The following is a 274,365-nucleotide window of genomic DNA, read 5'->3' on the forward strand; positions in this document are numbered from 1 at the left end:
GAGCACTTCCAGGCTCACGGCTGCATCTTCCCGTCTCTAGGTCTTCCTCAGGAAGGACGTGGATGCGGAGGACGAGCAGCAGGAGGCTGGGAGCCTCCGGGCTGGTGGTTTCTGCTCTCCGGTGGACAGAGGTTCCCCCTTCTACGCGGTACATCCCCCTGCCCTCGCCATTTAGGAGGGTCTGACCCAGGGGTGTAGCTTGGGGCTGAGCAAGTGAGATTGGCCGCTGGTGGTCTGCCCAGGCGTGGATGGAGCCTCGCCGCTTTAAGTGACCGAGGGGATAAGCTGGGCATGATGGGGCGAGGGGTCAGCCCCCAGGCCAGTGCCCAGAGGTTTTATCGCTTCCAAGGGAGCTGGATTATGGGCTCCTCCAGCCCTGGCCATGTCAAGAGAGTGAAGATTCTGGAGTCGCAGGAGGGCCTGAGAATCTGTGTTGCTATTTTAAAAAAAAAAAAAAAAAAAAGAAAAAAAAGAAAAAGACAGAGGATTTCTGTAGTTCTTGTGGTTAGGCAGAATGGCTTTGAAAAGCGACTCCCATGCCGTCAGCGGGGCAGCACATGCCAGAGTGCTTAGAGAGCCTGAAACAGTTGCCCGAACCCCGCTGTTCCACAGGCTCCCGGGAGATTGCGCCCTGGTGGGCTTGGGGGAGGCTGGGACCCCGCGGGGCAGCTCGTGCCCAGCCCCTTCAGGGAGGGAGGGCTGCTCTGGGCCAGCCCCAGGAGCAATTTCTGCCTGGTGAGAGGAGGCAGCGAGCCCGGCACCTTCAGGTTTCTCCTGAAGATGCTCAAGCTCCTGTTTGCCATCCCGCCAGCCTGGAGTGACCCAGGGCTGAGGGACAGCCCGGCAATCTCCTGACGGGGCTGTGAAAGCCACCAGCCTGGCCTTGGTAGAGGGGAGCTGTGCCTTGGGGTGCTGGGAGAGAACCCCAAATATGCCAGTGAAGGGGGGGATCAGGGACAAGGCAGGCTGACATACTTTATTTGGGTTTCTAAAACGCTCCGGGGAGGTGATAGGGAGGGCTCCCTGGGGTGTCACGCTGACCTCTCACCTCTGCCTGCCCCAGCTGGCATCACCCCTGGTGTCGTCACCCCGAAAAGAGAGTCCCAAGGGCAAGGAGCCTGCCGCAGCACCAAGATGTGGTGGGCGAAGCAGTGCAGTAGCAGCCCCCCTCCTCGACCCGAGCCCTCTGGTAGCCCAGTTTAACCGGGAGATGCTGCAGGTGAGGCCAGCTGGGGCGCCCGCCCAAGGGGCTGCATGGGGAGCAGGGTGGGGGGGCCACCGGCAGCCTTTCATGTGAGCTGCGGGGTGGGGTGCACGGCGGGGAGGGCTGAACTCCTGGCCCCGAGCGAAGCCGTGGTTGTGGCATGAGATCATGTTTGGCTGCCTCTCCCTGGCTGTCAGCCCCGGGGAGAGGGGGTCAACCCGCACCAGGGCCCTGCTTCCTCCCCACGTGCGCACGCTCCTCCCGTCCCCCATCCTCCTTCTCCTTCTCCCAGCCCCTGTTGCTCCCCAGTGGCGTGGGAACGGGGATGGTGCGGGGGGGCTGCTTCCATGCCGTGCTGGGGAGGGAGCACAGGCACTTGCACTGGGGTGCAGGGAGAAGAGATGCTTCGTGCAGGGAAGTTCTGCGCAGAGACCCCCGGTCTGGCCTGCCTGGCGGGGGGCCCCGGCTTCTCCTGCTGGGCTGGGACAGAAGCTGGAAAGAGGCGAGATGCTGCTCGCCTTCCCACCCCCATGGCCACCGATGCCATCCTGAGTCCCTTTACCGCCCTGTTGGCGCTCGGAGCAAACAGGTTGTCTGCCAAAAGGGTGCCCTCCGGTCCCTGTCGCAGCTTTGGAGGGGTTTGGGCTTGGGTCCCCGAAGCCATGTCCTCGGGGCTCTGGCGGAGGCGCCCGGCCACGAGGCTCTTCCCACGTTGCAGGCGGAGGGCTGGGTGCGAGGCAAGCTGTGGGACCTGAAGGACGGCTGCGACCTCCAGGACTGGGAGGAGGTGGCTCAGACGCTGCAGCGGGACATGAAGGATTTTGAGAACACGCTGATAAAGCTCAACCAGGTGAGGCCAGGCGGCGGCACGGCTCCTATTCCCTGCAGCACCTGTGTCTCCAGGCTCTCCACAGTGGAGGGTCCCTGATGCTGAGTGGGTCCCTTGGCCCCGCAGATGGGCGAGCAGCTGATGTGGCGGGCGAGCCCCAGCGCTGAGGGGGTGCGGAGGCAGCTGCTGGCCCTGCGGGACCAGTGGCAGCTCCTGAAGCAGACGGCTGCCAGCCAGAGCAAAGCCCTGGGGGGGCTGCGGAGCCTGCAGGACTTCAACAGGAAAGCTGAGCGGCTGGAAGCATGGATCAGGCACAAGGTATGGGGTGTGCGGAGCACGGTCTGGGGAGGGGGACAGGGTGGCTGTTCCCCTGCCTTCTCACCCCCTCCCCTGGCCCAGGAGGAGAAGCCCTCCCTGGCAGCCCTCCTGCAGGAAAGCCCAGACAAGATCCAGCTCACCCGCCGCATCCTTGACTTGAAGCAGGTGAGAGGCTGCTGGGGGGGCACTGGCATGCCAGAGACCCCGAACCCCATGAGGCTGGGGCATGGTGCAGATCCCTGAGACGGGGGCAGGAGGGATGTCCGGGAGATACTGACATCTATCTCTCTGCTCGGGCCAGGAGGAGCAGCAGTTCCAGAGTCTGCACGAGGAGCTGAATAGCCTGGCCCAGAAGCTGGAGAAACAAGGCAAAAGTGAGAGCAGGAGCATCTCAGCCCGGCGCAAGCACCTCAACAAAATGTGAGTGGAGGATGCACAGGCTGAGCAGGGCCAAGCTGGGTACTGGGAGCTGACAGGCTGGGAAGCAGGATCCCCCCAAATCTCTCACCTACTTCCCCTCACCCCAGCTCTTCACGGCTCCCTGGAGGAGCATGGGCTGCCCTTCATCTCTCCCTCTCCACCTGCACAGGTGGCTGCGGCTGCAGGGGACCCTGAAGGAGCACCATGAGGTTCTGCAGCTGGCCCTGGAGGTGGCCGCCTTCCTCCAGCAAGCAGATACCCTGCTTGGAGCCATCCATGCCAAGGTACCAGTAGTGGAGCCAGGGACAGCCTGGTGCGGGGCTGTTGCATGGCCAGAGCAAAAGTGGGTGGGCAGCACCTCACTCTTGTCCCCTGTGTGGGGGCTGCTGTGGTCCCAGCACCCTCAGCCTGGGGCTCGGTGAGAGACCTGGGAGACGGAGCCTGGTATAAGAAGGGGAGACAGAGCAGCAAGCTCAGCTTTGCCACATCCCTTTCTGCCGGAGCTGAGGGCAAGGCCCCGTCCTCCTCCCGCCACTGGCTGCAGCTTCTTCTTACAGCAGAGGAGCGTCTGTGGTGTGGGGAAGCCAGGGGAGGGTGAGCCATGCCGGGATCGGGATGTCAGGGACATGGCCAGCCAGGTGATGGTAAGTGCAAGGCTCTGCCTCGTCCTCTGAACCCTGGGGAGCACGTTGACAGGGGTGGGATGTGTGCCTTCCTGGATCAGTGCTGGCACCAGCAGGGCTGGGCGCTCAGTGGGCACCCCATGGCTGCGTGGGGTGACTGGGACTGTGTGATGGATGGGGGAGCTGCCTCACGGGCAGCAGGGGACCGGGCTTGGTGTCCGATGCCTGTCCTGCTCTCGCAGGGCTGGTGGCGGGTTGCCATCATGCACTTGCCCCATGGCTGCGGTGGCTTGTCCCTCACCAGACATGTCATCGCTCCCTGGCTGCTCTCTCCTCCAGATGCTGGATGTGACCGTGTCCCAGCTCCTCAGCCTGCAGCCCAGCCTGGCAGCCCGAGTCACCCCCAAGCACCGAGATGTCAAGGAGAGCTGGGCACAGCTCCAGCAGGCGCTGAGGTAGGGCACAGCCAGGCAGGAGCCCCAGGGCCCCAACCCTGACCCCCCAGTGCTGGAGCCAGAGGCTTGGGGAAAGACCTGGGTTAGCCCCTGGGGAGGCTGTCTGGGGCACCAGCTCCACTTAAGGTCTCTCTTTTCTCCATCTTCTGCTCCCCTGGGCCTCCCTTGTGCCCTTTTCCCAGGACGGAGAAGGCTCCAACGTTGGTGAGCAGTTCTCCAAGGGGCGAAGCTGTGGCTCCAAGCATGGAGTCCCGAGGAGATGATAGCAGCCATGGGGCAGTGGGGAAGGAAGCAGGAGACAAACGGACAAGAGGCCCTGGGAGCACGGTGAGCACAGGCGTCTGCCTTCCTCCGGACATCTCCAGCACCTCCACCACAGGAAGACGGGGGAGCTTGTAGGAAAGGGGGTTGAGAGTTGGGCAAAGCTCAAGCTGAGCATGCCTGTGACCTGGTCCCACTGCTTATGGGAGGTGATAAGTGCCAGGCCCTGGGGCAAAGTGATGCACACTTCGGGCTGGCAAAGGAGGAACGGGAGCCTTTGTGCCGTAGGTGCCGAAGGACATGCCGGGGAAGATGGCAGAGCGAGGGAGAGGGGAGGAGAGCAGCCCTGGCTCTCCAGCAACGGGGCAGCCCCCTCACGGAGGGGACAGCAAAAGGTACCAGCTCATGGAGGTGTCTGGGTGGAGCAGGATGGACCTCGAGGGGATGGGTGTCCCCTGTGCAAGGGGCAAGCTGGCCTGACTGTCCCGCTTTCTGCAGGAGGAGGAGAGAGGCAGAGGCTGAGTGGGGGACACAGCAGCCGGAGGCCCAGGTGCAGGACATCTGCCAGGTGGTGAATGTGGTAATGTCTCCCCAAGAGTCCCCTTTGCTCCCAGCCCAGCAAGGGAAGCCAGTGTTGGCGGGGGGGGGGCTCCCTTCCCTGACCCCCTCCTGCTGCCTGTGGGCATGGACGCTTGTGCACGCGCACCCGTCCCTGGTCTGGGCACTTATGCACCACATCTCTCTGCCCCTCGGCAGACCGTGTCCCCGCACAAGGAGAACACGGGTCCCGGGACCCCGCCATGTCCAGTGGGGGATGTGGAAAGCCTGGAGGCAACACGTATGCAGCGGGAGCTCCTGAACCCCAGCCACAGCCCTGGGTCTGCGCTGCAGGTGAGCACTCTCGGGTGTGGGACTGGGGGAAACACCAGGCAGGGTCTGTCCTCACTGCCCTCCCTGCCTCCCAGGAGGGGCTGGTGGCTGGGGGGGCTCTGGAAAGCCCGCCGGTGGAGGCCATGCTTCGGGAGCTGGGGGAGCTGTGGGAGGACCTGCAGAGGAAGCACCAGGAGAATGGCGCTGTGCTGCGGGAAATTGATAAGGTACATGGTGGCAGGGCTGGGGTGGGCACTAGGGCATGCCCCAATCGCAACAGCTTCCTGGGGTTCAGCAAATGAGGCTGGTGCCTGCAGGGACAGGAGCTGCAGCGTTGGCACCCACATCTCCAGTCGGCCTCGCAGCCCATGTGCTACTCCAACTGTGCTACCCAAGCTGCCGGTGTCCTGGGTACCCACAGTGGGGTGGCAGCATGGCTCCTGCCTCCCCTGGGTGGCTCAGAGCCAGGCTGATGGGCTCCCTGCTCTCTCTGCAGGCACTGAGGCTGGTGGGGGAGCTGGACCGAGCCGAGCGGTGGCTGCAAGCCGTGGCCGGGTTGCTCTCAGAGCCAGCCACCATGAGAAGCCCAGTGGAGCTGCGTCGGGACCTGGAGGAGATGAGCCAGCTGGAGAAGCAGCTCCTGCTGTGTGGCCTCAAGCTCCAGGCGCTGCGGGAGGAGGCGGCAGGCGAGTCGCCCACTGAGCACGAGGGAGCGAGGAAGATGCAGAGGAAGGTGGAGATGGTGGAGGAAAAGTGAGTCCCTGGGGAAGGTGCCTCCTCTCTGGTCCCTGGGAAGGGCAGCAGGAGGATGCTCACCCCAAGGAGGTGAAGAGGGTGCTGGCACCCATGACGGGCACCTGTCCCTGCAGGTTGGCACGTGTGCAGGCAGCCCTGCGGCGCCGGGCAGCAGACCTGCGCGACTCCCTGGTGCTGTCTGAGTTCCTGCAGGACCTGCAAGAGGAGGAGGCACGGAGCCAGCAGGCACCTGCAGTGGTGAGCAGCGGGGCCAGGTGTCCCTTGTGATCACCCAGCACCTGGGACTGGCCCAAGGGTTGGTCTGTGGCACCCATGGGGTCCCCCGCTCCGGCCCAGCTTCCTGGGGGGGTTGCTCCCCACCTCCCTCACGCCCAGTGTTTTTGTTGGCTTCAGCCAGGGAGCGGGCGTTGCAGCTCACGGGGGTCTTTTCCCCTGCTCTCGGCCGAGGCTGGACAGCCACCGAGCAGCGAGGACATAAGCTGCCCCTTAGGAGAGCTGCAGGAGGCTGTGGAGATGCTGAACGACGCAGCAAAGGAGCGGGAGCGGGTCATGGAAGTGGTGGCAGAGACAGAGAGCCTGGAGCGACTGGTAGGGGATAGAAACAGGGGGTCTGGGGATGCAGCCAGGTGGTCCACCTGCAGCTGGACATGCTGGCTAGTTGGGATGGGGATGCACCTTGGCTGGCCCTGGTGGGACACAAGGGTGTTGGGATACGTGGGGACTGCTCTGTACGAGGCTGGTGCTCCATCCCTCCCTTTTGCAGGCACGTGGCAAGGTGGTCCCAAGCTGGGGTGGGCTGGGGCCACATGGTGGGTGGTGGCACAGGGGTCCCATGCCAGGGCTCATCTCTCTCCCCACACACACATCCAGGTGGCAGAGGTGTCCCCACACCTGGAGGCCCTTCGATGCAGAGCCGAGGCACTGGCTCGTGACACTGCCCAAGCAGAGAGTGGCTTCACTGCGGTGAAGAGTGAGAAGGACCTCCAGGGGCTGCAGGGCTTGCTGAGCCGGCAGCAGGAGATGGAGGTGAGACCTGGGGAGCACCACCGCCATGCCCATGGCGGGGATGTGTCCCAGCTGGCCGGGGCTGTCCTGGGGAGGCGCTGGCCCCCGGGGGCCCAAGTGTCATAAGCCTTGGCACTCCGTGGAAGGCTGGGCTGGAATTTTCCAGCGGAGCTGAGCCCTGCCCCGCTGTGCTCCCCTCTGCCAGTACAGGCCAGGCGAGGGGAGAGAGCTTGCGTCAGCTCCTGTGTGCCAGTGCCTGGCTGCCAGCACCTTGCTCATCTTCCCGCCAGTGGGGAGGTGACTCATGCGGGCAGAATGGGGAAACCAGGCGGCCCTCCGCTCTGCCCGTCCTCCCCACAGAGGGTGGCTCTGCCTGCTCCCCACAGCCCCTGTGCCAGCATCTTTCCCTCCGTCCCTGCATCTTCCCCTCTGTCCCTGCATCCCAGGGCGCAGGGGAGCCCAGCCTGGGCACAGAGGGATTGGATGCATCCTGAACCTTTTCTGCCTTTAGCGTGTGGTGTCGGAGACGCTGCAGGGGCAGCTGGAGGAGCTGGAGAGAGCAGCTGCCCACTTGCAAGAGCTCTGCCCTGCTCGGCTGTGCCCTGTAAGCCGGGAGGTGCAGGGGACGCTGCAGGCCTGGGCAGGGCTGCGGGAGCTGCTGCGGGAGACCCGGGCCCGTGTGCAGCAGGCTGGCCGGCTGCGGCACTTCTTCAAGGATTACTTAGCCATGATGTAAGTGGTGATGAGCCGTCGGGGTTGCCTTTACGGTGGCTGGGGGGGGAGCTGGTGAGAGCGTGTCACTGCCAGAACATTGGCTGCTGGCAAGTATGTGGGCAGTGCTGGAGCTGTAGCCAGGCAAGACCATGGGCAGCCTGGAATGATGCGCTGCACCAGGGCTGCCTGCTGTGAGGGAGCCCCACAGCATTCTGCCCTGCCTTGCCAGACTTGCCGCTACCCCAGCGAGCTGCTTCCAGCCATCCCTGAGTATGGGAATGGCTTCCCTGGGGTCTGCAGGGCTGAGGAGGGGGTCATTCCTCAGCCCCCTCAGCCCATCTTTCACGTGCCCGCAGCTCCTGGACAGAGGACACGCGGGCTCAGATCTTCTCTGAAAGCCCAAGCAGCCACGGCCTCCCAGAGACTCCATGTGAGGAGCTGGAGAGGAGGATCGAAGGGAAGCTTAAGGAGTTTGAGGCACTGGCAGCGGTGGGGCAGCAGCTGGTGTCTGAGGAGCACTACCTGAGTGCGACGGTAAGGGCGAGGAATGGGGGAGCCACCTTTGCACCCCAAGAAATCCTCCAGGGACAGTCTCTGGTAGAGAGCGAGGTGCAAGCGCAGAGTCCCAGCGAGCAGTACGGGGCTAGCCATGCATCCCCGGGGCTGCTCAGGGCAGGAGGGGGTTTCCCCCAGCAATGGATGCTGAGACCTGAGGTATCGCAAGTGACCCCGTCCCTCTCCCAAAACACCCCTGAAGTGCTCCATAATGAGGTGTCCTGGTAGGGCCAGTGTCCCTGGGCCAGGGGTCCTTGCAGACTGCCCAGCATCTCTCCTCTCCTTAGATAAAGGAACGCTTGGAGGAGCTGCAGAGCATGCTGGGCTGGGTGCTGGTGCGCTGGCGAGCACAGAGGCACCAGCGGGACCCAGGGAGCAAGCAGGAGGACAGAAAGGACTCGGAGAGCCCCTTGGGCACGTCCCCCACCAGCCAAGTGAGTACCCAGCCATGCTGAGACCATCAGGGAACGGGACCGGCCTCGAGGCTGAGGATAGCAGAGGCACTGGACGGAATGGGTGGTGCAGAAGTAGGGGAGGGACATGTCATGCCCATGGGGTGATACCCTTGGGACTTTCAGGGGTTCAGACAGGGCAAAGGTAAGATTGTCCTCAGAAAGTGCCTGGGCCCCAGCAACCCTTCTTTCACATTCTCTCTCTTTCCCTGCTCCCCAGGAGCAGTGTGCCCCATGTGCTGAGCCCTGTCTGGAGAGCATTCGCAGCCCGGCAAGGTTCACGCCCTGCTCCCTGCCCGAGCAAGGATCAGAGCCGCGGGTGCCAGTGGGAATGGCCGACTCCCCACTGTCATCGCCGCTCTTGGATGCCCCATCGGGAGTGGAGAGGAGCTGGGGGGACCCCAGCAGCTCGACACCCCACAGCACGGGACCCCCCAAGGAGGCTGTCATCTGGGATCCTGCTGAGACCTCCACAGTGCTGCTGCCACCGCGGGGCCCCGGTGGGCTGGGGGGGACGGTCAACCTCATTCTCAGCATTGGCAAGAAGGGCGAGAAGAAGAAGGCGCAGATGGTGGCCGGTGGTGAACAGCCAGGGGAGGAGGTGCTGCGGATGGTACGTGGGGGATGGTAAGCGGTTTTGGCAGGACTGTGGGGGAGCGCCCAGCACCCATCTTGGGGTCAGCCACTGTGGCTCCCCAGAGCTGTACCCCTGTGCAGACCGGGAGAGCTTTGAGGGCTGTGGGGTAGCCCCCATGCTGGTACATCCCACCCCCCCCCAGCTGTTTCCAAGTGAGCTGTTGGGGCTGTGTCTGTCTCAGGAGAGGGACCTTTGGCTGTGCCGACCGAGCGATGCCCGAGGGCTGAGAACCAGCTTTTGCTGCCCACCTTTGCCTGCACTCTCCTGCTGCCTCACCCGCTCTACCCTCAACTCTCTGTGTCTCTCTCTCCCCCCGCTCAGCTCCCTGCCACTAAACCCTCAGGCTGTAAAACCTTTTGGAAGCGTTGCCAGGGGCTTTTAGGAAACACTTGGGGTAGTTTAAAGCGAAAGAGAAAGCCGCCTCGCCAGCCAGTTGAAGAGGTAATGTCCCCGGGGGAGGCTGCATGCCGAGCAGAGTGGCTGCATGGCGTGAACCCACCTGCTACCGACTCACCCGGCCATGCCACTGTGCCCGGCCGGTGGTGGTTCCTCAGGAGAGGGGAAACCCTCCCAGTGCCATGGGCTCCAGAGTGTGGGTGCTGGGGCATGCGAGGAGGGGGCTCAGATGGGGCTGGCTGCAGTTTGGCCCCCTGGGTAAGTGGTTTTGGTGGCCACAGGAGGCATGACAACCCATTGCTGGGGGACGGCAGCAGTCCCTCCTGTAGCTGACTGAAGGGGGAAGAGTTGGATGGGGCCATGTGAGGGTGCACGTGTTGGGGGAGCATGCTCCAAGGTGCATGGTTTGTAACCCCAGGGCTGGGGGCTCAGCGTTTTGCTGGGGCTTCCATCTGCCTGTTGCTCTAGGGCTGGCATGAGGGGCTGTGTGCAAGAAGCCCTGAGGGCAGACGCAGCCGGGCCCCCTGCGGGGCAATCCAGGGGAGAGGGCAGGGGGCCAGAGAGGCCGGAGGGCATCGAGGCAGGGAGAGGGGCTGCCAGGATGGTTGAGGGTAATGGGCACCCTCCAGCCTAAAGGGTACAAGAGAGATGCTCCTCCAGCTCCTGCAGGCAAAGCCCTTTGCTCTCATCCTTGTGGTCCCAGAAACCCAGGAGAGGGGCTGGGCTGTGCTGGAGAGAGGGTCTGCGGGAAGGGAAAGGGAAAGGGAAAGGGGCTGTGCTCAGCCCCTGCCCTTGCATTCGCCTGCTCTGCTGCCTGGGGTCATGCAGGGGTGGCAGGGACAGGCAGCAATGACTGCTGTCTCCACAGCCACCCAAAAGTGATGCTTGGAGGGCAGCGATGCGGGGGGGGAGAGCTGCATGGCACAGGCAGCCCCCACTGCACCGCACCTGGGAGACTCCATCATGGGCAGAGGTTCCCCTGTCTGCCTCTTCCCTGCCTGCACCGAGTTGGGAGCAGCCCTCAGGAGACTGAGGTGAAGCCGTGCAGCTCCCAGCTCTGCATGTGCCGCTGGTGAGCATTTTCGGCTGCCTGCCCGCTGCCCCAGCTCCCTGCTTGCCCAGGCACAGCACGGAGATGGGGCAGTCGGTGCAGGGTGATGGAGGCTCTGGCCCTGGGGGTCACTCCTCTCTCCTTCTCTGTGTCCCCAGGCACAGGTGGAGGCTGGGAAAACCTCCAGTGTGAAGCGGCTGCCCACCATCACCCACCGCCCTCTGGCATCCAGCGGCGGGACGCCGGCCGCCTCCCACACCCTGCCCAAGACCGGGGCCGGCTCCCTCTTCAACAGCCTGCAGCGGCGGGAGCGGGCACGGGCCGAGCAGGCACGGCTGCTGACACTGCAGGGCATCATGGGTGCAAACTCCCTGCAGCCTGCACCCGAGGAGCGCCATGGCCCCAGCAACACATGGCCTCAGAAGTGCGGCCGGAGGAAGGAGGGGCCGGGGGTGGCCGCTGCTGGACCCCCACTTGGGGAGCTGCTGCTCTATGTCAGGAACCCACTGGTGCGGGACATCGATGCTGAGTGTGGGGTGACCCCACGGGACCCCTGCCTCCCTGACCCAAAAGCCACATGCCCCCACCTGTCCCTGGGCTCCGTGTTCAGCCTGGAGCTGCCGCGGGACACGGTGGTCCTTGGGTGTCGCCAAGGGGCCATAGCATGGCGGGAGGAGGTGGAGGGGCAGGAGCAGAAGCAGGGCGGGGGGGTGAAGCCATGGGAGCCTACAGGCACGCATGGAGCTGGAGGGCAGGAGGAGGAAGATGCAGATGGGCTGAGTCCCCAGGGGCCTGGTGAGGGGCTGGGGATGTCCCCCAAGAGCGAGCGAGGAATGTGGCTCAAGGAGGTGAGCTTCAACCCCAGCTACAGCTGCCAAAGGGCACACCGCACCGCGGAGGAACGCTGGAGCCCGCGGCACCCGGGCAGCGCCAGCGAAGACCTCCTGGACTTCAGGCCGAGCCGGCCGTCCCGCGTCAACGTGCTGCACGAGCAGGTCGGCCGGGAGGGGGATGAGCTGGCCGCCCGGCTGGGACAGGATGGCAGCCCCGGCACCACCGGCAGGGCCAGGCATCGTGAAGCTGCCTGGCTGGAGCTCGGACCGTCCCCTGCTGCCATCCCAGGCAGGGCAGGAGCCGTCCCTGGCACTGCCCGCACGCAGCGGCCATCTGGCAGCAGCCAGCCCAGAGGGTCCTCAGCTTCCCCCACTGCCCCCACCCAGCTCTCTGTCTTCGAGTGGGCGCTGGGGTCCCCCCAGCCCCCCAGCCCTGTGTCAGGCAGCGGGGAGGTTTGCCACCCTGCCCATGGGCAGTTTGAGGAAGAGGAGGAGGAGCTGCAGGCCATCTGGGATGGGGTGGGCGAGCAGCGGGCACCCAGCCCACCAGCAGGCAGCCGTGTCCACCATGGTCCAGGGAGCGGGGCGGACAGCCGACCCAGCCCCGACACCACCGCCAGCGGGCCCCTCATCCTCTCGGCGGCCAACAATGTTCTGGTGGCCAAGTTCACCCTTCCCACCGCCGCCCAGCTCCTCCACAGCCCGGTGGGAGAGAAGAGCCCTGCTGTGGGGCACAGTGGTGGTGGTAGCCCCAGCGGGTATGGGGCGTCCCCCCGCATGGAGGAGCCAGTGTCCGCAGCCCCCTTGGACAGCCCTGGTGCCTGGGATCGGCGGAGGCATGGGGAAGACGAGAGAGAGGGCAGCAAGGTGAGAGCTGCGGGCCGGGGGGTCTCCCTTGGGGCCAGGCAGGGGGTCGGGGGACACTCCAGGTAGCAGCTGGGTTACCCACTTCAGCAAACGTGACCTGTGTTTGGGGACTCCCTGACTCGGGTGACTCCTTTGCTCCAGCCGGGGGGATGGGGAAGAGCTAAGGGCTAAATTTGGGGGTCCCTGCAGCAGGGTACTCCTCCACCAGCCCTCAGCCTTAACAAGACAGCACTTCACCCCAAAAGCCTACAAGCAGCCCAGCCCCTGCCCAAGCCAGAAAATTGTTCCTGTTCTCCCATTCCGACCTTGGCATTGCCCACCGGGGATGGGTCAGGTGGACCCTGTGCCCCCGGGGGCTGAGCTGACAGTGCTGCTTCGCTCCCTCCTTGTCCCCTTGCAGGGCCCCCCCAGTAAAACCGAGTTTCAGATGATGGAGGGGACACTGGAAAGGAAGCACGTGTTGCAGACAGGAGGGAGGAAGGTATGGGTGTGGTTGTGGGTTTCCTTTGGGACTGGGGTGCTGGGACATGATCTGGGGGGGTTTCCAGGTTTTGGGTCAGGAGCAAAGTCAGGGATGCTTCTGGCACTACCATGGGGGTGCTGCTGGCCATGCTGGGAGGGCAGAGCCTGCTGGGGGGTGGGGGGAGGAGAGGGGGCATTTTGAGTAGCAGGGGACTGTCTGTCTTCTCCAAAACCCACTAGTGTCACAGCTGTCCCCTGCTTGCATCCTGCAGGCCAACTGCCGTGCCTGGGGCCTCTTCCATGCCGTGCTGATGAGGCAGACGCTGTGCTTCTACCAGGACCGCAGGGACAGCCTTAAGGTGCGGTGGGGGAGAGCGGGGTGGCACAGCACCGTGGGAGCAGAGGGAGCACCGGAGGGGGCTGGTGCTGGGTGGGGGGCTGGCAGCAGGGTGCCCTCACCCCTGCGGCTGGGCAGGGCAACTCCTGCCAACCCAACTGTTGCTCTTTCTGTTCCCTGCAGAGCTCCGTGGTGGCCCTTCCCCTGAACCTCTCCGGGGCGGTCTGCACCCCGGATGCTGAGTACACCAAGAAGACCAACTGCTTCAGGCTACAGTGAGTCACCCCAACCCAGGGCAGCCAGGGGCTCATAGCCACAGCCCTCCCTAGGTGGAAGGGGCTTTGCACTGCTGGGACAGACACACACTGACACCCCCAGCCAGGGCCAGCTCAGTCTAATGCCCAGATAAGGATTTCCTTCTTTCTCACCCATTTGCCGCCTTTCCCACCTGTTTTCCTTCTTTCCCAGGCTGGCAGGGGCTGTGGTACCTGCACCCCACATCTGTCTTATTGCTGACTTGTTCTTCCCCCCTTGCAGGCTACGGGATGGCTCTGAGTATCTCCTGAGGGCCCCCTCCCAGCCCCTCATGAATGAATGGGTCTCCAAGCTGCAGCAAAACTCAGGTGAGCAGCCCTTGTTATATGTGGTTACCATGGGTGTGCGGCTCCTGCCGAGCCCTCTAATACACAGGGGATGAGAAAAGAAGCAGCACGGCGTTGGCTCTGATTTATGCATCCTTCTAACCTGCCTCGGGAACGGCAGTTCTCTGCCAGGCAGGATTTGGAGGCTTTGTTTTCACACCACATACACAGTTATAAATCAGGAATAGCAGGACTGACGTCAGTGGAGCCTCAGCAGCAAAAAGCCAGTGTCAGGAAAATTGTAATTGTGCCTTGGTCTTCCTCCATCTCCTCTGCAAGGCCTGGAAACCCCTTGCCTGCCCTCCAGGCAAGGAGATCTGTAATGTTGAGGTCTTCCCACTGCTGTACCCATACCTAAGGGGGCTCAGGCCCCGACATGAAATCTTAGGCTGGTTGGCAGGACCAAGAGCAGCCACTACAGCAGGAGACCTGAGGGGTCAGCCATGCAGCACGGGCATCTGGGCAGCTCAACCAGCTGGAGCTCGGGCTGGCTCTGTGAGATGGTCCCGTGCACTGCCAGCACCCAGTGGGATGTTTGCTGTGCCCTCAGGTTTCCCCGAAGTGGATTACTTCCGGGCGGCAGCACAGCGTGTTGAGGGCACCGGCAGTGCTGGGGGGTGAGTAGCCAGGAGCCGGCCAGACGGGTTTTGTTATTACAACTCTCTCCCATGCTTGCCAGTGTGTGCTGCTCCAGCAGGGCAGCGGTGGGCCAGTCTGGTTCACTAAATCTCTGCTACTTTCCAGTTCCAGCAAGGTCCCCAGCCCTGGAAGCTCCCACCTCCAGGGACATCATCAGGTCGTGACTGCCAAGAGCCAGGAGATCGTGGTGCTACCCCGCTCAAACGCCCAGCTGCAGCGGCCTCTGGGCAGCCAGGATGGCCCAGCCGATGGGGCTGTGGCAGCAGCAGGTGACTTTCCTGCCTGGCTGGGCTCCTGCTGTCCCCTGTCTCCTCTCCCCAGCCCAGAGAGGTGCGAGGGAGCTGACCAGGGGCATCTGGCTGTTGGTCAGTCTTGAGCTCAGTGGGGTCTAGGCCAGGAGTCCCAGAGCCCCTTGCCCAGGAATGGGGATGGGGGAAGGACCAGTAACCTCCCTTCACTTCCTGGGATACTGGGATAACCACGCAAGTTTCCCTGTCCTCTTTGGGGCTAACACAGGGGTGTCCTGTGGTGGCCTTGCCTTATGACGTCTCCATTTTGTTTCAGAGGTTGCTCATGGAGCCAGGCACAGGGAGCAGCAGTGGTCACCCAGGGGGTCCCCCGGGCTGTGGGACAACAGCTGCCAAGAAGATGACTACGGCCTAGTTGCCAACAAGAGGAGGTCCTACTCCTTCACCTCAGGTATGGCCCTGGTTTTGCTGTCACTGTCAGGAGGTGGCACTACTGTCCCTGTCCCCACAGACACCGGAGGGCAGGTGCCATGCTGCTCCAGCACCCACCGGGTCCCACATCCCTGCACCCTAGGCTGCAGCACCCCACTTGGGGAGGGCTCTGGGGGGCTGGCAGCACCTGCTGGTGCCCTGCCCTCCGCACTGACTGCTCCCTCTTGCAGCCACCTACCAGAAGATCACTCCCGTGGCCATGCCCAAGGAGCCGGTGGAGGCCGGGAGCAGCTACTCAGTCACGCTGTACATTGGGGAGCAAGCACCTGCTGTGCCGAGGGCACGATGCCACTCCTTTGTGGCCCGGCCAGGGAGCCCACGGGACACACTGGGGGAGAAGACCCCTGGTCCCCCTCGCCCCAAGAACAAATCCGTCTTCAAGAAGTTCTTTGGGAAGAAGGAGTGAGACTCAGCTGAGGGGGGGAGAAAAACCCCAGCCTGTCCTTTATCTTCCTCTTGGGTGCCATCCGGGCCTGGTCTCCGCTCCCAGCACCAGCTCACCGCTTGCCACCTCCCTGGGGGAGAGAGGCTGCGGCAAGCGGCTCCACTCCAGCCGGCCCCGGGGCTGCACTGCGCCCCAGCCGCCACTGTCCGCGGCCTCAGCCTGGCGCTGAGCACCCCTGTGCCCACCCACTGGGTGCTCTCTTTGGGTGCCGCCAGCTCCCCAGGCGTCTGTCTCGCTGACACGCAGCACAAGCAGGGGTGCGGGGGTGGTTGTTTTTATTAAAAAACAAACAGGCACTTAGTCTGGGAGCTTCTTCCTCCAACAGTATGCGCCAGTGCAGGAGGAGAGGGGTTCTGCAAGGTGGTCCCTGCTAAGAGGGGAGAGAGCTTCAGATGAGGGGGGGTCCTGCAGCGGGGTTTGGCCCTGCTCGGGGAGAAGCCTGAGCCATCTGGTGCCTTTCACAAGGATGCTTTGTCCTGTGGTTCCTCTGTGCCTGCACCCAGCCCAGCTCATCCCACCTAGGCCCCTTTTCCCTGCTGCGGCAGCTCAGTGGGGAACCTGCTGCCTGCAGAGCCAATCTTCCTGCCCGTGCAGCCTTGCCAGACCTACCAGACCTACCCTTCCTCTCTTGCAGGGTGGCCACCGGCCCAGGTCACAACAGGCAGACGCTGCATGCTGTGGAGGGAACCAGGGGAGTGTGGCCGGACCCCCAGGGCTTCCTGCTTCCCAGATATTTTGCAATAACTTCACTGAGCTATGCTGGTTTCAGCTGCCTGGTTCCTGCCTGCACTGGGAAGGGGAAAGAGCAGCTGGCCCAGCCTGCCCCCAAACATGCACCAGCCCTGGGGGCAGAAGGGGAAGTTTCCGGAGCACTAGGTAGCAGGGCCTCTCCTCAGTGGGCTGCAAGGCTTGGCCATGCACACCCCTCGCCTCCTCATCCGCACTGTGGGGCTTAAAATAAAAGTGCTGGCTGCAGCCCAGCTCTGCAGCAAGGGCTGGGAGAGGAGAAACGTGGGCGCAGTGCTGCTCCTGCCACCCCTTCTCCTCCCCGCGGTGTCCTCAGGGCTGGGGACAGGCAGCAATGTGGAGGCGGGCACACCAGTGTCACCTGCAGAGGGGCTTTTTCCACACTCCCAAGGAGGGGATGGGAGGAAATGCTGGTGAGGGGTGCTGCCATGCAGACAGGGTGTGTGTGCGCGCAATTTTTTGTGCTCCCCCTGTGCCTCCCCACCTTCTGCTTGGCTCCATTGCTCTTGGCTCTGGCACCTGTTTTCCTCCAGCACTGAAGCTCAGCTGCCGGCACTGCCTTAATGGGAAAAGGCAAGAGGGCGGCTGGGGCTGGTGGGGGGGATGCCCTGGGAGGGGGCCAGCTCCAACTGGCTGGGGAAGAGGCTGAGGCACAGCGTTCACTGCTCCGGCCACGCATACCAGGAGAGCAGCTGGTGGGCAGGCGCCAGTTCATTCCTGAGCAGCTGAGGGGCCCAGTGGAGGGGGCAGTGGGTGTGGGGTGCTCTGCTGAGGGCCCCCCATGCTGGACCCGGGGGGCTGATGCCAACCCACGGTGGGGTGGGGGCTCAGCAAGCATCCCACCGTGGCCCAAGTCCAGTACAGCAGCCCAGGGTGACGTGCCACCAGAGAGGTGCCCCTGTCCCAGGGATGATACTGGCACCTGCAGCTCTGCTCTTGGTGCCCAGGGCTGTCCCCCTTGCACAGGCTGTGTTGTCCCTTCAGGGCGGCTGCCCACCTACAGCTTCCCCTCTCTCCTTCCCTGCGCTGGCACTCGGCCCCGCTGCAACCCTCTGACGAATCCCGTTTGCAGTTCCTATGGCAGAAGCCACTTCCCCCCTGCTAATCCGCCCGTGCATGCAGCCTCCACCTGCTGAGCCAGCGGGAGCTGTGCTCAGCCGGCCCCAGCCGGCGCCAGGGCTCTGAAACCCACTCCGGCTGCAGCCCGTGGGGCGGCGGAGCCTCCGCACCCCAGTCCTGCCACCGCGGGAAACCCCGACCCTGCTTGGCACCAGGCACCGAGGAGGCTGCAGGCAGCATCAGCTGGCGCCAAGAGAGCTGAGCCCTCGAGGTAAGGGCAGGGTGCAGGCAGGGGGGTGAGAGGAGAAGGCTGTTCCTGCTGTGCCTTGTTCCCCCTGGGTACCAGGGAGGGGGTCGTGCTCCGAGCCCACCCTGCCGAGCCAAGGACTTGCTCCCCATTTCGGCTGCACGGCAGTCCCGCTGCAAGGTCACCCTGCAGCTGGGGTCCTGCGCTGAGCTCCCGGAGCCATCACCCACCACCTCGCTTGCCCACCCCGGGGGGACAGAGGTCTGGGAACCCCACCGGGGCCCGGGGCTTTCCGGTCCCGTGGCTGCAAGGAGGGTTCGGAGCCTGGCCCCGCTGCGCTGCAGGGGGAAGGGAAAAGGGGGAGCGGCAGTGGTGGGGCTGGCTGCCGGCACCCTGCCCTCCTTGCCTGGGCAAACTCAGAGCATGGCATTGCCCCTCCGTCATGGGGCAGGGTCCCCAGGAGGGTGCAGGGGCAGGAGGGAACTGGGAAATGCCAGAGCACAGGGTATCCTTGTGCCGGGGCTGCGGCAGCGGGGAGACCCCAGTAGCATCCTTCTCTCAGATGCGAGTGCTGCAGTTGGGGGGCCCGGGGCAGAGTGGGGTGCGAGGCAGGGTTAGACAGGGATGAGAGCACCGGGACCGGCCCTGGGCTGAGGCTGAGGGCTGTTCTGCACCCGTCTGCACTGTGCCCTTGACGTGGCAGGCAGCGCGCTAGGACCTGGCGAGCCCCAGGCAGGCATTGCCGGCAGCCCTCTGCCTGAACGGTGCGGGATCCTGCCTTGTCAGCCGGCAGCACCGCGGGAGCGAGCCTGCCAGCTCCGGAAAAAAACATGTAAGCAAGCATGGCTGTGCATCGGGCTACCCCGAGCCGGGCAGGAGCTCCCCGTGCTGCGTCCCTGTGCCGTGGGACGCGCCGGCCGGAGGGCTGGGGACTGCCGCTGCGGGCTGTAAACAGGGCACGGGGCTAAGGGCCAGTGCTGCTGCCACGGGGATGAGTGGGTGCCGGGGCAGAGCGGGGACCCCGGCGGTAGCGGCGGTGGCTGTGCTCCGGGGAAGCCCTGGCACCCATCCCGTGGCAGTGCAGGGCAGCCAGGGTTGGGTGCTGGGGGGGGTGACAGGCTGTCCGATGGGTGCTTTGACCCCAACGTGCTTGCCCCTGCGCTCCTGCCTGTACTAAGTGCTGCAGTCTTCCCCTTCCCCTCCGGGACCCTCCACGGGGCTGGGCAGGGGACCTGACCTTGGGAGATGCAATACGGCCCTGGGACAGTGCTGCAGGGACAGTGCTGCAAGGCAGTAAATGCCTCCCCCCTCCCCCCCTCCAGCACCCGCCAGCTGGGTATGGTGTTTGGTTACTCTGCCGGTGGGGATGTTGCCCCAGGACTGGCACGGCCACCTCTTAACTGGCCTCTGTGTCAGTTCCAGCCTTCCCTGAGCGCTGGCTCCCTCCCTGCCCCGCCAGTCCCATACGTTCCTGTATGGCCCCTGGGGTGCCTGCACCACAGAGGATAGCCAGGGAGCCCTTTCCTGTTCCTGGAGGTCCTGGGGCTGTGCCACCCCTCACCTTCCTGCCTGGGCTTCTTCTACAGCCACGTCCGCCTCTCGCAGGCCCTTTGTCCCTGTAGCTGGGCACTCTCCCATGACCCTTTCTATTTGTAGCCTGACTGCTGGGAGCCATGAGCCCGCCCTCCGCCCTTGCACCATTCCCCATACAGCTCCTTCCTCCCCAGGCACCGGTCCCCAGCTGCCCTCGGCGTGATTTGGCCTGGTGCAGAGGCCCTGGCTGCCCCCAGAGCCCGAGGCTTAGCATGAGGCTTGTTTGCAGGAGCCTGACCTCGCGTGCAGGGGAAAAAGAGGCGAAGGTACAAGCAGCATAGGGTTCATGGCGTGGCCTTTTGGCCCCACGTCTGCGGTGCCTCTTAAGGTCAGGGTGCTGCTCTGCTGCCCTGGTAAAGGTCTCATGTGGGAGGTGAGAAAAGAGGGTCCCTGCTGCTTGCTGCCCCTATCCCTTTCAGTGCCCTGGTGCTGCCTTGGGGAGGGAGTGGGTGCTGGAAGGGCTGTGATGGATGCAGAAAGGTAGGGAGCAAGGGAAGCTGGCACGGCCAGGTGGTGGGAGATAAACTCGTCTGTCATGGTCTCCAGGCCCGTGCAGGAAAAATTATGGAGGATGCAGCGGAGGGGCATGGCCATGTGCTGCTACCGGCCTGCTTGCACTGTGCTGTCTTGTGCACAGACATATAAGGAGCCCCTGCTCCCTGCCAGGAGCAGCCAGAGCATCCCTGAAGGCGAGCTGGGCGGCACTGGGAGCAGCGGGACAGGGGATGCGAGCAGCAGCGGCGGCGAAGCCTGTCCTGCACCAGAGTGGGCAGCCCTGACCTGAGCTGCTGGCAGCAACGCGCTGCTCCGGGAACTTACCAGACAGCCGGGCTTTTGTGAAGCTCTTTCGCTTCTTGAGAAGCAACCTGCCCGGCTTTTTGCAGGGATCCCAGCACCTCCATAACTGCAGCTACAAAGCAGGGCCAGCAGCATCACTGCTGGGCACCGCACAGCAGCTCAGCCCTGCTGCGAAGCTTCCCAGATCTGCCATCCCTGGACATAGCACTAGCAAAAGCCAGGTGAGGCTTTTCCACCTGCTTGTACCCACTGGAGATGGCAGGTCCTGCAGGGAAAGTGGAGAAGGCAGGGGGTAGGTGATGCCTGCAGCTCCTCCTCAGAAGGCGAGTCTTCATGGGAAGCCAGCCACCACTGTTGTCAGGGCTGACATTCCCCTTCTGGCTTGCTGGAAAGAGGATTTACTGGGTCTGGGTCGCAGTGTTAGCAGAGCAGGCTGTGTTTCCCCGGAGACTGACTGTGAGTCCCCACTGGCTGAGGATGGATGTGTCGAGTCAGCCTCAGGCCATGAGCCCCTGGGAAGGAAGCGCCAGGAGCCCCTCTTGTCCCTGTGGCACTTGGCAGGGCACAAGGATGCTCCTGGCCTCATAGTCCAGGTCGGCAGGGAGAAGCAGGCAAGCTGCCTTCCGAGAAGTGAGTTATGCTGAGGAGGTGCACCTTGTGCTTTTCCCTGTCCCATCCCATCCCTGCGAGACTCGGGGTTCACAGGGGATCAGCCAGGACCCCTTTCTCTGTGGCCTGCAGTTGAGCTGCAAGCACAGCCCCACAGGACAGGTATCGTGCTCAGGGTGAATGTCACTGTGTTGTGTCCTCATGTGATCCATCCTGGGTGACAACAGGACCCTGAAATCTGCTTCCTAACACCATCCCTGCCCTTCTGCATGTTATCTTACCTACAGGCAAACATGGTCCTGCTCCTTTTCATCGCCTTAAAACCAAAAGCTGGAGCTTCTGCCCTTGGACTTCCCTGCTTACCCCTCAGATTCCCTGGCTCTTGCTCATCCCCAGCCCCTCCTCTGCGGCACAGCCACGGGTTAGCACAGCATGCACAACAAGCCTTCTGAATTGCTGCCCACGCTTCGGGGTGCCTGGTCCCACTTTGCACACCCAGCTCCCAGTGCCGGTGATGCCCCCACCTCCCTGCTCCAGCACATTGCCTCCTCATCCTCACAGTGGACGTGAGTGGATGTCCCAGCACTTGGGCCCTTGCCCGACCTTCCCTAGCCCCCTGCCCCAGGGTAGGCTCGGGATGCTTCCCGGCTCAGAAAGGCCAGATCCTCTCCCACCAGCCATCAGCTCCCCACTTTCGGGAGCACACCAGTGCTGCTCTCCCACCCCCCCACCCCCGCTTTCCCACCATCCCTCCCACATACCGCGGAACCACTTAATCCTATAGGCCGGCTAAGCCCTTCCCCGTGGGCTCCCCGTGCTCCCCGGTCACGGGAGGGGGCCCACAGCAGCCGGCCGCCCAGCCGGGGGCCGCCGCGACCGGTGCCCGCCGCAAGGGGGGGGGGGGGCGCTGCGCCGGCTGCCGCCAGCAGAGGGCAGCATCGGCCCGCGCGCCTCCCGGCGATGAGTTTGTGGGTGCTCTGCCGCTGCGCCGGGGGGTCCCCAGCACAGGCCCCAGCAGAGCCCCTCTGCCCAAAGTCAGGCAGCTTTGCAGCGAGGGCGGGCAGAGGCCAGAAGCAGGCGCCTCCCCTCCGGGGACAGCCAAACTCTGCCAGGGCCCCCTCCGGCAGCACGAGTGTGGGGCACCGCAGGCTCCTGGTGGTGTCTCCCCAGCCCCACGTGTGAAGGTGGCAGGACACCCCACCCCCCCACCCCCCCCCCCCGAGTGGAGCTTTGCAGAGGGGATGAGGGAGGGAGGGCAGTCACTTGGGTGATACCCAGTGGCTGGGCTGCCGGTGATGGGTTCAGCCTGCTCATCTTTTGATGTCTCATGGTTGCACTCTGCCGGGTGGCCTGGGGGGCCGCATTTCGGCTTGGGAACCTGCAGAAGCATGACTGGAAAGGAGAGGAAATGATGAACGGCTGGTACTGTTGGAAGCTGTGGGAAAGGGCCCTCCTGGAGACCTGCCTGGGGGTGTGTGGGAGCATTCAGCCACAGCTCCACCACTGATTCGCACAAGGGGGAAAGCATGACGAGATGGGCTTAGCCTCCAAACAGGATTTAGTCAGCCGTGCCAGACATTTGCACAGAGCTGAATTCTTCCATGCCAGCCAGCGACTGTTGGGCCGGGCACAGATCAGGGCCAGCACGGCCGTGAGAGCTCCTGGGGCTCTGTGTGGAGCCCTCATCTCTGCAGGTGGCCATGTGCCACAGTCCCCATGGTGCCAGTGGCCACAGAGCCCCCTCGGGGAGTGAGCTGGCTGGGAGAGCAGGTGGGCACCTTGCCCCTGCCCCACCGTGCAGGGTGGGCAGCCTCCGGCTGCAGCAGCACTCCCCAAGAGCCAGAGCATGGCTCTACCCACTGCCACCAAGGTGCCTTGGGAAGGCTGAGGTGGAGCCATGGCTTCAGGCTATCCCTTGGGGCTGGGATTCAGCCATCCTCCAGAAAGTCTTCTGCCTTTTACATGTGCTTGGAGATCTAGGGAGCCACTGGGCACCTGGCTCTGCCGGGGTGTGGATGGGCTTTGCAGGGGGCAGCGGAACCGCACAGCGGCTGCCAACCCCCTTCCTCCTGCCAGGTTCCTTCATTCCCAGCTGCCCGCAGCTCCCCCGTGGCGTTTTACGAGAGTGGCTGGGCGCCAGCCGGCTCCTTCCTCAATGGCTCTGCTCCGTCGCGGGAGGCTGGTGCTGCCAGCCAAGGAGGGGGATGTGTCCCCGGCACCGCTTCAATGGGCCGGATGACCTTGACTATAGTGTGGCTCCCTCCACCCATGCCAGCTCCATCCTCCGCCAAGGACACCCGGCGTGAGACCACGACAGGGTGACAGGGTGTTTGGTGTGGCCCAGGGCTGCCACTTCTGAATGCTGCAGGGTATTCCTGCCCGCTGCCATGCCAGGGGTTAACCCTGGCTCCTCCAGTACGAATGGGAGCCTGCACTGTGTGTCTTGAGTTTAGCAAGGGCTCAGCTCGGTCCCTGGCAGGTGGAAACTGCCTGCTGCGGGGGTAAGATTTCACCCTTAAAGGGCGGCTGTGCAGCTGTCACAATAACTAGCCAGCCAGTGGCTAACTGGTGTCATTAGGCAGTAAATGCTTGTAAGAGCAAGCAAATGGGCAGCTGGAGCTGAGGAGGGGGCAGCAGAGGTGCGGCTGGTGCAGGGAGGGTGGGAAGATGTGCAGGGCGCGGAGAGGGAGGCAGAGGGATGGGGATGGAGGAGGGATGGATTGCTGCGGGAAGAATCGCACCCAGGAGGTGGTGGGGACAGGAGACCCTCAGCAGTGGCTTCGGCAGAGGGGTTTGTGTGTCTCCCCCCCCCCCCCCAGCATACCGGCCAGGAGATGCCACAGGTCCCAAAGATGCTGCTTCCCCAAAGGGCACCAGGCCCTCCCCGCCGGCAGTGTGAGAGGGGCTGGAGCCTGTCTGGACCTCACCACCCACACCAGTGCCCGGGAGCCCCATGGGTGCCCCAGGCCCCTTGCTGAGCTGTGCCTGCCCAGCAGACAATGGAGCTTGTTTCTGCTTGCCCAGCTGGAAAACACCCTTGGCCCCACCAATGGGCCGGAGACGCTCGGGGCCGAGGCCCTTCCCTGCTGCGTCTCTGGGCTGCAAGTGCTTTGGGGGTAGCGGTGTCACCCTGTTGCATCTCGGTGTTACTGGTGAGGGGGGATGCTGTGCATGGGGAGGCGGTGGGGCTGATTGGCAGCAAGTTCCTCCCCCTCCCCTGCCTCTCCTCGCAGGTTTTCACCCACGGCTGCTCCTCTGCTGGCAGTGAGCTCCTGCTGCCCTCAGCCCACTAGTGAAGAAGTCACAGGCAGCTGCCTGACTTTATCCTGGCAGGTCGGTTTGTGCGAGGAAGCAGAAGGACAGTGGCGCACTGGAGATCTGTGTGGCCCCCTGCGAGCGGTGACGTGCCCGGCTGGATCTCTGTGCCACGGGTAGAGCTCGGGAGGGGATCGCAGCCCGCTCCTTCTCCACCTCGTCCCAGCCAGGCTCAGGCCATCAGGTGAGCATCGCCTCTGCCCTCCCACCTCTTATCCCGAAACGCAGGGCGAGGCACTGAGGTTCTGGGGGGTCACCATCGGGAGCCCTGTGAGCAATGACCGGAGAACTCCCACCCCAAAAAGGGTCTGTCAGCAGCTCTGCAGCCAGGACTCTGCTCCAGGGTCAGCCAGGGCCAGCGAGGGAACAGTAAAACTAAAACGGTCCCTGAGCCATTCGCTGATCTCAGCAACAGGCTGAGATGCTTTGTTGACTATCAAAGCATCCAGGATCGTTGCAGTCTCATTATAACTGGATTCCCAGGAGCCCGTAGTGTTGTTTTTTTCCCCATTGGCTAATAGGTTAATAACCTGCTGGCACTTGACAGAGGTCCAGCATCTTCTGTGTTTCCTTCCATGTGACTGATTAAAATGCCCCTTCTCCCCCTTTCCCAACCCGGCTGTGCTCTGCTGCCTTGTCACACGTGCGGAGAATCGGATACGGCTGCTAATCTGCTTGCCACCCCACTCCTGCCCGCCTGCTCTGCCATCTAAACACACTGGCTCTCTGTTTCTCTGCTCCGTGGCGCTGACGGCCAGCGCAGAGGCTCTCTGAGCTGAGCTGCCAGTGCCTTCCTCCGGGATGGGGTGAGCAGCATCCGACGGAGGGAAACGCTGTCGCCATGGGTCATGCTTGCAAAAGGCAGGGCGGTTCTGCAATGGAAAGAGGAGCTGGGTGGTGTGCAGCTCCCCCGACCTCAGCCCTGCTGCAGCTGATGGCCTCGCCGTGCCTCAGTTTCTCCTGCCCCTAGCACAGGCACGTTAGAGGGAAAGGGAAAATTCATTGTAGTGGAGGGCTGGCGGGTTAATTAATGTATGGTTGCAAAGTGCTTGCAAATCTCCAAGGAAAACATTGATGTGAGTGCCAAGTATAAAGGATCCTGGAGACATTAAGTGCCTGCAAATGCTGCCTAGCTCCTCAGGCCTTAAAACTCAAATATTGCCCAAGAGGCACGGAAAATATTCCTTCAGCTCATATAATGCATTACCCACAGCCTGGAATAAATCTCCCTTTTTGCTTTTGCTTTCCAAACCAGCTGTTTGTTTGCTTTCCCCTTTTGGATTTCATTGCTTTAGTTGAAGCAGGGAATTGCTACAAGAGGGGAAAAAAAAAAAAGTGGCTTTTGTGAAAGGTTTGGCAGCAAGCGTCTCTGAAGGGAGAGCACTTCGCCTGTTTGTTACGCACTAGCGTTGAGCAGAGGGTACAAATTGGGCTCCAGGTGATGGTGTCGCAATGCCTGTGGTGCAAGTTTGAGGTTTCAGAAAGAAAACTCAAAGGGCTGGGCACCCCATCAGCATGTCCTGAGGAGCATGTCCTTGGTACTCCCAGCCTTATGTAAGGGAGAGGCTTTGCTGTCTGCCTTCCTCCAGGAAAGCAGGGCTCTGCCGTCTCCCTGTGCTCTGGGGAGGAAAGCAATCTGCCAACAGCAGCAGCGTATTTTGGCACCATGCTGCTGCTTCACGGATGGAGAGGGTGGCAGAGCAATGAGCCCCCAGGCCCCGCTCGAGACTGCCTTTTCTCCCTGCCCAAATTACACAGAGGAGAAACATCTAGCTCTGTGTGTCATACTGGTGTTGTACAGTGGCGAACCCAGTACCAGTGCTGGGCAAAGCACCAGCTGTTTCCAGTTTGGAGCAGAAACAGTTTCTGTAGCTGTTTGCTTCTTCTGGGAGGCTTGTTATTATACTCGCAAAGGCGAAGACGATAACATGACAGTCACTTGGGAGCAGAGGGCTCCACAAGGGCAACGCATCGCATCAAGATGAAGCAAGGCAGCTTGGCCCTTCAGCAAGGGCTCGTGTTTGCGGGGCAATAAGTGAGTTGTCACCGGCTGTGCAATTTGTCACCTTCCCTCACGGAGGAGGTGCATCCCCCTGAGACCGCACGCTGGTGTTGGCATCACGCAGCCCAAGGATCGTGCATCACTCTTGAGGACGGACGTGCTCCCCGGGAGGCTGAAGTGCCTCTCCTGACGCAAGACCTATGGGTGAAACCTCTTCTGTCCTGCCCCAGCTGGGGCTGGATTTTAATGGACACTCTCTCTCAGCCTTAGTCTTGCTCACTCCAGGTCTCCTGCTTGCCCAAAGGAAGACATCCTTAGAACCCGTCCTGCAAGCCGGTGGTGGGTGGGTGCGCAGGTCTGTGCAGAGAAGCAGCCGGCGGCACATGCTGTACCTAGGAGCTGGAAGCTGCCTTTCTCCTCGCCTCCCCTCGGGTATATCTGCTGGCCTCCTGTCTGCCTGCGGTCACCAGTGGCTGCCACGCCATTCAGCGCTAATGGATTTCGAAGCCCCTGTCTCCACTGAGAGACGTCTCTATTGAGAGATGTTGATTCCAGTGCTGGGGGGGGAGTGGCTGTGCGGACAGGACCAGAGCTGCGAATTAGAGAACATTTAATCCAGTACTTTGGGGATGGTAAGTGCTACGCACCCCACTGCTGAAAGCCTGGGGTGAGGCAGCAGCTACACCCACCCACCCCGTCCTGAAGTGGAGGCTTCCTGGAATATCCACTCAAAGGTAAATTTTGCGGTGTTTCTCCTCCTGACAAGGTCTGAGGCTCTTAATCATGCTGAGAGCCTTGTCCTGGCTTCTGGAAGCAGGGTGGTGGTTCGGCTGGGCACTGCCGCTCTGGACCCCGTGCTTGGGAGTCCCTGGGGGATCAGTTCCCACAGCTTTTAGCTTGTGCTGAAGTTGGAGCTTATATAGAAAAAATAAAATTGTAGCGATGTTCAGATTTTAACTCAATGCTGCCGAGCAGTGAGCGTGCACATCTCGAGGGGAAACACGGGGCCCAAGGTGCCATGGCATCGAGGTCCTGGGGACTGCTACAGGGACTTGTGGGGCTCTGTAGGTGACGGCCTGGCACATCTCAAAGCTGGAGAGGAGGTGATGTGAGACATCCCAAAGCAGGCAACCTTGCTCTTCTATTTTGCTTTTCTCCCCCTCTATTTTGAAGTGATCTTGGTTCATGGTTTTCCCTTTATGCTGGGGTGGAAGGAGGGAAGGGAGAGGCGGAGGCGAGGCGAGAGGAGAGAGGAGAGAGGAGAGAGGGTTTGCCTGCATTGCAGTTCACCCAGTAGACGACCTTCAGGATTGGAAAGGCTGAGGGAAAGTGGGCTAAAGAAAGGCAGGCCCTGGGCTTGGATCCGTCATTGCCTGGGAGATGCAGTAGGAGCTTAATTGGAGATAGGAGCTTTTAAATTTAATTTGATCTGATATGAATCTTACATTTAAGACAAGAGCCTCCTGTCTTATTATCTGACAACGTTGTCTGCTGCTTACTTCATGTTGTCAGCGCACCCTGCACCCATAACCGCAACAAGTACCTACCACCAGCGCAGGGGGAGAGATCCAGTGGCTGAGGCTGCTACCGAGCAGGACAGCGAAGAAGTTGCTTCCTGAGGATGACAGTCCAGTGTCATCATTGTGTCTCAGAAAGCACCAGTAGCTGTCTCACCCCTGTCCCCACTGCCTTTTTCTCAGACTTTGGGGATTTTTTGCTTACACGTTAATGTTTTGTAGGCCTGTTTTAAAATAAAAGCTTGGTGTTTGGATTCCGCAGGGAGATGTGAGGATGGGAATCTGCCGGAGCATTCAGGGGTGTTTTAACTTCCGCTTTAATTTCTAACCCAAACTAATTGCTGTCTGCAGAGAATTTTCTGAGGCTGTTTATTAATGGAGCAAATGCTTTCGCAGTCAAAGCTGCTGCAGGGACTTCCTGGTGCTGCTGCCTGCAGCCCCATGTCATACGTGGACAGAGAGAGCCAGGAGGGCCCTGTGCTCCCGGCAGAAGCACCTTGAAACACTGAGCAACATAAAAAAGATTTCTACGAATTGTTTAACCACCCAGATATGAGGTTAAATTCAGGTGCATTCCCCTTTGCTGAGTGACAAAGTACCCCGCGTCCTACTGCACCTTGGCACTTAAGCACAAAAACAGGCTTTTATTGCAGTGGAGGAGACACCTGCTCCAGAGAGATAGGAGCCTGGAGACGGGCAGCCTGAAGAAAAACAGCTTAGAGGCCACGTCTGCCCTTTGGATACTGCATACGCACGATATTTATATCATCTGGGTACAGGGGAACTGCTAAATTTCAGAGGAATCTGCGCATTTTCTGCCTTCCCGGGTAGCACCACCATGAATGCACAGTGCAAAAAGCTGTCTTCGATCCTCGCTGCAACCCAAGGTAGTTATATATATATGTACACCCCCCCCCCCCCCCGCATATGTATATTTACACCCATAAGTGGTGACTGCCAGCAGAGGTTTTTGTCTGGATCAGGATGCAGCATGGGGGACAAGTGACAGACCTAGCGAATGGGGCCAGTTCACACTCCATTTAGAGCCATAATATAATGTGTAGCTCCCTTTAGAGCGATAGTATTTACTAATGTATAGGTATTACTGTAAATCCGGAGCTTAGGAGCGTAGCGGGGGGGGGGGGGGGGATTTTCTCTCCTTACACCACGGCTGTGCATTGCTAAAGCACCAGGGCTGGGAGGGCCGGGGTTTTCTCCGCCGGCTGCGGGGCGTGGGGAGGCGTGGAGAGGGAGGGGAGCCAGGGGCGGGCAAGATAAAAGGCAGGGCCGGGGCCAGCGGGTGGCGCGGCACGGCGTGGAAGAGTGCGGTGCAGGTGGGTTTCACCCGTGGGGTGGGTATTGCTGCCCACGGAAGGTCGCGGCGTTTCTTACCCGTTCTCTCCCCGGGGAGGAGGAGCAGCAGCAGCAGCAGCAGTGGGGGAGTGGGGGGGGAACCCGCTGTCTCCCCCACGCGGGAACCGCGTGGCGCTGAAGGCGGCAAAAAGAGGAGGAGGGGTTTGTAAGGCGGGAGGGAGCGAGGGGGTGATTTCCTATCTGTATCGGCAACTGGAGGCGCCGGGGCCGGCAAGGAGCTGGGGGGCAGCGGTGGGTGCCCGTTTTTAAGGTATTGGCTTAAAGTTACTGAGCTTGGATTCCCCTGCCCAGGCTCCTAGCAGCGTTTCAAAACTGCCGGGTGCGTGGGTTCCCCACGCACCCGGCAGTTTTGAAACGCTGCTAGGCGCCTCGGGGTGGGGGGGGGGGGGACGGAGAGGAGGTTTGCAAGCTCAGGATCCGGCGCCGCAGCGTGGGGAGGGGGGTGCACACGGTGTGTGGGGTGGGGGGTGATGCAAAGATGCTGCCTTTTGGGATGCGTGGGGGGGGGGGTGTTTTTTCCTTGCTGCCTCGCACGGCAACTCCTAAACCCCCTTTTGTAGTTACTACCAAGGAGAGCGAGCCTGTGGTTTTGGGGATGAGGAGTGGCCAGCACGTGGGTTTGGGGATGTGAAGCGTGGTGGTGCTCTGGTGCCTGGGATGCAGGACTTCACCGAGGGGTTCATGCAGCGGTCCTCCAGCTGCAGGGATACGCATCTCCGCTGAGCGCTTGTGTGCGTGCATGATGGTGGCTGCTGGGGTGCAGTAGCCCGGCGTGGGTTGCGCCGCTGGAAGGCACGTGGGCTGGGCGCCATGTGCTGCTGTGCAAACAGCGGGGCAGAGCCTCGTTGGCTGGCAGCAAAGCTGCTAGGATGGGGTCGCTCTAGGTCCTGCTCAAGAAAATGCTCTGAGTTGGCTGTGGGATGCTGTGGAAGATTTCAGTAAGTATTTCTATCCATTGCTGAGCAAACCAGCTGAGTTAAGAGAGCTTGGTCCAGGCAGGAGCGCTGAGAGCTCTGTGTGGAGCCCTTTTGTGCTGTCCTTCCCACCCCTGTATTTAAATCTGAGCCTCTCACCCCTGCTAGGTGCTAATTCTGCCAGACCAACACAGTCCCTGCCTGTACTCACCAGCATTCCCATCTGCCTCTCGGGAACAGGCTGTGGAACTGCGGGCTGTGGGAAGGCAGCAGTGGCCAAGCTCTGGGGCTGTGGGATTGCAGACAAGTGAGCCTGTATCCTTGAGCCCAGTAGATTCCCCAGGGCTAGGGGCTGCAGGAGGAATTTGTACAGCTGTTGGCCACAGCTGGATGCACTTCCCGGCTGCTCCAAAGCAGGAAGAAGCCCGACGGCCCCTCAGTTGCCTCTTGCGAGCTGACACAATCGAGGCACTTCTGTGAATGCTGACATGGGAAATCCCACTCTCCTCCTGCACCACATCCCGGCTTGGCAGCATCGTTTCCGCTCGCCAGTCCCTGTGAGCTGCTGGACAGCCTCAGGCTCCCTCAAGCCTGCCTTCACTACAAAGCTATCTCAGGATGTGACGAGGCAGGGATGCTTTTCTCTGGGGTTTGCTGGTTGTCCAGGTGCAGCTCACGGGCTGTTGATACCACGTCAGTGCAGTGCGGACACAACACGTGTGCCCTTCGGAGCACTCCTGCTCCCGCCATTGCCTTTTACTCCTGGAAAAGGTGGGTAGGCTTGCTCTTGGCTCACCAGGAAGGCCTTCACAGGGCAGAGTCACTTCCTATACAGCACTGGGGGCTGTAACATAGGCCCCAGAAGATGGTTTGCAGAGTGGCTGTTCCTCCCTCAGCTAGCACAGATGAGAGGAGAGCCTATGTTGTACCTGGTAGGATGAAGAGGATGAAGAAATTCACTCAGCCTGAACCAGCAAATGTAGTGCCAGCACACAGGGCAGTGTGGCACCTCCATCCTGCAGTTGTCCCTCTTCTCCCTTCCTCTCCAAGCTGTGTAATTAACTACTGGTATAATTTCCCCATCATGGCATCCCTGCTCTCATTATCTTGGGCTGGGAGGTATTAATGAGCCTCTTCCTCTTTGAAGATGAGCCATGGGCTTTGTTCTTACCCTGGCCTGACCTGTCTCTCTCCTTGTTGTGTCTAGGGGGGAGCCAGGGCGCAGAGGACAAGGTACCCGTTCACCTACTCCCACGCTGCACCTTCCTCTGTCTGCCTGGCTCCGCTCCCCGCTCCGCTGGCAGAGGCAGGGCTGGGGAGCCGCCCAGGAGCACCCGCCTCCCCTATCCAGATGGGAAGGCACTGGGCATGGGCTTTGGGAAGCCAACAAGCAGCCTCTGGTGCTTTCTCTGGGATAGATATAGACCTCAGTTGTTTTCATGCGTGTAACATCCAGGTCCTTGGCAAGTGTTAAGGAAGCTGGAACACCCACTCTTATCAGCAGAACGCTGTTTTCTTGCGGTTCTTGCCAGCTGTGTACCGACCCCACGGTGCAAACTCTGCTCACGTCCCTGTGCCTTCCTGAGCGCCCCCCAGCACCTAGCTCTGCCCTGTGACTGGTGCTGCTGGGGCTGCAGGACTGCGAGCTCCATGCTAACTCGTACTCAGCTGCCAGCAAGCTCAGGAGCAAAGCACTGTGCGGAGCGAGCCACAGGCATTTGCAAATGGGCAGGAGTCAGGGTTTTTAACAGCCACACATCTATTAGGATTTGATTAAGCAGTGCGATAAAGACCAAGTGCTTTCTAGGTTAACGGTGTGCAAGATGTGGGATGGGGAAAGAAGTGTGCAGGGCAGGGGTAGACCCTGGGTGGGTTTGGTTACATCAGGTCTGGAGGGATCCCACTGCCCCCAGCTGAAGTTGCAGTGCAGCACTGCACCCCATTTCCCACTCCAGACCCTGCAGACCTGCTCAGGGCATTGGCTGTACATGGGCTCTGGGGTCCCCGTGTGAGAAAGGAGATATGGTGCTATGTGAAGAACGTGTACGAGGGTTGTTGCTCCCATGAGACAAGGGAAGCTGTTGCGTAGGGATAGCGCTAGCCCTTTGTAACTTCATTGCTGATGCTGGTGGTGTGAAGAACATCACTGTTGTGACATTTTGGTCCTGCTCTGGCTTGGAGCAGGCTTTTCCCTGGTCTCACCAATCCTCGAGAAAGGGGATGCTCAAAAAACGGGGTATGTGTGGCTGTCATGCACCATCCGTGACACAAATTGGTGAGCCTGGCGTTCTGGGTGTAGTGCTCGAGGCTCTCTTTCAGCCTCTTAGTTAAGCTGTGGGTGAGCACAGCCAGGCTTCATTTCCAGGAGGCTGTCTTTTTTTGAGAGCAAAGGGGAGCAGAGACCTATTGCCTGCCGGCTTATGCAGAAGAAGCCAGCAGAAATCAGGCAGATTTCTGCAGAACCTTCTTGCCTTCTTCCCGTCACACCACTGCCAGTGGGATTTGCCTTAGTTCATTTCCTTTAGGACTTGTCTGATAGGGAAAGCAGCTCGCTGTGAAATTCCCAGCTGGAAATTCATGGACTGATTGGACCGGGAAGTCGCAGAGGAAGGAGGTAGGGGCTGGATGTGGAGAAGAACAAGGCTGGGAGGGATGTGGCTGGGTTGGGAGCAGCAGTGGGACTGGAGGGTTGTGCGCTCAGCCTCCCACCTGGCAAGCAGCCCGCTCTGGCCATGTCCTGAGGCTGAGTCATGGCAGCAGGACTGGGTCATCAGCCTTGCTGTGCCGAGAGCAAGCCTGAATGTGTACCAGCACCCCCGGACTGCTGCTGAAATGGCCCCAGCCTCTGCAGGCTGCTGGGGAGAGGGGCATCCCGCTTGGGCCACCCTGCTTGGCTTCTCCCGCTACTGCCCATGCTGTGGCTCTGAGCGTGGTCCTCACCCTTGCCTGGTTCATCACACCTAGCACAGCCACTCACCAACACCATGCAGGGACAGGGAGCCAATTTACGCCTGTGGCCAAGGGTTGGCTCACCTGGAGGAGCTCAAAGATGGTGAGGGCTTTGGGGTGGGCAGCCTTGTTTGAGTTTTGCTACAGGTCTGCTTGTGGGAAACCCTTGTGAGAAGAGCTCCCTCCTTTTAGACGTGGGGATTATCCCCAGAGAACAGCTCGGGGAGACAGGAGGGACTGGTGGCATAGCTCCCTTGGTCGAGGTTTGACAGGCCTTGTCTTTTCCTGGCCTCAGGACCAAGTTGGATGCAATTCCATTTTTTTGCCTGAGATATCCACCCTCGGTGCTGTGCATGAGCTCCCCGATGGTATTTGCTCCGGCTGAGACCTCTGCCCCCTTGGGGAGCCTGCTGCTGCAGGGTACACGTGCAGAGCACAGTGCTTTCAGCCCATCAGGGCGTTGGGCTGCGGCTGAGGATGGTGAGGTTGGGCAGGTCTCTGTGTTGTCCTAACAAGAGTGGGAGCATTATCCATTAACCATAGGAGGAGGCAGACCAACAGCAACACAACCAAGCTATTACGAAGCGATCCACCCTCCCCTGCAGCTTCTCCTTCCCGTCTTCATACCCTCTCCTCCTGGCAATCCAAGGCTGGTGTGACTGTGTGGTGAACCACATCAGGGAATTGATCTGCTGGCGTGTTCCCGGACGGGGCTGTTACCCTGGAGGCAGCGGGGTGCCCGGGCAATGGGAGGCAGGAGCTGTGCCTCACAGCGGGGTCGAGGGAGCTGCTGTATGGCCCTGAGCTCCCCCTGCCTGGGCTCTGCAGCTGGGCTTGCTCCAAAAGAGGAGCCTTTGACCGAACCAAAACCCAACAGCAGTAAATAGTGTGGCTGTTGATAAACAAACACGAGTTGTCCACCACCAGCTGTCCCTCCGTTCCTTCCCCCGGGGTTGCGAGGGGGATGTGGTGTGCCAGAAAGGGATTGCTTCAGCAGGGGTCAGTCCCTGGGTCCCTATCGCCCAGCATTGCTGTGGGAGTGCATCAGCATCCCTACGTGTTCACGCACCCTGGCAAGCTCCGGCAGGACGCCTTGCCAGATGGCCAGCCCACATCATCAGGGGCTACAGTACCCTTGGGTCTCCCAGTGGGGCATCTCAGAGCTGCCCTCGTCTCCTCTGCTCCCCAAATTGATGCGGGGGAGGTTGGGATGCCAGCAGAACCTGCAAGCTGACACCAACCTCTCCAAAGTGCCATTTTGACGGGAGCAGAGCCCTCAGGGGTTCTCACGCAGGGGTTTCCATGCTTCCCTGAGGGTCCCAGGCAGCCCAGGACCTCGTGGCTGTGGCACGCTGGGTGGTGGCTGGTTGCACGGATGCGGCAGCACCTGCAGGTTGGAATTTCGAGGGGACGTGACTTGCTCTTTCCCTGCTCGTGGCTGAGCTTATTGTTGGTCGTGCAGGAGAGTCTGTTTTGCCGCGGTTTGGGCAGACACGGGGGTGAGCTCCCCACCTCCTGTTGGCTCCTCCTGCCTGATCCTACTCACATAAAGATTTTCCTGTTTGCTGCGGGTTAGCTGAGGCCAGTGCCAAGAGCGGGAGGTTTGGGCTCTGACTTATTCCCTCCAAAGGAGGTGTCTGCCTTGAGCCTTGCTCTGGCTCCATATGCGAGACCTCAGTCCTGCCAGGCCGTTTGGGGAAGCTGAGTTGTTGAGGGAGGAGGGAAGATGGTGCCAGATGTGGCGTTTCCGCCCTGGGTGTTTACTCCAAGTCCTTTGCTTGCTCCACGCCACTGATGGCGTGCTGCCACCTTGGCTTTCCATTCCTCGGTCCACAGACCCACACGGCTCTTCTGGAGCTGCTGCAGAGCAAGGACGTGGCAAGCCCGGCTCTCAGCAGGCAGCATCTTCCCCTCAGCCTAATTTAAAGTCAGCTGGGAAACTTGCAGGCGTGTGTGGCTCCTGGAGTGCCCCCAACTCAGACCCAGCCAGAGCATCCATCCCTTCTCCCTCCTTTTGTTTCTGGGGATCGTGGAGTGCCCCTTGGCTGCGACAAAGGGGGTGTGGGCGTAAGGGGGTGACAGACATGCCCCATCTCCTGGAGCAGAGCTGCTGTGCCCCTATCCATTGTGAAATGGCTGCACTTAGCAGCTGAAGCCAGTTCAGGGTTTGAGAGATGCTGCGGCTGTCCGAGCAGCAAGCGGGTTCTTGGCAGACGGCTGGCAGAGGGACCGCATGGGACCGCGGCGGGCGCCAAAACCTGCTTCCCTGCTCTCCATCCCCTTTCCCAGTAGGGCTGCGGACATTTCATGCTGAAAGCAGTGGTCAGCCAGGGACCCTGTTCCTGACATGGCCTACAAGGGAAAGGCTGTTTGGTTTGCGGAGACCCAAAATAGCCCTTGTATTTCTGTCCCAGCCACTGGGCACAGCTGACATGCGGAGGATGGAGCCAACGTCAACCCACCGCAGGCTCGGCGGTGGTTGGCCCCTGCATGTCCGTCTCAGCTTCTGCCAGGGAGCTGCTGGTCAGTGGGGAGGAATCGCCTGTCCAAATTTTGGGAGCTGGGGGGACAATGACGCTGGGGACAGATCACGTTGTTCTGGCTCTGGTTTCGTTTCTTTGTCACCCCACTAAATTGGAAGCAGCTGTGCAGCCCAGCCTCTGAGAAATTGCTGAGCGTGGCAAAATGGGCTCTGCTCCTGTGCCAGTTCCCCGGCAGGGCTGGCAGCCTGCTGCACCTCCTCAGAGTCCTCTGGGTGCAGGGGCAAGGCTCGCTCTGTCCACCCTGGGGATGCTCTCCCACCTGCTCAGGGGGCTCGGGAGCAGCACAGCCCAGGGGCACGTGTTTCAGCAGCTTGGGGGTCCTGCCTGCTGCCAGCTCTGCGTGTTTCCATCTGGCATCTGCTCCATAAGGGAAGGAGCCAGAGCTGGAAGGATGGAGCCTGTCTCCTGGGAGGCAAATGTGCCCTGGGGTGCGGGAGGGGGCTGGGTGGCAGCGGGCAGGGGGCTGCTGTGGGCAGGTGCCCTTGGTGATGGTTGGCTGCCAGCTTCTCCTGCCCTTCCTCTCCTGGGCAGCTCTGCAGCTGCACTAGCCTGCACAGGGTTTTGCTCCAGAAGCAGCTGTGCTTTGGGGGCGAGCGAGCGAGCCCTGGGCTTGGGCTCTCCTGGGGGAGAGGAGCCTCCATGAAGTGCACAGTGGCATTTGGGGTGGGGGAGCATGTTTGGGGTTGAGCTGAGCCCTCCAAGCCTCCCCCGCTGGGGGCTCCATGCATAGCTTGGGGAAGGATTTAGAGGAGCTTTTGAACTTTCCAGTGAATTCACAGCCCCCCTGCATTGCCCCTCACTGCTGGGCTGTTTTGAGGACCTTTCGGCTGCAGCATGAGCTGTCCACATCCTTCTCCCCCAGCTCCTCACCACAGGTTGCTCCTTGCTTAGGTCTCTTGTGTTGTTCCTGGCCTGACTCCTTCCCAGGTCTGCCAGCTCTGAGCTTAGTCTTGGGGCCAGGAACATGAAGCAATGAAGGAGGAATCCTCTCCACTCTCCATCCCACCACCCTGGGGGCCACCAATGGCAGGTGGCCTCCTGCAGTCCTGCTCTTCCCCTCCGGTACCGCTCCCTGAGCGGTGACCTTGGGGTAGCCACGTGTTCCTGGTAGATATGGCCCTACCAAGCCCAGATGAAGGCAGAGTATAGACAAACTCATCTTGCCCCTCTTTCATTCCCTGGCCTTGGGACTCTATCCCCTGGTTTTCTTCCCATGGATTCATTGAGTCCTTATCTTCAGACTTGTGTGGCCACAAGCTGTTTTGTTCTTGTCCTGTCTTGCTGTGTGCGTCCTCTTTACGGGTCTCACTTTTGCTCCCGTCAGCTGCAGACGTGAGGGGGAAATAGGGACATGGTCCCGTAGGCTCAGCCCATCCCTCCGATGTACTGTTGCTGCTGCCCAAGGTGTGGCGGACTGAGATACTATCTGTACAGATGTACAGACGGGGATTCCTCTTGAGCAAGCCTGAGCGTGACTTGGGCTTCTACTAAAGCAGAAGAGATGCATCTGGCAGTCATGCCCCAAGGGGTCTTACCTAAGCACTGACCCAGCCCACCAGGGAGCATCCCTCTTCCCACCGGTCTGGGTGAAAATAAGGAGTGTCACCTGCCTGTGGGAGAGTGGGGCTGTGGGCAGGCAGGAGCCAGCACTGTGCCTTGTGCTGTGGTTTGGTTGGGATTGCCTCTGTCCTCCGTGCATGGCTGTCTGGGTACATGGTGGCCTGTGGCAAGCCTCAAGCTCCTCCATGCAAGGCCCATTCCTGACTTGGGGCCGCCTCTGGTGGCTCCTGGTTGCTCCCAGCTGATTTTTACATTAATGGTGTCCGGTTCTTCTCCCCAGGGGTCCTGTAGGGTTTTCTGCATTGGGAAGCGGAAATGTGGCTTCCTCCCATTGTGCCTCTTCCCTCCTCAACCCCCCAGGCTGACCCCGGGGGAGCACCCCTTCCTGCAGCCCCTGGGCAGAGCCAGGCAGCACCTCCACCCCCCACGTCGGCACCTCCCGGGGGCTCAAACCAGCTCTGTGGATGTGGGCTGTTGGGGGGCTGCTGGCTGCAGAGGATGCCATGCAAGGACGAAGGTCTGAGGAGAAGCATCCCCGGGATTTCCCTAAACCCATGGCGGTCCCATGGGAAGCCTTGGCCAGGAGTGTGAGTTTGCTGTGAGCCTCTGTGCCTGCCCATAGTGGGTCATCCCGCTGCCCCTCCCCACCTCCAGACAGCCTCTGGAGGTACTGAAAGCTGCCTGGAGGCATCATCCAGGTGCTGGAGGTGGTTTCTGCCTGGTTTTGGAGGTTTCTGCAGCTGCATTGAGTGAAGCCCTGAGCAAATCCCTCCCTCTGACCTTGAGAGAAAGGGTCTTTATTTGTCTAAATTTCCAACAAATGGAGCCTGAACCTTGCCCTGGAAAAATGTGCCTCCTTCCCCAGCCCGCTGAGAAGCAGGTCAGGGTTGTGGCTTGGAGGGGATGGTCTTTTGTCCCAGGGACAGTGACCTGAGCGGGTGCCATCAGGGAAAACAGCTCTTGGAAGAGCCCCTACGAATCCTGTCTCTGCAAACAGGCTCCCGAGAGCAGCTTATCTCTCCCTCTCTGATGTCTCCTCAGAAATTACATCTCCCCTTAGCTCCAGCCCTCCCGCCTCCGGGCGCTGTATCTTCTCCTGCACCCCCACACCACCCGCCTTGGAGCAGGCGACTGCTCCGATATTTGCGGGGCCTCTCCCAAGGCTGCGCCATCCCCGCAGTCCCGTGGCCTGAAGTGACCAGAAGCAAGGGGCTGGGACCAACCTGCCCTTCTGGTAAGCTTCTTGGTGTGACGTTAAAATGTCCCCCCACAGTGTTTGATGGGATGCTGAGCAGGAGCACCCATCTTCACTCCGGGGGGTTGCGTGGGTGCCTGGAGGGGTGTTTTTTGGCTGGGGGGCAGGCGTGCCTGGTCTTGTGCACTCAGTACATGCTGGGGAGAGAGGTGTGTGCGTTCATCATGGGGCTGCCATCGTTAGGGACCCCTTGTTGGTATCTGGCTAGCGATACATCAGGGCTGGAAACCCACTCAGCAGCCCCTGTGGGGAGGTGAATGCTCATGGCCTCAGGGGACTCAGTAGTGGGTGGAAGAATCCCAGCTGCGTTGCCTAGGGGAGTTTTATGGCTGGCTCTGTCCCCACACTGCCTGCTCCCCTCTCGCTGGTGGGAAGTCCTTCAAGGACAGTGCTGGAGTCCCACCGAGCCCTGGGGAATTTGCTACCCAGCCAGGTTGCTTGACCTGCTGGGGGGTAAGGGCCCCCAGCGAGCCTCCTGGAGCTCCTTGAACTCTCCAGATAAGGGACTTTGCAGCTGGCTCGTGTGCGCAGTTCAAAACACACCGTGGGGCTGAATGCTCCCCTCCCCGTGCCTCCCTGCGCCACCCGGCAGCGGAGATAACAGCTGGTGGGAGGTGGGTGCTGGGAGCAAGGGACGGCCTCCATAGCTTCTGCTCTGCGGGGAGTTTGCGTGGTGGCTGCAAGCGCCGCGAGCCCAAAGGCAGCGGGTTTAGAGCTGCCTCTCCTTTTGCCCACAGAGGAGTGGAGGGAGCAAGGTGAAGCAGGTCAGAAATGTTGCCCAGGGACCCTGCTGCACGGGCTGCCTCGCAGGAGGGTTTTTCTGCTTGCCAGGCCGTTGCGGTGCTGAGGGGTTTGTCTGCACGCAGCGAGGCAAGGGGGGAGGCAGAAATGCCCCCGTACTGCTGACTTGATGATCTCCCTCCTCAGGACGCAGGCACGAGCAGATGGGGGACGTGGATGGAGCAGCGAGGCTGTTTGCAGAGGGGCAGGGCTCCGAAAGGAGAACAAGAAGAATAGGAAGTGTTAGCAGCTCTCTGATGGAAACTGCTTGCAAAGCTCATCAGGAGTAGTAAGCCTGCTGCAGTCCATTGGAGGGACAGGGGTTCGAAGCAAAAGAGGCCATAGCAGAAAAGCCAGATGAAGCTCCAGAAGAGCCTAAGCAGTTTCTTCCACCTTCTTTTGGGGGACCCCTCAGAGCATCTGCAAAGGAAAGGTTAGAAAGCAAAACTAAAGAGCAACAAGTCACTAGGGCAAGGCAAAGGAAAGGGAGGGAGAACTGGCTGGCTGTCACATGTGGCTTCTAGTTGTTCATTCACAACTGCCCCAGCCCTTGGGGACTGGGAGGAGGAAAAGATGTGACGTTCATTTCTAAGAAGAGCTAGAGGGAAGTTCAGGGAAAAGATGACCAGTCAATCTGCTGCGGTGCCCGGGTGCCTGCACAGGGACGGGGTCCATGGGCAGGTGGGGAGGCTTCTGCCAAGGGGCCCCCAGACTGGGGCAGTGCTTCGTAGGGACTCTAGGTTTGTGGCGCCCACGCCGCTTCCCAAAAAACATTCAGCCAGGGCTTTCAGCCCAATTTTTAAGGGACCTGGCTGGTCAAGAGGGAGGGTCCTCGCATGGCTCTGTAATTGGTATGAAAACAGGAAGGAGGGTGTAGGAGTCTGGTCACTTTCTGCGGTGGAAAGAGATCATGGTGTTGGGTCCCGGGGTTTTTTTCAGTGCGTTCGTGAGTGACCTAGAAAAGGGAATGAGCAATGAGATGACAGGGCTTGCTGAGGCGATTAGATTACTCAGGTTCATGGGGACAAATGCCAGCTAGGAAGAGTACAGACAACCATTAGAACACTGGCAGTAGGCAGATGAAATTCAGTTTAGATAAATATCAAGTGATAGATGAGGGGGGGGAGCCCCAAATGCACAAACAAGATTACACACTGAGCTGGCTGCTCACAGTGAGGCCTGGGGCTGTTTCGGATATCTTGGTGCGCATAAAAACACATTGAATAATCTTTGTGAGTGACAAAGCAGAAGCAAAGCAGGAAAGCCTTGTGCCGCTCTTCAAATTCACTGCTCATCCCCTTGGAGCCCCTGCGTGCCCCCAGCCCCAGCATCTCCGGAAGGGTCGAGGGGAGCCAGGGGAAGCTGGGGAGAAAGCAACAAGGAGGACCGAAGGCGTGGAGCTGTGCCTGGATGACTAAGTGAGCTAGAATTTCTGTTTGGAAAACGTGCTGTAGGGTGGATACAATCCAGGCCTGTAAAGCCGTGGCTGGCATGGAGAAGCCACTCCAATGTTCATCCACCCTTTGACGGCGAGGGAGTCACAGCCGAGACCCTGCGCACCGGCAGAGATGCTGCCCTCGCTCAGAGGCTCCTAAGTTAGAGAGGGAAGCAGGGATTTCACAGAAGTGAAACCCACTGCAGGCTACAAAACACAGGAACACCATGTCCCTCCCAGCTCGGAGGCTGGGGGAGCAGTCAGGGAGTTAGTATATGCATGTGCCACTCTTACCCTTTCTTGGTATCTGCTTTTACCCTCTGATGGAGACAAGCTTTTGAGACAGACCGGCCTCTGATTTGACCCAGGGTACCTGCCCTTACTTTGGCAAGGTTTGCATTTGTCCCAGTGCCGTGGTGAGGGTGCACAATTACACACGCTCATATGTCTTGTGAAGTACCAGCACGTGCCCTCGCAGCTGGTGGCTGAAGGTGGAGGCAGGCAGGATGCTGCCTGGGAGCCTGGTTCTCTGGACCCTGGCACAAGGTAGGAGGACCCCTGAGTGGCATGGTTAAGAGTTTAGGCATGCACATGAAATCTCAGGAAACGGGCGGTCTCAGAGCGTTTCCCATCTTCCAGCTGAGTCATGGCCATCAGGCTTCACATAACTTGCACACCCATGCTAGGCTTGTTCCCTGCCCACAGGTAAACCTCAATGGCCCCCAGATCAGCCTTCCTGCCGGGAGCGCTCTCGTGTTGTGCAGGGGGGGTGAGCGCATGTAGGGGACGGGGGAAGCCTGGGGAGGCATCTGGCCCTGCCCCTTCTTGGCCACCCTCGGAGGAGGTGCTGACGTTAATCCCTCCAAAGTGATCCTCTACAAGCGGCAGCAGGAGGACATGGGGTGCTTGTCATCAGGCCTGACGGCAGCCCCTTGTCTAGGAACTGGAAGGGCGGTGCTATGCTTGCTGTGGCGTAAAGGGCTTTTCTTGAAAGAGCTGGTGTTTCTGGGTATAAACCCATAGCTTGCCTACCCGGTATGATGAAATTGCTCTTGAGTGGGAAGCCAAGCATGCGCTGTGCTCACCTGCAGTGAAGGCAGCAGAAGCAGGAGAAAAGGCAATGCATGGGAAGGAAAAGGTAGGGACATCTCTGAAGCCCAGTGACAAACAGCTGTCCTGCAGTGCAAGTTTTTCTGCAGAGGTACGGTGGTTTTGGTGATGCCCTGCCATGGGCTCCCAGGGCTTGGCTGGCAATGGGACTGCGTGTGGCCCAATACCGCAGGTGTCACTTAGCGTCTGTCAAGGCTTTTGTGCAGCATGAATGGGCTATTAAAATTGTGTCATCCTTTGTTTGTACCTGCTCAGAGGCACTAGCCTGTGGTTTGTTAAGCCTACTCCTTGTTATCTTGTTCCTTCCGCTTACACATCGCTTCTGAGGGGATGAGACGGACCACTCTACGCCCAGCAACAAAATGGATGTCCTTACCTCAAGGCCCCACATCGCTCCTCCTTCCCCCTGTCCCATGGGCTGTGCAGCCATTGAGCTGGTGGCAGGGCTAAACATCAGGAGACTCCTCTGGGAGGTGGTTCGAGCTGTGCTGCGCCGGTCCTGTGGCTGGAGGGTGGCCTCTGTCCCCCGGTCCCTTACGGTAGGGCTGCTCTGGCCGGGTGGTAGCAGGGTTGCCACCTGTTGCTGGCGTTGGTTCGTGTGACCTTTTCTGTTTGTTGTAGGGTTGTTTGTAAGAGCCGGTGGCTGGACGCGTTTCCTGCTGTAATGAGTGCTGACCCGTGCGCCCTTTGGCAGGCACTGGCTCTTTGTGGAAAAAATTAGGAGGCACTTAGGGAAGTGAGACAGAAAACAAACAGAGCAGGCAGGAGGCTGCAGCTGGGCAGCCGGGCAGCGCCCACCGAGGAGGTCGGGCTCCTGACGCAGGGACGTGGGCGCTCTCTGGACGGAAGCAGGAGGTGGTTGAGAAAGCAGGGTGGTAGAGCAGCACGTAGCGTCCTGCCCTGGTACCCCCTGATCCCCCTCCGACTCCTCTCTACGAGCCCCGGCTCCTGCCGCCTCCTCCACAGCACCCTTCCCTTCCTTCCTTCCCTGGGCGCCTGGGCAGCGGGACTGGGCCGTGTGCCAGCTGTGGTACCCGACACCTCTTCTCCTCCTCCACGGATACCGCTAGACCCACATGGTCCAGCCCCCGTGACTTGAGCCGGGACCTGATGTTCACCCCCAAGAGCAGGGGGGTGCGAAAGGAGGGGGACACGCCACCTTCAAATACGCCAAACACGGGGCTCGTCCTAGCTCTGTCCTCCCCAGGTATGTCTGTGGGATTGGTCCCGGCTCCTGTTTCTTGGGACACTGATGTGACCTGGTGGGGGGCTGAGAGGGGGGCTGGGGGCTTGGCTGGGCAAGGGGCGGCATGTTGAGGGTTTGCTGGGGACCTGTGGGGGGAGCTGGGGTTCTCCCCAGCTGTTTGGGGGTGCGATCTGTTTGCTTGGGGACAAGCAGTGGCCCCAGCAGGGTTTCTGTGTGCAAGGGGGTGGCAGTTGTGCTTGCAGATCCCCCTGCTAATCCCATGTCAGGACTTGGGGTGTCTCCTGCCCCTGGAGGTGCTGGCAGGCTGCCGGGAGGGGATTTTGGGATGTTTTCTCTGGAAGGCCAGCTGGCTTACAAGGGCAAGGCAGGAGCTGTCATGCCCTTAGCTGTTTGCGTGGGAAGGCAGGAGAGCCATGCTGCAGGCGGCTCTGGTGTCATGGGGTGGCACCTGCCGGGTTGGTGGGGCTCTCGATCCATGCAGACATACCTGTCAGCCTCCTCTGGCTTTTCCAAGCAGCCAACAGGCTTCCCAAATCCCTCTCCACTTCCTGCTGGCTATGTTTTGGCTCCGTCATAGCTGTAGGCTCCCCAACCTGCAGGATCTCACCGGGGGAGGAGGCGAGCTGTGCCCAGAACCACGCGGGCACCTGCAACAAGGGACAGGCTCTGCTGCCTTTAACGCATGCCGGGGCTGGCAGGGACTACAGGTCCCAGCATGCTGCTTTCTGCCTGCCTCCTCCCACGCCCTACCTGGCAGGGTGCAGGCAGGGATGCTGTAGCCGGCAGCAGCGCGGGTCTGGCTGAGGGGCATGCCCTGGGGGGGCCGGGGGCTCAGCGCCAGGAGCCCTGCTGCAGATGAAGCCCTGGGAAAGGTGCCGGAGCACCTCATGCTGCGCCGCCTGGACTGGAAAAGGACAAGGCAGGCCTGCGGCTTCTCCAGGGCGGCTAATCCCACTCAGCCCCAGGAAGAGTGGCGGGGGGGCTGGGAATGTCCCTTCTCAGGGCTCCTGGGGCTGCGTCTTTGGGGCTGTCTGCGGGGAGAGCAGCGCCAGAGGGGTGGCAGGGGCCGGGCAGGTGGTGATGGGGGGAAAGGAGCAGTGGGTGCCGGGGAGGGGACAGCTGTGTCAGGGACGCCCTTGGCTTTCCAAGGTGACCCAGGAAAGGGGCTGCGAGAGCCCCAGGGAAGTGGGAATTGGAAATGTGGGGGATTGTGTGGTTCGGGCCAGAGAGGCTGCTGAATTAAATGTGTCTTTTGTGCCGCTGTGCCCCAGGCGTTGGAGGGAGGTGGGGAGGGCAGGGGGGCCGGACGCAGCCCGCTGCGCATATGCTTTGCTCACAGCCCCAGGATTGGGGGCAGAGAGCTGCAGGCTCACAAATCCGTTAAAAGCCTGCTGCAGAGCAGCTGGCACCGAGCAGCCCGGGCATCTCAGGAAAGCGGTTTCCCTTTCAGAGGGAAGGCTTGGTGTCCTCTGGCCAGCAGCATAAGGCTATGTGTCACAGGCCCTTGGCTGAAGGGCTCTGAGCCCCAGGGCTCCCAAGCTGCTGCGTTGTGCTCTCACCATTTGCCGGCTCTGTTTGGTCACGGTACTGTGGAACACTTAACACGGCAGCATGGCTGAGGGCTTAAAACCAGCACTGTCCCTGCTGGCCTGCGTCCGTCGCTTCCCCATAAAATCCTCTGTTTGCTTTCCAGACGGAGAGCAGCCACGTGACTTGGTGGGACCTGCACTGAACCTTGCCACACAAGATGACAGCAAGAGATGGGCCCCAAGATAGGTAACGCTGGGCTCTGGTGTAGGTGTGGGGGCATATGCAGGATACCAGGAGGTGAGGGAGAGCAAGGGGACCCAGCATCTGAGAGACCCCCTTTCCAGCATGCTCACTGGGCTACGGAGCTGTCCCTTCCCTGAGATGCTCTCTCCATCAGCTCTTCCTTAGCAAATGGGCTGTAAACAGTCCCTGGCGCTGGGACATGCCCGGGGAGCGTGACTCCCCTCCCATTGTGTCTGGGTGCCACGTGCCGAAGAGCAGCCGGCCTCCCCTTGCCTTCGTACCCTCCTGGGAAGGGCCTCCCACGGCCCCTCGGCAGCACCACATCTCCTCTGGCAGCCCAGGCTAGCAGGGGTTGTGGTGCAGGGGAAGGGGCAGGGACAGGGCAATAAATTTCGTCCTCCCTCCTCCTCCTGATGCCTCCAGCCATGGGGTTGGGGACAATCAGAAGCAATGCCTGTCCTCTGCCCTGCCCAGAATCCTGCTCCAAACCACTCTATCCCCTCCACAGGTACAAGGGTGTCTGGCTGATCTTCTTCATCCTCGGCCTGGGAACGCTGCTGCCATGGAATTTCTTCATGACTGCCAGGGAGGTGAGGGCTTCCCTCCTGCTGCTGCTGCCCATGACACTAATCGTCCCCTGTCACCTCTAGGGACCATGCTGTAGGTGTGGCAAGCACAGCACGGCACAGAGCCCCTGTGTTTGCACACAGGAGACAGAAGCATGGGTGACCTGCATGGGACAAGTGGCACTGAGGTGGCAGGAGGAGCCCTGGACTGGGCATGGGGCTGGAGAGGGGACAAGGGTGACCTGAGTGTGCTGGGGGGGGGGGAGACCTTGCAGCACCTCAGCCCCACCAGGCTCCTTCCCTCGCAGTATTTCATCAGCCGCCTTGCGGACCCTGAGGAGACAAGCCACTTCCTGAACGAGACTGGTGGGGCTGCCTTGCCCCCCTCCTACCTGCAGTCCATGTTTGACAACTTCATGACTCTCTGCGCCATGGTGCCCCTCCTCATCTTCACCTGCCTCAACTCCTTCATCCACCAGCGGTGAGCCTTGCCCCGTCCTTGTCCCTGCCAGCCCCCATAGGGTTGCCCAGCCTTGGCCAGTCTTCCTGCCCCAGCACTGGGCCAAGCCGCAGCCCGTTTAGTCAAGTCAAAGGCAAAACCACCAGTCTACTGTGCTGGGGCTTGGCTGAGATTCCTGTGGGAAAGCTTGGCCACAGCCTCACAGGCTTTTGGAGTGTGGGTTTTCCTCACTGAGACCCTCTCTTGCAGGATTCCCCAGCAGGTCCGCATCTCAGGCAGCCTGGTGGCCATCGGGCTGGTGTTTTTAGTCACTGCGATCATGGTGAAGGTTGCCATGGAGCCTCTTCCCTTCTTCATCTTTACCATGATCAGCATCGTCTTCATCAACTGTGCGTAAGGCAATGGGGGGAGGAAAGGGGCATAGCCCCATGGCTAGGACTGATCTCTCTAGGAGAAGAGCATGAGCCTCACTGCGGGACAGCCAAGGAGGAGGGGGACCTGCCTTGCCTTGCAGGGTGGGAGCCTTGGCTCCTCGCAGAGGTGCAGTCCACCCTTGCCTTTGGTTTCACATTTCTGCTCATCTTTCCCCTCTGCAGCCTTCGGCGCCATCCTCCAGAGCAGCCTCTTTGGGCTGGCAGGGCTCCTGCCTGCCAGCTACACAGCTCCCATCATGAGTGGGCAGGGCTTGGCGGGCACCTTTGCCGCTTTGGCGATGATTTTCAGTATTGCAGGTGAGTAATTGCTGCCCTACGGGTGCACTGCTGTCAGCAGGATCTGCTGGGGTCACACTGCAGGGTTGGGTGGGAGATGGCAGCAGGGCCTCGCTCCTCTCAGCCCTCGTCGTCTTCTTTTGTTCCCCCTGTATACTCCCTTCCTGTGCTCCCAGTTGGTGCCCAGCAACCTGAGAGCTACATTGGTTACTTCGCCACGGCCTGTGTGGTGATCTTGCTGGCAATCTTCTCCTACATCCTTCTGCCTCGCATGGTGAGACTTTGTTGTCCTGGTGGGGAAGGGTGTGGGGACATGGGACCTTTGCACATCACAGCACAAAGACTGCGGCCCACCAGCGCCCCAGCCTTGGCTCCTACCAGCCTCCACCTCCTGGGTCTGGGCAAGCTCTCCCCTGTCCCAAGGGAGCTCTCTGGGATACTTCCCAGCTCAGATACCCCAGTATCATTGGAGTACTGTGGAAATGAGCCCCTGGGTGAGCAGGAAAGCGTAAGTATCGTACGTAAGTGGAAGGGATACTTTGCCCGTATTGCATTTGCCCATATTGCCCGTATTTGCCCTGTTACCACACAGCCCCTGGCAGCCTTCTTTCCTCGTGCATGAATGAGTTCTCTGTGGCTGTCTCTCTGCAGGATTTCTTCCGATACTACTCCATGAAGGACAAGACAGAGTACCATGTGTACAATGCAGAGCTGGAGACCAAGAGAGACCTGATTAAGAAAGGTGAGGGGCTGAGAGGAGGAAGGAAAAAGAGGAAGAGTTCAGAGGAAGAATGAGACAGAAAGACTAAATTAGACCCCAGCTTTCTGGGGTGTGCTATGCCCTACTCATGTCTGTCCCTACAGATGAGCCCAATGGGATGGAGCAGAATAACTCAAAGATCATCCCTATCCACAATCCTGATGAGAAGCCCTCGGTCGTTGCTATTTTTAAGAAGGTCTGTGAATTGCCAGCAATCCCTGCCTTGCCCCTCACATCAGGGGATGGGCACGGGTGTAGGGGAGCATGGGGAGAGGAGACCAGCCCTGCACTGGTCTCTTGCCTTGTGTTTGGTACCAGCCTCTTTCTTTCATCTGCCTAGCTCTGGGTCATGGCTCTGTCTGTCTGCTTCGTCTTCACTGTCACCATCGGTGTCTTTCCTTCCATCACAGCTAAGGTGTCCACTGTCCTCGGAGAGGGAAACACATGGGGTAAGTGTGGCCCGGGATGGGGTGGGGAAGGAGGAAACTGGGAACAAGGTAAATGGGAGGAAAGAAAGTGAGGCTTGAAGTAGCAGGGGTGCCTGAGGACAAGAGGAGACCATTTCGCATGATGGTTTGTATGTGGACACCAGCCTGGCTGGGAGAGCATTCCAGCCCTTAGCGGGAAACCAGGAGGACCCAGACCTGAAAGACAGTCTCCATGCAATCGGCAGGAGTGCCTGGGGCACCCTGGGCTCATCAGTGACCTTCTCCCCCTTCTGCAGGTCTCTACTTCATCCCTGTCTCCTGCTTCCTGCTCTTTAATGTCTTCGACTGGACAGGACGGAGTCTCACCGCCCTCTTCACATGGGTAAACATGGGGCAGGGAACAAATGCCCAAGCACTCCTCCCCAGGCCCATCAGCCATGGCTGTCACTGGGGCTGCCATCCATGGCTTGGAGGAAGGAGGCGCAGAGCTGACTTTTAAGTCCTAAGCAGAGATTCACGGGTCAGAGCTGAGAACCACAGTGTTGTCCTGTCCTCCTCCCACCCCTCTTTCAGCATGGCTTGGATGAAGCTGCCTCCACTTCAGCCTCTTTGTAAACAAGCCTTCATTCCAGCTATGCAAACCGCAGGCAGGACAGCGGCAGGGAAAGAGGGTGAAAGACAGGGCAGCCCAAAATAAAACCTCTGGCCTCCACACAGGACACAACTGCTTTAAAGAGCCTTGTCCTGGGAGCAGGGCAGAGCCATGCCACGTGGGTCACAGAGCTTTCCCCTGCTGCATCCCCTTGCTCTCATCTCCCCTGCCTGGCTCAGAGCTGCTGGGGCCGAGTGATGGGAGCTGTGATGGGGGGGATGTGTGTGAGGAAGTGAGCTGTTCTGTCTGCATCTCTTCCTGCCCCTTCACCCACCCCCCAAGCGCTGTTTCCCCCTGTATTGTTCAGGCTGTTTATTTAGAGAAGCTCTGCAGCACCCCACGCCATGGGGTCTGTCCAGGCCTGGCTTCCCCGCAGCCTGGAGCTGCTTCTTCCCTGGCCATTGCTGCTGGCTGCCCTTGGCCTTGGCCAAGAGCCGTGTTGCCTGGTGTCCAGGCCACAGCCTCCGTGGTGGGATGACCCAGCAGGAGATGTTTCCAAAGCAAGGCTGTGTGGAAAGTCTGACTGCATGTGGTTTAGGTCTCATTTCCCTGGTTGGGGCCCCACTTGCTCCTTTTCTCCTCCTCGGGAGGAGAGGCTGCTGCTCTCACCAGTTTGCCCGCAGACATGGCAGCTGGCCTAACCTCAGCTTCCCCCTGTGCTCATGAGCTGCCAGCCCAGGCAGCTCCCAAGGCAGCTGTGGGTCTCTCCTGACCCCAGACCAGTAAGCCCTGTCATCTGCGACCCTGGCACCCCACTGAGGGGACCCCAGACGGAGCCAGGCACGACTCGTACAAGGGGCTGCCTCGGTCCCAGCTGCAGAGACAACACAGGGGGACGGTGCCTCCTTCCTCCCAGCCTCATGCATCCAGGGACTCTGCTAGGATCCGAGGAGGCTTTAATTCGGTCCGTGCCTTTCCCAGCACTGGCTGAAACAGCCCCGGTGTAATCCCCTTCACAGATTGCTGGATCTCGCCCCACTTGGCTGGGGGATGGCGTGGGAGGCTGAAGAGCTGGTTAAAGCCCTGTTTGCAGGCCCTGAGGTGCCAGAGGGGATTTACCTCAGCCAGCCTCATCCTGCTGCAGGATGAGATTGTGTGAGCGTGCACGAGGCTCTCCGCCCTGTCTGTTGTTTCCAGCAAGGGCTTAGCAGTTGCTCACAAGCCTAGCTCTAGTGCTGCTGCTTTCCAGGTCGGCTGGGATAGGACTTCAGGGTAGTAGTCAGACCTAGTAGGACCTCCTTACCACAGCAAGTGGTGATGCTGAGATTTGGTCTAGCAGAGGAAGTCTCTCAGCAATTCTGCCCTCTCCGTGGCTCCTCTGCAGCCCCGGCGCAGTAGGGACAGCCTATCTATAGCCCCTGCCAGCATGCCATGGCATGGGGAATGTCCACTTCTCAGCCGCTCAGTGACCTGTTTTTCTCCCAGCCTGGGAAGGACAGCTGCCTCCTGCCAGTGATGGTGGCCCTCCGTGTCATCTTTATCCCTCTGTTCATGCTGTGCAACGTGAAGCCCCGTGACTACCTGCCTGTCGTATTCTCTCATGACGCCTGGTACATCATCTTCATGATCTTCTTCTCCATCTCCAATGGCTACCTGGCCAGCCTTTGCATGTGCTTCGGGCCCAAGTGAGTATGAGCTGGGGACAGGGGAAGGGTTGGTTACACCCACAGATGTCAGCCCCAGCACAACTGGAGTCTGGCTCTGCCCAGCTCTGGTGTCTGCAGAAGGGGATGCAGGTGCAGAGGGGAATCGCCACACCACCTCAGGGAAGACAACACCAGTGTCCCTCATATCCTAGAGATGAGGCAGCTGTTTGGGCCCTGTTTCCCCCACCTACCATGCTGGGGAAGGGGCCCAACACAGCAGGGATTTGGAGGGGAGGGGAGCGAAGCATGGCGCAGCACTAATGGCAGGGTGAGCAGCCTTGCCCAGCACCAGAGCACAGGCAGCACGGGGAGCCCAGCTGGGGCAGGAGTCAGGGAGGGGTGTCCCTGGCACCAGGAGCTTCAGGGCAGCCTGCCTGATGGATGCACTTTTTCCACGAGCCCATAGTGTGGAGGCAGGCTCTTGGAGCCAAGGTGGATTTGCTCTTGCCATTCCTCTGCTGCAGAGGAGCACAGCATCTGGTCCTCTGTGGCTTCCTCCCGCTGCTCTGTTGAACTCACAGCAGGGCACGGGGCACGCGTCCCCAAGGATGGGTCTGACACCTGTTTCTCCCCTAGGAAAGTGCTTGCCCACGAAGCAGAGACAGCTGGAGCCGTCATGGCCTTTTTCCTGTCGCTGGGCTTGGCCCTGGGAGCTGCCATCTCCTTCCTGTTCCGAATTCTCATCTAGCAGAGGCACCTGGAGGGTGCAGGGACACCAAGAGATGGCTCCGCATCCTCCTCCAAGGCCCTGGACACCTCAGCGCTGTGGGGAAATAACACCTCACACCTGCCCCTGCCAAATCGCACTGCCACAGCAGATGTTACGCACAGGGACGGTTCCACTCCTGCAGGGTTGGCCTGGCTCCTGCCACGCTCAGCTGTGTGATGCCTTCAGGCCTACGTGCCTTCTCCTTCCCCATGCTGTGTGTCTGTGTAAGACCCCTGGGATCTCACAGAGGTCCAGCCACCTCCCACGCTGCGTAATTTCCCCAGCTCAAGGCCAAAAGCCATTCTCCACCTCTTTCTCTCTGACAGAGTTGAAGGCAGGTATCCAGTGTTACTCCCTTTCTTGCCCTTGGCCCCAAGGCACTTAGGGGCTTGCTCTCCTCTCCTTCCAGGGGGCCTAGAAACATCTCACGCCACTTCTGCTGGTGAGACTTGCAAATGGGGAGGAGAGCCCCAGCCAGCCTCACCATCCCTGCTGTCTGCCAGGCGCACTTTCCCCTGCGCAGCAGCAGCCCAGGGACATAGACATCCATGCCCCCCCCACCACCATGGCTAGGCTGAGGGAAAAGGTCTCCGCACCCTGCCTTCTCCCCCTCTCTTTGCCTTTGTTCCCTACTTTTTTTTTTTTTTTAATTTTTCCACTTTCTGCTCCCTGGCTGTGTGACAGCAGGTCCCACCATGGGCTGCAAGAGTAGGGGAGGCAACTCTTTTCCCACCCAGGCTGCCTTCCCTTCCCACCTGTGCTGCAAGGGGAGGCCTGATCTCTCCTTTGGCTTTCCCATCCCTTGTCTGTGTAAATGTGTCTGTACAGTTGCCATTTTCTATAAAACGATTGAAATGCCCTGTTGGGTATGTGTGTGTGTCTCCATCACCACAGGGGCGAGGGCTGCGGAGGGGGAAGAGGGCTGAAGGGAGCAGGCACCAGCATTTCCTGGGCATCCCCAGGTTCTCCCGTGGTGGTGAAGCGGTGTGTGTATTTTCTGCACGGACAAGCCAGTGGCTCTCCGCTACAGGGACACGGCCAGCAAGAGAAAGGGGTGCTACCCTCGGCACCCCGACAAGGGGATACACCTGCACATTTTGGGGTGCGGTGACCTGTGGCACACGCACCTGTGAGCTTTCCTTGTGCCTGGCAACGGCTGGAGTGCCACCTCCTGCTCCTGGGGGGGGGGGGGGGGGGGGAACTACACCACCCTGCCAGCGGGCCTCCACCCCGCACCTCGCCCCTCTGCTGCGCGCCTCCCCGGCCTCAAGTTGTAGGGCCAAGGTCCCTTCATCCCACCTCGGGGGAGCCGCAGCATGGACCTAGGACAGCGGGCACCCCTCCGGGGCTGTGCAGACCCTCGGTTCACCGACCCAGAGCCTCCGGCGGGAAAGAGCCCCGGAAGCACCACTGAGGGCGCCGCCCGTCACCCCTGTGGAAACCTCTGGAAGACGACGGTCGTACCACTTCGTACTCGCGACAGTGCTCCTCCGCCTCCGCCCGTGGGAAATAGTCCCGCGGCGGGGAGCCCCGGTCCCGAGCGGGCCCGGCAGCGGCATAGGGCTGAGAGTTGCGCGCCCGCCTCCACCATGGCCGCCGCCGTTAAACGGCAACGCCGATGGGCCCCACAGGGCGTTCTGCCGCCACGCCCGGGGAGGGAAGCGGCAGTGGGGCCGGCCCGTAGCGCGTCCAGTGGGGTAGACAGAGGAGGGTGGGGTAGGCAGGGATTGGCGGTGAGGTGTATTCATGAGGGTGGTGGGGACCACGAGGCTGCAGAGGGATCCGGGGCCGTTTTAAGGCGGAAGGAGACGGCGGGAGGCGCGACCCTCCCGTGCCTATAAAAGGCGGCCGGCGGAGGTTGTACTTCTTTTGCCGGTGTGTTACACGAGTGACGGTAAGGGCAGCGCGCCGGGTCGGGCCTGGTGCCCCCGCTGTTCCCCGGTGCTATCGTCCCGTGGTTGTTTTGCAGATGCCTGAGGAAGTGCAGCACGGGGAGGAAGATGTGGAGACTTTCGCCTTCCAGGCGGAGATCGCCCAGCTCATGTCGCTTATCATCAACACCTTCTACTCCAACAAGGAGATCTTCCTGCGGGAGCTCATCTCCAACGCTTCCGACGTGAGCCCGGGCCTTGGCTCGCCCCTGCGGGGGCGGCCTCCTTTCTCTGCCGGGGGGCTCGGGGGAGGCTGATGTCCCTCTGGGGGTACCCAGGGAGAGGCTGTCGCCCCGGGCGGCCCACAGAGCTTTTGCTGGGGGAGGGAGGCAGCTGTTAAGTAGGGAGGCTGTGGCAAGCATCACCCTCTCCCCTAGGCTCTGGATAAGATCCGTTATGAGAGCCTGACTGATCCTTCCAAGCTAGACAGCGGTAAGGACCTCAAGATCGACATAATCCCCAGCCCCCAGGACCGCACGCTCACTGTGGTGGACACTGGCATTGGGATGACAAAAGCGGATCTCATCAACAACCTAGGCACTATTGCCAAATCTGGTACCAAAGCCTTCATGGAAGCCCTGCAGGTGGGTTGCCTTTGGCTGCATGGGTTCCCTAGGGCCTGGGCCACAGGCTTTCACTGAGGTATAACCCCAGCCCTGCTGCCTTTCTTGCTGTGGGAGCCATTGGCCTACCTGAGTGTGCTTCCTCACCTCTCCAGCAGCAGGGAGGAGCTGAGGGTAGGGCTGGCTGCTTGTTGGTGCTTGCCCCTTTTTCTCTGCATGCTGACCCAGTTCTTTGCTGCTGTGAATCAGTTGCAGACATCTCCCCTCTCCTCACTAGTCCATTATGCTTTCTCTGCTTTCATAGGCTGGCGCAGACATCTCCATGATTGGGCAGTTTGGTGTGGGTTTCTATTCTGCCTATCTAGTGGCCGAGAAGGTTGTGGTCATTACCAAGCACAATGATGACGAGCAGTATGCTTGGGAGTCATCAGCTGGGGGCTCCTTCATTGTCCGGACTGACCATGGTACGTGTTGTACAAAACCAAGTGTATCTCTCTGCTAGAACCACCCGTTTTCCTGGTGCTCCCTAAAGCTGGCCTGCGTTATCAATCACCCTTGTTAATGTGAGGTGTCAAGTAACAGGCTCAGGAACTGGTCCCACTTGCTCTCTGCCTTTTAATACTCTGCCTTGAAACGCTAACGTTTCTCTCCCCACACCGTAGGTGAGCCTATTGGACGGGGCACCAAAGTCATCCTGTATTTGAAGGAGGACCAGACAGAGTACTTGGAGGAGCGGCGTGTCAAAGAGGTGGTGAAGAAGCACTCCCAGTTCATTGGCTACCCTATCACACTCTATGTACGTAAGGGAAGGACTCGGGAAAGCTGAAGGTGGGGTGGGTGGTGTTGGGAGCAGGAGTCCTGAAAAGGGCAGAGTATGGTCTGTTCCGTTCCCTTCTGTAGCTCGTGGCTGCTAGGTATTGAGCAGTGGTGCTCTCAGCTTCTGTGGTCAGAGGTGATTTGAGGCTGGGAGTTTATTAGAGGTGGTGGGTATCCAGCCATGCTTTTGCCCTTTGATCTTTGCAGCTGGAGGTCAACTAAACCAGCCATTGAAGGAGGAGGGGTTCCTGCACCTTGTCACATTTTCTCAGACACAGTTTTTGGTAGCATGAGCTGTGGAAGGACTCTGAGGGCTGGTTTCAGGAGAAGCCCTAGTTCCAGGTGTTGCATTTGTTGAGCCTTTTGTTACATCAGGAGGTCACACATTCCTCTCATCTGGAGCAAGAGAGTTCCTGGTAATGGTTGCAGCTAAACCTGGCTCTCGCTTGTCCCTTTCTCTACAGCTGGAGAAGGAACGTGAGAAAGAGATCAGTGATGATGAGGCAGAGGAGGAGAAAGATGAGAAGGAAGAGCCAGTGCCCAAAGATGAGGAGAAACCCAAGATCGAGGATATGGGCTCTGATGATGAGGAGGAGGGAGACAAAGGCAAGAAGAAAAAGACCAAGAAAATAAAGGAGAAATATATTGACCAGGAGGAGCTGAACAAGACTAAACCTATTTGGACCCGCAACCCTGATGACATCACCCAGGAGGAGTATGGCGAGTTCTACAAAAGCCTCACCAATGACTGGGAGGACCACCTGGCTGTCAAGGTGGGTGCTGGGCCACGCTGGGAGAGACAGAGGGCCCCTTTCCTGCCCATACCCAGGGCCACCACGTGGTTGTGTCTCAGTACAGGATCGAGGGCTCTCAGGCTACTCGGTAGTGCCACAGCCAGCACTGTGACTCCCGTGCAGGTGGTGGGGTTGGCAGTGCCAGCCTAGAAGCAGGACAGGAGGGTGTTGGGCCTCAGAGAAGCATGACTTCTCTGTCCAGGCCTGCTGGATGCCAGAGAGCCCTGGCACATAGGGGCAGTGGGGCTGAGGAGGGGGAAGTGCAGGCTGCTTGGATGCTAGAGACCCTGCTGTGCCCCCCTGCCAGCCCCAGTGCTGTGAGGAACAGCAGTTCAGCCTGCCCACAGCAGGTCATGGGGATAGGGGTAGCACCACAGCAGCTGTTCTTCCTTCCTGGCTCTGCAGCACTTTTCTGTGGAAGGGCAGCTGGAATTCAGGGCCCTGCTCTTCATCCCACGCCGTGCCCCTTTTGACCTCTTTGAGAACAAGAAGAAGAAGAATAACATTAAGCTGTATGTGAGGCGTGTCTTCATCATGGACAGCTGTGATGAGCTCATCCCTGAGTATCTAAGTAAGAGCCCCTTGCCTCAGCCTCTCAGTGCAGAGCTGGGACCCCCCCCCCCCCCCCCCCCCCCCAGCCTGTGGTACTGCTCCCAGTACAAAGCGGCTGGCCGAGACACTAGCTGGTGTGGGCACACAGCAGTCAGTGTCTTAGCACTTCTCCTCCTGTGGTGAAACTCAGAGCTCCTAACTCGACTCCTGTTTTCATTTCCCCTACTCAGACTTCATCCGGGGTGTTGTGGACTCGGAGGACCTACCTCTGAACATCTCTCGTGAGATGCTCCAGCAGAGCAAGATCCTCAAGGTGATCCGCAAAAACATTGTGAAGAAATGTTTGGAGCTCTTCTCCGAACTGGCAGAGGACAAAGAGAACTACAAGAAATTTTACGAGGCCTTTTCCAAGAATCTGAAGGTGAGAGCTGGGCACCCCGCACCTGGAGGAGGGAGGGGCCCCAACCTGTCTGCCTGAGGAGCAGTTTGTCCTTGTGCCAAGTCTTCTCTGTGTGGGTATTAGGATAGAGGGGGTCTCACAAGTTCCCCAGAGAGCCTTTGTGGGCAGCTGGCCCCTCTGGTTGCCCTAGGCCCAGGGCTCAAATGGTTAGGGAGTGGTCAGAGATGGCTGTGCCTCAGGGGCAGCCAAGTGCAGTGCATGCAAGTCCCATCCTGGAAACTTCATGCATCTCTTCTGCCCCCAGCTGGGCATCCATGAGGACTCGACCAACCGAAAGCGCCTTTCAGAGCTGCTGCGTTACCACACATCCCAGTCAGGCGATGAGGTGACTTCGCTTTCAGAGTATGTGTCCCGTATGAAGGAGACCCAGAAGAGTATCTACTACATCACAGGTGAGCCAGAGCTCCTCTGTGCCCTAGTGAAGTGGAGGCAGGCTACCTGCCTACCAGCCCTAACTTAAAGCAAACTTTTCCACGTAGGTCCTGCTGCCTTTAGCAAGCCCTCCCTGCTGAATCACAGCCCATCCCTTGGGGCTGTGGAAAGATCACCAGGCCTAGAGCCCTAGCTGCAGCCAGGTTTATGCTAGGGGCTCTGAGTGACTGGTGCTGTTTGTAGTGTTGTAACCAGCTCTCACATCTTGGTGACATCTCCTTTCTACACCCAGGGGAGAGTAAGGAGCAGGTTGCCAACTCAGCCTTTGTGGAGCGTGTGCGGAAGCGTGGCTTTGAGGTGGTGTACATGACGGAGCCCATTGACGAGTACTGCGTGCAGCAGCTCAAGGAGTTTGATGGCAAGACTCTGGTATCAGTTACCAAGGAGGGGCTGGAGCTGCCTGAGGATGAGGAGGAGAAAAAGAAGATGGAGGAGAGCAAGGCCAAGTTTGAGACTCTTTGCAAACTCATGAAGGAAATCCTGGACAAGAAGGTGGAGAAGGTAAGATGGGCAGGGAGCTCAGCCTGGGGCTGTGTCCTGGGCTGGAGGGAGGAGGGCTGGGCCCTCCACAATGCAGGCAAGGCCCCCAGCTCAATGCATGCCTCTCATCTCCTGCAGAGGAGCCGCTAAAGGAGACTGGAGGTCCCAGCATGCACTGCACCATCTTGCTCTAAGCAGCCAGGCTGCAGATGAGGGGCACTGACCCAAATACGTGCATTGATGGGAGAGGGTAAGTGTGGGAAACAAGCAGTGGGTGCTGAAGGTGCTGGCTGAGCTGTCCAAACTCATCTATGCAGCAGTCCTGGAACTGCTTGGAGGATCTCTGCTTGCTTTGGGTTGTCCCCAGGTGAACCTGGGGCAAAGACCCAGGGTATCACGTGCGCTGCCGCTGGGCCCGGTCCAGGGTGTATGTGGACCTTGCTCAGCTAACCCTTGGCTACATTGGCAGGTAACTATCTCAAACCGGTTGGTTTCATCTCCTTGCTGCATCGTTACCAGCACCTATGGTTGGACAGCCAACATGGAGCGCATCATGAAGGCTCAGGCGCTGCGGGACAACTCTACCATGGGCTATATGATGGCCAAGAAGCACCTGGAGATCAACCCTGACCACCCAATCGTGGAAACCCTCCGCCAGAAGGCTGATGCTGACAAGAATGACAAAGCTGTCAAAGACCTGGTGGTGCTACTTTTTGAAACTGCTCTGCTGTCCTCTGGTTTCTCCCTGGAAGATCCCCAGACCCACTCCAACCGCATCTACAGGATGATCAAACTGGGGCTTGGTAGGTGTCCATGCAGCTTCTTGGGCTTGGAGCAGGTCCTGAAGCAGATAAGCTGGGCAGGCTAGCATGTAACTGTCTTGGGGCAGGGGGGAGGTCAGTAAGGGAGCCATGCTGTTGTGATGTGCAGAACTGGCCATGTAAGGTGGCTAAGGGCAAGTGGAAACATGGAACAAGGTACTTTAGGAGGCCTCAGGGCTCTGAGTGGATTGTCCTGTCCTCAGTGAGGCCAGGAGCCACCACCAAGCTGCTCAGATGAACTGAGGGTTTTCAGTTTTTCACCGTCAATGTAAAAAACTCTGCCATGGGAGATGTGACCTACCTGGTGAAACAGCTTGTGCTTGCACCCAACTTATTTCTCCAAGCTGGCTTTTTTAGGCAAAAATGTAAATGAAGAGGTGCTGTGGCTTGGCATAACTACTGGATGCTAATAGCCCTGTCTCTTGGGCTGCGGGCAGGAGTCACCCTTTGCTCTGGGAGAGGCCATTCATCTGGGATCACTTGGTGTCACTTGGAGGCCTCACCTCTTCCTTTCCTCCTCTCTCCCAGGCATTGATGAAGATGAGGTGACTGCAGAGGAGCCCAGTGCAGCTGTCCCTGATGAAATCCCCCCTCTGGAGGGAGATGAAGATGCATCCCACATGGAAGAGGTAGACTAAAGTAGGAGGAAGCCTCTTCCCTCACCTGTGAGGCTTCTGCTCCACCTCATGTCTGCTTAGGATGGGGTTTGCTCCCACCAGCTGCTACTGACTCCTTGGTGGTGTCTCTTTTTTGGATTGAGTTGGGTTTTTTTTTTTTTTTAGCAGGGGCAGGAGGGCATGATTCCTTGTTTGTCAGTAGTGATTCAGGCAGCCCAAGGCCTGTCTCTTCTGTGTCTTTCTGCTTGTGTAGGAACAGCTGTTGGGGAGTGGAGGTGAGGAGGCATCAGGTTTCCCCTCTCTCTCCTGCCATGGGGTCTCCTGTGTTCCCAGTAGGCATCAAACACTGCCCTTGCTCTGAGCTGCTGCCTCGCCAAACCCCCAGGGTAGGATATTGTATTTCAGTTGGCTTGGTTATTTTTTGTTTGATTATTTTTCTGTTGTTCTACTGGAATTAAAGTATCAAAGAATGTGGTTTACACAGTGGGGTCCCTTCTGTTTCATGTCTACCATACAGAGGAAAGAGTCTCAGCCTGTGTCTGAGGGTACCAGGCCACTGGTCTCTCCCCTGCCCTGACTGGTTTTCAGAGCCCTGCTTTAGCTGATCTCTACCCCTTCCCTGCCCAGCCACCATGGGGTGGGTTGGAGAAACACACGGCCTGCTGTGCAGGTGGGGTCATCTCCAGCAGGCAGTAGTTGTCCACCCAGAGCACGGTATGCCCTGCAGCCTGGGAATAAACCTTTCCAATCTGCTCATATCAGCTGGGCAAGTGGTGCCAGGACCCGAGTCTGCACTGCTGCTGGCTGGTCTGATCTGAGCATCCCTGGGGGAGGGAGCTGTGGCAGGAGCCATCTGCCCGTTCCTGTGCAGAGGAGGGAGTGGAATGACAGCTCAGGACTGTACTCAAGCTGTTTCTCTTCAGTTCTTAGGCCAAACAGCTCTTGCTCTGTGCTTTAGACTTCAGCCTGTCTTTTTTGGGCTTCTGCAGCCCTGGGGGGTTTAGCAGTATCTGGCCACCCCCTGGATTTTGCCTGTGTCCCAGATGACAGAGAAGCCTGGGGCATCACCTCTGATTCATATGCCTCTCGCACACCCTGTGAGCGGGGTTTGTCACCCTTGGCCACAGTGGCCCCTGGGGTTTGACAGGGGAAAGTGACACCAACATCAAGTTCTCCTGCAGGCCGCTTGCCAGCAGCCACAGGCAGAAAATGGTGTGGGCTTTAGCCAGTATCCATCTTCATCAGGGAGGGAGGAGGCAGAGACTGCTGGAGTCCCTCGTTGCACACCAAGGCACTGCCAGTGTTGCACACCAGTGTGGCAGCTGTTTAGGTGCAGGCTGCTGGGGCAGTGCTGGAGCTGAGCTAGCAAATGTCTCCAGGGTGGTTTTCTTTCCCTGAGACAGGAGAAAAAAAATTGTTTAAAAGTAAGATTTCTCTCTGGATAGGGAGGTTTTGCTAAATAATTGGTAAAGTCAATTCTTTTTAACTTAAAATGGTTTGGGTTTTTTTTCATTAATTTTTTCTTTAAATCTATGTTTAAATTAGAAAAAGGATCCCATTCCCAACCTGGCAGACAACCTTTTTTTTTTTTTTTTTGACCAAAGGGAAAAAACAAAATCTATTCCATTTTCTGATGGCAGCAGATGGTGGGGGCAGACATTTGGGCGAATTTGTGGGGGAAAGATAAACAGCTGTGAGGCTGCATGGGTACTTTAAAGAGCTCAGAGCTAGAAAAGCAGCACAAGTAAAACTCTGCTGGAGAGTCAAGTGCTCTGAAGCCTGGACTGTGCTCAGCACCAGATCTGTTACCCCTGCAGGCTCAGCTAACTCAGGACTGTGAAAAGCAGCTCCTGTCCCTAGTCCCCTCCTGTCTCTCCTGTAGCCTCTCCCGAGTCTCTGCTTTCTCTGTTAGTCCAAGGTCTGTCTCTGACCCCAGACCTCACCATGACCAGATCGCCTAGGCCTGCAGACAAGGTTCTTCACCAGGTCTCCCATAGGTACCAGGGGGATGTACCATCCGCACCCCAGGCCTCCCCTGGCTCTGATGTGGGGCCTGTGGAGCTGGTGTTTGGTGCAGACGCACCCTGTAAAAGATGGGCTCCTCTGGGGCTTTGCTACAGCACTGGTAGCCCTGGCTGGCAAGTGCTCAGGAGGTCTCTGTGCTATCTCTATCTAGCTATGCAGCCTGCAGCTATAACATCAGGCCTGCCCAACCTGCACTGTGCAGGGAACCCAGGAGCCAAACCAGATTTAGGCTAACAGCTCCTCTACCTGCTGCCCACCAGCATAAGCAGAGGTCCAAATCCGGCTATGCTCCTCAGTTGTGTGTGCAAGGATCTTGTTCTCAGCAGCTGTCAGGGTCCAACCCTGGCTGATACCTGACTTTGCTGTCCCACAGACTCGGGGCACAGGGAGGGTTGGGAACTCTCTTCCCTCTGTGCACGTATGTAGGTAAAAAAATAAAAACATTTACCTCAAGGGCACTATATGCAGCATATTTTTAATTTAATAAAATAAAAAGAGAAAAAAGTTGCCTTTCAAAAGTACCAAAACCTGCTGACTTGACAGTCAGGTTGTGTTGAGGAGAAAAAGGTTAACCAGTAAAACCCAGGCTCCTGGGGAAGAGCAGCTTCCACTGCTCTGTCCCCTGCTACCTGAGGAGCAGGTGCCCACTTGCTCCATCCCCTGCTGCCCATGGAGCAGGATCAAGGCACTGCAAGCAGGCTCTGCCCCAACTCTCAGCCCTCCAGACACAGGTGGGGCTCTGGCCCCAGGAAAGCCAGGGCTGATGCCTCCAGTTGGCAGGAAGAAGAGGGACTATTTGTGCTTCTCTGAATGGCAACTACAAAGCCCAGAAAGTGTGGCACTGAGACACCCCAAGGCGATGCTGGGGCTTCTGGGCAGCGCAGCCTTTGGCCTGTGACAACAGCAGATGTAACCAAAAAGCAACCTAAAACTCAGCAAGCCTTGGGAACTGTACCGGCCAGCCTCAGTCTCTGCATTAAAAAAATCAGCCTGGGCCGAGGAGAGCAAAAAAAAAAGTATCTCAGAGCAGGGACAAGGAACTGATAAAACCAAATGGGGAGGTACTGGCTTTCACTGCAGAGTGCCCTCCCAGAGCAGATCCCAGGCCTGGGGTAGGACAGGCTGGGAACTCTTCCCTTAGTTGTGCCTGCCTTACCTGGAGCACTTCCTGGGAGGGAGGGCTGAGAAGCTCCCCCACCTTGGGACAGGGTCAGCTTAGGACTTGCCTCACATGGAAGTGTTTCAAAAAGAAAGCTAGTGTTTTGCTTGCCCTTTCCTCCTGTTGAGCTCTGTAGCAGTGACAGAAATGGAGGAGCATTTGCCGGAGGCAAGATGGTGCCAGGGAAAAAGAAAAAAGTTCCCTTGTTCATCAATGACTTCGGAGAGAAGCCCTGAAACAGAGGTGGGGCAGGAGTACCAGCAGCCCCATGCTGGTTTCCCTCTAGTATGCGAGCCCCCAGGCCCGTGCCTTGGGTGGAAGTCTTTGACCCATTAAGGCAAACGGAAAGGTTTGGAGCTGTGGCAGCCCAGAGCATTCCCTGGGCTTGTTCCAGCCCCTTTCCCAGGAAAAGCAGGTGGAAAAGTGAGTCACTGGTCCAGCCTATCCATACACCACCTGCTCCTCAGCAGGTTCTGAGAAATCAAGCAAATGCCCCCAAGTGGAGGCAGGGCAGCAGGCACGGCTTAAATGCCACGGCCCTAGCTCCTTAGACCTTTTGTACAGGGGTCTCGCCTGGTGGGAGCTTCTTACTGCGCTTCTTCATGCGGCTGCGGGCGTAGACGCGGAGGAAGAGGGCCATGAAGACAACAGCTACGCCCAGCCCACCCACAACAGTGACAGTGTGCCCATAGATGAGGCAGGAGAGGAGGATGGCAAAGGCCTGGCGAAGTGTCATGATGATGGTGAAGACAGCTGCCCCAAACTGGTTGATGGTATAGAAGATGAAGAGCTGGCCGCAGGCGGAGCACACCGAGAGCAGCACAGCGTGGGCTGTGAACTCTGAGTGGCGGGCCATGAAGCGTAATGACTCCAGCAAGGCACCCTGCTCCAAGAGTGAGCCCACCGTGAAAAGGCAGGAGAAGACATTGACGCCAAACATCATTTGCACGGGAGACATCTTGTAGGTGAAGAGGGCATCCTGCCAGTTGGAGGTGAAGCTGTCGAAGATTATGTAGCCAGCCAGGAGGACTACGCCTGAGAAAGTGGTGACAGTGGACACGTGCCTGTTGGGAGCACTGGAGAGCAGGAACATGCTGACCCCCACGGAGATGAGGGCAGCAGTCAGGTACTCCCAGTACTCGTAACTCTTGCGCGACACCAGTTTTCCCATCATCATCACTGGGATCACTTTGGAGGCCTTGGCCAGCACTTGGGTGGGGAAGCTGATGTATTTGAGTGCTTCATACTGGCACCAGCTGCTAAGGATGTTGGAGAGGGAGGCAAAAGAGTATTTGTACATAGGAGCCCCATGGCGCGGCTGCTTGGTCAGGGCGCAGTACAGACCAGCCACTGTGAAGGCCAGGATGCGGTTCATGAACACTAGGAACTGGGAGTCCTTGAACTTCTCACCAGGGTCTGTTTCGGTGGCACCATACGTTCTTGTCATCACACGCTCCTGGAGGACACCCCATGTGAGGTAGGAGACCTGTGAAGCAGGAGGAGCACAGGGAGAGTCAGGGCCCACAACAGCAGCTGCAAGCAACCCCAAGAAGAACAGACCCCAGGAGATCCTTGCTTGCCCCAGTGTTGCCTCATCCCTGAGACAGGTACCCAAGGGAACCCACTGTCCCGTGTGGTTACAACCAGGAACATCCTGTCCCAAACAAAACCTGCTCAGTATACAGCCTCTTCAAGTGGAGAGAAGCCCACAAAGCAAACATCCTGGTGTACAGCAAGCAGTTATGCTTTAAACTGCCTGTTGAACCAGACGGACAGGCTTGGGGAACGTTACTGATGCGCTACTGTGGTTTTGGTGCCAGCTCCCTGCGGCAGGTCCTGGCAGTTTTCCCAGTGGCCTCTGCATTGGTTTTCACTTCCAACTCCCCAGGACCAGTTCTTCCATCCACATCAATTCTAGTTTCAAACCCAGCAGATGAAATTGTCCTCCAGGGATGATCACTGTTCTGGCTGTCACCTTCATTACTTCTGACGCAACAGTACTGAGCCCCTCCCAGAAGTAACAGACTTCCTCTCACCACACATCCCCTCCCAAGAAAGTGAGGCACAGAGAGATGGAAGGACTTCTTGGTGACCTGCAGCAAGTCTGAATGGGTTGGGATAGTAGGCCAGAGAGTGGGTGTCTTCTGCTGTCTGCGGGATGTGTGGGTTTTTCTGTCACAATGCCCACATTTCTATTTTTAGCCCTCACAGACCCAAAAAGCTGCCCTCAGGCTATAGCTAAGACTTAGGGAAACTAAGATTAAAAACTCCTGTATATCTGTAGCCACATTCAGTATTTCTCTCAAGTATTTGAATCCAATCCATCAAGGCAGGACGCATCAGCCCCAGAAGGTGACCCAAAGGGGAGAGCCTGGGAGATAAGAGGGCTCAAACTATCTGCTGCTCTGACATGAGGGCCAGAACAAAAGCAGCTCTAACGATCTGCTGAATCACAGAATTTTCTCTATCCATGGCTGTAGAGGACTGTAATGAGACGGACAGGAGGTCCCAAGCCAGATGACACCACCTAAATGGACCTCCACAGCCCTTAGAGGTGACACAGCTGCTCTGGTGGACCATCCTGGTTGAGAGGCTCTGTGCCAGCCTCCAACCCTGCCCCAATCAAGGACAGCAGCACATCCTTGGTCTTCAAGGAACTGACGGCCACAAACCCACTGCCCACCTCCTCCTCCTAGAGTGGGATGGCCATGCACACACACACAGGGCCCCTACCTGTAGGCCAGCAGCGCAGAAGAGCAGCTTGAAGACCTGTCGGGCTGTAGAGGACTCTGTGGGCTCTGCTCGGGGTGGCAGGGAGCCATCTTCCTGGTGTACAGACTTCACCTCAGAGCCGAACACGCACGATTTGATGACAGGGAAGCAAATGCCTCGGCCTGAAGAGAACATAGAGGCAGTATTAACCACAGCCTGGGCACCACAAGCCACACCAGCTTGCGAGGTGAAGCCTCCCTCCTTACCAGCCTCTGCATCTTCTGGTGCAGGTGCCTTGGAGAAATTTGTTTCAGGGTAGCACCCAGCCAGCTGGGATGCAGCTCTGTGAGCAGCTCAGGCCTGGTTTGACAAAGCAGGCTGAGGAAACGACCTGTCAGCGTGGAATGGGACTGACCAAAAGGGTGTGGAAAGCTTAAAGGAAGGCAGGATGTGGAAGAGAAGCTCCTGCCCTTACCTGTCTCCAGGTAATTCCTTCTCTTGAAGTACTGGATGAGAAGGTATCCCGGCACCACAATACTCGCATAGCCAGCAGCATTAACAAAGAAACGGAAGAGCCAGAAGTCCCCCCACGAGTCCTGCAGGGCAGGGGGGATCTCTTCACCAGTAGCCATGGTAGGGAAGGAAGCCAGCACGAGGGGAAGGCAAAATCTGTGGGGAGACAAAGAGGCAGGCGGTTGGCAACCGCCACACCGCCAGCTCCACTCCGCATGTTTGTGCAACCTGCCACCCAGCCTGGTCCCCACCGGCAGGCAGCACCCAGGACCCACAACAGTGATGATGGCAGCATGCAGAGTAGGAAAAGCCCTCTGGATTTGACGAGCACATGCCAGACATGTTTGCTTCTGTTAAGGATATTTGCTCTGGCTTAGGAACACGTGGACTTTGATTTCCAGGATTGGAGAGAACTTTTCAGTACTGTTGTAACCACCTGGTTTTGACAACACCCTTAGTCCAAATGCAAGGAGCAACTCGCACCTCACCTTTTTAGATTAAACTTTAGTGCGGCTCCTGGGTGGAAAAAGAAAAGGTCATTGAATGGAAAAAGCAACTCCTACATAGCAGCTCATGTTTCAAGCCTGTGGCCAGAGCAGCCTTCCTCTGAGAGCAAAAGGTTCAGAGCTTCCCCCTCCGGCTGCATCAGCTGAGTGGAGGAGAGCCCGGGAGGGCTCAGGCTGCCAGCCTCCCCCCGCTCCCCATGCAGCTCTGTAAGGGAGCGTGCCAAGGCATTCCCCACAGCTCAGAGGAAATTACCAGGGCTCACCTGCTTGGTGAGACACAGCCAGAGAGCAAGGCTGGGAAAGAACTTTCCTACCAGCTGGCTGGTTGGGATTTTACCAGGACTACCTGAGAAGGTAGCTGATGCTTCAGCTATGGCCCAAGGCGGTGACCTAGCCAGCTTTAAAACAGCTTTAATACTCCCTGAAGGAGTTTCTCTGTCCACTGTACCCTCCCTCAGAGGCAAGCCTGTGATATTCAGGGGCCACACAAAGAATGAGAGCACCAGGTACACAACAAAATGAACAAGCTGGCAAGGACTTCCTACACCCAAGGCCACCTGCCTCCTCCCCTCGCACAGCAAGCTGCTGCTTCCAGCACCAGGGTAGGAGGTTTCCTTGGTCCATGCTCCATCCCTGCCTCAGTCTCTTCCGTACAAAATGCCTCCCAATTGCCTTGGGGGCCAGGTGAGGGTGCTGTGTGGCTGACACCATAAACACGCACCAGAAGCTCTGGACTCTTGTGATGGAAAGGGACAGGGATGTTAATCTCCTATCCCTCAAAAACAACTGAGTCAAGGGAATTTAGGCCCTATTTAGGGGTGTACCTGGCCCAAATATAATATAGCTGTGACCTCTGGTAGCACTCACATGGAACTCATAGACTTACAAACAGAGCTTTAAAGGCAAGAAAGTCCCCTGCCATTTCATGTACAAGCCCTCCCCACCAACTTCTTGTTCCCTTGGGAAAAGCCTGAGGGGCTTTTCTTATCCTCAGTTGCTGTGGCCAGGACCCTGGAGTCCAACAACCTGACCTAAGCAGAGGCTGTGTTTCACCCTGAAATCTCCCCTCTGTGACTTGAAGGACCCAGAAATTCCCAGCCCAGGGAGAAGTACAAACAGCTGGGGGTGGGTTTCTGTGCCTGCTCCCTATTCCACCCCCCTCCCAGTAGAAAAGGCAGTTTGACACCTCCACCCTTGTCCTGTCTCCTGCTGCAGGGTCATCATTGCAGGTTGCACAGGTGCTGCAGGATGCAAGAACAAGGCTTGGTGCAGGCACCTGGGGCTGAAGCTGCCCCCAGGGTTTGCCCATATTAAGTAACCCTGGTTGATCGCTGCAGCCCTCTTGCTGGGGAGAGGGGCAGAAATGCCGTTTGCTTTTGCAGAAGTCAGATATAAACGGCAGGGTCGGTTGCTACACTCATGGGCCACGTCTCCCTTCAGCCTGACAGAAACCAAAAGCCAGCCAGCTCTGTTCAGCACGACTGCGCCTGTGGTTACCCCTGCTGGCCCCCTCAGCGCTGCCACAGGAGGAGAACCAGCACTGCTCTCCCACAGCGACCATGAAGAGGAGGCTATGGAGGGACAATGGCTGTCTCTATGCCTGCGCTAGCAATTCCCAGGCCCTGAGAGCTGACTCAGTGCCGCAGGCCCTGCCCTCCCCACTGAGGCTCAGACGGAACAGGGATGCCAGTGTTACAGGTAGAAGGGGGGGGGGCTGTGCAGAGCAAGCAGGCGGCACGCTGAGGCATGAAAGGAGCCTTAGTCTGGGGCCTGCAGAACAGCCAGGGCGCCGACACGACAGACTCGGCTACTGTTCCCTGCCGCACAGGAGAGGCAGCTCTCAAATGCACTGCTCCAGAGCCGAGATGGGCCACAGCCCTCTGCCTGTGATGCAGAATTTGGGTCCCGGGCCAGAGATCTGAAAAAAATTCCTGCCTGCAGCCCAGCTACTCTCCAGCCCATCTCTAGCACCTTGAAGGGCTGAGGTCAAATGCAAGCATGGAGCTAAGAAGTCCATGGCCCCCCATTAAACATCTCAGGATCTTACATCTCCTCCCTGTCCCTGCCCCGGGCCGCAGGGATAGCCTGCCACTGTCCCCCCGGGGCCAACCGCCACCTCTGCCAGGGGCTGCTAGCAGGGGCAGCCGGGCTCCCGGATCCACCCCGGCCGGCCGCAGGGGCACCCTCCGCGCCCCCCGCCGCGGGCAGGGCCTGGCAGGCCCCGGGGGTCCCCGGGCGAGGGAAAAGCGTGCGGGGAGCCCGCTTACCGCCCGAGGGCTTTTCTGCCCCGAGGTTCCGGGCGCCAGCGGCCTCTGCCCAGGGCGGGCCCAGGAGCGGGGAGAGGCAGCGCTCAGCCTGGTACGGGGCGAGCGGGGCCCCGGGGGCGCCACTCCGCCCGGCGGCCACGTCCGCAGAGAGCGGGCCGGCAGCGCGACGCGGCCCTCGCCCACCCCTGCCGAGCGGAGCAGCTGCCGCCCCCGGCCCAACCGGCCCTCCGCGCCCACCACCCGCCCCGGCCCCACTACCCACCTGCGGCCCGGCCCCGGCCCCGGCCCCGGCCGGCTCCCCTCGGCTCCGCTCCCGGCGGCGGCGGCGGCGGCGGAACTCCCGCCCGGTGGCGCCCTACAGCGCCCCCTGCCGCTGCGGAGGGGCCGCGGTACCCGCGCCAGGCCCCGGCTGCGCTGAGCCCCCACATGTCAGTATCCCTTCCCCCCGCGCCGGAGCGGAAAATACTGAGTCAGTGAGGGGAAGTCACCGGCCCGAGGACGCACCGGTTCCAGGCCGAGTACCAGGAGAGCCAGGCCCGGCCCTCGCCGCCCCCACCGCTTCGGTTCCGGACACGCTAAACCTACGCTTGCCGCTCAGCTCTAGCCAAGCCTGATGCAGGGAAAAAACCCGCTTGCGGTGCAGAAGCCCTTGACATTCATCCCTCCGTCCCAGGCCTCCCCCCGTCCCTGCTGCGGAGCTCGGGGCCGCCGCCGAGCGCCCAGCCCTCCCCCGGCACACACCGCAGCCGCTCCCAGCGCCCGGGGGCTGCGGGGCAGGCTGAGGCCTTCTCCAGCCCCGGCCCCACGCTCCCCCAGCCCCGCACCCCGCATCCCGGCCCCAGGCAAGGCTGCAGGGCTGGCTGCGGCCACCAGGTGGCCACCGAGTAATATTTTACAGGATACTAATTTAAAAAGAAATTTATTTAAAAAAAAAGAAGCGTAGATCACTTGCTTCTGCCTTTTTCCTCCCCTTCCCACCCAGCTGCAGCCCTGGCCCCACCATGCTGCCCTGCAGAGCCCGTCACTCCCGCTCTGGGCCAGCCGGAAATGCCACGCGTCCCCTGTGAAGGTGGCACCAGAGCAGCCCCACGGGGCACCTGCTCCTGGCAGGTGCTGGCCAGGAACCATGAGCAGAATATGGTTTGTTTGCAGCAGGGTGTAGGCCTTGTCAGAAGGTGAGAGGCAAAGATTCAAAAGAAATGGAGCAATCCAGCCCAGGGCTGTTGAAGAGACCAGGCAAACTCCGGAGAGGCCGGGGGGAGCCCGCCCGTGCTGCTTTCCTGGAGGCATTCCCTTGCTATCCGTCTTTCCAAGAAGGGAGGAGGAAAACAACGGCTCACTCCAGAGCATCTCGAGCAATTGCGCCATCCCGGATTTGCCCCAAACAATAGCAGCTGCTCCTAGGCAGCAAGTGGGGAATTTCCCTGGCTGAGGTGGGGTCAGGCCCGCTCAGCGTCTCCATTCCCACAGCACCTTCTGTTGCTGGTTCCCTAATGTGTCGCACGTGCTCCTCTGGCTTGGAGAGGGGGCAGGGAAGGGTGGGGAGCTGAACAACAGAAGGGATGTGGAGATAACCCTGCTGTCTCCTCTGCTTTTGGCCTGGGGGAATCTAAAACCCAGGGAAGACCCATGCCCTAAGTTTTTTAACACTCTCCCAAGCCAGGAGATGGGGCAGGATGTTTCTATCCTCTTTGCAGAAAAGGAAACTGTGCCACAGTAAGGCAGCGAGATGTCAGGCACGGCAGCAGAAGCAGGGATCCACGACCTGGTCTTCCAGTACCTCCTACGCTCTGTCCTCAGCCCCGATGCCAGACACCCGGCAGGACAGCACGGGAATGGAGCACCAGGCTGGCATCCCCCAGCCTTGACCTTGAGCACTGGAACGGCTCTGCAAGTGGGGAACCCCCTGGGCTCCTGCTCACCTTCTGCTGTGTGAGGGGAGGGAGCAGGACCCCAGGGAGTGGGGGGGCTGGGGAAGCCCCTGCAGCCCTCATGTTCCCTGGCCGCCCCGGTAATGCTCAGCCTCCCACTGCTGCGGGGGAGCGGGGTGGGTGAGATCACACAAGACTTCAGGTGCCCGCAGCAAGAACAAAGGTTTATTAGACTGAGTGCTAACTCTCTTCGCCCAGCACTTACTCTGATGGCGTTTGGGGTGCCAGAGGATGCTCCATCCACCGTACAGTGTGAAAAGGAGTCCTCTCCTGCTCCTTCCCTGGGTAAGCTGGAGAGCTCCACAAGTCAGACCCATGGCAGGGAGGGGAAATTCAGTTCTGCTGCAGGGCACAAACACTAAAAGAAAAGCCTTCCCTGTGTAGTGTTCGTAGTGCCACCTTTTTCCCTCTGAGAAGGCAGCCTGAGGCCAACAAAAATTTTCCAGTGATGGAAGTGGGAGGATAACGTCTCCCAAAGTGGCTCTGCTCCCACTGAAGTGCAGGCAGGCAAGGTCCCAGCGGGCAGCAGGGCAACAGCGCAGAGCCTGTCCAACAGGCCAAAGGAGTCCAGCCTCTCATTCAGAGCACACAACAGGCTTCCCCGAGATCTTCAGGTCATCGAAGTGCAGCAAGGCGAGGAGCTGCAAAGGCCAAGGGTGCAGAAATGTAAGGATCCAGGGTCATGTCTCCACCGGGGCTGGGGGAGGGGCTCAGAACTGCCCCACCAGCCCTGCAGCCTCCCACCTCCCAAGGCAAGTACCAAGAAACCCTGGCTGGGCTTTCCCTAGGGCTCGAGGCAACAGGCAGTCACTTCACACACCCCCAGAGCCAACACCTGCACCCTATGGGGAGGACGGGCATGGCTAGAAACTCCTCCTAGGAGCTCCTCCCAAATCGTCTGACTCCTGCACCCCCTGACACACTTGCAGAGCCACAGGCCTCCCCCCGTGCAGACTCACATCGTCGTTGCCATCAGCCAGGTCCTGGGCTGTCTCATTCTCCATGTTCCTCAGCAGGGTGTCAGCCCCGGAGTGTGAGAGGATGGCGGCAATGGCAGCATCCTTGCGGCCCACAGCCAGGTGGAGCGGGGTGCACCCGTTGTACATCTGGGCATCCACGTATGCCCCGTTGCGCAGCAGGAACTGGACAGCCTTGTGGTTGTGGGACTCCACAGCCAGGTGCAACGGGGTCTTCCCGCTCGTGCCCTCCTGCAACCCGCAGACCACAAGGGTGTGGGTGCGGGGTCCCTTCAGATGAGCTCCGCAGCACCCACCCGCACGCCCGTGACAGGATGCAGAGGGGGCGGTCCCCACCCTGACTGCTGTCACGGCACCCAACAGTCCCTCAAGGACCTTTTCTCTCTGTTCCCTCAAAATTCAGTGCCTCCAAGCCCCACAGCAGTGCCTGCCCCAAGGCCAGAGGGAGTGCCCAAGGGAGCCACGGCACTGTGCCCAGCCTTACCCAAACATCGCACCATGCCCAGCCTTACCCGAACGTCAATGTTGGCGCCACTCTCCAGCAGCAGAGACATCATTGGGATGTTCCCCTTCAAGGTGCTGATGTGCAGACAGGCCAAGCCTGGGATGGGGAGGCAGGACAGAGAGCCACAGTCAGCCCAGACCACCACGAGTCACACCAACTCCGGCCCCATGCCCACCCTGCTGCACTCCCGGATCCCTGCATATACAACTCACAGTCTCTGCCCCAACCCGGTCACTGGCTCCACACTGGCCTGCCCCCAGGTCTCACCTTGCCAGTTCTGGAGCTGCAGGTCCTGGTGGTGTCCGTGGGGCTGGGTTGTGCCCTCCGGTGGGGCTGAGCCCTGCAGCAGCTGCTTGGCGCACCACAGGCGCTGCTGCTCGCAGGCCAGGTGCAGCGGGGTGTTGCCGTTGCGGTCCTGCAGCCCGGGGTTCACTCCCTTGTGGATCAGTGCCTGGATCACGTTGGGCTGCTCCAGGTACACGGCGAGGTGGAGCGGGGTCTAGAGAGATGGGGACAGAAATTAGGAAAGGAGGGGATGCCCCTCAGGAAGCCAAGTGTGATGAGCAATGCTAGCTTACAGGAGTCAGCCTGGAGGCACGGGCAGGCTGCCGCACAGGAGCCTGTCCCTGTCCTGGAGTTAAGTGTGGCTGACATGGGGAGGTGGGGGGTGCAAACGGCTTACTGCCCCCCCATACCTCAGCTCAAGGATCACCCATGGGGCAAGTCCTGGGGCCTTGTAAAGGACCACTTCACCATGGTGCTGGGAGCTGTCACACCTCTCTCTCAGGTTATCTGCCATACCCTTCTTCCCCTCCCTGAAAATGGGCTCCTCATATGGGACTTTCACATGCTCTGGAGGAAGCAGGTGGGGGTCCTGGGGAAAGGGCAGATGGATGGGGCATCTATCCAGGGAGCAGTCTGCGGCACCTGCCTTCCTCCCATCTTCTGCCTATCACATCCACATACCTGGAAAAGATCATTCTGGATCTCCAGCACCTCCCTGGGCAGCTGAGCAATGCAGCACAGTGCCACAGCTGGGACACAATGGATAATGGCCAGGTGAACCAACCTACAGAAGGGATAAAGGGGACAGGAGGGGGGGGGGGAAAAGTAAGTCCTGAGTGCTCAGAAGCAGAGATCCTCCGCTGCCACATGGAGGAATAACATCCCCGCCTCCCCCATTCCCCCTCCCTCCCCACCAGCTTGGAGCTCCTCCATCCTGCCCTCTCCCGGCAGAAGCTCAGCAGCAGAGCAAGGCAGGAACATGGCTGGAGGCTTCCCAGGCCAGTCCTTCACGCCAATCCCCACAGGGAACAGACCGTCCTGTGCCCACAAAGCACTGCAGGGTCCTCCCTTGGGCCTCACAGCATGCACGGGGCTTGGACCTTGCACTGCCCAAAGCCAGGCCTCCAACTGGAGCAGGTCCGCAGATCCTGGGATGCATTTTGCAGAGCCCAAGGGCTGGGTTTGGTGGCTGCAGAGGGAGGTCTGAGCTCTGGCAGCTGCCCGGGGAATTCCAGTTCCCCACTGCCGGCTGCGAACTGCACTTCTGCTTTCCCCTCTGCAAAGGCAGGCAGCCAAAGCTGGGCAGGAGTCCGGCGCCGGTCCAAGATCACCTGCATGGCACAGTCCCCATGCCAGACGATCTGCTGGCCCACACCAATTTCCTCTTCTCTCCCCCACATCCTTCCCTTTCGGCACTGCCGCGGCAGGGCTGGCATGCAGCCCGCTGGTGCAGAGGGACACCAGAGGCGTGGCCGTCAGATCTCGGTGGCCAGCAGGGAGCCCATGTCCTCAGGACTGTGGTCCCCATGGCCATGGGGTGGACGGGCAGCCCTGGAGTCCCCCAGCCCAAGGAGAGGTTTTATTTCCAGCCGGGTCTGATGCCGGCTCCTGGCACAGTCAGAACAGAAGTGAGAGCGCGACGGAGGCAGAGCCGAAAGGGAATTTCCAGTCTCCTCTGATGACCTGCTGCACTCCCGGGCCCCACTGCGCAGAGGGACTGGCCCCCCACCACAGGGCAGCCCCCCTGGGCCAGCCCCAGCCATGGCGGGCAGCAGCAAGGAGTGGGCAGCAGCAAGGAGTGGGCAGCAGCAAGGAGCGGGCAGCAGCTCCCACTCTGCAGAGCATGGCAGGCATGAGCTGAGCCTCCTGCTACCTCCTCACTGCCTGCGCTGAGGCCCCTGGGTAGCTTTTATCTCCAGCAGGGATCAGCTCCCAGTCAAAGGCCGGGCTCTAATTGGGCTCCTGCCACCTACATTGCTTGGTAGAGGTGGGCAGGGACAAGGGATGGAGGGCGAGAGCTGTGCCAGCCCCAGAAAGACAACCTGCTCACCAGACAGCCCAGCTTCGGGGTGCCACCTGCAATGTGGGGGATGGACAGCATCCCTCTGCAGGCGGGAAGGCAAGGCCTGGCCCTAAAGTGTTGCAGCAAAGAAGCAGGGCCAGGGCTGACTTCTCGCCAGCTGCGGGGATAACATAGGTGCGATGAGGAGCCCAGAGGCCAGTCCTCAAAATGTCCTTTATCCACCTCCCACCAAGTGCTGCCCAAGGGTCAAGCCATCACCCAGGATCCCGGGCACCCTCAGCCAAGCTCCATTTTTGGTGGCAAAAGAAGGCCGGTTCCTCTTCGCCCTGCCACCAGGGGAGAGGCTGACAGGAGAGGCTGCATCCTTGGGGAAGCCCCGGGTCATGCTGCGGCAGGGAATTTCCCGCGGGAAGGAGAGGCCACCCACATTTGCCTCCACACAGCCATGGGGTGCCCCCTCACCCCTGGCACTCCCCGGGGCAGGTGAGGGGGCTGCGAATTGGGGACGAGTGGCCCCACGGGCAGGGTCTGGCTGCCCTCAGTGGACCATGGGGCAGGGGCACAGCCAAGGGGCCCAGGCCAGGCTGGCTGCGGGCCGGAGCAAGGCAGAGCTGGGAGACCAGCTGCAAGAATACCTCTCCCCTCTGTGCGCTCTCACTGGCCTCAGCCCGGGTATGATCAGGGCAGGGAGATTCCCTGCTGGGTTTTGCATCAGGCTCCCGGTCCCCACAGCGGCACCTGCACCAAGGTGTCCTTTGCCCGCTTGCAGGGACAGCCCCTGTTTCTCCAAACCTGCTCCCAGGCGCCATGTGCGGGAGGAGGCCACGGGATCTGCCTTTTTCAGGTATGGCAGAGATAAGATTGCTCAGATGGGGGACTTTCCAAGGCAATTCGGCTTGAACTTTAAACCTCTGCTGCTTTCACTTTCCAGACCCACGCTGGGCTCCCAGGGGACAGAGCAGCATCCGGGGTCGCGCTCCCCCGCAGCAACCCCCCACACCCCCAGGAATCCCCCTGGCCCCTCCACCACGACCCACGCCACGCTGCGCTGTCACGTGGAGACAAGTGGGGCAGTCACCTGGGAAAGGTGGAAACCCCGGACAGCCCTCCGCCACCGCCAGCACCTCACTCCTCCTGGCTGGGTGGCTTTGCAGCTCAACGAGGCAGCAGAGCCACTCGGGGCTGGGCTGACACCGAGCAAGTTTGGGCATCTATGCTGCGGAGGCGATCATCCCCACTCGGCAACAGCTCAAGCTTTCACCTTGAAGCTGGGATGTGCCTGCTTCGAAGGATTGCTTTCCCCCCTCTTCCTCTTCCTTCTCCACCCTGGTGCAGCCTCCTCCCACGCTTTCATTTCTGCATTTGTTCCCCCCTTTCCTCATTGCCAGCCCTCAACTTCCTGAAAGGGCTGCAAGAGCCATGAGCTACTCAGGGGAATCGCAGCAAGACCACCGGGATGGGAAGAGCCCACCAAGAGCGCGTGCGCTCCGAGGCACTCTGTGCCACAGGCAGGGATGCCAAGCAGGAATCAGGATTGTCTGCTGCTAACCCAGGAAACCTCCCACGCCCAGGAGACCTGAGGCGCAGGCATCGTGCCAATCTCCACTTTCTTCCGGCCAAGGCTACAAGCATACCTTTCTCTCTGCCATGGCAGCTGCACGGTCCAACCGCTGACACGCTGCTCCATGCTGGCACGCAGCGCTCACAGCTGAGCCCCCGAGCCAGGGTGCAGCGATGGAGAGATACCCGCTTGCTGCCAGACACCCCTCCTCACCCAGCCACGGCCCTGTGCCTTTGCCAGAACAAGCCTTTCACCCCACCATGCTCGGACCCCTGCCCTCCTCTCAGCTGCTTGCAGGTTTTTCCTCTGCCTTGCTCTGCTTGCCTGCTCCTTCCCTCCCCGTGCTCCAGCCTGCAGCGCTCCTGCCTGCAGCCACAGGGGTGGGTGCCCAGGGGGACTTTTGGAAAGGCCAACAGGAAGTTTTGGAAATGGCAGGGGATGGAGGAGCTGTGGGCAGGGGAAGGAGTCAGCCTAAGAGTACAGACTGCTGGGCTTGTACTCAGCTTCTTCACTTGCTCACCAGCTCCATCCTGGCACAAGGGGACTCGTTAGCGCTCTGAATTGCACAGGGCATCCCTGGCACAAGGTGATCTACTTATCACCAGAGAGATAAGGATCCTGGAGCAAAGGGGTCAGGGCCATCTCTGGGGATGTCCCCGGGTCTGAAGATGAAGCACTGCCATGCTCAAGGTGGTCCTCATTTAGGCACAGAACACCCATTTCCACAGTGCTGTCTATCTCCCAGGCTTCTGAGTGACCTCAAGCACCTGGTAGGAAAAGTGTCCACGTCTGAGGATACATGCAACTGGAGACAAGGAGTGGCAAGGTAAGGGCAACACCCAGCTCTGACACAGAAGCAGAACTGATGAAGTTCCAGCAGTTCTCTGGCTATCCTCTTCCCTCCCTCTAGTAAAAGGGCTGACTATGCAAATCTCTCATCTGTGGGGCAAGACACTCTGTCCTCAAAGCAGCCTCTCCCTTCACCATCTCACCCCCAAAGCACTGAGGACAAGGGATCCAGCATTTGGTTTAGAATTTGTTTTGACAAATTCTTCTCCCTCTCTAGATAAGGTCTCTGTCCACAGTGGGAACAGTTTGCTCCTGGCTCCTTATTTTGGCTGAGTGGAGCAGTAGAAATCATGCAAACAATTTGCACAAGAGAAACTTGTTCAGGGGAGGAAATGGCCCCAGCAGCTATAGAGAGGAGAGCGAGGGAGGAGGAAAACAGCAGGGGAATTCCACGCTTACCCTGCTCTCCTGTTCCAGCCCTGTAACCTGTGCTGCTAACCGCTTCCTCAGCCATCAGTATGAACCTCTGCCAGCAGGCTCAGCAAGCACAGCTCCATCCTGCCCTGCAGCCCTCCGCCAGCCGAGCCCGACACCCTTCCTCCCCACATACCAATGTGATGCTGCCTGGCTCCATAAAACTGTGCCAGCTGCCCTCTGGCAGCTCCAGTGGAGCAGCAAATCCCAGCCGGTTGTAGGCTCATCCTCATGTCCTTTGCTCCTACCCTGGGTCTCCTGTTCTGCACGTTTCTTCTCCCCTTCCCTGGGCAAAGCCCCTTCAGCCACTGGGTTCAGCCCCCCTGATCTCCAGCCTGGGCAGCAGCAGCTTCCCAGCCTGCTGCTCCTGGGGCCAGAGGGACGGGTGGGAAGCGATGGGCGAGCAGGGGAGGCAGCCTCCACCTTTCTTGTGGTGCTCTGCAGAGGGTCTGGTCTGCGTGCTGGCGGATGAGGGGTGCTGGAGGCTGACAGGCAGGGGTGGCATTGCAAGAGGGCTGCAGGTGTCTCGATTTTCAGTGAGGTGGAGGAGGAGGAGGAGGTGGGGAGATGAAGGTGCCCTTGTTCACCCACCTGGCACCCCTGGCCTTACATCCTCTAGACCCTGCACCCACACGTTTAAGCATCTTGCTCTGTTCGTGAGCTGGTGGTGGGTCCTGGATTGCAGAAACACTAAACATCAGCTGCACGCAGACTGCCCCCTGCAAAATGAGGGGTCTGTCCTGCAATATCATCACTGCAGGGATGAGCCAAGCCAGAAAGCAGGTCAGCCCATCCCAGGTGGATGGAGCTGGCTTCACAGACACGGGCCAAGAAGCGAGATGAATGATTGCAAAAAAAGCAGCAAACATCCTGGAAAGTCCATTGGCTGTGGCAACTCTTTTTCAAATGGAGCAAATTCCCATTCTTGCTCATCAGGAGGAAAATACGTCCTACAGTTTCCGTACACACAGATATATCTTTAGGTCAGAACAGCCTCTTGCAAGAGGACAGTGCCTGGACTTTGCCAGAGCCACTACAACACACCCTAACAATCATTTACAGCCCCGCACACATAACCTCACTGCCTCAGGATTTTCTTTTAATGAGGCACCAGCCATTGGTCTAGGATGTCTCAGGGTCCCTCGTCAGCCCTGCATCTGCCCCAGTCAGAGGGGCTTCCCATCTCTGGGATGCAGAGAGCATCCCACGCAGCTCGCTGAGAGGTGCCCAGTAACCACTCTGACAGCTCAGACCCCACGGCCTCTCCTCCTACACAGTCACATCTGACTCCTCTTTTATCCACATTGTATTAAAAAAAAAACCAAACCAACAAAAATCAAAACTTGCTTTGTTAACTTAGCTGAGCTCAAGCTTTTCCCGGCAGCAGCCAAGCCCGCCTGCAGAGTGCAAGGACCTGAAGCCCTCCCCACTTTGACCGATCTGTTACAGCCAGGCATCAGGCTTCTGCATCCCAGGACATGGAAATTTCCAGCCATTCTTTCCCTTCCTCTGTGCTGAAGTTCCCTGTGCCTCTCCCCAGCTCCAAGGCAAACCTATGCAGGCGGAAAGTCTGAAGAAAATTCCTCCAGGCTAGCCTGAAGTCATCTGAACAGGGAAAAAAAAAAATCTCTTCTTGCCTGCATGATCTCAGAGGGCTGCCAGGACTTACCCACCTTACGCCAAGGCGGTACGTGTGTGACCCCATGGCAGCCAGCAACTTCTGGGGCATCCTAAACGAGCCTGTGTAGATCTGCCTGCCCTGGATTGGAGGAGCACCAAGCCCTCCCCTGCCCACCAAACTCCTGAGCACACACAAAGTAAGCACTGAGAGTCCAGGCACAGGGAGCTGGACGCAGTAGGTTCCCTTCTCCCTCTGGCCAGCCCCACGTTAGGACTCATTTTCTTCTCTGCCCCACAACTTCGGTGTGCTTGGGAGTAACCCAGGATGGACTCAAACTCCCCTGGCAATCAGGCTAGGAGCCCCTCTGGAAAAACCAAGAGCATCCCTGCTTCCACGGCCATCCCGCTGCTGGGCAGCCAGCAACAGCCCAGCTGAGCAGGGGGAACTCCCAGCCTGACCAGCAACCAGGTGTGCTCTCTGCATCGAACTTCTTTAATCCTTCTCCTAAAACTGTGTCTCTCCAGTCCTCTGCTTTTTTCTTCATTCACAGTGCTTTCCCTTTGCTGTCACACGCCAAGCGTTCTCCCAGGCACACACGCTGGGATCCAGGGGTACGGGGGTTCAGCAACACCCCTGTTCAGCAGGGCAAGCACCGAGCAAGCAGCCACATCAGAGCAGGCAGCCTGAATGGGGACAACCTCTATTCCCCTGCATGGGAAAGATCTCTAGCACAGAGCTACACGAGATGGGAGGGTTACGACTCAACGGTTGAAGTGGCCCTTGGCCCCTCTAGATGAGCCTTCACACTCAACGGCTACCCACACAGGCAAGGGCTCAGCAGGGAAGGCCCCTTAACTACCATCACGCGGAGGAGAACTCAGAACATCACCTCCCGTGGGGCCCCAATTTTACTTGATTAACTGTCCCCAAGCCCTTGTTAAGGCATCTCAGCCCACAAGTCACCGGCACGTGATTTCTTATCAGCAGTCGGGGCAGCACTTGTCTCTGGTGGAAGGAGGAAGTCAGGCTTCCTCTGCTCCCCTCCTTGCCCGAAACATGCACCCAACCAAAACCGCTCGGTCCCATTTTCCATCTGAAGGAGGCCAAGATCTCCCTCCCGTGATTGAGCTGGAGACCCCCGACCTTCACCCCCGCAGAGGAGCCGCACTGCTTTGCATACCAAGCCCCGTGCAGAAGACAGCCACCCTCCTGCGGAGGTGCAGCCCCCAGCCTTTCGCAGCACGGCATGGCCAGAGGACCCAGATCAAGACTGCACGCGCTCTACCCAGCTGCCCAAGTGGCCTATCACCGTGGCATCAGGTACCAACGGCATAAACTGGTGTGTGGCCCAACGACCAGCATGGGCAGAAAGGGAAACGGTTTTTAAGACAGAATATACAGTCCTAGAGAGAGGAAGCTCAGCCTAATTCTCCACACTGATGAATCAACTCTGCTTCTCCAGAGTTGGCAGAGGCTGCCATAAGCCCAAGCAAACGGGGAGGTTTTCCCTTGTGCTGGAATGCAACAGGCGATCCCATCCCATCCCACCTCAAAGGAGCTGGTCCCACACCCACCCCTTTCCCAAGACACTGGATTCATGCATCTGCCTGGCAAGGCCAGGAGGAAGGGGGTTTCCTCTGTGAATCCTAATAAAGGATGAGCTTGTCTGGAGGCCGGGCCACAGCAATAAAGCTGCCTGCAGCCTGCTCAGAGCTAGCCATGCCTGCAGCTGGAAAGCCCCTCTCTTCACTTCCACGCAGAGCAGTCCCATTGGGACTCAATTCAGCAGAAAAGGAGCTGGTTTACATGGAAGAGACGGATGCTTGGAGGAGACCGCTTGGTTCACAGGGAAAAGACAGATGCTTGGAGGAGACTGCTTGAGCCTGAGCACATGGGTCTTGTTCTCTGCCTGGCTGTGGAATAAGCAGGATACATATCACTGCCCTGAGTGCACCCACCTGTCACCCCATTCCTCCTCCTTGACCTCTCCTGCCATGCCAGCTCTGCTGCTCTCTCAGGGACTGATGTGCCGGTGCCCGATTACAGCAGCTCTGACTTCCCTGAGGCAGAGGGACTGCCAGTGGCACTGGGGAGGTGTCATGGGGGCTGACGCTTGGGCAAATGATTCTTGGAAAACAGCACCCCCACATTTCACTGGCCATCACACCCACATTTTCCCTGTTGGCCAATTTCCTTCCTCTAGAAGTGGGACCCCTTCTAATTTTGAGCGCAGAAAGAGCCCCATTGCTTCACCCTGCCTGAGCTAACGCTCCTCTCCTGCAGAGGCAGACAGGAAGGTATCCAAGGAAGATCCTGCTGACGCTCCAACCGCCCAAGCACGTGCTCCTTGCCTCTGCCTCCACCTTGTACACTTTCCCCACAAGCGGCAGGCCAACAAACACGGCCCCCTCACAGGCACACCTTGAGGTGGCACGGGTGGGCAAGCCCAGGGGAGCTACGGACAGCCAAGACTTCTGCCAGATGGACAGCCAAGACTTTTGCCAGCTCCCTTTGTGTGAGTCTGATGCTCCTCTCCGCTCGGTACCAGCCAGGGCAACTGAGGAAACAGGAACTACTTGGTCAAAACCCCTGAATGTTTTGTATTTTCAGAATTACAATTACAGGAAAGTGTTGTTGCCCGAGTCTTCTGAAATATAATGGTCGTATGATTTTAATTCTCGGCCTGGAGCTGTTTTGTGGCAGATGTTCAAGCAAGACACACAAGAAAATGTGCCACTGACGGAGATGAAAAGAAGTTGATGGGTTTTTCTGGCTGGATGAAAGGGATGCAGCCTGTGGCCATCTGATTCCTTTTCTCTGGGGACCTTCTGTCACCGGATGAGCAACTGCTCCTCAGACTTTAGCATTACTATCAGCCCCGACTTGTTTTCGCATACAAAACCAGTGGCAGTTCAATGAGTTTCTGGGTGCTCAAAGTCCCCGTTTGCATCAACCGAGTGGTGGATGTTCAGCATTTCTAAATATAAATGCCACCTACCTCTCCCGCAAGGTCAGGGGGAGAGACAGGAATAGCAGAGGCAGAAATCCACAGCCTCACCGCTCTAACCACAAGAATACTTTTTTCCCTCCAGCACTGGGAGCAGATCCCAGGAAAGCTGGCTCCTGCACGGACATGGCCAGCCCAAAGCTGTGCAAGCTGCAGCACCGTCAGACTTTTTGCTCCCTCCCTCCCTCCCTCGCTCTTTACAGATTTCCTGTTCTGAACTGCACTGTGAGTGAGAGAAAACAGAAGAGCAACTGCAACCATTTGGAGCGCTCTCCTGCCTACAGTAACCAAGGCACCACCGATTAATGTTTCCCTAGTTAATGAGATGCTTCTGTTAGGCTCTGGCCAAGCAAGTTTGACAAGCAAAGGGCTCAGCCACCTTACAAGAGAGCCCCAAGCAGCAAAAGCATCTCCAAGCAGCTGCATCTACCAGACTCACGAAAGAAAAGCAATCGGGGAGTCCTGGGCACACTGCGACGGACTAGCCCAGGAGGCTTTTCTGAAGTGTAAGTTTTGCAGTTCTGCTTAAAAGGCCCCTGGCTCGCTCTGCGGGCACCTTGGGTCTAGCGTTACAGCTGGGAAAGGTGGCAAAGCTCCTCCATGCCGTCCAGCCCCAGAGCCAGCCTGTAGATAGAACAGGACTAGAAAGCACTACTGAGGCGACCGGCTAGGGAGCGTGGGAGGCTGGGTTTAATCTAACCTTGCTTGCCGTTAGACTTCCAGCCAATCCTTGGAGCAGATCCCACAGTGAGCATTAATGAACTAATTAGCAGATGCACAGGCTCCTTGCTAACCGGGAAGTAAACACTCAGGCTGGCTCCCAGCTCATCTTCAGCCTCAGAACCAGATGTGCTCTGCCAGGCAAGGACCGAGCCTCCTTGCTGCTCCCGCTACTGAAGAAATTTGCTTGCTCGTGTCAGTGCCTCTTAGTTTCTCTTCCTCTTGTACCATTACTCAGTATTAAACTCCAGCCTGGGTCTGGGGCAAAGCTTTGCCTTTCTCAGCTGCGAGCATGCTTCGCTCATGCTCTGTGTGTGCAATAATGATGAAAACCTTCCGTTGAGGGAACGTACGACAGGAAAGAGTCGTGATTAGCTGAAGGCAGTTACCAGAAGCCAAACTAAATACCTTCAGCGTGATGCCTCTGCCCTTGAGAGGGCATTACGGATGTGGGAAGCCCCCCCTCATTAAGAGAAACACTCGTCTCCGTCACAGAGGCTGAGGAGGGCAGCCCCGTAGCGGGGCGTGCGTCACAACTGTGCTGAAAGCTGCGGCTGTGCAGGCGGGTTGGCAAATCAAGGCGATTTCCACCTGAGAACAAATAGTTCTTGGGTTGCTCAGTTGAGCAGCATCTGTGGCCCTAACACAGCTATCTCTAGGTCTTGCCCTGCATAGCCAATCTCGTTTCGGCTCTTGATTACACACCATCTCACACAGCAAAGCCTTCCCTATCGGGGAGGAAATGTTGCATTCTCTGGGTAAGACACAGCGGCGGGGGCTTGATTTGCTCCCACACCACCTTCTAGTTTCTAGCGTCCCCATAGCAAGTGGAAGTTGGCTTCCTACGGCGGGTCCGTTCTGTGCCACATTGCCTGGGCTGCCTCTCCCTGCTCACTCTGCTGGACCTGGCTTGGATGCCCCACTGGTCACCCATCCAAACCCACACCAGGGTACCAAGCATCCGGGCACAGCACAAAGCAGGACGCTCTCAGGATGGGGGCTCGAAGAGTCCTTCACAGCCCAGCTGAACGTATGCTCCTGGGGAGAGGGCTGGGGACCATTGCAAATAAAGCCCAGTTTATTTCTAGGCACCGGCTCCCTACAGCCAGCCTGCTGCGAGGGGCCAAGCCCGGGACTGGGGGGGTCCGGCGCTCGCAAGCCGCCCCCGGGGAAGGTGGGAGGGCAGGGGCCGCCGTCACTCACGTGTCTCCGTCCTCCGAAACGTAGGTGAGCGCCTCCAGCTGCTGCCGGCTGAGCCCCTCGAGCGGCGACGGCGGCGGCTCCTCGGCGCAGCAGGCGGCCGGCAGCCCGGGCAGAGCCTCGGGAAGGGCGCCGGAGCCGTAGCTGGAGTCGAGCCGCTCCTCGGCGGCGGCGATCTCGGCGGCGGTGGTCTCGGCGAGGGTCTCGGCGCCGGCGGCGGGGGATATCTCGGCGGCGGCGGGGGTCTCCCTCCCGCCTGGCAGCGATCGCAGCGACTCGATGCCCGAGTCGCACTGCCCGTCCTCGCCCTCCCAGCCCGCCGCCTCCTTGCGGCACTCGCCGCCCGCCGCCCGCGACATCGCTCAGCGCCCGCCGCCCGCCCGCCCCGGCCCCGGCCCCGACCACGACCCCGACCCCGGCCCCGGCGCCGGGGGGCTCATGGCCGGAAAGCCAGCGAGCGGCGGCCGGCGCGGAGGCTAAGGCTCCGCGGCTCCTCCTCCTGCCCCTGCCCGCACTGACTCAGCCGCGCCCGGCCCCGCCTGCCCGGGATTCCCCCCCGCCACCGCCCCGCCGCGCTGCCCCGGCACCCCGCTGCGCCCCCTAAACGGGGGGCTGCCTCTCCCCGCCCGCTTTGTCCGGGGGCGGCGCAGGAGCACTAGGAGGGAGAAAATCCACCCGTGGGCACGGCACGCGTGGGCGACGGCCGGCAGGCAGCCTGGGGTGCTTCCCTACGCCGGGCGGTACGTGGTGTGTCCTGGACCTGCCTCCTCCCCTACCCTGTTTGTTTGAGTTCTTTAAATAGCAGGCAGGTTTGCCAGGGGTAGGAGAGGGACCTGTCAAACCAGGCGCTGCATGGGTGAGGATGCTGTTGCGTGCGCAGGTGCTGACTGAAGCCGCAGGCTCTGTGGGAAACGATATGGTGGATGTCACTTACTGGTAGCAGAGATAGGTGCGAACGAGACGCTTGCTTTTCCCTTGTGCATGGTTTAACCCGTCTCACCCACTGAGACACCTTCTTGTCTGTCCTGCCTGTATAGGCAAAGGGAAAGGCCAGGCGGTCACTACAGTTGGCTGTACAAGTCACTTGTTCCAGCCGCTTCCCACAGCCTTTCTCTGTTGCAAATAGAAAGCCAAAAGCCCAGGGTGGCTGCTGGGGCTCACACAGTAGCAGCCAGGACACAGAGCTGACCATAGAAGCTCAACTGAAGGCCCAGCTCTCTGCCTGTGGGTGACTGAGCAGGCTGTGTTTCAGTGCTCTCCTTCCAACATCAAAACTATCCAGTCGTGTTCCTCATGGATCTGTGTGGACTTCATCTAGTTACTTTCCAGTATCCCAAGCAGTGGGCTTTCCTCAGAAGACAAGCTAGATAGCTCTGAATGCAGGTGACACTTTAAAATCAGTTTCATTTGTTGCTTTTATTGCTTGACGTGCCTCTCTGCCTCCACCGGATGCCCATCTTTCCAGTTCAGCCCAGCAGGAGGGGAAGGCTCTTTTCATGCCACACACCTGCAAGGGAGCTCACCTGGGAAGAGCTTGGTGGTGGGTACGGGACCAAGTTCACACAAACCACATGCAAAGTGCCAATGACTTCCCCCTCCCGCGCTGCAGCTGCCTCTTTGGGTTTGCGTCACTCCTCCAGCACTGGCTGCCAGGCCTTCAACCGCAGCCTTGCTGCAGGCGAGATACCCACAAAAAGTGCCTCTGACCGGGCAGGAAGAAAGGTTTTGGAGTGCGAGGGCAACACATCAATAACTTCCAGTCACAGGTTTTCCTCCCATGCTCAGGATCTGTTTCGCTGTCTCCAGTTGTGTCCCTGGCACTGCCTGGCTGCAAGACTAACCGGGGTAAGTCAGGGAAAGGAGCTTCTCCCACACCTTATCAGCCCTGTCCAGCAGGGCAGGGATCTGGGCCATATATTCATGTCACTCCCTCCCACACCCTGGTGGTGACTGCATCCCAGCTCCATGTGCATCTGCCACTGATGTCCCTGATCCCCACACTGAATTTCTACGCTTTCAGCTTTCTGTACCCAACTGCTACTAGGTTACCCACCAAATACCTTCCAAAAGGCCTTTGCCATTTTCTTTAGTAACATACTAGATGTTGCTAGAGATGCAGCTCTATCATGGAATGACATTTGTGTGGATGAGATCAGGTATTGGGAGAAATTCACGTTGGTCGAATCAGCACAAATCTGTGTGGTCAGGCACAAAGATTTCACATTTCTGTGAACTAGTTGCTGCTTGGCTTTGCAGCAAGTGGAAGTCATCCCTTGATTATCTTGTGATGTCCTGTTCCAGTTGTGGCATAGGTGTAGCCTGCTTCCAGGGCTAGCGCAGGTCCAGGAGTGGTTCAGCCAAAGCACAGAGCCTGAGCTAATAAGCCATGGACCAGCTCTGCAGGGAGACGACTTGAGATCCACCACTTGGGACTCTACACTCCAGTCCACTGCAAGCTGTCTACACCTATGGCTACCAAGCAGACCTTGGAGGTGGCCTTCCTCTGCTACTGATGTGCAAGAAGCTAGGGATCGTGCAGCTTCCCTGAAGTGAGCCTTGAACTTTCCTGAGCTGGCTATTGCTCTCCCAGGGCTGTGTTGCAGTGGTCTGCCGCAGCTGAGCTGCAGAGACCAGGCATTCCCCATTAAAATTGGCCATGCCACCCAGGTACCCAGGTCCAGCCGCTCGGCGCTCTGACCTTCCAACTACACCCCCCAATACCCAGCGCAGGCACCATCTCCTCGCTGCCTCCCTTCTGGCTGGGTGTGCTTCTATTAACCCTTTGGACAATTTGACTGGAAGGTCTGAAAGCTGAACTTCATTGGCCACTCTGCCCCATTATTTGCCTTCATTCAGCAAGGCTTGGGCTCCATTTCATGCTGGTTTCCTGACAGAGAGCTTTTCTGCCTGGCTATGCGAGTTTTGGACACACATTATTTTCAGAGCCTTTAAATACAGAGAGTTATACATGTACATATGCATATGTATTTTTTATATATATATAATGTATTGGCAGGTAGTGGTGGAAGGAGTAAAAACGTTTAGATATAATACGAGGCCAATCTCGATGTTCTGAGTTGCTTTTGAAGATTTTAAAACCGAAACTCTAATTATGGGGTCTCTCCAGTTCCCTTTAAGCTGCGTCACTTAAAATGGTTAAAATTGCAGGGAAAAAAAATAAAGAGAAAGGAATCTGTTCCCACTAGAGGTCAGTGTCAACACACGCCGCTCGAAGGCACCCAGAACTACTCAAAATAACCTCTCCGGCAAGGAACTCTGCTCAGAAAGGCTCTCCCGTCACACTGCTCTGCCAGGAGCATCGGGGCAGAGCCTGGGCATGGGAAGGACTCCCCAGGCGACCTGCGACCCCCAGTCATGTCCCCAGGTACAGCCCTCTGCTTTCCTAAGTGAAACCCAGCTGTCTGCACCCAACTTATTGATCCCAAGCTCTGCCCACCTCAGCTGTAGGCTGGCCTGGCAGCAGCGTCTTCTACGCTGTTCCTCGAGCTGTTAACTGGGTGAGATAAGTGAGATGAGGCTGAGAGAGATGGAAAAAGGGAGTTTAGGCCCAGTCTGTGTCTGCTCTGAGGAAAAATAATAGTACTTTAATTGCCAGCTGTGGTCCTCCGCCATGTTTAAGCAACATAGGTTACCTGAAATTGTTAAAAGCAGTTATTGCCATAGTAATTCATACCAGGCAATGTGACCGGTGCTGGATTCCCCTCACGCAGCCTGTCCACCACACAGCTTTGGTCTCACGCGAACACTGGGCTGTCCCCTTCCCTGGGCATGCAGCCCTTTCCCCCCATCCCCAGCAGCAGGAGTCCTGAGCCCATCAGATAGGTGCCAGACCCCTGTCTGAGGAAGGTCCCACTGCATTTTCCACATCAGAGATGTCTCTGGGCACCCTGAGCAGTAACCCAGACCTCCACCTGGGGTTCCAGCTCCAGCTCAGGGACCTCAGCCCAGAAGCCATGAGCACTGGGCTCTTGGCTGAGAGCTGAGACCCCAGGAGCGCGAGGAAAGCCGCAGGAGGGACACCAGGCTCTCTCCTCCGACTGCTGTTCCATATATATATGACAGCAAATCAGCTCCATGGTGCACCAAACTGGGTCACTTCATTTTCAGTCTTAAAGATTCAATGCTCAGAAGTGAGGCCAAGCTTTCTAACAGACCAGTGCAAAGCAGGCCCTCCTCAAGCTACCTTTTTTTTTTTTTTTTTGGTAATCAGCCCAGAAAACTCTGGCTGCCCTCTTATGGTAAATCTGTCTGAAATCACAGGGTTACTTTGAATCTCCAAGGATGCTGCTCTGGGCACTTGCTTGCTTTTGCAGTAAGGGATTATTTCCAGTCAGAGTTTAGCTCCGCGTTGGGTGTCTCTTGTCCTTTTGCTGCACACTCCTGTGACATTACGGGACCCATTGCGCCAATACGGTGACACAACCCGGAGCAGATCAGGTTTGTCTACGTGTGGTAGGTGGTCAGCAAGTTGCCCAGTTAATGCCTGATAAGGACCCACAATTCCCACTGTTGCCCAGGGTCCCATGATGGACAGGGCAGTTTCTAGCTGCTTCTGTCATTCACTGCTCTGTGTGTGATGTGTAGGAGGTTGGACAAGGGCATCAATTAATTTTTTGAATGGGGATCACACCTAACTCACTCCGCTCACAGCCACAGCATTCATTTCCACAAACAGAATGTGATCACTATAAAGGTGCACTAAAAATTCTCGAACTTACAGAGCAAATGAACAAAACTCCCAAATATTTTAACAAAGTTTCATTTCAAATTAGATCCTCCTTGTGCAACTCCCGTGAGCTCAGTGGCTGCAACGCTGTCTGTTTGCATCCGGGCAAATGCATGGCTGATAAGGCCTCAGTATGTATTTATTTATGTGTGTGTGTGTGTGTGCAGCTGTGTGTGCTCAGAGCTCTCCCAAAGGAGACGGCAGATGTGGTTATGAACGGGGAGGGGATGGCAGATGGTCTTGGAGAACTGATAATAAAACCGTGCTTAAATAGATGGTGAAACTGTGCCCTAGGTGAGAAATCTCGTCACCTGGGGCTCCCTTTGTAGTTAGTGGAGAGACAGACTCAATTGCAGAGCATGGCTCTGGTAACCTCTGTCTGGCCACACCGCTTTAACGAAGAGCGCTCCTCCCTCCCCACGGAGTAGCTGTGGAAGGCAGCGCTCCATTGCTGGGCTATCATTTATTCATGACTGTCTAAGCACAGTTTATCTGGCAGGGACTATCCAAGACTGAACAAAAATCTCAAGTCACCCAACCATCCCTCATCTCAACTTGCCAGAGAATGCAGGGCGGATGCTGCCAACGCTGCATCCCAGGCTTCAGCATCACCACTCTGGACCTGATGGCCATTAGAAAGGAGGATGGGTTAACTTCCATTTTTGAGTTGCTTCCGCTTGAGTTGATTCTTGCTTCACCCAGCCCCTCACCGCAGCCCCTCACCCCCCCGCTAGCCCAGTCCTTGCCTCCTCACAGTGCTCCGAGTCGCTGCTCTGCTGGTCCCTAGCAAGCTGCACAGTGCTGCCAGAGGTATTACTAATGCAAGCTTGGCTCTGCTCTCAGGAGAGTTAAACCTCCCAGCTGCCAGACTGAATTAGAGCCTGTGTCTCTCCACACTTGCATCAGAGTGATTTGGGAACAGGCCTGGTGGAGACACACTCCTGTAAGCAAGTGAAGAACCCAGGCAGGGGTTAGGAGAGAGGGCTGAGCAGGATGGCTGGCTCAGGGCGGCGGGGAGGGGAGGTGTGGGTGAGCAAGCTCTCTGAAATATTCAGGTGCTGAGCAGCACAGGGCACGCAGAGGGCAGGTGGCCATCCCTTGGGATGGAGGAGCCCAGGCGCCATGAATAAGTGATGAATTAGTCTGTGTTGCCCAGGTAACAGCTGCTCCTGGCACTGTTAGGTGGGATCGCAGCCATTCCCCGACGTGGGATCGCAGCCATTCCCCAGGACGTTGTCCTCGCCGCCAGCCCCGGCCCGTGTGATGGCCCCTAAGTAATACAGACAAGCAGGGGAACAGTTGTGTGGTGGGCTTTTAGCCCCTTCCCCAGAACAGCCTCATTTCCCCCTCCTGCCCAGGTCCATGGGAAGAGCTGGGTTGAGAAGGGATGTTTCCCCAGACCAGGATGTGTCAGCTCCAACTGCTCGGCGCAGGGAACGCAAATTGCGACAGAAACCTATTTTCTACTTTTAGAGAGGTGACTCCCAGGACTGTAACTAGGGACGGGCTAAATTCTCTGAGCCATTAGTTCCCGTGGCTTATTCCTTTCCGGGAGTAATGGGTCAAAAAACTCAGGCAGAACAACACATTAGCCAGGGGAGGACTTGGCTCGGTTTCCAGGCACTTGGACTGGTTGCTGTTGCTCCGTGGTTATGTCAGACATGATGTCCTGAGAACCGTCAAACAGCATCTGGGCAGCTCTGAATCCACTTTTCATTTCTAGGTGGGGTGTGAGGGAGGGCACTGGGTATCCTGCCAGGCTGCTGCAGAGACAAAAGCTATTTAACCCAGGCCAGAAACCTCTGTGGAGCCTCACAAATAATTGTGCAGATGAAGAAATAGGCTCTCATGGGGCTGGATGGAAAATAAGCAAACTGCACACAGGCAGCCTGTTGGAAAGGGAAGGATCAGAGCAGGGATCGAAGAGTTTCCGACGACAGCAATTCCCATCTGTGAAATACACCCCAGAGCAGGAGCTACAAACCCACCTACTTCATGAGGTTTCAGACTTCGCGTGTTTGTAGACCATGGAGATGTGGACCCTTGTCTAATGATGTTGAACAGAAACTAGTTTCCCAGTCACAAATTCGTAACCCCTACAGGTTTCTTTCCCACAGTAAAAAAGAGCACACCTGGATCTCCTCCCAGCAGACATGAAGTCTGAGTGTAGCAGAGGAAAACGTAACTAATGGCACAGATTTCCTTGAGAACAATGATTGCAGAGGTAAATGGCACCCGTGCACTCAACACCGCCGACCAGCAATGGCAAAGGGATGTTAACTGGAGCAAGTGGCACATTCCTTCACCCACACTCCCCTTGTTGCATTAATAAGGAGTAATTTAATTGGAGTGACACATTCTGGAAGGCTCAGGCAGCCAGCATAAAATATCCTTGAAATTTCTAAATGTAATAGGCATTAGTTTCTGAGCTCAGAAAATCCTGCATCGTGACACGAGGGAATTCTCTGCTACACATCTGCTTAAGAGAGAAAAAGCAGCAGATCACTAGGAATCATTGATTGTTTCAAAACAAAAGACTAAGATTTGATCAGACCTGGCCTATTGGACAGGATAAAGCTGAATCCAATGTTAAATATATATACATATACCATGCTACTGAAATTTTCTGCAAAATCCAGTTTTATATTTAGGCTACAAATACTAGCCCAAGGATAGGTATCTATGGTCACCTGGTTTAAAATGCAGCCTCCATCAAAATTTTCCCAGAAATTAAATGCAAATTTACTGCATGGGTGACAACTAAAACCGTATTTAACATGGAACTAAAAGGTTATTTTGTGTAACTACCAGAGACAAAAGTGTGAGACCTTTTCGGGCTTGACACATTATGGAAAATGAATGGAGAATACCACTAATATGACCTAGCGCTTTACATCTGCTTGGAACAGATACAAATGTCTCTGCAGGGTGGCAGATAGAGGATACCTGGAGAACAAACCTATTGATATCCTCTACTTCAGTTGCTATGTCTTCTTAAAAGCCTCCATACTTCTTCCAACCATTTTGTCACATCGAAAGTGCCCCCATACCAGAAATGTCCTGCTTTCTAACAGGATTGAACAGTAGACCATCCCAAAACCTACAGCAATAACTGTGGGGGATTCTCACATATTAAAGCAAAGACATTTTCACCTTTTGTCTTCAAGAGAAAGAGGAGTAGATCGTTTAGGGGAGTGTGTTATAATTAGGACTCCTGGGTTCTCCCTGTGATGGTGACATGGAACATGATCTCAACATTTGCCTTCTTGCTTCAGTTTCCAAATGGCGTATGCATCCTATAGCCTTATTCTCCCATTCTCGAGGGGGTCCTGTGCTCTTTGTAACACATTATCAGCCATGCCCTCGGGTTCCTGTCTGAGGGCTGGAACCTGCCACGTGCCTGTTTCCCACAGAAAATGGCTGAGAACTTGTACAACTTCAGTTCGGACGGAGCAGGGCATAGGCATTCTTTGTGACACCTCAGCTCAAAAATAGCATTGCTGGTGATGTGCTTGGCAGTGTTGTCTCCAAGACACAGAAAACATGCTGCCAGGACCAGTATCAAAGATGCCTGATACAAAAACCCCTACTTCTGGCTCACCAGTAGCTACTGAATCCACTGGTGGAGGATAAATTGCAGGGCTCTGCGTGGATGGCTCCATAGGGGTGGCAGCAGCCCACTTCCCAAGGGTTAATCCTAGGGGTAACAAGCCCCAGATGGGCACACCGAAGGAAGCTGCTCCTCGAGTCTGTGAGCGTGCTGTGGAACTCCTTGCCACAGAATGCACGCAGCATCTACAAGTCCAAAGTTAACATGAATTCAAAAGTGAATGGACAAATTCCCTGGAGAAAAGCCACTATGGGCTATTAAATGCAAAGACATAAACTCTTACCACCTTTTTTTCCCCTCCACTCTTCTGCTTTGCTCTTTTTTTCCCGTCTCTGAGAGAAAACCAGAACTGTTCCTGGAGGGTGATCAACCCACAGGCGCCTTTTGGTCTAGCTGAGGTCACTTCCTCCAGCAGTCCCTACCACTACAAAAAGCAGAAATATATGTACGTATGCAAATCATTTGCAACTGTCTATGAATGTGCATGCAACAGCATAGAGTGCTGCTACAGAAATCCCAGCAGCTCTGGGCCTGTGCCTCTTTGCCTTGCTGTGCCATGGTACACAGGCACACCGGTGAGCTCTCCTTGGGGGCATGGGATCCATCACGCGAGGAGGGGTCTGAAACCCTTGAGAGCCAAAGTCTGCCTGGAGGATTGGGCAGGGGGAGCGGTAGGCAGCGAAATTCAGAGCAGACTGTTCCTGCTTGCTGCTGTTCCCATGGAAACAGGGGAAAGTCGAGAGGAAAAGCATCCCCAGCCTCTTTTGAAGATGAGCTCCTTCAGCAGCACCCCGGGCTGCCACACCTCTTCCCATTGGAAGCAGTGGCTGGCAATTCCCCCTCGGATGTGTTTCCTTGAATGAGAGCATCAGGCCTATGGACCGTTCCTTCCCCATCCCAGGCAACAGAGTGGCCAAGAGCAAACCGCTCATCCCAATGCCAAGGCTGAGCCTCAGAGCTCAGAAAAAGTGAAGCACTTTCCAGCAAATTCTGCAGCTTATGCTTTTCCCTAGTTTGGATCTGGGGAAGCACCTGCAAGGATACCTGCTTTCCCAAGACTATCAAGGAAGCTGGGCTCTACCTGCAATAGCTGGACCTAGATGACTCTGGACCCTTCCTGAGCTCTGTGTGTGTCCCCTGAGGATGCTACTGTGAGTTTAAATTAAGGGTCTGAAGAGCCTTATCCACTCATCCCTGCAACCAAGCAGGTTAGGTCTATGGGTGAAATAACGCTGCAGTCAGCTCGCTCTCTAGCTGAGCATCCTTGGGCCTGATGGAGATCACAGCAGCAAAGACACTGCCTGACCTAAGGTTTCCCCCGAGTGCCGGCCTTAACGCTGATGGTCAGCCTTCCCCCTTAGACCAGCTGGGGCTGCCCACGGATTAGAAAAACATAGTTGGAGCTCATGCCAAGCGCTCCTGGTTCTCCGAGCTCTCCTACTTCATCCCGAGGGGAGGAAAACCCACGGGACCCCTCGCTTCCCCATTAGGCAGCCCGGCCGGGGCCGAAGCCCGCCCGGCCGCCCCAGCCAGCCCGACACCCCCTCCGTGAGGCTGGGAGCGGGACCCCTCCTCGGCAGCGCCCGGACGGCAACTCCGCTCCCGGTGGAGCTCCCGAGCGGCGGCCGCACCGGGCTCCCTGCCCGCTTGCCTGCCGCCGGCGCCTCAAGGTCACCCGCCGCCCCGCTCGGGGCGGGCGTGGATCCCGCCGCGCCCCCATCTCCATCCCCATCCCATCCCCATCCCGTCCCCCCCGCCTCCGCCGCGGCCCTCCCACCGCGGCTCTGCCCGCCCTCCGCCGCGCCGGGCGCGGGAGCGGCGCTGCGCTGCGGCGGGGCCGGGGGCCGGGGGCCGGCGGGCGGCGAGCGCTGCCGCCGTGCCGCGGCTGGGGGCCATGCCGCCGCGCCGCCCGCCCGCCGCGCCGCCCCGCCGCCCGCCCGGAGACCGGCGAGGCAGCGCCCGGCGGCGGGCGGGATAATGCAGCTGCCCAGCCCGCAGGCACCGCCAGCGGGGCGCCCCCGCCGCCGCCATGTCCCCCCCGGCCTCGGCGGCCGCCGCCAGCGAGGGAGGCAGCAGCACGCCGGTGCCTCCGGAGGAGGAGGCGGAGGGGGCCCGAGAGGAGGTGAGGAGAGCGGCCGCCCCCCCCCCCCCCCCCCCCCCGCCCGGGGCTGCCCCCAACCACCCTCCCTCCCCGCCCGCTTTGCATGGCGCGATCGCTGACCGCCCCGCCGCGGGCCGGGCCGGGCTTTGCCCGCACAGGTACGGACCCCCTGGCTGGGAGCCCCTCGCCCCTCCTCCGGCCTCGGGGCTGCGGTGCGGGCTAGCGGGGGCGGGGGGGGGGGCGGCAAGGAAACCCGCCCGTCGGTCCCCGCCGCCGGCAGGCTGCCTGTCTCCATCGCTCGCCTGTCACCTCGGGCTTGCCGCGGTGTCGCCGGGGCTGGAAGGGGCGCAGCCCCCAGCGCCGTCCGGAGCTGCGGCCGGGGACGGCTGGGGTGCAGGAGGAAGGGAGGAAATCACGAAGGAGAAGCGCGGGGCACTGCTTGGGCTTACAGCAATGGGAAGAGGTTGTTATGCCTGGGAGAAATGGATATGGAGACCCCCCCCTTCCTGCGCTCTGACTTGGGGGGTGCCAGGAGGTAGCACAGCTGTCTGCAAGGGAAGACCCGGTGGACAGTAGGGGAGAGGGCTTGGGGACTTGGTGAAGCCTGCGATTGTCGCTGGTGGCTGCTCCCAGCTGGAGGTTGGCTGGGGAGAGCAGAAGGTGCAGGCTAAGGCAGGCCAGGTACCAGCACAGCCTTGCCTCCGGGTATGCTGCAGTCCGTCCGCACCCCCGGCTGATGAGTTTTCTGGAGTCCAGGCAGCAGATGCCAAAAAGGATCAGGAGCAGAGCGCTCAGTGCACAGGGAGCAGCACAGGGAGGCAGGTATGCGAGCCCCTTTGTCTGCCCCCACAAATCCTGCTTGCAGCTTGGGCTCCCAAGAAGAGAGAAAGCAACCACACTATCAGGACCCACCTTATGCCCTAGAGCCAGTAGCCCACGGAGGGCAGCTAGGCAGCGTAGGAAGGGCAGCATTCTCCTGGCGTGGTGGGTTGTCCTCACTGAGGAGACCACATTTCAAAGGGCAGCTTGGGGGGTGCTCAGAAGCTAGCACATCACTCGTCCTCTGCTGTTGAGGAGCTGCGGTTAGCTAGTGCTGCATAGTCCTGGTATTCTCTGCCTCCTTGGCTTAGGAAGAACATGCATGCCCGTGCATGGTTATTCTATATATACAGACTTATATTTAGATATAAATAATTGTGGGAGAGGAATGCTGAAGTTCAAGGACTGGGAAGCTGTACAAATACCATATACTCTGCTCTGCGGCTGTTTCTCTTCCTGCTTCCATTCAACAACCCCTGGTGCCCTGAGCCCAGGCTCTCCAAACAGATCCTTACGAGGGTAGCTAAACCATGAAGCACCTTTTTAGCACGAGGACATGCTTGTTGCCGTGCTGGGACGTGGTCTCTTGCCCCCAGTGCCCTGGCAGTGCTGGTGCTACGTTCAAGAGAGCACAGTGGCTTTTGAGAGGTGCCAGAGCGAGAGCTGGTTTGGATGAAAGAAGCATAGCAGGGGCAGTGCCTGGGTGAGTTTCCCTCGCCTACGGTGTCCCCTGGTTCACAGGGATTATGAGAAGATCGTCTGGGCTTTGATTGCTTCGCGGTGGCTGCCAACTAGGGTGTCAGTATAATCTTGCCCCGTGGGAGCAGGCAGAAGAGCTGCAGTCCATGACCTGCACTGTTTAGGCTAAGGGCACACTTCCCACGGCCAGAAGCTATCACAGACTTGCATGAAGCAGCTGGTGGAGGAGAGGGAAGCTGCAGCCTCTTCTGACAGTGCCATGCTTGCTGGCGTCTCATCTGATGCAATGAGGAGAGACCTTAGTGGGGAGCTTGGATTCATGGACTGACCTAGGGCAATTCTCATGTCTTCAGAAATATCGTGAGGGGAGGGTGTTCCTGCTCCCTTATAGTGCCTGTGTAAGGCCACACTGGCTGTGTGACGTCCTCATTTCCATCAGGACCAGCTGCTGGTGCCAGCATTGCTGAGCATCCTGGGAGTGCGGCTGAATCCCACCTGTAAGGGCCTGTTGGCCAGGGCTGGCAGGGAGCCGGAGGAGATGTCTGGGGACTGGAGAATGGGAAATGAGGTCTGTCCTGTTGGAAGGTGCCTCATCTTGACATGTCTTGGATCACTGTACCTCGGAGCCATGCAGGGCTTCAGGTGCTGCTCAGCTTGTCCCAGCAAGGCAAGTGGCAAGAGCTACTGGCCAGAGCTGGCTGTAGAGGGCTGGCTGAGCCCTCGTTCCCTGTTGGCGTTACATGTATACACCTACACTTAATGGTGGTGAGCTGAATCTCACTCAGCAATGTATTTCTACCTTGGAGGGTAGGAAATGCCAAGAGACAAGCTCTTCAGCCTGGGAACAAGCTAAAAAATGTTCTTGTCCTGCTGCTCAGGTGGGATCCAACGGAGAGAACCAGTCCTCCTCCAAGTTGCTTTGTAAAATGGAGACCTTGGTACTATTGCAGGAGCTGACTGCTGGCAGGGTTCCCTGGCTCCTAAATGCTCGGCCTTCCCCTTTCCTCTGCAGTTGGCAATGCTGCCAGCCTGGGGCTGAGCCAGCTTTTTCTTCTAGGCAGGTAGTTCCTGAATTTGGGCTGTAGGCATGTGGGGTGTGATGTGGGGGTTTGCTGGGACCATCCTCACCAGGAGTTGCCAACGTCTGTCCAGGGCCTTAGAAGATGGTGGCAGTTCCTAGAAATTACTGGATCCTCCCCACCTGCCTTGTTCTGGGGATCTGAGGTAAAAGGGGACAGGGCTTATTCATTTGTTGCATGATGTAAGCATATCGGCAGGGCAGAGCCATGGAAACTCAGGAGTCCCACTGGAGTCCCCTGCAAGCTGCTGCCACAGCCTGGCACTCAGGAGCTACCTGGGCCTTCAGGCTGCTGCTCTGGGGCTTTTGATTTGTTTTTCCAGCCCCATAGAGGGCTGTCTCTAGGATACCTAACCCTTTGAACGCCAGGGCATCTCGTAAAGTGAGGGCTTAGTGTTCTGGGGGTGAACTGGAGATTTCAGGCTGGTCTCTGCAGGGAGAGGCAGGTGACAAGCTGTTTTAGAGAGGAGCTTTGTAGAACTTGAAAGACTTCTGGAGTTGTTTAGTGTTCAAAGTTGCAGGGTCCAGGTTGTAGGGGTGATGAAGGTATTTTGACCCATGTGCTTGGCCACTGGGGTGCTGGGCAGGTTTGTCCCCTTGAGATTTTTTTTTTTTTTTTTGACAAGAGGATTCCCCAGATCTCAAAGAAGTTTAGTGCAAGCAGTGATGGGGGCCCCATTGCGGGGCATCCCATTGGGATGCATTGTGAGCATCTCTGTTTGCTTCATGGCTGCTTGTAAATCATCCCCTCCACCCCTTCCCATGCATCCCAGAGCAGCAGCTGCAGGTGTGGGACTCCATCTCCTTTCACCTCAGGGGCAACATCAGAGGCAAGCGCTATGTATGAAGGAGGGGAGGCTGTAGCAGCGTTCTACCCCCTGCCCTTACCAATGTGTGTTACAGTTAGTGCCCAGGCGTCTGATAAGGGTTTTCCCATGTGTTCTACATGGTGAGCTGAAGCACAGAGAAGGGAGTTGACTGGGGTCCCCCAAAGGGGTTGGCCAAGCCATGGCTGGACCAGTTCTGCCCTCTAGCACTGCGGAGATGTTTAGGTGCACCTGCAAGAGCAGATTTGCTTACCGCTCTCCAGTGCTCAAGGCCGAGCAATGGGGGAGGCTCCCAGTGATGGAGGGAAACCCTGTTTGCAGTGAAGTAGGGCAAGCCTTTCGCCTTGTTCCATCAGACTGCAGCGGGCAGATGACGATGGCGTTTATATCAGAGCCTGCTCTCCTCTCAGTGACACTGTTCTGGGACGGAAAGGATTTCCCTTTCCCAGTTTTTTCATCTGCATGTTTGCTGTGCTGGACTTCTCCAAGGCTGGTTAAGAGCTCAGGGAGGCAACCTTATGCAGCTGCTTCTGTGGGGGCAAGCTGCGGAGCTGGTTGTTTGCTCCTGTGAGCCCTTTGCAGCCCGGGAGAGGAGCAGGGATGCTGCAGTTCCTACTGGGATTAGACTCTGCAGCTGGCTCCTCCTCCGTCTCTGCTGTGGTTGTATCCCCTGTCATTGGCACTTGATCAGCTTTCAGAAACCCCACCAGCACAGCTGATGTGTATGTGTTTTACCTCAAAAGCCTAGGACAAAACTGGGTTGTAAACAGTTTACAGCAGGGGTTAGCGTGACCCTGTAAAAGCGCTGCAGTATCTAAATGCTGCGTAGTCCTAGGAGGAGACTAATGCGTGGACTAGAGCCCTGCTAACACAGTTCCTGGAACCAAGCCTGGGCTGCATCGCACTCCCTGCCGCCCTGCCCCAGGTGGGTAACCGCAGCGGGGCTTGCCTGCATCTCTGCAGGGCGAGAGCCAGCATCACCCTTCTGAGCAGGATGACGCAGGCAGGGCGGGATGTGAGGGGCTGGGGAGTGACTGGGAGGTGGAATTTGCTTTTCCGAGACAGACCTGGCTGAAGACCTGCCTCCATGGTGCCCCTTCCTCAACTTGTCAAATGAGTGAGCTGAATGCTTTGCTTTACTCCTTGTGCTCCATTTGCAGATCCTCCCCCAAACAAGGCGCTGTTTCTGTGCAAGCCCTCGCACCCCACAAGACACCCCAGGGTTAGTGTGTGCCTTGCATCTCCTGCTCAGACCTCCGGTGCTCCTCCTTCGGCTGAGCAGTCCTCTTAGAGCCTCACAGCCAGGGCTGCCGCTGCGGGGAGGATTTGCAAGGCAGAAGGCAGCTGTGGGAGAGGAAACCTTCAGCCGCCTGGGTAGTGGCACAGCAGTCCAGCGCGGGAGAGTCGTGCTGCAGCCGAGCAAAAGCAGAGAGATCCAGGCAGACTCTTGTAACCACAGCGTGGACCTGAGCAGGGAGGGCACAGCTCAGGCGGCTCTGCCTGCTCTGTGCCCCCCCTTCCTCTCCTCACTCCCTTTTCTCTGAGCCGGGGTGCCCTTCTTGCCCCGTGACCGTGGGGCTGCCGCAGTGGAGGGTCGCACTGGGAGGACTGAGGCGCACATGTGTCCGTGCCGGAGCTGCTGAGCAGAACTGCCCAGTGCCCCTCGCTGTTGCCTGCAGACCAGCGCTACCCCACCTGCCTTCCCTGAGCTCTGTGTCTCTGTTGCCAGCTCTCGCTCTCAGGCAGTTGCCCCAAAGATGGGTGCTCAGCGCTACTGATGCTCGGGACCCCTGGGATGTGCCGTCGTTCCCCTCGCCGCTCCTCTGGTGCTCATCGCAGGCTGGCTGCTGGGGCAGGTGGGAAGGGAAGCTCCCTGCCTCCGGGAGAGAAACCTCTGTTGCAGATTTGGGCCAGATCCAGCCCTGCTAATTGCAGTGGCAGAAGTCCCACTGGCATGGGGTGGACCAGGCTTTGGCAAGGTGTATGGAGGAAGGGTTAGCACGTGGGACTCTAGGGGACCAAGACAGGGCTGAGGGGCTCTTCAGGGAGAGCAAGGGGGATTTCTTAGAGGAAAGAAGAGGCCAGGATCTGTCTCTAGACCTGCCAGTGGTGTTGTGCATCTGGTTCTTGCTTTAATTTTACTTTTCATGCAAGAGTGAAAGTGTCCCCCCTACTTTCTGGCAGTGTAAGTCCATTAAGCTCTTTGGGATCCCTGGATAAGAGACCTCTCCAGCCCAGTGCGCTCAGGACTGGAGGAGGGATGGGGCCAAACTTGAATTTCACTGCCCTGAGTGGTGCCATTACCACTGGCATTAGCCCCTGCAATGGCAGAGGTAAGCTCAGGAGCCGTGCTGCGTGCAGCTGGGGAGGGAAAGCAAAGCTGAAAGCCTCTTAGTGAGTTTAGTGGCATCTGCACAAGGCTGGGGTTCTTGCCTCCCTCTCTCAGGTCGCACCTTTGGAGATTGCTGGGTTGGATGGCATTTGGGCTGGATGACGTCTTTTGTTTAAGAAAGCAAATAACCTCTGCACATTCTCCCTTTGGGTGTGATAATGTCAGTTCTCACTGACGAAGCTGAATCAATACTTGAGACTTCAGGGTGTTGCAGGGAGTGACAGAGGTTTCCTTAAGTGGGGTTTTTCCCAGGTCTTTGTGAAACCCTGCATGGTTCCTATGGTGAAGGCAGCAGTGCAATCTCTTTTAAAAGTCCCACTGCTGAAGTCCTGCCCTTTCCTCACCATGAAAGACCCGAGAGCAGTTTTTCGAGAAGTATGGGCTGTCACAGTTGAATTCCAGTGCGGGCAGGGACATTTGCTGGCAGCCGTGACCCGCCACTCGCTCTCCCTGCTGCTGCAGATCAGTGGGGTACTCTTCTCTTCCTGAATGCCTTTTAAGATGTTATTCCATATTTGCTTTCTCTCCCACAAGAAGTGGCTGCGTTTCAGTCGCAGAAAAGTACTTTCCTGTTTGTGTGGTTTATGAAGCACTTGAGAAGCACTTCAGAGCCGTTTGGGCTGCCAAGTGTTGTGGTGGGAATCGCCATTACCAGAGACCTTCCCAGATGCAGAAGGTCCGTTTCTCCATCTTCCAGGCACCCCTGGCTGCTTGTGCTGCCCTGGTAGGAGAAATCTGAATGTTGCTGTCGGTCGTTACTGGGAAAGGGGGAGAAACTCATGTGCGAGTGGGGAGAGGCATGGTGGGATGAGCTGTGGTGAGGTGTTCAGGTGGGATGACCCATCAGTTAGAGCTGCCTATGCCGGTGGGATGGGTGCAGAAGCTGAGGTTTGTGGGGGAAATGCCCCAGCCTCCATCTTGCTGTGCTTCAGTACCCCTCTTGGGGACATGGCAGTGGTGGGGATTACTCCCCATTGAAGAAGGGGGGTGCTCGGGTTGCGGGCTGGCAGAATTGCCCTCTGCCGCTCTCCTCCACATCCAGCTGGGCTCTGGCTGTCTCCCAAGGAGGGGCAGAGCACTGCGAGGGGAAGGGAGGGGGGTGACAGTTGCCCACGCTGCAGGACTGTCATCTTGGGAGAGATCCTGGTCTACAGGCTGCCCGCTGAGGCTAGGAGCCCTACGGCTTCTGCTCTTTGTCCCTGTTCGCGGAGCTACAGGTGCCTCCACGGCACCCCGCTGCCTGCTCCCCTTCCCCCTGCCGCTGCAGCCTGCTGACTCCTCTCTTGTTTTCTCTCTCCTTCTCCCCGGTCCCCCGGAGCAGCAGCGGCCGGTGAAGCAGTCTCTCAGCAAGTCCCTGTGCCGAGAGTCCCACTGGAAATGCCTGCTGCTGTCCCTCCTCATGTATGGCTGCATGGGAGCCATGACCTGGTGCCACGTCACCAAGGTGACTCGGCTGACCTTTGACAGCGCTTACAAGGGCAAGTCCATGATGTACCACGACAGCCCCTGTTCCAACGGCTACGTCTACATCCCCTTGGCCTTCCTGGTGATGCTCTATGTGGTGTACCTGGTGGAGTGCTGGCACTGCTACACCCGCAATGAGCTGCAGTACAAAGTGGACGTGGAGAGCGTGCACGAGCGTGTGCAGCGGATGCAGCAGGCAACCCCCTGCATCTGGTGGAAGGCCATCAGCTACCACTACGTCCGCAGGACCCGACAGGTTACCCGCTACCGCAACGGGGACGCCTACACCACCACCCAAGTGTATCATGAGCGAGTCAACACCCACGTGGCAGAGGCTGAGTTTGATTATTCCAACTGTGGAGTTAAGGACATCTCCAAGGACCTCATTGACCTGGAGAGCTACCCAGCCACGCGGCTCCGCTTCACCAAGTGTTTCAGCTTTGCCAACGTGGAGTCGGAGAACTCCTACCTGACCCAGCGGGCCCGCTTCTTCACAGAGAACGAGGGCCTAGATGACTACATGGAGGCCAGGGAGGGGATGCACCTCAAAAATGTGGACTTCAAGGAATACATGGTGGCCTTTTCCGACCCAGACAACCTGCCTTGGTACGTATCCCACTATGTCTTCTGGGTGGCGGCTCTGCTGACCCTATCCTGGCCCCTGCGGGTGCTAAACGAATACCGCACCTCCTACGTCCATTACCACGTAGAAAAACTCTTTGGGTTTGACTACGTGGCGGTGACGCCGGCCGAAGAACGTTCCTTCTGCCGGAGGATGCCCCGCGTCAACACGGTGGACAGCACCGAGCTGGAGTGGCACATCCGATCCAACCAGCAGCTGGTGCCCAGCTACTCGGAAGCGGTCCTGATGGACTTGGTGGGGCTCTCCGGCTGCACCAGCTACTCCGCTTGCCGGTATGGGGGGTACCGGCAGAACTGTGAGCGGTGCCACAGGACTATAAGCAGCTCCTCCATCTTCTCCCGCAGTGCCCTGAGCATCTGCAATGGCAGCCCCAGGATCCCCTTCAGCAGCAGCCGCTTCTCCCTGGGCCGCCTGTATGGCTCACGACGCAGTTGCCTCTGGCAGAGCCGGAGCGGGAGCCTGAATGAGCAAAGCTGCCCCACCGAGCAGACCCGCCTCTCCAGCCAGGTGACTGTGGAGGAGGAAGACCCCCCTCCTTACCAGGATGCCCTCTACTTCCCCATCCTCATTGTGCACCGCAACGAAGGCTGCCTGAACCACGACCACCGTCACCTCCACCGCAATGGGTCCTGTGTGGAGACCTCACTGTGAAAGCAGAGGGCGGTGAGATCTCATTGTCCATTGCCTGGCCCAAGCCAGCACAGGATTTGGGGAGAGGAGCGCAGGGGAGGGAGATGGCCTAGGTGGACATCAGGGTGGAGTGGACATGGCATCTCGCTCCGGCAGCAAGCGAAAGCTCCCCCACCGTGGCTTTGACCTCCTGGAGGGGTGAGTGCTGATGCTCCCTCTGACATGGCACAGAACTCTAGACCGACTACCACATGCAAAAAAAAAAAAAAAAAAAAAAGCAAACCCCAACCAAACTAACCCCAAAACCATAATTTATGGCATCAAGATCCAAAGGGGGGAATAAAAAGACAGGCCTGATGCAGGAAGGGGTGTGCTTTGGCTCCCAGCCCTGGCTCCAGGCTGGCTTGTACTCTGAGGAACCAGCAGCCACCAGAAAGCGCCCTGCTGCACCTCTGCCCACCCTGCTGCCCACGCTGGAGCGAGACCCCTCGCAGGGCGGAGGGGAACGGGCCCTTTGGGAGCATCATGTAACTGCCCGTGCCTCGAGGTCTGGGGCATCCAGGCATGTGGAGCTGAGCGGCAGGTTAGAGCAAAGGCTGAAAGCCATGAATCCAGCTCTTCCCCTTCCCCTGTCCCCCAACCATTCCCCACCCTCCCCACTTTTTTTTTTTAGACCATGCTCCGACTGTTACTCTGTTCTCACTGCTGGGAATGGCACCGCCTCCAGAGGATCCCAGGCTCGGCTCCTTAGGAAGCTTCGGCACGCCAGCTCTGAGAATCAGCATCCCCTAGGTAAAGGGCTTTTGGTTTGGGATTACAGCAGACAGGCGGCACCGGGGAAGGGATGAATGTGCAAACCCAGATGGAGCGGAGATCTGCAGCACTGCTGATCCGCTTGCTGGAGGAGGGCTCAGCTGGAAAGAGAAAATGGGAGGGCCCCAGTGAGCTGGGGAAGGGGGAGAGGATGGCGCTGGGACAGGCGTCGTGGTAATAGGTGGTGCGTCAAGTGGCTGGGGTCCCTTCCCGGCTTTGAAGTGAGTCCTAATCGGTTCAGACAAGCATCAAGGAAGGCTCTGGTAGGTTCAGCTGCAGTTCACCTATTGATAATAGAACAGCAGGTTGGTGCATGTCTGCAGGAATGAATTTAGCATGAGATCAGGCAGGGCTCTGGCTGCGGACTCTGAGCTGCAGGCTCCTGGCAGCCTGGGTTTGGCAGAGAGCTGTGAGGGGCTGGGAGGGAGAAATGCAAAAGCACGCTGGAGCATTGGGAACCTGGGCTGGGGAAATGAGGAGCAAAGAGGTTCCCCTTCTGTGGGGCCCCGCTATGGGTGCAGGACCCACAGCTGGGAGACAGGGAGGTGTATGCTGTGAGGGATGCTCTGCAGAACAGAGGCTGGGGATATGTTGGAGGGGAACCTACTTAAAACAGAGTGGTTTGCTCTACAGAGGTTTTTGCAGAGAGGTGTCAGGCTGTGAGAAGTGAGGTGGCTTCTGTGTAGCCCATTAGCCCCTGGGTTCCTCTGCCAGGCAGGTTGACCTGCTCCGAGATCTGTGCTGCCCCTTCTGTCCTGCTGGAAAGGATCCTAGTGGTGTTGGGCAAGGAGCCTTCATGTCACCGAATCTGCACCAGTGGCTGCAGCACGCAGGCACCCAGCTTTTCCTTCTCCGTCAGCACATCTCCAGATCTCTCGTGTCTCTGTTCTCAGAAAAGCTGTCTCCTTTTCCGTCAGCTCTTTGGGGGAGTGAATGCCAAATCAGCCAGTGATTTCTCCAGACAGCACTGCTCCTCAGCCTCACCATGCTTCCCTCATCCACTGGGGCAAACAATGGCTGAGAGCAGCAGGTTTTGGGTGACGAGCAAGTCCATTAGCATCTGGGCATTCGAGCTTGGTGTCTGCCTCTGCATCTGTTGCAGAAGGGAGAGATGTAACAGCAAACAGTGAGGCATTGCATTTAGTCCAGCCGGTCTTCCTCCTGCCACCTTATTAACAGAGGGTCTGTTTCTGTAGTCATGCTGCTGTACTGCTTCACCTCCCAGGTCTTGGGGAGGCTGCAAATGCACCCTTCCACCACATTAGTCCTCTTTTGAAAGTCATCTCTGTCTGGCAAGCCTGGAGCAGTCAGCACCTGTGGGAATTGTAAGGCTCTGCTTGGCTTTGGCTGCAGAGCAGTCTGTTCTTCTGCTCTTTGTGCCTTGTGTGTCCTGGTCAGTGTGTCTTGCCCTTCAAAGCAGTTTGTGCTCCTGGATCTCAAGTGCTAGACTCCAAACAATGGCAGTTTGAGCAGAAAGTCCCTTAAAATCTCACTCCATTATGATTCTGTCTTGTCATCTGCCTTTACTCTCACTACCAGACCTAGATGTTGGCTTAAATAAGAGGGTCCCTTTGAGAACAGGGAAGCATATGGTCTCCAGGGTGGGCACAACCTTCTCTGCGTTTTTTTCTCATCATCATTGGCACAGATTCAGACTGGGTGAAAGCGGCTACAGCCCCCTTGGCTGCTCTGGGATTTCCTTGCTTAGTGATGATATTTGGCTTGCTGTGTGCTTGTGCTTCTCTCTCCAAGGGCCTGATGTAAGCCAAGGCCAATGCTGAGGGTCCTCGTGACTCTGGGGAGATAATGGCGTGTGCTTGTATGTCCTGGTGAATCAAGAGATGTTCAGTCAGTGGAGCTGCAATGGGTCATTAGTGAGGAATGTGGTCTGCTTGTCCTTCCCATCCTGTTCTCTTTGAAATCTCCTACATGTTGCTTAAATTAGCCTGCGATGGCTCGTCTTTCTATCCCCAGCCTCCAAGGTGCCTTGGACAGATGGATTTATCTAAGATTTGGCAGGCCTTTTAGCTCCCTGGGGCAAAGACAGTCCTCAGAATAGGGACAGATTAGTAGGGTCTCTGTGCCCCTGTCCTTTAGCACCTGCAGCAGAGTTCTGATTTCAGGGACCTCGTCCTTGGGTATATCTGGGCCTCTTCATAAGATTGCCTCAACTTGTTCCTCTGGCCCCATTTTTACCCATGAAATCTTATTCTGGGGGTGGTCTGTTCAGGTGGACACCTGTATCTTTGAGGCACGGCTGCTACTCTGGCCTGCAGGATCCATGCACAGTCTTCAGGCTGCTGAACACCTTCCCCATGCACATAGTGCCAGCCATAGCCAGGTCCCAGTCGTAGTCCCAGTGCCACAGTTTGTGGCCGTGCCGGACCCATACCACCCTGAGGAGAAGTGGGACCTCTCTAGTCAGTGCTCCCTGCTGCACACAAGGATTTTGCGGAGATCCCCTTCCTCATGTTCTTGGCTCTGCTACCCTGCTGCACCTGGTAGAGCTGCGCCACTGCCCCGGTCCAGCCTACTCCATTCTCGCCAGGCTGGAGACCTTCCTGCTCTGTCTCAGGCTCAGGAAGGGGGATGGCATGCTTGGGCATAGAGGGGAGCAGGACAGGGCAGGAGGGACAGGAGCTGCCTGGTGGCTTGGTGGAGCTGAAAAGGACAGACTGAAACTGGGGTTGTACTCCCTCTCCTTCTCCTTGCTTGCAATGGCAGGGAAGTTCATGGCAGACAACTGGGCTCTCCCTTCCCACCTCCAGCATGGGACGCAGCCCGTGTGTGTGTGTGTATAGGTTTCCTCTTAAGTGTTGGCAAGGGATCCCAGAGCGCTGGGCTAAAGGGCAGCTGATTTAATTCTTGCAGCTCAGGTTATCAGCACAGATACCCAAAGATGGTCTGTCCCTGTTCTGGCGCACAGCCCCTCCATGGTGGAGGGGTCCCATCTCCCCCGGCACACAGACATCCGCCCGCCACAGCTCCAGGCTGAGCAGCAGTCAGGCGCCTGCTCTTCCTGCAGACTTGTGTCTGCTCTCTGCCATGTCTGTGTTGGTGACGATGATTCCTTTGGCAGCTCAGTCGATGGCCCAGTCTGCTCCTGTCATGATAGCCTGCTCCCTTACATCTAACCTGAATTCTTCCTGCTGTATCTTAATCCCATTACTTCTCCTCCATTGACTGGCGAGTCTAATTGGCTCCGCTCCTTTTCCCCATGGCCTTCCCGACACAAGCAGGCGTTATCTGGTCTCTGCAGCCTTCCCTTCACCAATCCCAGGGTCTTCTCTCCCCCAGGATCTCACTGGGCAAACCCTGGCTTGTGTGGTGGTGCAGAAGTTTTCCCTACGTAGCGAGTATATCCTTCCTGCTCTGAGCCTGGCTGGGTGAGAGGAGAGGGCCAAAGGTTCAAGCAACACCTTGGTCTGTCAGGCTGGCTGTCCCCTCATTTCTGATGCAGAAGATCTCTTCAAAGTGAGCAAAGTACACAGAGCTACTGGTCCCTTACGCAGGGAAAGCAGGACAGCCTGCATCGCCCTCTGGGAAGGTGAAAGCCGGGTGCTTGGTAGTATGAGGGGGCGATAACTAGAGGGTCTCCACAGTCAGATAGCATTGGGTTTTTTCCATATGTCATTCACCCATTGCAGCTTTCCCTGGGCTGAGAGTCAGGCTCAGCATTGCACTTGTCAACAGGCTTTCCTGGGACAAGTGAGGTGGGAATGCTCCCAGTTCCTCCTCCTGGCCCTTCATGGTGCTAATCCATCCTTAGAAGAGAGCTAGTCCTCGCTGCTGCAAGGCTGGACAGTAAGGTTGGGCTATTTGGTGTTTCCCATTGCTGCCAGTATACTTGCCAGGTACTTAAAAGCTCTCCAGCTTTCCTGAACTAGAGAAAGAGAGAATGAGCGTGTGAGGGGCTTTGGATTAGCTGATCTTAAGACACATCACCACCAATTTATCCATCTTTCAGCACACACTGGAAGCTTCCCAGATAATGCCCAGCTCTTTGCTCATGCAGAACCAGGCGGTGACACCAACCAGCCTGGTGGTACTTGTCGAGCCCACTGCATGTAATGCAGACCACACCAAGGAGGGAGATTTCAGAGAGGGCTTTCGGGTTGAACAACTGTAAGGGCATTTGTTAGGACAAGGAGATGGAATCTCATCTTACGGCCAATGCCAAGCCTTCCAGAGTCACACACCAAGCAAATACTCAGGATTAGTGCTAGGGAAGCTGCCGTTTTTCTGATTTCAAACAAGCACAGCCCCCTCCCTTTCCACTCCCCATAAAATGCACGTCAGAGACCCAGCCCGTCCCTGCCCTCTTTCTTGTCTCTCTGCTCGTGCTCAAGAGGCTGCAGAGCTATTTAGTCACTCTGATGGATGCCCAGGGGAAGGGGACTGCAGGACGAGGTTTGTTAAGTGGAAGTTTAAGAAAGTTAAATAGCGTCCGATGTTGGTAAAACAGTGCCTGCTGATTAGCCTGCGGGAAGAATAATACCTTTTAAGTTCTCCTTCCAGCCTTTCCAACCATGGCTTCGGTACTGCTGTCTAATATCACCAGGATGCTGCCTTACTTTTAGCAGGGTACAACCTTGCTGCAACATGCTCCTGCCCTGCTGCAGTGGCTGTAGGGCGTGGGTCTGAAATACACCACCACCAAGAAGTTGTGTTACCAAAGAGCTATAAGTCTCAATTTGTGATATGTGCTTCTAATCATGTTTCATTCATGTTCGGTGGTTAGAATAAGGTCTGTATGAATATGATCTGGATGCAGATAATCTCAGAAACGGGACATGGTTTAAGTGTTAGCTCTATTTGGTAATGCTGCCTCCTGTGATGCTTGTGGGCCTAGAGTCTCCACCAAACCAGGTATGTGTGGGGACCAAAGGCTGGTTCATAGGACTGGGAGCCCAGTGGGGACTTGGGGCTGAGCCTGCCTAGGGCTCTTTTCCCTGTGGGCATTCTGGAAAAAGGGGAAAGGAGCTAGTCACATTTCAGGTAGAAATTAATGGGCTATGTTCATCACTAGTGTAATTTTATTGAAGCCAGTGGTACTATACCAATGTGAGCTTGGCTTAGCAGCTCCTCAGAGTGGTCTGTCCTTGAGTCCAGACAAACTGATCTGTCACAGTGTTGCTTTGATGCATAGAGTTCGTGTTGGGACTTGGCCAACATGAATGAATGTTGAATATCTACTGTCTCTGCAAGCAGTGGGTTGAATTATTCTGCTCTACTGCCTCCATCACAGCTGCTCCGCCAAGGGAAATGTTATGCTCATGGATGCAATCTCGTCAACTCCCTCAAAAGCCAAGCTAACAAGCAAATTGACCTCCACCGCAGTGGGAGAGGAGCCTTCTCCCACAGGACTGTAGCCTTTCTGCACGCAAGGGAAAAGAGGTCCCAAGGACAGAACTGAACCTGCAAGACCCATGGCCTCATGGCCTCTCCTTCCTCCTTCCCTCCTCACCTTGTCTGTCTGTCTTGGGCGAGGGACAGTTTCTTTGTGGAGTTCAGCAAGCTCCTCTTCCTGCAGCTCATAACCAGGCTCTACTAACAGGTACATCATCCACCTATGCAACACTTCCAGAAGCTGCCAAGTTTTCAGGAGCCCATTACAATGTGCGGTGTGGCCATCCAGCACTGAGAATAAGCACAGCGGCTGCTGGAAAGCTAAGTGGGTTTTATTCCTCCCCTCCTCTCAAGGAAGACTGTTTTTGTTGGGGCTTTTTGCTTGTTTGTTTGTTTTTTTGTAAAATTCATTTGGGGAAGTGAAGCTTGTGAGAAATTGGTGCCCATCCTGAACCCTCCCCAGTCCTTTGAACTCCGGGAACGGATGGATCACCTACTGTGATTATAATTTAGCGGACTTTGTAGAGCAAAGTAACTTCACACGTAGACACACGAGGTTCTTTCACTCTCCATCAGCACAAGCTGCTTCTGCAATCTTAGCTACTCACATTAGCGAAAGAAAAAGCCTAGCTAGAATGTGGTGAGATGACTTAGTATTTTCTATCAGTCCCATGGTCCCAATGTCCATTAGCGGCACCATCAGCTGCCATGCCATGAATTCGGACTTTGGATGGCAGCCCACAAACTGGTCAGGGTGAGACGGTTTGGAAAAACCCAAGCCCGAGTCTCTACGCATCTCCAGAAGCAGATGCAGAGAGAGGATCAGCTGAAAGCAGATGTCACCTCCTGCTCAGCCCAGCCCGAAGCTGGTGGGCTCTGTGCATGCTGCACCTGCCCTCCCCGGGAGAGCCTGTCCCCAGGCGCCGAGCAGAGGGGGATGAAAGTAATGGCGTGTCTGACGAAGCAGCATGCACGGCACCGTTCAGCCGGCTGGGGAAAAAGCGGTGACAACTAGATCCCAAAATAACAGGATTTCACTTTGGAAATGCCAACGGCTTTTTCAAACTGAAATGAGACTAAAAGGCCTTAACAGTTGTGAGAAGTGTTTCAGGTTGCTGTTCCTTGCTTAAAAAATTTAATTTTTGTCGATGAGGTGGGTTTAAACATTCCATTTCAGCCAGCTCTGTTAGAAATGTGGGTGAAGAAGAAATGCTCAAGGCAGATTCGGATGGTGACCCTGTGGCTTCGCAGTGGGGTAGGCTGATCAGGAATGGAGGCTGGAGTTTAAAGTCTTCCTCTGCCCCTGGAGGTGTGACCTGGCCGTCCACCCAAGTGTGTGTGTGTGGCAGGGCGTGCTTGTGTGCACAGCCGGGACCCGCAGCCCCGCAGAGGGTTGGTGTGTTTGTGGCTTTGGTCTGGTGTCACCCATCCGTCCCTGCAGCAAGAGCTTTGCAGGGTGACAGAGCATTGCTTGTTCCTCGGAGAGGAAACTCCTGACCTGGTTTTTGTGAGGAGATGGTGTGAAGTGTCACATTTGCTGCAGCGAGTGGCAGGGAGCAGGAATAAAAGCATGGAGCAAGCTGTGTTTGAGAACAAGCTAATCCCTTGCTGGCTGCCTGAAACGGAAGAACTGCTGGATCTGCTCCCTGGCCAACAGTCTCCAGCTCTTCTCACCCTCCCCAAACCTGATGTGCAAACTGTCACTCCTCTGAGCTAGCCAAAGCACCCCCTTCCCCTGAACTCCTCTGAGGCCGTGCGTTCACATCATTTCGGTCCTCTCCCTGCTAGGTGCTGTGAGCTGGCTGTGAAACGCCAGCGGACGAGTGATGACCTCAGGCATGCTGGTGGCCAGACCTCCCCATAACCTGCTGGTTTGCCTGCACACAGCCTTCCAACAACACTCCCTGCCCTGGCGTGCCTTGTGCTTGCTTGGTGGAGAGTCAGCACAGCCCGCAGAGCACTGCAGCACATCCTGGCCTCACTTTTGCATCACTTTGTGCTTTCCCAGAGAATTTCACAGCACTTCTCTGAGCCTTCGTAGACAGGGTAAGTTCAACAGACCAAAGTTAGAAATTTGGTGGTCCTGATCTCCAGACCCCGGTGCTGTTCCTGGGGAGGAGAGGCCGGTCGGCTGTTGTGGCAGTGTGGGACTGGGGGATGGTGTCACCGGTGAAAGCAGCATGTCTGCTGGCGGAGTCTCCGAATATTGGCTCTGTGCTTCTCCGCCGGGACCGAGGGCAGCTTTGCTGAGGGCTGAGCAAGGCGCAGCTGATGGAGGAACTAGCTGAGGAGGGCAGAATAGTGTGTGAGTGCTCGGCAAGACGTGTGGAGAGGAGGGGCTGTAGGAGAACAGCTGTTAAAAGGCTTCGCAGATGCAGTGGTTTTTACGCGAGACACAAGGCAAGACAGGGCAGGAGGCTCCTGTGCTGGAGCAGGAGGGAGCGGGGCATTGGATGGAGAAGCCCGGGAACAAAGTGGGCTTTCAAAGCAGGCTGTGCATGCTCTGGCCGAGGAGACAGGCAGGAGGTGTTTCCAAGCTGAGGTGCCCAGGCCAAGCCTCGCTGCGTTGTCAGAGCAGCGATGTTGCCTCCAAGCCCAGCACTGACAGCTCAAGCACGTGTCACCAAACCGCAATGGCTAATGCAGCCACAAGGTGTAAATGTCACTAATGAATAAATTGCCTTGTGCCTTGGAGAGGCTAATCCATCACGGCCGGGGACAGGGATCTGACAGGCTCAGCTATTTCAGGCACAGCCCGTAGGGAGGAGGAACGCTTCATTTCTGAGCCGTCACCTCCGCCTAGGGAAGCCGATGCAGGGCTTGGCTCTGCGCTGCTCCACAGCTTCCCAGCTGCATGAGCTCAGGCTTCATCCTTCTTCGCTGTGACCAAAGAAAGAAGCAGGAGACGGTCTAGGTTAGCCAAAAGTGCCCTGTCCGCAGGGCAGTGCATGGGTCTCGGCTGGGGCTACCTGTTTGAGGGTGTTTGGAGGGAGGCTGCTGCACACAGGACATGGGTGGTGTAGGTGCTGATGGGATAAGGCGGTGAGTTCCCAGTGATCAGGAGAGCTTGCATTGGATGTCTGGAGTGTAGGGCTGTGGCCTGCACTGTATGTGGTTCAGGCCAGTAGTGCTTGGCGCCATGTTTTAGAAATGTGCTGTTTACTCACCAGTTCAGTTTCATAGTTTGCCCCTATGAGATTTGACCTGGAAATGCTCCGAGGCTGCCCCAGCCCAAGCCCTCACCCACTCTGGAGACACGGCTCTACTATGCTATCTTGGGGGGCAGTGCACAGGTCCCCCCATATCCCCCCCTGCTGTTGAACCCCAGCCACCAGCACCTCGGCTGGCTGTGCCAGGAGCCAGCAGGTACCCGGCAGGCAGGGACAGAAGCTCAGCATGGACAAATCCAGCCCCATTGGCGCAAAGGGAGCCTGAATGCAGCAACCATTATCATGCACAGCCTCTGCCCATCCCCACGGCAGCCTGCTCCTCCACCCCCAGTCGGTGCTCAAAATCAACCTGCCATCCTGTTTACGACATATGCCAGTGTGACACCTTGCAAATCGATGCCTGGGTCGCTGTGAGCAGAAGCCGCCAGGCTTGGGAAGCCGGCCACCGGCTCCTGCCACCACCTGCGCTGTGCTCAGCGCAGCAGAAGCAGGGCTTGCCATCTGCTGCGGGAGGGAGCCAGCCAGGCGCCCCTGTGCCGGCCCGATGGGGCACCCGCTGGTGTAGTTGCAGTGAAAGCCCTTGTGTCATTCCCGCTCCTTTACTACCTAGCCACCCCCCCACCCCCCGTCTCCCCCCATCACTCTGGCACAGACCCACGGGTGGGGGGATGCTCCCAGCTTGTCTGGGATCCCTCTGCTGCTGAGTGCCACCGAGTGCTGCTCACGCTGCCTCGGCGGATGGCTGTGGCAGGGGAGACCAGCTCCCAAGCAAGGTGCTGGAGGTTGTTCCCTCCTCCAGACAGAGGCCCACAGCTGACCTCCCCTCCTCAAACCCCGCAGCACTCCTTGGGTATGGATCTCACAAGAAAGAGAAGGGGTCTGTACTGGCCCAGTGTTGGCACGTGCCCTTCCCAGCACAGAGTGACCTGCTAGTTATGGCTCTGCAAGGCAGTCCCACACCTCGGTAACCAGACCTGAAGGTGACAAGTGATCCATCAACGATGGAAGTGTTCACTCTCAATCTGCTGTTGCTTTCATTTTTACTAACATGTATGGCATTTGAAATGGTTTCAGCCCTTGCAAACTGGCATATAGTGGACTGTTGGTCTTGGGTGTGGGCGAGTGGCGCAGGCTGCTTGGTTTGGGCTTTGCTTTTTGGCCAAGAGACTGATGGGAGGGAAGGCAAAGGGTTCTCCAGGCAGCAGCTACCTGTCCAGGTGTTCCTACGTGTGGTAGCCCAGGAGTGGGTTTGGAGGGTGCTCACGTAGTGTTAGCAGTCTCGGCCATTTGCAGGAAGAGGAGCTGTGAGTATCCTGGAAAGCAAGTCTGAGGATGTTCTGGGGATGATATGTTTTCCCAAGCCGTTTTCTTCCCATCCCTGTTCCTCACCGGCTCTGGTGGCCAGTTCCTCCTCATGTGTCTGCTAGCATGTCTGAGGGATCTCATGGCTGCCCTCCCAGCACGAGCTGTCATTGCACAACTGGCTGACCAGACGCAGCCCTGTACTTGGAGCTACAGGCAGGCTTCCCCAGGACCAGGCCACCTCCATTAAGCCCCCACCCCACTCGCTGCCGGAGATGTTCCTTCATCAGCCTAACGCTGATCTGGGTCTTTTCTGCTGTTTCTGAACACGAGTTCTCATCTCATTCAGGTGTGTCATTCAGTGGAAATATTTTGTAAATGCAAATAAAAAGAAATAAATCTATTCAATACCTCGGTCTCGAGGATGGGAAACAAGTAGTGGGAGATGCCTGGGTGGGGAGGTTTCAGAGCTGCTGCCGCTGGTTAGATTTTCTTGTGGGTGTAGCCCCTGGAGCATCCGTGAATAGTTGGGAAGGGAGCTACACGGATCTGCGAGGGCTTGGGGCTGAGCCCTGTCGGCACCCCTTGCACGGTCACCGCCGCTGGGACAGCCTCGCGCTCCATCCTTTCTGATCTATAAGGGGGTGACATGGCACAGATAAAGGTCCTGTCGGCCGGGGGCCGGCGGGCAGTGGCGCCGCAGCCGTCTGTATCCATCAGGCAGAGCAAGGCAGAAGCGGGTACGTGGCGAACAAATTCTTTTGTGAGCACTGGGAAACAGTTTTTACTTTTCAACTCTGTCAATATGATCTAGCTCTGTCTGTCTCTCTATATATGTACAAACAGTATATCACAATGTTGCCTTTTTTGTTGGAAATATCAAAGTACAAAGATTGTAAACCAAATCGGTGTAATAAAAGTTTCAGATGATTCACTGAGGTGGCTGCCAGCGGTGAGTCTGTGAGCGCTGGTGCCGGGCAGGGCTGGGAGACACGTGAAGCCCTCGGAGGGCAGGAGGGGATGGAGTTCATCCTGCTGGCTTAATTCCCTGCTGACCTCTCCTGAGTGGCGTGGTCAAAGGACTGAGGCAATTGGGTACGTGCCCTGTCCTGTCCTCGGGTGACTGCAGCCCATGGGGCAGAAGGAAGCTGCTCTGTTTTCCTCCAGACCCAAAGATGCTGCTTCGTTTGCAACCCTGTGGGATGTGGGGGCCAGCAGTCCTGCGGGAACCTGTCTACCTTGAAGTTCTGTGAAACACAGATTTTTTTTTTTTTGACCGATTTGCACAGAAGAGCCTTACTGGTAAAGGTGAGCATCTGGTTGTAAAGAATTCACCTGTTTGCAAAGCAGGCTAGCACTGATCAATGGCATAGCAACCCAAAGCAGGAAACCTATCATTTATTGATTTTTTTTCTTTTTATTTTTCACCACCCATATCAGGGACTACAGACAGGTTTTGCTATAAAAACGAATAAATCCTTGAGCAGAGCAATAGCCAGAAAAAAACTGTTGAGGAACTAGAAACAACATTCCCTCTATCCTCTATGCATCTCACGTCCTCCTCAGGAAAAAGCCTAAAATAGCTGTTTGCCCTGAAGGTTAGATGTGGACTAGACCACTTAGATGGTGGAGACTTCACCTCAGTTGTTTTACAGGTGGAACACATCCAGTTGCCTGAACTAAGCTTGCTGCTGGAGCACGTAAGATTTAGTTTCAGGTACAGTGAGAGAGAGCTCAAGAGGCAAACTGCTTCTGCAATGCTGCTAGAGTCCCGTGAGGTATAATGCCTGTATTGTGTGAAGTCATAGGTTGGATGATGATCTGGGAAAGGCTGCAGTGGTGACCACACATTGAGTTTTTCTCAGAAATACAAATAAAAACAAGCCTCTGAAGTAAAGTATCTCCAACACTGAACCTGCAAAGCTCATTGCTCTCTCAGAGGGGTTTGGTGGAGGGGTGCTGCAGAGACCCCAGCCTTGCTGCTTCCCGGTTGGCCCATACAATTTGGTGAATGAGGTACTCGGTCTCCTGGCCCACCTCTGCCAGGCGGAGGTCGAACTCGGTCAAAGCCTTGTTATCCGCCAGCCCATCAAGCAGCTGCTTCCCACCATCCTGCAAATGGGTGAGAAGAGGGGGTTAAAGGAGGAGATCCAAAAGTGAAATGCATTGCTCCTTTCCTCCTCCCCAGGGCACCTTCTGCACTTCCCTGCTGCAGGTGATGGGGACCTCACGAGATGGTGCCAAAAGTGACGAAGGCCTTCGCCCAAGCCCGAGATGTTGCTCACAGGAGAAGTACACAGGAGTGTAACCTTATGCAGCACTCAGTGATATGACACATGCTAATGACTCCCTCCGGGTACCGTGTCAGGAGTCCTCAAGCTCAGGCTGGTTAATAAGCATGGCTGGCGATGATAACCTGCTCTCCCCTGCGCCCAGCTTGCTACTGGCTGGGGACAAATGGCAGTGTGATTAGGTGTGCTGCTCCTCGTCTCAGCAGTGGCAAGAGCCCCAGCACTGGCAGTCTCCTGCCTGGATGCCATTTCCCAGGCTGGGTTGGCTTTCCTGGGGGGAACATCTCACGCAACTGAAGTCCAGCCTGAATGGGACAGAAAATGTGATGTAGATAGCCTTAGGGAGGTGACTCACTTTGGGGCATTTCCCTCCCTCACCTGAAGCACTGCTTTTAGGGATGCGACAGTTTGACTTCCCACCCCACCCCCTGCCGGCTATTCTCTTTCAGGTACCAAATACACCTCCTGCCCCCATCTCCTCCATCCAGGAGGTCCCCTCATGGCAGCACCCTGCCTCTTAGACCTTTTGCCAAAAAGGACAGAGCAAAAAGGACCGGGAAGGAGTCTCTTTTTCATGGGGTACAGAGGTCAGAATCTGATGCATCTCTAGGAAAGACCCCCATTTCCCCAAAGATAATACCACCAGCCCACTTATCGGGCTGCTGTGGAGCTTCACAAATGGGTACCAGGAGAGCTCATCAGAAGGAAGATGCTAAGCACAGAGATTATTATTTACTAAGCAAAAATCCTTCTCTCCTTTCCAACCTTTTCCCCCTTGTATCATTAAACTCAAATGATTTTCCACATCCAGGATCATAAAACGCAGAACTCACAAAAGGTTTTCTGCCATCAAATCCTTTTAAAACCATTGTCAAACACATTGATGCCAATATTCCTGCCAGCAGGGACAGCTGGTCTTGCTATCTCTTTATTATGACAGTGAGAAAAATTGAGGCAGCGCAGAAAGTTTAAAAGCCAGCATGATTGCATTTGGCTGTCTAGTTTCAGATTTCTAAAGCTTTTTTTAATCAGCAGAAGAGAAGCGGTCTGGTTTGTAGGCACATTGCATAGTGCAGCTCTTAGGGATGTAGTAAGATCTGTGGATGCTCCTCTGTCTAGAAAATGTAAGCCTGTGGTTTAGGAGCCACTTATAAGCATCCAGATGTGACATTTTTGACCTACTGCCCCCCTCCAGAGCTGCAGGGTGAGTTAAAGAGGCTCAACAACTGAGACAATTTTCTAACAGTCTTCTCTGAGTGCGTGACGGACAGGAGAGATTCTGGGAAGGGTGACACTATCTGTGTGCTGCTGAGTGACAGATGGCACAGCAGATCCAAAGCACAGAGGATATGCATAAGGCCCTCGTCTCATGCCGCCTATCATTATTATCTACTCCCACGTGTGTGAAGCGGCTGTGATTCTTCCCAGACATCCTCCCTGGTTTTCAGTTTCCTGGGGCGAAAATCCCTCCCGGCCCAAAAGCCCAAAGCCTAGAAGCCAGATTCAGCCCTGTGAACAGAGCTAGATATAAGGAGTGAGATAAATGTGTGTGCGTGTCCTTCTCCTTCCTGCCGTCTGCTGGAGCCTCTTCACTGCTTGCAACTGATTGTTATCGCAGCAAGATTGCAAAGTGAGGGATGCATTTGCCTCTGCGGCTTCAAGGCAAGGCAGGCTCAGCATCTGCTTTGCACGGCCACCACGCAGGCTCGCAAACTGCAGGGAGAAGGGGTTTCTCTTACCAGCCCCAGGTGGTTGCATGAGAAGTTGATACTTGTCAGGGTGGTGTTCTGAGCCAGGACCTGGGAGAAAAGCGTAGCGGTTGGCTCTGACAGGTTATTACTTCCCAGATGGATGGACTTGAGGGTGGTGTTGGTCAGCAGGGCACGGCCGATCGCCTCCCCGCCTTCATCCTCCACGCAGTTGAGGCGCAGATTCAGGGAGGTCAGGGTGGAGTTCTCAGCCAGGGCTTGAGCAAGGGCCTGAGCTCCCAGGTGACAGATCTGGTTGTTACACAGATCGAGGATTTCTAACCTGCTGCGGTTGATCAACTTGCCAACAGCTCGTGCCCCCTTGTCCCTGATGAGATTGTGGGACAAGTTCAGCTCCACCAAGCAGGGATGATCCAGCAAGTTACGGACCAGCAGCCTGGTCTTGTCATCATCCACTTTGCTGCGCGTCAGCTTGAAAACCTGTGGGGATAAAGGACAGGGACACTAAAACAGCCAGCATTTTGGATTGAGCTTTGTACAAGACCTCAAGAGAGTTAAGCCCATGGCCCAGCCAGGATTCACCTCCCTTCACTTCAGACACCTTTAGCCACTGGGCTCAAGTAATTGCTTTTATAGTGGGCAAGTACTTCCAGCAGGCAGGACGTGCCACTGATGTCCCATGCCTATTCTAGGGAGAAATGGTTCATCTCCTGGAAATCCTTGTTCCTCTCCTCTGACTCTCAGGATCTCTGACATGGGGGGGGGGGGCGCTAAATTTAAGTGAGATAAAGCTGCCCAAATGTCTGCAGAGAGTAACAGCAGATCACTGTCTGAATGAGCATGTGCACTGGTGGTAACCACAGTGCTCTCTGTGAAGGGCAATGCCCTGCGTGGCCAGGGCACCTCAATAGCCACAGGAGAGGTAACTTCTCTTCTGGAAGCCAAGCAGACAAATATTTCCCAAAGCATGCCACTCTGTGGGGAGAGCATTCAGCCAGCTCCCTCTGGCTGCGCTCTGGTTAGCAATGATGTTTTGAAGGGGCTGAGTATCTGCACTGCAATTGCCACCAAACTGAAGATTGAGTTAGCACCCGTAAAGAAAAAGCCTCATCACTCTAAGGCAAATGTAAGTATTTCCCCATGCTCTTCTTGGGGGTCTCTGCTGCTCTGGGGCGTGTCGATATATATTTACCAAGCATAACCACCAAGAACTGTCCTTAAAGAAAATCTCTCTGTTTGGGCTTCTCCTCTCCTCCCTCCCAGAACTATGTAAGGACTTAAAACAGGAGTGTTGCTTTCTCTTGGCTTACAGGGAACATGTTTTGTGGGAGCAAGTATTTTTCTCACCGACCCTCTGACAACCTGTTCTAACAAGGAGATATGCAGAACAAGATACTCAGCGCTAGGCGAGCAAGTTAACATCTCTGCACTCTGCTAGACTGCAGCTTGCAAAGGGAAGGGTGCTGCCAGCAGGCAAAACTGGTCCCTGGGTTTCTACCCCCAGGCAATTTGAAGATCTAGCTGAGAAAAAAAGGTTCCGTTTGGAACACGTTACTTTCAAGTTGTGGCACATCTTCACAGCAACAGCCAGGTTGCAGCAGTCCTGGTAGGTGAAGTTAAAGAGGTTCCACTCGAAGTTCATGCCGCAGTCCTTCACGCCATAAGTGAGATGAAGCTCTTCAAGGTGAGGGAGAGCAGTAATGAGGACTCCCAGGTCGTAGTGATGCACGGAGACCTCACTGAGCCCGAATTCACTCCCTGTATCAGAGAGGTCATCCCTCTCCTCCTTTTGATCCACCTTTACTGGTGGCAGGAACTGATCAACCTCCAGTTTCCGCACATAGTCTTTGCAGAGCGGGATGAGCTCTAGGACCTGGTTGGGGTCTGTGGTGTTAGGGATGAAACGTTTCAGGATGTTCTCCAGGTGACGTTCAAAGAACATCCGTTTCCAGCTGTCTCCATAGTTGGAGATGTCACACACTTGCCAGCGCTCAGTGCAGCACCTCTTCCAGTAGTCCTCATTGCTTATTAGGTTGGCAGTCACAGTGAGCGGAAGGCCAGTGGAGAGCCTGTCCAGCACCTTCCTTTGGTGCTCAGGCAGAAGACGGTCCAAAATAGGGTTCTCTGGAGGGGATGAAGAGGAAGAGAGGTTGGTCTGGGCTGTAGGAAGCACAGCTGGCACTATGGTTCTGCCCAGGCCCCCAGCTGTGTGCCCATGCCCTCCCCTCTGCTGATACTGGCTCTTTTCTCAGTTGCCCCAGGTGCAGGGAGCTAAGGTGGCAGAAAATGTGTAGGATACATCTGTGTAGGATTTCTAACTTCTGCAATAAAACATCAGTGTAATTGGGTTTACTCCCATAATATTTGGGAACTGCATCAGAAACTTAGCTCCCAGTTTCAATTTAGTTTGAATGCAGTTTATATTCAGAGCAGGACTTTGGCTCCCAAGAGAGCTAATTCAGCCTGACAGCGATGGGAGAGCTTGGCTTGGCATTTACTGAACCTTCTCCCTTTGGTTTCTAAGCATATTGAAGGACGATGTTTGAGAAAACCAGTCTGTGTGCTCTTCATGCAAGTCCTCGTGCCTTTTTGTCTTAACTTGGGTGTCTGTCTTATACCAAACTGATTCCTGTTCCTTTCCACTAAGATACACTCTTAGCTTTTAGATCCACCTTGTTTAAATGAAAGTTCTCTTTTCCCAGGAGCTTTCTCCCCTCAGTTTCTTTCCTGATGCTTGTCATAAGTCTCAGCTGGCTTCTGTCTGGTGGAAGGTCTTTGTGGTAAGAAATACTAGAGAAAAGCCGTGTGTACTCACACCATGAATGCTTGGTGACACGTACACGGTAGTGTTCAGTAACACAAATCATCAGTGGAGAGGCCTGTCTGCACATGGGAAATTGGATTTTGAGACACAAAGTGGGGTTAGCTTTATATTTCCTGTCTCTGTGGCATTTCCTTCCTAATGGCACCCAAAGTTCTACCACAGCCTTTTCCTGCCTGGAGTCTCTTCTCCAGTGTCCTAGAGCTGGCACTGCAGTGACCTTCTCTGCGAAGTCCCGCAGCACAAGCAGAGGTGGGACACGCGTGGGCAGAACTGGGCTGGCGTCACTCCCGCTCACTCAGGCAGCACCAGTGGGCAAGGTGCGGCTGCGTGGCTCAGGTGAGAGTAGGAGGTCCTCAAGACACCGAGCGCACTGCTTTTATGCGCACGCAACGTAGGTCCAATCCATTTGGCATTGGACTGACTGACCAGGCTGAGAGGACTGTGAGGGTCTCCCAGCTCAGACCCCCAAGTACCATCAGCTCCTGGGCTAAGGCAGCACTGAGCTCCTCTGTACTGTCTTACAGTCCCAGTGTGGACATAGCCTTAGACCTGTCGTTGGTCTTTGCTGCCACTCCACTGAGTCACCCAAAAAGACAGGTAGGCCCTTTCTTTCCCCCTCCCAGTCAGTCCCCAGGTGAGACATGCTTTTTCTGTTTTGCTACGTTTCATCAGTCCACCTGCGTCCAAAGTACATTCCCTGCCTGCGGATGTAACTTGTCACAGCACCACCGTGGAGAAGGCCTGAGACTGTGAGTACAATACGTATCTGAGATGGTAGCTCCTCTGAGCAGGGAGAAATTCTCCATCTCTTTGTACAGCACTCAGCACAACGGGGCTCCATCCTTGAGCGCTACTGTAACGCATATGTGAATCAAGAGAAGGAAACAGCGACTCCACAGCCCCAGCTGCGGTTGAGGTAAGTGAGTCCAGCAGAGCATGGAAGGAAGAAGAAACGATAGGACAAGGTTAGGGCAGAATTACATCCTGGAGAGCAGCCCAGAGGACTACAGCCATCCTTGGAGTGTATAAGTACATACTTAGCAAACAGTTTGTTTAACTGGCTGCCTGAGGGGATATTTCTCCCCATCTGTTCCTTTGGCAGGGCTGGGTACCGCACTGTGCCTTTCAGATGCATCTGCCTGCCTTGTTGACCCTCTGCTCCCCAGGACTGACGCTCCCTTGCCATGTGTCCTGGGGACAACGCATTCCCGCTTACTTTCGAAATTGTGAACGATGTGCTGGAGGCAGAGCTCAGTGAGGTGGGGGACAGTGGCGAGGGACCACTCGGGATCCTCAATGATGCGGTGTGTATAGTGCAAGTCGGCAGCGAGGCTGGTCTGGGACGGATACAGCAAGGGAACGACTGTGCTTCTGTCACCAGCCGCTGGCTGCTGCATCCTGTTCAGGACCCACTTCTCCTTCAGGAGAAGCAAGAGGAAAATCACTTGAGAGCAGGAGTCACCACCACATTTTCCAGCTGGGCTGCCTGCAAAAGAAAGAGGCAATTTTAGAAAGAGGCCAGCGATAAGAATGCTCTGCTCACACTGCTCTCCTGTAATGCACTTGGCCCCTGCCCTTTGCTTGCCTCCTCTGCTTGGACTGGAAGCACTGAGCAAAACAACTATTATTCAGCCTTATCTTTATACACTGCCCTGTACAAAGAGGTCTCTAGGTACCACGTGTAATAAGCAGATAATAACGTGGTGTTAATTCAGAGTGCTGTTGAAGAGGATGGACAGGAATTGATTGTTTACTGTCTTTACCAATAAAAGAGATAGATGAAGCTGGCAGGAGCTGGGCTTAAAGCAAAGGAAAATGATGGTTCTTCACACCGTCTGCAGTTGAACTGGGGAATTCCTTGCCACACGATGTTGTGGATGCTGAGAGTCTGTGCAGGTTCCAGGACAAGTCCATGGAAGAGAAACCCCTTGAGAATGATTCAGTGCACAGAAACCACAGCTGTCTCCAGAGCTGAACACAGCGGGAGGCTGGGGGAGAGTGGAGAGTGGGGAGAGTGCTGGAGGAAAGAAACACACATACTTATATTGTTTTTCTACTCTTCTCCTGGCATCTTCTTCTAGCCACTGTCAGAGATGCGATACTGGGCCAGACCATCCCTTGGTTTGATCCAGTATGCCTGTTCTTATGACTCTTTAACGATAAATGCTTTACAGATGAATACACTCTAAGTGTATTTGAGTTTTTTTCTACCTTTCCCAATTACTCTCCAGCTGAACTCCTTCCAAATATCCATTAACTGATGGGATGGGTCAGGCCTGTTCAGACCACACTGAGCCTAAGCAGATATGATCTAAAAGAACTGGCCTTGAGCAGAAGGCAGGATGCCCAGTCCTATTAGCTCTGCAGAGCTTTTCCAGACCAAAGTTTCCCATTTGCTGTTTCCTACCCCAACTTCAGGACCAGCGCTCTCAGCTGTCAGGATCCCACATGTATGGTTATTGCCTCAAAGTCCCAGTGGTTTTCTTCCCAGCCCCACCAGTCTGAAAGAGGCAGAGGAGACACTATGAAGGAGCCTGCCTCTTGAGTCCTGGGTTCAACAGGAGCACCCAGGTTTGGTGAGCATCTTCCAGGGCATACAGACCTATGCTGATCCTTACTGGGGCTAGCTGGACATAACAGGGCTGCAGTGCACAGCTGGGCAGTTAGAGACTGCAGGCCACCTAAAAGAAGCATGAGACAGATGGATGGATGGCAATGTCAGAGGTGAGGACCAAGAGGATGCCTCAGGGCAAAGGTGACCTTGCACCACAGCAGAGTCAAAAGGATCCTGTGATGACATCCTGCACAGAAGCCAACTGCAGTGCAGTATCTTGTGCCACAACATCCCTCAGCCAAACAGTGCTGTGATCCCAAACAGCTCCTCCTTTGTGAAGGGCCAGACAGTGCTCCCCAGATCAAACATCTCAGCTCCTTCTCTTGCACCAGGCTGCTCCCTTCTCCTCTGTCTGCCTCAGTCCGCACAAGCCCCTCTCTCCCTGAAAGCTTTCTATCTAGCTTTGTATCTAGTGTTCCTCCCTCTAGTCCTTCCCCTTCCAGAAGACATCTGAGGAAGGGCCTGCAGAGGAACCTGCAAAACGGAGAAGTCTGTGAGATGGAGAAGAGGAGAAGAGAGAGATCTGTGAAATACTGAGAACTAGAGAGGAACAAAATGACTCACGCTGTACTGCAGCAAATGTGTCAGCAAAGGCTTCTTCAAATGCACTTGAAGCAGGTCTGAGAAGAGAGTAACTGTTTCAGAAGGAGAGTCAGGAAAGGGTGGAGATGGCAGTGGCTGGGCAGTCTCCAGCATGAAGCAGGAGGATGAAAGGCACCAAGGGCAGGGAAGCTCTATTTCCTGGGAGGCACTGGTGTACGGATGACAAAGGCAAAGGTTGTACAAAAAGGGAGCCTAGTCTGAAGAAGGGTGGGTGTGGAAGGAGAAGGAACGGGTGACAGGCAGAAGTGAGGACTGGTGGTCCTTTCTCTGTGAAGCTTCCTGCCCGCAAAGGAAGGTGCTGTGATGGTGGCCACCATTGAGAGGGAAGAGAAGAGGCCTGATTCTCCATAGCACACTGACCCAACTGAAACCCAGTTTTTGGTGCTTGATGGACTTCAACAGAAGGGCAAAGCACTGCTGGATGGCAGTGAGGTGGCATTAACAGAGAAGTGACTAGGAAAAATGTTTTCTCCTTGCTCCTTCGTCCTATTCAAAAAGCATCTGTATCACTTTGTCCCCCAGGCCAGTCACAGCTAATTGGAGCTTCTGATGGCTTTCCTGACCTTTTAGGAGCAATCATTAAATGCCAGCTGTTGGGGAAAGCCAGTGCGGCATCAGTGGCCTAGGATTATTTCATGGCCGCATTCCAGCAGATGATCGGATTGCCAGTTTACCAATGGCAGATCGATTTTTAAAGGCTACGTAACCCATGGTGCATGCAGGATTGCCAAAGGGGCTCCCGGAGACACAGCTGCCCTCAGGCAGAGCCGAAACAGCTCTAGAAACAGTGCAACCCCTCCATACATTGGATGAAGCTTGCTGAGTGAAGCCCACCTGCAGCGAGAGGTCAGCTGGTGTTTGCTACCCAGCTGTGGGCCAGCCCCAACGTGGGATGGCCCCGAAGGAGGGGCAGACAGCTTGGGGTGTCTGTGTCCCGCCGGCTGCTGAGGAGCTTTCCCCCCACCTGAGCTCTGCACCAAGTCAGCTCTGCTAACTCCACCATCCCCACTCGGCGTTGAGCGTGAAGCCAGCAAGAGCCAGGCTGCCGGCGTGTGACAGCCAGCCCGCAAGGCGTCTGAAACAACCCCACGCCTGCGGTCCTGGGGAGGGGGGGTGCTGAGCCTGACGCCGAGTCACTGCTCGCACCGCATCCATTCCCACCGCCCCAGCACGGTAAGCACACCTCACCGGGGTGCAGCCCGCCAGGGGAAGGGCCTCGGTCACCGCTGCATCCCCTCCACCTTGGCTGCAGGAGTCTCACGCAGGCAGAGCTAACGCGCCAAGCCAGTTTCCATGGGTGGGTTTGCTAAGCATGTATTTAAACAGCAGAGAAGCGTTGTAATTCACTATCAATAAGCCAAGTCAACAGCGTTAATGCACGCTCCTTCCCACCCACTCTACATACACATCGGTCACCTATGCTAAAAAGGCTTTATTAAATGATATACAACGAAAAAGGTCATGTAGTAAATTCCCAGCTTATGTCATTTAACACCCAGATTAGACTGAAAAGTAAATGATACTAAAACTTCCAGAAAAAAAAAAAAAAAGAAATCACACTTCTCTTCCCGGGAAGAAGCCGATCTTTCAGAAATCCACTCACACAGCCAACTTATGCTGCTACCTAGCACGCCTAACAAACCTTCTTTGGTTGAACCTGTTTTGATCTGGAAATAAAGGATTTCTGCTCTTTTGATTCACACCAAAGCCCAGAGAGACCAAAAAAGAAGAGCTGCATGGAAACTGGTGACCTTTGGCTGATGCCTCCTACCATCAGTATGGTGATCCAAGAAACGGAGCAACTGTAAAAACTCTGTTTACTGGAGAGTTTGTAAGTGCAGGAGAAATTTCTGAGTTATGCCCCAGCTGAGATTGCATTCACGCTGAAGCTCAGTCTACCCAGAAATCGAGGAAGCTCTCACGTCAACGCGCTGAAAATGCCAGCTGTTCTGCAGATGTTCTGGCCTCTCTGCTGTTACCTCTACTGCAGGCAGGCTAGCGGGGACACTGGCAAGCGATCCTGAGAGCCGGCTAACACCACTGATCCCGCTGTCACCTGCGGGGACTTGCCATGCTCCCTTGCACTTCTAAAGGTTGATGCTAAGTGTGCATTAGGCCAGCATATCGCAGGCTCATCAAGGGGCTGAGCCTCTGCAATGGGCTTTAAATAAGTTAAAAAAAAAAAAGCATGCCAAATCTATTTAGGAATCTATTTAGCCTCGGATATAATGGAATTTGTCTGTAACGGGAGATTGGGCAGAATGAGGCCAGCCGGCCGTTTGGGAATATAGTTAATGGCATCACTGTAATGCAGGCGGTGCGAAGGGCCAGCACCGTGGTCCTCGACGTCTGTCAGCACACCCGGGTAGGGGTCCCTGCCCCAAAGGGATGCCGGAAACACGAAAGCACTTCAGACGTCAGCACTGCCCACCGCAGCCCGGGCCGCTCCGCGCAGCTGGCTCTGTCGTGTCAGCCCCTGGGGACTCGGAGAGGTCCCTCGCCCCCGGGAGGCAAGGACAACATCTGGCTGCTGCAAACGCCCCCGCCCCCCCATCAGCCCAGCTCCCCGAAATGCCGCTGGCGCGACCCCACGCTCCCTCCTCCCAGCGAAGCTCCTCTCCGGAGTCCCCGAGAGGAAAGGAAACTCATTAGCCCGGCCGCTTGATTAAGACCTGCAAACTGCCGGGGGGTGGGGTGGTGGTTGGCGTCCACCGAAGCGACGCGAGGTCACCGGGAGGGGGATGCCGGCAGCCCCCGGCCAGGTCGCGGCCGCAGCCCGGGCGGGAAACACGCCGGGTCCCTCCTCGCCCCTCGGCCCGGGGGGGTTTCGCCTGCCGGCTCCGCCCGCTGTCCCTGCCCACGGCTGCGGGGAAGGGGAGTACCAGCAGCCCGGCCGCCTCCCCCCGGCCCGGCCGGCCCCTCACCCGCCGCCGCCGCCGGTCGCTGGGGACGCGGCCGTTGCCGGGGCGGGGGCGGGGGCGGGGGCGGGTGAGGGAGCTGGTCCCACGTCGCGTGGGGGGGTCGCGGGTGGGTCCGAGCCGAGCCGGGACTCCCGAGCAGAGCCCGCGCAGGGTGCTGTGCCCCGCGGCCGGCTCTCACCCGCTCTGCCTGCTGCCAGGGGCTGCGCGGGGCGGCAAGAAACAGCAGGAAGGCAGAGGGATGGGATTTGGGAGCGTGCCCGGCTGTCACCCCGCCCCACAGAAGCTGCTGAAACCCAGTGCTGGAGCCCCACGATGCTGGGCCTCAGTGAAAGCCCCTTTTTCCAGCATGGAAGAAGTGTGTGAGCTCACCATGAGGTCCCTCACACCCCGGACTGGCCCAGGGAGCTGCTCCAGGGGTGCTGGTGGGGACATTTGATGAGGGCCCATACACTCCTGCGGTGGTAGCTGCTGTGGCATTCTCAGCAGAGTGGAAAGAAGAGGGCAAGCAGCGCTCCCTGAATGATTAGGTGCCGGTATTCAAATGGTGAATGCTTTGCTGGGCACAAGATACTTGTTTTGTTGCACATTTGTATGTTAAGGCTCATCAGTATTCACAACAACTTCCTTGCTAAAGATACGCTGTCGGCGCCTGAAACGGGCTTGCTTCAAGGCCTCACATTTTGAGGCCGTTACCCCTGAATGACAAATAACAGGCAGGTCCCAGGGGGAGCAAATCTGAGAACTCCACCAACAGCAAGATCTTGGTCCATCTGCTGTGTGCCCATCTCTGTCCTCCTCCATCTGCCTTTCCTCCATTCTGCTCGTGAGCACCCTCTTGTAGAGCAAGGGAAACACCTGAACCCTAGGCATGGCAGTGACTGTGGAATACAGAGAGTAATCAAAGGGAAAACGTGCATCTCCTCTTTCCCATTTCACAGATCTAAGCATTTCAGTATTTGCCAGCAGATTTTCAGACTGAAACGTGGCTTGCTTTTGCTCCTTCAAAATGCTGATGCGCTCAGTAGTGGGTACATGACAAGTGTAGCTAGCCCGTGCCCTGTGGGAGTATACATAATACTGGTGCCAGCTCTCATGATAGTCCTGCAACTCCCATGATAGCTGGCATCTTTGGGAAGGTGACTTTCATTTAAAATAAACCTCCTGGTCATGAAGATGATGTTACTAATGTGATCCAAGATTACCTGAAAGGCTCAGCAACAAAACAATAAATGCAAAGATGCATAGATTAAAAAAAAAGGATTGAGATGTTGAGGCCTCCTTTGTGAGTTTCAAAGATGGGGAGTTAGGTTTTGGCAGCAATGGACTTCTTTTCTAGGTGTGGCCTGATTCTGTCACTCAACTCCCCAGAAGACAGTGACACCGCCTGTGCGTCAAGCTGGTGTTTAACACAGCGGGGATGTCAGAAGTCTTGCAAGCAAACATTGGCCCAACACTGACCATGTTATTCCAGGGAACACATCTTCAGGGCTTTCCAGATCTTGAAAAGCAGGAATGAGGGCAATATAAAACTAGAAATGCTTTCTCTTGCACTGATTTCAATGCACGTATTCAGTTTGACTCTGGAATAGCAAAGGAGGTAGCCAAACTAGATCCACAGAAAGAGCCCCCCTGAGCTGCCCCCACAATTGTACTCGATTCCTGAGCCAAGCCTTCAACAAGCCAGCACCAGGGAAGTCTTTACCCCACCTCATGGCTAATATGATGCAAATGTCATGTTTTGAAGACTTTGTGGTCCAATGTAATCCAGTTGTGTCTGCCCAGAGTCATCAGATCCCAGAGACAATATTGCCCAAGTATTGCACTCAGTTGTTGAACTGGATGCAACCAGATGTTGAATCATATGCTGCGAACAAGTAGTGGCACCTGAAAAATGGCTGTGTTAACTCTTTGTCTACCTTAGCATTCGTTGCCATGCGCGTAGACATTAGCGTGCATTTCCAGTGGGGTGTGCAGTGGCAGTTATTCCTCAAATGCCATGGAGCAGCTGACTGCGGAGGGTAAAACACCCATATTCATTCCCATTCTCCCAGTTCACATCTGAGGGAGGGGATGGGGGAAGGCACTGCTTCCCGGCCTTAGTGACTACAGCATCATCCTACCAGCAAATTCCAGCTGCCTTCTGTATCCCTCCAGCTGCCAGGGCTCAGATTTCCCCCAGACAGCACCTATGGTGCTGTTGCGCATTATCAGCTCAGTCGTCTTTGTCTGGAGTTTGAGGACAGCGTAACAGTAGTTGAACTTCATATCACAACAAATAAACAGGAGAGGAGCCAGGTCCTGCAGTGCCTTGTGTCTGGAGAACATATCCCACAGGGCATCTTCTGCTGCTAATGCGAAGATTTGGCTGCTGTTCTGGAGACAGGGCTATGGCTATAGGGTGACAACCTTTTTTAGTGTCGCAGGCATGATGGATTAGAAACACGTTACCCTGTCTGGCTTCTCCCACTCCGACTTCTTTGTCTCTTTGAGGCCATTCGTAAGGACTTGCTGGGAGATGAGCCTTGTGGGGATGAAGGCAGCACCATGTCATCCTGTGAAGGGGAAAGCAAGGAAAATCCTTGCTTTATCTGCCCGCGTCTTAAAGCTCGTAACTGCGTGTGATTCCTAGAGCTGTGGCACCAGAAGCTCAGGCTGTGTCAGAGAGCTCCAAACCTCTGCTCCATCCCCAAGTGGTCTTTAATAGTATCGCAGGCTGCGCTTGCTGAAGATCATCCAGGGGGAGACTGGTGGCAGGGACCTGCAGAAGTTAAAGATAAATTTGCCCATCCATGGCTGGCCTGGGGAGCTCCCTCTTTTGCCCTGAACCTCTGCTTTTCAGTTTCCCTTCTCTGCTGCTGTCCTGATTTCTTTTGGCAACAAGCTCCAGCAAGAAGCAGAGCCTTGCTCCTCTCAGAGAAGATGCTGGATGCGGCCCCTCTCAATTTATGCATCTTCCACTTCAAGATGAGCAGTTGAGAGAAGGGGAGCCAAGGGGACCCTTGCCCCAGCAGCACCGAGCTCACGGATTGCTGACAGCCGTGCGGCACCGGCAGCGGAGCTGTGCTGGGTGTCGCTGGGACAGGGACGATTGCCAGGCACTGCCTAGTGCCAGGGCAGGAGAGGACAGTGCCCAGGCACAGAAAGGTGCCTTTCCCTCCTGCAGCCTGCTTTGCCTGGCCACCAAGACACCCTGCAGCCAAGCAGCTCTCCTCTCCTCTAATCTGCTTCTTGGTTTCTCCCTGGTGGGGTGGCACCAGCACCAGCTGTCTCCTCCTCGGGGACTGCACAAACGCATCTGGTGAGGTTTTTGCCCATGGCAAGCGGCAGACTGTTTGTTCGCAGTGGCAGCTGGAGGTAGCAGGAATGGAAGGGGGAAAAAACAACCTGTCTGTGCACGTGTCCTCCCGGTCAGCTCTGCTCGTGCATCTTCTACAGCCCCCTTTGTCATCACATCATGCTGTGATGGCCAGAAGTCACTGTACTCGTTCGGGACATCATTTTATTCGAGTCCTTTATGTCGTGTGGGGCAGCTTCTCTAGTTGATGCCTTCAGCGAGGTAACCCCCATCTGTCAGATGTGTTTACCTCTCCGGGGGGAAGAACCATGGGCACAGCTGAAGGTCAGGTTTGAGAGGAGGCACAAGATGTCTGATGTTTGCCTGACACCAAAGGGATTCACTAGGGCAGGAGCCGGCGAGCCTCGTCCTTGGTGCCAGTGCAGTCCTCTTGAGTGGATGGCTTCTACCCTTTCACTGGAAAGTTCAGAGGAGCACAGAAATTTGCCACAACTGTGGGGGACATGGCAAACTGAATATGCTGAGGACCAGGGACTTGCTTCAAAGCCCTGTCTCCGGGCCCTCCTCTGGCAAGCTCCCTGCAGCTCCTGCTGGAAAACACTGCTTAAAAGCAGCCGGCATCCCCTGGAGTCCTGGGGGAAGTGGCAAAGGAAACAGCATCCTGGAAGGAGGAAAAAGCCCCCCCCCCGCACAGCCAGCACTGAAGGGTGGGGGAGCAGGATGCTCTCCGTGCTGCCACTCCTCCCAGAGCTTTCCGCTCTCCCTGGGTCCCAGCAGGAACCGTGCAGCTGCTGACAGCTATTAATAGACAGGGAGAACGTGGGTTTTGTCTCCTACTGCTTCCTGGGATGAATAGTAATTACCTTTAATTAGACTGGATTTGGTTCCACCTCCTACCTTCTAGCCCCCTTGCCTGTGCTGGCAGGGAGAGACCGGCCCATCTGCTGCCTGTGCTGGCTCTGTGGGGAGCAGGGCTCGGCAGCGGGAGCGGAGGCTCGTCTCCCCAGGACGTCCCGTGGGCCATGCCTGTGGATGCTGGGCACAGGGGAGGAGGCAGAGCCCACCAGCTGTCTCACCCTGGCCTTTTGATGGCACACAGGAGCCCTGCGGGAGGTGAGATAAATGATCCCACCAAAGCCTGAGGGTGCGAGTGGGTTGGATGCTGTCTCTTTGAGATTAATTAAAGAAACAAGACAGGGGAAGAAATAATCAGGGGATCTGACCTGCCATGATGGTTGGCATCCCCACCACCACCATGCATTGCACCAAGGTCTGTGAAAAGGGGCCTCCTTCCTTCCCTGCTAGTGCAAGCCAGTCCCAGGATACACTTGGACTTGTTCCCCTGTACCCCGCAGGGCAGAGCCCAGCTGCCATGGGGATGATGTTAGAGGGGTTAGTAAGGCTATGACCTGCCCAAGGGGGATGGTTTTTTCCTTCTTATGCCACTCCATCTCTGGCCTGAACTCTGAAGCACAGAGGTTTCTTTCATCCAAGTTAATTTAACTTAGACGCAAAAACAGTGCAGGAGGTTTTCTTCATCCTCTGAGGCTGTGCCTCCCAGGAATCACATCCCAGAAAGATGGAGGCAAAGGTGGATGGCTGTTAAATCTTCCCTGTACATCCCAGACTCTGGCTTTGTGGCTGGACATCCTCTGCCCCGCTGTTTGCCCAAGATGCTTGGTAAGGCTGCACTTCACTTACCCCACTTCTGTGCTGTCCTGAACAGCCACGGTGCCTCAACAAATCCTTGCTGCTCCCCTAAAACTTGGATATATCCCTGCTTGGTTCAGCTCAGCAGCTGGCAACACTTTCCACCGTGGGGATCCCTTTCCTTCAGCAACCCTTACTGCTTGTAGCAGAGCGAGAGGAAAAGGGTGGACACACTGCCTCATCCTGCCAAGCCGAAGCTCCCCACGTGAGACAGTTTATTTGCCTCTTCTTAGTTTTTACATTTTTTTTCCAGACCATATATTTTCTCGACTGAATCATGAAAACCTTCCTGTGGACAGGCTCTGTGCTCAGAGACCTACTGGCTCCTGTTTGCAAATGCCTCTCTCCTTGCTGCTGGAGTACTCTCTCCTTCCCTCGCTCTGAGATCCCTCCAACGTCAGGCCAGAAGATTCAGGTCCCTCTGCTGACTCCCACTCAGCCCCTCGCATCGCATCCAAATGGCAGATGGCACGCTAGGCTTGGGCAGGAGCTGTGCCAGGCTCCCCTCCCTTTCTCTCCACCCTTAGATCTACAGAAAAGAGACGGAGAACCAGCACAGCCAGATTTCAGGCTGCCGTGTTTGCCCCGGCTTCTCTGCTCTTCAGCCCCAGTCAAGGTGGGATTGAAGTGGGGGGTGCTGGCAGAACCCCAGCCCAAATGACGCCAAGGAAGAGAGGACCTGCTCTGAAGCTCTCCTCTGTGACCAGCTCCCAGGCTATGCTATAATTAACAAGCAATGCCCAGGATGCAACCACAGCTGCTGCTTCCTCCACGCTCCCTTGCCCCGCTTCCTTCCTTCCTTGTTGGAAAATTTCTTGTTTGGCCAGGTTTCTCACCACCACTGGGCAATTCCCTGCCTGCAAAGCAGGTCTTCAAGCAAGCTTCTCTCAGGCAGGACCTGCCCCCACCCCCCTGTTGAAATGAGAAGGAGGAGGGGAAAAGCAGGGCAACCATCCTCCGAGAAAGTGTCTCAGTTGCTGTGGGCAGCACAAACGTCCTATTTGTGAGCCCTGCTGGGAGCACGGGGCTGTATTTGGGCAGCAAAAGGGAGTCAGGGAGGATTTGCGCAGATATTCCCATCCTTTCTGCTTCAGGTGGCTGTGTTAGTGCAACGCCTGCTGCTTTTGGCTCAGAACTGGGTGGCCCCTTGAGCAATCCTTCCTTTCCTGGAGGGACGCTGACACTTTCTGCTGGCTCTTCTTGATACCCAGGGATGGGCATCTCCATCAGCACTGCCTGAGCTCTAGGGTCTCCACTGTCACTACTGTGTCACAGCAATCCCCCCAGACCCTGTCCCCGGAGCACGTGTCCCCTCACCACCAGGGTGCTGCCACTCATATCCTTGGAGGGGATGGGGAAGACATCTCCCTTAGGAGAGTGCAGGAGGAGTCAAGCTCCGAAACAGGGCTAGCTTCAGCAGGTCAGGCCATGAAGGAGGTAATTAATATAGAATGCTGAATGCTTTTGGTAGCCCTCCTCCTCTGCACCTCTATTCCTGTGAAATGGGGTGCTGTCCTGTCCTCACCGAGGGTGCCGGCTGTGGCCAGCTCCCTTCGGCTGTGCTGCTCCCTGCCCTGCGCACTTGCCCACCGGCTGCAGGGCTCTCCGACATGGACGGTGTCACCTCACTCGACAAACCTGGTAGCGGTTGTGTGAGCCAAGCCGGGGTGCCGTGCGGGAGAGGAAAGCTGGCTGCATTTTCACTTGGAGGAGGGAAAGCATCTAGTTAGTGACTTCTATTCCTGTCTGGGCTTGTTGCAGCCTTCACGACATTCAGAGCAGGTGTGAAACTTTTCCCTTCCCAGGCTGGGGATGAGAGTTAGTGGGAGGCTGTTTTCCAGCACTCTCCTGGAGATACTCTGTTGGTTTTGCGTGGTCTCTTTTTTCCCCGGAGTGGTCCACACGTTGCATTTTAGCTTGTGACTCTGTGTCATTCCCTCCTCTGTCGCAATTTCCACCTCTCCCTGTTGTGCTGTGTTTTGATAAATCCAAGGTGCTTGCAAGAAGGGTAAGAAGTGCTCTAGAAGGACCTGGAGGGAAGGTCAGGTCCCCCAGCACAGGCAGAGCACAGGGAGATTTTGAAAAGCCCACAGGGCAGGCAGCACAGCATCCCTCCCTCATGTGGCCACCAGAAAGCAGCTCAGAGGTCCAGGGGCTTTGTTATATTTGAAATGAGGGCATCATCCCTGCTTGCCTTATTTACCCCTGAGGCCAGCTGGTCTGTGATTGGGGGCCACCCAATACCCCTTGCAGCTGGCCATCCCCTCTCTTGAAGGCTGGGGGTGCTCCTCAGAGCCTGACCTACAGAAGAGGGAGAGCAGTGGGGAGGGGGTGAGCTCTTCCAGCACCCTTGAGCTAGCTGGGCTGCGTGGGCTGGGGAGGCGGGGGTACCTGGGGAAGAAGGCGCCTTTTCCTTCTCAGACTTTTGGTGTCCCCCAGCAGCAGCTCCGTACATCCTGCGTCAGCAGGGTCTGGTGTGGGTAACCTGGGGGGGCTGAAGGGGCGGGCCCTATCCACCCTGTCGCAGCAAGGACAATGTCGGGGCGGTCGCCGTGGCGGGAGTCGGACGCTGATGGGATAGGACAGCCTGGGAGCTTGTGCGCCAAGGGCTGCTGAGTTGACACTGTCCTTTGGTGCCCTCTTCCCACCCCAGCAGAGCCCGGCACCGGCAGGGCTGGGGAGCTGCCAGCTGCCATCACTGTCCTTCCAGAGCCACGCTCTGTGACAGATCCGCTTCCCACCCCTGCTGTGCCCGGCTCCTGGGCGCTCCCTGGCCCTGCAGCGGGGTGCGGGGGCCACGGCAGAGCCCCAGCCCCCTTCATGCTCCTTTTCAGGGCTCAGCTGACGGAGCAGGAGAGCCCGAGGCATCACACTGCGCGCTCGGGGGAGCTGGGAGCACGCTGCCAAACGGCTCTGGCTGCAGCTACCTGCCACTGCTTGTCTGCCGGTCTCTACCGTGTCCAGCAGCATCGCAGGCCAGCTCAGGGAGAACTGACGGGCTTCCCTCTTGTGCCCCGTCGCCGCATTGGGATTGCACTGGCAAAAGGACCTGGGCTCAGCCCTGGCACGCTGCAGGCTCTGCTTGCAGCTGTGGAGCTGGGCTGCCTGGAAACGGCACGCTTGAGGGTTTGTTCAAGGGCCAGAGCTTGCCTGGTGCCTGCAGGGTGCCTTTGAACCCACGAGGAATGACCCGGAGTGTTCCCAAGGACTCCTGAAGCGCCAGCGATGTGCCAAGCCCTGCTGCTGCCTCTGTGCCTGGCTTGTCCCCGGGTTATGCCCTGCGGTGCTTCTGCCAGGCCGGTGCAAAGCTTTCCCTCCCCCATTTCTAAGCCCAGCTGTACCCCTCTACTGCAAGGCCTCCAGCTCTGCCTGCTAGGGCCAACTTATCCCATTTGGCTGTGCTTTTTGGCTGCACTACTTGGTGGGTCTCTCCTTCTTCCATCTTCCCTCCCCGCCGGGGGCTGGGTGTCCAGGGTGATGCTGCTCCCCCGGGGCTGCGGGCTCCAGCCACAGAGCCCTCGCTTGCGGTTTTATCAGCAAGGAGCCACCAGCACGGGAGCTCCCCGGCTCTTGGATGTGGACAAGGGGGTCTCTTCTCCCAGAGGTGACTCTGGTAGGGAGTGATGGTGCTCATAGCAGGGACACCCCAGACATCCCACCCCGTGCTGCTGCTGCATGGCCACGAGAGCTAGCAGCTCTTGGGTCACTCTTGGGGTGACCAGCCCGCTGCAGGGAGCTCTCCTGGCTCTCCGGACCTCCGGTCTGTTCCAGGTGGGCGATTCCTGTGTTTCTATAACAAGGCAGGGGAAGAAAATTAAAAGCCCAAGTGAGCAAAGCAGCCAGGCTGAGCCAGGAAACATCAGAGATGCCTCTGTCAACAAGGCAGCCGAGCAGCTTCTTAATTATTGATGGTGCTTATAAATAAATGCTGGGACAGGGAGGAGAAGGTTACAGCAGAGCAGAGGAGCCACTTCTGGGTGGGGGAGGGAACCTAAGACCTTGCTTGTTTTAAAGGTCATTTGGTTTTGCATCTCTTCACCCCTTTTTCCATAAAACTCAGTGATATTTGAGTTGATGGATTATCTTCCTTGTGAGGCTTCTTCTTGCACCTGCCTAACTGGGCCAGCCGGGAGAAGGAGGAGGAGGAGGGAGGAAAAGCACCCGCAAGTGGGGGCAGTGAGGGAAGGAAGGGGGAGGGAGGGAATGCCATCTGAAATGTGGGACAAACAGGCAAACGAGGAGACAACAAAATTAGTAGAGCAGCAAATCCCAACCCAAGTGTAAATAATTCCTCACCATGTGAAAAGAAGGTCTACATAGGCTCAGATTTATCTTCCCATTCCTAGAGCTCAAGCCCAGGCAACCTCTGATGCAAAGCAAGAGGGAAGTGCGTGAAGCGAGGCTGGGCAACGACTAGAAGGAGACGCAGGGATCTTGGTCAGGGACTGGAATAGTAACCCAGTGTCTGCGTAGCCTCGAGGACTTTCACAGTAGGCTTGGGCTGGAGCGTCCTGGTAGACTACGACCCAGAATAGCGTAAATCACCCAAAATTCACCCCTCAATGTCCCTCCAGCAAGCTGTGCCCCGGTCAGGAGGGTGGGCTCAGTAGCAGGGTGCTCCTGACAGTGGTTGGGATGGTGGTGGCTCTGGTGGTGGGGAGGATGGAGTCCTTCTCCCAGCCCTGTGGGTTTTCCCAGTGCTTTCTGGAGGAGAGAGGAGCTCGAACTGCAGCCGAACAAATCGCTTCCCTCAGCAAGCGGCAGGGAAACACCAGCTGCAATCCAAGCTGAGGAGCTGACTGCAAGGCGCCAGTGCTCTCGCGCAGGGAACCGGCTGGCCGTGAAGGGCAGGCGGCAAAGGCGAGTTGCCGGGATTCCCCGTGAGATACGTCTCCTGCCTCTGCGGGCTCTTGGCACACTGCTGCGGATGGTGCTCTGCTGTGGTACAAGCCCGGCTCTTTCCCCAGCGATGCTCCTTGGGGGCTCAGAGACCCCCTGCACCTCATTGCCAGGCCCAGGGGCTGCTCCTGTCCTGCCTGCATGCCCTACACGCTGCCCGTCCCTCAGCTGAACACCTGCAGTGCAGAGCCATCCCCTCCTTTCCCAGGCAGCTGGGATGCAGAAGATGAGTAGCAGCACGAGCTCAAGGTGGCCCTGAGCTGCTCCCAAGGGATGGGACATCCTGCCTTGCCACGAGTGTTCTGGGTTCGTGGGCTCACCACTGCAGGTTTGTGTGTGCTGTGCGGCAGCTGCCCACACGTGGGTGCTCGGCTGCTGCGGGAGCAGGGAGCCCGCATGGAAGGTGGTGTGATGGTTAGAGCCTACAAGTGTAACCCAGGAACCCAGACATATGTGGATATGTGGGTTTCTGGGTTACACACATGTACACGTGTGATGTAACTAGCTTGGTGCACGCTATTAACTACGCACATAGAATCACAGAGTGGTTTGGATTGGAAGAGACCTTTAAAGGTCATCTAGTCCACCTCCCCCTGCAATAAGCAGGGACATCTTCAACTAGATCAGGTTTCTCAGAGCCCCATCCAACCTGATCTTGAATGTTTCCAGGGATGGGCATCTACAACCTCTCTGGGCAACCTGTTCCAGTGGGTGAGAAGAGACAAGCATGTACTTTCTGCTCCCCTTTTGCTGAAGTCGGGTAGTTGCTTGGGATTGGGGCTGGCAAGCCCTTGCATTGCACATGCCCTTAAGGGACCTCAGGGTCCATCTGGACTTACGGAGGTGTTGCCAACCTGACAGCACCTGTTCACAGCAAAAAAAAATCATCTCTTTAATTAGTTTCCCGCTTCCTGCCATCCCTTCTGTGTGTGCGCGTTTAGAGTTGCAAATGCATGCCCAGGATACTGCTCACACCTTAGCTCCCTGATGACTGTAAGGCAATGTAGGCTGCTCTTTTGGCTGGAGAGCTACATCTACAATGCATGTTTCATTCCCCCAAGCTCTCCCAGCTGAGCATCGCTTGACCTGCCGCTGAAATGCAGGGCGTCCCAGGCAGAAACATGGCAGACACTGCGGCTGCAGCACGGGACGTGAATGCACGGTCCTTCTACAGCAGGGAAAGGGGAGGATGGGACGTCAGTCTGTGCACTGGGGGCTCGCCAGGACAACAGCAGGAAATGCTCTCTCCTAAGGTCAGCGAGGGCCTGGCATGGCCACGGCTCAAAACCCAGCATTTCTACTGCAGCAACCTACTTCACCAGCCTGGGATGATATGGGCACCACAGATACCTCCACAAACCTACTCTTTGGTAGGATAAGATCCTTTTCCTCTTTCAGTCACAAAGCAGGTTTAGTGCTACTGAGGTTATGAGATCTAGTAAGATTGTGACTTGGTTATGCTGTGACCTCATTGATGACCCACTTAAATCCTTGCAGGCTCAGAAAGAGGAAAAGAAATACTGAATTCCGTGCCCAGAAAGGCAAAGAGCAGCAAAGGATGAGAAAGAAAATGGGCTCCAAAGTGGAAGGTTCCCCCAGGACTGCACTGGCTGAGGTAGAAGAGCCAGCACCATCACAGCAGGCTGCAGCCCTGCTCCCTGACCAAGTGGTTTTTAACATTTATAGGAAGACAGTGGAGGAGATGCAGCAGCCCTGGATGCAAGGGGTGCTGGGGCTGCTGCAGATATAAAGAAGGGGCTGCAGTTCCAGCTGGAGGCACAGAAGTTGAGGAAAGTGGATATCAAACTGGTGTGGAGACAGCCTAGGACTGGCCTGATCCCACACAGCTGCTGCAGAGCAACTCCCCCCAGCCTGAGTGGGCCTTTCAGCTGGTCACCACAGGTAGCTGTGGGCACAGAGAAGTTGGGGAGGGCTGTGCAGGTGGTTGAGTGCTCCCTGCTCAAAGATATGCTGCCAGCCCCTCCAGAGTTGCTTGATGAGTTGTGGGATTTGGTCTTCAGCAGCCTCCTGCCATCCTGGGCCACCTTCTGGAACGCCTTGCTGCTGAGGTCACCCAAGACCACCCACAGAGGATGATCACACCAACACTCCTACTCTGCTGTAGGAGCCCTGTAACCCTTGCTAGTTGATGTGCAAGCAGTGTATGGCTGTGGTGAGCCTCTCCCATTGCCCACCTTCCACTGTCGCTTGGCTAAGCTGTAACTGCTATCGTGTAACTGACACCTTTCAGTTCCCCAAAGGGCCTGGAAGTAGCTGCGGGACCCTTGATCTGTCCTCTAGTGCCTCTGCTTGGGATGCCGGGGGCTTATTTCTCACTGTAGGGCTGGGTCTGTCACTCAGAGAGCAGGGAGCTGCTGGGGTGCCAAGCCATCAGGTCTTTGCTGCTCGCTCATTGCACCAGTCTCCTTCCACAGTGCTAAAGAGCCCAACAGCTCCTGCAGCAGAGATGGACCTCCTTACAAGGGGCCCAAGGGCCACCACCACCACTGCTCCAGTAGCCTCTGCAGCAGCAGCCCCGGCCTTCCAGGTGAACGATGACAGGGGCTCGACTTCCACCTTCTCCATTAGTAAAGGCATTACCTTGAAGCCCTTAAGGGGCTGAGCAAAAGTTTACAAGGGGTCAGTGGTTTTCGAGTTAAAAAAAACAGGCTGAAGAGGATTAATTTCGTAAGGCTGCTGCTGGCAAGCTCAGGCTCTGCTTTTGAAGCATGGTGCAGGAGCAGCTCAACCCAGCATTCCGCTCCTCCTCCTCACACCTACTCTCCAATACCGAAAGGAGACATCATCTCCTGTAGCAGCTATTAATACAGTAACACAAACACGCACCAAAGCGCCCCAGGAAAGCACTCTCCCAATACGACAGAGCACCCCTTCCCCTCCCTGCATCTGGTATCGCTGTGGCTGGAGTGAAACACAGGAGCAGTGCAACACCAGGCACTAACACTGCTCTCAACTGATAGCACGACCCATCCCCTGGGACTCCACACACTTTCTCCTGCACCCTCTGGTCTTGTCACAAGATTCCCAAAGCACTGGGCTAGATGTTCCAGCTCTCCCCTGCACTCTGGTTCCTCACAGAGACATTACAAGCACCAGCACCACATCTGCATCCAGAAATGGGAAGAAAATTGAGAAAGTACTGAGCTGCTCTGCTACAGCATATGGGAACACGGGCAGGGCCTGCGGTGGGCAGCAACCTGCCCCACTGGCAGAGTGATGAAAGGAAGGGGCCTGGACACCTGGCTGATGACTGAACTCTTGGCAGCAGGGGCAAATGCCCAGGGACCTTGGCTCACAGTCCCCTTTGCAACAAGCCTTGCTTTAAGCTCTCTGGCTGGAAGTAACATTTACTGAATGAGTAAAGTCTGCAGTCCTGCTGCAACTGTAGTTGTCAGGGCTTTGGGGGACAGAAGATACTGGGGAGCACCACCAGCCCCTAAAGGCTCCCCATTCCTTCTGCCTCCAAGTCCTCATATTTACATCAGGCACTTGGGTAAGTGCAAAACCAGCTTCCTGGCACTTTGTAAAGATGAGGAGCCTTAGGGACCACATATGAGATACTGGGCTGGACAGCCACCGAGATAGGGAAGAAAAACCCTTGTCCTCTAGTGATGCCTCTAAGCCCCCCTCCCTTTTTCCTCAGGTGAGCTGTTCCCTGAAGAGAGAAGGGAGAGGAGGCTCTGCTCACAGCAGCTGATCACCCTCTCCCTCTCATGAAGACAGCTAAAAGTGGCTGGTCTCTCAGTAGGAGACTCCTTATCTATTGAACAGCCATTTCCTGCTCCCTATCCATCAGCATCACTGTGCTTCCACCTACCCTGCCTCTCTCCCCAAAAGCATGCAGCTACTGCCTCCTCCACCTTGCTCCACAGTGCCAGGCAACCCTAGCTCATCCCCGACAGCCTCCTGTTGCTGCTCACAGGGTGAAACCTGCTTGTATCGCTATCCTGTTGCACCTTTGCCTCAGCTATCATGTGTGATCTCTATTTAGGTCCATACAGTATCTAAAATAACAGTGCTCTAGACATCACTGTAACATTGAAGTCTGAAATGTCTTTATGAGTTGAGTTTGCTGGGTCTGCTAGCGCTTTTGAAAAATGACCAGTTTAGGAGAGAGACCTGCTCACCTCAAGGCTAAGTGTCCTGAGTCCCACGCTGCAACACAGCAACAGTTCCCATTCACACAACTCACCAGATCCATGGTGGTTTTTAGTTAGGTGCTGGCAAGTAAAATGCCAGAACACAGTATGAGAAGGAAAGAGTTACAAGGGAGCGGCAGGAAGAAACAAGGATAAGAACATTCATCCAAAGCAAAGAAGTGGAGGCTGGGATGATTTTGTTCCCTCCGTGCTTCAGTACTGAGGACTGGCTTCAACACCACCCAGCTGCATAGCCTAACAAGGCTGAGCCTGCAAGCAGGGTGGGACTTCTCTTCCCATTTCTAAATTATAGTAGCATTTTTAATCAGAGAGGTGTCCTCAGTTCTGCAGTAGGATGGGACTGCTTAGACAAGAGTGTGTGCTGACTTGCAGGGCTGCAGGGACAGAATGAACCCCTCTACCAGAGAAGAGGGGGAAAAAAAGGTGCAGGTAACAAGAAACATCAGGGGATCAGATGCTCTCTACCCTTTAATGGCTTTAGGATAACACTGTGCCATCTCTCCATGCTCTCACGGAGCCTTTGGGCTGGTCTTGTGTCAAGAACTGCACTGTTGCAGAAGCAGCAGGATCTGCTGTTGCAACTGGTGCTTTCCAAAGTTCAATCCCCGTATGCTCATGCTGAGAACGGGCACCATCACTCTGTTGGTGGGATCAGGAGCAGGGTCTCTGCTGATCCCAGATGGTCAGAAGTCAAGTGCTCCGGTGCAGTGGTTGCAGCAACATTCAGCATGGGAGCTGCTAAACCTTTCAGATCAGCAGAGGATGTGCTCTGCATCAAGCGTCCACGTAGCTTGCAGCTGGGGTGCATACAACTGTCCTGCCACCAAAGCATCACAGTTTACTCTGAGCGAACTCCAGTGCAGTATTCAGGGCTCCCTGCATGCCCTTGGCGTTTCCACTGCCCTTAGCGACGACAGGAGAGCCTCCCGCCTTCCCTTCCATCTGCGCACAGACAGCCACGGCCCAGTCAGCAGCGGAGAACGCAGGGAGGCAATTCTGGGGAAGAGACACAGAGCAAAGTCATTTGGACTGTGGAGCACTCTGCAGTCTGGATAAAGAAAGGTAACAACATCTTCTCCTCACCCAGCCTGGGCCCTCACTAACCCAAGGCAGTCATGACTGAGGGACTGCAAAGGCTGAGCTTACATGTTAATGCTGTGTCTTGCCCCTGGGCAAACATGGCCTGGAGGATCCAGGGATATCTGCCCAGCAGAGACTGAAAGCGCATCTGGTCCCAGCACAGTCATCTCAGGTCCTACCCCTATGCAATTAACCACCAACATCGGGCAGAATCCCAGGAAAAGCCTCAACTGGAACCTGCTGAGCCTTTGCAGGCAGGTTCCCCGTGTCACTTCTTACCTTGGACACCTGGCAGGCACAGAACACCTCACCAGAAGCCTGAGGACTGAGCAGCAGGACTGATGTGCCAGGAGACTTGTCACACAGCTGGTTCACTACCTTCATTAGGATCTAGGAGAGACAGGGAGAAGAGGGGTCAGGCTATAGCAAAGTAGACCGGCATGCAGCAGAATATGTGCCCAGCAGCTCTCTCTTACTGTATGCAGCACCTGAGGTATCGCTGGGCCAGCAAGCAATGTGGATTACTCACTGAGAGAGAATCAGCTGGGACAGTATCAATGATGACAGGTTGGTTGCAATGTTTTGCTAGCACGCTTTGTGCCTTCTCTTCAGCCTGGAGGAGGAAACACACAGCACTTGAGGGGCTGCAGGTGGCACACAGTGGGCTGGATGTATGTTAGCAAAAGTCAAAGTAAGACTGGCAGACTGAAATCTCCACACAGAGACCTCTGCAACCCTCTTTCCTCAAACGCAAGCAGAGATGAACCCTTTCAAAAGTGGAATAGACAGTGACCCATTTGGTCCCCAGCTTCTCTCCTGGACCTACACATCGCTGCATGTCTCAGGAAGGCTCCTGTGGCAAGATGCTCCTACTTTCCAGGGCAGTTCTTACTGAGAACATTAAGTCACCAATAAGCATTTCCAAAGGGTTTTTAATGTAAATTGGCAGAACAGAAATGCAGTGGGAAGCCACAGCAATATCCATATGGCTGGGAGAAAGGCTCTGTTCTGCCACTGCCTTACTGCAGAACCTTGTAAAGCCCTGTCAGGGCCATCTCATCTTCTCCATGTACAAACAGGGAGGTGATGTGTATCTGCCTGCTGGTGTTTGCCAGAAGCGCTGATATGAGGCTCTCCACCTTCGCAGGCAGAAACACATGGGGATTTTGCAGGTGCCAAAAGCCCAGTCATTCACTGCTATTTTAAAAGACAGCCCTGGTTAATGCCAGTGAAATCAACCCAACAGCAGGCTTGTGTTGCACTGTGTGTGATTGTACCTGCTTTCTCCCACCTTCTAACAGGATCCCAGTGACTGAGTGGCTGTGAAGCATGAGAGAGACACCAGGTCCACTTGTGTACGCCACACAGTGCTATTAGCAGGCTGCAGCAAGCATGCTGCTGCCAAAGTACCTGCTGCACCTCCAGTTTCTTGATGGCTGTGTTGGCTGTTCGCTGTAGTGCTTTGAGGATAGTCTGTAGTTCTTTTCTTTGCCACTGGGGCATTGCAGTGCTAGCCACCACCTGCAAGACAAATTGCTCTGTGAGGACACTAAACTATACCTAGAAATAAACTACTAGTTCTCTGGGAGGTCAGGCTGGAGCCTGGCCTCTTCCCAGACCCTCCCACACCCCTATGTGATCAGTCCAGCCAGTCACTGTGGTGTGTAGCTTTCTCTTTTCAGCTGGGTATCTAAAGCCTGGGGAAACACACAAGGACCCTTTTTCATTGCTTTACCCTCCCTCCCACTGCCTTCTCACATTCCCACTGCAGCAAGTCATCTGCAACAGAGGCACCTAAATACTGGTTGAAATCTTTGTGACCAAAGTAGCACCAGCAGGTAACAACATGTCCTTGCTGTTGACCCATGGTAAGATGTGAACCCGGTAAGGAAGAAGTCATGTGCCTCAAGCGTATAGAGCCCTCTCTGGGATCTTTCTGTACAGGAGTGTAACCCTTACTTTGGTCAACTGGCCCACTTCTTTGGAGAGGTTCTGCATCTCAGGAATAGAGGTACTCCTCTGCTTCATTCGCAGGGAGACAGAGTCCACTTCCATAGCCAAGCACTGGCCTACTTCCCGGGCCTGGAGAGAGAGAGAACGCTTCAAATGCGGCAACAGAAAGAACAAGCAGGGACAGAGAAACTGCGGGGGCAGCAGGGTCATAAACACTGAAATGCTGCTCAGAATCCAGTGGGAAGACACCTACAGAGGCTTTAAGAATGACTGTCCTCAAGAGACTCTGAAATAGAACATTCCTCTCTCGATTTGCAACTGACACTAAACGGTTGCACCCAGGGGACCAAGCTGTCATGCAGTTACGTTTCCTCAGTATCTCACACCAAATCATCAGGATTTCACTGAGAAAAACTTGGGACCCTCATTAATTTCTCAATGCTCTTTTTCATTGGCAAATGCGCTCTTGAAACTACTGACTGAAGAAACAAAAGAAACACTAAAGAAACCTAATCAGCTGTTCAAGCATATTTCCCGAGTTCAGCTGATCTTGGTGTATTTCTTATTGCTTTCCCCAACACCATTGCTACCATTAATTAAAAAAAAAAGCTAATACAAGCTTTTTTCACCAGTGACAGTCCTTATGGTTTGGAGCATTTCCTTCCTGCCAGATCTTTGCTCCTGTGATGGTCCTGCAAGACTTTAGACCAGGACAGCAGAGAGTATGTAAGAAAAACTGTGGACAATGAGGACTGCTCTGCATAGCTAGGATACGCATCCCTTGTTTCAAGTCACTCCCTCACGCCTGCAGTCTCCCTTGGCTGATTAACACATGCACGCAGCTCCTCTCAGGGGCTTTCCAGGTCAGCACTTCCAGCAAAGCATGCAGATATGCCCTGCAGCTTTTCATTCCTCTGCACCAAAGAAAGCCTTGCTAGGGACACTGTTGCACAGGGGACAGCCAGCCAAAAAAGCAACAGATTTGCAGGGGTGGGCTTTGCCTTTAGTCTTCCCAGTTCCACTGACAGTGAGTCACTCTCCTCTGACTGCAGCCTTAAAGGAAGCAGGCAAGGCTGTGGGGCCCCCAACACTTCCAGATATTCAAAGCACAGAGCGATCTCATGGACACAATAGTAAGCTGCTTACTTTTTATACAGACTCAGCCAGACCAGAACAACATTTTAGCAGGAAAAAGACTACAGAAAAGAAGCAAAAGGGCTGTAAGAATGAGGCCAGAGCCCTTTAATCATAAAGTGCAAATCCAACTGTGATAGGCAGGAGGTGAAACCAAAGCACAAAGGATGACACCTTTAAATACCTACCTGGAGACTGACGTTTATAGTCTAGAGGCTTCCTGATATTTTGTGCCAAGTTCCTATCTTGGAAAAGGGGTCTGAGGGGAAGAATGAAGGTCAAGGAGACAGGAGACTAGAACAGGGGGGAGTGGAGGTGAATAGTGAGGGATGGCAGCAGAGCTGTGTCCAGGGGCAAAGGAGGAAGCCAGATCAGGGATAGCAGGGAGGCTCCAGCCAAAGCAAGGGGAAGCTAATTGTCTAAGCAGGAATCTGTGGAGTTGGGTCCTTCTGGCGTTGCCCTGACACGGCAGAAATCTCAGTTTCCCTTTTCTTACCTGTTTGGCTTGTCCCCCCGTCACTGCAATGACACGGCTAATCCCTTTAACAAGCTGACGCTCACTGATGATGGCCAAATCTTCCATAGCTCCTGTTTGTAGGAGGTGCCTGCAAAGTCACCAGAAAAGAGGAAAGAAAACAAGCTACTCTTAGAACAGAAATCAGGAAGCCTGCTTTCCTTTCAGGCAAGTCTCAAGTCTGGCAGTCCTTCCCCAATCCCAATGGCTTCAATCCTTTCCCACTCCTAAAATCCTGATGGCACCCTGTCAGGCAAGAGACAGCAGAGTTGAGGCTGCTCCAGAGGAACCTCTGATACCTGCCCAGAAGCCAGGCTGCAGTCGAATGGCACGTAACAGCCAAGTTCTGCTTTGCGTTCCTTTCCTTCAGCAGTGGAATGAGTTGGGATTTTTCTTTTCTACTCAGCTGCTACTGAGCCTTGTAGAAAGTAATTTTTTTCTTCAACTCCATCACTCTCTTGGCAGGCCAGTAGACTCCAGTTACAGGGTAGGTGTGAAGTCAGAGAGCACTGACAACCTCCCCTTTCCTTCTTGGCTATTCAACACTGGATATGAAAACAGTAACTCTGTCTCAGGTTCTGTTACCACAAGTAATCATTTCAGACAGCATCACAAGAATTGATCATCTCTACTCCTATGCAGTTTCTTGTCCCTCTACTCCCACAAGAATGATATCATGACTAGAAACTTGCTCATTTTCAGCTGTGTCTGCTCAACAGCCAATTTGTTCCTGGGTTTTTTGGTGTCAGCATTGTCCTAAGATTGATTATATCTTCTTCTACTCTTATTACTGCTAAAAGCAGAAGAGGGTGAAGACAATTAAAATTATCAGAGCGGTCTCAAGATCTCACAACCATCTCAGAGTCTTCTGCTGGGTCCTCAGCCCTCCTGCAACCCCAAAGCCTTGTAACTCTGGTGTGACCAGGGCCACACGCCCCTTTCCCACACTCTGCTGGTACCCTGTGGCTTCCAGGTTGGTTTCAGACTATGAAACAAGGAAAAATGCTTTGCATTTCCCTGAAGTTTTCTCACCATGGGACTTCCAAAGCTTTATAACTAGCCCATCCTGTCCTCTTTCAGGTGAGGGAACTTAGTTGCACAGGGACAGGAAATGGAACTTGCAAGAATATCTCTACCTCAGCCACCAGTGCCCACAAAAACACCTTCTGACTGCAAGTAAAAGTCACTTACGTCCCACAGCAGAGCTCCACAGAGGTCTGCATTGCAGCCTCAGAGTCGCAGGTCAGCACACTCTCCACAGGGACCCCCAGGGACACTATCCTCACTGGATCTGGATACCCCTGACAGAGGAGACAGGGATCAGCAGCTAACAAGATAGTCCTTCAGGGGCACTTACAGACTAACTACATGGCTTCAGGTCTTTGTCTCCCTTTCCCCCTATTCTAGAGTAGCCCCAGAGTCAGGGGCAGCACTGCTTCTCCCCCACAACCAGCCACCATGGGGAGAAAGAAACAACTGGGCAACACTGCAAGCTTTTGGTCTAAAGAAATGAGCAGAAAGCCTATGCATCACCAGCCTCCATGTTTTACAACACGGTGCTCCTGAGATCTCATCTCTGTCCTATTTTCCTTCCTGAGTTTTGGGAGTCAATTCCCTTACAGAAACCTGCTGTGTCAACATCTCTTGTGACCCAGATGATTCCTGCTAAAGGAGACAGCTCATGAAGATGTGCACTGCAATCCTGTCATACCTCATCCACCGCACGGAGTCCCTGAACTCTTCTTGCCAATGTGAGGGGGACCTCAGCCATATGCACAACCTCATTTCGTTTGATCACATCCTGGACCACTTGCTCCACTTGCTGCAGCTGCTCCACAGTCACAGGGCCCTGAGAAAGTAAATCAGCTGCCTTATGGAGAAGCTTCCTGAGAGGTACAGAGCAGAGGAGAGAGAACTGGGGAAGGGCCCCCAGGGAACTCAGCTTGGGCACACCAGACGTAGACACCCCCTGCATCTCATCTTCCCTACTCATAAGATGGAATTGTGAGCATCATGACCCTCCCACCTCCGCCTCCCATAAGGATTTTTGATCCAAGAGTGACCACCAAACTCGTTAAGAGAGACGCTGCAGTGAGCAACAGGTTACCAGGGCCAGTGCTCAGCCTCATCCAACAGCTTTCAGTCCCCAACCCCTCTCAACTGGATGACCAGCACAGACATCAGACACATGCCACAGCCAAGCTGGTGAATTTCTCAGAGGCTCCTTTACACTACCCAGGTCAGCCCTGTGTCCACTGGCCTTGCTGAATCCTTTCCTCTCTGACCCCCACTTATCCCCTCAGCAAGACCTCCTCAGTCAGGTCAATGCAAAGCAGAACTAGTCATCTCCAGAGGCCCAGTTTCATTGCTCAGATAAAACGTGACCTGTCTCTAAAGGTGCAATTATGGTGAGAGGCAAAAAATCCCTGGAGAGAAGGCCCGTACTGGGATGTTGGTACTGCTGAGATCAAGAAAACAGAAGTCCAGAGTCACCTTGGCATCGAAGTCAAAGCGCAGCCGCTCTGCTGTCACATGTGACCCTCGTTGCTCTGTGTTGTCACCCAGGACATGGCGGAGCGCAAAATTCAGCAGGTGGGTAGCGGTGTGGTTCGTCATGCAGGCCAGCCGCTGGGCCTGAAAGCACAGACAAGTTGGCAGGGAGCGGTGGTTCTCCACAGCTCAGGGGAGCAGCGGATGGCATGAAGAGATAAGGGAAAGGCTGCATGTGAGGGGATGGGAGAAGGTGGGGGAAAAAAACAATGGGTAGTACAGCTGTCAGATTAATCTATGTCACAGGGTAAATCTAACTTCTTTTCCCATAGGATCACCTCTGTAAAACAGCAAAGGGTAGGATGGATACTTCTGGACAGGCTAATGGCTCATAGAAGGTTAGAGTCACTTGTGAGGTCTTCTTCCCACTCCACATCACGATGAAGAACAGTCTCAGGAATACAAGAGACAAGGCCCTGCTGTGCCCGGGTTACTCAGGATGTCACAAGACTCTCAAAGCAAGATGAAGGCTAGATGAAAAGGTTAAGAGCAGCGAATTATCACCTCATCCACAAAGAGCTGCACTTGGTCCCCAGCACGCAGGGTTTCCACAGCAGTGACCTCATGGACCACATAACCACCACAGAGACGAACTGACTCTACAGGGAAGAGTATGTCCTGAGCAAAGAGACAGAAAGATGAGTTAGAACACAGGGAAAAATCCAAATACCTGTGCCGGGTTCCTGCTTGATCTGACTGGGAAACACAACTCCCACTGATCCCTAAAAGACAGGGATGGGGTGGGAAAAGCAGGGAAAAGCTTACTGTGAATGTAACCAGAGTGCCTCAGACCTTCCCTGCACCCAGTCACTCACTGCACAACATTTTGAGGCTGTCAGCTTGCAGTGGAGGGGCAGCAACACTACCCACGCTGATGAATTTTCCTAACAAGGATGCTTGTCCATGAGAAAATGGACAGCAGCTGCCAAGGCACCTGTCTCAGGCATCCAAGGTGCCATTTCTGCCTCACTGGACTGGCAACAGAAACTTGAACCCCGCTTCAGACTGGGGAGAAGTGCTGAGCAAGGCACTATCACATTCTGCAAGGCTAAAAAGGCAGTCTCAGTGCCCCGGGGGTGATTCTCAAGAGCTGGAATGTGGGAAGGAAAAAAAGCTGCACCCCATGTAACTTCCCAGGAGAGGGTCAAAGCTCTCCCTCTGGCAAGGTTGAAGGAACATGCTGCAGAAGCAGAGGTCCTCCCTGATGCTTTTGGGAGGGATAAGAGTTTTTGCACTGGGTTTCAGGTTGGACACTGCTTGCAGTCATCCAGAACTGGCCAGAGACAAGTTCCTCAGCTCATGGACTCTGATCATTGCCTTCTCTCTGCACTGCAACCCCAGCTGGCAAGTGCAACACACTGAAGGGAGACCCAAGAAGACTTTAGTCTTCCCCAGCTATAAGAAATTGCAAAGGGCTGAGAGAGACAGCCAGAGCAGCAAGTACACCTCTGAAGTTACTGCTGCTTCTCCCTCACCTCACCAACCCTGATGCGAAGCAAGGGAACTGTCAAGAGTCAGCAGCTTGCAAATTAACACAGTAAAACAGTCCATCACTCGAGGAATTCTGCCTGACATCAGCACCCATGGCAGCCTTGGGTTCAGACAGCAAAGGATCTTACCTGCTGTCCTAAACGTATCATGTAGCCTTGGTCAGAGGCTTGCCCACCCTGCTCTGCATAGAAGTTAGTCCTGTCCAAGATGACACCACAGCGTTGCCCTGCCCCAACCTCCTTCCGGAGAGACTGATCTCTGTACAGCATCAGAACAGTGGCCTGGCATGGGCTGAACTCTGTCAGGGAGAAGAAGATGGCAGCAATTAGTGCATACACCCTGTCAGATTGCAACAGGAAAGGAGGGGTCGCTTTCCCATGCCAACCCTGCCAACACCCTGTCTATAGTGAAAGCTGGCACTTCCCTTTGTCTTGGTAGGAGAGGAACAGCTATTGGCAGAAAAGAAAGGATCTGTTATTTGGAATTAAGTCACCCCTCGGGTACCTAGTGACAGACCTGCTGAGTAGCAGGTAAGCAGGCAGAGATGCCCAATCTGGCTCCACATAAGCCTGACAGAACAAGATGTGGCACAGACACATCTATATCTTGCTACACTGCAAGCTTGACAAACTTGTCTGCCTTCTATGAAGGGATGACAGATTTGGTGGACAAGGGATGACAGGGATGTCACCTTCCTTGATGCAGCAAACTTCTAACGTGCTCTCCTGTAGGCTCCCTGAAGTCAAACGTGGGTGATATGGACTGGACCGGTGGACCATAAGGTGGGTGTATAACTGGCTGGGCAGCTGGCCCCACAGAGACTTGCTCAATAGTTCAATGTTCAACTGATATTCAATTACGAGTAGAGCTGATACTAGGGCCAACACCTAATATCATTGATGACTATCCACAACAAGATGGGATGTACCCATATCCTGTTTGTGTATAGCAATGAATTGGTGGTGACTTGATACGTTGAAGAGCAGGGCTGCTTTTCAGAGGCATCGCAGCAGGCTACAGAAATGGACTGACAAGGGTCCTCAGGAGCAAGCTGAACACAAGTCAGCAGGGTGCCCTTGCAGCAAGGAAGACTGACTGAACACCAACATAGCCAGCAAGTCAAAGAAAGCAGTTATTCACCCCTATTTTGCATTTGTGAGACTATATGTACAGTACAGGAAATTTTGGTTGTACATAAAGAAAAAAAAAAAGCTTTTCATACTAAGAGTGATACAGAACAGGGAACAGAGAGGCTGTGGGATCTGTCCTTAAAGATACTGAAAATTTAAATGGACAAGGCTCTGAGCAACCTGATCCAACTGTGAAGGTGATGTTCCTTTGATCAAGAGACTGGACATCCAAGATCCCCTGAACTCGAATTATTCCATGATTTGGAGACTTCGGAGGTGGGACAGTGCTAGCTTGGAGATGTCAGCCAAGGTCACTGCTGGGCGCTTTTCCTCCGTTGGGCTCTTGCCATAGTATATATAGCTTGAATTGCCTCACTTGCTGCTTAGTGTGGGTTGCCACCAGCACACTGGGTAAGAGGGAGCTGGCTGTACACAGCTATCTCTAATTGTTTGTGACAGCCACACCACCTCTTACTCTCTGTGGTTTAGCTTTATGCTTTCCCTAGAGCATCAGCAACCCCAGTTACCCTAAATGCTAAAAAGACTGCACTGGCATCTAGTGGTCTGCCGAAGAAATACCAAGTGCATGGCTTTAGACAACTACCTAAACCCTTTGCATAATTATTCTTCATTCTTCCTAGCACCACACCCAGAAGCCTAATTGTTGGGGACAGACTCATCTCTAGCAGAAATCAACAGTCCCTGCTTCACCACGGCACAGTAATACCAACCCAGAGCTCACTGCCTTGTCACTAGCCCTGAGCCTTCCTGGGGACATACCAACAGCAATAAGAAAAGCATCTACTTTGGGATGAGGTACAGGGGCAGAGAAAAGATGCAACAGCAAGACAGACAGGTTTGAACCACAAACGACATGCTCTGCATGCATGAGGTTAGGCAGTAAAAGCAGTCTTTTGAGTGATTCCAGCACCCTCAGGCAGGGCTTGCCTTACAGAGGGGACCTGGCCACTTACCGTACTGCCCGTGCTGCCCAAGCGCGTAGGCGTACTTTGGAGAGTCATCAGTAGCTGGCATGTTGCTGCTCTGCAGCTGAGCCAGCGAGTGCACATCAAGGCATGTGTTTGTGTCCTCCACCCGTCCTGCCTGTGGGCCACCAGCCTTGCGCTGCAGTGGAGCAAAGGCACAGTTAGAGGGGAGATACCTGGGGGCACTCAAACCGGTAGCGGGAGCTATCAGGCTAGGAACAACTTCTTCCACCTTCCTGCAAAAGGCTTGTTTAGATCCAGGCTGATAGAGACTATTGCTAAACCTACCCCATTCCTTCAAACCACAGGTACTCAATAACGCCCTGCGCTAGTCCTGAGGCAGGCCATAAGCAACAGCTAACACAACCCTCCCGGCACAGCTTGCTGTGTAGCTGTGAAATTTCCAGGCCATTAAAGCTCAAGAGTAAGGCCTTGAGCTGATTACTGCATGGGGGAGGGAGGGCAACGCAAGTCTTCCAGCACTACGCAGACCAAGGAGATTTTGTAAACTCTTCATAAATCACTTGCAGTTTGGGCTAAGCTGGCTCTGTTTTGGGTGAGGAGTTGGACTACATGACTGGCAGATGACACTCCTAAGCTATATCATTCTTCTATAACCTTTACTCCAGCAACAGTCAGCATCATAAAACACTTCTACTGATCTGAAGAGAACCACCGGTCAATACTTCTCAGTCCCACACCCACAAGCAAAGGCACTGTGACCCCACTGCTGTTTCAGACCCACTTCCCCTTCAGGGAAAAGGCACGTGGCCCTGTGGTGCATCTGAAGAGCCTCAGCAGTGAAAGGAATTCTGCCTCCATGCTCACAGGAGAGAGGGAAGGCTCTGAATTATTCTGACGAGGCAAGTCTCCCTCTTACCTTCGCATCTTCCAGAGCAAGTTTGTTAAAAGCAGCTGAATCCAAACTGATTCCCTTTTCTTCAAGCATCAAGTCAATCAGATCCAGAGGGAATCCCAAATTCCCATAGAGAGACCAGGCTACTTCAGCTGTAGGACAAAAAGAAGGACATGAACCCTGTGTGAATGCAGAAAGCGAAGGCATCTCAAGATCTGCTTGGATGGGACCAGTCTAGTACATGCCTTGGTAACTGGATTCACCCGTGTTGTGTGCAACCGCACTGGTAATGGGGAAGGGAAAAGAAGCCATGCAGTTGTTTTTTCTGGGACTGAGTATTAATGATGATCCACAGCCCCGTCCCTGCTAAAACTCAGTGCAGCACATCTAGACAGGCAGCTGCACAAGTTGGGTTCTGAGCTCCTTCTTGCAGCTGTGTCTTGTAAGGATCTAGTTAATCAGTCAATAAAGCAGCAAGGGAATGTTTCTAACTTTCCTGGTGCCTAGTTTGTTGTGACAACAAAGTACTAGAAAACAATTACGATCCAGAGAAAGGAGCAACATCTGCTCCCCTGCCTGGGGCTAGAAGGTCACTGAAAACGTGGGGCAGGCAGACATCCACCAGTTTTGACTGCAATGCTTGTGAGGACCTGGATCAAACCATCTCTAAGTGCAGCTTGTCAGAGGAGGGAGACTCACCTGGGAAATTAGCAGAGGGCTCCATCTGCTGCACTGTCCGCTCAATGATGCGCCTCCCACGCTCGAGGGAAGACAGAAAAGCAGCCTCATTCTCATTAATGAGATCCATGATCTGCCCAAGGATCAGAAGAAGGGTTAGCCACAACACCTCAGGGAATTCCCCAGCTCAGCCCAGCCCTGCTACAATCAGCTCAAAGCAAATCAAGCAAGTGTCTACCAGGGATATTGCGTCTGCTTGAACCAGCCTTTTTGTTCTGTAAGTATCCATCACAACATGGCTCTGATGTATTACTAAACAGTGCCAAAGTCCTTGTGCCTCCTGTCACTATTCCTGTCGAGGAAATATTGACCATCCACCTAGGAAAGGCTGGAGGCTGCCAAATGCTCCCTGTCAGACATTCATGCCTGTGACCCAATTAAAATTGCATGGCTGGAACAGCCAAAGAAATTCCTCGTCACAGTTGCTGTCAGCAGAAGCAAGCCGGGACTAGCCTTAAATCACCAATCCACTTTGGATAAAGGGTACCCAGGCTAGCACAGGTTGTACTTGCACTCCACAAAAGAGCCACTCTAGCTTTTTTAGAGAAACAGCTGTGTTATATCACCACAAGCAGTCCCTGGTAAGGATCTAGTAGAGCTCCCACAAGGAAATCTACCACAGATACTTCTTGTGCCCAGGATACAAACGTGTTCCCAGCACATCTCAGCCCACCCATGACAACATGGTTATGGAGGAAGCTATGCAAACTCCTCCAGCCAAGTCCCAAGGAAGGACTGACTTCTGATCCTGACAGCAGTGCCTCACAAAGATAATGACAGACAGGGTTTCTCTCCAGGGGATTCCACTTTGCTCACCTGGTCTGCATTCTTTGTCAACTCTGGATAGGCATCTCCCTGTGAAATAAGCCTCAGTTAGTGACAACATCCTCAGCATCTTCCTCAGTGGATCTCACAGCATGCCACAAGCATTACAGAGGTTTCTCAGGCAGGTGCATGCAAAGGGAGCCCCAGCGCACAGCTCCAGGGACAGCAGCACAGAGGAAGAATTACACATGGACTTACAGCTGCTACCTCCTGGCTAGCTCCCTGTGACCTGCCTCTGCTAGCTCCTGCACAGCATCTCTTGGCAAACATCCATTTACAATAGGAAGAAAGCACTGTCTTAGGATGCTGTTAGTACTCACAGGGACCAATTTCAGATGGCTTTAACCAGATATGACAGGTTGGAAGCCACTGCCCTCGGGAAACAACAACGTGCACTTGCGTGCACTTGTGCTGACTGTACCACTGGTCACACTAGGCCCCCTCCCTCCCATCACAAATGATCAGGAGACAAGAGATTTTTACTGCTGCGATGCATAGCACCAGATACACCCTCCTGGAGCTCCTTCACAACGTTGTCTCCTGACAGTGTACAGGGAAGGAACATCGGGCTGAACAGGACATGTGTGATACTCTTTTTCCCCCAAGGCAGTAGTTTTTACTCACCAGCACTTCAACTACAGTAGGTACCAGGGAGGCCAGGAACCCAGGTGGAGCATGAAAGACTTCAGCGCAAAAGCGGACAGCCCTGCGCAGGATCCGACGCAACACCAGTCTGAAAGCAGGGCAGGATTCACCAGGCAGCCATGCGAGCATCTCTGCCCAGCTCCCACATCCAGCACACCCCAACCCACAGCTCCCCTGGCCTGGTCTATTCACACAGGTGCTCCCCACACTCTACAGCCATCCAAGAGTGAGCCTGCAGACTGGAACCTCTTCCAGGGTCTCACCTTCCTGCCTCCCCAAAGCTCACACACTCCCTATCTTGGGCCTGCACCAGAACCTCTCTCCTGAATATCTGGATTCCTTTCTAGACCTAACTCCATTCGTCCCATGCCATTTCCATATGTCCTTACTCTGCTCCAGAGAGGCCTGGGTAGATGCCATCGGTGATGCACACGCACAGGGTGCGCACATGATCCGCCACCACGCGGTAGGCCATATTCACATGCCCAACATCAGCATCCCCAACCAGACCTTGGTATCTGGGCCCCCTGTAGCCCTAGAAGAGAAAGTTAGGTGATAGATCAGCAGAAATTAATGGCTGCAGAAGGAAAAGATTAAACATAAGAGGCAGCCAGCTACACTTGACATCATGCTTCTCAACCAACTCTGAACCTTGTGCATCTAAGGTGTACTCATTAAATCTTTCCAGAGCATTATAGACCATGACTTCTGCACCTAAGACAGGTCAGCCAATACCCTTGCACTGAGGAATTTAAGAAACTTTGGAGGAAAAATGGATTTGCAGTGCCAATATCCCAGCAGAACTCCAACCTGGAATTCTCCCCAGTTTCACTAGAATGCTGCTCTGCACCTAGCTGGACATACCTCCTGTCTCAAAATACCGCACAGTAACACATGTAGAGAAGGCTGTACTATGGTAGCAGGCAAGCAGTCTGCATTCAAGGAACTTTTGCTTAGCTGTGACTCTGAGCAGAAGCACTGTCACCTTGTGAATGGCATCTAAGATGGGAGTGAAGAGATCTGTGTCGTAGTTGGAGCGTTTGTTCTGCAGAACTGTCACCAGCCTTTCCAGACCCATTCCTGTATCCACATGGTGCTGTGGCAAGGGAAGCAGATTCCCTTCCACCTCTCTGTGAGCCAGTCAGGAAAAATAAAAGGCAAAAGAGAAGCAAAGGTCAGTTCATAAGCAAAGGAAAGGAGCTGGTGAGTCAAAGAGAATGGGAGAGTGACAAGGGATGGAAACAACAGGTGACACAACAAAAGGAAGCTCAGGGACAAGACTAATAACAGCCTGCCTTGGCATTGTCAGACAGATGGACTCTGACCATGAGATAGTCAAGACAGACTATCTCTGAACAGAGGCCCAAGGCCGCCGCCTCCTTCTGCAGGTTTGTCTGGCCAGCTGCAGATCCCAAGAGACCTCTGGGATGCAGCAGTGAGGGAGAATAGGCAGCAGAGGTTGAAGGAGGACAGGACAAACAAAGCAAAGGGGACCAAGAGCCACACTGGACACATCTCCATAGCTTCCCTCTTGCTCCTGTACTGCCACCTCCTGGAATGCAGTGAGATGTCTGAGAACATACAGGTATGGTTTTGGAGTCAGACAAGGAGGAAAGGCTCTGGAGTTCAGACCAGATGCGTGGTACCTGCTGTACTGCATGAAGACCAGGTTCCAGATCTCCACTACATCGGGGCTGCCCTGGTTCACCAGTGCCGCAGCATTTCTGCCACCACCCACGTGGTCATAGTGGATCTCTGTGCAGGGACCACAGGGACCCGTGTCCCCCATCTCCCAGAAGTTGTCCTTCATTGGAAAAGGAAGCACGTGACTGGCAGGCACGCTGGAAAGGCAAACAAGAAAGGTGGCAGTGCTGGGGCATGCACACAAAGCACGCAGTAGCCTCGATCACAGAGAAAGTTGGAAGGCAGGAATCCATTCTTACTACTACAAACTCAATAAGCAAACACATTAGGATTCCTTTGCTTCTGTTCATACAGAATTACTCTCCTTAGTAGAAACAAGCTGGACCAAACCAGGTAGGATCTTACTCACTGCCCAGAACGGCTGGCAAACTCAGTCTGGCTCCTGCTGATGGAGATAGATTCTCCACTGGGTCTGTGGAGCTGCCTTCCTCCTCAGAGGGGATTCCAGCAGAGCCAAGACCTGATCACAGTGGGCAAGGCTGAACACCAACAGTGGCACAGAGCTGGCTGCCTTGGGTTCAAAGCCCACATACAGCCTGGAACAAGCTCCCAAAGCACAGCAATGCTCTCTGCAATGGCTTCATCCTCACACTGAAGCAGCCATTGCTAGCTTTCAGAGGAGAACACGCTCTCCGCAGCTCACGGTGGAAAGGAAGCAAAGGATCAGAGATCCCTTGCACACTTCCTCCAGGCCAGCCAGTCTTAGGTACAGAGCCCCCCAGACTGATAACATCTGAGAAACAGCTTAAAGGCCAAGAACCCCAGAGCACTCAGAGCTCAGCTGACTGTTAACAGCCCAAACAAACCAGAAATGAAATGAGTTTAAAACACAACTTTTGGCCCCTACATCTGATTCCCATCAACTGAAGAGCAAATGGGAGACTACGGAGACTGAAACGTCAGTGCTTGCTGCTCAGAACCCCTTCTCTAACACACTTACCCCAGGCGGAGCCATATGTCCCTGCACTCCTCATCTGCGCTCAGCCCCAAAGAGGGGTCTCCGCCAAAATAGGTGACGTAGAGACGATCTCTGGGGATCTCGTAGACTTCTGTCAAGAGCTCCCAGGCCATGCCGCATGCCTCCTCCTGAACAGGCAAGGAACATAAACAAAGCACAGTAAACCAGGATGCATAGCGATGCAGAAAGGCTCTTTAGAATGGCAGTCGAACACAAAAGAAGTTCATTTCAGCTGTTCTCTCCCTTCCCAATTTTAAGGCATATTGCAAAGAGCAAGATGAGGGTCAGGCGAGTGAGACAGCTCGCTGCTGCCTGTGGAAAACTGACATTCCTAAAATGTTAGGAGACCTTCAGGATCACAGCATGGTCTACACCCATGTGCTTACCAAGAGTTACATGGATTACTTCCTTTCCATAGAAAAAAATGTACTTATTAACAAAAAAACTAGCATCCTTTATCCTTCTTCCCTTTTCAAACTTTCTAGCAACAAGCATCAAATGAACTGCAAACCTCTTTTCACCATATTAAATGGTGAACACTAGCATTCACACAGAGAACTTTGATTTGAACGCGTTGCTCACAGCTTTGAAAGGCTGAGTGCTTTGAGAGTCTGCAGGGCACATTTAGTGATTCAGCCCACCAGCTGACTACCTCTGCTCCAGGCCACAGAGCTTCCAAGAAATAATTTGGAGCTTACCAAGATGCCTTCTGCTGTCTTACGGCACTACAGCACAGCTCTGAAAGAAAGGCCATATTTCCCCTTGGAGAGGGTGCACTCCTATTGCCTCACCTTAAAGTAATCCCCGAAGGACCAGTTCCCCAGCATCTCGAAGAACGTGTGATGGTAAGTATCTCGGCCCACATCCTCCAAGTCGTTGTGCTTCCCTCCCGCACGCACGCACTTCTGGCTGTTCACCACCCGCCGGTGCTGCGCCAGCTCGCTCCGGGGGTGCACCGTGCCCAGGAAAATGGGCTTGAACTAGAAATGGAGGCAGAGAAACACCCGCTATTGCTCGATGCCGCCCAGCGCTGGGGGCTGTGCCCGGGGCTCCTGACGCACGGGCGCAGCGCTGTGAGGCGAACGGGAGGGCAGCGCTGCGGTAAGCCCACCCCACCCCACCATGAAATGAGTCGCCCAAAAACAGGTCGCGCTCTCCCGAGGACACGGAGGCCCCGGGAAGGCGGTGGAGGGGACCGGCGGGGCCGAGCCCCGGGCCGGCAGAGGTGAGGGGAGCACCTGGTTCATGCCCGCATTGACGAAGAGGAGGCGCGGGTCGCCGCGGGGCCGCAAAGGAGCCGAGGGCAGGCGGTGGTGGCCGTGGCGCTCCTGGAAGAAGCGGAGGAAGGCGGCGCGGACCTGCCCCGCCGACGGGCAGCCAGCGGCCCCACGGTGGGGGCTGCAACACCCGCGCCACGGCACCGCCAGGAACAACCGCCGCCGCAACCTGCCGGCCGCCGCCATAGTGGCCGAGGGCGGAAGGCGGTGCAGCGGCTTCCGGAAGGGGCGGGGAGAAGGGCGGAGGCGGGAGGGGCCGATGGGATAGTGGAAGACCACCATGGGGCACGGTTGTTGAAGGGGTGACCGCAATGGCCCTCGCCGACTCCTAGAGCGCATGCGCAGCAGCCCTTCTCGTACTCCGGGCTCGATTAGTCTGGCTGTTGGGCGGTGCGCGGCAGCTACGCCGTCCGTTGCCTCGCGAGAGCGCCGGTGCCGCCGCCGCAGCAGCGATTGCTCCCGCCTGTCGCAGCGGGCGGACGCCATGGCGGCGCGCGGGGCCTCGCGCCTGGCCTGGTGCCTCCGCCGGGTCGGGGCCAGCGGTGACTGGCTCCTGCTGGAGGCCGGCACGCAGGTGAGCCGCGCCGGGCTTCCCGCGGGCTCCGGCCCCTCGGAAGGGGGCGGGTGGGCGGCCGAGGCACGGCCGTCGGTACCACCCGGGGTGGGGGACCGGGACCGGTGCCGCTTAGACCTGAGCTCCGTCGCGGCCTGCTCCTCCTTGGGCCCGCGCGGGGCAGGGCCCAGCGGCCGTCGGTGCGCTTTGTTCCTCAACGCGCTGCCTGGGAGAGAAAAGCCCCGCCCCGGTTAACGAGCAGCGGTTGCTAATTGCTGTTCGGAGGAGCCGGCCGTTCACCCCCGTGCACGCCCGGCCCCCCCCCCAAGGGCGGCTCGGTGGGGCGCTGCCCGGCGCTCCCACGGGCACAAGGGGGGAGCAGCGGCCGGGGCGGGAGCGTTTCAGCGCCGGTAACGTGCGGGGGAGCGGGGCGGCGGCGTGAGGGCAGGCGTTTGAGTCCCATTTGCCAAGTCGTCATCAACCGTTTTGTAACACGGTCTCGTTTTTAAATAGGAGTTGTTTGCGTGGCACGGTAATGTAAGGGGTGTGGGGGGGAATCCTTAGCCTAATCAATGGGGCGATGCCTTGGTGAGGTTAACAGCACGTAATGTACTTGAGTTTTGTGACTTTGGTTATTCAGGTGTAAACGAGGTCGTATTTTAAATCTATTTGAGTATGGTGTAGGAATAAGCCTTTTTCAATGTTCATATTTTGTAACTGAAAGGCCCCAGTGGGTCCTTGTACTCTTTCCCCTAAGCCCCACAGGCAAACACATGCACTGAGGTTGGGGTGCTGTAAGAGGATTGCTGTTCCACTGGCCGAAGGCAGGCGGTTTGGTGGTGTGTGTTCATGCTGTACCTAATCCCTTTGTGCTTACGCATTGCAAAAGGTGCCCCTCTTAACGTGTCTTTCAACGCTAGGCAGCTCTTTAAGCAAACATATAGTCTTGTTCCATTGTGAGTTTGAAGCTATGAGGTGTGCAAGTATGCTTCGTGAAGGACTAGAGTTAATATGCCTGCCACACGTGCAGCCAGGGCTCTCTTAATCGTGCGGAGAATCTCGTTCAAGATGTTATTATTGTGATTGTCTGCACAGTGCTCTAGCCCTTGTCGCAGGCAACAGGGGGACTGACGGCATCCCGGCACCGCAGGCTGGTGTTTTAGCACAGGCTGCTTTCTCTGGGGATTTAAATGTCAGCGCCAAACTGCACTGTTGAGGCACGGGGATGTGCTGTGGCCTGCCAGTGCTGCTCTGGGCAGCAGCGAGCTCCAGCAGGCGAGTGGCAACGCCTCAGCCCCCTGACGCGCAATGAACTTGGTCAAGGGGGAGTTTTGTGACTGGCCCTGCCTGGTCTTAATTGTGCCAGATGTCTGTGACTGAGTGTTAATAACAGGAGTCTTTATCCACCTGAGTCTTTGTACCTCTTACATATACAATCCAAGTTGACGTAATACTAACATATATGAAGCATGAAAATTTCCTTTCATGATTTCAGTTTGCTGCCTTACGTTTAGTTATGACGTGGGAGTCAGAGTTCTTGCTTTAAACTTGGATGGTACCTGCTCAGGTAATGTGTAGCGAATTAATTTTTCTTGACTGTCGTATCTTGCCATCTTGTAAGAATTGGAAGGTGTGATGCAAATGAGTTGGGATTGCAGGGGAAAGTAAGGGCAGCCTTCATTTCATGCATGAAAACTAGAGTGCGCTTTTATAATATTCTTCACTAGATTTAACTGTGGGCTTCTGTGGAAAGGTGTGTGTCCTTTTTCTGCTGTATTACATTGGATCCATGTAGTTGTCTAATTACATAATAAGTTGACTGAAAACTTGTGCAGTGTGTAGATGAATAAGACAAGTACGTATGATTATCAGCTCTTGCAAAGGAGGCAGTGGAGGGAGGGAGAGCAGAGCCATGCTTTAAATGGCAGCCTGCAATTAGATCAGATTTAATAAGACACTGTGAAACGGTATGATTAAATTATGTCCCTTCTTCCAAAGATGCTATTAGAGTTTAATCAGATTATTTGGATCACTTTCACTACTGGTTATAAACTGCATGTAGCTTAGTTCCTGAGCCTTAACATTGATGGTGTGATTTACAAGTGTTACACGTTTAGGGCACGGTTATGTATGCATTTTTTATGTGATGGCAATTTTCTGGGCTATTTTTTCCCTGCATCTTTTCCTGTTTACCGACAGTTGAACAGATGCAACTAGCAAAAGAAGGTAAGAAGTAATCTTGAGACCCGTGAACAATTGTACTGGTTTGAAGAAACAGTGTTTAGTTAGGTAATGAATAAGGTGGGACATGGATGGATTGAGAGTGACATTGAGCAGCTTTGCTGCTGACGAAGCTTTCCATGAAACTAAGGCTGTAACCTGCCTTAGAACAATCAAATTTTCCTCAGTGGGAGTGAAAGGCAATACTTCAAACTTTGTAAGTTTTCATTTTCTATCTATTCTTGAATTTAAATGCAAAAAAAAAAACCCCATGTTATCCTGAACTCTTTGGAAATAGCTATAAGATGCTAATCAAGATAGATTTCTTTTGTACTTGAATTGAAACCATATAAACTGAATTTACTGTTTTGTTTCTGATGGCAGTTACTAAACTACTTTATTTTTAGGTCACTATAGGCCGAGGATTAGATCTCACGTACCAGCTGGTGTCAAAAACCTGTCCCTTGATGATCTCTCGTAAGCATTGTGTTTTCCAGCAAAATGCGGAAGGCCAATGGACTGTCAAGGATAACAAGGTACAGAGACTGATTAAAGACCTTCTACTCTGAGATTCACTGAAGAGAATGCCCTGTTTGGGCTCAAACAATGTATGGGCTATGATATAATATGGTATAAGTGTGATAGAAGGTCTGTGGGAATGTGTCTTGTCTGTTGTGTGTTTCCAGCAGGAAGCTTCAGTCTGCTGCAATTAGGATGCAAACTGTATTGCTTTATGTAGATTTGTCTCTAAGTTGAGCATTTTTCAGACAATTGTAGTCTCGCCAAAGGCGCTTAGCAGTCTGTGAACCTGTTTTGTGTTACTCTCTTAAAAAAAAAATCCTATGAATTTTGGCAGTATTCAAAAGGATAATGTTCTTGTACTGCTAATGAAAGGGTAAGCTGATATTCCTTATTGTAGTGACACAATTGCTTTAATTGTAATCAACTACAGCAAGAATCTATTGTTAGAAAAACTATGCTTTGTGTTATGTTCAAACAAGTTTCTTCTGGAAGTACTCCTCAGCTGATTAGAATAAAGTGTTGACATCAGAGTCCTCAGCTACGTCTCACTTTGACTTCAGTAATCTGTTTTTTTATATCCTGATCTCTCCACTTTCTCATTCAGGCTGAAAATTAAAATCAAAAACTTGCTTTAAAACAGCACTGGTAGAACAGAAATGTTCAACATGTCGTGCAGATTTGAAGGATGTTTGAATCAAGAGCAGATTAGTCAGAAGGAATGGAGTGGCTACTATTAGAATTATACTGCTCTTAAACAAAATTCTGCTGCACTACAGTTTTTACATGATTGGAAACATCTATGGTAGATTAGCTGCTAACACTTCCTCTGTGTTATCGCTGCTACCATTTTGTCAAGTTGTTTTATTGAATCTCTTTGAGATATGTCAGTTGTTAATGATTCTGCAGTTCATCTTGAGCACAGATCAGTTTTGCTTTTTTTCAAAACTATTTCTTGAGCTAGTGTCTAATTTAAAAATCCTTTTTCTAATTTGAATATTTTCCTTCTTGTTTATATTCTCACTGTGTTTATGGAGAACTGTTTCTTTTTTTCTTTAAGCAGTATAAGCTATGCTCCTTTTTCTTTTCTAATTTCTTCTTGAATTTCAGGTGACATTAATTGTCAAGAATACTTACTGCAATATTCTGTGTTCTTGACAATGATCTTTTCTTCATATTGGTTAGTTCTTATTTCTGAAGCTTTTGGGCAGTTTTTTCCCCCCTTAGAGTTCATTCTTTTCCTTCTGCACAAGTGCAAGTATTAATGTTGTTCTTAGTGCTTGTGCACAAAATCTGTAATGCAGGAATAATGCATGGTAAATAATATAACGCCATAGCTGTAATAAATGGGACGCTAAGCCAATAAACTGGATATTGCAAGGTTTATTTAAAGAGCTGACTTGTTCTGGTTGCAACACTGAAGAGGTTAGATATGTTTACAGTTGCCAGAAATAACTTGCAGAGGACTCTGTAACTGCATATTAAATTTTGCTGATTCTCTATTCATTTGCAGAGTCTAAATGGAGTCTGGCTTAACAAACAGCGCCTGGATCCCTCAAAAGCCTATCCTATCGCTGAAGGAGACCATATCCAGTTGGGAGTGCCTTTGGAAAACAAAGAGACTGCTGAATACGAGTATGAAGTAATTAAAGAGGAATGGGAGAAAATCAGACCCTTTTTAGCCCAAAGGAATGACCTGGGGAAAGCTAGAAGTTCAAGAACTAAACGTAAATTTAGTTTGGAGGAATTGGAGACACCTGAATCAGAAGGCCCTTCAAACTCCAGATCCAAAAGAGACCGAGTGTCCTGTGAAAACGAACCTTTGGGTAAATCATGGGGAAGGGCAGAAGAGGCCAGACAGTTAACAGAGAAGATGGACGTCAAGCTGCCTTCCCCTGGACCAAGCGAGGAGGATGGCGGTCCAGTGCGTAGTAGCTCTGTCCACTCCGAGAAAGCCCTGTCTGACCCCCATAAAGACCAGAAAGTCTCTGGTCTTGCACAGTCATGGACTGGCTTGGAAATGCTGAGGAAAACTCTAGTAGATATAATGAAGTTAAAGGTCAAAGTGCAGGAGAAGCAGAGAGCAGTTCTGAATGTGAAGCAGAAGCGCAGGAAGTGCGCTCAGAAGGAGATCCAGGCAATGGAGCAGGAGCTGCAGGAGTTGCAGGACCAGCTATGCATGGAACAAGAGCATCATCAGCAGCAGGTGGAAGAGCTGGAGAGGACATTCTCTAAAGAGCAGCAGAAGCTAGAGGTATAATGGTGGTCATCTTTTTGGCCTGTGTCTTTTCAATTTTTATGGAATGCCTAATATAAGACATTGATCCAAAATAAGATACAGTGACACAAATAACATTTGTGTGAATTACTCCTGTTAATTGTCATGGAAGTATTTAATTTCCAGGCATGTGTACCAAAAGAAGGTGCAGAGACAGAAGTGATTTGGCTACATGTGGAATTAGGGAAAAGGCACAAAATAATTTTTTAAATTTTCTTACAAACACGTTCATTACAGCAAGATAGTAAAGCATTTCAGTTAGTAAAAAAGCATGGTTTTAAATAAAAATAATCAAAAGTCTCTGCCTGATTTCCTGTGGTTACAGAGCAATGTAAGTGTCAATTTCTCTCTAGTGTATGGCTGAATTAAAGCCCAGTTTGTGTGGCAAATCCATTCCCTTTCCAAGCAAGTGAATTGTTGTATGCCCTTTCAGATAACAAACTGAAGTCTTTCTACTTGAGTTTGCTCAAAATCTGGTTTAAAGGAAGTAAGAATTCATCTTGGAGTAAGTTTCATAATTTATCAGTTACTTCCTTTAAAGTCTGCTGCTAAAGGCAAGATACCTGTATCAGAAGTACAGGGAGTCTGGAGTTATGTGCTTAGGCACAAGGGGAAGTTCAGCTGGAGCTGTAGGTATGTCTGACCTCTTTGAGTGTGCTCAGAGATAGAGTTGCAGCTTTTTCTCATGTTTAAGTTGTTGCTGACCTCTTTGCTGCTATGAACATGCTGGTGTCTTTACAGCTAGAATATCATGGAGGTGTTCCAACTAGGTAACTGTAAATGATATATCCATTTTAACTCTTCACAGTAAACGATTGCTCTAATTTCTGTTTCACACGTGTAATGCTAGAGTGGGACATCTCAGGGTTTCCTGAAAGAGAGTGTTGTTTCTTTAAGCATATCCTCTAAAGAGAGTGTACAAAGTAGTAATTTTCTGTCCCTTACTTTCTTTATTTTTTTTTTTCTAAACCAGTTTTCTTCCAGCAAAAAGGTCTTGTTTTGTTTTTTTTGTTTCCTCAGGGTGGAAAGTGGCAACATGGGGAAGAGAATCTGAAGGAGCAACTGGCCCAGGTCCTGCAAGAGGCAAGTAGTTATGAGTCTTAAGTCAGTCTTATTGCTGTGGCCTCTTGGTAGAAGACTAGGATTTTGCCTCAGGTGCAAATTGGATGATCTTCACATATAGACCAAATTTCTGCCAGAAAGTGGCAGACCTCTCTTTGTGGGAGTTGCTATTTGCCAGAAATATGGTGAGAATATGCATTCAGATTGAAAGCATTAAGTAGCTGCAATCATTTGAATTTGGTCCTTAGGCTGGTGGGCTTTTTTGTGAGATCTGTCTGCTAGTTATCTGTTTTGAAGAAGTTGTTTTGGCAATTTTAACCAGATGAAAAAAACCTTACTCTTGGTTAGGAATGTTTTTGAAAGAGATTGTCACACACTTAGGCTTTTTTCCAAAAGGTCTTTCCTTTTGGAAAGCTCATCTGAAAACAGCTTCAGGTAACCCTGTGTACACTGACATACTTTTGCAATCCTTATGTGCCAAATACCCCTTGGTATGCAAATGTCTCAGGTGCACTCAAAATGGTAGCTGTAAAACCTAACTGAAAGGCAAGAGTAACCTGGGAGAGGGAATAAGAAGTACCGTGGCACTGGGAAGGTCATCAATAACTGTCACTACATTCCAATTTTAAGTTCAGGTTAAACTGCCTTAACACTCCAATTTATATAGACACGTGTTGCCCTTTTTAGGAGGGGATTAGGAGAGATAAGTATGCTGAACCTCATGATTATGGCCATGTATATTTAATAGGATAGCTGATAATGGCACTCTTATGATTTCTGGGATGGTATTGTTACAGCATCATGCTTTGATGGAAGAACTGAGCCGTAGTAAAAAAGATTTTGAGGAAATAATTCGAGCCAAGAATAAAGAACTGGAAGAAACCAAGGTAAGGAATAACTGAATTCTTAGTTTTATTCATATGTGAAACATGATATGCTGCAGCAGAGGAGATGGTTTATTTAACATTTGTCTTGACTGTACTTTGCCTCCTATAGTGAAAAACTCCTGTCTTTTGAGGTGGCAGATGACTCTAGTTTCCAGGATTGGGGGAGGGTACACCTTGCTCTGTCCATAAAGTAGTGTTGAACAGCCATTACTAGATCTTTCTCAATCGTAAAGAAAGCCTAGAGCACCTGAACTGTGTGTTGTGCAGGACAAGTGCGCCCATTCCACCCTTTCTTTAAAAAAAAAAAAAAAAAGGGGGTTTGAAAAGTGAGGTGCTTCATTTTCAGTTAAGAGTGCATTCAAGTAAAACTGCAGTGTTCCAGCAGTCCTACAAGGGAGTGTAGGACTGAAACAACATGGAATTTGAATAATGAATGAGATAAGCCACATTTCTTCCTGCCCTTGACACAAAGTGAAGAGTGCAAAATAATTAAGGAAGTCCATTCCTGTGTCTTACTCTTGGAAATTATCACATTATCCAGCTCTGACTGTTTGCTTTATGTTTGGTTGGGAGTTTTTTATGTCATCTTTGCAATCTGTTGCTGTTTCAAGTATAGCTTCAATTGGAAGAATTTCTTTGTTATTTTTAGAAGATAGAGCAGGTACCTAGGAGCCTAATTTAACTCTAAACAAAAAAAAAATTATTGGGCAGTTAAATGCAAGTAAATGGCTTAAATTCTTATGGTTCTTTTTATTTTTTTTAAATAGTTGAGGTATTTTCTCTGAGTGTTTTGCTCTTTACATCAGACATCGAAACAACTGTTCTGTTGACTTAAACCAAACTCGTGCTGGGAAGAGGTTGAAAGAGATTCTGAAAAGATTGATCCAGCTGGTAGTTTCTTTAGACTGAAGGGAATTTTGGTAATGGCTGCTGTTCTTGCTTGTAAGTTCTCTACAGTGGGTGGGAATATTCTCAATATGGTCATGACTACAAAGAGGAGAGGTTACAGGTCTGGGTGTATAATAGACACAGACTTGACATGTGGAGACTTGCAGTTGTATGATTTTCTACTTGCACTACCTTCCCCTGCACATGCACTTCCTGCCAATATTGTATTGCGTAAAACCTTGTTCTTTGTTGATGTGTGACCATATGTGCTTTTCCACTAGGAGGAAAAGGAAAAGGTGAGAGCCCAAAAAGAAGAGGTGTTGAATCAGATGAATGATGTGTTGGAGAATGAGTTGCAGTGCACGATCTGTTCTGAGCACTTCATCGAGGTATGTTTGAACTGGTATGGGTTTGCCGGTAAAGAAGAGACTTGAGAAGCTTCCCCTAGTTCTATTAAAGCAATAGTCAAGCTTATTTCTTTACTTCGCTAGTTTAACAGTCTCAACAGACCCACAGTGAGTTGTGGGTAAGGGTTGGTCCAGAAACCCATTCTGTCTGCCCTAACTCTTCTTCTGGGCAGCAAGTTCAGCTTTAATGTCTCTACCTGCACAGGGATGCATGCTTAATTCTAAGATGCATATCAGCTTGGAGCAGTTTTGGGTGTTTTTGAACTGGTGCTCTGAGCTGCTGCTGACAGCCTGCTTAGGGAAGAGTCATTTTGTGGTGGACCTAGTTGGCTAGGGTTGGACTGCTACAGGTTTAGATATAGGAAGATATAGGAAGAGGTAAGTGAAGGAAGGGGGGTGCAGTGTTCAGTCCAGTCCTGAAATGTTTCTATTGTTCAGATAAAGTCTTTCTTTGAGAAACATGCCTGCTTAGTGATAGGCTATGCCTGAAATGCAGACTGTTATTTCTGTTTGTGTTTCTCTAGAACTTCAGTTTCATTACATTCTCCTACAGGAAACCTGATGTGTTAGCCTTGCTATAATGACTTAAGAGCTAGCTGAAATTTTAATTTCTGGTTTCTCAGTAATTTCAGATGCTATTCTGCAGTATCTGAGTTTTCCATAATTTATCCTTTTCAAGTTGGGGAAATTTACAATAGAATTAATTCTTTTTGTCTGTGTGTCTGACTCGCTGTTATCTACAGTGAATCCATTAACCGATTTGTAAAACTTGTCTGCGCTCTGGCATGGGATAGTTTTTGTGTAACCCCTACAAAGGCTAGAGGAAGGGGCTTTGGGCTTCTCCCAGCCCCTTCCCTTATAGGAAGTGTTCATCTAATGTTTTTCCGACTTCAGTATTTTTTCTTGACAATGTTTGTGTGAGCATGCTCTGATAAGTATCCTTCCCTCAAATTCCACAGGCGGTCACTCTGAACTGTGCGCACAGCTTCTGCTCCTACTGTATCAACGAGTGGACGAAACGTAAAGTGGAGTGCCCTATCTGCAGGCAAGAGATCAAATCCAAAACACGCTCTCTGGTGCTGGATAACTGCATTGACAGGATGGTAGAAAAGCTGGATGTGGAAATGAAAGAGCATCGCCTGACCCTTATCAGAGAGCGGAAAGGTGAGAGGTGGGTGGATGTGGCATGATGAGTCCAATCTCTCATTCCATCTATTTTGTACAACTTTTTTTGGCACCTATATACCAAGGAGATGCTCAGGGAATGCAGCAGAAACACTAGAAAATTAATTTTAAGATATATTGTGTAACTAGCTTTACTGCACAGTAAAAGCAAATTAATAAAAAGTTTGGAAAATACTTTAGTATGATTCCACAGTTGAGCAGGACAACTTAACCGTGGTAAAGGTTACACTGTTTCAAAGAGATCACTAAATAAAGGCAAAACTATATAGATTGGGCCTTGGAAAATTTACCAGGCACGTTTTGATTAAACTATTGAATACGTTGTTGCAAAAACTCAGCAGAGCACTGCCTGATGAGAAACCATGAATTCTCTCCTGTGTGCTAGATTTATGTAGGAAGTCTGAAGGGAACATTGGTGTGTCATGTAAATGTATGGCTGAACTGGCAGTTGCTTTGCCATGTTAATTTTTGTGGAGTTAAAGCCACTGTGGCTTAAATGCATAATTTCTTGCCTAGTTGTAGCTGACAGACTGCGTGACAGCAATGGCTTTAAGTAAAACTCCAGTATAGGTTATTCCTCTTCTGCTTCCCTCTTCCAAATTTGTTTCTAGAGCACTTGACACTTGTATCTAGGTGCTGAAATGTAGAAGTCTTTTCTTGCTACCCCTGAACAAATTTCTATTGCTGTGTTCTCTTAAGTAATTGTCTTGTTTTCCTCGAGTGCATGAACCTTCATTTTGCAATGTGTCAAGCCTTTTACCTAATGAAAGGTGCTTTTGAAGTGTTTCAGATTCCCCATGGTGACATAGCATGACACTGCTAAGCAGTGTTAGTTCAAACCTGAAATTACCACCTGAGTTTAACCAACTTGGTCTGATTCCCTCAGGAAATGCTACGTTGCTCAGAGGCTGCCCGGCTTGGCTTTGTGAATTGCTTTCACCTCTGCAGAACTGACGCTGTTCTTGTGTAATATGCACATCTGCAGAGTATGTCATAGCACTGTCGAAGTGTCTCATCAGGTAGCTAATGGTGATTAGATGAAGTGGTGCCTTCATTGGAGTCCACTTTGCTTCTCTATGGTGAACCAGCGGTCTTCATGCTTGTTTAAACAAAAAGGAAATAAGCTTATAGCCTGCCTTCATATAATTAGAACATCTATCACATAAATGACTATTAATAGGCAATCATTTAGCTTCGCTATGACACGCTTTAAGAAGAAGGATGAATTGTTTCTGTGCAGTCTTTTTATTCAGTGATGGAAACATTTTGATTGAGACAAAGATAACCATGCATCTATTTAAACATGAATTCTGAAGAAGAAATCAGCTGAAAGAGAACTAATGATACAAGTGGCACATAGGAAGCTTGCACTCTTAAATGTATGGAGGTTTTGATGGGGCCCTACGCGTCCTGAACAAGTGTTAGTTGTTTGAGAGCTCCTTACCACATTTTGTTCCTTCCCTCTTTCTTACCTGGCAAGGCACTGTAATAGTTAGCCACTTCCATTGCCAGCTGTGTGCCAGTGAAAGGATGGAGAAAGTCTCCTCATCTGTGCTGTCTTAACAGGAAAAGGCATGTAGGAAACTTAAGAAAACAAACAAACAAAAAAACCCCCTGTGTTCTTTTCATGCTGAAAATTGAAAAGAAAAGGCCTATGCCCTGCAGCTTTGAAAGATCTATTGCAAGCTGACACTGAGAGGCTGGAAGTTTCAAAGAGAACTAGTAATTTAGCAGTGTTTGTGGGTACAGTGGTCACTAACTTTTGTATCTGTGTGTTTTGAATGCAGAGAAACAGAATGTGTTGGTGAAACCAGCCACAGACAATGACAGAAGTGTCATTTCTTCCATCTACTCCATCTTGTCAATGAGCAGTTGTGACAGTGAAGACTCTGAGGGTGATTCTTACTACCATGAACGCTACTACATTATCTAAACACTGTCACTGGGGACTCGTTTGCCTGTGTGCTGCCCGGAACCAGGCTAATGGTGTTTGGTTGACTACTGCTGGATGAGTGGACTGGACATCTAGAAGGATAGACTCTTTGAAGAGGTTGGAGCTGAGAACTAGCAGCATTTGGAAGAAGGACCTTATTTTTTAAATTAACGTACAGAAGCTTGATCTCCAGAACGAAATTGGGATTGTGAGAGAGCAAGCTGCTGTTATCCTAGATGGTTGACATACAAAACCTAGGCTTCCATGATCGCTTGTGACCTATTTGGTGTAATGTAATAGTTTGTATGCATCACTGCCCTTTCCTTAGTGAATGACATGTTTAAATGTGTACATCAGCTTCCCTTATTTCAGGCAGCAGAGGGAATGGCCTGAGCTATTTGAGAACTTGGCCATCCCCAGCAGCAGGCAGGAGTGGTATATCAGGAGCAAGTGCCAACGTGGGTTTTCCTCTTGAATTTCATATGGCAGCTAGAGTCGTCCCAGGCCTCTGGCAGTAAAGGTAACAAAGGGCGGGTTATGGACCCTGGCAGCCTTAAGTGCTTACGTGCATTGTAAGCTGAGCTGCTGGCCATCCGATTGCTCTGTTGATGTTACTCGTTTTCTGTTAGATAGGGATGGAGAAGATTAAATCTTCCAGAATTCCTTAGCTGGTGATCTTTTCCTGTAGTATCTTTGGTTGGTTCCCTCTTCAGGCTTTTGCATAAAGGGCTTTAGAATTGGGAACCAGCACATCCAGAAGTTACTAGCAATGACTTCAGAAACAGATATAGCTCTTGTCAGCAGCAGAGAGGAGCCTCTGCCTCTTCAGAAGTGCTGCCATCTGAATTAGTGCAGTGCCCTGTTGGCAGGGTAGGAAAGCAGCATCCGTAGGCAACTACAAGGCACCAAAGAAAGCGTTTAGTTTTATTGTTTACAAAACACTGCTGTGAGCTGTGGGTTGTACTACCCTCACAGCGAATCACCCATCCCTAAGAGACTGAGCAAGTCTTGCCTCATCCTATCACAAATTTGTCTGTGAAGTTCCGTTTTCAGTGGCGTATGCTTTTGACTTAGCTGTTACATGGAAAGGACTGTTTTACACTGTGAGAAGAGGGTGGGGGAAGCCCTTCTCATCTGTAATATTTCTTTGGCTATTTGTATGTACTTTCTTGTTTCTATGTTTATTTTGTTTAAGAAGGAAAATATAAATCCATTTCTGCAGTAGTCTTCCTTGGTGCAACCACTGAGATGAATGTCTTTCTCTTAGTTGTCTTAGATTTTCTTTGAGAAAACACAGACTATCTCATTTTAATGACTTTGCTTCATGTTTTGATTGCTGCAAGCAGCATGACTATTTTAAAGTTATTTGAAAGACTTGTGTATTCAGGAATTGATAAAAGATAACCCAAGTCTTCAAGCCTGTGGCTACCCTAATGGTAATTTAGTAGATAGAATCATACCTCTTATCTTCTTCCTCTAAAGAAAGATCCCATTAAGAAGGTGCATGAATGATGATGCTGTCCTGGGGAAGTAGTGCATTCTGACAGATTTGATTGGTAGGCCTTTAAACAGGGAAGGTAGGTCTGATCTGCGGGACAGGCAACTTTCTAAGTCTTAGTGTATGGTTTATCTTGTGAAGGAGCCATTACATCTTGAATTTTCCTCTTTCCCTTTTAATGTTCATTTTCTATATGGGCTCTTGAAAGTTCCTTTTGTGAATATATGCTCTCTAGGACGTCTGAGAGAAGAGGGTTCCTCAGAACGCATGTGTGGTAGCCTGACATTGGAATGGGCGTTCCCAATGAGGAGTATGAGGAAAATACTCTGGTTCCTTAGGACTGCAAATTCTTCTACTGTGTATCTCTTCTATGTTGCTGTGCTTTTTTTTTTGCTTGTTTCCTTTTGCTAAATATATTTATTTTGTTATGTTGGTGTTTATGCATATTGCAGAGAAGGATAATGCTTCTCCTAGCAACAGAGTAGTTCTTTGGTGTGCTTTCTGACTGTGTCATCTTTTCACTAGAATTTGAAGAACGTAAGTGGTACACCAAACCTTTTCCACTGTTACCAGTAGGTACGTAGTGCGTAAAGGTCCAGGGAGAGAGAGAAGTTAAGGAGTAACAAAAGCATTTCACTGACAAAAGCAGACCTCTCAGTTCGTTCAGTTCCTCACTGAAACTGCTACCAGATAAAGAGCTGATGACTAGACATACTGAAGTATGAGCTTCTGGAAAAGATGCCCCCATTTCTAATACTCCTTTGGTCTAAGGTCTGGATCCTTTCTTCTTCTTGATTGTACATCTGAACGTCCACTCTCAGATGTCATGCCCTAAACTGTTACCTGTCTTGGGATGGCATCAAGCTACTTCAGTCTGGCATCCAGGATTTCGGTTACAACTCTGAGCTAGTCACAGTTGATGCAGATTCAAAACTTGCTGCTTTCTGTTGGGAGATTGCTGTCATGTAGTGGGATAATCAAACACTTTCAGAGCAATATATTGCTTATCAACATCAGCAGCAATAGCTGGGATGGAGTGTGAATGGGTTACGGAACAGGACTGTCGCAGAGGGACGGTGCGCTGTTTAACTCCTGCAGATCTATGGATTGCACGATCAGTCTGACACATGCTGTCTCTCACACATTTAATCTACTGTGTTAGTGCTTGGTGAGCCTTAGCAACAACTGTCATGTAACTTTGCAGAGGATGTAACAGGCAAGTTAATAATTCAGCCTTCTCCCCTCCCCCCAATTTAAGTGTTTTTTTTTCCCAAAGGTGCTCTGGCTAGTCAATGTTTTGCTTCCTGCTCTTATTCCTTCTTCCCTCCTGCCAGTCCCTTTTCCTGTAACTTCACGTACTTAGACACATACCTTACAGCAACAAGGTAATCATAAACTATGCTTCCCAAATAGTATACTCCTCTCCCTTGGTGCCACTGTGTTAATTTTGGTTTTAAAGATTAAGCATCCATGCCTGTGTACTGAGCTGCATGCCCCTGGGTTTCAAGCTTAATGCGAATTACAAGAGCTCAATTAGTGCCTGAAATCCTTATGACAAATAACCTCCCGACATGACAAATAACCTCTTGGCTTTTGTGTGAACAGCTTTATCATTGCTGGCCTTACATAAACCTGGCTCTGCTCAACAAAGCTGTAGTTAGTTAATGGTGAAGTGTCTAGTGGTGAGCAGGCTATTCCCCTCATTTCTTCGGAAACCTGGGCTGTCTGCAGGAGTGATGATGTTTACGGGCAGCGCAGGGCCCTGCTGCCTGCAGTCACCGCTGAGGTGGAGTGCTGTCAGCTAGGTCTCCTTCAGAAGCACGAAAAAAGCTGTTTTTCTTAGAAAGTGCCATTTTTTTAATGCAGTGGCTGAATTATTTGTGCGTTAACACACTATATACTTCTTATATACAATATGTTTACAAAATGCATATATATATATAACATTTTACATATAATTTTAATATATTTTCATCCCTGTGCGCCCTTACCTCACCTCTATCGGGAAGGACTGAGCGAGCTGGGCCCTGCCCGTGGTCCGCGTCCCGCCCCGCTTGCAGCAGGCCGGGCAGGGCAGGGCAGAGCGGACCGGCCCAGGCCCGGCGGCGGGAGGGGGCGGCCCTGGCGGCCGCCATGCCGCTGCACCGCCGGCGTTGCTTAGCGACCCGAGGGGGCCTTGCGGAGGGGGCGCCGGGACCACTTCCGGGTTGAGGCTGCCCGCGGCGCGCCTGCGGGAACGGGCCCCTCGGTGCCGGCGCGGGCGGTGCGTCACTGCCACGCGCCGGCGGGCTGGGGAGGACCCGCGGGAGGGGGCGGAGCGGGGGCGGTGACGGCGGCGGCTCCGAGCGCGGAAACGAAACCGCCGGTAGCGGCGCAGGAGGGGGACCGCATCTCCCCTCGGGACGCGGAGCCGGCCCGAGCAACTCGCCTGCCCCCGCTCCGCTTCCTTCTTCTCCTTCTTCCGTGAGTGCCGCCCGGTCCGCCAAAGCCGTGTCCGCGGGCTCCGGTCCCGGCGCGCGTGTGCGGGTCAGCGCGGGGCGCGGCCGCCGGCAGCTTCCGCAGGCTCCCTGCCGCCTGCCCTCGCTTGGGGGGGGCCCGCGGCTCGGCCCGCTGCCGCTTTGCGTGGCCTCTCGTACCGGCCGCGGGGGGGAGGGGGGCTGCGGGGCCTCGGGGCGGCCGGTGCGACGTGAGCGAGAGGCTGGCTGAGGAGCGGCCCGCAGGCTGCCGTGTCAAACCGGGAAAAGCCGTGCCCGTAAAGCGGCGGCGGGGCGGTCGGAGGGGCCCCCATCGTCCCTTGCCGGTGGCGGGGTTGTGCTGCAGGGGGAGCTTCCCCTCACGGCTGCCGAGGGCCGGGGGTTCCTTAACTGGCAGTTAATTCGGCGTAGTTTGAAATGCAGCGGGCAAGCAGGTGCGCTGGGGGACCGTTAGGAGGGTGGGGACGGCGAGAGGACGCCAGCAGCGGTGACCTGAGAGCGCCTTAGCCTAATAAGAGGCTCTCTGAGAAGAAATGGAAAATTGCTCTCAGTCGGTTGGAGATAACCAAGTAAGGAAAAAAAACCACCAAACGAAACCCCAAACACCACCTTAAATTGCGCAAGAGCAAATAAATATGAGTTGGCTGAAAGTGAACTTCTGGTGGAAGCAAAAAGATGTCTTAGCCATAGCGCAGTGAAGTTGCGGGGTGATTTTGCAGTCAGAGTTGTGGGGGTGAATAAAGGAATTGGTTTTAAGCTGCCCTGTATGTGTTCATGGAAATAAGTTTGATAACAGAGGCTTAGAATCAGTGACCTGGGGCATCTTTTTCTAGCTCAACGTTCTTATCTAGAATAATAAACACCAATAGGTTTTTATTGCTTTTTATCAATAACAGGGAAGTTTAGCTAGTGCTCTAAGCATCTATGCCTTTTAATTTTCACCTGCTTTCCTGTTTCTTGGTTCTTGTCCTCTGGAGGCCTTCGCAGCTGGTTTCTATTAACTCTGCCTTAAGTGTTAGTCCTTCTTCTGGGTTTATGCAATGTTTATCAGCCACAGCCAGAAGTTTGATATCTTGCCAGTGATTTCTGGTGAAGAACACAAACACCCCCCCAACCTGAGCACATGTATTTAGTAAAGTTCTGCTATGGAAGTCATGTGGGAAAGCTCTTTTATTAATTAACATTTGCAGAAGAGAGGCCAGAGGTGTTATGAGTCTCTTGTGAGAAATTGGTTTCACCTCGCATGTTCACCATTAGGTTGATCTTATTTCCTCATTTGTGATGTGTTTGGATAAAATGAGCCCTTGATTCAGTAGTAGTAACCAACTGTCATATATTTAAGTGCTGACATCTGGGTTGGCTTCATCTGTTACTAGCATTAATGGTAAATAGGTTGTAGAAATTATTTGAAATTCAAGTCATCGGTAATAGGGAAGCTTCTGCATAGATTTTGTGTTTGTTTAGTTAGGCTAGCTGTTAAAAAAGTTAGATTCAAAAGAAGCCAATACTTTTTTCTCAGCTTAAGTTGAGAAGCATAATACAGAACAGTCCATAAAATTATCCATGCTGCTGCACCTTACTCTTCAGCATGCAGGAGAAAATTAATTTGCTTAATGTTTATCAAGTGTGATCATCTTCTTTCAGCAAAAATGAAGAGAAGGACAGAACCTGAATTTAGCAGCCCCCAAAAGAAGCAAAAGAAGAGGATAGAAGACTTGGGATTAACCCTCAGTTCTACTTCAGATGACGAAACTCAATTTAGTAATCATACTACTCAGGGTAAGGTTGGAAATAATATGCTGCTGCGGGGAATCTAAATAATAACTAGGAATTGAACCTACATCTGTTAAATCCTAATTGATAGCCTGAACCTCAGGGGCATACTCTCTCTTTAGGCGAAAACCTACGTTATTTCTGTTCACAAACTTGGATTGGTGTGAATTTTTTTAGCTTTTTTAAAATCTCACGTAAACCGTTTGGTCTGGGAATTGTATGAATTCAGACACAGAAAATAGAACTTGAGGTAGATGACAAGTGCATGATCCAAAGCTGTAAAGATTCTTGTAATAAATGAGCAGTGTTAATCTTTTCAGTCTCAGTAGTTATTTCTGTTTTGGAAACTTCCAGCAGCAAGCAGTTGTGGGTGTTGTGCTGTAAAGAAACATCATAATCCCTCATTGTTTAAAAAATAAAAAAATCAATAATCTTACCATACTTTTACAGATAAGAGAAATTGAGATGAATACAAAGGGTGGGTTGGTAGGGACTCCTACAATGTAGCATTGTCTCTTTTCTGGTTCAGTGTTATTTTGGGGGGGGAGGGTGGAGTTGTGGGACCTTACAGGTGTTTGGCTTCAGAAAGAAAAACTGTTTCAGAATTAACTAGATTAGTTGCCTACTTTTTCTCAAGTCAGTGTGCCTTCTCACCTGTGGCTTGAGGTATACCAAAGATGAGGCGAGTGCCCTACGCAATTGGTATTGCTGTTGCAGGGCACTTTAAACTCACCCAGGGCAGTACTTCAGGTTGCCTCACAGTCATGCATGCTGCTTCTGAGTCTTGGGATTTCCTGTGGTTGTAAAGTGTTGGTGAAAAAGGGCCTGAACAGATAAAGAAGCCTTCATCTTGTGAAAATGGAAGGGGATGTATATGGAAGATGGGTGGGCCAGTTTAGGAGTAGCTGTAGTGACAGGGTACGGTGCGTGTACCGGTCTGGCAAGGCTGGCGGTGAGTGAGGAGGTTGGAGGTGCAGGGGGTGAGAGCTGGGGTAGGGAATGCTGTGTGTGCTTGGGGCTGGGCTAACAAATTCAAACCAATATTTTTTAGATTTTTTTCCCCTCCCTTTTGATTATTGAGTTCATATATGGGTCAAAATATGCTGTGAATCTTTAAGAAACAAGTTGATACAGTTCAAGGACAACATTTTGGATAGGGTTAATTGTTCGGTAGTCTGTTACACCTGTTGTGGTTTCCAATGAAAGAAAGAGGGTTGGGGGAGAAGTGATTTGAGATCTGATCTCAGCTGAGCATGGCCTAGCAAATGTTAAAAGCAAGAAGAGTTGTGAAGGGACTTTGAGATTTATGTAGTGGGTATTGTGTTTGAGGCACATCATGAGCCTCTGGAAAATAAGACACAGCTCAAAAGCAGGCAGCAAAGTTAATTAAAGCTGTGTATTGGAGAAGCAGAAAGCAGTAACTAACCCTAAAGCAAAATCCATCATGGTCCTGTTCACATCTAAGAACTTTGTGAAGGAAAGAGAAATGTAGCTTGTGTAACAGACGTTTGGAAATCAAGATGGGTATATAATATTGCAAACACAAGTTAAATCGTAGCCTTGCTTGGCTCAAGCTGGAAGCCTCAAAGGTTGATACTGTAAAACCCTAGCATAGTAGTTATGTGGGGAAACAAGTCCTGAATCTTAAAATGTAATGGTTCAGCAACAAAGATTGAGCACACATTGAAATATACCATAGTCATATGTTTCGCTGTGGTGTCTTTCATTGTCACTTTCTTGTAATGGCCTTTCTCTACTGATTCTCTGGTTGTTTCCTGTTACTTCACTGATGCTCAGTTTTCGTAACAGGAAAATACAGAGATCTGAGTTGGGAGAGAAATAATCTGTGTTTTTCCTTAAATCAGAAAAACGTAAGAGAAGTTCAATCCTTCTTTCTAGGTAATTATAATGTGTCTTTTTAAACACTTATATGGAGCTAAATAATTCCTTTTTAAGTGATAAACAGAAAAAGATTAACTCTGCTAACAACAACTTTCTGCGTTATCTCAGGGCAACTTATGTAGTTCAACTTCTCCTAGTTGTACGAAGTAGCACAGAATGGTTTCTAGTGCTCGGCGAACAAGGGAGGCTCAAGAGGCAGAGGTCCGATGAAGAGCATGGCTGTGCTTGGTGTAGGCTGCTGCTCCAGCACTCTGTACGGTCTGCCCTGTAGCATTAACTTCAGTGTGACGGACATGGTGCTAGGCAAATTTCAGGAAGGAAATTTGTGCCATTGCTTCATCCTCATAGTGATATTACCACAGGAGAGGCAGAAGGACTTGGTGGGTTGTAGGGCCTCTCTCACTAGCCGCCTGGTGCAGAGCAGGCAGTGGGACAAATGATGTGACTACTACGATTCCTGCCCAGATCCCAATTACATCCAGCCCAGAGCAAGTAGGTTTGGGCGTCTCGCAACTGTAGAGCAGCAGCGAGGACCATACAGCTCATACAGGCCTAGATTCTTCCCAAGTAGGTCCCAGGGTAGAACTGGGCATAGGCAGAGCTTCATTCTTTGGTGCCCATGAAGGCTCTGCTGCATCAGTTTCAGGTGACAAAAGTTTATTTTTTATAGTGGTACTTATTACCGTGATTGGACCATTCACTTGATTAACTTCTTCCTCAAACCTTTGTGTCTGTCAGGGTATTTTTAAACTAGATTGATGTCTTCTAATGTTATCTTTCACCTGGGTTTGTATGCATCAGTAAAGTCTACAGGTGAAAAACTGTCTCATCTGCTGTAGTGAACTTGTGGATCCTCGCTACTGAGGTGGGTAGCGGAATCAAAGTGAAGTTTAATATGGGGATTAAGGGATCTATCTCTCTCTTCTTTCTGCAGTGTTGGCCATTTTGTAGATGCCTGTGTGCTTGATGTGGATTTTTGGTTGAGTTTGGGGTGTGTTTACACCTGTGGTTAGGTAGGAAACTGAGGAAAATCCAGTATGTTTTAGCAAGGTGTTATTCTTGGGAGAGAATCTCTGTCGATTTTCTTGGCTCCTCAGGTTCATTGCAAAGGTCGGTCACACCACAGTGTACTGTCATGGTCATGCTGTGGCCTGCTCTGCTGCCCTAATAGTGTTTGCCCGGCCCAATTGCCAGAATCCATTGGCTCAGAGAGGTTGTGTGTGTGTCCCTGAGACAAAGGGGCAGACGACCAGCTGTTGGTTCCACAGGGTGTTTTATATTACACTTGCATGCTTCCTGTAGCACGTTTGAGATACTGAAGTGTCCTCTCTATGTGTGTTGAGAGGATTTAATGAGTCACACTGTATAGTTCTTCATGTGATTACTGAGATGTGTTTCTTTCATTTTCTTTTTATTTTCATACTCCCTTTTCTCACTTTTTTTTGTTTGTTTTCAGAGTCTTCCAGTAGCAGCAGTGGGTCTGACAGTGAGAATGATGAAAAAAGACCAGTCTTCAGCAATGAGTTCAAACAAGACTCTCTTGTGGAGGGTACTTCATCTCGCTACTCAATGTATAACAGTGTCTCCCAAAAGCTCATGGTAGGTCAAAATAGGTTTGGACCTTGTAGAATTATTACCTTAATTATTGAAGTACTTCTTTTGCTTTCAAGTAGTGCCATTCTGCTTTATGTAAGGCTGGAAACTTCTTGGAAAGGCAGGCAGTTGTGAATGCTAGCAACTGTGAAGGTGATTGCCAACCCCTTGATTGCACAGTGTTAGTGTGGGGAAGAAAGTACTTTTAGGAAGTTCTAAGAAAATGGTTGACTGTTTCAAGGTAGTCCCAAATTTGGCAACTTGTTCCTGAGTTTAAAGGCAATAGTGGAAGAGGAGTCTCTTTTGGTGCATGCTGTTACACTTAATTCCTTATGCTAACTTTGTCACTGTGGTATCACAAGTATCTCATCCTGAAAGAATTTCTGTTCTTGATAACAGAGAAACAAAAATGTTATTTCCAAGGGCAGCAGAGAAGATGAGATGTATACTTGTGTATTACTTGGAATGTGACAGGAAGTTTGGGCTCAGTGGGAGACTGAATATGGGTCTCCTTTTGTTCTGTGCTGGTCCTGTGCTCACAGGAGCAGGGGTCACCAATCTTGCCATGGTGTAGGCCAGCTTGTACCTGCCTTTGCCGAGTTACAAGTTCAGTCTATACTGCCAGAAGCTGGGAAGTGCTGGCTGCTTCTAGGAGTGGGAACAGGGAGATACTGCCTCTCAAGGAGGTGGAACGCTGCTTGCCAGCAGGACCATACCTCTATGTGAAAAAAGAATTTTTAGCTCTTGCTGAATCAAACCTCAATAGGATCCAGAGGCTGAGAGTTGCTGATTTTGTGCCTCTGTAGGTAAATCCTGTTGCTGATCATTCAGAATCTGTCCACATGCATTTTTTGGCAGTGGGCTGCAGTTTGCTGATTCTAGCACAAGACGCTCTCTTACTTGGGAAGTTCTCTCCTGAGCCAATTAGAATGTGTGCTTTCAGTCACCACAATACAGGAAGGAGCTTTTACTACTGAATTTGCGAGGCTTTTGTTTGTAAGGCCTCATAAATTTGAATATAAAGATTGATGTGGTATCAAGTCTGGTTGAATGATTTGGTAGCATAAGGTAAGTAAAAGGAAAATAATCCTTGATTACTAGATGTTCAAAATTCTGTACTCAGAAAACCACTGTATAACAGGCTTGATGTTTGTCACATTTGGTGTACATATTTCAAGATCTGATTCAGAGACAGGTAGCAAAGGCAATGGGAAGACACCACCTACCTTTGTATAAAACCTGTCAGATGTTCTTGTGGTGTTTCTCATACAGATTGGTAATAAACAATGTTTTTGTTGCTTCTCACAGGAAGGAGTATATGGATAATATTCATTCAAAGTGAAACTTAATCCTTAAGTCTTTTATTTACTTATTGTCTTGTAGTTGCATACTGGAGGGAGTGAAATTGACTGCACTCATGCTTTTTGTTGTTCTCTTGTTGCTAAAATTTATGAAAAGAAAAGCCTGAAGAACTATCAGTTAATGAATATATTTTTTAACCTAAGAGATGGGAATGTGTTTCAGGAGCAGTGTGTCTGGCACTCCTCCTCTGAGTTTTAGGTGAAGTTTTAACTGTTTCTTGAAATGTATGTGAGTGCATGTTCATAACAAAGAATATCATCACAACATGATTTTTTTCTTGTGCCGGCATCTTTTGTTTTATGAACCATTTGTGCTTACTGAACACTGTGATGAATGGCTCCAGGCTCCTCACTGTTTCTCCCTCTGAGCAGGCTGTTCCCGCATTACTGAACCTTCTGTAATGTGCTGTTGTATCAAACATCATTCTTCAGATCTCGGGGTTTTTGTGTCCTGCCTCAGTGAAGTGAACTCAGCGTTAAGTCCTGAAAGCCACAGCTGAGATTAAAAATGCTCAATGCCTTCAAGTCACTTCAGGGGGATATGCCATTTTCCCTGCCAGTCTTTGACCCCAGTAGTAGCAGGTAAACTCAAGTCCGCTTGCCTCAGTGTGCTCCCTTTGCTTTCTTTATAGGCCAAGATGGGCTTCCGAGAAGGAGAAGGTCTGGGAAAATATGGCCAAGGCAGGAAAGATATTGTTGAGGCCTCCAATCAGAAGGGAAGGAGAGGCTTTGGGCTGACCCTCAAAGGATTTGATGGGGAGCTCAATATTGATTGGCAGGATGAGCCAGAGGTAAGTACTTCCTGTTTTGAATCCCTTTTCTGTTGCTGTGTTCAGGATTTGCCCTCTGGAAATGATGTTTAGTGTTGTCTGATACAACTGCCTACCATTAAGTGGCTCTGCTGGGTAGACCCAGGCCTTATTTTGTCCCAGAACAGCATGGCAAAACTTGTTTTCTGTCACACATATTAATGTTCTGGCACAAAATTAGTTTCAGATGAATTGTGGTTTGTAGGATTTGTTTCTGAGTTTGCAGTAGTGAATGTGATTGAAAATTTTTATCAAGCTCTTTTGAGTTTACCATTTTTATTTTGTGTATAAGTTTTCATGCATGTATAGTTGATTTTTAAAAAAACCCCAACATTTTCTGGGTGTGTTCAATAGTCCCAAATAAAATGCTTAGATGTTCTATTCTTGTGTCTTGTCAAGCTCTTCAGCAGGTAAGAACATTGGGAAATAGAAATACATGTTATCAGGAAAGTAAAGCCCAGTTTTGATATCATTTGGTGCAAAATAGCTGCTGTATGTTTGTATTTAAAAAGAAACCAAACGACAATACTGAATCCTAGGGATCTGGCAGCTGGAGAGTAAGCCAGAAGGTCCCAGCCCTTGTTAGTCAAGGGCAACAACGCTTGTCAAGTCATGTATGGTGCACCTTATAGTACTTTGCTCTCCATTCTTTGAATTATTTTCAACAGTTGAAAATAATATTGGAGGTTATTCCTTGAAAGCCAAGAATTTAAGACCTGTTCTGGAGGCTCATTGGTTGAGGTCTTATCTTCCAGTGTGTTTCTGTAGCGCACAGCAGATAAGTGTAATGTCTGATTAACCCTTGTGGATGATAATAATGATATAATAAATATAAGAAGGTTAGTAGATCTTAGCAACCTCTCTTTGTGGGGGAGTAGCATCACTTTGATCTTAACTGCTAAAACAATTCCTTCCCAGGATTATAAAAATTGTTCGAAGCCTGAATTAAGTTGTGAAATGAGGGAGCCTTTCAGAAAGAACTGGGAGAAAGAATGTGTAAAGCACCATCAGGAAGCGTGGGGTTTTTTGGCAACTGTCTCTTGCAGTGTCTCTAAACTGTACCTTGAGAGTACTAGGCTTTTGCTCTGTCTTGATTATTTATCAGACTGTAATGAGAGGACAGTGGTGTGGGTTTTTTTGTGGTGGAGGCTTTTTTGATTTTTGTTCTGTTTTTTTTAATTAAGTCCAAACAAATAAGATGTTTTAGATTAGGAGGAAAAAAAATCTCTATGGTTGGCCCTAAAATAACATAACCCCTTATGCTGGGGTTGGGAGGCAAAATTTTGTGGAGCAAGTAGTTGTTATGTTTTGCTAACAAAAATGTCTTTGGCTCTCCCCATTCCTTGTGTTTGCAGCCCAGTGCCTATGAGGAGGTGGACTGGTGCCTTGAGTGCACCACAGAAATTCCTGATGCCCAGGAGCTGAAGGAGTGGATGACTGTGGGGAAGGTAATTTTTTAGATCTCAGTACTTACCAGCCTAAAATGATGCAGGATTACTCTGCCTGAAACAATTGCCTTGTCAAAGAGTTGTAGAATAACCTAGGCTGGAGGGAACCTGTGGAGATCACTAGTGTAGCTTCCTGCTTAAAGCAGGTCCAACTAGATCAGGTTGCTCAAAGCCTTGTTTGGTTGTGTTTTGAGTGTCTCCAAGGATGGAAATTTCACAGCCTGTTCGGGCATCTGTTTCAGTGTTTGATAACCCAGTTGGCAAAAGAAAATTTTCATATGGCTAGTTGGCATTTTTTTGTGTTGCAGCTTGTGTCCATTGCTTCTTGTCTGCCCATCTCAAAGAGTCTAGATCAATCTTCTCTATTTCCTGCCATTAGATACTTGCAGACAGCAATAGGATCTTTCTTTCTCCATTGTGAACAAACTGTTCTCTGTCTCTCCTCGTACACCAGGTGCTTCTGCACCCTCATCATCTTGTTGGCCCTTTTGCTGGACTTGCTCCAGTATGTCTGTCTCATACTGGGGAGTGCTGAACTGGATGCAGTATTCCACACGTGGTCTCAAGATGCTTAACAGAGGAGAATAATTCCTCAGCCTGCTGGCTACACTTTTGCTAATACAGCTTAGTATGTGGTTGGCCGCCTTCATTCATTACTGGTACACGTTGCGTTCTGAAATGACTGATACCATGTTTGCTAATTGTTACCTGTGTTATCGTCCTGTTCCAGAGGAAGATGGTGATAGAAGATGAAACAGAGTTCTGTAGTGAAGAGCTTTTACGTAATGTCCTGCAGTGCAAGGTGAGTCCCCCTCTTTAGAGAGGAACTGCAGTTTTGGGGAAGCAAGTGACATAATTGAAGAGGATTGAGTAGTTACTTAGGTGATTGGCAAGAGCTCAGAACATCCTTTTTCACCTCTGTGCCACTGGTATGACCTAGCATCCCGGTTGCTACTGGTTGTTCAGCTACCTGTTCTGCACCTCAGCCTTCAAAGAGATGAATGAAAACAGTCTCCATTTCTTAGTCCAGCTGAAAGGCTGAAGACTTGAATAAGCTAAGGAAATAAGCTCCCTTTCTTTTCTTGTGTGCTTCATCTTCCCTCCTAGATTTTATCATGCCCTTGTAAGTTGCAGTAGGGTGTGAGTGTGTATCTTTGAGTGAAATACCTTAGGCTGGGACCGCTTTTGAGGTGGCTAACCATGTCACCAGGCTCTGGAGCTATCAGTACAGAATTTTTCAGTGTCACTAAATTTTCTTAAGAACTGGGGTGGCTTAGAAGAGTGAATGTCATTATGTGACAGGAAAACACCATGTATTGGTGAACCAAACTGCACAGAATTTGCTGTCTAAAGGGAGAGAAGCATGAGGATGGGAAATGCTTGTGCCTACCTGTTCCTCAAGCCTGTGTCAGGTCCAGCTCAATTTTGTTTCTGTTTGTGCAGAGTGTATTTGATGAGCTGGATGGAGAAGAGATGCGTCGAGCCCGAACGAGGTCTAACCCCTATGAGATGATCCGTGGAGTTTTCTTCCTGAACAGGTTCGCAGAACTTCTGATAGTGTAGCTCCTTTCCCACTGATGTCCGCTTTCAGCCTTGGGAGCCAAGGTTGAAACTTAATAGGTCCCTATTCATGTGTTTACAGGGCTGCAATGAAGATGGCAAATATGGACCATGTCTTTGACTACATGTTTACAAACCCTAAGGACTTCCATGGGGTGAGGGCCTCTATTTAACTTTCAAACAGCAGTGCTTTCTCAGAGAATGGAGAAGGTGGGGAGAAAGGAGAATCCTTGGGACACTAGCTGGGAAAACAAGTGCTTGAAAGAGACTTCTCTGAGTAGTGCAGTTCGCTGTGTAGCTGGTTTGACCGATGGGAGCTGTTACTGGGTCAGTAGAATTCCCTCAGTTTCCTCTTGCAGAGGCCTTTGATAAAGGAGCGAGATGCAGAGCTGCTCTACTTTGCCGATGTGTGTGCTGGTCCCGGAGGCTTCTCTGAGTACGTCTTGTGGAGGCGGAAGTGGCACGCGAAAGGATTTGGCATGACCTTGAAAGGACCAAATGATTTTAAACTAGAGGACTTCTATTCTGCTTCCAGTGAGCTCTTTGAGCCTTATTATGGTATGTAGTGCATGTGTGAGTGTTACCTGATGTTTTTGCTTATGCTGCAGCTTCTGTATCAGGAGCAGGGCTGGTATTGATACCAGCATGGGGATCTGAGAGAAGCCTGTTTATAGGGAACCATTTTGCAAGGTAGAAGGGGGGCGTCATCTGAGGGAAGGGGTTGAGATTGGTGAGCTTGCATTATCAAGTCACATTACTCCATTTATTTCCTGTTTGCCCTCGGAATGTGTGTCGCATTGTAATAGTTGATACTTGAGTGCTTTGCTTATCTAAAAATTGTAGCTTGCTTTAAGATTACTTGACTATATTTTTCCCATTTCACTGATGTCAGCATGAAACACAGTGAGGTGACATCATAGAATGGGTTGGGTTGGAAGGGACCTTAAAGACCATCTAGTTCCAACCCCCCTGCCGTGGGCAGGGACACCCTCCACTAGACCAGATTGCCCAAAGCCCCATCCAGCCTGGCCTTGAACACTTCCAGAGATGGGGCATCCACAGCCTCTCTGGGCAACCTGTTCCAGTGCCTCACCACTCTCACAGTGAAGAATTTCTTCCTAATATCTAAATCTCCCCTCCTACAGCTTAAGGCCATTACCCCTTGTCCTATCACTCCATGCCCTTGTAAACAGTCCCTCTCCAGCTTTCCTGTAGGCCCCCTTTAGGTACTGGAAGGCTGCTAGAAGGTTTCCCCAGAGCCTTTTCTTCTCCAGGCTGAACAAGCCCAACTCTCTCAACCTGTTCTCATAGGATTGCCCAAAGATCTGTTAACAGAGGCAGAGATAAAAACCTTACTTGCCTGACTGGCAGTATGCTTCTATAGCAGACCTCCCTAGCTCTACTTTGATAATTGATAGTGGGCTCTTAGTAAAGATAAATAAAACAGATTTGGGCTAGAGGCTGTGTCTGAATCACTGTGACTAAATGAGGTTTAAGCTAACAAGTTTTACCTTGCTTTGAGACAGACTAAGCAGGTATACGCAGGCAATTGCTGCATCTTACCTCATGGATGGTAACTTATTAAGCTTGCTGATATGTTTGAGCCTCTTATCTGCATAGTCTCTAGGTAAAGGAAGGGAAGTACAAAGATTTGCAAATACAAAAATACAAGTATTCCTGCTTCTTATTTCAGACTGCGTAAAGAAAACTCGAATGTGACTGTCTTGTAGAGAAGAGGGTTTGCTTTTCCATTGTTGTGCTTTTTTTTTTTTTCCCCCCTCCACCACTCTAACTCACTGACTGCCACTTTTGACACTTGACCATGAACTCTTAGAGAATGGTTATCACTTTCAGGATTAGATCTGTTAAAGAGAAGGTTCATGGCAAGGGCAGCAAGGCTGATAAACACATTGTTCTAACGGTTGCAGCATTTGGATCTTCATAACTCACTGCAAACTGGTGTTCTTATGAAGAGAAGGAGATACCTGGAGAAATGAATAGCCCAATGACTTTGATGCATTTTCTTGATCCTTTTCTGTCTGTCACACTATAAAGTCTAGTGAGATGTATACAAACTCTCTTCCAGTGAAGGGAAGGAAGTAGACTGCCGTGATATTTGTGTTGTGAGGACTGGTAACAAATTCTAGCGTCACTTCACTTACCGACAGGATGATTGATGAGGAATTTAGTTATCAAAGCACTATCATGCATCCTGATCTCTGCTGCTTTCTAGTCCTCCAGTTCAGTTAATAGAAGCTGTAGTTGTAGAAGATTTATAGGGACTAATACCAGATAGAAGTCCAGGCTTCTTCAAACTCAGAATTGGTGAGCTCTAGAATACACCTTAGATTAGCTTTCTAAAACACCAACCTGGGGGACAACATACCTCTCTTTAAAAAGAGCCATATGGGAAAACTGTATGAATATTCACACACAAATCCTATTTCCCTTTCCCTACTTGCTTTATAAATTTGTTTGCGGGGTCTTTTGGGGGTTGCTTTTCTAAACTCCAGATTACATTGCGTTCGGAAAAAGAGTATTGTGTTTCTTTGGAATGATGCACTGACATCTTAGTAGAAGGTTGCCAGTGCACAATGTAAATAATTTTGCCTTGTCTGTAAAAACATGTTATTAACAGGTGAGCTGTGCAGTGAGATTGAACCTTATGTTTTTAGTAGGTTCAGCTATGTGTCATTCTTACTTGGATGAGAATATTTTGTCATGTAGTCAGCTCTCATCTCAGAGGAGGGCAGTGAATGATTTGTCTTCTGCTGAGCCTAATGTACAACTTGTCATTTGAGCATGGTTATTATACGGCTTTGTTTAGCCCTGATCACACAATCTGAATAATTTTCCTAAATTAACAAGTGTCTTTGGTGGTGAACAAGGGAGTGTGTTAATGCTTATTTGCCTGTCATCGTCTGTGTAATTTCTGGCTAAATGTTGATTGAATACAATAGATCACCTGCACATACTGATCTTTTTTCTGTACTGGCAAACACGTTAGTAATTGTCTCCTCTTTTCCCCTTAGGTGAGGGAGGGATTGATGGAGATGGAGACATCACTCGCCCAGAGAACATTACTGCTTTCCGGAATTTTGTTTTGGACAATACTGATCACAAGGGAGTGCATTTCTTAATGGCTGATGGGGTTGGTCCATTTCTTTTTCTTCCTGCACTAATGACCAAAACTGATACCTCAGTGTGCATATAATAGGATATTTGACATGTGTCCATAGTTACAATGTGAAATTCTTCAAAGCTTGCCATTAAAATTCCTGGTGGCAGTGTTTTTTATCTTAGAAACAGAAATTATCATGATTCCATGATTTAGCTGTACAGAATCCTTTGCTTGACCAACAGATTTGTGGATATACTAATCATATGCGATGTGCTTTGCAGGGTTTCTCAGTGGAGGGTCAGGAGAATCTACAAGAAATCCTAAGCAAACAGCTCATGCTTTGCCAGTTCCTTACGGCACTGTCCATTGTTCGGACAGGTATGTTTTATCCATTAATCTTCTTCCTCCTTCTCTAAGGTGTGGGTGGCATTGCGGAAGGATGCTGTACCATTTTTTGTTAACGTGCTACAAAGTCTGTTCTGCAGCGAAGCTAAGTTGCACAGAATTGAGTGTGTACGCATACATCCTGAGATGGTTGTTGCAAAGCGAACTGGGGCAAAAAAATAAGATTATCTGTGTCTGTTTTGCTTTTAATTAAAAGCATGAGGTAAAATGCATTAGTTTAAAGCTCTTGCAATGTCTTATGTTATGTAGCTGTCTTCGGCTAAAGTCACTGGTGTGATAACTAGACAGTATATCTGAGTTTTATAGCACTAGCTGGACCAACTGCTTCCTGAATGTTCTAGCAGGCTGGTTGGAACAGAGTGGTATTTGTCCAGTTCATCCTTCTCCTCTAACTTGTGGCTTTTCTCCTTTAAATCTGCCACCTCTGCGATCAGAACAAGATGACGTCTCACGTCGTCTTAGCTGTACCTCATTGTTGCCAAATGATGGACATTATCTGGTTTTGATGGCTCCTCTCTTCTGCTGAGTTTAGTTAGCATTTGGCACTGATGCAAAAGAAAAAATGTTCATTATGTTGTCATTTATCTTGTGCCCTATGTTTAGAAGTACCTGAGGCAGTGATCTACTTAGCAGTAGTCTCAAATGTGATATGGTAAAAGGAGCAACCTTCTTTAAGTCTTTCTGTAAGTCTGGGTAGATAATAGCTCTGTAAGACTGGTTTTTGCTTGGGGAAAGTGGGAATCTTGTTTGAAAGCAAGGGCCAGCATAGACTCTCTTCTTTCTAGATGGTGAGTTATTCTGTTTAGGTAACATCTGTTAGTTTTCTTGTCCAGCCTGAGGTTTCTTGTTGCAGGTATTGGAGCTCCTCTTCTGTCGAGACTGTTGCATAGCATGCTGCCATGCCATAGGGCACAGTTTGGGCCTGGAAGGGGAGGATGGGGGGTGGATAGAAGGTTTTGCTCGTGAGACAGCATGCATACTTATTCCATCCTGGGCAGGGAAGTGCTTTTCTCTTTGCAGAGGTATGGGGAAGATGGTTCATGGAGCCCCGCTGGCCCACTTCATGCATGTGTTTTAAATGCTGTTTAATTGTATAAAAACAGTCTTACCAGTTCTGCAGAAGAGAAAGTTATTGAGGTGCTGGTATCTCCTTGTTTCCTTGTAATCTGCTGGTATTGATGTGCCTCCTCTCTTATTTTCTAGGAGGACATTTTGTCTGCAAAACCTTTGACCTGTTTACTCCATTCAGTGTGGGACTCGTTTATCTGCTGTATTGCTGCTTTGAGCGAGTGTGCATCTTTAAACCTGTGACAAGCCGCCCTGCTAACTCAGAGAGGTGAGATTCTTGTGCATGAGGCACGACTTCTAAAGAAACCCTGTCCTCTAAATACAGTGATGGATGGATTTGGGTAAGTCTAGTGGAAGCTCTGACCTGCCTTAATTGGCAGCTGTCTTGGAGAAGGAAACATTCTAGATGCTTAACAAATTATGATGTTTGACAAGGTAAAGAAGATAATTGCCAAATTACCCTTCTGAGGAGAAAGCAGTGGAACTGACTATGTAACAAATTGTTTTGCATGAAACAACTATGATTCCAATGAAGCTGGAGCATATTGTGTGTTGTCATTGCACCTGTCAAGTTTAGCACAATTGATTTACTATTTGAGGGAGATCTGTGTATTTTTTTCAATAGGGTTGAGTTTCCCAATCTTTCCAGAGAGTAGAAAATGTATAATGACTTTGTGATAGGTGAGATTGTGCCTTCCTAGGGATATCCAAGAGGAAAGAATTTCTGGAACTTGGGAAACTGTCCTGATAATGGGAGTGTGGCAGGAAAGTTGGCTGCATGGAAGATCTGAACCCATATGATCTCTCTGCCTTGCTCTGCAGGTATGTGATATGCAAAGGATTAAAGCTAGGGATTGATGACGTGCGGGACTATCTCTTCATGGTGAACATCAGACTCAACCAGCTGCGCAACTCTGATGTGGATGTGAATCTTGTCGTCCCATTGAACGTGATCAAAGGCGACCAGGATTTCTACGATTACATTGTCCAGTCCAATGAAAAGTGAGTGCCCATAGGCAATGGGGCTGCTGGCTGTAGGCAGGTTAGCCAACATGGCTTTCAGTTGTAGCTTCTTGCACTTGTGGAGGTACTTGTTGATGTTGCTACACTGCTCTGCTTTTGTTCCCTGAGGGGCTTAGCAGAGCAGAGGGACCCCGTGCAGAGAGAAGCGCTGTATAGTGTTAGTGACTGTTTGGCCTCCAAATACTGTGTAGAAAGTAAAGGAGGCTACTGCCTAGTTCTTTCCAGTGGTCTTCCTGTCACTTTGAATCATGTTGGCAATGATCCATCACTGCTCTGAGGATCACACTGGCTTCCTCCTGTTGTCCTGGTACTCTTCCTTGTTTTGAACAGTAGAACAATCTTGGTGGTGATTAACTTGCTCCCTGACTGAAACTTGTCCTCTCTTCCAGCCACTGCAAAGTTCAGATAAAGGCACTAGCCAAAATTCGTGCCTTTGTTCAAGACACGTGAGTATATTCCTCTGGCTTTCGGTGAGGACTGAATTAACCTACTATAAACAAATTGCTTTGCCCTTCTTTAATGTGTTCTTGATTTGAACTGGTACTTAGCTTGACCTTTGGAGCCAGAAAAGTGCATAGTGCATTTAGATAGTTCAGTTTCTGCCTCTGCCTGAGTTATTTGCAGAAACATGTGGGTGGCTTGAGGAGTCCTGAAAGTTGATGGTCTATTACCCTTGCTGAGAAGGCTTCCATGCATTGTATGATTTCAGATTCTTCTTAGCAGGAATGTAAGCAGAAAAGTAACTCGCAGCTGGTATGTTCAATTCTACAGTAACTGTGTAAGTTGAGTGTGGTTCATAACTCTTCATTTTCCGGGGGCAATTCAAAGCACCTACAATTACCTAAATCTCGTGACATGAATTTCTTGCGTAAAACTAAAGCCATTGCAGTGTATAGCTGTGTCCCTGGCATGACTCTTCTGTTCAGGTGCCATTCGGAGATAATACGTAGTAGAAAATTGGGTGAATCTGGTAGCCAGGAACTATCTAAGAGTTAACGCTAACATTGACACTGTTTTGTGTGTGGCCTTCGGCAGGTTTTCATTGCTATTTGTAACCTGTTGAGGAATTGTGCATGTTTGTCATTCTCAAGCCAGACACTGAAAGATGCAAGTTTTATAGAGCTGGGATATGTAATGCTGCAAGAGCAAGGAGGTTTCACCATCTTAAATCTGCTGTCTTTCTCTAGGACACTGATTGAACCACGGCAGGCTGAAATCCGAAAGGAGTGTCTCCAGCTATGGGGGGTAAGTGAGCTTCCAAGCAGGGAGGTCGTGAAGGTGTCCTTGCTGTGGTGAAACAAGAATGGAGCTGCAGTACAGATAGGACTTTCTAGACAGAGATTTAATATGTTGTCCTGTGGGAAAGTCAGAGACCATTTCAAGCTGTTTATGTAGGCAAACAGGATGTTTCTGATTCATTATGTGTATGGCTTAACTGAGCGGGCTTCTTTGCTGAGTTCCCAAGCAGCAGAGCTCTCTAAAAGGTCTTGTTTTATGAGTCTGTACTTTCTTCCCTGAGCTTTTGACTGCAGTGGGGCCATAGATAGGGCAATTGGTTTCACAGGCTAATTGTGTGTCTTCAATGAAACAGTATTTCATCGAAACTCACATGAAATCAAAGATTTAGCCTGAAACCTTCTGAAGTTTCCTGTTTCCTGTGAGATGTGGTATGCCTACGTTAAATTTGCAAAACACGAGACCTTTTATTTGCCAGATGACCTCTTCAGCAACTGGAATCCCAAGAGCAGGAGTTTCAGGGTGCAGGATGGTTCTGTCATGTATTGAAACCAGAAAGGTTCTTATGAACGTGCCAAAGAATAACACTTATTATCAATCGTTTGGATTTGTTTTAGATTCCTGATCAGGCTCGTGTTGCTCCTTCATCTTCAGATCCCAAGTCCAAGTTCTTTGAGCTGATCCAGGTGAGGCCTTACTCAGAAGCTTGTTCTGAGTCCTTTTCCTGTAGGGATTAAGAGATGAAGAAGCTACTCCTTGATTTTCCTTTTACATAGAAGTTGCAGTTACCTGCTTGTTGGTGTATTGTGTCTAATTTGCCTTGTCCATATGTTGCTCTTTAGGGCACGGACATCGACACCTTCAGTTACAAACCCACTCCTCTGAATTCCAGTACCCTGGAGAAAATTCGCCAAGTGTTAGATTACCGGTGTATGGTGTCTGGAAGTGAGCAGAAGTTCCTCTTGGGGCTCGGGGTAAGTGCTGAGAACAGTCCGGGAGTTTTGCTGGTTCGTTTCAATGCTACTGTTCTGCCTTGCAGTTTCATCCCACCCTTTCCTGTCCTTAAAGACCAGAGAGGATCCCCATCAGCGGTCCCTGAGACTGCTACTTACTTTATGTATGTTTTTCCTGACTTCATTGCTTTTCACACTAATTAACCCTCTTTTTGTAGTCGCAGCTTACACAGAGACCTGTACTCTTGCTAGTGTCTCTAATTATCTTCACTGTCCTTTTAAAGGTGTTCTATTTCTAGTTCTTTGTGCGGGTTTGAAAAGTCACTGTCAGAACCAGTGTTTTTGTTCCTTTGCTGTAGAGATTAAGGTTCTTCCTTAAAATTTCTGACAAAGAAATTGCCTGTGACAGCCTAGGACAAAAAGATTCTCTGAGGGCTGCTCTGCAGTTAGAGGTCTCTCCTCCACCCCTGCCCTCATGAAACTGGCTGAATCTGACTCTGCCTTCTACACACAGAAATCACAGATCTACACCTGGGATGGTCGCCAGTCAGATCGCTGGACAAAACTGGATTTGAAAACTGAGCTGCCACGAGATACTCTTCTCTCAGTGGAGATTGTTCATGAGCTGAAAGGAGAGGTAGGAGGCTATTCTCTCCCTTACCTACTGGCTACAAATGAACAGTTTCGCCTATTCTCTGTAAGATACTGCAGAATAAATGTTCCATCTGTGCCAGGTACAACTTTTTTGTATGTGATCTTTAGAAACTATTTTGGATTAAGTTCCTCTTTTTTTTTTCTGTCCAGTGCTAGAGATATGAGCTTTTAATATTATTTTGAAAACGCTTTGGACCTGACGTGCTGCTGTTGTCCTACGTGCAACAGCTGATGGTGTTGCCAACATGACTTAATGTGTTCTGTGGCTTTTTGGGTACATAACTGCTCAGTAGTGATTGTAGGCCTTGGGGAAAAGATTCTCATGGTATATATTCACAATGTATTGTTGCCTGGGAGTTTGCTTGTTCTCTGGCACCTGAGATGAAGATGCTGTAGTGCACTGGGCTTTGTGCTGTGATACCTGATAAGGCACAGAGTGCTGGTGACGGCAGCTGCAGTCCTGCCTTCTTTCCCTCCCCTGAGACAGAACTGTGTAGTTGAGATACACCGGTTCTTGGAGGATGGCACATTACTGTACAATGGACAGCAGGGAATTTGTGTGCTTTTAATATCTGGAAAGGTGCTTTCTTGCCAGAAGAGAATGATATCCTTTCAAAAAAAAGGCTATAAATCAAAGCTGAAATAACAACAGCTGATTAGTAAGTCTCTGTATTGCCCTCCGTAGGGGAAAGCCCAGCGAAAAATCAGTGCCATCCACATCCTTGATGTCTTGGTGCTGAATGGCAATGATGTTCGAAAGCAGCATTTCAACCAGAGGTATGTAGGATCTGGAGAAGCTACGTGAGTAGGAGTGACTGGGAAGCAGTGTTCGTGCTCAGAGCAGAATGCTTGGGCACAGGGAGACAAGTGCATTCAGCTGAAACTGCTCTAAAGATGAACTGTGAATGAACCCGCTCTGAAGTGCACATAGCCTTTTCCAGCTGTACCTTCTCAATGTATGTGGGCAGGCCTAGCTCCTTCCTTAGGCTGAGATGAGCCAGGCACAGTCTGGGTAAACTGAGTACCTTGGGAATATGAATGAGCCTAGCTGATAAATGGCTGAGGGAGAAGGAACCAGCCCCTCTGTTCCCTTCCTCAGGGACATGATATCTCTACTAGTCCTACTTTCCTCCTGATACATCAGTGTATTCAGCAGCATCTGGGCTTGTAGGGGAAGCTATAGAGACCCGTTCCTAATGGATAATAGCCACTATCACTGGGCACCGAACTGGCAGGGCAGAGTGAAAAAAGTCTTTGCTCAGTGCCCATTTGGCTAGCAGTGGAGGCAGTCTGCATGTACTGATGTGACTAATCAGTTACTCTGCTGAAACTGTTATCTACCTGCTGTGCCAAAGATCTTGATAAATTGCTGGATTCTCCTTCTGTTTTCATTCAGGATTCAGCTGGCTGAGAAGTTTGTCAAAGCTGTTTCTAAACCTAGCCGGCCAGATATGAACCCCATCCGGTGAGTGACGACTCCTTCCCTCAGCCTGGTGGCTTTGGTTTCAGTGTGTTGGAGGATGAAGATAAGGAGCTGAAGGAGAGTTAAATTTCAAGCTGAAATTTGTAGCTCTGTTACGTTCAATGGAAAGAGACTAAAAGGCCTTTAAATATCTAAGATAAAGGTTGATAGTGGAGAAGTTGTGTCCTCCTTTCACATATCAGTCAGTCATGTTTTCATCACAGGTGGATTGGCTGGTGCTGATTTCAAATATGTGCTATAGTAAGTCTAGCTCCCAGTTAGCTTAATGATTGCAAAGACTTCTATGTCCTTGTCCGCCCTAAAGGGTCAGCAGCGCTACGGAGATGCTGACTGTTAGTAGATAAATGAAGTGCTGACCAGGGTTTACAATCTCCAAATGGTTAGCCTGAGGAGAAGGCTTTAGTTACAATCCCAAGAAAGTTCCTGACAAAGGGCTTCAGCTTTGGTTGTCTCCTGACCTTCCATTTAATTAATTCTGCTACAGTGGAGTGTAAGCGCATCGTTGTGCTGGGTATCAGATAGGTATTATGGACAAAACAGCTTCTGTTTCAGAAGCTAGAAGTGCCATGATACTGTGAAAGCAGCTGGAGGAAGGGAAAGAGGATGTTCTCCTTAGTGGCTTAATGAAATGCAGTGAGTGGGATATCAGTTAAATTCAAGACAGTTGCAATAACTGGAGGAGCTCAAAACGTTGGAGAGGGTTGAAGGTGAAGTGAGGAGGAGAGCTGTAGAAATGGATTGTAGAGGGGTCCTTTGCTACTCTTGTGAAAAGGAGTTCAAATGGTGCTCTTTGGAGCCTGATGCACGTAGCAATGTGTGGGAAATAGCTGGTTGGGGTGTCAGATCAGAGGCAGGGCTTCTGAAACTTTCCGATTTGTCTTTCTGTGTCTCAAAACAACAAAAACAAAAGCAGTTTGACATAATGATGACTCCAAATCATCTGTACTGATTTTTAAAAAAAAAAAAAAAAAACCAAGCTGTTTTTACCTCAGGATAACTAACAAGTTTGTGGTGTCCCTGAGGAGGATAACTGTGAAGATCAGACAGTTTAGTTTTACTGGGAGGCCAGCATGCTGAGGCCAGAACTTGCCTTGGGCTGACCTCGGTGAATTTACCTTGTGGGAACACAAAAGCACACAACTTCCATTGTTCTTCCTCTTCTGTATACTCAGCCTGAGGTAAAAATGTACAGCTTCCTTAGCAGCAAGGACATTCGTTTGCTGCTTACAGCAACCTAGCCATAAGCATCCAGGTGTCAAGTTTTCTCAAGCCAGGAGCAGTAAGGCACTGGAGCATAAGTCTGAGGAGAAGTGCCTGACCACCTCCTGCTGTACAAAATGAACTGTTTGGCTGCTCCCTGTAGCAGGGACAGAAAAAAAAGACAATTTAATTTTTTTAATCACATTTTTGTTGTTTTTCCCCCAGAGTGAAGGAAGTGTACAGATTGGAGGAAATGGAGAAGATTTTTGTGAGGTAAGTGACCGGCACAAATGAAAGACTTCAGGGCCCATTGAGGTTATCGGCCACCAGTGCACAGGAATGGGAGAGATGTGCTGATCTATGCTTGAGGAGTCCTAGAGAAAGAGCTGTTAGAGCTCCTGCAGCTGTTTTCTGCTGACTCAGAGCATCATCCTGCTGAATTCTAATGCCATAGATGTGGCCAATGCACTTTACAAGAGTAGGAGTAGCAGCAGTGCTTGAGTTTGTGTGCAGAAGTGTCAGTGGCTTGAAAGATTAAGAGTTCATACCTAAAATGGGAACCCTGTTTGGATTAAGTGTGGTAGATCATCACAGATCCTTCATGGTAACACTTGATTAGCTATTTGATCTTGCCAGCTCTGGCTGGTTTCGCTAGCCACGTTGGGGACGCAAGGGACTGAATTCTCCAGGATGTGATGATTTTGTCCTGTTATGTGTGGTGCTGTCAGTTTTCCCTGTGACACTCTGAATAGGTGGCACGTTGTGCGCAAGAGGATGGTAAAGGAAGAAACAGGGAATCTCTATCACTGCCTTCTCTCAACATTTAGGTTGGAGATGAAAATCATCAAGAGTTCAGGGGGAGTACCCCGGCTGTCCTACACTGGCCGAGATGACCGGCACTTTGTGCCCACAGGACTCTACATCGTACGCACTGTGAATGGTAGGATGAGTCCCTGCTTTTATGTAACTTCTCTTTGTGTCTTTAAGTAAAAAGTATTGACCAGGCTTGCTCCTGTTGTCACATGGTAAAAAATTAATGGGAGTATTCCAATGGCTAGAGATTGTTTGCTTGTAATGAGGGTAGCTTGGATTTGGATAAGGTTTAGGGTACTTATATGATAGGTTTTTCTGTTGCAGGTTGATTAGCTATTGTGTTAATTCCATTTATTTATATGACTGATGACTTTCTTTTTCAATGATAATTTTTCATCAAGAAGATATTTTCCAGAGTAATAATACATGGAAATATCCTATTTGGAATGTCAGCTTTTAAATGCAGGGAGAAGGGAGTTTTCTCAGTGAATAAAGAACAGCATGGGAATGAGGTCATCTTGGGGGAGGGAAGGAAAAAGGAGTAAGAGAAGGATCATAATTGTTCTTGCAGATTCCTCCTCCCTGCTTGCACTGTATGTGTATTTATACTGTGCTTTTTTTCTTCCCCCTCCTTTCCATTTTCTGATCCCTGTGACTCTTACAAGATCCTTGGACAATGGCATACAGCAAAAATTCCAAGAGGAAATTCTTCTTCAACAAAATGACCAAGAAAGCGACATATGACCTCCCTTCTGAATCCATCGCACCCTTTCAGTGAGTACAAGTCGGACCTGAGGCTATGGAAGGGATAGCTGTGTGCAAGTTTGTGTGTCTCTGTGTGTGTCTGCGTATTTGGTAAGGGAGTTCAGGTGTGCTGTGCCATGGTTTTTGCAGTCATTTGCAGTGCAAGCACAGCTTGGTCACCAGCAGGGTGTGCTGCAGAAGCTGGCACCTTCTCAGACTTTGAGGAAACTGCTGATCTGGATTCATGGATTTTGAAATTAATTGCTATGAATCATAGAATAACACACATCTCTCAACTTTGTTCCCCTGTCTGCAGCTGGTACAAGTTACTGAACCTCCCTGCACACTGGGAAATGGAAATTGAGCCCAGCAACTGTAATTTGCTGCATCTCTGTATTTTAAGATGCTTGGTTGGAAGTTGCTAATTTAAAAGCAAACCCCAGTTCATTTAGCTCAGACTCTGGAATAAGCTGTAGGTAGCTGAGAGCTGTTTAAAGAGTGAGAGAGAAAAGCGGCAGCTCCTTGGGAAAGGGGGGAGTGACTTGTCATTGGGCAGCCATTAACACTGTGGCTGCTGAACCCCAGCTGTATCTATTGAGTACTAGGCTAAGGCCACATCTTAAGTACAGCAAATCCTGAGTCTGTGTGACACCTCAAGGCTCACGGGTGGAGATGTTCTGCACACAGATGTTCTCAGGTAGTCTCAAGAGATGCCCTCCACCACTACTACCCAGGGCTGTGCCTCTGAACGAGAGCTTGATATGAAATAGGGCTCTTGATTTTTCTCACTTTGACTCTCTTTACCTACTTTACAGCAGTGTTCTTAAGAATCCTTAAGCTTTCTTTAACCAGCTGAATGGAAAAACAGGCTTAAAAAGCAGAGGCACACGGTGCTTTTTTCCTCCATGCATCAGGATGGAGTTAGTTTTGCCTATGTACTCAGAAGCAGGCCAGCATGAACCTGCACGAATGGCTGAGGAGGTGGAGTAAGCACTTGTGTGGGACTCCAGAAGGGATGTGTTGTGTTGTGGCTAGTGAGTACTAATGCGTCTATAATTAGCCATTGACATGTGCTCTTGTCACTGTGCTAGTACTGCTTTGTTAGAAAAGGAGCACTAAATAAGCTATGAATATTAAGTGTCAGTAATTCTACAAAACTAAAGGCTGCTGTGTTGGCAGTAATTAGCAGCTCTGTTTTCATTATGGCTGGGACTGTGTTGATGCAGTGAGGGAGGGCTGTGCTTGATGGACAGAGTGAGAGATGGCACTGTAAGACCAGAACTCTCAGCAGCCAAGTGGAGCTTGGTTATTTCACGGGAGAGGAAAGAGGGGATGATCCTAGCCGCTTTTGTGCAGTGTGAAGTGCTGTTCATTTGCAAAGCTCTGTAGGACCGATTCTAGTAGGTTTGTGGTGAGTGATTAGATTGCTGCTTGCTATTGCTGGCAGACTTTCTAAATTCTTCATTACTGCCTTTCCATTGCCCGCAATGACAGTTTCAGCCTCTCAAAAATTTGGAGGAAGGTAGGTTTTCCCTAATGACCTGTCTCTTTCCAGCGAACACTGAACTGAATCTTGAGTGAAGACAGAATTAACAAGTTTGTTTCCATGGAAATCTCTTAGGCTTGGAAGTTGCTGTACGTTAAGGGCTATGGAGTTTGCAAGGTGAATGAACGCACTAGCCTCTTTCTAAGGCAGCCCTCAGATACAATACCTCTGCGTGGCTCCTGTTGCAAGCACCTGGCTCTGTGGGTGCGCTTTGTGGCTAGGATGCCAGTGTTTTCTTTCCCCTCCTCTGCCAAACTAATCTTGCTCTCCTCTCTGTCCACAGCATTTGCCATTACAGCCGCCTCTTCTGGGAGTGGGGGGAAGGTGTCAAAGTGCACGACTCTCAGAAAAGGCAAGATCCAGAGAAGCTATCAAAGGAGGATGTCCTGTCTTTCATCCAAGCGCACTACCCCTAACGCTGCTCATGAGGGGTGCGGGGGGGGCTGAGCCCAGCTTGGATTCTTCAGGGACTGATGGGACTGGGGAGGCTCCACAACTTCTGTCCTGGTCTTCTCCAGAGCCGATCTCCTGGAGGTGATCCAGCCGGGGGGGTATGCAGAAGGCACAGGACGAGGCTCTACCCTGGCACTGTATATAAGAGTACGGCCCAGGTAATGTCTGCTGCCAGAGTACCTGTGGTGACTCCTGGAGCCAAGGCCTGTAACGCCCTTTTGTCCTGACCTTCTGCATGTACGAGGCCAAGGGGCTGGCAGCTTGCTTTGCTCCTGTTCAAACATTCAGCAAAGTTTGTGGAGCTCAGTGTGTGCCAGAACTCTCCAGGCTTGTGCTTTCCTGGCTGTGTGGGAAGGAGCAGAGATGTCTTGGTGGCAGAGCTGGGCAACAGCATGTTGAAGCAGCCCTGCATCGTTCCTGGCAGCTGTCTCCGGCCTTGTCAAAGGCCTACACTACCCAGTGGAGGGTGTTAACTCATTAGGAAACGCTAGCTTTGGGGTGCAAGTATGTATTCTTGTCGGGGTCTACAACACTTCTGCTTATCAAGGCACTTGGCTGGCCACTGACAGTTCCTGTGTGATGGACACACAGGACAAAGGCCAGCACAGGTGATGAGTAGAGTTGCTGGCACAGATTTGGTGTGCTCAGTGCCAGGGATTTCTCAGACTTCTTGAAGCTGCTGTGACAGGGATTTCCCCTCTCCATGTCAGTGACTGATCCTCAGCCAGCAGCCTGGGGTTAATTTGTAAACGTGTCTATGCCTCATGGTACTTCTGAGACCAAGGTGCTTTCACTCTTGGTACTCAACACTATTACCCAAATCTTCAGGGAGGAAAGTGGATGTGGGAGAGAAGACACAGGAAGGTTGGGATGCTGGAGATCTTTGGAGGAAATAGTGGGAACGTCTGACTTAGTTAAAAAAAGAAAAAAACCAAAACCCAAAAACCCAGGGCTTCAGTGAAAAGAGATCTTGACTTTGACTATATTAGTTAATCAGAAATCCTGTCCTGACTATGCCCATGGGAAAGGTTACCAGACTTTCCTTTCAAATGTCAGAGGGCTTTGAAACCCTCCATGTCTCATTTGGCCCTGGAGCTGCATCTGGGGCGAAGGCACAAAGCTGTGAATCTCTCAGCATGGTATTTGTGTGTCAACAGACTTCTCCATGCACTTCTGTGCTGGGCTCAAAGTTGTCTTCTGTCGCATGTTTACCTTCGCTTCTGGCTTCCATGGCACTTTTGCCAGGTCTTCCACGTAAATCAGAAGATAACACACACTTGCTGCTTGGCCAAAAGCAGTCAAAATTGCCCCTTTTTGTTGTTGTTGTTCTTGGCTTGTTTTTAAACACAGATTGGTAGTGAGGAGGAAACCAATTTAGGGGTTGTCTGAACTGTGCCTTAAAGAAAGCTATAGTTCTCCTAGAATCTATAGCAGTTGTATAAATTCTTGCTGCTTTCTCTCCACGCCCATATCTACAATTTGAACAAGCTCTATGTAGCAAGACACGGAAATTTTCACTTGTAGGTATATAGGTGCATGGGTGCCCTGCACCCCACCCAAAGAAGCCAGAACGAGGATGGCATGTTGCAGAGGTCTCACCTCTACCCTCTAAGGCCCAGCATCACACATAGGTTTTGTGCTCATTCTCAGCACACAGTTGAATGTCATCCTGCAAGTAGGCACTGCTCTCTGAGCTTGGTGCGCTTCCATGTCTTCACAAACAAATTGTCTCCATATACCCATGTATTAATTCTCTACAGTTTGGTATAAATTTAACTTAGCAGCTGCAGCTCCTTGCACCAGAGAAAATTATATGCAGGCTTGATCAGTGCAGAACCACAACCCTGGCTAAAGAAGCGGCGTACAAGTTGGCAGGGTCTGTTGTTGGTCAATGGAAACTGGAGGAGGCAAAGCTTGGGAGTGAATGGGAGGTGAGCTTACAAGTAGGTGGCTCTGAATATTGTGCAGGGGAGCTGTTCTGTTTCTTCTCAAGTTCTGGCCAAAACTGAAGTGGGTCCAGGCTGCTTTTTCCACATTGGTGATTATTTGCCCTACCAAAGCAGCTGAGGGACCACATGCACATGCTGTCGATGCATCCTCTTGCTGACCTGTAGACCCCCTCTGCTCTTGGTAGAGCACTGGTAAAACACGTATGAAAGAAATGGTTGGCCCTTCCTCCCTGCCCCGCAAAGAACAAGAGGCCTGTCACTGGCAGTTTTTTGGCAAAGGCACTTCCATGAGGAGTGAGGAGTCGTCTCTCCCTGCGGGCAATAAAGAACCTTCCAACTGTGTGGTTTGCAGGCCTGTGCGCAGTTGGCTTTTTAAACCAACCAGTAATTTGAGTTCTGGCGCTGCTTCGGACTGCCTTGAGGCTGTTCAATGCCAGCAAAGCGTGCTGTTCCCTTTGACAGGCTCCTTTGCTAAGTGTTGTGTCCTCCACTCAGGGCTTTGGTCTCCTGCAGGCTGGCGGACAGAAGGGTGACTAGGAAGTACGCTAGGGTGAGTGTAGGCCTCTGAGGGTGCAGAAAAACCCTGGTTAGCCTGCAGGCTAGCTTTTATAAACAGATACTTTCTGTTCACCTAGTTGCCTCCAGCTCCTCCTGATTTTAATTTGCTTTTATTTTTAATTTTATTTTTGATGCACTGAACTTTGATTGTGAATTCCCCCTTCAAGAAGGCAAGCATGAGCCACCATGCTACTTGCTTCCCTGCTGCAGGGTAAATAGGGAGGGATTATGTTGGGAAGGGGGGTAAGGAAGGTCTTGCTGAAGGGAATGTTTATGTACATTAATTGCACAATGTATTGTTATTAGGCTGTGTATCATTTTGTGTTGACTTCTCTACTTTCATTGTCTCTTAACCAATACAGCCCCTTTAGTTCACAACAGTGCTTGTTTACTTTGCTTCCCACAAAATTCTGGCCAGCAATGTGTGTCAGCATAGAGACAGAGAAATGCCTTGCACAGTTAAATTTCCAAGGCAGTCCCCTTTTAAAGGCTTTCCTTGCAAGTTACAGCATGCAGATGGCTACCTAGCGTATGTCCCTACATCAGAATAAGGGAACTGTAGGGGACAGTCTCCAGCACTCCTCTGCAGCATGCCAGGCTGCTTTTCAGTAGATTCCAGGCCACAGCAGACCAATAACCCTGTGAGACCTCACTGACCAGGGATGCCAAGCGCAAACCCAGTCGAGGCTTACGGTGGTGCAACGGGTGCCAGCGGGGAGAGTCGGATGAGAATAAAGCAGTGGCTATGGGGCATGTTACAAAACAGGAGGCAGAAAAAAGAAAATCAGGAAGTTACAAGGTCAAATTACTTTATTTAAAGCCCTGCAGAGGCACTTCCATCCCTGGGAGTTGATAGTAAAATCTCTTCTGCAAGTGTTGATTCTCAGAGGCACAAAATGGCTACCAAGCTCTGATGCACTGGAGAGGTAGGTAGATCTTCTCAAAGCTCAACCACTCAGATCTCAAGTTGGATGCTACCTGCTTGCAGAAAGCAATAGCTACCTCCCATCTGTTTTTGTGGGGGTAGGATTCCTGTGGTCCTGTAAGTCAATATGGAAGAGGAAACATCTTTGTTTAGCTCAGCTCTGGGAACAGGTGAGTCTTTAGGTCACAATACCCATGTTACCCTTTAATTCGAAGAGCTCTGTGTCCCTTTGGGTTATGGCTGTCACCAAGAAGGTGGCATGTATTCTGACTGGGCTGGGCAGAGAGCACTTGTCTGTAACCACAGAGGCCTTCTTCAAAAGGGAGAATGTATTGCTTTCCTGCATCAGGCTGGATGGTCTTGACTGCGTTTTGAGTTAAGACAGCACCACCTTGAGCTCTGCTTGACCTGACTGCTAACTGCAAGTGTACTGTGATTTCTGGTTTGTCTCCTGTTGCCCTCAATTCTCTGAGAAAAAGCTTCCCTACAATGAGGCTTGGAGAGGATGAACAAGAACAGCAATTTGAAATGCTGATCCTCACCCTTGGGGGAGGCACAGTGGTGAGAGGAGGAAGAGGTCCTTGCAGGAGAGTCATTTGGTCAGCAGGGAGAATTCTTGAGTGCAATCACATCGTCCAGCAGGCGTAAATAAGAGCAATCAGCAACCCCATGGCCACAGCAAGGGCAGCATTCTTGCGATTTTCCTTACGAAGCACACTCAGTTCTTTTTCTGGGAAACAAACAAAAGCCCTGCCTGTGAACGTTCTGTGTGTTGTGGCTACACCTCCTTTTAAAACTGTCCTAAAAGCACAATGCTACCTTTGGGATCAGTATGCAAAGCTACCAATTAGAAGATGTGCTGAACAGGAAGTAAACTAGCAGGAACCCTTTCATTTGCTAACTCCCATCCTGTCAGTCTCAGTAGCTGTGCTTGGGACTACTTCAGGGCCAGACCCATTCCTGTTTGCAAGTGAACTTGTTCTGGGGTCCTCCTAAGGACAGAATGGGCCATTAGAATAATTGCTAGCTCCCTAAGGGAAAGAAGAGGGTAGAGAGCTATTTCTACTATCTTGTAGACAGAACAGCCTTGTACCTTTTCCCAGTACTTAAATTTACTTAAATACAACTGTGGCCACCTTTGAATGTTGCAGAATCTGGGTTCTCTTGTGCCTCAGAAGGATAAGCGTAGAACAGGTCTGAGCCTGGACACTCATTCTGTTGGGGTCTGCTGCTTTGTAGAGACATTTTCCCTGGCCCAGGTTTACAAAAGAAGAAACACAGATGCAGAGAGAGGAAGGAAGTGGCTACCAAAAGCATGGAGTCCTGCTGCTCTCCATTTCTGTTCTGTTCCACAAAACTTTGCTGGATGGTATAGGCAAGAAGTGAGGCCTACAGCATTACACACTGCATGCCCAAACAGCAATAATTGTTTTTCAAGGCAAGGCTGGGTGCAGACTGTCTCTAAAGCCAGGCTGCTCCTGCTGCTGAATTCAGCTGCAGTGACCATACCAGTTACTGCCTCTGCAGTAGCAGTCTCCAGCAGAAATGCCCTGGTGCTGCAGGTTCCCAAACTGGTGCTGGTATCAAAAGAGGCTTTGAGCTGTTCTTTCTGCCCCACATTCTTCATGTAGTACATACATTCTTGTGCAGTCACAGAGCAAACTGCTTGAATCTGCAACACTACAGCGGAGGCAGGAGGTCGCATAACCCTGAGCACAGCAGTGCCAGCTTAAACTGATGGAGCAATGCCATTGTCAGCAACTGCAGTTCATGGCCTCAAGTGTGTCAGCTGGAGTAAGCAGAGATTTAATCAGAGGCTGTAGCAGTGATCTAAAAAGACTGTGTGCACATGCACTGTCTGTTCTGTTCCAGGAGGAGCAGCCATCACCATTAGGTGAGGCTGTTGCTGCTGTGTGAGCAGCCTGTCAGAATCCTCAGTTGATGCTAGCAGTGATGGCTGACTGCTGGTAAAAGGGTGGCAATGATGTGCAGTCTTCTGCCATCTCTAGTAGCAGGCCCTTAGGGAACAGCTTTGAATCTGTTTAAAATAACTGTTAGTCTTCTGGAAACAGTCCTTTAACATGAGTTAAAATTACAAAGTTGCTGGCCATACCGCAGCTTTCAATTCTCCAGGCCTAAAAGAAAACTGTGCTTCTTTCCCTTGTCTGAGCTCTGGTGCTTGCGTTGCTTCAGACTGCTGTCAAGCAGTTAGCACACTGATCAACGCCAGGAGCCTGAAGACGTGCAAAGCAGCATCCCCAGCAGGATGAAAGTGCTGTGTGGTAGCTCAGAAGGACTCTCATTTTAACTGTCTACAGCAGGACTTGCAGCAAGGAAAGACCCTGGCTCTCTGGAATTGCAGGTGGCTCATCAGTGTGAATCCCTATGGTCGTGTGCTGAATGGCCCCAGAAACTGATGCAGTAAGAACCTTCCCCAAGGAAGGTATACTTTGCTACACTCCAGATAGCACTTGCCAGCTTGCTTAGCAAGCCTCTATTAAAAAAGGAAAAAAACCCCAACCCCACAAAAACTAAAAGGAGGGGTGGGATGTTAAAAGGCACTCTGTTGGCTAAGATTATCTAAAGACTGGTAATTTGGGGTATGTGAAAGGGACATTTTTCCCACCTCATTAGCTGATGCTTATTTTTTTTCCCCTATGATAGCAGAGCTCAGGCAGGAGGATCCAGACTATTATAATATGCTGACTAGGTTTCCCTCACTCTAGCTCCCTTTGGTTGCACCTAAATTCAAAGGCAGAGGTGGCAGGAGCTTGGACATGAAGCTAAGCTGCAGCACTGATCCCATCCATCCCAGAGGGGCCATTTTTAATGAAGCTCTTACCATAGTTGTCAGCTTTGGTCATTAGTAAGTTTCTCTCTCTCTCCAGTGACTTTCTGTAATGAGAAGAGGAGTTCATTACCTGCGAGGCACAACACAGCCTATTTCTTTGCTTACATGATGGAAGAGAGACTGTCCCACTGCCGGGGATACTGCTCACAGAGTGAGCCCCTCGCCCTTCACTGCAGAGAGGTGACAGTTTAGAAACCCCCAGCTGTGCAAGCAAAGAGATGCTGAATCCAAGCCCAGTAACAACCAGTTAAACCACCCGTTATTAGACCAAAGACTCAAGATAATAACAATTAAGTCAGGCCAACCCAGCCCTTGTCTTAAACTGCACAAGATGATTAATTAATATACAGTTTAAAATATAAACGTAAAACAAATTGCCTGAAAGCAGCAGCGTTTCCATTATGGTAGTGAGGACACGGTCACTCCTTTCAGACTGTGTGCATATAAACAAACATGCACTAACCAATAACCAATTATCTCTTGGTTCAGAGCAGACAGAGAAGGCATAAGTGTAACAGAGTTTGTTGTTCCCCTTGGGGCAGAGCAAGAACCTGTAGGAGGAAAGAGATCCAAATCCATTTGTACAGCTAGTTAAGTAAGGGATGGCAAGAAAGTGAGTGACGTCAGAGCAGCAGGAGAGGAAAGGGCTCTTAAAGGCAATTGGGGAAAGGCAGTGTGGAGTGCAGCCAGGAGGAAGTGAGAAGACAGATTTACCAACATGACCAAGCTGGTACTTAGAAACTGGCCTTGTGAGGAGAGTCAAGGGAAGAGGCTTTGAGAATGAGACACGAAGAAACCATGACAACTGAACTTCAAAATGGGAAACCAAAGCTCTCCTTTGTTTACTACTCGCTGAATCAATAATTCTGACTATGGTACCTTCCTCCAGGGTTTTTTTGAATGGTCTGGATTAGGGCAACAGAATTTCTGTTTCCATCTCCATCCAAGTTATAAAATTCAGAGAAGGCCCCAGGAATATCTATGCCTAATTCTTTGCTCTAGACCCTATATTTCAGAGAGAAATCATACAGATATATTCTATCCTGTCAAGTTACCACAACTGCAGGCTTGGTTGTTGGCCACCTAAGTACCAGATAAAGAATACAGACAGTAAACATAAGAATAATTTAGGCCTAGGAAAGGACTGTTGAGATGAGGAGCTAAAGAGATGAGTGACGGGAGGAGGCAGAACCCTGCTCAAATATGGATGGGGATATAAAACCCCAGTAAAGGGCAGGAGGAGGCAGGGAGAGAGAGAATGCAAAGGAGGAACAAAGAAGTTAAGTTGAGGCTGGTAAGTATCAGGGTGTGGAGATACCACCACTGCTAGGATGATTTCTAACTGGGTTCTGTAGGACAGTGCTGTAAAGCAGACACCAGGACCAACAGGACCTCTCCCTGGGCCTACGATTGAGCTTCCCAGCCTTTCTTGCTAGGAGCATAGCAGTAGGATGCTGGTGACTGGAACAACGTCCTCAAGCAGAGAGATAGCAGAATCATCTGGGAGATCTAGGATCTCTTGCATCACACTCTAGAGAAATAGCAGGTTCTGCCTGTGTCTCCTACAAAATGCAGGTCAAAGTCCTTGCCTGAGTCCCAGCTCTAGAAGCCTAGACTTGCCTCTTCTATATCAGTGATAGATTCCAGGGGAATTGTCCCTCTTCCCTTTTCCAAGGAATGCCAGTGTGTCACTGCATCCCTACATCCAGGCACAGATAATTTTCCTCAGCCTCTTCTGCAGTTGCATCCCAGCCTGGTTTGGCCCTCAATAGCTGCACATCTCTGAACTCAGGCAGCTTCAGAGAGGCTGGAGTAGCAGCATGCAGTGAACCTTTGCCAGAATCACAGAGCTGTTTTGTAGCAGGCTAGGAGCCAGCTCTGCAAATGAACTGGCAAGTTTTGGGCACTGCCTGGCTAGTTGTGGTGCAGGTTGGTGAGTGAGGCTGTTGATAAGATGAAGCTCTCTCCATATATCACTGAACTTCTCACCCTGGCAAGTTCCCCAAGTAAGCTCCAAGCTGGGGGAAGAATCTTGTCATGAGGAGCCACACATCCCCATCCCTTCAAGAGCCCTTGCTCAGTACTACAGCAGGGTGACAGCTAGCTGACGTGCACAGCCACAGCTGTGAAAGAAGGTGGTCATCAATACCTTCCTTCAGGGCTGAGCTTCTCCCTGCGCAGCTTAAGAGCCACCTCCTCCATGCTCTGTCTGCAGCGTGCCAGCTTCTCCTCCAGTCCATCAATCTGAAAAACACCACACCAGTCACCATCATTTCCTCTCCCAGCTAATGTGGATCCATCCCCACTCAGATGGGAAGGGTGGCAGCTCAGCCACTCCACCTCCTTCCTCCCTAAATCAAGAGAGGAACAGCCCCAGCTCTGTGTAGAGATCACAGCACAGAGAGCCCATCACGTCCCAGATCAGTCTGTATTATACCCCAGGTATAATGTGACATTGTAATCCCAGACACAGCCAAGTCAGCTCTAACACTCCCACTTGTGTGGCTGGTCAGCACCTTTTTGCTAAGATCTGACCCTGCTTCAGCCGGTTCTAGTTTCTTTGCATGTGGCCCCACAAGCAAAGATGCAATCTAAGGCATCCTTATGCAATTAAAAGAGGATAAAATGAGAGAGACTGGCCTTGTCCAAAGCCTGAGGGACAAAGTCTTGATTTAGTGCTGTGAACAGGTACAGAAATTCATGGGACATGACTACAAAGCACCCTCAGCTGTCTGCTTGGGTGAAGTGGAAGCAAAGGGGAAACACTGATACCTACCCTACCATCTCTTTTACCCAACTAAATCTACAACAGCAATAGCAGTCTGCATAGTATGCTCGAGAGAGCATTTGCCACCACCTCCGTCCTGTTTGCATGCCTTTCACCTGCAACAAGTTTTAGCAGCAACATGCAGAAAAACACTGGTCATCATCTTGTGTCTCCTCATCGAGTTTCCTAACAGCTGCCCCCCCCCCCCCGCCATGTCTTCCTGTAGAGGGGAGTAACTGTGGATAAGTACAAGAGGTTTGATCTACTTGTGTGCAAATGGATTGCCCAGGAAGGAATCCTACCATGGACAACAGTTTTCCTGGGAATCATTCCTCTTTTCTGCCTGGCAACCAGAGTGTAGACATCTTTAGGAAAACTTTGTCTTTCAGGTTTGCTTCCAGGAGGGAAACAGTGGGACTAATCAGATAATACAAACACAACATCCTAACCTGAAAAAAAACCCATGGCCTTGGTGCCCTGAGGAGGCAATGACCGCTTTGTAGCTACTTAGCACTACACTCCTGTTGTGTCTGATTCTCCAAGCAAGGCCAAGGCCAGCTAGATTGCTGGCAGCACAGCTCCTTCGTGGTGGCGACCTTCGAAAAACAGAAGCTAAGAGGCAGCACAGTCCCAGGTAAAGTACTGAGGTGGAATGAGACACCAGCTGCCTGGACACCAGCCTCAGAGGTGGCCCAAAGCACAAACGCTCCCATAAACAGTGATATGGGAAACAAAATCAAAGGTAGTGATCCCTAATTATTGCTGCTTTGGGGATCAGCTCTGGCCTGAGCTCATTAGCAATCTCACACCTTCTGCTCAGGAAAGGCAGGCAAGCATTATAAATAAGCAGAATGGGAGAAGAGGCTTGACATAAAGAGGAGAACAAAGCAGAATGCAAAAAGGAGTTTAGCCAGTCACCTGAATAGTCTCACTGCAAGGAGCACAGCAGAGCTGGGGAGGGGGACACATGTAACAAGGCTCAAATCTTTGCATCTTACCAGATAGCAATTTCAAAGTCCTCTGTCATGAGGCAACTCTGCCAGGGCTGTTGAGATGCCAAGCTCCCCATAGGCACCTGCACAGCTTCCCCCAAGCCCAAGGGGAGCACCAAGGCACATCCCAGAGCACAGGGAACGGTGCTTCTGTGTTTGGCAATGCCTGCATTTGCCTGGACAGAGACACAGATATTTTTGAAGCATGTTAGCTGAAAATGCATTAGGTCCTGGCAAAGATAATTGTCCGCTCAGTCAGCGGAATGCATTACCCCAGTCTGCTCCAGGGCCAACCAAGGGCTTCACCCAAGCCAGCTCCAACCACGCTTATCAGCAAGTTAATTTAACGGCAGAGTGCAGCAGAGTGAAGGTGGGCAGTCCGTCCAGTCCAATTTGAGAATGGCTGTCTCCCTCACCAGTTCTTATCACTTGCAAATGACTGTGTCTCTGCTCCCTTATCTGTTGAAAACCCTCACATACACACACAGCAAGAAGTACTTCAGCACATGTTACCTGGCTTCTCCTTAGCCAATAAAGTTATTAAAATGCATCATCCCTCCTCTGGAAACATGTTTAAAACTCATGTTAAATAATACAATTTAATGAGAGCTTTGGTTAGTCAGCTGCCAGCCCCACCACTAAATTATCCACATCACTGCACTTCCTATCCTTCAGAACTGCTCCTACGGCTCAGTTTGCAGTTGCTCTCGCTAGTACATTCTCTGCCCATACTTCCGTCATTTCATGAGACATAACAAGAGGATATTCTGCCCAACTCTGCTTTTACTTTCTGCTGACTAAAAATCTCCAGATTCCACATAATACTTTAAAAGTTTCAACTGGTTTTACTGCTCTTAAATCAAAACCAAAGTTTGGGTCCCCTGCTGGAGAGTAATAATTTGCTAATAAACCACATGCCCTAGAACTGCACCATCAGCTTTGCTGAGCTGGGGGCACAAGGGACAGAAAATAATCAAAAAAAAAAAAAAAAAAAGGAAGGAAGGAAGGAGGAACACATTGCTGAATGAACAAAATATTTTTCCTCCAGAATCTATTTTTTTTCTTTGGGTTAGTCTGGGACATTAGGGGTTGTAAGGAAGGACAAGAGTGAGGATTCCCAGATGTTTTCCATTTACTGTGCCTCAGTTTCCCTACTTGTAAATTAGGGCAGTACTATCTGCCTCCCAGAGGTGACTCGTTTACATAAGGAGCCTCAGACACTGACCCAAACTACGGGCAGAGCACTATCTTAATATGACAGTGCCACTGCCTCACTTGGGATTTGGGATCTGTTCCTGCAAGCTAGGAGTCTCTCAGCAACTCAGCCATCCAAATAACTATTCACTGTAGGGCAAAGGAAAGAGAGAAATAGAAAATAAGCACAGGGAGAAATCCGAGTAATGCCTGGGAATTACTGATTACTATCTGGGTTGCTGAGGAAACTCCCAGGGGGGCATAGTTTGTAAAGCTGTAGCACAAGAAAACCTGTAGAGCTTTGGCATAATTCCCTGCAGCAGCTCTCCACGAGAGCAATCCTAGACACAGGTGCACACCTGAGCTGTTGTGGATGGAAAGCTTTCCCTCCTACTAGCTAATACACGAGAAGGTTAGTTGCGATATGCACCTAGGTGTATGGGAAGCCTGGGTGAAAAAAAAGACCCAAGGTCACTTAGCTGAACCACCACTGCACTTCACACCGGCTTACCTTTTCAGTGGCAATCTCAGCACGGTGGCTTATAAATTGCAAAGATGAACCCTTACTGCCCCGGCTCTCCCTTCCATGAAGGGGATCCTCTAGGACAGAGCTGAAGTGCAGCACGCAGAAAGCTCACGTGACAACTCCTCAGGTTCACGTGGCCTGTGGCAGGGACACTGGACTTCACTTGCAGCAACATCTTTAAGTAGTGTCATTTAAAAGGGGCAAGCGAAACAGGTCCTTCACATCCAGGCAGCAGCTCGGGGCACACAGAGCTGCCCTTCTGCTCAAGAGCCACTCCAGAAAATCAAGTCCCAGCAGTTTTGGATGCACACAGGGATCTAAGACCAGATGCCTCCCTTGCTCCACAAGGTATGACAAGGCATTGAGCCATTTCTGTTGAATTCTGGCAACACTCGCTCACAATCTGGAGACCTTTTTAAACCAGAGAGACCTGGAGCGGATTTCAATCCAAACTGACTTGCATGCTTATTACAAATCTCATTTGTTGGGACCATCTTGGGCAGGGAGCCCGAAATGGCTCACATAAAGGCACAGACAAAGGGAGAAGAGAAAAAGAAGCAGCTTTGCTTACAGAGTTGAGCTGGATCCCTTTAAATACATTTTGTAATGAATTAATAAAAGCTTTCCTTCCAGCAGAAAGGCTAAAAGCGCTTTTCAAGAACTGGCATCCACCCTTCGCTTTTATGAATTCCCTAATTAAGATACTGGCAAAGAGCCATCACACATACGTCGACATCCAACAGTGTTAGGTAATGAGGTTTTCATCTTCTGACCCTCATAAAACAGATCAAAGCCAAATGAAGAGGTGGGGGCAAAGAAAAAAAAACAACCTTCCCTGAGCCGTCTTCTCATGCCTTGTCACCTGCCAGCACTCTTGAGCCATTCTTTTCACAGAAGAATTAGTGGTTCCTGCATCCACAAATTTGGCTGGATTACTAAAATCAGTCCAGCAGAGACAAGTTTTTTTTAAATTCAAATGCTAACTTGCAGTTCATGGACACACTTCCATTTTCACCATGCTCTTTGAATCATTTTGCATGCTGGCTAATCATTTCACAGATGCTGCCCCCACAGCGTCCTTCAAAATAGTTACCAGGCAAGCTACTACACAGTAGAGGATGATCCACCAGCAAAGGCTAAGATAAATCCTGCAAATCAACCCTCTGTGTCGGTAAAGGAGAAAGGGCTGGATCCTACCTGCAACCTCCTCCTTCAGCCTTGCAGAGACCACCCAGTCAGCCCACCCTGCCTCAGCTCAGCCCAGCAGCTTTGCAGGACAGCACACAGCCGTGACCACGTGGCACCACCCACAGCTTTTCGAAAAATCCTGTAAGAACAGCTTTACTGAGTGAAGACTACGTTGGCCTTTCCCCTATTCTTTAGACACTGATCAGCCACTGCCTTGTCAGCAGCAGTAATACATGTAGCAATACTTTCTCCAAGCACGCACTCAACTTTTTGCAGCTCAGGCACTGCCTGAGCACAGGGTGCTCTCTTTGCATTTAACAGCCCACCCTTTTTGCTTCCATGTTGGTTTTTTTTCCCTCAGTTGTCACCTGAGCCACAAGTATATTTTTAAGGGTTACAACATCCTCTGGCAAGGAGTTTCACAGCACAGCCACAGGTTATGGGAAGAACCAACCCCTCCTGTTTGTTCTGAGCTTGTTGGCTGCTAGTTTCATTTGATAGCCCTAATTTTGTATTGACAGTGAATGTTCATTCTTTGTTTAAAATTACAAATAGCATACAGAGTATATAGACCTATATAGGGTCCCCTTGCAATCATGTTTTCAAGCTTAAAAGGACCTGGTATGCTTAGTTGTTTCTTGCATAGAAGTTTTCCACATCTTTGATCATCCTTGTCACTCTCTTAAGATCATTCCATTTTCACCACTTTGCTACAAAATGGACCAGTCTTCCCAGTTTCATTTTCCTGATGGGTTTCATCAAGAAAGTTCTCTGCAGCTCAGCACTGTCAATGGGGCTGTCTAAGGACTACAGAGCTATATGAAAGGAGAAGTGGCATGAGTTTAAACCACCACCACATTATGGAGACACATTTATATCAGTTTAAACCAGGTCATATCAATTACACCTGCAATTTGTAAGTGCAAGCTAATCTGATAAGTATCCATATAGAAAATTGCATTCATTTAGCATCATGACTTCAGTTAAACAAGCATGACTCTGCCTAGATTAGGCCTTTCAAAGCTAGCCATGCATCATGTCATATTAAGACTCATTTGGAAAGTTTTCTTTACAATCATAATAGCTCAGAAGGTAATACTGAACCGAATGAAAGTTTAAATTATGAAATCAATATCTTGGTTGTAATGCATTTCTGACACCTGAAACACAGCCCTCTCTTCCTCTGACTTAAAGGGATTTTGTTTTCTTCCTCTCTAACTTCTGTTCAATACCTTTCTCATCACTGTAAGGAGGAAGGATTTTATCTTTTTGTAGTATCTTTGCACTGAGAGGTTTCCATCTATAACACACCAAAGAAGACTAGTTCTACAACCCTTTCAAAAGTAGTGCACTATCATGACAACTTCTAAAAAAAAATAAAAATCTAAAGATACCACAAGTCCCCAAACACATTGCAAGAATTTGCTGTAGCAGCTACAATCAGTCCCTTTTCATTCTGTGACCAGCAGGTCCCTGACAAGCTCACCCTTTTTAGCACCTCTCTTTTTTTAAGGTAGATCCTACCATCTCAATTCCCCTTGTCCATCACATCTCAAACAATGACCACCAAAAATTTATTATTTCGGCTCTCCCCATGAGGCTCACTGAAGAGAAGCTTGGACAGTCAGCAGACTCCCCTCTGAACTCCCTTTGGTGGTTACATTTGGGTTAGAGTGCCCAGAAACGTCTGTTTCTCTAATGAAAGCCAAACTAGATGAAATAGACCAGAAAACTGCTACAAACTGAACTCCCATTCATACAACATAGTAGGACACTCGCCTTTACCTTACCGATTGATGAAGCATATATGACAAGCCCAGAGTCCTTTCCTTGGCCTTTCTACCCTGGCTATCTTGCTCTGTTGTGCCTGTGCTCATCTGAAAGGCTTCAGGACAGAGAGGTGACCAGTGAGATTCAATGGAGCAGTTCTGCCCCATTTCAGGCATTTGTTGGGAAGGTTCAGGCTTTTGCTGTCCCCAAAGTATCCAGAACCCACAGACTTGAACTATAGGCTCTCCACTGCCTCTTCCAAGTCAGTCCAGACCGCACTCTGGCAGGAGCCAGAATGAAGCCTGCTTCAGAGAGACCTTAACTAACATGCCTCAGTTTGTTAATACAAATACAAAGCTTAAACAAAACTTACCAGCAGCCCTCCTGCCACACAGGAGATTACAAAACACCCAAGCGCAACAATAAAAAGGCAGCTTTAGAAGGAAGTCATACTCTTAAAAAACATTCTTTTCCTCTTCTCCTTGCTATGATTTACAGGCACATCACATGCTGGTTTATCACTGGGTTCCTCAAAAGCAGCAGCCTGTGCCCAGCACACTGCTGACTCTCACCACCGCACACACAGGCGAGGCTGTGCACAGACTTGCTAGCTAGGGGCAACAGATTGCCCCAGCACCCCCCATGGGCTCATGCACTTACTGGTTCAGAGGCAATGGCATCAAATGCCATCGCTCAGTTAAAGGCCTAGGACAGAGGAAAAGGCTTTCTGCTTGCAGGAAGGCCCAGCACAGACTGTCCCACCGCAGCCTCCTCTGCTGCCATCGCACACTAAGATGGCGGCCGGGCACCAGCACAGCACAGCTTGACTGGAGTGGCATCCCTGAGTCCCCACTGCCCCGACCCTCCCCGACACCCACCGCTCTCTAAGGAAACGCTGCTTCGGTGGTGGCGGTGTCAGCCGCCTCGCCTCGCCCCTGCCAAGCCCGGCCGTGCCGTGCCCCGCGCCGCCACCCCCCCCTCACCTCCCGGGCCACGCTCAGCCCCTCTCGCCTCCTGCCCATGGTCCCCAGCCTGACCGTAGCTGCGCATGCGCAGCCTCCCGCTCTGCGCCACCGCCCGAGAGCGGCCACGTCCGCACGGCTGCCGCCATCTTTGTGAGGGGTTGCGCTGTGGGGTGGCCGCCATCTTGGTGAGGGCGCTCCCGGTCGGCCCCCTTCGGCGAGGCCGCCCGGGGATGGTGGCGGCACTGGCCGTGTGAGCCCGTTTCGGGCTGGTTTGAAGACAGCCGAGGACGTACGGCAGGGTAGCCCATGGCAGCCAGAGCAGTGTCTGCTGCTTTGTGCTACCCGCAGCCAGGTCTGCCCGCTCCAGCAGATGAGGGATGGTTGGGGAAGGACCAGCAGGCCAGGAAGCTGAGGTGGGACCTCTCGGGCCCTCTCAACCTGCCTTGTCCCGTTTCTCCACCCCTCAGAGACGCCTGCTCCCGCGGGCGGGGGTCTCCGGTGTGCTGTCTGGCAGGGCATGGCCCCTGGGCCTGCCAGAGGGCAAATCTAGACTGATCGGTTGGTTTTCCCCCAAGGGGAGCCAGCTCGATCCTGCTTCAAGCTCCTGTGCTGCTCAGGCCACTCCAGCCCAGCTCTTGTATTGCTGGGGGTTGGGGCTCACCTAGGCAGAAGGCAATCTCTCAGAAAAGCAAGACACCAACAGGACCACTATTTTGCTGTCTGTTACGATCACTGAGAATTTCAAGTTGTCCTTGGGGCTTCCTTCCCAAATGCTAGCTTTATGCTAAAGCAGCTGCAGGAAAAGCCAGCTGTTTGATCTACCAGGAGATAGCACTTCATGCACGCTAGCCAGTTCATTGCAAGATGCTAATCACAGTGTTACATATGCATGGTGGCTTTTGTCCTGACCCAAGAAAGCTTTTTATGAAACACTGCTATCTTGTATTAAAAAAAAACGAGCAAGAAACACCACTGAAATGCATCTGTCTTCAGGGTAGGACATGACTGCTGCATGATAGGGAACAGCAGAGCTATTTGCTGACCAAAAAATGGAAGGCTAGGCAGCAGCAGCATTTATTAGACACACAGACTGAATTTTCATTTTGGTTAAATACCCTCTGCTGACTGAAATTTTGCTAGGATGGCAGGAGTGCAGATGCCTGTCATAGGAGAAATGATAATACTAATACCTAATTAGTGTGTTTCACTTCCAAAAAAAACCCCTACATTTTTATTACAGGAGGTGTATGTGTTGGTAACAGCATCAATCTCATTTTCTCTCTGGAGAAAATGAGGGATAGCTGTACTTTTCTCTAATTCCTCGATCTGGTACTTGACTCTAAGCTACGGAGCCTACACTGCTGAACCCAAAGGAGCCAGAACCCCCACCTCCAAGGTGAGGCACAGCTAACTACTTTCCAAGAAGCAGCAGCTCAGAAGGCAGTAAAAAAGCTGAGTAGAACCTAGCCAGCAGCCCTGGGAAAGCACAGCACCAGGGGGAGGGAGAAAATGAAGAAGTGGGAGAATGTTATTTTTTCCCCCCTTAGACAGAAGACTTGCTTAGTGAGTGTAAATACAATCTTAAAATGCATAGAGGTTTGAAGGAAACCCATCTGTTACGGTTTGCAATGGGATGGAATAGCCATCAGTTCAGCAGAAAGCACTTTCTCCTTTACAAAGGGGAGTATTGATTCAGGGGAGGACTGTCAATTCTCACATACGCGCTTCTCCACAGAGGAACACACATGGACCATTGTGCGGGCAGACGAGTGTGACCTTTGTTGTCACATCTTTTGGGAAGACAGAAAAGGGGAACTGGTTCCTCCCTCACAAGCAAGCTACTGTTCCCACCATTGCGAGCAGCACTTTTCAATTTACATGTTACTCCTTTTGGCCCTCCTGAAGCCATCAAGCTGATAACCTCATTATGCTTGTCACCTGGCCTTGGGTCTCCTGGGTCTGCCCTCAGCTGGCACCTTCTTTTCAGCCTTTCCTGTGTTACATCTTCATTTCCTTCGTAATGTCATTCAGGTCATCTACGTGCTGACGCAAGAAAGAAAAACTGTTTCTTTTCCTCAGCAAATTTATAATCTTTTCCTTCTTGAAACCTGAAAAACAGAGCTGGAAGTTTTTCACGTGCAATGACATCAGCTTCTGTAATTTAGAATATCCACGGACATTATGAATTTGAACTACTCTAACTAACCACTACAAGTGGCTGCTGACTGGCCGCAAGCATATTTAAGCTGGAAATCAGAAGTTTCTAGCTGGGAGAGCAATCAGATTATGGAACACACCTCCTGCCAGAGGGATGAGAAAAAAAGAATGAAATAGTTTTTAGTAAGCTCTTGAATGGGATGGTCTAACACAAAGCTTGTAAGAGGAAGGCGCAGGATGTGATGACGTACGGCTGAACACCAAATAACATACCCAGTAACGGGACTGGATAAGGGCCTGGTGAGACCCTGCTCAGGGTCTCTGATTAGGCTGTCCCTACTGCGTTGGGGGTCACACCCCTGCAGCCAAAATGAGCAATGAAGTGATGTTTGAAACTAAAAATGACACAAATGTCAGTCTGAAAGGAACATTCAGAAGTCACTCCACCTATGTGCCCAGAGGCAGGATCAGATACACTGACGACACCCAAGGAAGTGTTTGCCTTACATGCCCTTAACGCGCCAGGGATGCTACTGCCTCCTCGGTACCTGTTACGCTGCTCATTGACTGATAGCTGGGAAGGTTTCCCTCCTCTTCATAATCTAATTGATCTTGTTGTGTCTTGACCTATTCTCAGGAGACATGGGGAACAACTAATCAGCATCTCTTTTATAACAACCTTACATATTGGAAGTTCATTATCATATCCCCTATTCTGTTTTCTCCCTGCTAGACCGAATCCTCTTCTTTCAACCCTATGCATTTTGCACCTCTTACACTGTTTGTTACCTGCCTCCAGGCCAAACCTACACTGAGCCTCTCTTACTGAGCATCTCTAACTTGGGGGTATTGACAAAGCAAAAAATTACCTCCCTTGTCTTATACGCAGCATGCTCTAGTAATACAGCCAAGAATGAAATTTGCCTTTTTATGCAGTACCTTCACAATGGCGGTTCATACTCGGTTCATGGTCCTGTAATTCCTTGATCTGTTTCATCAGTGCTGTGGTCTAGCCAGCTGTTCCCCATTGCTTTACTGGTGCATTTAATTTTTTCTCCTTCTCAGCGCAGTATTTTGCACTGGTTTTATGGAATTCTAGCTGGCTGATTGTGAGCTGTTTCTCCAATCTGTCAAGATAATTTTTTTTTCCTATCCTGCCTTCAGTTTGCAAGCTCTTCCAGACTTGGGGCCAGTCAAGTATTTTATAAACATACTTTATTTCATCATCTAAGTCATTGAGTTGATAGATCTGGCCAAGCACCCCTGGGACTGGTCTCTGTAAGTCCCCCTGGTCTGATGGCAAACTACTGATAACTAGTTTTGGAGCGTGTACCCGTGACAAATGTCATACAGGATTGTTTCAAAAAGCCTTACTACACATCAGGACAGCCTTCGTTGCTGCACCTGCTCTCTCCACTATTTCAGTTACTGTGGCAAAGAAAGTTAACTGGTTTGACATGATTTGTTCTTGGCTTTCTCTCTGCTGGCTTTTTCTTATCACCTGATGATCTTTAAGTGATAACAAATTGATTATTTAATAATTTGTTCCACATTCATTGAGGAGATGGAAAGATAATGATTGAGGCATCAATGCTTTCAAGAAAGTTTAGGGACACTTGCTGATTTTTATCAGGACAGTGCTGACTTTGAAGGTAATTTAATAGAACAGACATTAAGTCTGCACTAGTAATTAAGTCTTTACTAGTAAATTAAATGTCAGGAAGTGTTTCCAGAATACAAACTCCATCAGCAGTATTAAGTGTCAGCACACCCCCAGCGTGGTTTGGTGTTGTCCCACTAGGACTGTCCCAGACAATTTCCAGGCATGATTTGGGAGTTATTGTAGGCAGAAGACCATTCCCAATAGGCTTTTGCATGAGGTCACTCTGTTTCAGAGGTGAAGAGAGTTTAATAATATGGATGTGAGCCATTTGGTGCTAGTTTGCAGGATGTGTCTAGGAGAATGTTCCTGGGCATGCCTGATTTACTGCCTTCCTACCTCTTTTTGCCTTCTCCATCTGCAAGATTCACTGTGCTTTGTAAGCACAAATGAATCAGTCCTCTGACAAGTCCGAGAGGAAGCTGAGGCCAGACATCTCACTTTATAGATGTGAAGAGTGAGGCAGTATCTGACCCAATCTCTGCAGCAAGTAAGTAGTTGGGCTAGCACTGAATCCAGGGGCCTGACCTCTTACCCTTGGCTATACTGTGGGGAGCAGTCCTCTGTCCCCCAAGCATGTCATTCCCCAGCTTGTCGGGCAATGCCTTGCGAACCATGAGACAGGAGTGGACCTTCTAGGGACCTACTGAGAACAGGTTTCCGCAACATAGTGGGTGTACAGCCCTAGCCCAGTGCCATGTCTCCTCTCCCCTCCCAGCCTTGCTGTACTGAATGCAGCTGGTTGCTGGGGTTGCAGGAGGAAGGAGGCCACTGTCAAGGGAGAAGTCTATCTGCAGGGGAAAGCCAAGGTGAGAGCAGGCAGGGAGAGTCTTCCGCTGTCCGTACACTTGCACCTGTGAAGAGATGAAGGGAGGCATCTTGCTACTGAGGGCAGTTAAGGATGGGCGATGCCTGGGACAGGATGACTCCCCACACAACGGAATAAGCAAAAAATATCACCTGGGGCAGAGGTTGTGTGCTGACTTCCCGGAGGAAGAAAAAACTGAATGCAAGGGAGGCAGACAGCAAGCTGAAAGGTGCTGTGAGCTAGAACTGAGCGATGGAGCTTTGTTTTTCCCCTTTTTCCCTCCTGTAGGGCCAAAACATAAATTCCCTCCTTTCTCCCCAAGCCTTATAAGCAGGGATGAAATTCCATCTTTGTGATGATGACCAGGGAACACAAATTCCAGTGCAGACGTGTCTGCCCCTAGCAGGGACAATTGCAGAATTAAATGGCACCAGGGAACAGAAGAGCGACAGAAAACAGTCAGACTTCTACAGGCTGAAAGATACTCCTGTAGAGTGGGGTGGTTTTTTCCCTCTGGGAAGATAAATATAGAGAAGCCAATGGACTGCATCTTCAGTTTGTGTGCATCATGTTCTCTGCTCCCACCTTGACGGGCTCCACAGAGATTCTGGGAACAGCTTGAGATGATAGAATTAATTAAATGAAATTAATCAAAACAACCTACCCAGAGACAAAACTGGCATCGGTGAAATGCAGAGTTGGGCCAAGAAGGGATTCTGTAGCCAGGGATGATGCCTGTCCTCATCAATAGATTCTGTTTGGATGAAAACCTGTGTCCTACATGCCTCGGTCAAACATGAAGGGCTCTGAGGAGTTGTGTGTGCCTCGTGCAAGATCATGACTGTCCACGCAGTGCAGTAATTGCAGTGGGAACAGATGGAGTCCTGCTTTCACAGAGCCAGGCACAGCATGTAATCCTCGATCTCGCTTTGATGCTGAATGAAGCTGAACTCCAAATCGTACTGTGTTAGTCTGGAGGATGTGGGGGAACCGGAGCAATGGCTTTTAGGGATGTGATCTAAGGGGGATCCATGGGTCCAGTGGGTGCGTCCCACTCTGCAAACCTGGGAACAGGGGTACAGATTTGCCCAAATGAATTACTGAAAATCAGAGATTCCTCTCTGCTTTAGTGTCTACCCGTTCCCCGAGGACACGTCAGCACAAGTTTTCTTATGCCAGTTTGGAGGCATTTTTGGGGGCCTGTCCCAGCCATTTATGTTCTTTATTTTATGAAAGCATTGCTGTCCTCCCAAAAACATGCTGCATCACCTTGAGGGTCTAAGAAGCTGTGTGAACATAATTGCTATCTATTGAGCAAGGATAAGAGCACAGTTACAAGAAGAAATATCTGATCGAGTGTGAAGTGCTCAAATATATTGTGGGGATGAGCCCCTTATAAATATCTGAGAATACAGAGAGATACCCAAGCAGCTTTATGAAGTGCTGTGTTATTGGGGCCACAACCCCATGGCTGAGTTTATTCTGCAGCCAGCAGAGGTGCATCCATCACAGAGATGGGTGCCGTGGTGCAGAGGCAGTACAGGGTCCTGCTGGTTGCCCAGGAAGTCATGGGGAGCTCTGTATTTCTGAATCAGGGCACGGCTGAGTGGAGCAGCGTGCCCTGCTTTTAACATTTGGCAAGTCTCAGGGTAGGGAAAACGTGGCTGCTGTGGTTCCCCAGGACAAGTTTGCTTCTGACCTGCATGTGGGGTCTTGGACAGTCTCTTGAGGAGACCCTCTGGGCTTCAATGTCACTTCAAAATTGGGCAACTGGCTTTATAGCCATGTTTTTAACTTGGGGTCCCTCAGCTACATTCAGAAGATTTTCCCCTTTCTTGGAGATTTACCCCCTTGAACAGGCTCCAGGGAGCCAGAAAGTACTTATTTGGCAAATGGGCTGTAGAGATTTAGGGTGTGAGGTTGGCCTGGTAAAGATGGAGCTCACACACGCATCTGTGCCAGCATCAGAGGCAGCAACTGTGTTTGTGGTCCCGTGCTGGGCATCTGGTTTCTAGCTCAGCCACCTGGTAGGCACAGTCTCTGTTCCTGCCCCAGTCACCCTGTTTTCACCTACTCTACCTCCTTTGCCTGGCAGTCATTAGGAGTTGATGAGCCAGTGCATGATTCTCTTCTGTTTCCATCTTGACTTTCCCACTCAGTTTATATGTGGCACTTCCCCATCTCCTTTTCCCAGGGGCACTAAGATCTCCAGTTTAGGTTGATGGTGCTGTGAAAGGCATGAGGAAGCTGAACCACATATGCTGTTAGTCAAAAGTGCCATGTTCTCTATCTGGATCCCATGGGGGGTCTGTCCTACAAGGTTCCAGGTGCTGTTATAGTGAAGTGCTTAAGGATTTCGTAGCCTTGCTGAGAGAGGTGGGATGAGCCAAATCTGTGCCTCTTCCTACATGTCGTGGTGTAGGCCCAGCCGGTAGCTGGGTGCCACGCGGCCACTCACTCACCCCTCCCCCAGCGGGATGGGAAGAAGTATAACAAAAGGCTTGGGTCGAGATAAGGACAGGGAGAGATCACTCACTAATTACCGTCATGAGCAAAACAGACTGAACGTAGAGAGGAGATTCATCTAATTTATTACTAAGCAAAACAGAGTAGAGCAATAAGAAAATAAAATCAAGTCTTAAAACACCTCCCCCCACCCCTCCCATCTCCCCGGGCTCAACTTCACTCCAGGCTTCAACCTCCGCCCCCGCCCAGCGGCACAGGGGGACAGGGAATGGGGGTTACGGTCAGTTCAGCACACGGTGTTTCTGCCGCTTCTTTGTCCTCAGGGGGAGGACTCCTCTCATCGTTCCCCTGCTCCAACATGGAGTCTCTCCCACGGGCTACAGTCCTTCACGAACTGCTCCAGTGTGGTCCCTCTCACGGGGTGCAGACCTTCAGGAGCAGACTGCTCCAGTGTGGGGTCCCCCACGGGGTCACAAGTCCTGCCAGCAAACCTGCCCTGGCGTGGGCTCCCCTCTTCACGGGTCCACCGGTCCGGCCTGGAACTTGCTCCAGCGTGGGCTTCCCACAGGGCCACAGCCTCCTTCAGGTGCCTCCACCTGCTCCGGCGTGGGGTCCTCCACGGGCTGCAGGTGGAATCTCTACACCCCCTCATCCTTCCTCCATGGGCTGCAGGGGGACAGCCTGCTTCACCATGGTCTTCACCACGGGCTGCAGGGGGATCTCTGCTCCGGCGCCTGGAGCACCTCCTGCCCCTCCTTCTGCACTGACCTTGGTGTCTGCAGAGTTTCTTACATCTTCTCACTCCTCTCTCCGGCTGCAAAAGCTTTTTCTAACTGTTTTGTTTTCCTTCTTAAATATGTTATCACAGAGGTGCTGATGGGCTTGGCCTTGGCCAGCGGCGGGTCCGTCTTAGAGCCGGCTGGCATTGGCTCTGTCAGACACAGGGGAAGCTTCTAGTAACTTCTCACAGAAGCCACCCCTGTAACCCCCCCGCTACCAAAACCTTGCCACGCAAACCCAACACACTACATCATCTTTTCTGGAGGCCTGTCATGCAGCGGACAGGCTGCTGTGTGCCGCGGCTGATCCAAACGGAGCTGTCACTTGTTATGAGAGAGGACAGCCCTGTAAATGTATTCCCTGGCTCAGACACCTCGCTGCGAAGTCAGGCTGAGTCTGTCCCCATCTGCAAGGACAGCGAGAGACTTGCCCTCTAATGTGTCCTGTGGTTTTCTGGATGGTGGGATGCTCTTGGAAAAGAAAGTGCCTAGTATTTATACTAAGCACTATCCTTCCCAGTCACCCTCCTGCTTCAAAGCCCCTCTTGCTTAGCTTGGTGCTTGCTGCTTGTGGGCAGGCCCCTGTGCTCCTAGGAGGATGTGGCTGACCCTTTGCTTCTCATTTCCCCTGAGTAATGGGAGAGGGGCTTGTGAGGACAGGGGGTTCTCAGGGCTCCCCAAGCAGGGAGAAGAAAGGAGTTTGCTCCTACACCGAGATGTCTGCAAATGGGAGGTGACAGCCCTCTGCATCCCTGCATGCTCTTGTGTTGTTTAGGTAGAAAGAGAGTGATTATACCCTTCCAGGTGTCCAGTGAGCTCCAAGGGAACATGCGTCTCGCTGCCTCTGCTCAAGGGGCTACTGGGGAGTCTGAAAATAGCATTATTTCTCCTGCTATCATTTCTGCTTCCTCAAATGACTTCCTGGGTGATTGGTGGAGACAAATGCTCCAGAAATGGGAACTGGCAAGGAATCTGAATGCCCCCAAGTCTGAGATGGCCAAAGAGCTGAAATCAGACAGATACACACACATCATTAGCCACTAGCCTGCATATGAAATGAATTGAGATTTCCTGAGCTGGGATCCAGCTGGCGCCCTAACGAAGACTTCCCTTCGTTCTTGCAAGCAGACAATAAAAAACAACCCAGATACACCCCCAGCTTCCCCAGGCATTTCTGTTATATAAGTAGTCCAGGTCTTGATCAGTGTTTCTTTGATTATCTCTGTGCGCCCACATAAATATACCGTGTGTGCGTACACACAAAATCCATCTATTTATCCACCCCACAAACCATTTTGCTGGGAGACAGCATGGCCTCCTGAATTTTTTATGGCTTTGCTTAGGTTGGAAGCAATCCAAGGGTCAAACACTGCTGTATCTCCAGTCACCTTGCCAGTCAGCGCAGAGCATGGGTCTCTGATACTTTCTGAATCTCTGATCACCCACAGGGCACTAAATTACAGCTATTACACTGCAATTCGCTGTACAATTTTATTCTTTGATACACTACCTGCCTTTGTCTGTCTGCATAGCAGCGAGAGTGGTATGCATTATTTACAAGGCTAAGTACACTGCTGCTGCTAGTGTTGGGGAAAAAAAAAAGATAAGAGAACTGGAACAGGCTTGAAATATAAAAGGATGGCACAAATACAGCTTCCTGGGAAATGTTTTTGCGGTTATATAAAACTTTCTGAGATTTTGCAGTGCCTTTTGCTTCCCTGCACAGGGGTGGCCTCCCAAAGCTCTTCAGGAAGAGCAGAGGTAGTGGAGCAGATGAGGAGTCCAGTCTGGCCAGTGCCCTGGCTTCAGGAGGACCCCATGGCAAGCACTGTGCCTGATGGGGAAGGAGAATGAAAGGCACATGGTGAGGAGAGCAGGATACCGCTGCTCTCCTCATGGGATACTCCAGGGCCTTAAATTGGTCTGTGTTCCTTCTGTTTTGGCCAGAAATCCTTCTGGGCACCAAGAAGCCATTCCTGTGTTACTTCAGTTGTTATATTCCAGCCTTTCTCCAACCTAACCATGGTTCGTGTTCCCTCCAGTTGTCCCTTGAACTTTGAACCTACTGGAGCAGGGATTTGGGGAATAAAATCAGTTCCAGAAGATTTCCATTTGGTGCAGAGATGATCAAAAAAGATCACAGTCTTCTACTTTGGCAACCTGAGAAAGGCAGGCGATAGCTGCATTGACTGCTTTGTGCTTCGGGGCTTCCTTCCAGGGCAAGGATCTGTCTGCGAGGCAGCTTTTGGAGCATGTCTGGGGAGAGCTGGCTGGGTGATGCTGTCCCCAAATGACCTGCTGAGAGGCAGCTCGGGCTCTCTGCAGTGTAGACAGCTGGTGGAGGTGCCAAGGCAGAGCCGGCCAGATCCTGGCAGGAGGGCAGGAGTGAGTGGCAGAGCCAAGGCCAGCCCAGAGAGGGAGAGCCTGGGTTAAGCAGGCCTGCTGCTTCTGTCTTGTGAGAGGAGGTGGGATGCGCACGGTGACCAAGTTGTTGCTTTCCTTCCCAAATGCCCTGCAGATGTTCCCTTCGCTTCCCCCTCATCGATGGCAGCAACAGCTGGACCAGCTTGCCATGCATCTGGTTTAGGCACTACACGGAGCAACGGTCAGACAGCACCTTAACTGTCAGGTTGTGAGTACGCTGGGTGCTAATCCTGCAGGGAGAGTGAAAGCAGCTGTGCACAAGCTGCCTGTAGGCAGAGCTGAGCAGAGTCACGCTCTCAGACCAGCTCGTGGTCTTTTATTTGTTGAGATAAGCTGCAGCCAAAGTGGTTTTAAATCTAGTCTGTGTTCAGGAAAATGTTTGCTCACTGACTGAATGTCATGAGGCAAATATAGAGAGGAGAGAGAGCTGGGGCTGTGATTACTGCAGAGCTGGTTGAAGTGGCATTGGCCGTATTGCGGCAGTCGGTGCTCTGATTGTTTCCACTCTACCCAGTGTTTGGGGGCCTTATTCACTTTCTCTCCATCTGCTTTCCATCTGAGCTGGCCCCATTATTGCTCAGCAATACAAAGTAGATTGCAGGTTGCTTTCTCTGTCCAGCCCCCAAAGCAGTCCTTACAGGAGATGGATTTCTGATTGAAATCCCCCTGACAATTGCCGCTGGGATTCTTCTGACACAGCATGAAGACACTTCTCGTGAAATTGCTAGCAAGAGAGGGCTGTGTTTCCATGAGACTCAGGCTCCCACTTCCTTCCTTGTCCTGGCAAAGCGATGCTGTCCCCATTTCAGAGATGCTTCGCATGCCCTTCAGCTTTTGCAAGCCCCTGAAGTGGGAGCATCAGAGCAGCTCATGGAGGAGTGCCCCTAATCCTCTCCCCTCAACAAGCAAGACTGCGGGCTGTGCCTCCCCAGATAGCCATCTTCCTCAAATCAGTGCTGAGAACTGAGTATTTTCCCTTTCCTGCTGAGGCGAACCAGCTTTGGGTGAACCCTGAAGACTCTGTTGCCGACACACAAAGCATAAACCGTCTTCTCTATTGTGGGGAGCTGGGCTCAGGCCAGCGGCTGTGGGCTGCATTGGGCAATGTTGCCCTTCCTTGGGCCTGAGCAGTCCTGACTGTGGGAGCAGGAATTGAACCTGCACTTGGATGAGATGCTCACAGGGTCTCTGCCCTTGCTGAGAGCCCCTTCCAGCTCTCCCCTTCCAGCCAGCCTCTCAGCATTGCTTCAAGGTTGGCAGTATATCTTTTTTTAGCCCAGTCAAACTGTGTTTGAATATGGGATCCCCTAGGAGGTCGGGTGAACCTGTGCATACAGGTTAAACCCAGTGTAAAGATTGGCTGGGGTCCTGTGTACAAGCTGTGCTGAGGGGATGCAAGAGCATCCTTTTTGTTGCTGGTTCTGGAGGCTGCTCTGACAGAGCAATGTGGATACAGTCTGAGAGACTTTTTAGCTCAGCTGGGAGGTGGTTCAGGCACAGTTTTATGTGCTCCTGCCTTGTTTCAAGGGTCGCACCTCAACCATCAGGATGCTGGTGTGAAAGAGGAGTTCCCTTTGCTGCAAGGTTTTCCATCTGTGGACAGCAGAGGCTGTGGCTGTTGTGAAGCAGGCCAATAGCTTTATTACCTTTTCCTCTCAGATTGTCTGGCTGATTAATGTGTAGAAATTAAACGTCAGCACCATTTTCTTCATTCCATCCTTCACCTGACATTCTCGACTTGTGTCTCAGACCTAAGGTTTAAATGTCCAAAAGCTCATTTGTCTACAACAGCTAGAGCAGTTGGAAAAATGGTTCTCCTGCCTCACATATTAGGGATAAAACAGCTGCCCTGATTTGGCTCATTCCTCTCCCAGGAAGAGGGAACTGCTGCCTGCTCCTCTGATGGCTCGGAACCTGGGGCAACTTACACATCTCCAGGATGGGGCCAGATACAGCTGGCTGTGCTGCTCCGGGCTGTGTCTCACAGCCATCGCCTTGGCTGTGAGCGTGGCGTTGGCAGGCAGTAGGGAGACCAGGGCATGGAAGGAAACAGTAGGGGAAAGAGGCTGCAGCACAAGGCATGCATTTTCTTGTCTAATTTGGGATTTGAACTGTGCGTGGCACATGCAGGTGGGATTTTAATGCTTTTTGGTGACTTTACAAAAGGACTCCACTGTTCCCAGATTTCAGAACCTGGAAAGAGAAGGAAATTGGCCAGACTACTTAGCTCCAACCTCCAATGGCCAGTCCTTGAAATGACATCAAGCGTATTGCTTCAGAGATGCTGTCAGGGTTTGGAAGAGGCTGGAGAAGTGCCACGAAACAGGAAGACATCTACAGGAGAAACAAATAGGCAGAGCCATTTTGTGTACCAGCTGCTGCTAAGACAAACATGACAAACATGGCTTAGCCATATTTTGCTCTCAGGTGGAGAGTACTCAGGTGTTTTCCACACATGTTCATCTCTGCAGTTTATCTCAGAGGGGAGTGCTTTGTCTTGGTCGACACGCCTTACTGACCTCACTCGCACTGGCAGATGCTCTTTTGAGGGCTTTACGGATAAACTGACCTGTATTTTACTGGAACATGTTGAGACCTTGGCCTGGAGCACCAATCTCTGATGTATTAAGGTTGCTGTAATTTCCTTTAAAGAAGGAGGACCCAGGCTGGGACTGGAGACATTGAAATACCATGAAAGCGTTAGGTCCCAGAGCACTTCTGCAACTGCTCCTGTGAGGCAGGGAAATTTGCAGATGGAGGTCATTTGATTCCTTCCCTGAAAAAACATGCCATTCCCCTGCTTCATGCTTTTGACTCTGGAGGTCTCTGCCAGCAGCAGAGCTTGCAGTGGATTAGAGCCAAGGAGCCAAGGAAGGGATCCCTGTTCTCCTGGGATTTCCCACATGTGGATCCATGGAAGCGCACCAAAGGCAGCCCTTTCCTGTGCAGGCTTTCCTGATTTTGGGCAGCCCTGGCAGCTGACAGCTTTCTCCAAGCACTCTACATCCAGTAGTGCCCTGCATGTGGGCAAGAAAGAGAGGGTGTGATAGAGAATCCAGCTTGTGGCAGCCCTAACTCTGTGTTGAGCCTGCTTGCTTTTCCCTGGCATCCTTGGGGGACTGTGAGGAGGAGTGGAGCATGCGGGTGAACTGACATCAGGGTGAAACAGCAGGGCAGGGGGAGCAGCGGCTGCGAACGGGGGCAGAGGGGCCCTGGGGAGCAGAGGGTGCTGCAGAGCCTCCCCAACACCCAGCCCTGGGTGCGTTACCCCAGAGGAGCCTGGGGCACGGCTGGGACCTACCGTGTCCTTGTCTCTGCTGAGGGAAATGCTTTTTCCCCAGCAGGCATATGTTTGGCACATGAAGGCAGCAGGTACGCCAGCTGAGGTAAGATGCACTCCATGAACTGTCTGCATTGAAGCAACAGTCCTTCCAACTCCAAATGTGCTCAACAGGAGACCTGACTTTTAAATTAGCAAGAACAGTTTTTTTATGACTTCTCTTGCAGTCCCTGAGTGGCTGCCAGCCCTGCAGGCAGCAGGGACCCAAAGCTGCCATTTGAAAGCCCCGACAATGGGGGACTGGCAACAGAAACACTCTGAATGAAGTGCTTGGAGAAGCCCTCAGAGCCATTCAATTCAGAGACTGATATTAGATAATTTCTGCTTCCTCTTGCCGTTTATTATTAGAAACCTGTGGCAGGCACCTCACCCCTTTGAAATGTCTCCTGGCTCTCCCCCTCCAGTCTCCATCTCTTGTCACCAGCATCCCAGGCACGTCCAGGGATATGAACGGAAAAGCTGTACGTGGCAGATCCACAGCCCTTGGCAAGAGAGCAGACACCAGGTAGTGGTTCGGTTCAGAGGATAACATCCCAAATGGTAGCGCTCCAGGAACACAGATGTGGGCAATACCTGCTATGAAAGCAAAATTTACTCAGCAGGATGGTAGTTGCAGTTCACGAGGAGCCAACACCTCATTAATTTTCTGCTGTGTGTAAAATAAAGCTGTTAATGATATTTAGTCCTTCTTTTGCACCTTCCCTTTGAGGAGCTTGAAAGCATTTTGCAGACACTAATTAGTAATGGGTTGCAACTCCTTGGGAAACATAGCAAAAAAATAATCGGTCTTTCATACCTGGGGAAACTGAGGCACAAGGACAATGCATTTCCTACGTGATGCCAGGAGAGCACAAAGCAGGAGGTGAATAGTTTGGGGGCACTGGAGGGGGTGGTGGAGAACAACCAGCCCTGCTTGCTCAGAGCAGGCTTATCTGGGAACACAGGTGATCTGCAGCCATCTCCTGAGACAACTGTTTCAGAGTACATAGGGCTGTAGGAAATCCTGACCCTTGCGATCTGCCTCTCTCAGCTTGAACTGCAGTAGCTCTGGCTGCCCTTCTCTGGCAGAGAGCTGGAAGCAGAGATGAGTAAAACTGCTTTGTCTATTGAAAGGCAGGCTGAACTGAGTACCTGCCAGACTGCTTTGAAAGCTCCTTTGCTGAGGGTCAAAGTAGGAAAGAGGAGTGAGGAAGAGAAGAAAACCCCTGTCACTAGGTGGCTGGTGCCTCTCTAGAATTACTTTGTGCAAGCGTTTCTCTTCTCACTGCAAGCTTGGGACATACCAACATGCCTCTGTTGGGTGGGCTGCAAACCCAGCATGTTCAGCAGCAGACAAACAACAGACAAATCCCTCCTGTCCTACCCAGGGAAGACACCAAATGGAATGCTTTTAATTGGCAGAGTGCTGGGAGCAGGGATATGCTCTCCAGGTGACCAGGCACTGGTCTTTAGGTGAGGCCCAGTGTGTCTGAGGTGGGTTTGACTCCCTGCCCATGCTTCAGCCTGGCTGTGAGAGGGACCTGTGGATGGGAGGCAGGCGATGACTCTTTTGCGGCCACTCTGGAGGTTGCTCTTTCAGAGCTTTACAGGCACAGCCAGTGATTCGTAGGCTAGACAAACCAGTAGCTCATCCCACTTACAAAAAACAGGGTATAGGACTTCGTGCTGGTCCCTTGTATCACGCCCAGCTGCGGGGAGGGTCACACACATTAGCCAGAAATTCTGCTCCCTCCGCTCCTCTCCTCTCTACTGAGCTCTATTCCTCACTGCTGCCTGGGAGGATTTGTCTCTCCTGTGGAAATGTTCCCAGCATTTGAGTCTTGGCTTCCTCACCTCTGCAGTGACAGGCACGGTGTTTCTCACCTGCCCTTTTGCTGAGCGCCGCTTCCGCAGGATCTGTTCTCCAGGGGCTCTGCTCGGGCAGTCGCCCTGAGACCTAGCGTAAGCCCTGCTGTGAAGGACAGTGGGGTTTTAGTTACAGGAGGGAGACGGGGAGTTATTTGCTTTACTTTTTTCCAGTCTTATCTAAGTTCAGTAAAGGAAACCTTTCATGCAAGGAAAAGGCTAATTGTCCTCTGCTTTATTCAGGTGAGAAGAGATTCAAGTCTTCTAGCTTCTCTTGGAAGAGTCTATTTTCTATTCAGCAAAATCTTTGTCAGCTAATGTTATTAAGGCCTGGTGAATGCATGGCAGCTTCTGTGTGAAATGAATTTGGCATGCTCATTTCCCATCCTAGGGTGTAGGTATAGGTGCCAGAGACCAGGAGTTTGTCTCTTGCCTGGCTGTGGCCAGCAAAGTATTCAGCAGCCTTTTGAGGCCTTAAGAACTGGGGCCAGACCTATTACAGGGCAAGGCAGAGGGAGGGAAACCAGCAGTGCTCTTCCCCAGCTTCTCTGGGGACAAATGACAAGCTTTCTGAGGGGTTCAGCTGGCCACCTTTGTCTGGGGCTACACAAGAAAGCCCAAGAAGAGGCGTTTCAAGGTCTGCCAGGCTCTGTCTGTAGGCAGTGCAGCGGCACCATGCCTTTGCTACCTGCTTTAGAAAGGGTGACTGACTAAGGGTTAATTGCTGCTGAAAAGCCTCCCCCAGGTAGCTCTTACCCTAAAGTAGCAACAGCATGGCTGCGGTATCCTCTGATCCATTAGAGCCTTATCTGGAGTTCTTTATTCATCTTCTAAAATCCCTTTAATTCATGTCTTCCCAGAAGACAACCAACCCTCTTCTGACTTCATCCTACTTAGCCGTGTGTATAATCACCTATAGTAATCCACAAAAACGGCACTGATACCTTGCTGCTTGGGTTATGAAAAATCCACTTTGTCCTCTGTAGGAGGAATACTTTTATCTCTTTCTTCCTTTTTCTTTAGACAGATTAATAATTTCCTGGATTTATCACAACCCCCATCGGTGTTGGACTATTCCCCATGCCTGATATAAACTGTACTGTTCTTTGAGGCTAAGTTAAGCATCTCTTCCAATATTTTAAAAGCACTCCATACAAGCGGTTGGTTTTTATTTGCTTTGCATTCTGCTCTTAGTTCCTTCCTTTTTTTTCTTCTCCCCTCTAGTATCACATAGGTTTGATTTGTTCCCTGTGGGTCACCCTGTGATGTGACTTGGTCTATCCCTCAGCAATACCTGGGAGCAACGGCTACTGGGTTCAGTTGTGCTTGGTGCGAGAGTGAGCAAGCATCTACCACCTGCCTGGACCCGCAAAGGTGACTTGATTGGTACCTCACTGAGAAGCACCTGGTCCCACAGAGCCTCAGACTAGGCAATTTGGATTTCTAATGGGGAGAGAGAAGGTCATAGCTAACCCAGCCTTCCTCTGGGTCTTGTACATCCACTTCAGCCTCTGCTGTCCTCTCCTGAGAGCTGGAAGCAGTGCCCGAGACACAACTTCTTCTCAATCTGTTTTCCACTTCTTACCGGTCCAATGCAAGAACCAGGAGATCATCAAGCCGTGCTGACAGCTAGCAGGTTGAAAAGAGGAAACATCTGTTCTTCACACATCATGTAGCTGAGCGGTAGAAGACCTTGCCATGGGGTGCTGTGCATGCTTAAAATTTAATTATGTTCAAGGGGGAGTTGGATAGGTTCATGGAGAAAGAATCGAAATTAGTTTACTAAATATACAGAAACCAAGGTAATTGATTAGATGGGCTTTGGTGTGACCGAGCCAACCTCAGGGTGTTTCTTACACTCCTCACCCCATGGGGGAAACAGGTTCAGCTCCCAGTGGTGTACTGGAAGGGCTTAAGCCCAAATCTTGCAGGAGCCACCAAGCTGAACACCAGAACTGGTGGCAGTAGGTCAGTCCCCAGTCCTTCTCCGGGGGCAGAGGTAGAAGGCAGGCTTGGGCTTGCCATGCCTTGGCCGTGCCTGTGACCTGCTGAGCTATGGCGCTGCCGGGAAGGCAGCAGCTCCATTTCTGTGGCTGTGCTCTTCACGGTGCCTGGCTCTGGCAGCACGCTGTGAAAAGGCCTAGCAGGGGGAAGGAGGCAGGTGGAGGGCTGCCTGGTTGGTGTATTGCCACTCTCTTAGCTGCTCATGGAGCAATAATTGTAGCTTATAGGCTCTGCAGGGATGTTTTAAGGATCTGCATTTTGTGCTCACGCGTGCTGCTTAATTCACAGGTTATTTTTTCAGATCCAAATGGAGATGGTATTCACCCACCTGCTTCCTTGGTGTGTTGGGCTGCCTAGGTAATCTTAATGAAATGTTTTGCATTCTTGGGATGGAAGATGGTGTGCAGAGGCAAGAGCTGAAATGTGATCAGCCCCAGGCAGGGAAAGGTGGCCTTAGAGTGAGGGCCCAGGAGATCTGTTAACAACTTTTCTTTTTGGGACAGATGGTGACCCACATCCCTCTGCTACACGCGCTCCTTCTGGAAATACGGGGTAATGCAACACGTCTCACGAGGAGCCATCGATGCTGATCTCAGTGAGCAGCGGTAAATGAGGCTGAGCTCTTCTGAGAGAGGGTAAATACTGAATGCAAAATGGCACAGAGAAACAAGTCCAGTCTCCTCTGTAAATCCATTAGAGAGTTGTTAGCACCTAAGTATTTACTCTCCAGCTTCAGATAACTGAAGTTATTTTATAACTTTAGCTTTCCTATGAAAATGCTAAAGGTATGGGTGATGTGAAGATGACTAGCTGAAAACTGGCCAACTCTTCTGTCAAGGAGGGATACTTTGGTCAGATTTGCAAGAGATAAAGCAACAGCCTCATCTGGCAGAAAGCAGTCTGAATTCTCCTTTCCTCCAGAGACATCAAGCTTCTTAGGCCTTGGGAACCAGCAGATGGCTGAACAATGCAGAGATGGAAATGAAAAGCAATTAAAATCCCTTCTACCAGAACACTGGAATTACACAAGAGTGACTCTGCTATCCCTCGGCCTGGTATCTGTCCTCTTTCTCTTCCCAGTACTGAGAGTTGCAGAGAAGGAGGTGGCAGTCACCGTGGTGGGCATCCATAGGCAAGAACAGAGCACGTGCCCAGGAGACATCTCTCCCCTCCTAGTCAAGCAGTGGAGGTCCTACTCCGGGCTGGGAGGAGTTAAGATCCCTTCCAGAGAGATTTTATTCTGTCAAGTTTAACAGGGGATATTTTCATTATTCATATCAATGGCTTTTCCTGTTCTGAATGCTGCTAAGCCTCTGTCCTCAGCAAAATCCTGTAGCAGTGAACTTCACAGGTTAATTATTCATTGTATAAAAATAGTCTCTCCTTTTATCGGTTCAAAATGCATTGCCTTTCACTCTAATTGTATGCCCTCTGTTCTGGTATTATTGGGCAATCTGTATGGGGGAATGATTTACTTATGCTTGTCTAGATGTTATTTTGTACCTATTTTTTCCATCCCTAGTATTCATCTTCTATCATCAGGTTCTATGTACCCTGCCTCAATCTCCCTATCTCTCCCCATTCAGAAGGATCTACTGGTTTCTAACTGTTTTTGCTACGCTCTCTATTCCTACTGTGCCATTTTGGAGGCAGAGCTGCCGTAGGCAAACTGAGAAGATGAGGCTCACCCCTGTGGGTGACACAATGACAGAGCAGGGACAGGCCATTATCAGGCTTTTGTTCATTGTGTCTCATCCTTTTTGCAGCCAGATACTGTGTTGACCTTGGCAACACGTAGCCCAGATGGCATTGGCCTTATGGACGCCCTTTGGGGTGCCACATCTGGCAAGGAGAGGTGTGCTTCCTACTTCCTATCAGCATTGCTTGCTGTGCCCCACTCGCATCTGTCATTAGAGTCCCGCATCATCACGACTGTGGTCTCCTAACACATCACAAAATGAAGGCAGCTTCAAAGTCATGTTGCTGTGAAGACTTTTTTTTTTTTGAGTTTGCTTTTATCTGGGTTTTTAAAATGCTTATCAAATGCAGCTTCTAGCTTTCTTTTCCATAATCATGTGGTTTGAAAATCTACAGGGAGAAAGCAAGCTGAGATGCTCAGGAAATAGTGTGCCTCCAGGAAGTGAGGATATGAGACTCCCCCTTTTCCTATCCATTAAATAGTATAAGATTTATGGAAGAAAGGTGAAGACTGATAACACAGGCTCAGCTGGCTTCCCACGGTTTCCTCCAGGACTGATGAACACAGACACTCTTGTGTGATCTGAGGAGGTGGCAGAGGTACTCTCGTAATAGAGCTACATAAAGACAGGAGGAGATTGCTAAAGTCTTCTTGCCTCTGTGATCACTTGTTAATTCTATTACCCATATAGGTGCTGCTGCATTTGAAATCCCTCACCAGATTGACCGCTGATTGTGCTTTAGCAGCTCTTCGAACCTGTTTTTGATCTTCAATAGCTGCTTACATCTTACTTTTGACTGCTTTGCTTTCAAATGGTGCCAGTCAGTGTGAGGAGTGTGGATGGAGGTTTTTTGAAAGTCCAAATAAACCACCTCACTTTTCCTTTATCTGCTGTTTTGCTGACATGCACAAAGCATCCGAGTAGATGTGTGAGGCATGAACACTTTTGCTGAAGCAGTGTTGGTTTGTTCCTGTTATATCACCACTGTCATCTAGATGTTTTATTCTTTGCGCTTTAATTATCTTTTCAGCTAATTTGCCTAGTTCAGAGGAAGGCTCATTGGTCTGTAATTCCCAGGATCACCACTAATGCCAATTTTAAAGATAGATATGCTTTTACTGCCCTCTAATCCTCCTTCAATACAGTAGCTTATTTTAATGAAATTTCATAAGCGCTAGAAGACCTGGATAAACCATCGAGGCTCGGTGCCTTCCTGATATGTGGACACGTTAGGTTGTTCCCACACGTATCCTCTCAGCCTCCCAGTCCTTTGCAATCTCTTTTCCATTTTGCCCGAAAAGAGTGATACTGGATTAGCCTCATCCTCTTACTCCCCTTTCCCCCAAGTGCGTGCTGAGAGGGATGCTGAGGCGAGATCACCTTCTTTCCCTGCAGTGTCTTTCCTCGCTCTAGCAGTCCCTTTCAGTCCCTTGCAGTTGACTCTTGGCAATGCTTCCCGCTCTTGGCAATGCCTTGAACAGAGATTTCCCAGCTGTTTTGATCCATGGACCGACAGTTGTGGTACCCCCGTGGTGGTACAGACCAGTACCCACCAGATGTAAGGTCTCAGATGGCCAGCGTGCACTCCTTCCTCCTCTTTACATCCCCAAGGAGAGCACGAAGGCTGTGGAGGGAAACTGCCTTGTTGTAGAGCTCATTTCTTCAACGCTGAATCTCTGCTATCGCTTTTGTGGTGCTCTGTTAGGCTTTTGGGGCCAGCATTTCACCAGGTCGCCTCCCCCAGCGCAGCAGAACTGCTGCAGGCTGGTGCCTGGGCAGGACCTGAATTTCAGACAGGGTAAAGGGAGGATGAACTGCATGAAATCACTTTCTGGGTCTGCAGACTGAAGCCATCTTCTTTCTTGCTTCCTCCAGTAGTGCTGAGACCTCACGAGGTGAGGGGAAGAGCCCCAGAGAAGAAAAGATCTTCAGGGTTTGAAGACTGCAGGGTTTGGTGGCTGACTCAGGTGGAGGGCTGAAGGGCTTGCTGGGGGTCTAAGCCAGGGGAAATGCTGTGCTGTGAGTGCTGGAGGGGTAAGACAGAAGTCTTTCCTGTTGGAAGCATGAGATGGTCCATGGTACCTCCAAGCCCAGGTGCAGGGCTTCAGCCAAAGAAGTTTTGCATGGGCTATGTCAGGGGCTAGCACAAGAGTCTGTTGTTGCCCAGCTTCCCTCAGCACCACAGAGAGCACACACGTGCCGAGGGCCTTACAAATGACCTTACGGGTGAGTAAAGCCTGGGGCAGATCCCTTAGCAAAACTGGATCCTGTATGAGGCATAAGAGGAGACAGGTACGTTGCCTTTTCCTTCACCTCCTCCCATGCTGAACTGCTCTTTTCAACTAGGATTGATTTATCTACATAAGAATGACATTTAAGGGCAATCTGTTCACATTTGGTACACAGCAATTTATAATCCATATCTGCACCTTGTTTAATCCTGCTGCTCTAAAGCGAGTCTCTTTATCATCAGCTGGAAGGCTCGGTAAGTGAAATGATACATCTTTGCTCATTAAAAACACAACTCCCCTTCTCTGTGATGAGTATGTAGTGTAAAACATTTTAGCATCCCATTTGCTTTTCATTTTCTCATGCTCACTATCTGTCAAATGAGTCTTTTGCCTCTTAATATACTGATTTTATATGTGTATGCATCTGCCTTTCAACAGCCTTCTCCATTCCTGCAGGCTGCTACATCAGAAATCCAGTGGTGGTTTCTAAACAGCCACTCAGAAGACCCCAGCTGAATTTTCTCCTAACTTTTCCTGGTAACGTCACACCTAAGGTCTTTAATGTATGTGTCTGAGACCTCTTAGTATGACATTTAAACATATACTCTGTCTTGCTGGCACAAGATAAGCTGTGGTGGCTAATCACACCTCTAAATCACACCATGGTCATGAGCAGGGTCATAGCTACCTACCTCTGTGTCCAAACCTATCTAGAGATGGGGCAGGCATGGTTTAATACTATCATCTGCGGTGCTCCACAGGAGGCAAGCAGCTCATCCAGCTTGGACTACCTGATGGTTAGGGGTGGGATGGAGAAGGCACCAAGTGTTTGGTGCCGGGCAAGGGCTCAGCACTTTCACTTCAGCCAGCAGAGACGGAGTCAGGGCAGCCAGCATAGTCTTAAGAGAAATGCAGCTCCACAAAGGGAAATGCCATGCGGTGAGCCATGCAGCTCTGCAGCGTGCCTTGGCAAGAGTGGGATTTAGTTGCTGAAATACAGGTGCCTCATGCTGTTTGAGACACCTTGGGGCATCCAGGGGGTTCTCACTGGCCCCACAGCCCCCCGAGGAGCAGCCTGGGGAGGATGGGAATCCTCAGAGCTGTGGTAATAGAGCGGTGAATGGCTTACCTATGTGGGAAACATGTTACCTTGAACTCTTCTGATGGGTTCAGCCTGATTTTGAGATTGGAAAATGATTATTAGCATCGAGTGTTAAGTGATCATAGTCATTGATATAATGACAGAAAGCATTGATATAATCTCAGGGTATGAACTCAGACAATGGTATCTGAACATCTTCACCCTGCTGCATGATGTCAAATTGGTTTGGATGTGGAGAGAAAAAGATTCAAAAAACTTGTAGAGAGCTGTCAAAATTAAAAATGAGAGTCCTTACAAGTGCCATTAGAAAAGTCCAGTTTGTAGGCACTGAACAAGCATCAGAATCTGCTTCTTTGCTCAACAGGATTTCTAGTGCAGAAGGAGGGGGGGAAAACCCCATAAAATAAAGGCATGTTCCAATATCCCCAGCAGAGTGCCAGATATCTCTTTTATACCCATCCACCGAATGCCTGCACATAGTCAGTGTCCCAGGGACATGTACTGATGACACAACTGATATCCAGCTTCTGGAGAGCTGGATTATCATGCACTTTCTGGACTTTATTTCTGTGTGTGCACAGAAAATAATCTGGCAGCAACATGTAAGAAGTCTGCCTGGGTAGCTAAGGGACAAATGAGGACAGTGTGTTTAATTTTAACTGTCGATGCTACATGCTGTCCTCATTTGTTCCTCAGCCAAGCTACTAGCATGTTTTTCTCTTAATTTGATCTGCTACTCCTAACCTACTTTATTTCTAGCACAACCTTTCACCACAACAGTTACCCATCTGCCAGCTGAACAATGCAGGGAATAAAATAAAACATCTCCTTCTGCGCTGGAGTTCCTGAAAGCCCTGGACCAAGCCTGTTGGTGATGCCTGTAGGAAAAGCAGCCCTGGTGCCACTTGGGAGAGTCTCTGAGGATCTTACGCCTGTCGGGCATGAGCCGCTGAACGCTGCTGCCTTCTCATTCCCACCCCAGCCCTTCTCAATTTGCTTTTTGTCTAGAGGCAGCTGTATTAAACTATCAGCAGGTTCTCCCTCTTTAGATGGCCAGCTGAGGGCATCAGGTACCAGACAGCCGAGTGTTTGTGTCACGGTGGAAGCTGACTTCAAATGCTGGATGTGGTCAGTTTGGGAAGCATGGGTAATTTGCATTTCCAAATTCCGAAAGACTTGCATGCAAATGACAAGCAGCTGGCATGGAGCTTGGATACATCCTTCAAACTGTGAATAACACCTGATTAGAGATTAGCAAAGGTAGTATCTCTAGTTAATAAGTGTGATAAATGTGCTCTGGGCATGTACATGGCCATGTCTGACCTCAGCAATATTTAAAGCTTTTGAGCAACTTGTGAAGGATGGACAAATTAGTAGAGGTAAATGGAAAAGGTCATACGATGAAAGATGGTTTTGCCCTGGGCAGATCATAGCAGAGCAATCTGATATCTTTCTTTGAGAAGGCAGCTGATTTTCTAGACAAAAGCGATGTGGGAGATCTATTTATGCTTCAAATACCTTTTTGATAGGATGCCACTAAGAAACCAGTGGAGCTGAAGTATTTGGGGATCAGTAGAGCTGACAATTAGGGTAAAAATTGGCTCAAGAGGAGATGACAGCAGGGTGCATTCCACAAGAGTGTACTGACCAGGTTTAAGGGTCTAGCAGTGTTTCTTAGGGATGAGTCTTAGGACTGATCTAATATTTTCAGTAATGGAAGCTTAGGTGTCCTCTGGTAGAATTTGATATTCACACAAAGGTGGGAGACATCAGCGGGACAGAAGAGGATCAGAATATCATGCAGCAGAAATTGGGTCACTTTGAAGACTGGAATAGTAGAGAGGCGATAAGGTCTGATACTACAAAATGCAGTGTCAGAAAGTGTGAGGAACTGCTTATGAAAAGCTCAGCTATAAGCTGGGTGTCCGTGCCTTTGAAAGAGTCAGGAAGACAGAGATCCTGGGGGTGCTACTGCATCATGTTGGCTGGCAAAAATGATGACTGGTTTCTCATCAGTGTGTCGGAATACCTGAAGGGAGGGTGCAAAGAAAGCAGAGCCAGGCTCTTTTCAGTGGTGCTCAGTGCCAGGACCAGAGACAATCAGCACAAACTGAAACACAGGAGGTTCTGGAACATCAGAAAACACTTTTTCACTGTGAGGATGACCAAGCAGTGGCACAGGTTGCCCAGAGAGGTGGTGGAGTCTCCATCCTTGGAGATATTCAGAAGCCATCTGTACACAGTGCAGGGCTGCCGCCTCTGGGTGGCCCTGCTTGAGCAAGGGGGTCAGACAAGATGACCTCCAGAGGTCCCTTCCAACCTCAACCCTTCTGTGACTCTGTGTGAAAATGATACAGCCAGGAGAAAGGCAAATGCCAATCCTCTCAAATAAGGTATTTCCTGCAAAGAGTGGGAATTACTACTGCCATCAAAAGAGCTGCTTACAAATAAAAGTAGGCTGGAAAAAGGCTTTGTAAGCATCAGAAAGCAGTGAGGTTCTGCAATAGTTTCTCAGCGGGTGTAATGGGGAGAAAAAGCTCCAGTGGGATTTAAGAAGGAGCTTGTCAACATATAAGAGGAATATGGTCATTTGCTTGCCAGAGGGAGCAGGGGATTTGGCTCAGGGATTTCAACTGCAAGCCTGTATTTTTAAACTGCCAAGAAGGACAAATCCACTTTTTAGGGTGTTTCTCCAAACCTGAAGCTTCAGAGAGGGTCCCTTGGCATCACCAGGCCAGTGTTATGTTTTATATTCTTTCCTTTTCTAGATCATCATTTTTAAGCCCTTGCTGAAAGTTCACCTCTTCCTGTTGGCTTCCTAAATTGGGCAAAAGTACAGAGATAGCAGACTTATAATACAATCTTCTGTGTTTTGCTAGGTTGCTGTAAGTCTAGGTTTTGGGAAATCAAATGTGTCACTATAATTGGCCTGGGCTGCCTCCCTGATGCTCCCTGCCAGAGATTTGTGCAGTATTTCCTGTTAATGGAGGGTTATCTTTTCCCATAATATACCAAAGATCTTTAACGGTGCTCTCTGGGAAAATGTCTCCGTTCAGCAGTTTCACACCTCTGGGCAACCTGCTAAGAAATGTAGCACTCGGATGGCATGAGCCCTGAGCGAAAGCCCCCCATTCTGCACATTGCACCAGGAAATGTTTGTATTCCCACTTTGAATTTTCCTGCTCAGGTATGGTGGCTCATTCCCTTTGTGGGTCACTCTGCTTCCACCTTTGGTCTCCTGGAATTGTCACTAGCCTGCCTGGTGCGGGGGAGGCTGGCAGGGAGAGAGGTAGAGGTGTGCAGCTCCTGTGTCACTTGGAGGTGACCGGAGCTGAGGGAGAGGAGGGTCAGGGACATCTCTGTGAGCTGACTCCGAGGTGCAGGCTCCGTTGTCCCTCCCTCTGCTTGCCGTGCCTCTGAATACGCCTGGCACGGTCCTTGGCGCGTGCCTTGCAGTGCAAAGCCTCCTCAGCCCCAGCCAGCTCGCTGCAGGACTCGGAGCGTTATGGAGCCGAGGTTTCCAAGAGGGAAGCTGATTCCAGCAAGGTCTGGGACACATCCACCCCAGCCTCTGCTGTGAACCCTAGGCCAGCCACTGCAGCCAAACTCTTACTGCTAGAAGTTGATAAACACAGGAGGGAGAGAGAGGAAATTCAGTTACCTTCATCCAGGCAAGGGTGTCATCAGTGTGTCCTGGTGCCCAGCGCCGCATTCGGGTACCGGTCAGTGTTACATCGTATTTTGGGCTAATGGATGAGCTGTGGCATAGAGTTAACTGCAAGCCAAAGGGAACAAAGCACTGATGTATCTGCCAGCTGAGAAGGATAATTTCTTTTTTTTTTTTTTTTCCTTTGGTACAGAGGTGTGTATTTTACTGACAGCTTCAGCTGTAAAAGAACAACAGAAAGATGTTTGTGCTGGGAGACAATAACCCGTGACACGCTGGGGATCTGTGCTACTCTGCTCTCTGCGTCATAGATAACGGCAATGTCACAGTGCATCTCCCCAGCTGAACAAAAACACCACCACAGCAGCAGCCCGAATGCTGCAGCTCAGAGTAACGATGCCACTGCACTTGCAGCTATTACTCAGAAACATTCTCCTTTCTGTGAATATGCTTTGTGCGTTCAGCATTCCCAGCTGTGGTACGGGGTCTGGTCAGCTGGTCAGGCAGGCTTAGAGAGCCTGAGATGTCGCTTTCGGTTCAGCTTTCCAGCACTGCTGGGAACACTCAGAATCTGAAAAATGAGAAAGGATCCTGTTTGCGTCACTCCTGCCACTAATGGCATTTTGTGGCTATGGCCAGAGTCCCACCTGGTCAGGCTCACATCGGGGAACTGGTGACCCCCCCTTGCAGCCGGTGCTCAGAGCCTTCTCCAGCCTTGCCTTGCTCTGGGACCCCCGTCGAAGCTGGGGGCCGAAGCAGAGGGGGGCTCAGAGCTGCCAGCCCTCCCTGTGCACCACACGAATGAAGAGGGAGCAACCTGTGAGCCTGGCGGTGCCTGCTGTCTGGAAAGGGCTGGAGGAGCTTTTGAGGTCCTGTGTTCCTGGGCTAACCTTTTCCTTGGCCAAGGGCTGACAGCCACATTTCTTGTGCCAGTCCTCCAGGCAGTAAAAGGGGGATAATGTGTCCACTAGCAAATACTTTATTCACCTCCTGTTTCCCCCCCACTGTTTGCAATTTGCAGAGCTCACTCCTGGCTCTGTTGCTGGCTGACTTGTTCAAAGTGCTACCCTAATGCAAGCAAGTGACAGTGACAGGTAGAGGGTCACCCAGCAGATCCACCCAGTAATCTGTAGATTCCTCCTCAACGAGCTGTAGCTTGAACAGCCCTGGCTGGCTTTGGTCCTCCCAAGAAGCCTGTGAAGGCAGCATGGCACCCAGCTTGGAGCTGAGGAGGGCATTACTCTAGCAGGGTGCTCCTGGTGCCTCCTCAGAAGATGGGTGCACAGCAGGGTCCTGGCCACGTACTCAGCACTTCTCTGCAAGCTGTCTGAATCCTTGGCCGCCTAGGAGCAAACAAAAGCTTTCCAGGTGAGAAAGACTGTGGGATCAGCCCAGGATACTGCTGCATCTCATAGCTTAGCCCAGAAGGGACTTCACTGGAGAACAAAGGTTCACCTGTGAGCCCTGAGGCTCACTGGTGCCTGCTAGAGCAGCACCAACAGCACTGCCTGAGCTTCTCATGTGCAGATAAATCGTGTTCCAAGGGACCGGGTCTGGAGCTTGTCTGTGCCCTCACTTAGCCGTAGCCCAAAGCTGCTCCAGGCTTGCACTATAAACTCCAGCCTGGGCCAGGAGACTGCCCCAGCATAGGCAACAGGCTGTCATTATATGTTGGATAAATTGAACTCAGACTGGGTCAAGCCTGGGTACAAGGGATATCCCAAGCTTGGTACCTCCCACAGACATTGCAGGTCTGAACTACCAGCAGCACTGCGGACAAACACATGTGGATCACAGAGCCCTGAGGGCTGATGACCTTCACAAACCTCTTCTTTCTTCTCTCACAGCATGTAATATAGGCTGACTGAAGTGGGAGAAACTTCCCCAGGAATAGGTCATACCTTCAGGTTTATTTCTGTCACCCTTGGAAGAGTCCAGCACCAGCCAGTGCCAAGGACTGGTCACACTGAGCCCATCGGTTCCTCTTGTCTTGTGGAAGCAGGCTGAGCTGCTGCTTCTTAAGACTCAGGAGATTGTAGAAAATATTTCAAGACTCATTGCACCAAAGCCTCCCTCGCTTCAGAGCTTTGATACGCAAAATATGGCAACAAACCCGAGTTTCGCCTTTTTTAATTACTGCTCAGTGCTTGAGATGTGTCTCTCACATTTCTGGCTGCCATGGGAAGGTGGTGATGTGGAAAGCTGATGTATATTAAAAGAGCGCCGATTTGGCTCCCTGTTGTTGCTGGCTCTCCGTAGAGCCTGCAGTACACCCTGAATTTCTGTAGATGTTGCTGCATGCCTGCAGTCTCCCAGCAAGGCTTTTCACAGAGGGAAGCCCACAAGTCCAGAGCATCTGGAGGAGGCTGCACTCTCAGAGGGACTTCTCTTTCCTCCCTGGGCTCCAGAAAGCAAAGATACAGGCGTGGAGGCTGATCTCTGTGGTCTGGCAGCGAGTCTTGAGGAACCAGCTAGCTAGGACGGATTGGGATGGGTGCTGAAAGGTCACTGTGGCTAGACGTTGTGGAGTTAAGAGTTTGTTGAAAATCATTGCCGACATCAAAGGGTTTGCAGGTATTGCACTCCCAGTGTGTCCCAGAACATCCCACAAGACTGACCCTGGCCTTCCTTAGCATTGTGTGCACTGTCCCTCTTGGGTTACAGGAGCCCACTAGGTCTGAAGCACAAGGTCTGGGGCAGAGGGGATTCCTTTTATGGCCTTAAACTGCCATGGCCTCTGCAAGGGAACCTGCAGTTACCAGCCGGAACTCACGGTGTGCAAGCCCACGCGCTCCCTGCGACGGGTCCTGCCCTGGGGATATTAGTTGAAGCCAAGTTAGAGATTGATGTGACTGCTCTTGATTGAGGGCGGGTAGGCAGGAATCAGCTGGGTCCCAGGAACCCGGAGTAAATCCCAGCAGATGGGAAATACTCCTTGTGACAGATGCAAGACCTTAGAAGGAAGAAACCTTCAAAGACGATTACCTTGAGATGTGATCTGTGCCAGACACATACAGAGCAACTAGAGAGACTTTGCATCGGTGCTCCCAGTGCCACGTATCATTGGGCTCCTCAGCCCCACAAGATGGACAGAGTGGAGGGCGGGGAGAGGGAAGGGAGTGAGTGGGGCAGCAGGCTGCAGCCACGGAGGGGGTTAGGCTGCTGCACAGCTGTTCTCCCTTCCTACCATCTGCAGCAAGCAAATCACGGGGTAATGGAGATGGCAGGGCTCTGCCTCCTTCTTTCTCCATGCCCCTCCCAAATAAGTCCACCTTGTTTAATTAATACAAGTTTCTAATCTGCAAACACAGGAGAAATTTCTCATGGGAGAAATTACTTACTCTGGTTTAAGAAACCAGGCAAAGAAAGATGGTGATGGGTTTAAAGAAACAGCCCTGACTGAAAAACACACGGCCAGAGCTGGAACAGAGGACTCACATAATCATGGCAGACCTGACCTGGATCTGCTCGGGCTGATCAACCCTACATGACAGGCCTGGCACGAGTGTTTGGCGTGTTTGTTTATAGGTATTGTTTCTTTTCAATGCTTATGTCCTGAAATAAAGGGTATGGTGTTTTGGGGAAGCTGGCAAGTCACTGATTGTCACTGTCCTGGAGCAGGGACAGAGCTGTGAGCCCTGAACTGAGGCTGATGGTGCTTAGAATAATCAGAGGGAAATGCAATGGGGATGCTGTTATAAAAATATTATTGCCCTGTCCTAAAATGATGGTAGCCAAAGGTCTTAGCACTAAGTGAAGTATCTGGCAAAGGTGGGGATGGAGGGGTTAGCCCACCTCACCCTTACCTCTACATGTCAAAGCAGCCGAGCCTGACTGCTGGAGGGGAGTATCAATCTGTTGAAGGGAGTGCAAGTAGTTACAAGGCTAGAGGAGTTGGTGGTGCCACCTGCAGCAAGCAGGGCATGGAAGAAATGCACCCCTCTGCCCTCCCTCATGCAGTTGTCTCAGTGCTCCCTGCCAGTGGCCTAAGTCCTGGATGTCCTGCAGAGTACAGCAGGGACCACGGGGCTGTCAGACTGGGCTGCCCAAGAGGGGAACCTGGCTGGTTTGATGAACTTGACACTTCTGCCTCAACTGAAATCCTGGAGCTGAGGGATTTTTGGTTGTCCTACCTGCCCCAGGCTTGTGAGGGTGTGTGGCTCCTGTGAAGTGCAGGAGCAACCAGCAGAGCAGAGCTGATGACATGTGCTCTCACGGCAGCTGCTGTGGAGAAGGCACCACAGGCTGTTCCTGTCCTCCCGGTGTAGGGGTTCACATCCCATACAGGTGTACAGGATCCAGCTAAATGCCCGTCCAGCTCAGCATCTCTGTGTCTGGTGGTGTGTGCTTGGGAAGAGTGCGAGGACAAGTGTGCGGTGCAGCTTCTACAAAATACTCTCACCGCAATCTGCAGCTCAGGGGCTTTCGGACCAGTGCTGCTTGCTTAAGCCATCAATAGTTTTGTCTTCCTTGACTTTGGTCCACCACCTTTTGAATCCATGTTGATGTTGAGCATTCCCAACACCCTGTGGCAAGGAGTCCTACAGCTTAATGAAGCATTGCATTTCTTGTTTGCTTTGGACCAGCTACCTCCTACATTCATTTGATGCTTCCCCACTTAATTCCAATATCGGAAGAAGCAGCAAATATCTCTGGCTTTGGCTAATGCACTGAAATCTGCCCAGTCCAACTCAGATCCTGGCAAGTCTAAGGGCAGGCTTAGGCTGCATTCAACTTGCAGGCTCTGGATTGCCCATCACTTTTAGGATTTGCACGTTGTCTGGACTCAAATGTCACCCTACAGCTTCATCTTTAGCAAAGAGAGGGAGACCTCACCAGATACATCTCCTCTCCTGAAATGCCAGGTCAGAGTCAAGGCACAAGCTGCTCAGGAGGTCCTTGCTCTGCAGGCAGAGCTTGAAGCAGGGCTGGGTGAGACCCCGGCTGTGCTGGGCTCTTGGTATTGCAGCCCCCCCATGCCCCTGTGGGCTCCCTGCTCTGCTGGCACCTGACAAGGAGGTAGGATATCCAGCTGGCCATGCTGCTCATGGAGTCCAAATACCTTGCCCCAGACTGGGGACGAGGTGGAGATAAGCCCATTCTCCCTTGCATGTGCATCAGGGGAGAGATAAGGCATTCGACTGATGGTACCAAGCTGCTTTCAGAAGGGCTGCGGGCGGGTGGAAAGCATCCGTGCCCCGTTCAGCAAATGGCAACAGTGGCTGCTCATCTCCCCCAAGGTCTCATGTCCTTTCAGCGTTAGCTGCACACACAAAGGGAGGCCGCTTTGCATGCCAGTGGGAGATAGTCTGATCTTGAGCAGCACAATCACCTCTTTCACTGCTTTCGGCTGCCTTGCTCCCCTCTGCACCCCCATGAGGTGCTGGGAGCCTGGAGATGGGCAGCGTTGGCCAGGAGATCTGCCGCCCTGGTTATTCAAAGCGGCTGCGTTCCTTGCTCGGCTCCTTTCGGATCAGCAGTTCTCCTTCCTGTCGACAGTGACGTGGCTACTGTAGCGGCTTGGGGGGGAAATCTTGGCCCCCTGCAAGGGCACGGTGGGCCCATCCTCTCTCCTCGCCAGCACCTCCCTGTGCCGGTACCCAGAGGGGGAGAGGGTGCTCTGCAGTCCTGCCAGGCCTGATGCTTTGACCTGGCTACCCCTGCATCAGTTTGGATACCAAGATCTGGCACCCCTCTTTGGGAACGGGGCTCTGGCGTGCCCATTCACCCCTCAGGGGGAGGGAAGGGTGACCCGGCCCCTCTCCCTGGCCGGTCTGTGAGGTGACAGCTCGGCTCAGGGACCACCGATGCTCAGGCCACCAGGTCATTCACCCCCTTCTTTCCTCTTCCCTGTCATGTGTTTCAGAGGCTCCATTCGCTCTCTCCAGTCACTCATCCCCTTGCCCTGACATGTTGTTTTAGAAGTTGCCCCTTATTTTGGATAGACCCCCCAATCACTCCTACTTTAGAGGGGTGCAGTGGCAAGTGAAGGAAGCTGGGGAGCAGCCGTGGAAAGCATGGGTACCAGCATCAGGCAGGCTGCAGGGTAGGCAGGACATGGAGGGGAAAGTGATGGAATTTTTTTTTTTTTTTAAGCATACCGTAAGACCTCTAAATCCTGCTTGGAAATCTGCTTTGTCAAAGGCCAGCCCTGCCTCTCAGAGTTTGCTCCCTTTAGTTTCTTTGTGCTTCTGAGCAATCTGCTCCTACACATGTTAAGAAGCACTTAGCGAGTGACTAAAACAAAGCCTCAGAAAAGGAATAACCTAAGGATTTAATAAACTGCAAACGAAATTATATAAAAAAAATTCCCAGGCAGTTGAGTTTTCAGTGATTAAGAAAATACAATTTCCTGTAATTAAATCTTAACAAGAAATGTTATTAAAAACACTCTGTCCCGGCTTTTGTAATAATTGCCCATTCCCCCAGAACAGTAAACAGAATTAGAGTCTGCAACACACACTGTAATCCATGTGTCATTTTGATCAAATTTGCCTTAATAACTTTATCTGGAGAGAAAAGTTGAATCACAGTGTCTGAAATGGAAACCCCCGCATGGCAAATGTGACATGTGGCTGCTGCTGGGGCTGGGGCCGGGGACAGTCAGGGTGGAGCGGGTGCTGGCACCGGCCGGAGGTGGGTGATGCTGGCAGGGCTGCCCTGTCCTTGCATGGGCTCCCTCCATGTCTGCTGGCACCCTGAGCCCTGGGGATTAACAGGCTTGGCGCTCCTTTCCGTGTCATGGGGCACGTACCCCGCTCGTGGCTGTACCCCTCAGCATCTCCATCCCAAACTCCATTGACACCCCAGCTCCTCCCATGGTGCCCCAAACCTCCCTCCTGGGAAGCCCTGCTCCACAAGGGTCATTTGCCCGCGTCCATGGATTCAGCCCCTTCCCACGTTATCTCTCGTGCCCGGTGGAGCCCTCCTGGTGCTCCCTTTCACACGGTGTTTGACGGCACCGCTGCCACCTCATTTTCGGGCCAGTGCTGGGCTTCATGCCGACATATCCCTGTCCCCCGCTCCTCGGATCTGGCTGACGGGAGGCTCTGGCTGTGTGGCTGCCGCAGCCTTGCCCGTGCTGCTCTACCCTCCTTCCCTCTGCCTGCCTGTGGCTACAGCCCGCTGTGCTGTTTCTGCCCGTGCCCCCTTCCAGCAGCAGCTCCCTCCTGCCGGCCCCTTGGCTCTTCTCCCTTTCAGGCTCCCCGGCACTCGCCCAGCACTGGCTGGCCCTGGCTGCAGGCAGAAGGGAGGTTTTTCTCCCTGCCCTGTTGCTCTCTCTGGTGTGGCACAGCCTCTCCACCTCTCCCCAACGCAGCTGGCAAGTTGTGCATTTCCCCTCCGATCCCCTCCCAAACCTCCTCCTGATCGGCTGGGGCCGGGGATAAAAGTCGAGCGGAACGCGGCGTGGGGAGCACTGGCACATCCTTCCCGAGCAGCGCAGACTAACCAGGGGCTCTGTCAGGCGGCTGACAATTTCCAGCCTAACCTGAAATCAGCCTGACAGCAGTTGGGCAGCCCACTCACCTGGGGGGTAATTTTTAAAGCCAGTAATTGGCTGTCATTGCCGTTGTGTCAGGCTACGCCACTCACCTCCAGCAAAGCTTGGGAAGCGGATGAGGAACCTGCTCGCGCAGAGGATGAAGGTTTCTCACGTGTGCCAGGACAGCCACAGGTAGAGCTGCACACGCTGGGCAGGACTGGCCTGGATGCTCCTGCTCTGCGTCTTGCAGCGCTGGGGAAAAATAAAGTCCCTGCTATGAACAGGAGCTGTTTGCAGCCAATGTGAAAGGGGAAGAGATCTTGTGAGCAGCTTTGCTGCAGAGAACTGCCTTTCTAGGAAGGGCAGAGAGACTTGGAAAGTGATGGTCTGGTACCAAAGGGAGGGATGCAGGCTTGGATTCGAGGTGGTCTTGCTTCAGATGCTTTTCCCAGCCACAGGAAGAGGCTGGTTTCTCTTGAAAAATGTTGTCCAAATGTGCTACAGGGCTGCAGAGCCTCTGCCAGCAGTGGCAGAGCGTGGCACTGAGCAAAACCTGAATGCACTATCTGCAGGGGCTTTCGACATTTCAGTTGTTGTTTACATCCCCCAATGGAGGTGAAATATAGAAACTGGGGAGATTTGAGGGGAGCAGAGTAGTTTTTGAACTACTATACCATTTTTTGTCAAAGGGCAAACATCTGGACATGCTGTACAATTCTCTTCAGTAGGACATTGCATTTTCCTACCCAGCTTCATTGCCCCTTTGAGCTGCAGTTTACGAACCTGCTGTCCTTGTTCTCCTCTAGTGATCCAGCTTCCCAGCTAGACGAACCCCAGCCCCTGTGTCTCCTATGAGACCCCATAACCCATGGAGGCTCTCTCCATTGCATTGCAGGAGATATAGGCCAACCCAAGCAGAGAGGACTCAGCTTCTCAAGGAGAATCTGAAGCCTGAACTATGAACCCCACAAGGCTCTGTACTTACAAGGAAGCATGGGTTCAAGCCAGAAAGACCTGATGAACCAGTTGTGCTCCATCTCCTGGCCCTGCCAGTAGGTACCTGGTTGTGAGAAGAGGACAGATCCTGCCAAGATGATGCTGGCCCGCCAGCTTGGCAAATAGGAGGAAGATAGATGGTGGAAGGCCTCTATCCATCCATCCATCCATCCATCCATCCATCCATCTATCTACCTAGCTACCTACCTCCTAGGTACCTAGCTAGCTACCTCCCTCCCTCCCTCCCTCCCTCCTTTTCACTCCAACCTCCCTTTTTCAACAGTTACACCAATCTATTCATCTCTGTCTAGCAGAGAAGTGCCCCATTACATTGATGGTAGCATCTCCCTTTCTGAGTAGTGTTTCTGTAGGGGCAATCATCACAGTATCAAGGCATCACCTGCCTACACAAGAAAAGACTCAGAAGGTGCTCTGCACCTGTGAAATATGGTGATAAACCATTTTCTAGCTCTGAAAACAGCCAAACAAACATACATCAGATGCCATCTCTGTAAACAATGGTTTCTTGCAGAAACTAAGTTATTGGCTGTACGGGATCCAGTGGTCCCGCTACCCTGCAAAAGCCGCACGCTCCTGCTGGACTCAGTCCTGCATTATTTCAGGGAGGTGGCAGGGCAGACTCCACAGCCCACATACTCCATCAATGCATTTTGTTGGCCAATTTCTTATCTGTCGGAGTCTAAAATGCCTGCTGCTGTCAGAGTGTTTGAACAAACTGCCAAATCCTCGCTCCGTGTCACACTGCTGGCATCTGTTGCTTGTTCTGGCAATAAACCAGTTTATACTGTCACGATCCAACCCAACGGTTCTCCTGAGTCTGTGCGGGATGACTTGGGAAGGCAGTTTCCTTTTCGTAGGGTTTTTATTAAAAACAACATTGGAGAGAGGAGTTTCTGTGTTGAGATAGTGGAAGCAGTTGGGGGACTGGGTTTTTTTATAGCACATCGTGCAGCTGGTATTTTATGTGCATTCTTCCTGCAGGGGATGGCCTCAATTCTCCTCTTCCTTCTGCAGGTGTAAATGAGGAGTCTTTTTAGTGGAGTTACCCTGCTGTGAAGCAGGTGTAAGCGAGAGGAAAATCAAGCCCTATCTAAAAAGAATTGGCAAAGATAAGGTCTTGGGAGCATGTCGGAGATTGCTGCTTCAGTAGGTACTTGAGGAATATTCTCTGTCAACCCAGACAGCGGGGCCATCGGCAATAGAAACCAAGTTTAGATAAAAACTTCCTTAGCTATTCAGTGGAAAGCAAGGCTACGGCAGGGCTAGGCTTCAAATACCAGGGCAGCCTCCGTGGGAACCCGTGTACCTCTCAGGGGAGGGCTCGGTGCGACCGAGCGGCTCTGGTGAGAAACCGGGGGATCCTGAGGCTGGCTTGAGTACAAAATGGCATTTGAAAATAGGCAGCTCTGAACCTTCCAGCAAAGGAGAAATTATTTCAAAAGAACCAGTGTCACGAGTGAATTAGACACACTGCTTTGAAACTGAGCTTCTTGTGGCATCTCAGCACCTGAAATCTGCTGGGGGTTGAGTTGTTTCATGCTTGATGTGTCCACAGCAGCATTTTTAGCTGTGAGCCCTCAGGCGTATGGAGGGGTGTTGCAGACCCTTGTCTGGAAGTTGTGGTCCAAGGGTCGGGGAGAATTTTGTTCAGATCAGAGTCAGTGTGGGGTCCTCTCAACTATTACCTGCTAGAAGTCCACCTCAGGGGGGATGAGATGCTCCTGGTATTTCACCTTGTGCCTCCGTCTTTTGGAAGTCTGGCCTCGTTGCCCACTGGGAAGACAAGTGATTGGAAGCTCATCTAGCTCCTGCCACTGGAGTACGAGGGTTTATCTGAGCAAAGGAAGGAGAATGCGTACAGCTGGGCCACAGGCAGTGCTCAGGAAACCCCTCGATGAGTTATGAAAGCTGGAAGGTTGACACAGAGACCTCAGGTAGCACGTGTGAGAAAGGCAGCTACCATATCTTGTGCACACTGTGCCTTTACTGTAGAAGCCTAATGCTCACCTGCTGCCCTGGGCTGCCACCCCCAGCACCCCTGCCATTATTAAATAGGACAGCAACCTTTTAGAAACTGATCCTAAACTCTTGCCCATCTACTGAACCCACTCTTGGAGACCCACCACTAGGAGATGTAAATCAGACCAGAGGCGTGCTGATACAAAGCTGTAGCATCGGCGATGTTTATCCGTCAGGAGACTGTCACGCTGACTTCTGCGCTGAGGGTCCTGCCCAGCAGCGTACGGGCTGCCCACCTCACCTCTTTCCCCCAGCCCCCAAATAGCCAGCGCCTCAGCTCACTTGGCTTGTACCTTACCTCCAAACTTCAGCATCCATTGCTCCTCCTCCTCCTAGGCAACACAGTCCTCTCTCTCCTCCACCTCCTCTAGGGAGGGAGCAGCATGATGTGATTAAAAGTAGAAGGCTGGAAGGAAAGGTGGCTTTTCTGTAGTAGCACAAACAAACAAGAAAACCTACCGAGATCGTGTGCCTGGCTCAGTTTCATTAACATTTTTAGCTTTTGGCTGATGACAGGTGTTGAGTTAAATCACTCAGGTCATGTTTTATAGTCATTTAACAAAAAAAAAGAAAAGAACAAATGAGAGATTATAAGCCATTTTCAGGAATTCCCCTCCCTTTGTCTTATGGCAAAATTTTAATTATCTTGCTCTGCACTTTGCACTGATCTTTGGACATTAAAACTGAGACCTTAAGCTAAGGATCACGCTCTAATTTGGCATCGCTGTTGCATAGTAATACAGCTCCCTTGTCACTTTTCACAAACCTTCAATCCTTCTAATCCTGCACTGGCTGTAGGGGCAGCAGAACTCTCTGCTTTGGCCGTGGCTCTTTTGAACACCATCCACTGGATCGCTCCCTGTCCTAGGAGGCCGTGCAATCAAAGTGGCATTCTTCAAAGTCAGCATGCCCTGCAGAATCATGCATGCAATTGGTAACCTTCCTACCCACCTGAATTTTTGGTATCAACCCTTCCTTTCCTTTGAAAATGCCTCAGGAGCAATCCCCCTGTGGCCTTTATCATCCATCAGAGGCCCGGAGACCCTATGGAGTCAGAAGGAATGTGAAAATACCTGTTTTTCTGTAAGTGGACCCAATGCAGTGGGACTTTGAAGCTGAGGGAATCCTCTCCAGAGGATGTTTAACTGCCAAAGTTTATATGGGTCTAAAAAGGGCCTGGACCCAGAGGCAGCTCCCAAGGAGTTCCTGTGCTCCTCCTCGGTCCTGACATCCCTTCCTTCTGGCCGATGGGTGGGCTGGGCTGATGCCCAGCCTGCAGACATGCAAAAGCGATGTGTGCACCCGTGTCCCGCTTCTCTGCCCGGCTGGGGGGCAAGTACATTCCTGCAGAGGGTTGGGGAGAGCAGGCGGGTGCACGAATATGTCAGGTTGCTGCAGGTCAATGTGACAGCGCTCGTCTTCTGGAAGCCACAGCCAGACTTTAAAGCACAAATGTGCCCGTCTGCTTCCTTTCATTGGAATTTTGCCTGGCTGGTTTTTGAAGGCTTTGAAAGGGCCCCGAGTTTGTACTGTGTTATGCATGTTCAATAATGCATTTCCTACTCACAATGTTTAAATTGTTATCTTCATTGTTATTTATTAAAACATCTCCAAGAATGTCTGGACATTCATGGCTCTGCATCTCAAGTGATTCATTAAAACACCCACTTTCCCCGTCAGAAACTCCACTCTTGCATTATATTGTGATCTCCGCCGCTGAGTGGGTGAGAGGCCCCGCGTAAGGCGGGATAAAATCTTTGTCCCACTGCACGTCCACAGGACCAGGGTGTCTGCGCAGCCTCTTGCGGATGGATGTGAGCGTATACTTGCAGTTCTCCCCTCTCAGTTACACGTGAGACAGCTCCCTCCTGGTGTTGACCCCAGCTAGCAGGGCACTGAGCTTCAGATGTCCTGCCCCTGTCTCCTCAGCATGGCCTAGAAGTTTGTCACACCCTGATAACCTGGCTACACGGCTTCTGGATTAGAGCTGCCTGGTGCTGAGCTCAGAAGATGGGCAGGCAAAGCTGGCAGGCACTGATACCTGCAATAATCATGATGGAAAGCTCATGTAAGAGCAAAGATAGTATTTGCAAACCCAGGGAAAGTGTGCTATCTTCAGTCAGCACTCCCCTTTCTTGCGCTTGTGAGGCCGCACCTGGAGTACTGGGTCCAGTTTGGGGCTCCCTGGGAAGAGATACCATAAACTGGAATGAGCCAAGAGGAGGGACACTGAGCCGGTTGGGGGCTGGAGCACCCGTGGGGAGCTGTTTTCTGTCTTCAGCTATCAAAAGAGCCATTGCAAATAGGACGGTGCCAAGTCGTCCTCAGAGATGCACAGCAAAGGACGAGGGGCAAAAATCGCACCAAGAGAAATTCTGATCAGGCATAAAGGAAAAAAAGATCATCCCCATGAGAGTGGAACAGGTGCCCAGAGAGTCTGTGGGGTCTCCATCCTGGAGGTATTCACTGGAGGCTGGACTGGGTGACTTCCAGATGTCTCCACTGACTTCTTACCTGGTCATAGCTGTCTTGACTGTGCTGATAATTCCCGGCAACATTTCATAACCAGCCCTTCTCCTAACCGTCCCTCTCTTGATCTCCAGGCAGAGCTTGCTCCTCAAGCTATACCTTTTGCCTCCTGACACCCTTACACAAAACACAAATGGTCAAGGAAGACGTTCCTTCCTTCCTAGTGCCACGCTTGCAATCAGGCATCCCTGCCTAGATTTTGGTCTCCCGAATGCAAATACCACCTTGCTCTGTTGCAGGTAAGACATCCCTCACTCCAGCCAGGTATCCCAGAAGGAGCTTTGCAGGTCTGGCAATCAGGTTGCAGAGTTCCCCAAAATCTCTGGAGGAATGTCAGTGCCACCAGGTTTTGGTTTGTTCCCTCTATCCTCCAATTCAAGAGCGAGCAGCGTCAAATAAAGCTAGCAGGAGCTGGGCTTGAAAGAAGCAAAAAGAGGTGTCTCTTCCCAAAAGAGGTAATTACTCTGCCTCACTCTTTGCTGCAGGATGTTATGCTAAAGTTTCCATTAAGTCCAGAAGAGGAAAGCCTACGGGTAGTTACTAAGCATGAAGACACTGCCTCTGTTTCAGGAAGTCTCTGTTGAAAATGAGTGGAGACAAAAGGGATTAAGAGCAAGTTTTGTATATTCCTGCCCTGCTCTGCCGTGGCCACTGTCAGGGACAGGACCTTGGGAGCCTGTGGGATCCTGTACAGATGTTCTTGTGGAGGGAATGGCATCTTCCTCACTGCAAAACTCACCCCATTGCAAAAGACCTACTAACCGTCTTCCATCAGGCAATTAGCTAAGACAATGAGCAGCCTCGGTTTGTGTGTTTCTTGGGAGAGCATGCCACTTGCATTTCCAGGCAGCTGTGCAGTCTTTTGCTCTTACCTGGTCAGTAGAGATTTTTAGGGAAAGTGACATTTGACTATAGCTGTGCAAATAAGCACTGCTTTGGTTTGCTACAGGAACAGCAGCATTAAAAAAGCCCCAAACCCACAACTGTGGGGTCATTGTGAAAGTCATTATTTTTCAGTTCCCTGCTGAAATGAAAAGCATAAAAATCATCTTGTGTTGAGTAAATGACTCAGTTTGAAAGCAAATGTTCTGTTTAGGGATCTTAAAAAAAAAAAAAAGGTCTAACGGGCTATTAGAAATCTGTAAAAATAAATGGTTATTTCAACAAGAAAACCTGAAACAGCTAATTCAGAAAATGTTGAAATGGAGCCTTTGAACTTCTCAGTTTTCTTCCTCTCAGTTGAAATAACTCACTGATTTTTGCAGTGATCCCTGACTTGGCTTGGTCAATCCAAAAATGTATCTTTCAGTGAGAAACAGTGACCCTGAAAACTGGCTCCTTCTCCTGCTCAGGACCACCTCTAAAACGTACCCCTTCTCCTGCCACGCTGATTTTCGATTGCTGCAGCTGTACTGCTGTCCTTGCCACTAATGGCTTCTCCGGCACATCCCTGAGACACTGCTTCCCTGGTGAAGGTCTTCTAAAAAAACAAAGCTGTTGCAGGGTTGTCTGCCTCATTTCAGCCTTCTCCTTCTCAAGGGTCTTTCTCACTTTGCTTCTGAAGTGATTGGGTGGCTTTAGATATGCTTTCAGCTGTCGGGCATGCAGCGCTTGGCACGGTCCCTGCTTTGCTGCCTGGCGTGGGAAGTGGCACTGCAAAAAAACAAGAGCAGCAAGGGTTCCAAAAGCCTCATGGAGACCTGTGTTGTTTAGGAAGGATTATGCATGTGCCTCATCTGGCTGGAGGTCCTAGGTTCCCATGGTGCTCATGCAGACCCCCCAAGATAGCTCCACATAGCCGGGCTTAGCTGCTTAAAGAGGGGACAGGGTGGATGCTGAGCATTTGTTTTTAATCTTGCAGTGCTAGGTGGCTACGGCGATACGGAGCAGTGGGGTGCTGCGGATTCGGAGGTTCACTCAAGAGCGGCACATTTCAAGCACAGGTGAGAGCGCTGGGTATGTCTGTGCCATCATGGTAGCTCAGGGCTTAGCTGTGCACGTCAACTGAAGCTCCCCGGTGGCCTGCGCTGTGAGTCCTGCACCTTAAACTTCAAGCCTGCACGTGGATGGCGTGGGCACAGCCAGCTCGAGCCCATGATGGGGTGAAGGTGTGCCCTGCTCGGTGGGCAATGGGAGATGAGCCAGGGCAGAGCAGGATTTTGCATGCTCTACTACAAATGGATCGCGTGTCCTTGGGAAAGTAATTTCCTCCATCTGTGTCTCTGCTCCATCTCCTGCGAGCGGAGTGTGGGGAGGGTAACCCGTTTCCCTGGGGGCTGTGAGGCTGAATTCATTAGCATCCATGAGGAGCACAGCGGTGTCGGCGAGGAAGGCTCTGGGGAGGGCAGCGTGGTGATTAGTCACTTGTAAACACCCTCCAACACTCGCAGGGATCCAGGCGCTTGCAAAACCAGGTTGCAGGCAAGCGGAAAGAGTCACTTCTCTCAGCTGCTCTTCCTCTCAGCCCCCTCTTGCCTCCTAGAGCTGAATGCAAAATTAACACATTTATCACACTCCATCTGAAAAAAAGAGAGAGATCAATTTAGAACAGGCTGTATTTGCAAACATCTGAGCCCAAAATAATGCAAACAAACAGTTGCATGACAACTCCGCCGTTGCTTTTCATCCAAAGCCCTTTGCCAGGATGGAGCGTGCTGCCCCCTTGCCTTGCTTTTCACTGTCCTCTGGAAGGTGACGCAAAACACTTCCATGCTTGAGTCTCCAGTCATTCCAGAAAAAGCTTTTTAAGAGGCATCAAATAGGATCTCAGCCAATGGCCCAGGAACATCACCAGCTGGCCCAGCAGCCTCACCTGCTGCATGGTGCCTCCCATGGTGGTTCTCTTTACCCAGCACGGCTAGTGCGTCCTTGGTGCTCTGATCCTTAGCAGAAGATAATTTCTTCCACAGTGGATTCCAACTTCCAAACAACTGGAAGAAGCTGAGAGTGGCTGCATTGCCAGGATGGGAGACACTTTCTCTCCTGTAGGAAAAAGCAGAACCTGATTTTACCCACATTTCCTAATGACAGTCAGAAAAAGCAGTGGCTCTGGAGGTGAACACCCCACCCCTGTGAAGCATGTACAGTGTAACAGGAAGAAGCTCCTCTTCCAAAACGGCGCTGCCAGTGCATCTAGCCATGCCCTCCAGAGGTCTGGTGGGGATGAGGAGCAACCTGAGCTGCTGTGGCCCTCAGAGCTCCCAGCCAACACTGTCAAGAGGCTCTGCTTCCCAGCGTACACGGTGGCGGGACTTGTTTTGCCATGGTGTGGGTCTGCCTCATGGGGCTGAGGCCCTGAGAGGTGTCTGCAGTGGAAGAGACTCCCTGTATGGAGATCTTGGGGGATCTGAGCCGGTGTGAGGGAAGGCAATGCCTTAGGAGGAGAGGAGACCTGTGAGGTGACTTGGTGGACAGTCTCTTAGACCCAGTTCCCTGCTGTAACCGACCCATACCCATGTAGACAGCTGACACTGGAAGGATCCCTCTCAGACAGGTTATATGTACAGGCAGGAGTGGATGTTAAGGTGTGGAGGCAAGTGGGGAGAGCTGTTTGTTTTTAATCTATGCCAAACCTTCAGAGCCAGCTCCCTTCACCATGCTTCTTTCTCAGTTCTGCCGTCCCATCCTCCCTCTTGTTGTCACTGTCACAGACTCACAAGGATGATGGATGAAAGGCCTTAAAAGCAGCTGGTTTCACATTTCATCATTGTCACATAACTCGCTTTCCTCTTTGCCTGAAACCGTTCCTGCTGCCAGAAATGCCCTTGGCATCCCAAGGTGTGCTCTTCCCTCGCCGGTGCCCAGCCAGGGACGGCCCGTTGGAGTCAGGTGCCTCTGTAGTCTTGCAGAGCTCCCAGACACCTTGAGAGGAGGCATTTATCACAGCCCTCTGATTCTGACAGCTGGAGACGACAGCGGGTGAAGGGGTGACCTGAGTGTGGCAGGGACATCCACGCAGAGGTGACCGAATGGCTCTGATGAGAGAGGGAAGGGAGCTGGGCTGGGAGACCCTGGTGGCCCAGGGACATGTGGGAATGCCTTTGGGACCTCCGTGTGCTTGTGCAGCTCAGCCTTCTGCTACCTGAGTGCCCGGCAGCTCTGCTCCCCGCTGGCAGGAGCAGGGGCTCATGGGGAGGGGTGGCAGCTGGTGCAGCAGGCAGGAAGGTGACTCCTTTGGGGGGTGGCACTGGATATCTTGGGTCCCCTGTGGCACCAAAGAGGGTTCCAGTCACTGGAAGCAGCCCCCTTGATGTAGGGTGCAGAGGAAAGCAAGTCCCACAGGGACCGCAGCGCTGGCACCCCTAATGCCCACGGATAACCGCACCAGGTCTTCCCATCACCTCTGTGTGCCTGGGCATGGCCAGATCTCGCCTCGCTTCCCCCTGCGCTGGCAGGCTGAGGTCCAAACCATGCCTCCCAGACAAGCCCTGATCCTCAGGGGGCATCTGGGCAAGGACTAGGTAGAAAATATTTCCACTGTTGCTTCTCAGGTTTTCTCTGCTTGCAGTGCAAGCAGGTGAAAAGCTGGGTTGCCACCCCCCTCGCAGACAGCTGTGATTGAATGCCTAAGGAGGGGAGGGGAGGGAAAGGAGGAGAAGAAAAGAAATGATTGAATAAAAAAAAAACCTCACCTAAAGTAAAATAAGAATCAGTGTGAAGCAAGAGAAGACATTGTAAATCAAATTCTGCAAAAGGAGGCAGAGAGCAAACACTTCAGCCAGGTCTGAGCCACCACCAGTTATTTATTCAGATAACATATTATTAGTGAGGAGAGACACTCACATCTGATATATATCTCCCAGTCCCAGAGAAATATGAAAAGGCAGCTGGCTCTGCTCCTATCAGAACCATTCCAGATGTTTTCAGCTGGTGTCAGACGTGCTGCTTGGCATGACAAAGCAAAGGGGGGAAAAAAAAAAGAAAAAGAAGGGAAAAGAAATGTCATCATCTTATTTTTAAAACATGAAAGGAAAAAAAAAGTCATGGCTTCCCATATTAAATGTTTCCCCTGGCAGCCCATGGTGTAGTTGTCATTAATAGCTGAAACGGCAAGAGAGTGAGCAGAACACAGGGCTCCTATTTACCATTGTTAATCAAGCACTAATTGGTAGTTTAGACATTCTTAAATTATTGTGGGGAACATTTCAAAAGTGTCAGGAGCCCAAGATCCATTCTCAGAAGTGCTTCCCAAATCCGAATTCAACGTCTGAGTCATTTAGATGCTTTTGAAAATTTTTACCTGAACGGTCACAGCTGAGATTGGAGCATAAATTTTGGTGCCAGGCGCTGCAGCGGCCGTGCCCCGGAGGGTTTGATGAACGTGACGGAAGGTGCAGGAGGAGGTGCAGTCGCCTTGTTCTACAGCTGGGGGATGGAGTTATGCAGGGATTAAGGGTGGCGTCTATATTGCTTTGTTAGATAATTCTGGGAACAACCCAAGCTGGTGCGTGTCCACACACTAGCTGCGAGCGTGCCACCCCACCAGCCCTTTGCAGCGTGCCTCTCGGCTCGTGCTTGCTGGTGCCCGCTGGCACCTCCAGGCTCCTGCCAGGCCACAGCCACTCGTTTTGTGCTTTGGTGATTAACCGGCCCTGCTGCGAAGCTGTGGGGGGTCTCAGGTGATGAGCAGGGAAGGCATTGAGAGAGGTAATGCCTTACCTGCAGAGATCAGCTAGCCTGTGGTTAACGCTGCCTGCGGGGAGGGGAGGCTGGAAGCTGTTGCAAGACCACACGTTCTGCCTTTCACCGGGAGAAAGAAGGAGTAAGCTGTGAAAGGAGCATCAAAGATAAACACAAGCAGTATTGAGGAGAGGCAAACATGGAGCCGGGATGCAGCTGGAGACAGTTACCATAGTTACTCCCCATCCCTGCAAGGAGGGAGGCTCAGGCAGCTGCCCACTGCTTTGGCAGGAAGAGCAGAGGTATCTCCCAGAGCCCCGGGGGTGCTGCTGGCAGAGGGAGGCAACTCGAGGGGGACATCAGTCTGCCTGCCCTGGGCTTAACCCCTTAGCTGTGCCGACCTGGGCAAGGAAAATGTCCCTGCCACCCTAAAGCTAGCAGCCTTGAGGATGATGGGGCGCAGTCGGGCACGCAGGACTGGGCGTTTTGCTAAGGGATGGGCAAACCTACAAGAGTGCAAAGAGCATCCAGAGGTTGGTTGCAGACTTAGCTGGGCTGTTTGTGGTGTAGATGTGGGCCTGGGAAGCTGAGGGGAAAAGAGGGCTTCTCTTGAGATTCCTGGTTTGGGATCAGGTCAGGATTTCCAGGATAATTGGCATCTCCCAGTCCAGTTGGGGAAATGAGCTTTGCTCTCTTTAGGGCCACTAGAAGAGGTGCATGGAGGATCCCATAAACTGTTCACCCATCTTGATTATGCAGATTGTCTCTCTGCTTTTGGGGTCCCTGGTGCCAAATAAAACAGCCAAACTCGGGCAATGCTTTGAGCCATCAATGGAATGACACAGAGCACACTTTACCTGCACTCAGTATGAGTCTGAACCCCAGAAAAGCCAGTTGGAAAATTGAGCCGTGCTATTGGACAACTATGGAGAAAGCGCAGTAACTTTGGCAAGAAAAGGCCTTTGGGTCACATCAGCCGACGTGCAGTGACACCTCCTTGGCCACTGACTGGCTTTTCCTCTCAGTAAGAGTAAGAGAGAGACATTTACATATGAGCAAGAGATAAACAGCCTACAAAATAAACCACAAGGCTCTGGAAGTTGCCTGTTCAGCTCCAGCCCACCGATGGCCAACTGCAGCACGCCGGCTTGGAGCTTATCTCCTGATGGGCAGCTCCAGCATCAGCCAGACCGGCTCGTGCCGGCTGCCAGACTACCACTGCTGCTTCCCTCGGGTGCAGGGCTCGCCTCAGACCGTGATGTGCTCGGTGCCTCGCTGCAACAGAGCTGTGTTGAGCTCACAGCCAGAAAGTTTGCAGATACAGAGATCCGATGCAGGGGTGGCCAGAGAAGCCGTCAGCTGGGGAGGGTGGGTGCCAGGCAGCCCTGTCCCCTGGGAAGGGGGCCAGCGTGGCACACGGGCTCCCAGGGCTCAGCACCCTCTGCAGCCTGTAGCTGAGAGCTGGGTATCAGCTGGCTCGGAGCGTCACCATGGCAGCAGCAGCTTCTGCATTGCAACATGGCTTGGGGACACTATAAAAAAAAAAAAAAAGAAAAAGGAGAAAAAAAAAGGAAAAAAATTAGAAATTCTAATAATTATATAAGCTTGCTGGCAGATCAGGTTTGCTGAATGCCTTTCACCTAGGAAGGGCCCACCCCTGGGCACCAGCTGAAGATGTGATTTCTAGAGGAAGCCAAGCATGTGCTCTGGGAAATCAGGTCGTGAGCATTCAGCTAGAGCCGAGGAAGGGGCTCCGCCGGCTCCTGTGCTCCTGCAAGCTCTCATTACACTAATAGGGAGCATGGGGCAGAGACATGGGTGCCGGCACCCTTGCTGTGTGCTTAATAAAGTGCCTGAAGCTCCTCTACGTATTTTTATTAAAAAAGTGTCAGTGGCTCAGCGAAAGGCGGGGGGAGATGACTAAATTGCTGTTAAGCGACATGTTGAGACATGAAATCAAGCGGAGCGCTACATTTTTAAATTAGTTTTTGACAGTCCTTTCCCCAGCATCTCACCAGGCTGCAGCTTCTGGGAGGATGCATCCCCTCCCTCTCCTGTCCTCACTGCAGCCCCCTCGGCTGGGATCCGCAGTGCCGGTTTCTCCTGTTGTGGAGTTGGGACGGCCACGCTGCCTGACCTGCGGTCCTGGAGGCTTAGGTACCTGGCGAGAGCTGGGGAAAGCATGGCGGTTACATCAACATGTGTGGAGGCTCCTCAGGGCCTCACCAGCTCGTGCGGGTGCTGAAGCTGCTGCGTGAGCTGCCCATGCCTGCTTCACCCCAACATGTGGCTCATGCCGGGGCGATGGGCTCTCTTGGGGACTGTCTCTACCAGGGGCTGGGTGTATGCCCAACTCCTGCTCGACCTAAGTGGCCCAATGACGTTCCCAAGTTTCCTGGCTCTCAGGGATGTGGCTGTCCCATTGCCAAAATCAACTCTGGGTCCATGCTTACAGACCAGACCCATGCCCAGTTGCCCATCCCTTGCCCCATCCACATTTTGCCATGCCCCTGCTCTCGCGCACTGCAGCAGAGGCTGGGGCGATGGATGGGGTGTTGCTGGGGGTGGATATAGGTGTGTGGGACTCTTTTGGCTGTGCTGTAGGCAGAGACTGGAGAGGCAGACTTGTTCATGTTGCTCAGCCCTTGCTGGAGGACAACCCCCACCCCCCCAGCAGAGATGAAGCAAGGGCTGAGGGATTCAGTCCAAAATTCCCAGGACTTGGCTTGCTTCAGCTTGTCTGGGATTTTCACGTAGGGGGTTTAGTGCAGAAAAATGGCTTCATGAGGGAGTCAGGGTTAGGAGCCTCATTAGCTATCATGGGGAAGACAGCAGCAATGGAGTGGGGAAGGGGGAGTGGGAATTGAAGGGAAGCACAGAGAGAAGCTGGGGACCTGTGCAAGGTGCTGGATGTCTTCAGGGTCACTCCGTCCGTCCTTCCCCAGCTTGGCATGCTGCAGGGGCTCTGGCGATGTCTGTGCAGGGCTTGCACATGAAGGGAAGGGGTTGTGAGCGGAGGGTTGTGCCGCTCAGACGCTATAAATGCACGTGGGGTGATGTGCTGGTGTCCAAGGAGCACGAGGGTGCCTGCCTCCGGAGCTGCTAGCCCATGGAGGGGCAGAGGGGGGCATGGCCATCGAAAGGAGGGAGACACTTGCAGTGGGGAGCTGCGAGTCAGCAAGGGAGGTCTCAGGAACGAGCAAAGGCACTGATGAAGAGCAGGAAGCCCGCACGGCTGTCCCTCACTGTGATACAACACATTGGGCACCCTGATGGCAGCGAGCTGTGTGTGCACGGGTGGTTGGGGGGAAGAGGGGGGAGCAGCTTCAGGAGGGGCAGGTCTGCAGCAAAGCTGGCCGCCACGGCCACAGCAGCCTGGGCTCTTGCTAATCCGTCCATGTCACATCAAAGTGGTGTTAACACGTCCTGCCCTGCTTGCGCTGTCAGGGCTGATCTCGGCTGGTGTTTCCACTAGCTGCAAACAGAGGTAGGAGCATTTCCGTCAGAGTGACAGCACGTCCCTGTCCCTTTGGCCTTGATGTCTTGCTTGCCCTCCTTCATCCTGCGTTTCTGTGTTGGGCAAGACAGTATTTTTGTTCGTCACATGATCACAGAGGGCAAGAGCAGGAAAGACTGGGGGATACCTAGAAGTATCTGATGCAAACTCAGGAATTTGCATGTACATGCCCAGCTAGGAGCCAGCACGCACGTCCCTGGCTCTGGTACCTCAGCACACGCATGGCTATGGTAGCCCTCCTGCAGCAAGGCAGCCAGGCAAGGGGCCCAAGCAAGCTCCATGGCACACATACCCTCATCGCTGGCCAAGCAGCAATGTCTTTGAGCTTAAACTTCCTGAAAGCATCACAAGCTGAGGTCCTCCTGCTCCCTGGCAGACTTTCTCAGGGCTCTTGGGCTGCATTTCTGGACGCAGGGAGCTCATACATAAAACTTAAAACCCCATCTGCACTGCATCCCTTGAAACCTTCTTGGGTAAGACATGTGAAGACAGTCCCCGGTGGGAAGGGAGGGAGCAGGCTGTCATCTCTGATGAGGAGGGTGCCGTGAAGAAAGGAAGAGTTTCCTGCCTGACACCCGCTTGCTTCTCCCATCCATTGCTTCTGTTATGGACTATTAAAAATTAACCAAATCATGTTCATCATTAACACACATTGCCTTTGTTCTCCAGGCTCCCAGTACCCATTTGCAGGGCTTTTGTTATGTATTTTTCAGCACTTTGTCTCTTTAATTGCTCGCTTCTCTCTGATGTGCCGGGCTGTGGTTTGCAAGTCAGCTGCAGGGAACAGAGGGGCATTTTTATTGCTCCAGACTGGAAGTCAGTGAAAGAAAAAGCTCTGCAAGTCCCAGCTATTACAGCGGAAGCAGGGCCTGCAGTCTCTGGTGCCTGTGATAGATGGTCCTTACCTACTGGTGGGCAGACAGCTCTAGAGTCTTTAATGCATTGAGAGGGAGAAGGAGGGAGTCTTTTCTGAAACTTGGGCTGCCTTTGCTCCTTTTCACCCCTTTCCTCCCACACACACAGACCTGCTGCTTTTCTCGCTCTCCACTCTTGAGTGATGTAGCTGCTTTTGGCACCCCGATGCGCAGTGTGGGGCTGGGATGTGGGTGCTGCTGTGCTGGAGAACCTGGGCTCGGCTGCTGGCTTCTCTGCAGGTGCTTGCATAGAAAAGAGCAGCAGGACCAGGCTGGAGGTAACCCCACAGCACTTTCCTGATATCAGTCCCTTCCTCTGAACCCAAGTGCTACCTTCGCTGGAGTTTAGCTGGGCCAGGCAAGCCTCCTAACAGCTTGTAAGGTCTGGTTCCCCATAAAAAATGGATGCAGCGTGGTAGTCCCAGCAGCTGGGTTGGGACTGAGCAAATGCCAGCAGGAGGTGTGAGCAGCTGCCCCGTGTTTGAGGTTGCGGTGTAGGTGTCGCTGTTGCTAAAGGGAGGTGGGCATGCAAGACCATGGTGGTCAGAGGCCCTGAGATGGTTCCTCCTGCTGAATGCTCCACGGGGTAGGGGTGAAACTAGAGAGTGGGGTCAGTAAGAGGCACATAGGCTGCTCCTGTCGCCAGCGGATCTTTCTCTCTTGCTGACGTCAGAGGAAGCCAGGAAAAGAGGTTGTAGGATAGAGTACCATTGCTGAGTCTCCTGGGGCAGCCCGTCACTTGAAGCTACCAGTCGCTCTGGCAGTCAGCTGGAGAGCATGCAGAGGTGGGTCGGCTGTTTCGGTGCTGATGCAGAGTGACTCAGGGCTCTGCCCACAGCTCCCCAGTGGGATGTTGAGCAGAGCTGACAGGCAAAAGCAAAACATCTGCTGCAAACCCTTGTTCTTTGCAAGCTCAGCAAGTCACCAGCCAAGAGCTCACCTCTTGGAAGAGAAGTACCCAAGGGAGAGGTACCAGGAGCTGGGGTCTCTGGTTTGGGAGCAGGAGGCTGTTTGGGACTGAATCCTGCCCTTTGGCAGCTTGGGCAGAGAGGAAAGAATTAGTTTCACTTTGGGTATGGACAGTTTAGTAGCACTAAGTTTGGGACTCAGCTCTTTGATCAACAAAAAAAGCCTAGACACCATGTTTCTGGGCTTAATTCAAGGGTTGCTGACTGCAGTTCGACAAACCGTGCTATTAGGAATGGCAAAGATAATCAGCTATTTCTTCTGCCCTCAACCTCTGTGAATCACTCTGGCAGAGGAGGATCTTTGGTCTCAACTACCCTAGTCAGTCTCCTAATGTTTCTTATCAGAAAGGTGGTAGATCCCCAAAGCACCCATGTCGTAAGAGTACATCAGTCTTTGGGAAGGACTCAAGTCCCCCTGAAGACGATATACATCTTTTTCTTGACTTCATTGGGCTTTGGATCAAGGCTGGACTCATCGCGGTCTCCGTATGGCAAGGTGAAGTGCCACCGTGATTAAAACAGCCAGGCAGGAACCCAGCCATGGTGGTGATGGCCGGAAGTTTTAGGAGGGGAAAGGCTGGTGTCAGCGTTCCCTCTCAGAGCTTTAATGCCCAACGTGTTGAAATTTAATAATTAAGGAGGTGCTTTCACATTTTTAATAGTCTAACAGCGTGAAATAAGCCATTCAATAATTAATTGACAAAGTCGAACTGCACATGCCAGCACCCGAGCTGAGGGTGTGGGCTCAGCCTTTGCAGACAAATGAAGTGAGAAGTAATTGCTTGATGAAGAAAAGGAAGATATTAACATAAGATTTGTCAGGTCCCTCGTAGGAATTCATCATAGTGGGTCTGGGGCTTCGAATGGGATTTGTGCTGCTAATTCATCACTAATTAACACTCTAAATTGGCCCAGGCGTGAGGGGAGGGAGGGAGCTGTGGCGATTCTAGACTTCAGTGAGAGCAAGAGGAGGGAGAGAGAGAAAAATCTTTATTTGTAGAGGATGATTCAGAGGGAATAAGGAGGAGACAAAAATGGACTGCTCATGCTGGACAACATCCGCACATGCGTGTTTGTCATCGGGAAGTGTCTAGCAACCTTGACATCCACACGGATGATCCCAATGTGTCTGGATGGGGACTCAGTTCCAGTGAGAGAGGTCCCAGCTCTTCTCCTTGCTGACTCCGGTTTCCTTCCTTCTCGTCATTCTCAGGGTGTCTCTGCTGTTGCACATGTTACGACTGCTCTGGCTGGGTGAGATTAGCAATTCACCCTGATGCTGGTCCTCTGCTGTCTGACCCTCGCTTCACGTAGGGTCTGTAGAAAGAACCGGGTGCCACAGCGAGGGTAGGCACCTCTCGCGCACAGGCTGAACGTAGCTCTGAAGTGCCGCTGTAATACGTTAAATAACAAATCCTCCCAGATGCCACCTAGAAATGGCAGCTCTATGTACAGTAAGAGTTGGCAATAATTTAAGCCTGTCTCACCAGGTTATCTGTCTTTCTGTCTCTGCATGTGTATTATGTGACTTGGGTCGCTCCTAATTACTTGTTACCACGTGGGATGGCCTCACTGGGAGAGATAGCTAGGGCTCAGTCAGTGTGCCCTAACCTGGCAGTTAGGGTACTAGCTAAACTTGGGATGTGCTGTTCCCCTCCATATACTCTAATTCCCTGGCTATTAGAGGAGTGTCACCTTTTCCATGATTTCTCTTTTCTTTATGAGAAAGCTCAAAAGCCTATTTCAGCATGATAAAACCACTAAAACCTTGAAAAATGTTCCTGAGAGGGCAACTTATTCCTTCCCAGCTCCAAGTTTATTCCCAGGGCAACAGATTAGTAGCATTTAGGGGTGGAAAGGATCACTAGTTTAATCAATAGATTAAAAAAGATCACAGCCGTTAGTGCCAGACTTTGATTTTTACGCTGCCACTACATTTTATGTGGCTGCCTCCCCAACTGTGGCATTTTACAGCACTCAGGATACCTCTGTGTTACTCCAATCAAATTTATGCTCTAATCTTATACTATTCACTTACCCCTTTGCTGTCCCTAATCTCCTGAGATGTTCCTGGATCCATGTCCTGCCGTGTTTCCATCACTCACAGGACTTACGAGGTGGGAAGCAGTCCCACGAGAGGCTGGCAGCGCTTGTGTGACATCTCCAAGGCAATGCAAGGGCAGTCTCTGTGCTGTGTGCTTTTTACTTCAGGACCAGCAACTCCTGATTTTGGCTTGCGGCTGACCAGGGAGGGATGATTTATCTCCCTGGACACTACAGCAGGATTCAGCTTGGAGTCCTGAGCTGAGCCTCTTCACCTTGAAGGCGATGTGGACAGAGCGCCGGCCAGGCTCGGAGCACGTGAGCCGGCTGCCAGAGTCTTCCTGAATGGGACTGCTGGGAACAGGGTCATTTCTGGCGAAGAAAAGGTATTTCTCTGCTCTCTCCCTTTCCCTGCCTTACAGCAGCTGAGCTACTCCTCTCTCCCCACCCCCACCTATTTTTGATCTTTGGCTCTCCCGACGGTGATAACTCTGCAGCACTCTTAGGAAGGACGGAGTCGCAGACTTGAGACAAAGCACGCTGCTGTCAGCTGCTGCTCGGAGGCAGGGAGCGCTGCAGAAAGGGCGGTGGCAATGAGTATCTCTGCGTATCTTGTTTGTAAAGAAAAATAAAAGGATATAAAGAACAAACTTGTTTTCTCAGAAAGTCAGCTCCAAAGGTCCCCTGAACTTGTGTAATCTTTTTGCTGCCTGGATGTGACTAGATATGTGGGTGGATGGATTGGGATGCTGCAGCAGGACAGGCTGCAGACAGAAATGAAGGCACTGACAAATTACAGTGTTTCTTTGGTGGAGTTTATTCCAGAGACCTTGCTGCAGCTTCTAGGAAAGGGGTTACCCTTGAGGGAATGCAGCAAGTTTTTAAAGTCTCAGGAGGTAAAACCTCTCATAAAAATGCAATTGGCTTCCAGCCAGGACCCCTCTAAAGAGCATCTTGGTATGCTTTGGGTTATCTGTGGATTGTATGCACAAACATACCTCTTCCTCATGTCTTATGCACTGCAAAGGAAAATTTAGGTAGCTGTTTTTATGACTTCTGGATTTTTTTTGAGAGATAGTAAAGCACAGGCAAACTTCACTGAGACACCCACAAGTCCATCTCTGGGTTCCCAGTACAAGTCTCTGGATGACTTTTCCCTAGTTCTGCTATAGATGGCTAGGAATTTCTGTCCCAGCTTTAAATTAATTAGCACACTGAAGATCTCTGTTGTTATATTTCCACATGTGAAAATGAAAAATCCCCAAAGAGAAGGCTCTGGGGAGACCTTATAGCAGCCTTCCAGTATCTAAAGGCGGCCTACAGGAAAGCTGGAGAGGGACTGGTTACAAGGGCATGGAGTGACAGGACAAGGGGTAATGGCCTTAAGCTGAAGGAGGGTCGATTTAGATTAGATATTAGGAAGAAATTCTTCACTGTGAGAGTGGTGAGGCACTGGAACAGGTTGCCCAGAGAGGTTGTGGATGCCCCATCTCTGGAAGTGTTCAAGGCCAGGCTGGATGGGGCTTTGGGCAACCTGGTCTGGTGGTGGGTGTCCCTGCCCATGGCAGAGGGCTTGGAACTAGAAGGTCTTTAAGGTCCCTTCCAACCCAAACCATGCTGAGGTCCCCCTGGGCATTGCTGATCTAGCAGACAGCCTTCACAAGACTATTTTTTCTGCCGATCAACAGTCAGATTTTCTCTTTGGGTTTCAGGGTGAGTTGGGAGTCTTAGCAGGGTTTGGACATCATCTGTAAACCCAGAGCATCTATGTCATCTGATAAGTAACTTCTTGTAAATCTTTTGCCTTAGCTACAGCATGATTTCTGCATTGGCTTGTATCTGCTCTTATAGTGATCTAAGTGATACCCCATTTCCCATGAATGAATAATCAGACATAGATTTGAGGAGAGTCCCAGCAAACACTGAATCTTTTGTGACAATGCTCAGGACTCCATGAGGTCAACACCTCACTTGTAGCTTGATTAGAACCCTGAAGCCCTTCTTCCAGAAAGCACCAGGAGACCCTGAATGGTTATTAACCATCAGTGCTATAATTTCACAATGGTGCAAAAGATGACTCTCTCTAAAGCTGATCTGGGATGCACGAGTCAGGACTGATCCAGAGGGGAATCTCCCACCAGACTGGAAATAGCTGTTACTGAATCCACAAGGCTACCTCTTGCTGCTCCTGGGTTCTGGCAGGTTTCCTGTCCCAGAGCCAACTGAGGACTCAGCCAAGGATGTGAGCACACATAGTCCACAGTATCGTGCAAGCTTCCTTCTTCAGTGGGAATAACAGGTAGATGCAGCCCTGGAGAAAAAACCCCAAACATCTCCATCTACTTCCACAGTGAGGTTTTTAAGGCAGCAGAGACAGAGAATGGGCTCTGCTCTGTGGAACTGCTTGGGAGCTGTGTCTTGTGACAGTAATGAAGGTGGTTGCAATCTGAGAAGAAATACCTAAATAAAATGGCTCTGCTTTTGGTGCGTGCTGGGTACGTGGCAAGTGGTGGGGAAGAGAGTGTCACAACTGTGGATATTCCTGTCTCTCTAGGTGGGATTTCTGCTGTTTGCCATGTGCTGTGTCCTGCAGCATTTGAGCAAGATGTATGAGGATGAAGGTCTCTGGTGCCTGGAAGGCAGAAGGTCTCCAGTGAATAGTTGGATCAAACAGGATTCAGCCAAACTGGGACCCATTGTACGAGAAAAGACTCCAGATTAGGAGGTGGGACTCTGCTGGCTGACAGGGATGCTGTTCCCATGCCTGTCACGCCCCAGAAATGCTTCCCTGGCCTCATAGACAAGAGCCCCAGGACACATCTCAAAGTGCTAGAAGTTCTGAATGTTGCCCATTTTAAATGATACAAATCAGATTCCCACTTTCCTAGCCACATGGAGGCTGGAGAGTCCTGGTTTTATTATTGCTTTACTGTACCAACAACTCTTCATCAAGCCTATTACTTCTACATTCCTGCTTTCTGAATAAGGGAAGCGAGTAACAGTACGGTGTACCTGGAAAAAGTATCTGCAATGTTAGTTTAGGCTGGTGGGTCCCTGGAAAGACCCAGTGAACGGCAAGCAAAAGCACTACATTGGAGTATTGCAAGAAAAAGCAATACATTAGCTTAGTACAAGCGACAATGTTTCCCCGCAATAGCCAGCTCAAGCGGCTCTAATAGCTTTCTACTGACTTTCTGCTGAAATAATGACTCTTAGCTCGAACAACAGAGATGTATCTTTGGGTAGGCGAGGTTCCCTCATACCAGAGGCTGCTTTGAGCTCTGTGAGGGACACTCCTACACTTCCAAACTGGAAACTCTGCAATCAAAATGACCCTGAAATATCCACTTTGTTGACATTGAGAAGACACCTTACAGCTTCATAAATCAAACTGCGGTGAGGAAAGGAAGTGGAGGTTGCGAAGCCTGAAACTGGAGGGTTTAACCAATGGAAGGAGCACCTTGGGCTATAATGCTCGGAGTCAGCTTTATCAGTTTTAGGAGTAAGCGATGGCGTCCTGGCTGTGTCTGATAGTAAGAGGATGGATGGCCTAGTAAAGTCCGGGACAGGCAGATCTACAGCTGAGCAAATAGGACTGAACGTGCAATATGTATCAGGCCACTCAGCCTCTTTTCCTCCTGGGGGGAATGCCAGCCATCTGCCATTTCACTGAATCCAGTTAGCATTCAAAATAATGGGAGTGACTTGCAGAGCAGGGAGATAAATGTATTTTTTACAAGCGACAGCGGAAGGATAAACTGCAAGGGGCTGATCTGCCATGGCTTGTGGCAAGGCACTGTCATTACCCCCAAAACTTCTCCTGCCATGCCCAGGGGCAGCATGGCATGTGGCACTGGAAGGAGCCCTCCCTTAGACATATTTAGTATCTGCTTTGCTTCTGTCAACTGCTCAGAAAATTGCCTGCCATGAGTAATCTGTCCAGGAGTGCTCCCCATCCATCTCCCAGGGGGCTGGTGCCTTCTCCTTCCTCCTAGTGATGAGGATCGGGCAGGGGATGGGGATGCTACCGGTGCCTCGCAGAGCCGTGGAGAGAGGTGGAGGGATTTCCCACGGGTGGCACCACAGAGCTGACACCCATGGGCAGAGTCAACAGAGCAAGACCATCCAGGGAGAAGCAGAAAGGCGTCACACGTGCCTGGAGGGAAAGCTGTGGTGTGCCACGGTCCCTTCCACAGCCCCGGCTGGGGTGCAGCCTGGGAGGGACCATGGTGTGGGGTAATGCACAAAGGGCAGGGACCACCTGAACCTCCTCAGTCCTGTCCTTCTCCTTTAGCAAAGCGTGCCCCGGCTGAGGAGCACGATGGGGGCATGATGCGGGGATGGGGGTGTGATGCGGGGAAGGGCTGACCCTGCTCTCAACCATCAGCAAAGTTTGCTGGCGGTGGCGGCAGGTCTGTAACTCTCCCCCTTGTAAACACGCAGCGGCTCCTTCGTTCAGGCAGATTTAAAAGGAAATCCAATGCGCGTTTACAAGCTCCCAGCCCATTAACGAACAGGTTCATAAAGCAGTGAACAAAGGCTAATCAATATGCTGAGTGCAGGGGAGAAGGGAGCCTGAAAGCATTTGCTAATCAGGGGGACGCTGCCGGCCTTATAAATAAGAAGGGTCTCTCTCTGATGGGGAGTGGGCCCAGGGAGCAATTTGGCACCTTTCATCTCCGGTCGCCTGTAAACGCCTTTCTCCAGTAATGAGCTCACTGCTCCCCTTCCTCCCCAGCGCGGAGCAGAGTGAGGAGGAGGAGGCAGGCGGAGCTGCCGCTAATGGTGACTTGCCACAGGGATCAATAGACGGGAAGCAAATTAACTGGGCTCCCGTGGGAGGGGATTTGTCGATATGCGGGGTGGCGGGGAGTGACACCAGATCGGATGGCTGTGCCGCTTCGCAAATACCAGCCTGTAATGAACCCCCGAGGGAGCGGGAGGAAGGGGACCCTCCTGCGTGTCTGGGATGCTGCCTTCCCTCACCTCATCCTCCCATTAGCATATGCGCTGCTTTGATTTTTCCCCCTAATGAGTTCCTTGCTGCATCTATCCCTCTGTGAGGTGCTGCTCCCTCCAAAAAAACTTCTCCCATAGATGCCCCTGTGAAGAGGGAAGGGTCCTCGGAGCCCAAACGCCCCATGCTCAGGGCTCTTCACTGAGGGTGGCCCGGGGGGCTTTGCCTTAGGACATCTCTGAACCCCTTCCTACGAGTCCTGCAGCCTCCCACCCTGTAAATGTAACATGTGCTTGGGAAAAAAGCCCTGGACTTTTTTCTTAGCCTCATGGTCATCATGGCACTGTGCTGCAAGGTGGGGAGGTGGGCGAGGGAGGGCTTGGCCAGGTGTTCCTCCATCCCTTCCTTCTCCTAGGTCTGGGGGAGGAGGGACTGCTTGTCCAGGCGATGGAGCTGGCAAAACATGCTCCTTTCCCTGCCAAGCCTGGCGACTTGTTCGATCTTTGATTTTTTTTGTCAGCACTCCCAGAGACTGAGGTGTCCTCAGGCCGTGCTGCTGGCAGCTGGCATGGGAGGCTGGAGGATGACATTGCTCCCAGCCAACTGCTCCACGGAGTAACTACACAGACGTGGGGCTGCCACAAGGTTGGGGTTATGGAGCAAGCGTCTTCAGCACAAACTGGTGCAGCCCGTCTGGACCGTTACTTGACTCTGAGCTGCTCCAGCTACAAAATTAGGGGAAGAGCCCCTGGCTGGAAGCCCTGGGGTGGCCCTGCCTGCACTCCTCACCTGCACATGGGGAGCCTGGCACTGTGGGCATTAGTCCTGGGGTTCTGCACCTCAACTGGAGCCAGCAGAGCTGGTGGGAGGTGGGTAAGGAGCGATCGCCTGCTGGACCAAGCCTGGCTGGGAAAGGGCAGGAGCTGCAAGTTGTGGCAACTGCTGGAGATGTTTCAAACAGGAAATTTGTGCACAAGTAATGCTTATAACAACTTGAACAGATTTCATTGTCTTCATGGTCATATTAGGCAGCCCTGGCAGAAAGGTGGGTGGATAGGAAGGTGGTTAGCAGTGGGGGAGAACAGTGGGCTAAGAAAAGCAAGTTCTGAGCACGTACAGAGAGTAGGATGACCCTCCCGGAATGCGAGTCATGTCTGCAGAGCAGATCCATATTTAGTACCTCTCCTTCGCTGCAGACTTGAGGGCACAGCGTAGCAAGGCATCAGTCTGCTGCTGAGACAGCCAGGGACTGGGTTTCCCAGGGAAGTCAGCCAAGAGGAGTTAGCCTCGGACTCCTGGAAGCCACTGCCAAACTCTTTGCAAGGTGAACCTTGAGTTTGGACAATGCTGAGCATTCCTCCTGGAGCTGACCAAGGAGACCCTCATGGTCCTGGAGCTGGTCCAAAGCAGAAGTCATAAGAGGGGCCTGAGTCCAGTGAGTTTTGTGGGGGACACACAAGTTCCCTGGGAGGCTGGGGAATGCGTGGGCATGTGTGTGTTGGAGGTGCATCCCTGAGCACGCAGAGGTGGGCGTCCCACGCCTCTCGCTCTTGCTGCAGGTGGAGGAGGAAGCAGGATGGAGGCCCCCAGCCTCTTCTGTGGCAGGCAGCCCAGGCAGCCTTCTGGCAGCAAGCACTCTGAAGGAGCGGGGGCGATCTCCCGTCCACGCTGCCTGTGCTGCTCTGCTCTGGCGGGGAAAGTTCTCGCTGTGCTGGGAAGGGCTGCCCCCCCTCAACTGCCTGACAGCTCATGCGTGCCCTGGGGGGCTCATTTGGTGCAGATCCAGCAGTGAGTTCAAATCACATTTAATTTTGCCCACACGAACAAAAGAGAAAATCCTGTTGTTTCTCCTACTAGCTGCTTGACTGGCTGCCCAAACAAACAGGCAAGGTAAAGTGACTCTGGGCATCTCTGCTGAGCTGTGGCCAAGGCTTGATTGAGCAAATGAACCTGCAGACAGAGAACAGAAAAGCCCAGGGATTTGCTCTGCCTTGGCCGTCCTCCCTCCAAACACTGCTGGCACCCAGAGGAGCGGAGTCCCCTAGGCACCCTTCTTCCTGGGGGGCTCGGAGGGCAGGAACAGGACCAGCTTTATGGTAGGGGCAGAAGGGAAGGGAGTCCTCATTTTGGAGACCAGAGCACTGAATGATCAGCAGCTTCTTCATGGGAAGGAGAACAGCATCTCTTTGGGAGGCGCCCATTGTCCAGCCACTGGGACTGCAGCTTGTTTGTCTGCCCCCTTCTCTGCTTCCCTCTCTGCTCATGGTCAAAGTCCCCAGTGTCTGTGGGCATGCTCAGGACCATGCTGTTAACAACTTGAAAATGATCCTTCCTTTCCTCCTTCTGTCTCTCCCTCACTGCCTTCTGCACCCTGCTTTCTCATCCCTCCATCTCTCCTTCCCATCGTTGCTGATCTCTGCCTGCCTTCCTCATCCTCCCTCCTGCCTCTCCCTCCCATTTACTCTCATCCTCCCTCTGCAGCAGAGCTGTGCCTTTCAAGCAGCCTGTTGAAGGGACTTGCCAAAGGAGCCATTAGTTGGAAGCAAAGCCGAGGCCTGTGATGCTGAAAACAATAGGCGCGGTGGTGGAGAGCGGGGAGGGAAGAGCGGGTTTGTACGATGCAGCTCTTCTCCTCTGCCAAGTTCAGTGACCCCCTCGCTATGCATCCATCAGCCACGCTGTGACAGCCATTTGTGAAATGAGTTCAAGCAGTCCCATTTGCATTCCCCAACGAAGACAGTGACTTACGGAGCTCCAGCCGCATTCCCCCCCCGCCCCCTCCCCCCCGCTGCCTTCAGCCCCAATATGAGAAGTATCTGCTGGGGTTTCTGCTCCTCTGGAGGAGAGCAGCTCTTGCCAGGAGTGAGGAGAGAGGAAGGTGTGTGAGCATGAGGAGAAGGGACCTAAGAGAAACCTAAAGGTGACAGCAGAGGCTGGAGAGCTCCTGGCTATTTCAGGCTGTTAGGAAAGAGTTGAGAATGAGCATACTGTCCCAGCAAAACCACATTGCCTTGTTGACATAGCAGGGGCTGAGTGTGAGGCTATCTCAACTCTTGGTCACTGTTCAGAGTGAGGAAAAAAGGTACAAGAACGGAAAATAAGATTGGATTGGACTCCCTGCCTCTCTTTGCCAAAGCCCTTTAAGGTTAAAATGATGTCTGGATTTGGATACAAATTCTCCTGGGACAGTTTGGCAGGATCTTCTGGGCATTATTGCTCTTCCTCTGGTAGCAGTGAAGCCTGGCTCCTTCCCCATCACCATCCGAGCAGTTTCCCTGCACAAAGCTCTGCCCCAGCAAAGAGCTGGCGTGTGCCCTCAGGTCTGCTTGCTCTTTCTGTGGCATCCGTGCTCATGGTGTGCCTTTGCCTGGGCAGAGGGAGGGTGCCTGCACTTCTGTACTGCAGCTGCCTACGTACTGCAGCCAGTAAAGTACTGCGATGCTACAGGTATAAGTCCCTTTAAACGAGTGCTCAAGATGAAAAAAGGTAGCATTGTATCACTCTTCACCTGTTACATGCTTTGAGATCCTTGAATATAACATTTGATATAAATGCAAAATAATTATTATTTTGCAAAAATGTATTCATTTCTTTCTATTATACTCACATGCACCAAGGAGTACATTCCCATTGCCAAGCATTTGTGCACAATCTCTAGAGAGAGGCTTGTCTGATGTGTTTATTCAGTGTAAATAAGTTAAATGCAGGGGAATGAATGGTTCTACTAATTGAATTTATTCTTGTAAATTTAATGACATTCTATCCAAATGTGCCATCAAAAATGTGCATTATTTTGTTCATCTGCATGGTCACCACTGAAATTCAGAAACACATCTGAAATCCTAGTGCACAGCTGGAGGAAATGGTCTTTCCAACAATCC

The 274,365-nt window shown here is 52.6% G+C and overlaps 10 protein-coding genes across 30 annotated transcripts in view; 5 read left to right on the top strand and 5 right to left on the bottom strand.

The window, feature by feature from the left end:
- LOC129204477 (spectrin beta chain, non-erythrocytic 2-like) overlaps nucleotides 1-15,806 on the top strand; it is a 19,914-nt gene extending 4,108 nt beyond the window's left edge. Inside the window, exons 2-33 of one of the 9 annotated variants that reach the window (XM_054820567.1) lie at nucleotides 41-148; nucleotides 1,064-1,219; nucleotides 1,923-2,054; nucleotides 2,160-2,351; nucleotides 2,433-2,516; nucleotides 2,653-2,771; nucleotides 2,941-3,055; nucleotides 3,329-3,415; nucleotides 3,734-3,849; nucleotides 4,032-4,176; nucleotides 4,399-4,505; nucleotides 4,609-4,690; nucleotides 4,867-5,001; nucleotides 5,076-5,207; nucleotides 5,477-5,733; nucleotides 5,850-5,973; nucleotides 6,130-6,324; nucleotides 6,607-6,762; nucleotides 7,253-7,473; nucleotides 7,812-7,989; nucleotides 8,298-8,444; nucleotides 8,683-9,075; nucleotides 9,421-9,540; nucleotides 10,705-12,246; nucleotides 12,647-12,727; nucleotides 12,981-13,067; nucleotides 13,229-13,320; nucleotides 13,583-13,668; nucleotides 14,237-14,303; nucleotides 14,431-14,594; nucleotides 14,890-15,024; nucleotides 15,236-15,806. In XM_054820567.1, coding sequence (XP_054676542.1) covers nucleotides 41-148; nucleotides 1,064-1,219; nucleotides 1,923-2,054; nucleotides 2,160-2,351; nucleotides 2,433-2,516; nucleotides 2,653-2,771; nucleotides 2,941-3,055; nucleotides 3,329-3,415; nucleotides 3,734-3,849; nucleotides 4,032-4,176; nucleotides 4,399-4,505; nucleotides 4,609-4,690; nucleotides 4,867-5,001; nucleotides 5,076-5,207; nucleotides 5,477-5,733; nucleotides 5,850-5,973; nucleotides 6,130-6,324; nucleotides 6,607-6,762; nucleotides 7,253-7,473; nucleotides 7,812-7,989; nucleotides 8,298-8,444; nucleotides 8,683-9,075; nucleotides 9,421-9,540; nucleotides 10,705-12,246; nucleotides 12,647-12,727; nucleotides 12,981-13,067; nucleotides 13,229-13,320; nucleotides 13,583-13,668; nucleotides 14,237-14,303; nucleotides 14,431-14,594; nucleotides 14,890-15,024; nucleotides 15,236-15,471 — 5,991 coding nt within the window. In that variant the 3' untranslated portion in view covers nucleotides 15,472-15,806. Of the gene's footprint in view, nucleotides 1-40; nucleotides 149-1,063; nucleotides 1,220-1,922; nucleotides 2,055-2,159; nucleotides 2,352-2,432; nucleotides 2,517-2,652; nucleotides 2,772-2,940; nucleotides 3,056-3,328; nucleotides 3,416-3,733; nucleotides 3,850-4,031; nucleotides 4,177-4,398; nucleotides 4,506-4,608; nucleotides 4,691-4,866; nucleotides 5,002-5,075; nucleotides 5,208-5,476; nucleotides 5,734-5,849; nucleotides 5,974-6,129; nucleotides 6,325-6,606; nucleotides 6,763-7,252; nucleotides 7,474-7,811; nucleotides 7,990-8,297; nucleotides 8,445-8,682; nucleotides 9,076-9,420; nucleotides 9,541-10,704; nucleotides 12,247-12,646; nucleotides 12,728-12,980; nucleotides 13,068-13,228; nucleotides 13,321-13,582; nucleotides 13,669-14,236; nucleotides 14,304-14,430; nucleotides 14,595-14,889; nucleotides 15,025-15,235 lie in introns of those variants that run through there. The other 8 variants (XM_054820569.1, XM_054820568.1, XM_054820572.1 and 5 more) reach the window with 8 other exon arrangements.
- A 26,181-nt stretch (nucleotides 15,807-41,987) lies between these two features.
- HSP90AB1 (heat shock protein 90 alpha family class B member 1) lies at nucleotides 41,988-58,685 on the top strand. Of its 2 annotated transcripts, XM_054822759.1 has the most exons (22): nucleotides 41,988-42,524; nucleotides 44,218-44,300; nucleotides 44,806-44,887; nucleotides 45,172-45,344; nucleotides 45,573-45,712; nucleotides 45,920-46,054; nucleotides 46,210-46,307; nucleotides 46,685-46,775; nucleotides 46,898-46,989; nucleotides 47,134-47,242; nucleotides 47,518-47,603; nucleotides 52,198-52,344; nucleotides 52,537-52,743; nucleotides 53,027-53,186; nucleotides 53,385-53,518; nucleotides 54,003-54,311; nucleotides 54,738-54,903; nucleotides 55,115-55,305; nucleotides 55,589-55,736; nucleotides 56,009-56,277; nucleotides 56,726-57,059; nucleotides 57,606-58,683. In XM_054822759.1, the coding sequence occupies exons 2-22, from the start codon at nucleotides 44,272-44,274 to the stop codon at nucleotides 57,713-57,715; spliced, it is 3,210 nt and encodes a 1,069-aa protein (XP_054678734.1). In that variant the 5' UTR covers nucleotides 41,988-42,524; nucleotides 44,218-44,271; the 3' UTR covers nucleotides 57,716-58,683. The 2 variants fall into 2 exon arrangements, with proteins under 2 accessions (XP_054678734.1, XP_054678733.1); XM_054822758.1 differs by lacking the exons at nucleotides 41,988-42,524; nucleotides 44,218-44,300; nucleotides 44,806-44,887; ... (6 more) ...; nucleotides 47,134-47,242; nucleotides 47,518-47,603 and adding an exon at nucleotides 51,950-52,122 and having other exon boundaries at nucleotides 57,606-58,685.
- Nucleotides 58,686-60,173: 1,488 nt separating this feature from the next.
- SLC35B2 (solute carrier family 35 member B2) lies at nucleotides 60,174-67,358 on the bottom strand. 2 transcript variants are annotated; one of them, XM_054822760.1, is made up of 4 exons: nucleotides 67,139-67,358; nucleotides 64,066-64,259; nucleotides 63,612-63,772; nucleotides 60,174-62,364 (listed from the first exon to the last, which is right to left on the bottom strand). In XM_054822760.1, exons 2-4 carry the CDS (start codon nucleotides 64,220-64,222, stop codon nucleotides 61,426-61,428), a joined length of 1,257 nt encoding a protein of 418 aa, XP_054678735.1. In that variant the 5' UTR covers nucleotides 64,223-64,259; nucleotides 67,139-67,358; the 3' UTR covers nucleotides 60,174-61,425. The 2 variants fall into 2 exon arrangements, with proteins under 2 accessions (XP_054678735.1, XP_054678736.1); XM_054822761.1 differs by lacking the exon at nucleotides 67,139-67,358 and adding an exon at nucleotides 65,155-66,140.
- Nucleotides 67,359-68,951: 1,593 nt separating this feature from the next.
- Nucleotides 68,952-82,488, bottom strand: NFKBIE (NFKB inhibitor epsilon). Its single transcript, XM_054822763.1, has 6 exons — nucleotides 81,973-82,488; nucleotides 71,256-71,358; nucleotides 70,557-70,788; nucleotides 70,297-70,385; nucleotides 69,767-70,015; nucleotides 68,952-69,448 (listed from the first exon to the last, which is right to left on the bottom strand). Exons 1-6 carry the CDS (start codon nucleotides 82,326-82,328, stop codon nucleotides 69,383-69,385), a joined length of 1,095 nt encoding a protein of 364 aa, XP_054678738.1. The 5' UTR covers nucleotides 82,329-82,488; the 3' UTR covers nucleotides 68,952-69,382.
- A 9,586-nt stretch (nucleotides 82,489-92,074) lies between these two features.
- On the top strand, nucleotides 92,075-112,012 carry TMEM151B (transmembrane protein 151B). Its single transcript, XM_054821780.1, has 4 exons — nucleotides 92,075-92,448; nucleotides 99,564-101,562; nucleotides 101,653-101,771; nucleotides 107,041-112,012. The coding sequence occupies exons 1-2, from the start codon at nucleotides 92,356-92,358 to the stop codon at nucleotides 100,998-101,000; spliced, it is 1,530 nt and encodes a 509-aa protein (XP_054677755.1). The 5' UTR covers nucleotides 92,075-92,355; the 3' UTR covers nucleotides 101,001-101,562; nucleotides 101,653-101,771; nucleotides 107,041-112,012.
- Nucleotides 112,013-113,056: 1,044 nt separating this feature from the next.
- Nucleotides 113,057-124,360, bottom strand: TCTE1 (t-complex-associated-testis-expressed 1). Its single transcript, XM_054821782.1, has 5 exons — nucleotides 124,327-124,360; nucleotides 119,654-119,923; nucleotides 117,169-117,737; nucleotides 115,644-116,093; nucleotides 113,057-113,725 (listed from the first exon to the last, which is right to left on the bottom strand). Exons 2-5 carry the CDS (start codon nucleotides 119,832-119,834, stop codon nucleotides 113,549-113,551), a joined length of 1,377 nt encoding a protein of 458 aa, XP_054677757.1. The 5' UTR covers nucleotides 119,835-119,923; nucleotides 124,327-124,360; the 3' UTR covers nucleotides 113,057-113,548.
- Nucleotides 124,361-139,102: 14,742 nt separating this feature from the next.
- Nucleotides 139,103-156,695, bottom strand: AARS2 (alanyl-tRNA synthetase 2, mitochondrial). Of its 2 annotated transcripts, XM_054821771.1 has the most exons (22): nucleotides 156,463-156,695; nucleotides 156,016-156,204; nucleotides 155,207-155,352; nucleotides 154,209-154,403; nucleotides 153,548-153,692; nucleotides 152,952-153,097; nucleotides 152,542-152,650; nucleotides 151,909-151,947; nucleotides 151,054-151,165; nucleotides 150,379-150,506; nucleotides 149,487-149,637; nucleotides 147,511-147,680; nucleotides 146,396-146,509; nucleotides 145,835-145,975; nucleotides 145,053-145,190; nucleotides 144,533-144,642; nucleotides 143,324-143,432; nucleotides 141,700-141,822; nucleotides 141,151-141,261; nucleotides 140,270-140,353; nucleotides 140,020-140,130; nucleotides 139,103-139,656 (listed from the first exon to the last, which is right to left on the bottom strand). In XM_054821771.1, the coding sequence occupies exons 1-22, from the start codon at nucleotides 156,685-156,687 to the stop codon at nucleotides 139,492-139,494; spliced, it is 2,961 nt and encodes a 986-aa protein (XP_054677746.1). In that variant the 5' UTR covers nucleotides 156,688-156,695; the 3' UTR covers nucleotides 139,103-139,491. The 2 variants fall into 2 exon arrangements, with proteins under 2 accessions (XP_054677746.1, XP_054677747.1); XM_054821772.1 differs by lacking the exon at nucleotides 156,016-156,204 and having other exon boundaries at nucleotides 156,463-156,693.
- Nucleotides 156,228-171,330, top strand: RNF8 (ring finger protein 8). Of its 4 annotated transcripts, none has more exons than XM_054821779.1 (8): nucleotides 156,228-156,449; nucleotides 159,682-159,810; nucleotides 161,307-162,047; nucleotides 163,092-163,154; nucleotides 163,931-164,020; nucleotides 165,190-165,297; nucleotides 166,275-166,479; nucleotides 168,288-169,673. In XM_054821779.1, the coding sequence occupies exons 2-8, from the start codon at nucleotides 159,742-159,744 to the stop codon at nucleotides 168,431-168,433; spliced, it is 1,422 nt and encodes a 473-aa protein (XP_054677754.1). In that variant the 5' UTR covers nucleotides 156,228-156,449; nucleotides 159,682-159,741; the 3' UTR covers nucleotides 168,434-169,673. The 4 variants fall into 4 exon arrangements, with proteins under 4 accessions (XP_054677754.1, XP_054677751.1, XP_054677752.1 ...); XM_054821776.1 differs by lacking the exon at nucleotides 156,228-156,449 and adding an exon at nucleotides 156,807-157,075 and having other exon boundaries at nucleotides 168,288-171,330; XM_054821777.1 differs by lacking the exon at nucleotides 156,228-156,449 and adding an exon at nucleotides 156,807-157,075 and having other exon boundaries at nucleotides 166,275-166,486.
- Nucleotides 171,331-172,220: 890 nt separating this feature from the next.
- On the top strand, nucleotides 172,221-200,433 carry CMTR1 (cap methyltransferase 1). Of its 4 annotated transcripts, XR_008576543.1 has the most exons (25): nucleotides 172,221-172,394; nucleotides 174,050-174,184; nucleotides 177,537-177,679; nucleotides 179,667-179,825; nucleotides 181,199-181,291; nucleotides 182,022-182,093; nucleotides 182,735-182,829; nucleotides 182,934-183,006; nucleotides 183,211-183,409; nucleotides 185,884-186,002; nucleotides 186,254-186,350; nucleotides 187,581-187,713; nucleotides 188,268-188,447; nucleotides 188,858-188,914; nucleotides 189,656-189,713; nucleotides 190,322-190,390; nucleotides 190,547-190,678; nucleotides 191,172-191,294; nucleotides 191,997-192,088; nucleotides 192,708-192,776; nucleotides 194,220-194,267; nucleotides 194,822-194,934; nucleotides 195,473-195,581; nucleotides 197,107-197,214; nucleotides 197,381-197,500. XR_008576543.1 is itself a non-coding variant. In XM_054821774.1 (24 exons), the coding sequence occupies exons 2-24, from the start codon at nucleotides 174,055-174,057 to the stop codon at nucleotides 197,511-197,513; spliced, it is 2,496 nt and encodes an 831-aa protein (XP_054677749.1). In that variant the 5' UTR covers nucleotides 172,222-172,394; nucleotides 174,050-174,054; the 3' UTR covers nucleotides 197,514-200,433. The 4 variants fall into 4 exon arrangements, 3 of the variants coding, with proteins under 3 accessions (XP_054677749.1, XP_054677750.1, XP_054677748.1); XM_054821774.1 differs by lacking the exon at nucleotides 197,107-197,214 and having other exon boundaries at nucleotides 172,222-172,394; nucleotides 197,381-200,433; XM_054821775.1 differs by lacking the exons at nucleotides 172,221-172,394; nucleotides 197,107-197,214 and adding an exon at nucleotides 172,722-172,974 and having other exon boundaries at nucleotides 197,381-200,433.
- A 416-nt stretch (nucleotides 200,434-200,849) lies between these two features.
- Nucleotides 200,850-213,317, bottom strand: CCDC167 (coiled-coil domain containing 167). 4 transcript variants are annotated; one of them, XM_054821785.1, is made up of 4 exons: nucleotides 213,254-213,317; nucleotides 205,983-206,077; nucleotides 203,825-203,877; nucleotides 200,850-201,097 (listed from the first exon to the last, which is right to left on the bottom strand). In XM_054821785.1, exons 1-4 carry the CDS (start codon nucleotides 213,290-213,292, stop codon nucleotides 200,958-200,960), a joined length of 327 nt encoding a protein of 108 aa, XP_054677760.1. In that variant the 5' UTR covers nucleotides 213,293-213,317; the 3' UTR covers nucleotides 200,850-200,957. The 4 variants fall into 4 exon arrangements, with proteins under 4 accessions (XP_054677760.1, XP_054677761.1, XP_054677758.1 ...); XM_054821786.1 differs by having other exon boundaries at nucleotides 200,850-201,712; XM_054821783.1 differs by lacking the exon at nucleotides 213,254-213,317 and adding an exon at nucleotides 212,291-212,635.
- Nucleotides 213,318-274,365: the final 61,048 nt, after the last annotated feature.

The sequence above is a fragment of the Grus americana genome, chromosome 3 (genome assembly GCF_028858705.1).
Source record: "Grus americana isolate bGruAme1 chromosome 3, bGruAme1.mat, whole genome shotgun sequence".
In the NCBI taxonomy this organism is placed as follows: Eukaryota; Metazoa; Chordata; class Aves; order Gruiformes; family Gruidae; genus Grus; species Grus americana.

What these genes read in the sequence shown, in the direction of transcription:
- RNF8 (XM_054821776.1), top strand. Translation starts at nt 156,839, where the DNA reads ATGCGCAGCAGCCCTTCTCGTACTCCGGGCTCGATTAGTCTGGCTGTT. An exon ending in GGACTGTCAAGGATAACAAG is followed by an intron (nt 159,811 to 161,306) that starts GTACAGAGACTG and finishes ATTCATTTGCAG; the next exon opens with AGTCTAAATGGAGTCTGGCT. An exon ending in AAGAGCAGCAGAAGCTAGAG is followed by an intron (nt 162,048 to 163,091) that starts GTATAATGGTGG and finishes TTGTTTCCTCAG; the next exon opens with GGTGGAAAGTGGCAACATGG.
- HSP90AB1 (XM_054822759.1), top strand. Translation starts at nt 44,272, where the DNA reads ATGACAGCAAGAGATGGGCCCCAAGATAG. An exon ending in CCTTCATGGAAGCCCTGCAG is followed by an intron (nt 52,744 to 53,026) that starts GTGGGTTGCCTT and finishes CTGCTTTCATAG; the next exon opens with GCTGGCGCAGACATCTCCAT. An exon ending in CATTGTCCGGACTGACCATG is followed by an intron (nt 53,187 to 53,384) that starts GTACGTGTTGTA and finishes CCCACACCGTAG; the next exon opens with GTGAGCCTATTGGACGGGGC.
- NFKBIE (XM_054822763.1), bottom strand. Translation starts at nt 82,328, where the DNA reads ATGTCGCGGGCGGCGGGCGGCGAGTGCCGCAAGGAGGCGGCGGGCTGG. An exon ending in GCAGCTCCAGAACTGGCAAG is followed by an intron (nt 70,386 to 70,556) that starts GTGAGACCTGGG and finishes TCCCCATCCCAG; the next exon opens with GCTTGGCCTGTCTGCACATC. An exon ending in TGGCTGATGGCAACGACGAT is followed by an intron (nt 69,449 to 69,766) that starts GTGAGTCTGCAC and finishes TGGCCTTTGCAG; the next exon opens with CTCCTCGCCTTGCTGCACTT.
- TMEM151B (XM_054821780.1), top strand. Translation starts at nt 92,356, where the DNA reads ATGTCCCCCCCGGCCTCGGCGGCCGCCGCCAGCGAGGGAGGCAGCAGC. An exon ending in CGGAGGGGGCCCGAGAGGAG is followed by an intron (nt 92,449 to 99,563) that starts GTGAGGAGAGCG and finishes CCCCCGGAGCAG; the next exon opens with CAGCGGCCGGTGAAGCAGTC.
- SLC35B2 (XM_054822761.1), bottom strand. Translation starts at nt 65,240, where the DNA reads ATGGAGCATGGACCAAGGAAACCTCCTACCCTGGTGCTGGAAGCAGCA. An exon ending in GGAGGCAGGTGGCCTTGGGT is followed by an intron (nt 64,260 to 65,154) that starts GTAGGAAGTCCT and finishes GTCTCCCCACAG; the next exon opens with ATTTTGCCTTCCCCTCGTGC. An exon ending in TCTGCGCTGCTGGCCTACAG is followed by an intron (nt 62,365 to 63,611) that starts GTAGGGGCCCTG and finishes CCTGCTTCACAG; the next exon opens with GTCTCCTACCTCACATGGGG.
- AARS2 (XM_054821771.1), bottom strand. Translation starts at nt 156,687, where the DNA reads ATGGCGGCGGCCGGCAGGTTGCGGCGGCGGTTGTTCCTGGCGGTGCCG. An exon ending in CCTTCGGGGATTACTTTAAG is followed by an intron (nt 155,353 to 156,015) that starts GTGAGGCAATAG and finishes TTGCCTGTTCAG; the next exon opens with GAGGAGGCATGCGGCATGGC. An exon ending in AGAAACTGGAGGTGCAGCAG is followed by an intron (nt 140,354 to 141,150) that starts GTACTTTGGCAG and finishes TTCCTCCTCCAG; the next exon opens with GCTGAAGAGAAGGCACAAAG.
- CMTR1 (XM_054821774.1), top strand. Translation starts at nt 174,055, where the DNA reads ATGAAGAGAAGGACAGAACCTGAATTTAGCAGCCCCCAAAAGAAGCAA. An exon ending in GTAATGTCCTGCAGTGCAAG is followed by an intron (nt 182,094 to 182,734) that starts GTGAGTCCCCCT and finishes CTGTTTGTGCAG; the next exon opens with AGTGTATTTGATGAGCTGGA. An exon ending in GGAGTTTTCTTCCTGAACAG is followed by an intron (nt 182,830 to 182,933) that starts GTTCGCAGAACT and finishes ATGTGTTTACAG; the next exon opens with GGCTGCAATGAAGATGGCAA.
- TCTE1 (XM_054821782.1), bottom strand. Translation starts at nt 119,834, where the DNA reads ATGCAGCAGCCAGCGGCTGGTGACAGAAGCACAGTCGTTCCCTTGCTG. An exon ending in AGATGTGCCACAACTTGAAA is followed by an intron (nt 116,094 to 117,168) that starts GTAACGTGTTCC and finishes TTATCCCCACAG; the next exon opens with GTTTTCAAGCTGACGCGCAG. An exon ending in CATGCAACCACCTGGGGCTG is followed by an intron (nt 113,726 to 115,643) that starts GTAAGAGAAACC and finishes ACCCATTTGCAG; the next exon opens with GATGGTGGGAAGCAGCTGCT.
- CCDC167 (XM_054821783.1), bottom strand. Translation starts at nt 212,446, where the DNA reads ATGCCTGAAATGGGGCAGAACTGCTCCATTGAATCTCACTGGTCACCT. An exon ending in CATATATGCTTCATCAATCG is followed by an intron (nt 206,078 to 212,290) that starts GTAAGGTAAAGG and finishes GGTGTTTTTCAG; the next exon opens with ATTGATGGACTGGAGGAGAA. An exon ending in AAGCTCAGCCCTGAAGGAAG is followed by an intron (nt 203,878 to 205,982) that starts GTATTGATGACC and finishes TTCTCATTACAG; the next exon opens with AAAGTCACTGGAGAGAGAGA.